At 27.9% G+C, this 253,255-nt stretch overlaps 10 protein-coding genes and 1 long non-coding RNA gene across 13 annotated transcripts; 6 read left to right on the top strand and 5 right to left on the bottom strand.

Annotated features, from left to right (window-relative positions):
* Positions 1-3,432: 3,432 nt before the first annotated feature.
* On the bottom strand, positions 3,433-8,361 carry LOC132924226 (cytochrome c1, heme protein, mitochondrial-like). The gene is made up of 7 exons (XM_060988398.1): positions 8,203-8,361; positions 6,485-6,633; positions 6,293-6,425; positions 6,068-6,232; positions 4,081-4,209; positions 3,820-3,939; positions 3,433-3,752 (listed from the first exon to the last, which is right to left on the bottom strand). Exons 1-7 carry the CDS (start codon positions 8,248-8,250, stop codon positions 3,636-3,638), a joined length of 861 nt encoding a protein of 286 aa, XP_060844381.1. The 5' UTR covers positions 8,251-8,361; the 3' UTR covers positions 3,433-3,635.
* Positions 8,362-14,983: 6,622 nt separating this feature from the next.
* On the bottom strand, positions 14,984-19,731 carry LOC132924225 (cytochrome c1, heme protein, mitochondrial-like). The gene is made up of 7 exons (XM_060988397.1): positions 19,481-19,731; positions 17,777-17,925; positions 17,585-17,717; positions 17,360-17,524; positions 16,035-16,163; positions 15,775-15,894; positions 14,984-15,709 (listed from the first exon to the last, which is right to left on the bottom strand). Exons 1-7 carry the CDS (start codon positions 19,538-19,540, stop codon positions 15,599-15,601), a joined length of 867 nt encoding a protein of 288 aa, XP_060844380.1. The 5' UTR covers positions 19,541-19,731; the 3' UTR covers positions 14,984-15,598.
* A 30,569-nt stretch (positions 19,732-50,300) lies between these two features.
* Positions 50,301-147,806, top strand: LOC132924326 (zinc finger protein ush). 2 transcript variants are annotated; one of them, XM_060988555.1, is made up of 8 exons: positions 50,301-51,013; positions 135,293-135,679; positions 137,170-137,271; positions 138,425-138,591; positions 141,555-142,058; positions 142,890-144,155; positions 144,845-145,075; positions 146,011-147,806. In XM_060988555.1, the coding sequence occupies exons 1-8, from the start codon at positions 50,974-50,976 to the stop codon at positions 146,590-146,592; spliced, it is 3,279 nt and encodes a 1,092-aa protein (XP_060844538.1). In that variant the 5' UTR covers positions 50,301-50,973; the 3' UTR covers positions 146,593-147,806. The 2 variants fall into 2 exon arrangements, with proteins under 2 accessions (XP_060844538.1, XP_060844539.1); XM_060988556.1 differs by lacking the exon at positions 50,301-51,013 and adding an exon at positions 120,689-120,962.
* Positions 147,807-147,939: 133 nt separating this feature from the next.
* LOC132924327 (peptidyl-prolyl cis-trans isomerase, rhodopsin-specific isozyme) lies at positions 147,940-166,644 on the top strand. The gene is made up of 5 exons (XM_060988557.1): positions 147,940-148,135; positions 151,145-151,352; positions 163,333-163,452; positions 164,734-164,959; positions 166,127-166,644. The coding sequence occupies exons 1-5, from the start codon at positions 148,061-148,063 to the stop codon at positions 166,236-166,238; spliced, it is 741 nt and encodes a 246-aa protein (XP_060844540.1). The 5' UTR covers positions 147,940-148,060; the 3' UTR covers positions 166,239-166,644.
* Positions 166,645-177,915: 11,271 nt separating this feature from the next.
* On the bottom strand, positions 177,916-180,333 carry LOC132924705 (putative inhibitor of apoptosis). The gene is made up of 7 exons (XM_060989147.1): positions 180,115-180,333; positions 179,840-180,058; positions 179,561-179,783; positions 178,869-179,102; positions 178,610-178,803; positions 178,469-178,545; positions 177,916-178,387 (listed from the first exon to the last, which is right to left on the bottom strand). The coding sequence occupies exons 1-7, from the start codon at positions 180,331-180,333 to the stop codon at positions 177,916-177,918; spliced, it is 1,638 nt and encodes a 545-aa protein (XP_060845130.1).
* A 1,346-nt stretch (positions 180,334-181,679) lies between these two features.
* Positions 181,680-187,333, top strand: LOC132924704 (uncharacterized). The gene is given in 12 exon segments (XM_060989146.1): positions 181,680-181,736; positions 184,144-184,333; positions 184,548-184,567; positions 184,569-184,715; positions 185,267-185,351; positions 185,354-185,437; positions 185,513-185,601; positions 185,913-186,110; positions 186,229-186,370; positions 186,592-186,692; positions 186,694-187,047; positions 187,223-187,333. Coding segments are annotated over 12 exon segments (1,578 nt in total).
* A 7,163-nt stretch (positions 187,334-194,496) lies between these two features.
* LOC132924703 (uncharacterized) lies at positions 194,497-196,102 on the top strand. Its single transcript, XM_060989145.1, is given in 2 exon segments — positions 194,497-195,060; positions 195,062-196,102. Coding segments are annotated over 2 exon segments (1,605 nt in total).
* Positions 196,103-211,054: 14,952 nt separating this feature from the next.
* Positions 211,055-212,459, bottom strand: LOC132924702 (protein CIMAP1D-like). The gene is made up of 2 exons (XM_060989143.1): positions 212,203-212,459; positions 211,055-211,484 (listed from the first exon to the last, which is right to left on the bottom strand). Exons 1-2 carry the CDS (start codon positions 212,457-212,459, stop codon positions 211,055-211,057), a joined length of 687 nt encoding a protein of 228 aa, XP_060845126.1.
* An 8,703-nt stretch (positions 212,460-221,162) lies between these two features.
* Positions 221,163-222,285, top strand: LOC132924701 (KRAB-A domain-containing protein 2-like). Its single transcript, XM_060989142.1, has 3 exons — positions 221,163-221,311; positions 221,416-221,959; positions 222,100-222,285. The coding sequence occupies exons 1-3, from the start codon at positions 221,163-221,165 to the stop codon at positions 222,283-222,285; spliced, it is 879 nt and encodes a 292-aa protein (XP_060845125.1).
* Positions 222,286-226,544: 4,259 nt separating this feature from the next.
* Positions 226,545-249,691, top strand: LOC132926616 (uncharacterized). Of its 2 annotated transcripts, none has more exons than XR_009661486.1 (4): positions 226,545-226,708; positions 242,925-243,055; positions 249,115-249,278; positions 249,346-249,691. It is a non-coding gene; the product is annotated as an uncharacterized LOC132926616 (long non-coding RNA). The 2 variants fall into 2 exon arrangements; XR_009661485.1 differs by having other exon boundaries at positions 242,925-243,135.
* Positions 231,921-241,860, bottom strand: LOC132923800 (uncharacterized). The gene is made up of 17 exons (XM_060987772.1): positions 241,760-241,860; positions 240,601-240,700; positions 239,540-239,586; positions 239,382-239,438; positions 239,246-239,315; positions 239,129-239,183; positions 238,862-238,963; positions 236,972-237,142; positions 236,105-236,275; positions 235,881-236,041; positions 234,661-234,695; positions 234,184-234,384; positions 234,011-234,108; positions 232,658-232,755; positions 232,445-232,515; positions 232,162-232,387; positions 231,921-232,097 (listed from the first exon to the last, which is right to left on the bottom strand). The coding sequence occupies exons 1-17, from the start codon at positions 241,858-241,860 to the stop codon at positions 231,921-231,923; spliced, it is 1,941 nt and encodes a 646-aa protein (XP_060843755.1).
* Positions 249,692-253,255: the final 3,564 nt, after the last annotated feature.

The following is a 253,255-nucleotide window of genomic DNA, read 5'->3' as shown; positions in this document are numbered from 1 at the left end:
AAAATACGAACACGAGGCTAAAGGAATAGTGTAAGTACTTTTGAGGATTTTTAATAAACTGTTATTTTATTAGGTATGTATTATCTACTCAAAAAAGAATGCTAATAGCATATTTACGCGTATTAAGAAAACCAACATTAATTTAGTATAATATAATAATATTATGTGGTTAGTTATTATTTGTTTGTATAGTTTGTTTTTTAATTTCCACGAATGTCCATAAATTGTCTATCTAAAGCGCCGTCTCAAGTGTATTCAAAAATCAAACATCATACGGTGGCATATGAAAACATTTTGATATTAATAATTAGACAAGATACTGAGATATATTAAGTACAATTCAACATTTATTAAAACAAAATGTTATAATAATATGAATATTATTTTTTACTTTTCCGATTACTTATAGTAAAACACGAAGCAAGTGTCAAGCGATGAAACAATAGGTACCTACTAGGTATGTGGTAAAGAGAATGATGATTATTATTAGAGATATAATGTTGTTGACCTAAAAAACTAAAATCAAGTACTATCAATAGTACAATTTCCTAATCAATATAGAAAGTTACTTAAAAATTTTAAAAAAAATACCTAAAAAATATTCATATTTTTTTTTATGAAATTATTAAAAATAAATTAATAAGTAAATTATAAATTTAAATAATTTCTGAATAAAAACAAATTTTACTTTAAAATTTAAAATTTGTGAAAAATACCTCACATTTTACAAAAACTACTAAAATTATAAAAAAAAAAATGTCATTAAATAGCAAAAAAAATGCATTTATAGCTAAAATGCCTAAAAATACAAAAAAAAAAAAATAATAAAATTTGTATATTTTGAATCAAGGGAACATGAAAGGAATTTTAATTAATATAGCATTGTATAGGATCAAAAGAAAAAAATGCAAAAGTCATCAATATCCTAGAGATAGCTCTAGCCATTATACATTTTGTAGAACAATGAAAAATAGTTATACCAATCACTAAACATAATATTTTAATGAATCTGTATAATGGTATAATTATTATTAAACATTAACATTGAATTAGTTATTTTAATTCACGGTACACTTTGGACAAATATTATCTACTTTCCAAAATATATAAGTGGTTTAAAACCGGGAAACATAAACGTACTAAAGTTTTGTTGCAGCACACTTTTCAAATTTCACAACACACATATTGGGAAACACTGGTCTATTAGACTACTAATTGTTTTTAAACAGAATTAGTAGTCTATCATATTATTGTGAACCAAAAAGGTAATCAATTTTCACAGAACTTGTCATAACTATATTAATTAACTTTCATTGAACAATATATTTTTATACTAAAAACTAAAAACAAAATATATAAATATTAATGCACGTGTAAAAGTTATAATACATTGAAACATAAATATACACGTGGATATTTTAATTTCTAAGCAATAAGTGATGTACAATAAGATATAATTATTTTAATATTATAAATTTATATCATATAATATCATGTAGGTAGAAACTAGATACTGTTAACGGTGTGAATAAGTTTGTATGGTACTAAATAAAAAAAATTAACCATAATATGTTGAAAATACCTTTTTGTATTGTAAATTTAAATAATACTAAATTCCCTAAAAGTCCCAAATCCCTACAAATAATATTTTTTGAATTGCCTTTAACAAAATAATTTAAGTAATATTTTTTGTTTATAATATATCCCAATTTTAAATACTAATGTATTTTTAATAGTTTTAAGTTACTGTTAAAATATCTAGATTGATTGCCGAGGTGACATTACACATCTTATGAGGAACATTGTACAACATTTTCAAGCCATAACAATTAAAAATGAAAATTTCATACATTTTTACTGCAAACTAATTTTCATATATTCAATACCTAATAATACAAAAACACTGGAGAATGATATTCAACATTTTATCTCATACTGAAAAATTAATAAAATATCAAGTTTAAATATCCAAGCCATTTACAGCTTAAGATTATAAAAAATAACTACTTCATAAGTATATGAAATTTTAAACTAAGTAGTACTAAAGAAATTTTTAAAAAACAACAGTAAATATCATATTTTCAAACAATTATTAATTTATTTAATACCTAACAATTTTAATTTCTTGGTGTTTTTGAAAACTAATTTACAATATTTTCAACATCAATTACTTTAATTAAGTCTTTTTTTAATATGAAGGATAGAAAATAACTTAAACAGTTGTGTAACATAGAATTTAAACTACAATTTTTATTCATTATTCACTACCCTCAAAGAGCTAATTGGAAAATATGAAGCTAATAGTGACTTTTCACAGATTAAAAAAAATACCAAATTATTGTATTATATTGGAATTTTTTTTTTGTAAAACCATTTTAACAAAACTATTGTAATTTCTACTATATTTTATTGATATACTCCAATTCCAATTTATATCACATTTGATAGGTAATATAATTTATTTTAAAATATTTTATACTTCTTAATAACAGGTAATTTTTGGTCCAAAAATAACCAATACCACACATCAAATGATCTATTCATATTAAAAAATGTAATAACAAGTTTACATTTTGTATTTGTATGTCTATAATAGTAATTATTCTTATGAGCATAAATAAAAAAATTCTAATTTCTATGGCCCACCTTCAAGAAAAACTAAGATGTATTTTTCAAAATTATTCGCGAATAAAAGTTTTTTAAATTTTAAAAGTATCTGTAGATATTTAATTGACAAGAATGAAGATGATCTTACATTATTAAATATTAAACTTTTTTTCTTATATACTGAAAAAGCAAAAAATAATTATTCCCTAATTTATAAAAGCTTATTGGAGATAAAGAAGTATTAAATGTAAATAATTATTATTTATCATATGTATATAAATTATGTGTGCAGTAATCACGTTAGAAGTGAGAAAAAATATTACAAATCAGTTCTTAATCCTAAATTTTTAATTAAAATAAATAACCGATTTGTATTTGTAACCACAATTATTTTAATCAAATATTATAGAGGGGAAAAATAATAGGTTCATTTTTTCCTTTATAACTATTAATTAAAATACTAAAGACAGGTGTACAACAAAGATAAAAGAACAAACATAAATTAACTTAGTGTTTAGGGTTATATATAAATTTAATTTATGTGTAGTATCTGAGTATCATCTTGTCTAATTTTTATTATAGCTGTATAATATTAAAAAAGCATATAGTTATACTAGTTCAATAACAATGAATCTGTATTCATTTTTATGTAGCTACACATAAAATTAAATAAACAAACATCTTCTATGTCTGTATGACAATAATCATTCAATATATTTTTACCACAATTTTTGAATTAAAAATAAATACTTATATGCAGCGGTGTTATATTTTATTCATCATACTAAATGTGAAAAAAAATATAAAAAAAAATACTATAGTCCATTCAGCCTCAAAAGATAACAAAACTGTTTGTTTTAATTACTCAAATGAATTACAATCTAAATAAAATTCCATTTGGTCTATAAACATGAATTTCAGAGATGAGAAATAATTTTAACTGCTAAGATACATTCAAGAGTTGAAAATAATTTTTACAATTTTTATCATTTTTATTGTTTCAATTTTTACCATGAACTAAAAACAATTTACTTTTTGAACAATGATTTAGGGTTTTGCAGTATTTTGCGGCTCTTCAATACTGACCAGTAATGTCTATGTAGGTACCAGACCACTAAATTAAGAACTCCTAATACCGTGAATGCCTAAACAAAAAATATTATAAAAACATTAATTAATATTAAATTAATATGGGTACTTTCATCAACATACTTTCATGGCAAATAATTTTCTTGTATCATGTTCTGGTTCAGCACACCATTTTAAAAATGTGATAACATCTTTTGCACACTGACTCTGGGTAGCTGGAGTTCCATCTTCATATTCAATAATCTAAAAAAAAAAACAAATGTTTCCCTATTATTTTCATTTGAAAACATTTTTTAGTATTTTTAAGTGTAACCATGGATCTATTTTAGTTTATACAATCAAAATATTACACAACTATTTAACAAATGAATTTAAAATTATTACCTCATCATATAATGCTTGAGCCATTCCAATAGCACCACCAGCGAAGTAAGGATTATAATGTTGATTCTCTGCCAATGTAACTCCCGCGGGTGGATCCATGTAACCAGTCAACAAAGCAAAGATATAATTCTGAAAATTAAGATTAAAAATTAAAATTTGAAAGTAAATATTTTTATATAAATATAAAGTTATTTTTTATTTTTTTTTCAAGTTATTATGGAAAGTATAAGTGGTTATTTTGAGAATAAAATATCATTTACACTTTAAAAAAAAGTCAAAGTTACGTAATTTTATTGATTGAAAATTTCTAGATAATGTCATACATTTTAGTAACATAATCAAATTAAAATTGTATTTAATCATTGTGAACATAAGTGTATTGAGTATCTAAAAGATGAACCTATTTTTCAGTGAATGTTAAGAAATTGATTGAAATTTACAAAATATGTAAAATCATAAAAAATTCAGATTTGACAGTGATCTAGTTTATAAAAACATGCATACAACATATTACTCAACCTTTATCAGGTAAGATAATTTTATATAAATATAATCACTAAGAGATCAAATCGTGATTTATTTTTACTTACCCTAATATTAATAATATTACAATTACAATGATAATTTAGTACATATTGTGTAACATAAAACTTAATAGGTTATAAGTTATTATGGTGTAAACTAGGCCAGTAATAATACATACAAATTACAATGTCTTTATGTTAGTTCTTTATAAACACAAACAAACAATTTATTTATTCTTAAAATGAAGAAATCAACGATATTATGTCAAAAGCAAACATTATAATTGGTCACTGATAGAAGCTTTACAAAGTTAATTAATAGAGAAGGTTAATCAAAATAACTAAGAATACACATGGAATTTGTATTATTAATTTTAACATTCTATGTAAAGAAATTTATAAAAATGTGTTAAACATTCATCAAGACATCAAAACATTCACTTTTCTGTGCACTGTGTAGTGTGTATGTTAGAAAAATTTTCAATCTTCATAAATTAAAGTAACTAATATTCACTGTACTATAAATACCCATGGTAAGTGTCAATTAAAGATTCATAAGTATAAGTTGCTATTAAGCGTATGAAATGAACTACACTGGTACCTGTGTTCTAAGTCAAGACGGGATTAAAGCCCATGTAATAAAAATACCCATGAATCTGAATACCCGTATATCTTAATACCGTGTGTTTGAATATTCATAAATTTGAATAAAATAAAACACTTACAATAAAAGATAGGTAGGTAAAAAGTTTTAAATATAATATAATATTATTTATTAATTACTGATTATTAATTATTAGCACTTAATATAATGTAAGATGATTTATATTTTAAAATATATCTTGATTAATACACAATATATGAGTAATAAATACACTGGAATAAATAGATTCTATTACCCGTATGTGTTGTCTCTATTATACAACCATAAAACATTAAAACATAACAAATTTGCATTTAGCAGAATCCATTTTATGCTCTTAATTTTAGTATTAAAGTCAATTTACCTATTTTTAAACTTAAAAGGAATAATATTATCTAGGGCATCTCATAGGCTTTTATTAATATTTTAATTTTTAAGTGAGTTATAGTTATGTAAAATATTAAAACTTTAAAATGCTAGTAACCCACTTTAAAATTAAAATATCAATAAAAGCCAATGAAGATGCCTTAGATAATGTTATTGCCTTTAAGTTTGATAATAGGTATCTATTATTAGTCATAGGTTTGACTCTAATATTAAAGCTAATTAATTGATTCCACTGAACGCAAAATTTGCTATTATACAATCGTAAGACGGAGACAATACATGCTGGTATGACATCTTAAATTCACATTTATTAAAAACCCAGACTTTAATATATTTTTAGTACTTGTTTCAATGTTCTAATACTCGTTCATAACCACAACCACTATTAATTTTTGATTAATCATAGATAATAATTATACTTAAAGATAATAACCTCTCCATCTATTCTAGCTTGAGTAATGTAAGTCAAATCTGGTGGGTATGCACCACCATTAGCATAACGAGCAGCTTCTTCATTTGGATAAGGTTTTGGTAACAAATCCGATAATTTTCCAGGTCTTTTGTACATGGCACCGGTTTCATCAGGTCCGTCATCAATCTGAATTTTAATAGACCTTATTATCGAAAAACTCAATATTTATCAAAGTTTATATATTACCAGTTGTTCCGCAGCTTCAGCTTTGGCTTCATCTTCGGTCAAACATACTCCAACTAACTCACGATATGCCAAGTATTCAATGCTATGACATGCTGCACAAACATTTTTGTACACTTCCCAGCCTCGACGGACACTAAAAAATAGATTCATTAATTTATTGACTAGAAATATTATGAATAACGTGACATTTACCTTGCATGGTCTAAAGTATCAAACCATCCGTTATGATTCCATTTTTGTTTAGCCACATGAGCTGCGTCATTAGAAGCATGAATTGACTGTTCAAGTGCATAAATTAGGGAACTACCGCCACCAGCTAACACACCAAAACTGGTCAAAAACTAAAAATAAACAAATTTATCTATGGTAATTTACTTTATGAAATATAATATGGTAATTTAAATTTTATAGAGTAAATGATTTTTTTAAAGTATCTTAACAAAGACTCTGTTATGACTAAAACAATTTTATAAAAATATATATATATTTATATTACATTGCACTTTTAAATATCCAAACAATTATCGGCATTAAATAGTTATTAGGTAAGTAAAAATATATTAGCATGGTAATATTGTACATACGAATATTAGCAATCAAGTGATCTATATGCAATTATGTTTATATATTGTAATAGGTACATATTATACACATATATTATTATTTATATTGTATAATAAATATTTATGTATATATATATATATACATATGTATTATTTAGAGAATTTACCGTGTTGGTAAATTAAGATTTTATTCATCCAACAATAAAGAAATAGAAAGAATACACTATATTATTATCCATTTCAATCATAATATAGATTTCTGAAAAAGTGAGGATTACATCAATTGGCCTATTAACAGACGATATCATTAACAAAACATATTTTAGTAAAATCATTTATTAGTATAATACAGCAGTTATGTTTAGTACATGATAAAATTTAAAAAAAAATTGTTTTAAATTTACTTAAATAAGAATAATTCACGCTATCACTGTTCATAAATATTATTAGATACCTTAATAAAAAGTAACTAGTATTTATAAGATAGTTCCTTTTAGTTATTTAGAAATTTATTTTAAATATAAAATAATTGTAACATTTAATAATAAAAGTTAATATCTAATTAACCAAACTTTCATTTAATTTTTTTTAGATTACGTAATATGTTCTGTGACCTAATAAATAGCTTACACGCCAAGACTGGTCAAAAACTAAAAATAAAAAAAATGTATGTTTTTTAAGTTAATGACATACATACTAATTGTACAGATACTTTTATTTACGTTTGGTAAATAGTCTTACATATAAACATAAAATTGTAATGTTTGAAAATATTTTTTTTATTATTATTATCGTAAACTATCAAACATAATAAAAAAATACAGACAAAAGTTTTTTTGAGAATAATTATTATCTATTTAATGATTAAAATGTAGTAAAACTATTTAAAATATATATATATATATATTATGTAACTTATTTAAATTTCAAACGAAAATCTGTTGAAGACCGATTTAAGACATAACACTAACACGAGAACATACACATACATAAAACATCAATTAAGCAACCTGCATAATATGATTTGAATAATTATCTATTAAATAAAACCTAATAAAACCAGATACCAAAAACAATAGACTACAGTTTTAGTGTTTACCTAACCAATTGATGAGCCGTGCGATTAGTGTACGCAATGTCTCAACAGATTACGGCATAGTATCTGCCACAATATGCAGTAGTTGGCTAATCAGACTTTGAAATTCTAAACGATTTAAAAGTCTAAAAAACCGAGCGGTACGATATTAACAGTGACAGCAAGTGACAACGAGGATTCGTTGAATACCGAAGGCACTGGAGACGTCACGGTGTAACGTTCTAGTAGATCGTCAAACCCGGTATACTTACAAACTTGTGGTTTTTTGACCACCTGGAGGCGGCCTGAAAGAATTTCATCTCGATGACGGCGTCGCTGTTGACGGCGAACAGAATAAATTGGACTTTACTAGTGGCTATTGACTAGTCCACTACAAAAATCGTATGAAAGACTGATAAAGCGTTTTCGTGTGATAACGCGGGGCCGATTTGAGCTATCACAACACGATGCGATCGTTGCACACCCACCGACAGTGTGGTTAACCCATGTACCTTCTGTTGTTGTAATAGCCTATGCCCTATATACGGCTATCGTGGAGGCAGACAACATTTTTTTTTATTATTATTATATATAATTTATATATGCACGCCAAAATTAATTTGTTTTGTCGCGAATATTGATTCATATTATAATATGATAATATTATAATAATGACCTAACCGATGGGACCGATAACGTAATATTGTGCAATGTACAATAATCATTGGTCGTTACGCAAATTTAAGTACCTAAGTAGATTGTAGGTAGTTAGTACTGTAGATGTCTAAGTATACATATTTAAAATATATATGGTCGGTTGCACAAAAAACATCCAATATTATTTATTTTATTGATCCGATAATTTATTGGCCAATTTGGCTCCATAAGTTTTATCGGTTTGATAAAATATTTTTTCGATGGATAAATCGTTGCACAAATCATTGTTTATATTATTATATTATATTGTATTTATCATATTTGTGAATATAGAATTATATGCAAATTGACATTTTATTCAAAAATAATAAAAAACAAATATCTCTTATTATATTGATAAACTTTCATTAATTTTATTTTATTGAACTGATAAAACTTATTGGACCAAAATCGGGCCTATAAATTAATGAATATAACAGTGACTAACGGTCGATAACTTATTGATTCAATAAGGTATTATGGCTTTGTGAAACGTATTTTAATTTTTATCGATTCAATAACTCAATCTATTGGACCAATACCTATTTATTAAACCAATATAGTTTTGTGCAACCAGCCCACAGTTAAGTAAATTAAGTTCACAAACATATCAATTAACGATTAAAATCTCGAATTTAATGTTAATCACATAATTGGAAATGTATTTATGATAAAAATGTCGTCGAAACTATTGGTGAAAATTGGTAAAATAAAGTGTATGACATTGATACAAGTTATAGTCTTATAGACTAAAGTTGTAATTAGTTACCTACTAATTATCTAGTAATCACAAATTAGTGGTTACCGTTCAAAAACTGCTGTGCCTACAGTGTAAGTAGGCACTGCCGTACTGGTACTCAAGTATAGCCAGTATAATAGGTACTCAAACTAGGCACCTATGCTACCTACGTAACATTATCTTTTACACATTCAAACAACGCACGATTTTTTTCCAATAATTACGATAAAGCTCAACGTGTATCGACGTGAATGAGAAATCTCAAACGCATGAATGGTCTATTATAGTAACCTACTTACCTATACCTACCATCATGTTCTCGAATCACAATAGAAATTACTAATTAAATAAATTCGTCATCCTAGTTTAAAGCTCGCAATTTTAATTACCTACATACCTCTATGAGAAGCTATGAGATTACAAGTATTTTTTTAAATAGTTTGAAAAAAACAATCAAAAATTAAGAAAAAACTTGGATTTTTACAAAAAATCAGTTTTCGGCAAAATCAATTTTAGTTTTTTTCTTGTATAACTTGAATAACCTTAGGTTAGGTACTTCAGGTACTTGAAATTTTCACAGAGTGTTTAATGTTTTAATGTTTATGTAAGAATTTCTCATTCCTATAGGTATACATATTATAATTTTCAATTGTTTTCAGTTTTTTTTTTCTATAAATATTAAATGACAATAAAATATTTATTGCTAAATAAAAATGATTGAAAATAATTGCAATGTTTTATGTTTTTGACAAAAAATAAATTAACTTACCGTAATATATAATTGAAAAATTATTTAAATAGGTAGTTATATCAAAAAAGATGGGTATCGTATATTATTTTAGCTACATAGTGTTTAAATGATCATATAGATACTATGTATATTATATTGAGGCGAAGTGATCAGCCAATGTCATAGAATGAATTTATATTTTATTTAGATACCTTGGTATAGAAAAGCCTTTAAAGGAGTTTTGAACTTTTATTTTAGATTATGAACGGAGTGATGAATATATCGATTTTACAATGATGTGTTTTTTTATTTTTTTATTTTTGTGTCTGTCATCACGTTTTGGAGTAGGTAGTAATAGTGCTTTGATTTTTAACTTCAGCCCCATTTTAAAAAGGAAAATTAATCTAGTTGGTACTTTGGGGGGTCAAAAGTAAAAAGTTTCCAGTAGTTTTCCGCACATTTTGCAATGTATCTTTCAAACTTACTATGAGTACCTATGAAAAAATTTGGTATTTTTTTAAAGTTAATTTATCCTTTTATCAAATAACATAAATAATTACAACAGAATTTTGCAAAGAACCAAAAAGTGTAGTATGTCCAGATAAATTAAAACATTTAATTTCCCATAACAAAAAAAATGTTAGTCTTCCCTACCCTTAAAAGGATAACTCTGTATAACTCGAAGTTTATTTTTATGTGAGTGCCTACTTGACACTGCTGGTGGCACAACACATTGTATAATATAATATTCAGGTTTTTTTATTAAAGATCAAACTGATAAAGTATTGATTTAATGTTGATTATGATTTATGACTTATAGTTAAATTTTAAAACTTATCCTAAAACTCACAAGTCAGATATTTTTTCACTAACAATTTACTAAAATAAATAAATAAATGCTGAAACTTCTGCAGAATGTTATAAATGTTGTATCAATACAAATGTTTAACTAAATAGAAAAAGAATTGCATAAAGTAGGTAATGTAACTGCAGGGGGCTGTCAAGTGTCAATTATAATTTATAACTACTGTATACATATTTATCAACAATTTTAAATAAAAAATAATCTAATACTAGATCATAAATCAAGATACAAAATAATTTTCATGTGATATCATTTACTTATTAAAAAAGTAAATTAAATTTTTAAACTGAATTAAGTTACTAATTTTTTCCATATTGACTTTAAGTCTAGCAAGTGAAATGTATTATTCGTTAACTATTAACTTCTATCTAAATAATTTTTTATCCATATAATTTAACTTAACTTCAGCTAATTATTTAGATATTGTTTTGATATTTGATATTTTAGATATTGTTGAATCTAAATTCTTTTATATCTATATTTTAATACAGAGCGTGTAATCTACATATTAAACTTATAAATAAAATAGTAAATACTATAGTACTATACTATTATGATGCCTTAAGCAATATCTAATTATTATTGTATCATATATATATATAGATGTATATTACGTAGATACCTATAATCAGTGCTTGAATTGGTAAACAATTAAAAAGGGATGCAAAATTATAAAAAAAAATGTGCATTCTTGATTATTATTTAAATGTCTTATTGAAATAAATATAACTAAAAGGGGTATGCATAAATTTTTTTTTTAAATAAGATGGACTCTCCTCTTGATCCTCTTTCAATTCAAGCACTATCTATAACCAATATAGTACTATAACCACTGTAAACCTTGAAAGTATTTTTCCACTAAGTGAGACAGCAATACAAATTAGGTAGTATTTAGACATTTACTCATTATCTAATACTAATAAGTAGGTATAGATAGTATATTTCAAGTGGATATAATATATAGCTATAATAGTCATTGAGAGGGTATACCATCAAACATTATAATTAAAAATGATTACAATTTGCTTAAATACTAAGATATTGAAAAAAGCTAACATACAAACACTAATTCCTGTCTTACCATATCATTTGAATAATTGATAATAGGTCAATTCACTATAATAGGACGTTAGCGCACTGTTTGTTTACTCTTTCTTGCCCAGCTCGGCACTAACAAAACGCATTTAGGCAAAATCATTTTTTAGAGAGAAATTTTTAAGTAAAATAAAATAACACATAACAAAAATTATAGAGAATAATGCTCCTTTTTAAATCATGACATAATATTAATTTGTACAAATTGTCTCAAGCTCTCAAAAATCATAAAAAAAAAAAACATAATTTTATAAGTGTTTTACCCGTGTTGTACATGGTCTGAAAGAAAATTAATATTGTACTGACATCTAAACAACATTTTTTTGCTGAATGTAAATTTGGTTTATTACTGTGCTGTGTGGATCTCAGACCTCTAAATTATCTACCTAATACAAATATAATGTGAAGAACTTTATTATTACCTATATATTGTGTTTATCTATTTATTTTATAAAAATAAAGGAGAAAGACTAATTTAACAATATTATTTCATAAATAGTTTTATTGGATTTTTAAAAAGTTGATATGATATATATGAATCGCTAAATACAAAAAGGGCACATTTCCAAGTTGTAAAATATTTCAAAAAGATAAAAATCTTAATAAGTTTGAAAAAGATTGAATAACAAATTGTATTATATAATAATATAGTACAAGATATTCATGTGTTTCTACGATCTTTTTAAGAAATATTACAATACTCTAGGTACTTGAACGATTTTAAGGTAGTGAATATGAGTGATTTCGCATTAAATTACTATACATTTTAATAAAAATATAATACATAGTAGATTTATATGTTGATAATGAGTCACAAACATTTTATTTTAAACTTCATATAATAAATTAAACATTTTATTAGTGGATTATTTGACTTTATTTGTATGTAAAATAGAATTTAGCTAGAAGTATTTTAGTTTGCAGCTACTCCGTGTATAAATTGAATATAATATTGGAAAACGAGGTGGTTCAGAAGTATATTTTGCTAGTTATTTCAAATTTTTCATTTTGCTTTCAAGGATTAGTTAACTTGAAGTATATATTAGTTTTTGAATGTACATTTTAAAATGTTCATAATTTACTTAAAAATAACAATATCAATAAAAAGCTACGTGGGGCCATGGATAATAATCTAACCTTTAAATTTTATAATAGGTCAATTCCACTCTAATATCAAAACTAACAGCACAATATTGAAACTGATGAATTAAAATTTGCTATGTAAGACGTGTGTAAGACGTAGACAACACATTGTGGGTATTATGTCCTCTTAAGAATTATACCTATAGGTTTTTTATTATTTTTTTTCAATATACAGTATGATACAATTTTATCAACAAATTCACTTGCTTCAAGTTTCAAATTGGCCAGATACACATTCAAAATAATATTCATATATTAAATTATTTTATTGTTGTATGTCATAATATAATACAACAGTATAATTGTTGATAACACTTTTGGGAAAAATCATATGTCCATTAAAGTACTTTTTCTGTAAATTAACATTTTAAATTATTTTTTTAAGAATACTTAAATATTAGTGTATGTGTTTTATTAGCACAAAAATCTTGTATTTATTAGTTATAAATTTGATAATGTTATAGTGTTTTTGTAAATAATTAGACATATGGTTTTTCTATGAATAGAAATTCAATTATATTCTATAGAACTGACAAAATATGAGTATTTTAAATTTACTGAAACGTTAATATGCATCTATGATGAATTACTCAAGTATAATATAGTTTAGTGAATTTGTCTACTGTCAATTATAAAATTAAAATTTGTTTTCTACATTTAGCATAAAATAAATCTTACTGCCAATATATAAAATATTACAATTTAATAATACTAATTTATAGTATTGAATTGTAGATGGATATTATAAATTAATTTTAACATGGAAAAATATTCAATTTCTTTTGTCACTTTATAGTTGATTCAATTATTACTGTTTTTAAAACTAATTCCACCACTTAGTTTTAAAAAATATTTTAATGTCATGTATATATTTTATTTTTATCTACAACATGTAGATTTGTTGAAAATTAAAATTATTTATTAATTATAATTATAAATATTAGGATATTAATATAACAAGTGGATTGATATTGAACATACTCTATTGAAAATTCTAAAAAAGTGTGAAATGTTAATCTAAGACTGGTTTATTACCCCACAACGCAAAGAAGTTTGGTATATAAAATTATAATACAACAATATTTAAAAAAACAAATAAAAAATTAATCAAAATTTGGCATAAGATATATAACTAACGATGAATTTCTGTTATTTAAAAATTAAATATGATTGCAACAAACATTTTACTAAAAAATAATTTTGATTTGTTCATTTAATCATAAATGTGATAATATAATTCATAAAAAATCAAATGCAAAAAAAAATATGAATTGTTCATAGTAAACTTAAAATGTTTAAACAACATGTAATATTAGCAATCTTTAAATACTATCATAATTCAAGTTTAACATTGTATGAAAAATTCTTTTAAAGTTTATTTTATCGACTCACAATTATTTGTTGAACATGAAATTCTTAAATTTTCCAGAAAAAAATAGTATTATTTTTTCTAATTTTTTTGAATCTAAGCTCAATACTATTCATTTACAAAACACATTTATAGAAATTAAGTTCAATACAAATTAATAAAACAACTATCTTCATTTAATTTGTTTTTACATAAAGCATAAATGTATTGTACCATATAGTTATTTAAGAATATCCAATTTTAAACCATAAAACAACTATTCTCTAAAATTGGATATTCAATAGATCATATGACATGATATCCTAAAAAATATCAGTTTTATTCCATAAAACAAAACTTTTTTTCAAAACTTACTTAATAATTCGTATAAAGGATTGAAAGTAGTACAAAGGTAAATATTATTTAGATAAAAATGATTTCAATAAACAAAACAATTTAATAACAATTATATATAAACAGGGTTGATAATAATATTATTAACTGCTGTCGTAATTTTAATAGCACGGATGGAAATAGTCTAAATGATACTGTACAAGACTTATATAATACCTATGATATATGTTGTTAGTTGTTAAATATTGTATTCAATGACAATCTAGTTGGCAAACAGCAAATGCATTTTATAATAATATTAAATAATTTTAATAGTTTTAAAAAAAACTTGATATTAAAACCTTTTAAAATTATAACTAATATTGGATTATTTTTCAAACTTTAATTGTAACAGTTGTATACCAGAAGGTTATATAATAATAAATCATGTACATACTCATTATCAGAATAAATAATGGAGTGATAGGAATACTAATTAATAGTAGTAATAAAAATTAATGCTTCTGTATAGTATGGCCAGTGAATAGGATTTGTATGCTCTAGAAAATTAGTTTTTTGATAAACAATTTCACAAATTTTATTGTAGAAGTTAACTTATAAAAATTGAATATTTTTAGACAGAACTTGAACAATAAAATCAACATAGGATGTTTAAACAAAAATGAATATCATAAGTTTTACTACTATCTTAGGACCGTTTACTTTTTGAACAATGGGCTTCGTAAAATCTTTCGATTCTTCAACACTGACCAATAATGTCTATGCAGGTACCAAACTACCAAGTTGAGCACTCCTAAGATAGTAAATGCCTAAAAAAAATAATAATTATCATTATTTTTATCAATCATAAATTAATATAAGTACTTTAACATACTTTCATGGCAAATAATTTTCTAGTATCATGTTCTGGTTCTGCACACCATTTTAAGAATGTGATAACATCTTTCGCACACTGACTCTGTGTAGCTGGAGTTCCATCACCATATTCGATAATCTAAAAAAAATATATTTGAATTTATATTTATCATTTTTATAAATATATAGGTAATTACCTATATATTAACATATTTGTAAGTGATAATTTATAACTATTGTAAATAAACATAAGAAATAAATAATCCAAAAAGTTTTTACCTCATCATATAAAGCTTGAGCCATTCCAATAGCACCTCCAGGGAAGTAAGGATTATAGTGTTGATTTTCTGCTAATGTAACTCCCGCAGGTGGATCCATGTAACCAGTCAACAAAGCAAAGATGTAATTCTAAAAATTAAAATATTTCAATTAAAATTTTCAAATAAACAGTAGTTTTGAAATTTAAAGACCCTGATTTTTTTTCATTAAGTTATTGTTAAATAAGTACTATAATTTCACAATTACATCAAAATAAATAACTGTTCTAAAAAAATCAATGATGTATTGAAATTTTTAGAAAAATGTCAACTTATAAAAACTAAAATTAAGAATGAAGTACATTTTAATCTTAACAATTATTTGTAGGTATTTATTCAATTAAATTAATAAAAAAATGTAAATTTGAAAAGATGTTTATGTATCCATCATTACTTATAACAAATTTAATAAAATATTCTACATGAAAAAAAAAAAACTTAGAAAACTATGGAAGTCAATTAGCCATACAAAAGGTTACTATAATAGATGTTATGAAAATATTTTGAAAATAGCACTGTTTTCAAAATAATAATATAAATATGTTATGAGTTATGACTAGAATTCAGATTTGAAAGCAAAAGTTTTTTTTTTAATAATAATTAATAATAATAGAAAAATAATTTTTATTTAAAATTGTGTTGTATTCAATATTTAAGACGATAGATATATTTTTTTTTTGTCATTTTTACTAATAAATGCTTTTTTTTATGTTTAATCTTCAATTGATCTGTTTAATACATAACATACATATTAACAGAACAAATAGATAAGAGCTAGCGAAGATGGTGCAATGTCAATGTTATGTTTAAAATTAAGAAATAAATGAATGATAATTTCCTAAACCATCGATGTTTTACTGAAAACAGTTTGTCTAAATACATTGTAATCTATTTTTTTTTTTTTTTTTTAGTACAACAACTAGAAATCAACTGAAATCTATTTAATTTTTTAGTAATTGCAATTGCTTTATTATATAAATTAAATGCTTATTTTGCTTTTGTTTCACATATTAAATGCATTTTTATTCATTTTATTGTCATCCAAATCCAAATCCTATGTATGACAATGCCAGGGTTTTGAAGTTATTATTTTTAAATTACAGTAAGAAAAATAAAATAAATTTGTTTTGTACTATTTGATTATTTTAAGTTTCTTCTAAATTTATCAAAAGGATTGGTGAGATAACATTTTCTTATAGAAACAAAAGGTTGAAGTATTTTAATAACTCCAAAAAAGCACATTAAAACTAATATATTCATTGCTTTACTTAGAATCTAAAAAAATACCTCTCCATCTATTCTAGCTTGAGTAATGTAAGTCAAATCTGGTGGGTATGCACCACCATTAGCATAACGAGCAGCTTCTTCATTTGGATAAGGTTTTGGTAACAAATCCGATAATTTTCCAGGTCTTTTGTACATGGCACCGGTTTCATCAGGTCCATCATCAATCTGAATTTTAATAGACCTTATTATCGAAAAACTCAATATTTATCAAAGTTTATATATTACCAGTTGTTCCGCAGCTTCAGCTTTGGCTTCATCTTCGGTCAAACATACTCCAACTAACTCACGATATGCCAAGTATTCAATGCTATGACATGCTGCACAAACATTTTTGTACACTTCCCAGCCTCGACGGACACTAAAAAATAGATTCATTAATTTATTGACTAGAAATATTATGAATAACGTGACATTTACCTTGCATGGTCTAAAGTATCAAACCATCCGTTATGATTCCATTTTTGTTTAGCCACATGAGCTGCGTCATTAGAAGCATGAATTGACTGTTCAAGTGCATAAATTAGGGAACTACCGCCACCAGCTAACACACCAAAACTGGTCAAAAACTAAAAATAAACAAATTTATCTATGGTAATTTACTTTATGAAATATAATATGGTAATTTAAATTTTATAGAGTAAATGATTTTTTTTAAAGTATCTTAACAAAGATTCTAGTATGATTAAAACAGTTTTATAAAAAAATATTTAAAGAACAGCAATTAACTTTTTAATACTATTCATAATGAAATACACAATTTTAAAACAAATATTTGTATACAATGCTCTACTTTTTTTAAATGAATATATGTAGTAGATTAGTAAAAATAAACTAATACGTATTTACAAAAAAAGTGATCAAGTGACCTATATAACACACACACAATTGTGTATATCGTATGTATAATGTAATATATTAGTTGTTTATCAAGTTTGTTTTCATTCTCCAATAAAAGAAGATATATATTTAATGTAATAGTATAATAGTAAAATCAATAGGTAGTTGTAGTAGTTATAAAAGGTACACATAAATGATTAAGTTAAGAAAAAAAATAGTTTCAAATCTATTTGAATTAGGACAACTCACACTATCACTGTTCATTATTATAGTTAGGTAACTCAATAAAACAAAACTTATTTTATATATACCAAACGTCTAAATAAATATTTTAAGGAATGTGGAAATTAGTTTTTAATATTGAATAATTACATTTATTAATAATAGTTTATATCTAACTAACTAAACTTTCATTCCATTTTTAAAATTAAGTTTTAATATATTCTATGATGTATTTAATAAATTTAAAGTATCAAGAGGTATAAATATTTGGGATCATTTTCTATCTACATTATGGTGTAAAATAAGTTAAATATAATATAATATAATATAATTAAAAATATAAAATTGAATACTTAAATACTGTTTCCTCGACTGTTTCATTCAAAAACCAAAAATCCATGTATGTACACAGTAATTTGATGACCAACCAAAACATCATGAAAATATTTCTAAAAATTTTCTTTTGAAAGGTTTCCTAGTGGAGTTAGGTGGTAAATAATATGAAAGTTGATTGGAAATAATGTAACATCATAAGCCATAGAAACAGAAATATATTTCAGCCTTGTGACTATTTTAAATATTAACTAATTAATAAGTACTCAAGAAATGCATATATATATATAGGCACATTGATAACAATTTTTCTTTTTTATAAACCAGATGTATTATGAATAAATAGTATTGAAATAAGAATATGAAATAAGAACATGTTGTGTGTGCTATAAGAGATATTTAATAGTACATTTTTTGATTGTACATATTTTATATTATGTCAAGTATATTAGTATAAACATTACAAAGTAGAATTGTAAAATTTAAACTGAACATTTCAATTACCAATCACATATAGAACTATTGACCTTAAAACGCTGTAATTGACCATCAAAACATACGATGTGATAGACTCCAGATTTACAGTAAACGGGTGTTGTCGGACGTTAGGCATGTCGTGACAGCCACAGAAACTTGGAATACCTAATCCACAACCAAAGGTGGACGACGTGTAGCGTTAGTGGTTGGGTGATAAATAATTGTATGAACGGGAAGACACAAGCTACTTACAAATTTGTGGTTTTTCGACCACCTAGAGGCGGCCTTAAAAAATGAGAAAGTGCTCGTCATCGATGCGGCTGCGACAAGACTCGGCAATCAGGACGGTAGTAGATCAACGGGAAACGTCCTGGAAGGGCTTCTTAATGTAACGCCCGCCGGGTCGTTGTCGGCGAAGATGGTTAGAAATGAAGAAAAATTGGCTCCTGGACGGCCTCAAGAAAACGGATAAGGTGGAATATTTCACCAGCCAAGACGTACGACCTACAGCTGTATCCGATAGCAAGGGCACAGTTGCAGTGTGACCAACGCTGAAACGACGATCGCCGTTCGACACGCTGATAATGAACGCCGGTGATAATATCGCAAATGGACCACCACCACCACCACCCATCAATCTATTCACCGTCGACACAACCTCAGACAATCGCTCAGACTATCGGCCTACTACGTTCGTGACCTTTAATAAAAATTGTGGGACACAACGCAATATCACTATAATGTGTAGTGTATACCTAAAGAATAAAGCCCTAACTCGATCGGTCGGAAAACATTCGCGACTACAACGCAGTGTTTCTATATAATACGGTACTGCAGAGGCAAACATTGATTTTTCTTTTACCGATGATCGAGGATAATGTTACCTATTAATCTATTATGGTTTTTAATAATTGATTTTTTTTTAATTCTGTCAACTTCAACGTATAGGAATTAGGAAATAAGCTATTGCGTTGTAGCGTGTTATGATACTTTAGTTTTTTCTTCCTCGAAATCATTATACCTATATTGCACAATTGGCACTTATTTTTTAAATTTATTCATTTTCATACTTAAAAAAAAATTATTTAATTGTATTTGTTTGTAATTTGCCAAATTTTTAATTTTATAATATCAATAAATCCATGATTTTAATTGCCAACTATAAAAAAAAAAAAAATATATTTTATTAATTTCTATAACATTTTTATAAAACAATAATTAAAATTAGTAGAAATACAGTATAGTATATTAGTATAATATTTAGTATTATCGATTTAAAAAAATATCAGTGCATTTTCGAAAGTAAATAGACAATAATATAATACACAATAATATATTATGCATTCACCATTTTTTGTGAATAATTTTTATTATTTTTTATAGAAGTCAAAAGAATAACTAAAAGAATAATTATATTATTATATATTATTATATTATTATTATTATATTATATGTTATAGCTTATAGATAAGTATTATTATAATAAATAATATTTCTATTAAAATAAACTTTTCTTCGTTAGCTAATTTATAAGGTATAATAATCATAAATAATGTAAACATTGTAAATAATATAATATTAATATAATATTGTATTCACTTATAACTTCATCGTTATTAATGCAAAAATATATACCAGCTTATCACATATTCATATGCAATAATTTTAAACCATAAAAAAATAATAATAATACTATATATAGTCAGATAGTTTTTATACGTATATAATGTTATAATATTGTATTACTATAATTATTATAATAATATAAATTCATTATGATGATATAGGTCAGGGGTCACCAATAACTGGCGGATCGCGAACACTTTTTTACGGACTCTTATTCGCGGAGTAGATTATACGATTTTTATAATATAAATAAATACAAATTATAAGTGTGTCATACTTATAAAATTTATACTACGAAAAAAAAATTTATTTATCTTTATTGAACAAATGTATGAATAAATCAATATAAATACTAATTTAAAATTTTTTTTTTTTTATTAACGTGTGTTAATTATTAAAACTGTTAGGGACCGCGGCTAATATATGGAAAGTTTCAAAACGGACCTCCATTGAAAATTAGTTGGTGACTCAGGGGTCAGGATATAGGTACTTAATACTACATTTTTTCACAAGTTTAGTCATCTATTATACCTACTGCAGTACTGAACATTCCAATATAAATATTTTCTGAATTTCGGAAACTTTTGAATTTATTATACCTAGCTAAGTATGCTAAGTAGTTGAAAAGTTCGAATAGATAAGGGTTTTTTAAATATTTTAATTGGACTATGTAATAACTTATGTGTTATATGAAATAGTCCTTTTGACACATTTAAAAAAAATCACCACTAACAGCAGCTGTCTTAATATGATAATACGAACTCCCAACTATATAATTATTAAAATAATACCTGATACCTAATATTAAACAGAGTAAAAACAAAAATTAATTAAATCAATATGACATATTATATAATATAAATACCGGGTTAGGCATGTATTATAGGTATTAAGGTTTAAGGGCCCTTAATTTTGAGTACTTTAAACTCGAGATTAAATAAACTTGGTTTAAAAATTATACTAAGTTTAAAATGTGTCATGTTCAATCGTAGCTTAAACTATAGATAGTTAAACTAGGTTTATCAGTGCCGTCAGTGGACTTTATAAACTTTGAGAGAACTATACCACGTTAATATTATGATCAGTATAGAGTTAAAATTACTCAAAATGTTAATATTCGTTTACTAAATCTAATTCAATTTATATTATTTTCCACTAAACTGGCACGCTACTTTGTGAATTACAAATGCTTTAAACAAATTTCTTTTCGGAATGATGATAACACTAGAGATACCTAATTATGCATTATATTTATAGTATGTATAAAAATATATATTGATAAAATTGAAAATTGAATCTGATTTATAGAAAAACCAATTTTGGTCCAGGCAGAAATCGTATTATTATGTTAGTACACACGCATTTCTGTGACTCCCTATGTTATATAAAGTTGCTGCAATAACGTAATACTGAAATTTAAAGATAAAACATTTACCCTTATGTATAATAATATACCCATATATACGCAAACAAAGAAATAATCGATTTGTAATTAATATTATCGCAAGAGTCGAGCGATAGCATCAGGAAATGGGTGTGTACTTAACATGTTTTATTTGAAATCGTGCGAGTGTGCGACTGTCGTCAAACTTTTTTTTACTTTTTGTTTTTAAATAGATTATAGATACATACTATATTTTATCAGTATAGAACATTAAGTAATCTATATATATATATATAAGAGATTATCAACGTGTTTTTCTGCTTTGATTAAGTCTGAAAAAGATTCTCTAAATTTTAATCTTTTTGATTAGTAATTATTCATTACTTATTTAAAATATTTCAATATGTACCTTACTAGGTTAAAATCTTAAAATTTTTTGTTTTGTAAGTTTTTAAATATTTTGTGTACAAAATCTTAATTATTATTATTTTTGCCATACATATTGTGTATTTTATTTATGAAGATTAAATTATACTTGCTAGAATTCATAATACATAAATATAATTTAAAAAAAAAATAAAATCGAATCGTTAAAAAACCTGGATGATAATAGCCACAGCATAAATATTGTTACAGATATTATATTATTTTTTCTAATCTGTATTTTCATTTATAAAAATTCAACTTACATTTATTAGTTATGTCATCACAAAGAGAAAAAAGAATTGTAAACCATTAATTTAAATTATTTTTAATTATACACTTATTATTAAAATAGTTGATAAATTATAATGTTAATACAATAATATAGTAAATTATGGTATAGGATGAGTATTATAATGTGTAAATTTTTTGATGTTTATATAACGTATTATAAAAAATGTTTGTGTTAATTTTTTGTTACAATTATCTATGTAAATACACGATGTAAAAATATCAATTACAAGTTTTTTTTTTAATATTCAAACTGTAAATACAATATTTATCAATATTATAATCAAAAAGAAGAAAATTAAGTAACTGATTTGCTGTACTATAGGTGTTGAGTATACTTAAATGTCATCGATAATCAAGTTTTTTATGCTAATCACTACAAAATTATCGATTCTACATGCTTTAAAATATGTAAATTTTCTTCTAAATATCTGACTTAATTTAGTTCTTCATTAAAAAAATTAATATTCTCAAAAGTAGATCTAAAATATAAAATCAATTAAGTTTTTTACTTTTTCGAATGACAGCATGCATTTTTAATTTCATATTCTGAAGGAGAATATTTTTTGGAGTAGGTATTTTGATGTACATAAAAATTGAAATTTAGACGAGTAGTTTTTGAGGTATTTATATGCAATATCATATATATGCAAAAAATATGGAACATTTTTTTTTATTTATTTATAATAATAATAAAGTATTTCATTTTGAGTAAAAATATTAGACAATCTAAATTATTGCATAAAAATTTACTAAAATAAAATTCAGAATAACATTAGGTATGTCTATGATATTGTCTTTAAAAGTATTATACTATTAATATTAAATTATTATTATGTAGCGAGTACAGGCATGAGGTAATAAAAATTGATTTCGAGTTTTGAATTGAAAACTTCTACGGTTTTATGATAATTACGATTCTACGATTAGAAAAAATTCTTTCCGTGTTACAATTAGAGCATATTTGAAACAAGACAAATCTTCAATTTAATATAATAGTTCCTCATCTTCGTCACATTCTGTTACTTTACCGTTTTATGAAATCAATTTTTTTCAATGTAGGATATCCACAATTTTTTGTCAGAACATTCGTAAGTTTGGATTCTCCTTCTTCTAAAATTTTAAATTAAATTGCGCTGAAAAAATAATTATACAAATTTATGTAAAAAAAAATATTTTCAAAATCATAAATAGATTTAGAAATAGTGAATAATGTAGTTAGAATCACCTTGTATGTATATTATTATAAATAAATAAACTATCTATGTAAAAATTTACGTGAAATTACAAATTTAAAAATACAGGCAGTTGTTTTGAGTGAACACTGAACATATTATCGATAAAAAATGTCACTGACTTGGTAAATTTGAGTAGGCGTAGACAATTACATGTGTGCGTAGTAGAACGGGCGTAGCCAGCTGGCGACTGTGCAGATTAAAAACAGCTTGTTTAATGTACAACTTCAAGTTACTACTCTTAAAATTAATATATAAATATTTGAATAGTTTAAAAATGTTTAAAATAAAATCTCAATCAATGTTACTCTATCAAAGTAGGTAAATAATATTTGACAGTAAAAAATACACCGTTATCAGTTTCAAATGTATAATGGTAAAGCGGGGAACCTGCAGATGCCAAATTTTAAGTGTGAGAAAAAAATAAAATATCTAACTAGTGATCTAAATATATCAGTGATGATTTTGAAAATATTTATTTGTTGAGGTAACTTATTGATTACCATCACTATTTACCTTCCCTCATCACATCACAGGTATAGAAATACCTACGAAAAACGATTCTGAGCGGAGGGTGGGTCAGATTTTATTTCCTATAAGATATTTTATAATAATAATTGATATTACTATAAGTACCTATATTAGTATAAGAAATTAACTTTTCTATTTATAAATTAATGCATTTGAATTAGTTTTTAATAAAATTGTTACGAATATTATATTAGTCATTAATTACTCATTATCATTTGGTATAATTTTATCATATAATATCATTACTAACTTTTAACTATTTAACTTTAAATTAAACACAAATGTACCATATAATAGTATATAATTTTTAGGTTTAAGGTCTATACTAAGACGTATTAAATACGTTTTCTTTTTTCATAAAATGTATAATACTTATTTTATACCGTTGATATTTATCGGCTACAATAATATACCTACTTATTAATGGGGACTATATGCATATAATATCCCTACAATATTAATGCAGCCCACTAAAATCATTAATAATTACTAATCGGTAATCAGTGTAGAGCAAAAAACTATGATTAACCGATGATGAATAATTTATAAGGATTATTTCTATAACCAAAAATATATGAATTTCATTTAATATTCAATCATCGAACTGTAAATCATGAACTACTGTATGGACCAATATAATATATTAATAATTTCAAATATATTTTAAAATTATTAAAAATCAAGCTAAACAAAATTAATCGTAGATTCGTAGATAATGATTAACTTATTAATTATGGAGTACCTATGATTGAATTACCAATAAAAACTTCAATGAATGTACCTATATTTATTGAAATTTCTTTATCAATTTTAAATTATAAAAAATGTAATCTTTAGAAATTTTAGTTATTTGTAAATCAATAATCATAGTTATTCGCCCACACTGTACAATATCGTGCGTCATGAATTTATAAATTATTGATAGTAGCATATGGATGTAAGTATATATTTTGTTGTAATAAATCGTATCATACTTTGTAATTGTTTGTAGACACAGCGAAACATAAATTTAAGACATTTGATTTGAGGAAGAACGGGGAGGACTACATTTAAAAGCTCTCTAATTGTCATCCATTACCCATATGGTTAAAACATTAAATGCAACGCGTGTATTTGTATGAAAAATTGGGTATAACTACTGTAGGAATAGGTAGTTAAATACTTAAATATAAATATATGACTACACGCCTAGATATTACGAAACGATGATAACGTAAACCATTTATATAACTAATATAATATCATATAATATAATAGGTATATCGGCATGTCGCATTGTCACTCGACTATTTTACGAAGGGATTACTGGGATTTCTCAAGTATAAAAAAAGTTATAGATAAACAAAAATAAAAAATACATATAAGTAAATTGCTAATCTTACAAAGAATTTGAATAATAATAGATGTGCATTTTGGCTGATTGACTAGCCACGCCGGATACGTTATTCTGAAGAAACTGGTGGCGCGTTTCAACGGAATTTATACACAGAGCCACAGAGCTAGGTGTCGAAGCTTGTTCAAGACTTGTATCGTCAAAATGTTGTAACACATCATTTGCAAAATGCAAGTATTAGCATTGTAGTGTATTTAGTACCTTCATACTGCATTGATCGTAGCATGTTTTTCTGTGAACCTATTACTTAATGACTACTTATTACTGTGTAGTATACGTAGGTATATCTACCCAATACGTATACTGTAATAGTATTTACTATTTAACAAGGTACTTTTATAAATGTAATAATATATTAATTCAACAATTTCAACTACAAGGCTTGTGTCCAGTCACGATACAAATGGAGACGTAACTGTGGGCAAAAAAAATGTAATATGTTTAAAATAGGCCTATCTAATAATTGTGTTCGATTAAATTATAGATATATATCCCACAAGATTTAAATAAAATTAATATTAAAACATTTTATTTTCTAGTAATAAATTTATAATAGGTATTGGGTATGCGGTGTGTCGGTGCAGGCACGTACCTATACAAAAAAAATTTGTGGAGGGGTTTAAAAATTTAGCAATACAAATTGTGCCTCAACATAATAAAACAATTTTTTCCTCATTACTCGAAAATATTTCGGGGGGTGAATCCCCAAAACCCCACTGTATACGTACCTGTGTCGGTATATTATATTCGGCTGCAATTGTCACAATACCTATAGTGATAAAAGCGTTTTCCACAAAGCTGCGTAAATATACGAGAGTATAATAAATAATTAATGGCTATAAGTTATAGGTGCCTAATACTAGTAGGTACGTATTACGTTTGTACGCGTATATCTCTAAACTAACGTATTATGAACTATTTAAAAGATCCATTTATTTATATTGTGACCGAAGACGAATCGTTACGTTACGCCTTTGGTGTATGAAGGCCTCTTTTAATTTCGCTAGCTTATGACCAACGGAAAACATCGTGGTTACCTACTTACCCACTCGCAAAGTGAACTTTCATATAGAAGATAGAACATGCAATGATAACGGATAGCGGTCGCCACGGCCGGGCTAACCGCGGTTGCCTATTTACGGGGAAATCACAGTTGGTTTATAATATAGAACCTCACTTACACGATTTGTGAATGGTCGAAATCTGGAAACTTTTCATTGTAATATTTTTCGGCGAATTCGGGGAAATTATAAGCCTGCGGGGTTTAACCGTCGACCATATTGTTTACGGTACGTATCCGTCGTATGGCAAGCGAATTTCGACGACATTTCGTCGGTCGAAATGGATATCGTACGCCCGTGACTATTTTCTCCAGTCTTCATCCGTCTCGGTTCTTAATCGTACCATTTTCATGTAATTTATTTGATTTTTGGACCCACGAATGCTCATTTACGTAATTTTATTGTATAAAATATTATATAATATAAAGTAGTGTTGTGCTTATCAGTGATACAGTGACGAAATGATTCTTGAACTAATCCGGCCTGACAAAAGCACCATTTTCGCAAGTGACCGAATATTTGCATTTGGCATTAAGGTAGGATGCACAAAGTCATCTATATTATTCACAGATTTCCTACTCGAACAGATAGTTTAATACATCTCTGTTATTAATAAATAAAAACATATTGTATTTACCTACTTATTATTATTAAAATATATAAGTAGGTTTGGAAAATTCAAGGAAAACCTTGGTAAAATAATTGCGTATAATGGCAATCTTTAGTATAACACTATTGCCTATAGCTATAAGTCACATAAATACTCTCATAAAGTCATAAGCATCACTAATATTATCGACTTATAGAACTGTATTTTAGTACCATTTAAAAATGCATTTTGTTGTAATTTAACAATTTACTACATATTAAACCACTAAATTATTATTTATTAAGTATATAATAATAAATGTATAATATAGGTAATCTTTAGTATATTATAATAATAAAAATGCGCAAATTTCCGATATTACTGTTGCTGCTACATTATTACTCTCCAACATATTTCATACTTAATAATTAATAATTATCACATGTTATAAGATGTTGTTTCGTAGTCGATCCAAACTTTGTCCCCAGTACATCAAATTATAGCCGTATAGGTATTAGGTACTGTTAAGTATGAATGTGACAAAAATGTGGTTTATTAATAACTAATAAGAAATAATTTGTATATTAAAACTATTTAACTATATGTGTATTATTATGTACCTAAGAACTAACTACCGATTACTTGTCTTATAGGCTATATTATAGTTATAATATCTATATACCTACTATGTTATTCATTTTTATAAGTTAATAACAAAATATTAAATATGCTCCAGGAATCGGGATAATAAATCATATAATTACCAAAACTGTTTAAATACGGTTCCCATAAATTTATCCAATAATGTATCTGAAGATCTACATCCAAATGTATCTAAGTTATGTATTTTAATAGGTTAAAAATTATACGATAGATTTGGAGTAAAGCAATTTGAATATAGATTTAATAATACATTAAAATGCGTTTTTTGTGGATTTTAAATTTAAAACTTCTCTATAGTTTTTCATAAGTGGTATCTTTTAAAATTAGGATTTGATAAAACTACTAACTAGATATTTAAATAAAGAATAATAACTTTAATTATCTTGTTGAAATTTAAAAAAATATCATTTGTTGGGATTTGAAGCTTTTGTTACTACTTATATTATTATTTACTGAACACAACGCATTTATAAAAATATTTAGATAATTTTAAAATATTTTTTCTATAAATATCTATATACTTACATACACTGTTCTAGTAAGTGTTTACTTCGGTATTGAATTATGAGTTAATAATTGCTAATAATATTATAATTTATTAGTTATTATACTATTATATTGTCTATATTATTATATAGATACGCAATTTGTTTTTAAGAAAAATAAATTATTAATATGGTAATAACTAATAACAATTTAATTTTTAAATGTAGGTATAGTAAATAATAATATATCTTTAGAAATATTGTAAATCGTTTTTCATATGCAATGATTTATCATGAATTTAAGTTTAACACATCCATTATAGATTATAGTGTCCTGAGTCAAGGGGCTAAGTCATTATTTTATTATTATAGTTTATTTTTACTTAATATAATAGTATAGATATTAGGTAATATATACCCCTAACTACACTTATACGTGTCTATAATAGTCGTTAGTATATTATGTTTTTAACAATATATTATTTTATTAGAACATATAATTTACCTACATTGTTAAAAATAACTACACATAATAATCTGTTATTAATTATTTATAGGTACATTAATCAGTATATATTTAAAACTTACTTAGTACCTTGAACCTTCTTATAAAAAAATATTAATAAAACCTACCAAAATAGAGTTAAATCAGTAACTAACTGTTGCTTTGAAAAATAAATACTTTTGTAAAATTGTAATAATATATTTTATTATTTATATACCAATATAGTAATAATAGTACCTATATAAATAAAAAAAATATATAAATGGATGGAAAAATATAGGTAGTATACTAGTATGTTTCGAGTAATCGAGTACACCTCATCATTGAGTAAGTAACTGAAATTATTGATATTAATAATTCTAATTCGAAGATACAATCATAATTACATGCAAAAAATGATTGTGAGTGAAGACTATCTAGTATCTGTTATCTTATATTATTATTATTGAGTATATTTAAAAAAAATTATGAACTATGTTGATACTACTTACTATACTAATTTATTTTACAAATTACAATTAGTAACACGGTTGGTAACTAATATACTGAATGTATATTTTACTAACCTCTCCTATTTTGGAATTTGAAACTTTTGACGGCATAAGGTACATAATTTATTAATTATTACTTTGAATTTGTTTGGTGTCCTAATAGGACTTATAAATAATAATAAACATTTTGGAAATTAAAAGAAAATAAACAGTAGTTTAAAATAGATACTCTAAATTATGACGTAAAAAAATTATAATTACATTTTTTGATTCGTAAAGGATAAACGCAATACAGTGAAAAAGTTTTTACAATCCCCCGATACAAAAAATTAAAGAAGTCCTGAAAGGATGTCAATCAAATTGAAACGTAAATAACAAACAAAATATGTACTTAGTAAGAAATCCCAAAACTCATATGGGGAGGCGATTGTGATAGGAAGGTGTATAATTTAATTCTGAACGAATATTGGCAACCTATTGGCTATTTCCAAAGATATTTTATAAATGGTACATTTTATTTAATATTTATATTAATATTATTTTTTTACTATAATTATTATGTTACATAGGTATTTTTTTAAAAAAATCGAATAAATATCAATGTGTATAGAAAATAGTATTATACTTAATGATGGTGAAATGTTTTAAATTTATGGTTAATATTTTGGAATTATAATAATAAAATAAATAAAATTGTCAATATTTATTCAAATGTTGTGAAAATTTGAACTACAGTATCTAGTCATTGGACTCACTCTGGATTTTGGCACTAGACCATTTGAGTCTTATAAATATATTGTAGAGATAGAAATATAATATAATAAAATGTATTATAATAAATTAATATGTAATATTGATATGGATATTTATTATTTAATACAAAAAATATGATTCAAATATGTATTTATTTGTTTATTGTAATCACCTAGGAAAGTAGGAACCTAATTAAGTTTTTATAGAAATCTACCCATAGTTGATTGGGTTTTCCCTTCTTCGGTCCCGTTACCGTAAACTTACATTAACAGCACGTTTGTTTTATCTATGCACTTATTTTCTTTATTATATAATGTTCGAATGACCCTATAACCTGCAGTGTAGTGGGTTTAATAGATGATTTTTTTTTGTCTTGTGTTATTATACGTGCAGATCGGGTTCAGCTGTTTTGAATTTAATAGAGAGTGAGTAAATTAACCGTGAGTCCTATAAGTGGCGACCATTATATTAGTATCTTAGTATAAACTGAAAAAAAAATTATGCCATATTAAATATTTTTAAATTGCTTTAAGAATAACTTATGAGTAACTTTTTATTAGCTACATTTTAAAACTTTTTAATCGAGAATAATATTATATTATAATTGGTATAGCTAAGGAGTAAGGACTAAGGTATACTAAGTAGTGGCTTTTAGGTATATTATTATCCTTTTATAGTGCGATAAAAATATATCATTTTGATAAAATAACCATGGTGATTGAGAATATATCAATCAGTATAATGACTAATGAGTAATGTTAGTATAATATTTATATAGTACATTTTTCCGTTCTTTAGACTACCGAATAGCTTGACGTATAACGAGAGAATAATATAACAATCCAATTATTCGAGCAAATGCGATAACATTTGTATCCTTTTGTGGATTCTTTTATTCAAAATTTATCATGTTTACTCGAGTAATATCGCTGTTAATTGTATGCTAAACAAATGAACACATCATCATTGTGTTTATCACTAAATTTTATATTGAAAACTAGGTATATATAAAATACCTAGATTTTTTTTTATTAATATAGAAAATTAACAATATCAATAACATATGTACAATAAGCAAAATATAATATAATAATGTAGAGAATATTTACTACAGTTTGATAATATAATAGTACTTATGAGAAGGAAGGTTGTCCAGTGACAGAACCCTCAATATATATATATATATATATATATATATATGAGTTATGAACATTTTAAAGTTGTAATATTTTACATAACTATAACTCACTTAAAAATTAAAATATCAATAAAAGCTTATGAGATGGCCTAGATAATATTCTTACCTTTAAATTTGATAATAGGGAAATTTACCCTAATATTAGATAAAGCTAACATCACAAAATGTATTTTGCTGAACGCAAATTTGTTATGATGTAGACAGAGACAACACATGCGGGTATATGGCGTCCTCTTAAGAAAAAACCTTAAATCTAATAATATTACCTATATTCTTCACATTAAAACATAGGTAATAACCTATGCATATAAATATATGTATCTACCGTTACAGCTTTATATTTACAATAAAATTCGACCTAATCAAAACATAAAGTTAGAAAAACTAGTACCTACTAATAGATATATAGGTATTGATATTTAAATATACTGAAAAAATTTAATTAAATACATACAAAAATATTAAATTTATATTTTAAACACATGAGTTTTCCGGATAGGACTATAACGATTAGATATACGAATTGAAAATCAACAGGAAAATTCATAATAAACAAACTCAAAATAAGTTTCTAATTCAACAATTTCACTATAATGCAATATTGCAATATAAGTGTATTATAAGGTCAAGTATAATATATTATTCGTGCACAATGTACATAATATAAAATAGTCCTGCACTCCTGCAATAATTATTATCAAACAGTATCTCTACAGACATTCGAAATTTTAAGCATTCAAACGTGAATTTTTTATTTTTTGGAAACTCCGATCATAATAATTCTATGTAGTACAAGGTATATAATAATACATCTAACATTAATTACTAATTATTTCATGTGTTAAAATACTATGGAGGAACATATTTGGTAATACCAATATTTCTATGATTGCAAGCTAACTGTGTATAGATTGAGATAAGAACATTTATTTCTTATTACGCGCATTAGATACAGACTATGACTACCTATATAAACGCATAAAACATTTTCTGAAAATTTATTCGATGTGTTTTGATATTTGAACGTATTTTAATTGTAACCTCGTCGTTTAATTATCTATGAATAACGTATCTTGAAGATAAAATTAGTCTATAGCTATAATAGACTATATAGACTATACACAAACTTACTGTATATATGTATAACTAAACATTTATAAAATACCACCGTGTATTTTACTACTGTGCTCTATGCCTCTATCAAAATACGCTGGTTTTATTGTTTTCTATAATTCTGTGCCATTATTTTGAAAACATTAATATTATAGTTACATACGTCCTAATATTATACATACATTGTGATTAAATTAACTCTTATTTGTTTTTATGACAGATGAAAAATTAATTAAGCTCTTAATTATGTATTTTTCTTAAATATTTTTTAGTCGTAAATATATTTATTTAAGTAATATTTATCATTTGTATTTTATTTTCATATTTAAATAGATGGAAATTAATCACAAGTCGCCGCCTTATTTTTTGTCACACAAAAATATGCTGATTGATTATTAATACGACGTATAGGTACATGGATTTATTGACATATAATTACATTTAAAATAGCTATATATATATATATATATATATATATATATATATATATATATGTGTGTGTGTGTAAATTTCATCAAGTATTTGTTCTAATAATTTATACTTTATATACACTATACAGGGTGTAATAGAAAGTACTACAGATTTCATTAACTAACTATAAAATAACTTTTATTCTTATCGTTAAAAAAATAAAAATCATTTATATTTAAATAAAATAATAAGATAATTGTTAACCTTATATATATTATGAAAATGTAATATTGATTAGAACAAAAGATTTTACATGGTTAATTACATATTTGATATTTGTCAGCTATTTATGTTACATACTTACAACTGCAGTATATAACTGAATAAATTTAATATATTGAGAGATTTGTTTTTAATTGATAAGTATAACATATTAATATATAATATATTATTAGATATACTTGAATTTTAAATTAAACAATGAATAAAAGTTGTTATTGAAATAATTTATTTATATTGCTATATATCATTTTACTACGTCGCATTTATATAAAGTATGCTTATAAAATAAATAAAATACACAACACTGTTGATACTGAAACCTTTACTTTAATAATGACAAATAAATAATTCTGAAATTTATACTTTCATAGGCCATAATAGTTACAAATTAATGAAAAATAATGTATAACATATAATATATTTTGGTATAAATTTAAATTTATATTGTGTTCATTATATCTTATCAAAACTATAATATTGCAGACAATTTACTTCATTACTTGTGAACTAAAGATAATTATTTATAATATTATGAAGTATTTTGTTATTAATTATTATAATTAAAAGTAAACCGCATGTTGCTTAATGGATTGGAAATTGTGATTTTCTTGTCTTTGTTCTAATACACTCGAAATTAAGTAGGAATTTAAATATGTTTTTATTCCAACTTCCGACGAACCGATTAATCTAGTAAAAGTAACACGTTAGAATTTTATAAACTTATTTGAATTTTGTGTAAAGACTACTTGAGATTGACTTTTCCTTATTTTTAAATTTTGATTTTTAACTTCTCCAAAAATTTAAATACTAAAATTTTTGAATTCTATACTTTTAGATTCTGAACGGAGTGATGAATGTATTGATTTTACAATGATGTGTGCATATTTTTTTATGTTTGTGTCTGTTATCACGTTTTGGAGTAGTAATAGTGCTTTGATTTTTAACTTCAGCCCTGCAATAAAAAGGAAAATAAATCTAGTTGGTACATTGGGGGGTCAAAAGTAAGAAGTTTCCAGTAGTTTTCAAAAGCGTCAGGAAAAACCACAAAAGAGTAACGCGTTACGAAAAAACGGGAATTTTTACGCATAATAATTTTCGAAAAATCGATTTTTTTATTTTGCTGTAACTCAAAAACGAATCATTGTAAATACTAGAAATTGTCACCGAATATTTATATTAACGTTATCTATTTATGATTAAATTTTTAAAATATTTTGACTTTTTTTGAGCTGTTTATAGACAATTTAAATTTTCGATTTTTGTAAGTTTTTTTTTTGAAATGCTGTTAAAAAAAATTTGGCATTCCAAAAAATCTTTAAACTTTAATACAAGGTTTGTTATAAGTTGTACTTTCGTAGTTAACTACAAAATAAAAAATCGTAAGTCACAATTTTTGATTATAACTTACTTTCTTATAAATGCTTGTAAATTATAAGCATTTAAAGTTAAAATGTTTACAAAATATGTTAAAAACGCGAAAAATTTGCAAGAAATGTTGAAGTTGAAAATTCATAAAATTGTTGTGAATTATACCTAAGGTTAAAAAACCCAATACAAGGTTCTCCATAAAGTTTCCTTCAAATAACTGTAAAAATAACTCCAGCGTCAATATATAGAAAACATTTTATGAGCGTATGAAATTTAAATTTTTACGAAATCACATAAAATAGTAATATATTCTAGAACGATTTAAAATATTTGTTGGTTTTCAAAAATTATAACTCGTAGAAAATTGAAATTGTCACCTGCAGTTAGTTAAGAAAAATAAATTACTTTTATCAAAAATATATATACCTATTACAATTTAAATATAGGTAATAATATAATATACCATAGACCTAGACTGACAAATCATCTCCGTTCAGAATCGTTTTTCGTATACAATGATACCTGCAGCTACCTGATGGCTGATACTCATTGAATTCAAAATTATCATATCCCTTATACTCCTTATAGACTATAGCAATGTTTCCCAACTTCTTTTACTCGCGGAACCTTTGCAGGAGCTTGAACGTTTTGTGGAACCCCCATATCATTTTTGGAGCTATTCTATGTTAGAATCATAATTCAAATCAAAAATATTATTAATTAATTTATATTTTCCCAAATTTCTCACGAAACCCTTGGCACCGGCTGACGGAACCCTTAGGTTCCGCGGAACACCAGTTGGGAAACACTGGACTTTAGTGACCTAGCTTCACTTCTACTACACAGGACACAGCAGAGCGATACCCACTTGCCCACCCCCTTTTTTTTACTCGCATATATATAAGTATATATATTATATAATGTTATTATTATTTTAGTTAAAGAGCGGAGAATTAGAGTTATAAAATTAAAATTGCGGGTAAATAAATTCTAATAAACTTGACAAGAAATATATTCAAATCGGTTTTCAGAATTTGTTTTTCTAGATCAATCAATACAATGAAAACTTGTCTCAATTTCTATGTTATAAGTGTGATAAAAACAAAGACTGAAAATCTCTGATTCTTATTAATTCATTGACCCTTTATTACCTATATAATTTTAAACACGTATAAAATCATAACGTTATTTAATGTTTTAAAAATAAGAACAAAAAAGTTAAAATTTAAATTTTTAGATATAATTTAAAATTGTATTATATTAATTAGTATTATGATTATGTTTGAATGTCTACGCAGAAACATTATAATATATTTTTTTATTAGTTATAATCTGAAGTGAACATGTATCACTATAGGAGTAAACAATGTTAATAGTTGTTAGTTGTTATTACTTAGTATAATCGATTTATATCTATCTAGCTATTAGGAATGAGGAACTTCCACGTAATATGCTTGATTCTACATTAGATGATCAATATTCGTTTTTTAATCTGAAAAGTGAAAGTAACCTCCACATAATTCATACATTATCATACATTCATATTATGTTTCATATTTTATATATATAGTATATACCTATATATGTATATATATTTAAAAATGTGTCTTTTTTATCATTGTAATGTAATCACTAATCAGTAATCACCATAAAATCTGCAATAGTTGTCCCGTGTATTTTTTATAATTAGCTCTTATTTACATACTATTAGTATGTATAACCATATAATTAGCATAAATACAAATATAATAAATTGTTCGTTATAATAATATATGTTAGTTTAAACACTCCAACAAAACATATTTTAGCAGAAAAATATATTATATTTTAAAATTGCACAATAATGTAACAATATAAATAAATTTAAATATTATAATTGTCAATATCTATTATCTAAGATTGATAAAATAAAAATAAATGTTAGTGCACTAGCAATTTATATAAACGGGAAGGATTGAATTGATTTTATTTAAATTCATTATCAATGAATAATTATTCAATTATTACCTTTGTTTTTCGTAGTGTATGTTAGATATGGGTCAACTGTTCAAAAGTTCTGTGTTCTAAAAATTTTGCGTTCGAAAGGTTATTAACTTGTTTGAATAAAGATTTTTCAATTAATCTAATAAATAATCATTAATATGTACTAAAAAATAATAAAATAAATCCAAATATTAAAAAATAAATTATTAAATTGTATAATTAAATTATTATAAATGAATAAAAAATTAATATTATACTTTAAAAAAATAATAATATATTTATGAAGTTAAATTATGAGCAATGTCTTTTTGTGTTTTTTTTTTTTGAATCCGTCCTTGTATATTAATTGTTTAACTGCTGATTTTGTTTCATTTTGTATTTTTTGTATGAACTTCATAAATTTAAGAATTTATGAAGCAAGGGCGTCTTCAGGCAATTCCATAGGGAGGGGGCCGAGGAGGGTTAAAAATTGTACTCTTATACATACCGCTTTGGTAAATCGAAACTTAAACCTATAGTATGTTTGATGTAATTTTTCAACTTATGTTAGCTTTAAAGATTGCCAATATATTGTACACATGCAGATCAATTTTTGTAAAATAAAATTTAAGATTTTTGTTGCGATTTTCATAGACCATTAAATATGTTTTTAATATTTCCTGCAGCCCCCTCAACCATCTCATAACTAATATTAACTGACAAGTCCAATTAAAAACATATGTTTATCATCTATTTTTCGAATATAGATTTTATTTTTTATTTATTAAAATAATTATTAATACTTAAAACTACACCACAATAATAATATTTAATATTTTAAAATGTCGATGTCCGTTTTTAAAAGCGTATAGTTCTCAGCAATATGATTAACTACGTACTATCGTACTGTACAGTGTACACTGTAGGTACAGTTTTATCTACTACGACCCTAGCGTATTTTAGATAAAAGCATTTTCATTATTGATATTGCCATATTGGCACGTATGCGATTTTTCATAACGCATATTGTTGTACTTATAGATTGCTTATTAATACCAATCAAACAATAACTAAATTATATACCTATTATACACTTTTACGTGAAAAACCAGTTTTCTATGTGAGAACCACGTTCTAGATCCAATTAGTTTACCATTTTTGTATTTAAATTCTAACAAATAACCATTAAAACAGATAACTTTTTGAATACATGTCATTTCGAAAAAACTATTTTTCGGAGACATGCAAACTTTTGAACAAAAATGTTCAAACAACTTACCGTCAAATAGGTGGCCGATACCTGTGCATGTCTTATATGAATTAAATTTTTTAAGCTAAATAAAAGCATATTATCTGCAAATAAAGCATAGTTACTTATTAATTATTATCATTATGAAACTTAGTTAAGTTAGTTTCAGCGTAATTAATAATGATTAAATTTTATATTTTATGTGAATGTATTGATCTCACTGTGATATTTGTTTCTTTTATGTGTATACATGATTAGTATTTGGAAAAATATTTCAATCTTCAACTTTGAGGGTAATTTTTGATAATAAACTGTATACCTTTATAGTTTATACTTTAGAGAGGTCAAAAAAGGAAAGTATTTTCTAAAACTAATTAGTTTCTAAATTAAAATATTTTTATACTCGAGTAAACATTTTACCAAATTGGAGAAGATGACTCTGTGGATATTAAATAACACGATTGTAGTTTAAGGTAATCATGTGAATGTATTTTACATTATTACATGGCATTTCAAATAAATAATAATATTATAAAAGTTGGAGGTTTTTTGACAATATACAATATAGTATAAGTATATACAGAGTGATTCTTTTATCATGAACCACTCATTATTTCAAAAAGTATTCATATTTTTGAAAATATTTTTTTTATAGTTTCAAGTTGTTAAAAACAACATTTTTATTAAAAAATTATATTTTTAAATATTTTTTATCCTTATATATTTTAAGTTTTTTATTTTTTTGAATGACAACATAGAGTTTTAATTTCATATTCCAAAGCAGAATAATTTTCTGAGTATTTTGATACATAAAAATCGAATTTAGGGCTAGTAGTTTATGAGTTATAACCTTTTAAGTATTTAAAGTTTAGCTGTGCGGAGTGGAGTGGTACGGGGTTACCCCGAAAAATGTTTGTTCACTACTCCGCTTGTCAAATTAATTTAATTGTTTAATTAAATTAAAAATTATTTCAGATTAAAATTAAATATAAATAAATTAAATAAATAAATTTGAGCAACAAAAATTGAAGCGATCGATACGTATGTCTGTAAAACAGACCACAATTCACTACTACAATAGGTACAGTTTGATAAAACGGTTACTATCGCCACTAGGATATAAAAATATTTCAATCTAGAAACTAATCAGTTGTAACAAGTACTAACAACCATATCATAAAGCATTTCTCTTCGTGATTTTTTTTAAAAAAAAATAGAAAAATCAAGTTTAAGTTGTGCACATAAGTATCGTACATGATAAATAAACTTGTGAATACATGACATGCAATTCGGATGCAGCCATTTATAGGCATAAGATTTTACGATTAAAAAAAATAATTAAGTATTGTCAATAAAAATTTTCTAGATCAAAAGTATTAAACATTGAATACAAGCTACCTTATATAATTTTTTTATATGCTAATTAAAAAATATATAAATAATATATAATATACCTAATAAATAATAATAATTAATATCAATATTACAACATAAAATGTTTGAAAATTGAATAAAAGATAAGTTTTTTGTTTGAAAATTAAAAAATATCGAAAATATTCATAATCACAATATGTGTTTAAATTGACAAAATTCATAAAATTTTGAAAAATTTCAAACAAATTTGTAGTAACAAATTCATAAAATTTTTATTAAGATTTAAGAATTTATACAAGATTCTTCTTAAGTACCTATTTCTACATATAAATATATAATAAAACAAAAATAGTTAACTAAAAAGTCACATAATTTTTTCTGAACATTTGAAATTCAAATTTTTAAACATTGGATATTCATCCAAAAAAATAACTATTTTTCCTCAAACAATTTTTAATATTTTGTTGTACAGTAGCGTCGCGGTAATCCGAACATAGGCTAATCTGAACGGCTTCGAGTGTAGATACATCGCCTCCGTTCTATTATTATTGTACCTAATTACGAGTATATAGACCAATAAAATAATAATCGTAACAGTTATTACGATAGCATAATATCACACAATATGTGCATCGTTAGATTCCATACGCTGATTAGTGATCGACGATTGTTATAGTTTATATAGTGATTTCATTTTTGTCGAAAAAAGTACATGAAAATGGCCCCACGTAGGCAAAATCATAGGTAATCGACGCTACTATATTTTAAAAACAAATAACCAAAAATACTTGAAATTTTCACTAAATGTTTATATGGTAATTTTTTATACGTAATAAAATTCTCAAAGTATTTCTATTATTTTTGAGAAATTCGATAATTGCATTTTTTTTCGTTTTATTTCTATAATTGTCGATTATTTTTTTGTATATATAGTTAAAAAGCTGGTCCCACATAAGTCTTATAGTTTCATAAAATTATTCAAAATACTTTGGCACAATTTAATTTTAAAAACATTTTAAGTTCAAACTCTTCAAAATCACGAAAATGTTATGTTTAAAATTTATAAAATGTGCGATTTTTATAGTTAGGGGTTAAGAACTTAATAAAATGTTGCTGGTTCATACATAAAATCTAAAATATATATAACACCAACTTTTTTTAAAGATATTTGAAGTTAAAATTAAGATAAAATATATATTTAAACATAGAATAACGTTATTGTTAGATATATTTAGTTATAATTTAAAAACATTATTCCTGGAGAGTGGAGACCTAAACATTTTATTTATATTATGAATTTCACTATACACAATAGCAAAATCAAAAAAGTAAGAAATGAGATTAGGTAGTGCTATAGGTTGACAGACCGTCTCCAATTAAAACCAATATTAATAAGTATATCGTATATACTCGTAATAATATATTATGCCATTGAATTCAAATTTAATACACCCATTACAGTGATCCAATTTACAGCAGAGAATTACCCATTTTCTTACTTTTTTTACATTTTAGTTATCGATTCTAAATTAATTAGTTCACTATAGTCTATAGTGAACAACACAATACATATTAATTAATACACATATTATTAAATACATTAATATGTATGTAGTATGTAGTATATACGTACGTATAAAACCTACGTGTATAGATAGCGTTATAGTCTCTTGAAATTTACAATTCATCCTCTTGATAACGCCTCTCGATATTAACATTAATAACATTAAAAACGATTTTTATTACCAATATTGATTTTAAATAAAAATATTTTTTTTTTTTACTGCAAGCAACGGTGACTAAAAATGTATTTTATCGCCTTCATTTATTGCGTATATAGACAAAGATATTAAGATACATATAGATATACGTAGTAATTTAAGTACCTACTCTATTTAATATTTTAAACTATTATTTGTATTTATTCTTTTGTATAATAAACTGAAAATCCTGTATAGTATTTATTACTTTCAATTTATTTTGTTGTACGTTAAAGCGTTAAACCTTATATATAAATCTGTCTTCTATATGTATCTTTTATTATATAATAATATATATATTTATAAAAAGGCTTATTTTTGCATGTTAGGATATTAGATAATCACAATTTTTAATCGGCAACAGATGATTTTTGCACCACCAGGAAAGCAATTTTTATATCATTTCCAAATTTCAATATTAAAATTTTTTATTTACAATAGAATTTAAAATAACTTGATGATGGTGGTAGACGGTAGTTATTTAAATTTTCCTGTGATTTAAACTTGTGATATCTTATTCTCACTACCAATCAGTTAGCTAAGATAATTTAACAATAGTATGAAGTATGAAGACAAATGTTGACCCTTTTCCTCGCAAGTCTATTTCCAAAATACTTTGAAATATACTGAATAATCCATATAAAATCTACAAAATATATATGAAACAAATTAATTTATATAGACACATTTTAAGTTCAAATTTAGACAAAAACTTATTGTATAACAATGAATAATGATATTAATTATTTTGTTTTAAATCAAAAAAATATTCATGGGGACTTAAGACGTTTACGTAGATACATATTATATAATATTACTATGCATTTTACTATATGTAATGATATTTTTGATTTATTTTAAAATACTATTTATTTATACAGGGTCCGGAAAAAAACCTCCCTTATTTCAAGAGGCAGTTGCAAATAAACAAACAAAGAAATAGAAAAAATTCTTTTATTTTTTAATTATAATTAATATTATGCCATTTTTAATTATTCCATAACTCTTTATGTCATTGCTGGTGTAATGGAGGCCAATGCCTAGTGATTGGCTCTTTAAGTGCATGTAGGGATGCGGGGCGATGATTGTACACTGTGACTTTAAATATCCCCAAAGAACATAATCACAGGTGATCACATTAAACAATTTAAATTTAGAATTTTTTTTTAAATCTCGTTTGATTTTGGTTTTTTTTTTTGTTTTGTTTTGTTTTTGTTCCTTGCTAATACATCTACTAAAAATGACACGTATGCCACTATCCATCGATACCCTCTCCACTGTTCTACCACCACCACAACTCGCACCGCGCTATTTCTAAATAAGAGAGGTTTTTTTTGCCGGACCCTGTACTATGAACCTATTTTTACTGTTTTATATAGTAATAGTATTGACAGAAAGATTTTATAAAATTATGAATTATATATATTTATATAGGTATTATATGGTACAAATACATATTATTATAATAATTAAATACTTATAATATAATAAATGTGACATTTTCAAGAAAAAATATATTACTTACTATACTAAAATAAAAATAAATGACTTTAATAGCTAAATCAAAAAAATATATATCATGATATCATAATAGGATGAGCAGAAACGACCAAATTGCTCAGAATCGTTATTTGTGTGTTATGATATGAATCATTGTATTCAAATTTAACACACCCATAACAGTGACCCACTCGATACCTAATGTATAGCATGTGTTATTATTTGCAATCTAATTTTTAACATTTTTAAGTTTGTAAGCTCGTCATTTTTTTAGTATTAAACGATTTTTGCGCTTGTAGCTTGTTGCAAGTTTACAATTTATTATACTCTATTTTATACTTTTTTAACAAACTTCTTAGAACTTTTGACATCATAATGAATATGAGTGTATAATAGTTACTAATTACGAACTGTTTAAACAATTTTGTAAAAAAGTTTTGCCAGAAATATTGCATTTGAGAATCACTTTATATATGGGTTTACCCATTGCGATGTCTCCTGAAATAATGGAGATATCATAATTTTGGTTTTTTAATAAGATTTACAGGGACAAGAACTAAAAATCTTTCATGTTTTAATGTTTTAGTAAAAAAATTAAAAAATATATTTTTTTATTTAATTATTTTCAAAAATTTGAAGATAGTCATTTTGTGGAGTTCATTTTTCTGAAAATATTGACGTTTCAATATTTTAATTTCATTAATCTCCTGGTTTTTAATATATTTTCTAGTCTCGAAATAAACTGTGAATTATTTAATACGATAGTGGTATAAATGTATCAAACATTTGGCCCGCGTACTTGTACGGCTGGCGAACGCTTTCAGTGATGTAATTGATGTAATTCACAGTTTTTCTCGAAACTAGAAAATTATTAAAAATCAGGAGATTAATGAAATTAAAATGTTGAAACGTCAATATTTTTAGAAAAATGAACTCTACAAAATGATTATCTTCAATTTTTTTGAAAATAATTAAATAAAAAAATATATTTTTTTAACTTTTTTACCAAAACATTAAAATAAATTAAAATATAAAAGATTTTTAGTTCTTGTCCCCGTAAATCTTATTAAAAAACCAAAATTATGATGTCTTTATTATTTCAGAAGATATCCCAATGGACGCAATGGGTAAATCCCCCCAGGAAAACCTGTATATAGGGCGATTTCTTTTATCGAGCACTGATTATTTCAAAATCTATGAATGTTTTTGAAAATATTTTTTTTACATAATTTCCTGTCTAAATAAAACAAAATTTTTAAAATTTTTTTATATTTTATCGTTATGATTTTTTGTTTTTTACTTTTTTGAATTACAACACATATTTTTTAATTATATTTTGAAGCAGAATATTTTTTGGAGTATTTCAATAAAAAAATTCGAAATTTGGACGAGTAGTTTAGGAGTTATAAGTATTTAAAGTTTTAGTGAGCGAAGTGGTAAGGTATACGAATGAAGTTACCCTGCAAAACTTAAAACCATATGATGATAAAAATTTTGTTTTATTTCAACTGGAAATTATATAAAAAATTATTTTCAATAACGTTAATCGATTTTGAAATAATATATGATAATATATAATATGTATAGTTTATAAAGAATAAATATATATTAAAAATGTTATCTAAAATTCTAAAATAAATATAAGCATTTGATAAAAATGTAAAGTATATAATTAATTATAATATGGTTAATCATTTTTAGGTTACACCAAAAAGTAAATACATACTATTTGTTACTATACATCAGTACATCACCCTTAAAGTTTTTCTACTAGAAAAAGTGACTCGGGCATAAAAAAAAAACATTAAATATTGTAAAATCAACACATTTAGCATTCCGTTTAGAATCTAAAATTAGGTTATCTACGAAAAGTTATTAATTAAATCTTATATACCTGTAATTAATTTTGTCGGAGACAATTTAATGATTGGTTGGAGGAAGGAGGCTGCGTAAAGTTGATTCCTTATCGAAAAACTATAGCTATAACTAAGAAAATTACATATACAAAATTCTAAATAAAATTGACATAAATATAGTCAAAAAAAAACTATGTTAATTTTATAGTGGTATAATATGTGAAAGATAGCTGAGGTTATTTTAAAATATTTAATTATTAACGTATATATTATACGTTATTTATTATAACGTATTTTAAAATTAATAATTAAAAAAATGTCTACCTTTTAAGTAATTATTGTTCTTACTTAATTTTAACACTCATCGTTTCAGCATTTTTTCGATAAAATTAATACCTATACAAAAAGTGTTTAATTAAAAATGTTTAAAACCTAATATAAATATTTTATTATTATTAGACATTTAACTAAACACATTTTACAAATAAGTTATACATTTATGCTTCTATGTAGGATAGAAAAACAGTGTTGTAGTTTGTTTTAACATATTTTTAAAAATGTTTTTGGTACTAGTATTTAGTAGTGTATTAAATCATACGAATTTAATTTCAATATTTTTTAATTTTAAATTATATAACATTTAATATTTAAATTTTCACTCATGATGAACACTGTATTCAATTAAACAGGTATTAAATATCTATAATATTTATAGTTATACTGATAAAGTTGGTATAATTTTAAAATATATTTGAGTGATGGTAATAATTCTTATGTAAGATTTAAACTTTAATGTACAGAGCAATAGAAAATAAATATAATAATACACATAATTATATCTATATGTCTGTGTTAGAATGCATTATAAATAATTATACTTGTGGTTAAAATAAATTAATATAAAATTTTTTTTAAATTTTTTTTTTTTTATAGCTACTAATTTACAGACCTAGATAACTCAACGTTTACAAAAAGCTTTAATGTTATTCTATACTCAAAAATTTAATTTAAAATAAACTTTTTTTAAATTAATTATTATGAATTGATATTTTGATCTGTCTTAAAAGCGAATTAGCATTAGTCTTTATTCGTGTTGAACAACATATAAATTAAATAATATTTAGATTTAAAATGTAGATATACTTTATTATTCTGTCTTATATAGTTTTTAAAATCGATATAATGAATAAATGATACACATGATAGATTTTATCTGAAATAATAAATCGTCTTAAATAAGAATCATTTTGATAACCATTTATGGAGTTGGAAATTACTTTGAAACGTCCATTCGTATGTCGCTAATCAGAAATATCATTATCATATGATATAGCATTGTAATGTAAATGGTATATAAAGGTTCATTTCTGAATTTCTGATGTACTGTGATTCGGTTATTGTTGGAATTTGTATGATGATTGATAAAACATTCAGCATAAATCAAATGTAGAATGTGCTTAATTTTTTACACTATATCAAAACGAGCGTCGTAGCTGTCTGTTTGAAAGATTAATGTTCTAGTGTTGGGTAAAAATGGAATAGTATATATTATTTTATAAACGTACATAAAAACTTGTATATTATATATATATATATATATATTATATTACTGTTCAATCTTACATATGCTTTTAAGGTTTTTGTTTTCTTCATCAATGTATAATATTTATTTTTACAATGAAAGTAGTATAATGTTATAAACCAATTAATGGAGGTACTTGCTTTAAAAGCAGGTATGTATAGGTATATTGTATATTTATTTTAATTACAAATTTAAATTACGATTATGTTTATTACGATTTTCAATGATTAATAATAAAATATTATGTATTTCAATTATTATTTATTTTAAACATAAAATCAATTAAAATGGATATTTTCATATCAGACTATTGAAATCTATTATTCAAATATATGGATAAAAGTTTGAAAAAATTGTAACCAAAGTAATGTTGCTGCAAATTTATACATTACTGCGGTCAGGACCTAGGATAATTTTTAAATTTTTTTCGTGGAATAGTAACAATTTTGAAATATTTATTTATTAGTAATCATACTGAATAGTTTTATTTTATTTTGATCATTGTTTTTGTGATTTATATTTTTTTTTGTTATCTGCGATTGAATCTGTTGGAGTCTTGCTGTTTTTCTGTAGTCTGTACTTGGTCCAAATGATACACTGATTACAACAGACAATGGTATACAGAAGATTCACAGTTATTATATGCTATGTAGTATGTATATTTCAAATATAAATCAATAGTTAGACTAAGATAATAATATATAATATAAAGTTTTGATATAGAGTGGATGTGAATTATCCTGCATAGGTTGAACAATTTATACATTGCAAATTAAATTAAATTTATGTACATACATATTATTTTATACTCGCCACGATCTCCAATAATATTGAGACATTTTTCTTACTGAAATATTTTATGTAGATAACGAATGATAGTAGTATGATGGAATTAAACTATACTATTTGGATACATATTGTTTTATTCATTTATTGTAACTGCTAATTGCTATGATAGCACTATTTTTCAAAAATTAACCAATTGTATAACGTCTAGACTTTTCTAACATTTTTCTTTTCTTACATTTTTTTATGTTATAATATAGAATATCCGAATATGTGTGTTTTGTATTTTATAAATTAATTATAAAAATATAAATATTTTTCAAAATCAATAATATTTTTGCTGAATGATAATAATATTTTTCGTAATCAGAAATCTTGTTAGTCATTTATCTGTATAATCTATCAATATCTTGAATCTAGCACCTTATCCTTCAACCTACGTAATAGTAATTGTTAACTGGAGACAAATAAAACGCTATTGTAAATTGTAATTCTATATAATATGTTTAAGGAAATTTTCGGAATTAACTTAGGTATAATTTTTAATTTATTTTACTTTTTAAATTTTAATAGCATGTGCACATTTCCAATTAATTTAAGTAAGACAATTATTTATAACTATTTCTTGATAAAGTGTAGTTACCTATAATTTTTAAACTATATTCTTTATGTATCTATAGATAGGTATGTTTAATTTTTTACCATATGGCATAAAGTTAATTGCACTTATTAATAACAATAAGAAACAAAATTAATAACTATTATTCAAAGTAATTTTGTAAGGTACCAAATACCTATCAATATTTTGATAAATTCTGAGTAAAGGCTCAACGCTCAAATAAGCGTTCAAAGTATTTCTATTTCCAAAATTTTAAGCAAATAGAATGTTAGTTTTAAATTAAATGAATACATTTAATAACACTGTTAGTTTTTAATGAATTTTTATTATTTCGTTTTTAGATATAAAAGTAATAATAATAGTTAAGATAACAATTAATATAGGTAATAAAATACTTTATTAAAAATTAAAAATCACAGTCAAAATGATAACTTTTATAAAAAAATTAATTTATATAATAGGTATAAGGTATATTTAAGTAATTGTAATTTATAACTTTTAACTATTCTTACCCGAATAAGTATTTTAAAATGTTACAATGTCACAATGTGCTACTGCAGTTTGTAAAAATGCACTAAACAATATATCGGCGAGTTTACAATCAATATTAGGGAAATTTTAATTTGATCATTGAATTGGGTACCAAAACCATGAAATTATATATATAATTATATTGGTTCTCAAAAAAACACTTTAATTACCAAAAATATAAAAGAATAAAAATATTGGGCTTAACTCTTAAAAATATATCAGATTAATAAATTTGTTACACCATATTCATATTTTTCTTTGTTATATTTATAATATTATTAAACTAATAGTGCTAATAAACTATGATATTTGATAATACTCGGTAGTAAGTTCAGGGTTTTATTATTATTATGATACATTTTATTTACCTATGTGCAATACTTAAAACTTAAATTTTTAAATTTCAAACCATTTTTGTAATCTATGTATTTTTAAAATAAATGTAGGTATTAGGAGTCAACTAATTGTATAGTCAACGTTTAGGAACCAATTAATGAGGTAGGTACCATGGTACCTTATAAGGATAAAATATTCATTACCTAAATTATAGGCCAATTAAATTACTCTAATCTGGCTATATCCGCATAAATGTATATATTATAATAATATATGATTTATGAGGATTAATACTTGCTTTCAGGCTGAGGCCGAAAAGTGCAAATGTTCCTTAAAATTGATTAAAGATCATCTATAAGGTCGTTCTACAATTTAACACTTCACACTTTCTATATTATTCGTATATGAATATATGATATTATAATTATTAACTAAAGACCGGATTCTCGTTAGTTCAATTGTAACGCTAAACATTTTATTGAATATGTACCAAATCCTATAGAAACATATTGTAAATTCGAATCAATAGTAAAGTAGATAAATATTTAAACAAAGTTTAGTTTGTACAAAATTATACGTTTCAGTGTTTTTGATAAAATTGTATTTGATCAAAATTCACGTTCTTGTATAATTGCCGGTATCCGGTACTTATTATTTGAAGTTTGTGTTACTTTATTGTAATTTTTGTTGGACTAAGAACTATTAATATAACGCAATGTAATAATGATAACGAATATGTGACAATAGGTACTGTTCGACCGTTAGACCATGGGCACTATATTATAGTTATTATACATTAGATAGGTAAAATAAACACCCGATGCAGTTATAGAAAAAAACTTAAAACTGTAGGTAGGTACATAATAATAGGCTTATGTTAGCTTATACTCGTATACCCTAGTATATACAGAAATATTATTATAAATTAATAAAATCTAATGAAAATATAATTTGACACTAATAACATTGATGAATAGTCTATTTTATAATCAATGCTAATAGAAAGAAAGTTCTCTAATAATATTGTTAATACATCAATAATTTAATTTTTACACATTTCGGCGTAATTTTTTTTTTTCGTGTAATTAATTACACGTTTTTCTGGTGTTTGCTGTACAAAAATCAAGTCTTTATAATAATATATAATTTATATTTAATAATATATAATATATAAATTTATAATTTACTTATTAACATTTATAATTTTACGATTTTGTGTCCAACTAGCTCGTGAAAATATATTATAATTTATGAATAGTAATTTAGATTAAACCCGCGGTACCATGCCTAATACCTATTGTTTCACTATTAAAACATATTTTAAAACAAAAATAACTGTAATAGTGTAATATCAATATTTAATAATACCTAAACTTTGTATATTAATATTATTAATTGTGTAATAAATAATATTAATAATAATAATATTAACTATAATATGGCGCATAAAAACGTTATAAGAGCAAATTGGCATTGTAATATTTTTGTTACACATAATATATTATATCCACGATATCACTTGAGGTCTGGATAATAGAATAATTTAATGTAGTAATATATTATTATAATAATATACGGTTAAAATTATAATTATTTATAGTAATAATAATAATAATAATAATAATAATATTATGTGGGTTCGTTCGCCGATAACGGTGTGGCCGGCGCGGCGCCGCCGCTACCGCCTCCGTTGTATCGTATCAGTGTGCCGCCGCCGTCGTCGTCAGTCGCATTGCCGCGTCCGACTCGTGTAGTCTGTTGTTTCGTTTATGTCCGTGAATTGAGCGCGTGCGCGCTCGCACTTTAGCTCCATCAAAATAATACGTTTGAAAATTACCATCGGTAACCGTAACGTCGCCACGGAAGATTAAAAAAGAATAAATTCGCTCGTTTTTTATTAGTAAATATCGAATTTCGAATCACCTAATAAATTTAAATTAAAAAAAAAAATTAGAAAAAAACTTGAAAAAATATTTTGTTCACCAAATTGTTGCATCGTAAAAAGTCACTAAGGACTACATTTGTTGTCATAGGTGTTTTTTTACGTCAAACGATTCGCACACATCTTGACCCCACCGTATTGTTTTACAAATTATAATATGTAATACTATATGTTAGATAAAGTATTTAAATCTAAATGTTCAACACCGTTTAAAGTTGGCGCTATAAAATCGGTCGTATCGCCACCTGCACCGCGTTATCTATCTGCCCGGGGCTGGTGCGCGTGAAGAGTAAATATTGAAAAACGCGTCGTTTATCGCAGTTGTCCTGTCACTAGTGTCACTGCTACAACAACTGCCATCACCACCACCGCCATTAATTGATAATGACTGGTAGTCGCGCATAAGATGCTCATCACCGACCGTTAGTCAGAGGAAAACAGCCGTAATGTCCAGAAGGAAACAGAGCAACCCGAAGCCGCTGAAACGTAAGATTCAATTATATAATATGTACCTGTATAATTATATTATAATAAAATACTCTTATAAGTTATAAGGCTATAATAATAATGCACAATGCTTCTTGCTTGCATTACCCATTTACACATCGATAGATATGTGATAGGCGATTATTATCATTATCGTTATCTTTATTTATATAATTATATTTATTAATAATAATATTATCGCGACAATAATTATTTGTGTCCGATGATGATAATATATATGATTGAGGTCGCGTGGTGTGGGACTTGCCGTGTGTAGACGTATAGTGAGGATTTGGTTCTGATAAAATTAATAATAAAACCCAAGAGCAAGAGAGTGTAAAGAAAAAAAAGTACGTAGAGATATCTATCAAGGGTTATCGAGTGGTCCGCCGAACACGTGGACGTCAAGTGTTGCGTACGATAATCGCTGACTTTAGTATCGTGGCGTTTTTTGTCAAATCTACAATTAGCGATTATCCGTCTCTCGAGTCCTATATGGGAATGACGTTGTACAAATTGCAATGAATGAATTATTATTTATCGATATTAATATAAATATTTAAGTCACAACCATACTTGATACAAGATACTTCCACTTACCTTTAATAAAACAATTATTACTGAAATAAATTTTAATCTTAATATTAACTTAAATTTTTATCTGATAAAAAATTGTCCCAATTTAGCCCGGTCTGCTTTGGGAATAGATATCTTCCCCATATTCAAATGATTAGCTAGGTTTTTTTGATGGTTGTTTATAAATATAAATATTTTTTATATTTTTAAATGTATGTTATATTGTATTACAAATGCGGAATTAATTAAGATTTCTGATTTTTATTATTAATTCAGAAATAATTTTCATTTAAACGTGGCCTAAATCATAAAAGACCGAAATATTACATGCCTTGTATTTTAATCAGGTATATTTTTTTTAATAATTATGCAAAAAATCAAACAAATAGATTAAATTCAAATTATACATGTTTATATTATGACATTAAACTACCTCTTCATATCATAGATTTTAATCACTGATTTGATTTTGTGCATTTCCAAGTACACATAATGAATTCATTGGAAAATTATATTTGATCATTTACAAAAAATTTGGAATTAATAAAATGTATAATATCGTATGTCAAACAATATTTGAGCGGCATACCTACTAGTAAAATAAAACAATTTTAAATTCGTATCGCTTATATAGGTTGTATAACTTTACGAAGTCTTGTATATTATTATTATTATAACAATATCTTTAAAAAGTACTAAGTATTGGAAATGTATAATGTTATAATTTAAATATTATTAAAAAAAAATTTAATCAATAATAGTTACTGGTTATATACTTGTGTTAGACAAAGGTGTCTTAAATTGTTTTAAAAATATATATTTAAGATAATATAGTATCAAAATTTGAAAGTTTAAACAGATACATGAATAATAAATATTGTTGTTATTATCTTTTATTTTTTGTTTGTGAATAAAACAAAAACGGATTTTACGATATGATATATTATTTTGTACTGCATATTGTTATAAATGGAAAAAAAAAGAAAATGTTGTTTGTCACACATTGGGTCCTGTGACCTATCTCATAGTTGCGATAATAACATACACACGCATTTTATATGCACGTGTATGTATATGTTTATAATATGTATATATACACTTGGGTAGACTGGTTATATAGGTTTGCCCTTGATGATGTTTGATAGTTCGTGCTCTATCATCTCGGTTGGACTCCCCAGATGAGTCGTTCAGATTAGCCGAGAGCTGATGGGACCCGGCGCATTCACATTATCCTGCTGATAACATTATTGGATAACTCGATCCAGGCCCGCGTTTTCATCTCTAAATCTCTCAATGTTACCGAACGATAGTCATCTCTGGGCTGTAGTTTTTTCGTTATCTTACCATACACCCTCTTTTAATTATAATCTCTTCGGATAAATCTCACCCCGCCCCATTCTGACAAAAATAAAAATAATAATAAATATTGTATTATTATATTTTAAACACCGAATGGTTGTTTGACTTGACGTTATTAAGCATTGAAGTAGAGGCTAATAATAAAATAGTCTAATATAGATGCATGATGGTTTTTACATATTGTAGATAATGTTCGACAAGTTACAAATGTTCAAATATGTGTTCTTATCTACATTATGATTTTTGTTTGTATTTTACATTAATATTTATACATTTAAGAAATAAAGACTGTTACCTATTAAATTAAATTCCTAATTTTTTTATTTACTTAAATTACAGCGCTACAGATTTATTATTCATAAAAAAATAATAATATATAGATGATGATGGTGTTACCAATACATCATTGCAAATTGTAAAGAAAAAATAATAGTTACCTAATAAGTATAATAGGGTTTTAAAGAATTTCACAGATATCATCATACATACTTCCTCATGAGTTGTGCATATTGTATTACATAATTATAGAATGAAATCCTTAACTAGTTTTCTAATATAGGTTATTTTTCATACAATAACATTTTAAAGATCACTGTTACACCGTAAACGGCATTAAACTCACATGGTTTTACTAGGATATTGAATGAATTAAATAAAATAATGTTGTCTGATGATAGAAATATTGCATTTTCTATAGTTAATAACTGTTATAAATTAAATTTTAAAATTGGAAAAAAATAATACAAGAATAAAAGCGAAAATTTTCAAATCTCTTTGATTTATAAATTGCAGTAAAATTAATTAATAGGCAATATGATAGGTGTTTAATTTATTTAGAATCAAATGATTGAAACTGAAGATCTTTAAATTTAATATAAATTAATGTATACCTAATAAAAATAATAATCAATAAATAAACAAATATCTAAACAGATACAGGTACTTTATTGAGTGGGAGGTGGAGGGGAGGGGTTGATGACGGTCTTTTACAAAATACAAATGGTATTTAAAAACAATAGTTTATTTTTTTTCAATATAATAAAGTTAGTTTTAATTATTTTTAAATTATAATTGGTTAAATAATATACTAATAAATCCCCCCTCAAATGGGTATAAAGACGCGTCTGAACAGATAGTATATTACTATATTTGTTTTGTATTCATATGTATAATATTATAATCTTAAATACTCAAGTTTTTACTTATTTAATCGATGTACGATAGTCGTATAATATAGTACATACTCATCTATAGTTGTAGATATAGATTTATATAGTAAATAAATATAGTAGTATATAGTCTATACTCTATGTAATCATATTCCTACATTGTACAAAGAACAAAGGTGCAAAAACGTTTGCGATTTTTGAGCTACTAAACTTTGATATTCTTTATACATACAATGTTGGTCGATAAATATGGCATAATTATTAACACTTAGGATTCAAGTGTCAAGATATATTATTTCCTATTTTTTTTTTAAATTCCATTTACTATGATAAAACTACAATATACCTGTTTTTATTTTATACTTATATCGGCAATATTGAATTAAATAATGTAATTTTAATTTTATATTTAATTCAAATAAATAGATAGTTGTAAAAAATATTGTTTAAAAGAAAAATGAATGAAAGTGAAAAGCGGGTAAAAAACTATTTTTCGAGTAGTTTTAATTCTGATCAATAAATTATTATATTTGAATCAAATATTTATAAAGTCAAAATATTTTTTTAAGATTTTACAATATCAAGACAATTTAAATTTAAAAATATATATATAATAGATACTTAATAAGTTTACAGTAGGTTTAGGTAAGTATAGACATTATAGGAATGTAATAATTGTAATACAATGTATTATAGTAATTTGGAAAACGATAAAATGTTTTTAATATTACAATTTTCTTACTAAATTGATTCAATTGAATATACCTAGTATTTTTTAAGTTGAAAATAAATAATATATTTATCGTAAAATTTGTTTAAGTTATATACATATATATTATATGATAAGAAATCAGTATGAAAAATAAATGATAATAAAGTAAAAACATCGTCGTTATGGATAAGTGTCTCTTAAATCATTTGTATAGATAATGATAATGTACATAAAGTGTTTTGTTCTTGTACGACTGTCTTAAATAGAACGTTAAAAAGTATAGATACTATATATTATTTTCACTTAATACGATTCGGTGATAATAAAATAAGTTATATGCTGTCAGGGATCAAGTGATTTATAATTAGATAACAATTATATAAAATTATAATAATGAACAATCATTGTAATCAACAATTCTTAGAATCAAGAGTTACAAGTAAAAGGACCTTTGCCGACATTGCCTAAAAACATCATAGTTATTCTAAACTAATCCTATCTCACAACGGTATAGTAACTTGTTTATTGAAATTATATTTTAAATTATATTGACTTATTTATAAAATATGCTTTTAGATAGCGATCTAAATATCTAATTATAATAATACATTTTTTAATGTTTATACTTTTATTAAAATATACCATTATTACCATTACATACTATTATGTATTTACGTTAGTATTTGACGTGTAATGGTTAGGTACAAGACAATTATTAATAAAAAAAACATGTTACTTATAAGTTATAATAATAAATAGTAGGATTTTAGTTAAATTTTTTGGTACTTATGCATTAAGAAATTGGAAATATTTTATCTAAAACTAACTATTTGTACTATTTGACTTAATTAAATATAAATAAATAAATATGTATATGATATTTAATTTAATTTTGTTTAGTATAATTATTAGTGCATCGATATAAATAACATAAAAAAACGTTGTCATTTTTATTAAAGTCTATCTGAAAACGCGAGTTATTAACCATTAGTGTGATGTTGACCTCTAGTGTTTTTGATTGCTCCGACGTGTTTTATATACCTATTGGCTATCATATTAGTATAGGTTTAGACCGATGATGATGAGGGGTAAAAACGACAACAGGTAATACACGATTGTACGTATTCAAATATTTGTATAATTACGTCATCGATTCTCACGGATAAAAAGAGTCGATGAAAAAAATTCTCTTATCTTTTTATTTTCTAGGGTCACGGATGGACGGTTATGAATAAGACACAACGTGACCATTAGGCGTTCCTTGTTTACGAAACCTTTATATACGTATATAAACCAAACTTATTTTTTTTTATCTATATCGATTTATCATATAACCTCCTCCTTATATACTATACCATCTACTCGTTGACTGTATCTCTTCCGAAATACTCAAAATTATAATTAAGGACCCAGTAAAATTGTTGTTATTCCCAATCGTTTTATAAATAGTAAAAAAATGACACATAGGTGTATACATCGTAAATTACTGCAACTTACAATCGAAATATTCAATAATAATATATCATAAATGAGAATGTTATTAACGATGTATCATTTAATGATTTTTCAATTATCTAGGTTATGAAGTTATTTTAACATAAACGTTTTCTTTTTGTTTGATGTCTAAATTTTAATGAAATTGGGTACAAGAACATGAAATAACAATTTTCCTTAAAACGATTTAAGTTATATTATTGCTCTTCAAAAATTACTTATCGTAGAAAATTAAAACTTTAAACTTTTTGCTAATTTTATTAAAAATTTTTATACACAATCATATTTTCAAAATATTTAAATTAATATTAAATATAAATAATCTTTAGAAATAAATGCTGATCCATGGGTCTTCTTTGCTCGGAATCATATTTAAGTATTCAACCTATATAACCTGTCTAGATTTATTATTAAATTCAAATATATTAACTCAGCGGTTCACAAACTTTTACGACCACGGAACCCTTAAGAAATAGTTTGTGTTTCATGGAACCGCCTTTTTTAAATAATAATTTTTAATATTCTAAATATAATATAAAATAATTTTCTCAATAATCACATACATCTGGCGAAACCCTTGAGATTGTCCGGTGGAACACACTTTGGGAAACGTTGCATTAATTCATCATTACAGTGCTATCCTACCCAATGTATTGTTAATCTCATAACCTACAATACAGTTAAGGCGTGTTCTCCGGTTTTTTGAATCAATTATATACATTTTAATGATAATAAACGATAAATTTAAAAATTACATATTTAAATATAATAAGACTTGATTTTTTTTTAAATAAATAATGTTTATTTGTGTTTCTAATCTTCTAATAGTCATTGAACATTGTTAGAGTGTTATAGTATTATTCTATATTTCTACAGCTGAATCTAAAGGAAATTAATAGCCATGAATAGAATAGGATCTTTCACGAATTATCCAATAACAATAGTGGCGTCTATATAGTCTATATAGCCATATAGGTATAAGGGTGTCAAGAAAAATACACCAACGATTCAAATAGTTTTTATTGAGATAAGGATATATTTAGTTTATATATTGAGCTCTGTAAATAATTTTATTTATTATGCTATCCTAAATATTTTAAATTCTATGCGAGTAATAAGATAAAATATAAATTATTTTAATTAAGGTTTAAGATTAAAAATTTTAATTGATTACTCGAAAAAAATATTTTTTATTAAATTAAAAACATATTTTTAATACAAACATTAATTATTTTATATTTAAAAGTTTTAAAGTATAGATACAGAAACTTCTTTTTGGACTAAATATTCAGTTAATTCGTATACAGATAATTCAAAAAAAGTATTTGCAAACTCATACATATATACTTATTATATTTTGTATCACGTTTTAGATTCTGATGAATGTATAGATTTTAGAAATATGTTTTTTTTTTAGTGGATTCAATATGTTAGCACTATACATGATAAGTAGTTAAAAAATACATACATTTTCAACTTTGAAGGTGGTTTTTGAATAGCAATTATCGAATTGGATCTGATTTATAATTTAGACAGGTCAAAAATAAAAATAGTCTACTTAGGTACAGTGATATAGGCTGATTGATAATACTAGTTTTATTATAGGTACTAAATACTAATATTAAACTGGTTGGTTTATTACTAATAGATAGTTACTAACGCTTCTAAAAAAGATAATTTGTAAATTTTAAACTAGACATTATATAAATGACAATAACTATAAAGTTTCTATGTACAAATATCTATTAGTGATTTTTTTTATTAGTATTGGTAATTAAATAAAACAGTAAATATATAAAAAGAAATAAAAAAGTTTGAAAAAGTATTTTAAATAATATGTCCAAGTTCTTTTTCAAAATCTGTTCGTAAAATATGGATTTGAGTATTTAAAAAGTATTTGAATATTTTGACTTGAGTATTTATATAATAACACTGGAGCCATCTTAGTATACCTTAATCTACTTGATTTTCTGTAAACAATACAATTGATCAATGATAAGATATTAATGATCATTATCTATTATACATTTATACATAACATAATTTATGGCGTCAAAATAATATTTTAATCAACATTTTATTGTGCCATACTGCCATATATTTAATATTTGTTCAACTTCAGATAAAAACTCTTCTCATTCAATATTTTTTAGCTGACGTTCATAATTCTATTCCTCCCAGATTCCGTTCACTCCGTGAATGGAAATACGATTTTTCATTCGTTGCAAATTGTCAATGATAACGCCGTCGTATTTTTTTCATCTGTATATATATATATATAAATATAATAAATAATAATATATTACAAACATAAAATACATACAAATAATAATGGGATTTCACCATTTCTCGTTACCAGTTGGACCTATACCAAAAATAATATTATTTTATCTATGCATGCTTACACATTTACACTATTATTATTTTTTTTAACCAAAGTTGTGCATATATTGTGGATTTAATTCTATTGTTATTGCCATGACACGTCTGTGTCACCTTTCGTATTTAAATCGCTTTTTCCTCGCTCCGTCTACCGTGTGCTATAAAATTATGTTCAGACTTAATAATATAGTATACGCTGGATTTGTTTATTATTATTTATTTTTACAATAAAATTATTTGCTGTATTATAGAATTATTTTAATGCGCTTATGGTAAATTGTGCATTGATACAACCATTACCGGATCAAGTTTAGATTAATAATTAGGAACAATTGTGATGTTATACCACCTGAAAATGTTAGAATTAAAAATAAAATTAATCATTTTATTTTAAAAGTAAATATATAATGTATTATTTATGGCTATTAAATAAGTTTTAAATTATATTTTGTAGTATATACTTCATAGTATAATATTGATAAGAATAATTATAACGATAATAATATGATTAAAACAAAATACAATTAAACTTGTTAATAATTTATCTTTGTAATTGATTTAAAATTTACTACAGTACACTAGATCAAAAACAATTAATTTCGTATTTAAAAAAAAGATAAAGTATTAAAATATATTTTTGTCTCATATTTTAATATTCATTATAAATAATTGTTTTATTAATAATACATTTTAAATGCTATATTACGTAACAACCTATGATTTTTGTTAACTGCAATAATTTTGTCTAAATTAACTTTTTTTAAACACTTGGAGTTAAGATTATCTTATTTGCTCTTTGCCAGTTGTATATATACTCCGATATGATGTCACTATTGATAAATTATAATCCTGTTTATAACGTTAGTTTCTTAGTTAATTGCCAATAAAACATCAAACGATTTTATATTTGTAGTTAATCATAATGTATTGTTTGTATTCATTATTCTTAGAAAATTATAATTTATTTCATACTTCATTTATAAGCATTGTATATTAGTACTATCAATCATCGTTTTAATTCGTAATTATCTTTGATTATCAGATTAATTTAGATTCGTTAAAAGAAGTAGAAATTCGATTTGGTTTCTAATAATTTACTATAAGTGTTCGTAGTAATTTTGTTTTTTTTAACCGATCTTTAAATGTATATCCGTATAGCCGTATAGCCGTATAGGTATATCGTATATGTGTATTACATATATTTTATGATATATAGTATGTCAGTAAACATGATACACATCAAAAACTTTTTATTAAATTTATTAGTGCCAATAAAGATTTAGATAAAACTTCATTAACTAACTCCAATACCAATAATGCGTTTTAATAAATGTCAAAATTATTTTAAAAATGGACGTGTATAGTCAAAACATATAATTTTGCATATAATGTTACGAAGAGGTAGCAGAACTCTTCAGCGTCATAGGCCGCGCATACATCAAATCTGTCTAATTATTATTAATTAATTAATAATTTATATACAGTTAGAGGACTCTAATAGTTATTTATAGAACATTTTTTAGATTTTGGAAGATTATTATTTTACTTTAACCTATTCTATCTATACACCATATAATATCCCCAAAAATCTTAGTTGCCAATTTATAATTTTATTTGCAATATACAATGTAAAATAAGAATATAATGTATTAATATTTAACTATGTATATGTTTATTATAACGTGGATTAATAATACTTATTAGTTATTACTTATTAGTAACTAATGCGTAAAGGTGTGTAGACGTATAATAAATATAGGTATACACAAATCATAATACTGTTTTTATATTGGTTTGACTTTTATGTGATTACTGATTTGGATGTATATTATAATATGTCAACAATTTATCAGATATGAGATATCATTAAACCATATATGTCCTATGACCTATATGATTATAATATTTATTTGTATGTCAGTATGTGCCTAGTTTATGATTAATATTTTATTCTGTTGAACAATGAATTAAAATATTAAAATATAGACATTTATTTAAATAATTGTGACGTACGAATTCTTCGTGGAGGGGACAAAAACTTGAATGCAATGAAAACAGTGAAGTTAATATATTAATATACTGGGTAATTATTTACGTAAATCATTATGCATCATAAATGTATGTAATACCTATGTTATATTGATGATGATATAGTTATGAATTGTTGTTTTGTCTTACTGTATTATCTACACATTTATCAGATATATAGTGTGTTAATATAACTCAAAATATAAATTACAGTAGGTATACAAATTTTTATTCCACTGTTTTTGTGTTTTTTTTTAACGGTTTTACTAATAATGGTTAATTAATTACACAAAAAAATGTACAGTTTATTCCCAAATGAAAAATTATTAACGCCTTAAATAAATGTTCATATATATTTATAGATGATTTGTATTTTATAGTTATTTATTTAAGTATAAGCATATACACCATACCTACAGCTTTACAATTATTTTAGTTTAATTATTTGCAAATAAGTACAATTAAGTTATCAAGTGCTTAAGGGAGACAATTTCACAATGAAACAACTTAGTTTCATAAAAATATTTTAGGAGTAATACATTAGTAATTGTAAATATAAAAGAAATTGAAATAGTCATATCGTTATAATTGAAGTGCATAATTTGTTAGTCGTATATCCTTTGATAATTTGATTGTTGTTTTTTTATTACATTTAACAGTTTAAGACCAGAAATAATTTTGCACAGTTTTATTACAAACATGACACTTGTATAACTATTTTAAATAGGGCGGGCATTATTATTGTTTTCATACCCTCCAATTATTCACGGTAATTTTGTTATTTTATTCATTATTATATACATAATACTTGAAACTTAATACATTTTTATTTAAAGTAACTTTATTATCTGCTTAATATTATAATTAAAAAAAAATATTTTCGCCATACAGGAAGTATAATATCTCTACGTTGAGTTATGACAGCATGTTATATTTGGCCAATAGTTTTGTTAAATTATGTATTATAATAAATCATAATGTAATAAAAAATTATAAATATATTATTTAAATAATTTTTTTTTATATAAATTATCCTAGAAAATTGTGAAGTAAAAACTAAAATGTATAACGTAAAAATAAAAAAAACCATAATATATTTAAAATTAACAATTTATAATTCATATCATATATTATTTTAATAAAGTTATTCAATAAAACTGTTTATTTTTGACGTGTTCATAAACACTTTAAATATCCATTAGATTTCATAATACCAGTGTTTGTCATTGTGTAGAATAACGAATGTCGTTTAACCGTTACCTTATCTGCATCATAAAATATCAAAATACTAAATAATTTATTTCATGTTATCTAATTAGTATCATTAAAAGCATTTTCACTAGGTATTCTGCATGTGCTAGTTTAGGTATACGAGTTTACATATTTTATGAGCAAAGAAAATATCGTATATGTCTTTGTTACAATTTATAAGTAATACATGTTATAAATGTAAATTATTTAGCGAATACATTTTGTGGAAATCTTGACGCATCAAAACAAAAATCTGCTGTAGTTTTATGCTAGTTAAAGTTAAAATGTTTATATGTGAAGGATAAAAGTCATTATGTATGAAAAAATATAAAAAAGATGTAATATTGAATCTAGTCCTAGTGTTTAGTATACTATTAAACTATTTTTACAAATTATAAATGTTGAAAGATTATTATTAATTACTAAAATTAATCAAGTCCCTATATAGTTCATACCTTCTAAACATCTTTTATTATTATCCGCATTATACTTACATAAATTTAAATAACTCGTATGAATACATAACTTACTCGTTTGAATTTTAATATTGATATGTCAATATTTTCAGAAAAATTATTCGCTAAGTAATTTATTAGCTAAAATATTTGCTTTTAAAATGTTTATATTTATCGTGTCCAATATAGTATAATATACTTAATTAATATCTAAATCAAAAAATTGTATTTATTTTAATGTTTACCTGCAGTTTAATATAATATATATATATATAGGATATATATAAGTCTTTGTGATGTTTACTTAAGCAATATTTGAACAATACTTAAGCAACGGCAGTAAAATAAGTGTATTGTTTCAGTTCACAAAATATTATATTATTCCGCTGTACCTAATAACCGAAAAAAAAATTGTACAACGTATCTAGCTATATTAGTATATTATAATATTTTTAATCATTAAATATTCACAAAAAATAGGTGCCTTTACTTGCAGTTGTAATTAAATATATAATGTCATGCATATAAAGCTAACTATTATCGTACAATTTTTATTCCCATAGATCGGAACAGAAATATTTTCACGGTAAGAATCTAGTGTCCATAAATGTAATATTGTTTTACTGTGTTGCTATCGTTTTATGCGGTCCTAAAACATACTGTTGTTTTGTAAGTATACTTAATGAAATACATCATTGTATTAATTGCATATTTGTATATATTAATATATTATTATATTAGTATATTGTTATTACTGAGGATCATTATATATCGTGGTATCTAGTAGCTAGTCGGGGTATATAAGGAAAAAAAATTATTCGGTGCATTGTTTTTACGCCCTGGCCGCGTATAATGATAAGTACCCGGTTATCTTTCTCGGTCCCCTTGCGTGCATTCTTCCACCACTACGCTGTACAATCATATACCACAGCTCCATATTATACTATCACCGCTCGACGACTGGTGTCCTGTGTGTGTGTGTGTGTGTGTGTGTGCGTGTGCCCGCTTGTTGTTGTATACTACTTGTATACAACCGGTCACGGTTAGACGGATAGACCCTACCGGCATGATACTGATAAGGAACGCGCACACGCTGTATGCACATACATACGCACTGTATATTTATATATTATACGTACAAATACGCGGGGTGTGTGTGTGTATGTTGTGAGAGATAACGTGTTGGTCTGTGTGTGTGTGTGTGCGTCGGCAAAAGGTTTTTAGACGGTCGTTTCTACCGGGCACGCTGATAACGATGGACGACGTGCAGATAACGCGGTGGAATTATATACACACAAACACACATATACGATCGAACCAGCGTCAAGTAATATGGTGGTGGCGGTGGTGGTGGTGGGTAGGGATTTAAGTACGCAGAGATATAGCACATGTGTGTGTTTGTGTGTGTGGGCGTGTGTATACGGGCGCAGCGATATAGCGTGGGCGAGAGAGGGTAGATTGACGTGTGTATACAGGGTGGTGCGTGGTAAAGTGTTTTATAGTTATTATGTTGGGACTATATACACGTCTAGCCAAGGCTCGTGTACCGGAATTAACTTGGTCCACGGGTTCGGCCATCAACTATAATACGTGTGTACAGTGTATACACGCTTACCGTAGCAAACAGCTACGCATCCACCACCACCACCGTCGCTCTGTATATTATTATATATAATGTGTGCACAGCGTTTGTAAGTTTGTTATAATTCGAACGGCGGTGGTCGGCGGGTGTGGGGGGTGAAAAGCGCCCCTCGGCCCTCGGTTCCGTGATAGATTTAATCGGTCGCCGCCGTGGCGCGTAAAGAGCGATCTCTCGTGCTGCAACCATACGATCGTTATCGTCGCGTGTAGTCGTCGTAATCGTCGTCGTTGTCGTGCAGTATTGTTATTTTTTGAAAGAAAGGGATATGAACTGATATTATGTAGGTATATATGGACATAGACGGATTATCAAGTACCCGGGCCAACCGTTAGGTGGTGGCGAGAGTTTTAAAATGAATCACGGAGAGGAAATAGCTGCCTCCACTGGCATATTATATAATATTATACAAATTACACGAGTATAATGTTATTAACAGCCATCATGGTGGTGCGAACATAGCTTTTCTAACGGAGCCTTTAAATAAGAAGATAATTGTCTCGTTTATACATCTATATATTTCAGTTTTCTCCGCTATATAATATAAATAATATATATTCAATAATGCGTGTAATAAAAAAATGTTTCGTCTTTTATGTCTATTCAAAAGTCAGTAGTTTGCAACGCTACACCACCGTTAAATAAGCCACGCCATGACCGTAATGATATAGATGGTAGCACGAATCACTGAGCCGCGTGAGCGATGGCTTGGTAGTAGACGACGAAAACCGTGACGATCACACGCGCTGATCAATCCAGTATTGTTATCTCTGTGAACCGTATTAAATATTAATAACCAACAGCTTTTAGAAGTGTGTGTCGTGTGTGTGTTCTTAAATTTTTTTTATTTTTATTTCATTCAAGGTCGACAGAAAAATATTAAAAAAAAAACCACATTACTGATAACGATAATGCACACGACGTCCGTATGTCCTCATATGTTGCTGTTGGGTTTCGGAACACCCGGCCATTGGAATACGTATTTTTAATAATAATATAGCTAATCCGGTTAAGTGGTTTTCGGCCCGCGCCTGCTGTAGCAGTGGCAACTGCGGCGGCGGATGCAGACCCGATCCGTGAGTAATCTGGGGAGGGGGATCGATTCCTCTGAGTCGTTTTCTGCGCGAGATTTTATCGACAAAATATATCATACACTATGGGAAAAAAAATAACGGTCTTCCAACAACTGTGTGTTTTATATTATGTATTTAAGTGATTTATACTGTACATTTACAGTGATGATATACAGCTGGACATGCTTGCGAAAATGTTATGAGGAAAAGATAATTTAAAATTTGATTATTGCGAAATACATAATATTATTAAACCTATACCTAATCCTAATATTATATTTGAAAAGACTATTGATTGCGTTCACTGTGACTTTATATAATAGGAGACGACGTCGCGATATCGGTTTATCATGAAGCTTGTGCCTCGCATATATACCTTCGTACCTACGTCATCGAATAAAAAATAAATTTACGAATTCCTGCCGGTATTATAGTTAGCTCGATAATGTTTTATACTACAGAAGCCATATTATAGCATTATGCCATTATATACATAAGCGGTTCGAATCTGTTAAATTTAGGTACTATGATAGGTCGATAATATCACAGATTCGCGGACCATGATCTGTCCAAAGGAAGAATGATTTAGAAAAAAAAAAAATTAACACATTGTTAAACGGAACTATATTTATTTTTTTAATACCGTTATAATACTTACAATAACTACAATAGCTATGGTATTTTAAGTGGCTAAAGCGTTTTATTGTAACAAATCAAATGTATTTACAACTGTACAAGTATAATATTTAATATTATAAAGTTATAAACGATTAAACGAAGTCAAACGAATTTAGTCACTGATAAATAGTAATATTAAAACTAAGTTATATATTTTTATAACAAAATCCTTGGCAATTGAAATGGTAAATATCAGATTTCTTATCAGAGATTTTTCAGAAATATAAAGAACTCCAATTTAATATAAAAACGCATATGTTCGTAGCACAGGAAATTATAAGATTTTTGTCACAAATAACATGAGACACGCCTTTATCTGATAATTCCAGTATAATATTATTATTATAATAATATTGTATACTGTATAAAATAAATGTAAACAATTTGTTCATTCACTTTTATGTATTATATTTACGAGGTATGGCTTATTGATCCATTATAAAATGTGTACATTATTTTATATTCTTTACATATAATATAAAAGGTATAATGTATTACTATATATGATCAATAGGTTCGTTTATCACGTACTACGTACCAGTCATTTTTTTAAACCTTTATCTTATCATTGACTAAAATAAAGGAAAATATATAAAAAAAAAAAAATAATACACACGTATGAATTTAAACTCTGCAGTGAGTGCTGACTGCTGCAGAACATAATATAACCGAACCACAAAACGTAGAATTCTCGTGTAACAGTATAATTTAAAAAATGTGTACACTGCACACAAGTCATTTGCCCAATAACGCATTTCCATATCGATTCATTTTTATTGGAATCGTCGCATAAAAAATCGCGAATCGTATTGTCGTTGAAAACAAAATGGCTCGCTGTTTAATGGTTGGTGCCTCAGGATACTGTTTGCAAAATTGCAATTATACGTCATAGCGTCATAACGATCGCTAAATATAAAATAACGCAGGTGGCGAACAGAGTCCTACGTAGTTTTTAATATTATACACTATTATGTAATCAATATTGTTGATATGAATCGTTTCACTTGAAATGCTAACTGCACAATCACAATGTGCTATAATAGTCTGGCTGTAGATAATAGTGTACCCATCAAAGTACAAATTGGTCTTTAATTTTTAAAGACGTTTTTTAAATGTATGTATATATTAAAACGTTATAATGTAATTTATTTGTATGATGTGTAGGAACATTTAGTATCTAATCAGCTGCGTATTCGTTTGCGCCGAGTTTATGATTATTATTATTATTAGGTAAGGTTATTTTTTGTATAAGTATACAGATAGTAAAACAAAAAAAAATGAATGTACAATAATTATAAACAAACCCACTGATATAAATGATAATCAAAGATAACGTTAAATTAAGTAATTATTTTTAGCATGTCGATATTGATTTATAGCGAATAAATTGATCATTAATAAAATAGTTAAATGCCCCTGATATAGGTAAAATGTATACATGTATACCTAGTACCTATTATGCATATACAATATACATAATTGTATAATGAATAAATAAAAATAAAAATAAATATATATGTGTATATACATTGGTATAATATTATATTAGTGGACATTATGATGTGTTTCACGTAATGACTTCACATACGTGTACTCCAAGTAAAAAAAAAAAAGATTTGCTTGACCAAAAATAAAACTGTGATCTTACATGTGTCATACCATGTTGAAAATCAACTAATTTATTCTTGATTATTGTTTAGATAACATTATTAAATAATAGATAAGCGTGCAGGTGCAATCAATCTACTTTCTTCTCTATAGTTGAATCATAATATTATATCCTAAAATAAAATATGTATACATTTCTATGTTATAAATTAGTAATTTTAACTATAGTTTCTAGTGAATTTATATGATTATAGTGATAATAATAAAATTGTGATAAAAAAAAATGTCCGTAGTAGTCTTATTCAATTTGACCGGTTTGTTTGATTTGCTATCGCTAATGTGAAATTGATTTATCGAGTAGCAGTTGTCCTTGAAATTTTGCAATGACTAATAGATGACGCTTTTTGTACTTGACACTGCATTTAGTGTATATATTAATTTTTTAAAGTGAATTGTAACTGATAAATTTTGTTTTCATATATGTTTTTGAACTTTGTATTTTACCTAATATTATAATTTACCCGATAGTTGTTTGTGAAATTTAAAACAACTCATTCAAAAACTTGTTATTAAAGATGAATTAATTAATTAATTAATTAATTATAAATTATAAATTTACATTGTTGTTACTATATGTATGTAATTTTCTAATGCGTCGTTAACTAGTTTTTGTTTTAGTTGCTTTCTTGTCAAACAATTGCACTATACTCATACATTTGTGCATTATAGGATTTTAATTATTTTTACGATTTTTTTGTCATTTATTACCTCATAAGTTATTATATGTATTGGTCTTGTAATTTCAAAACATAGTTAGTTAAAAATATTTTAATTCGTGAGTTAGAAAAATAATAAACTTACAGATTATAATTCGGTATGTGTATTTTATCGTATTTTAAAATTACTTTTAATTGTTTGTATTATGTAGCTATTATGATGTAGTTACATGTATGTGCTATGTGTGTGTGTGTGTGTGTGTGTGTGTGTGTGTATATATTTGAATTCGTGACACTTGATATTAAGTGGATTAATCATAATTAAGCGTATGTTGTACGACCTATATACACTTTAATATTGAATAATAAATAATATATATTAGAGGAAAGAGAGATTCTTTTATTTTATTTAAGTGATTCAATTGTAATCATATTATAATTTATTTAAGTCGAGTTACTTTAAATAGTACCAAAAAATGTTTGTTGACTTATGTCCGTTATTATAAAATGTATATAATATTGTTTTATTTGTTTGCAAAATTATTGTGATGATTTCATTTCAAATGGGTCGATGTTATTATTAAGTAACATGTTAGAAAAACATGACTAATAGTGTCTTGCGAAGTATCAAATACTAATACAGTATAGCCAGTATATGTATACTATAGTCTAATATTATTATAGAATATAATATAATATGCAAAACATAAATATGTATAGATAGAAAAAAATATATGTATATTGTAGAAAGTACGTCGATATGAATTGAATGGGACCTACGATAAAGTGTACTATTATATATAGATAAGGGCGCTTTTAAAAGTTTCTTCTCCAATTCTCGTAGATTGCGTTTTAATCAAAACAACGCCAAAGTCCGATGTCAGCTTGTTTATCCAACCTACCTGCTTATCCAAACTTATCAGGCCGTTTGAAAATTAATTTACTGCTTTTACAATTGATTTTATTCCTGCAATTGGAAACTAATTTAATGAATAATATACTATTTTAATCATTATTGTTAATATTTTTGTTTCAGGTAAGTGTAGTTGTATGAATAAAAATTTCTACTTAAGTTATGCCTGTGGACTATTCTATACAATGGGTCACATTTCCCTAGTTGGAATAAAATAGTAAAATTTGATATCAGTCGACGACGAAGTATGGTAAAATAACAATTTAATTCTACATAGACTATTTGGCACATTTTTAGGTAATTCAATAAAACGTATTTATATAATTTTTACCTACATAATTTTATAACAATATCTATCACGGGCTTAGAATTTATAAGGTCTGCGGGAATAGTTAACACATTATCTATTTATCATGTCAGATGTGATTCGGTTGTAACGTATAGAGAATGAATTTCCGCTGAGTTTTGTTCATTGTTTATTTATATATAGTTAACGCTACAAGTCAAACTGCGTGTATTGAGGTTATGTTTAGATATAGGTACAATAAGTGTACAATCAATTTTAGTTTGAACTTTGATTTCATTGTTAATAGATAATAATTGTTTTAAATTAAATAATTATTATATGTTTGGAATTTTAATGGTTTTGAACACAACAAAACGTATTAGAACCACAGAAAAAACATGCATCAATTAATCATAATGTTCATAATATAATTCTGACCTAAAATACTGAAAGTTTGACTGGTTACACTACTTACACTAATAGGTAGGTACTAAAAATTTTATGCGAACGCATGCAACTGCAGTGATAAGCCAGTGTATAACCTTATCTTCTAAGGCCGTGATCCATATCATGCATGAAAATAAAGAATTATAGTATTAAGTACTTAGTATAGTTAAAACAATAAAATGTTAGCAACATGTCATTGAAGACAGTGTTTTTGTAAGAATATAATAACCTAAAATATATATAATATGTAAAAGTAAGTAACAATATAATATTATAATTACAAAAATTGAATTATTGGAGTATATTGTCTATTTTCATACAATCAATTTGTTTTTTAAATTATAATATTAAAATGTTAAAAATTTATAGTATATGTGAGATAAAATGTTTGGTTCAAAGGCTGGGTTAACATTATAATTTAAAAGTTGCGCATGTACATAATATTAGTTCAAATACTGTTACCTATAATAGCTATAATATTATTATACCTTACTATACCAAACTCTTTATAATCTTATGCATACTTATTATCACTTATATAATTTTAATATAAATATAAAATTATCTAACCCTATACTAACTAGTTGGTAATATTTTTTTTATTCGTGGACCAGACCGAATTCGTTGAAGTTTGTCAATAGATAACATTTGCGGGAATGCTGTATTTATAAGTTATAACTTTATAAGCTTATTATAAATTATTTCAGAGCAGACCGTGTAATTTCACATGAGAGCTGCCAGTCACTGATTACTGCATAAGGAAAATTCTAAGTTTTAACTAAAATCTTGTAGAAATACCCTTATTATATCAATATATATTTTTATATAGGTATTATTTCAAGAAATCTCAATGCGTATATTTATTATTGTTTATTTTGTGCATTCATACACAAGTTTTAAAATATCGGTACATAATAAATTTATATGTATAATTTACGATCATTATTCCGGTATTAGACTAATCAAAAATAAATTATCATCAAAAACATAATAATGCTGTAATCGAACTTTGTCACTTAACACTTTAACATTCATAAAATATATTTATGATCACAACCGAATTGAATATGACAATATGATGCATTTTTAATAATTTTTTTTATTTACCAGTATTAAGAAATAATGTTAGTATTCTCATTTTAATACATAATATAAATTATAATATTAGAACCATAATCTGTTTATAAGTATGATTATTTATTTACTCGTAAACACTAAATTTAATTGGTTATATTTAGTATTCGTGAATATTATATTTATCATAGCCCATGAATACGCGTTTTGTCATAAATATTTTATACACAACAACTACATTATAGTATTATGTAGAATGCCAGTTATAATAATATATATTTTAATAAAAAATCGCTAAAGATTTTTAAGTAGAGCAAATATTATTAAGTGGTACTCTTGTTATATTATTCAACATCTACATTACACTGTATGTACCTATATGATAATTGAAGTCGATTCAATCCATATGTACAATATAATATTGTCTATCTGTGTAGTGTGAATACTCAAAATATTTTAATATCACTTTAAAATGCAAACGATTATTATCAAAATTAATTTATCAATCTTTTTATGGCTAGACAAGTTTTTATACAAATCATAATGTATAAATAAAGATTAATATTTTGCTGTACCTATCTATACCTAATATATTACCTAACGATATTTGTTCTTTATAAAATAATCTATAACAATTACGTTTTAATTTTTATTATCCTGACATTATCATATTATGTAATAAGTATAGTAGTAAGTATATACTTTTTATTTTATTAAATATTTTCCTACTTCTTACCCTAATTGTTTTATTATGTTTTATTTTATAGAAACCATAATAAATATTCTGTGTAGACCTAAAAATTTTGCCTATATCTACTAAAAAGTATTTCTCAATTGATACAATTTATTGTAATTTCCGATTTTTACTTTTAAAATTGTATAGGTAATTAATATTTATAAATATTAATAATTTCTCTAAAAGTGACAATTATTGCTAAGTTGGCTAATTTGTATATAAACATAACTTGTTTATTAAAACTATGAAGCTATTTATACACTTGGTATAACACATCAATTAAAAAACTACTATATTAAAAAAATTACATTATTAATAATTAAAATAATAATTGTAAGATAACAATTACAATCTCATTACCTGTAGATACTACTATCAAGTATAAAAATTAAAAATTCAATATAAAATATTACTCCACATTTGATTAGATTGTATAACAGGGCTATTTTAACATGCACATATTTTATATTGGCATAAGGTGAAAATAATATTGAGAATGTTTAGTACTGTTGTTGGGTAATGTTTCCCAAAGGATATAATTTTATTATCCACTTGTTGGGTCATGGTAAAAGGTCACTTGCGGGAGCAAATATCGTGATGTATTATATGGCAACATCTGTTGGTCTAAGAAGAATAACAACTTTGCACGATGGCTCTTTCTCTCAATTAAAATAAAACCTCTACGATTTAATCACGTTGCGACTATTATTTTTATTATTATTATTTTTTATCTTGTGCACAGTAACAAATTATATGAACGACTTTTGTCCGTTGGTACATCGGTATAGGTAGGTAGGAAGGCTTGGTCCGTATTAGGTGGAAAGCGGGTCGCAAACTGGCCGTCGATTTAATCTGGTTATAGACGTCGATCAGATAATAATATTTTCTGCTCGGTTTATTTATTATTTGTTTCTCTCTTAATCGGTCTAACTAATCTCGGCTTTGTGTATCACTCTCTCACTCTGGCTAGACACGATACTACATGCAAATGGTGGTAACCGACCAAAAGATCACTCCTCCCACTACATCATGTTATAGTTTCGATTGCAAATGACGTTGCATATCAATAACAACAACAATAATAATAATTATTAATTAGTATTAAAATTTGTTTTTTCTTCAAATGTGTTTTTTTTATTAATATACCTAAAAATAATTTATTTAAATCCTAAGTTAATTTGCTTATTAAAAATTTACAATCAAAAACGTTGGTTCTTATTTTAAAGGAATAGTTTATAATTATTATCTTTAAAAGATACATCTTAAAGGGCATAAAACAATTAAGTATTTGAAAACTCAGTCCTTATATCAAGAGGTATCTAGGTAAAACCCAGGTGTTAGGCACCTACCTATTTTATCAAAATTTATAATTTGAATAAATTCGAAATATTTGTTAGAAGAATAAAGAGAATGATCAAGCTCAAATTTTTTTTAAATATAAATTAATGCGATTATTATTTTAAAGTAGTTAGTAAAAATTAAAATATTCATGAGATTTGAATAGTTTTAATTTTTATAGTTGCTTTATCATTTAAATAATGGTTTTTATATAATCGATTAAAATGTAAAATAAATATACAGTGGTAATTGCACAATAAAAATGTTTATTTAGTACAATGCATGTATGTTTTTTAGCATATTTTCATGAGCTTAATTTGAATTCCAAATGAATAATCAAGAAGTCTAATGTCTCCGGAAAATCGCTCATGATGAAATATTTATGCTTAGCATGTATGGTTAATGGTTTGGTTATGTATGCGATATCATTAAATTTGAAATATGTTCAATGTTGAGTTGGAATCGATGAGAATTATAGCTGTACCATTCAGTTCAAATATTTGTTTAAATGTTGTTACATTTTTTGCCAACACTACATTCTAGCACTATCTCCTTTTGCTACAAGAATCCGCGAGTAATACTAGCGTGGCCTGTAGTTGATTTAATGTAATTTATTCTTTTCTCTTCGAATTTAGATTTTCCTTTTCAATTATAATGCTTTTAATATGATTTAATTTAGTTTTCTCCATAAATATTGCTATTTGCCTAATATATATTGTTTTTAATACTTTTTTATGTCCGATTAATAAAAGGTATTCTATCATTAGTTATGACTTTTTGTTTTTACAATTTACTTAATAGTATTTTATTATTCTCATAGCATTATTTTGTATAGGAATATTAGTTTAGATCAATTTGACACCGCTAATCTGCGATTCAGTCAATATAATATGTGTATGTTTTATCTTTTTAAACTAATAAACCAGTCCAGAATTATCTATATTTTAAAATAACTATACTATTTCAATAAACGTCTTTAAACAATCATTGTTAGACTTTTATAAATGTTTGCAAATTTAAATGTAGACGATCAAAGTCCAGTATACAAGTCACAGCGGAAATTTGTTTTACGGCAGTAAACACTTTCTTTGTCCGGAATCGTTTGATTAACAGCTATTTAACGTTCGTCCGTTATGGTTTCCTGTAGGCAACCAATATTATTTTACTGTTTTATCACATAAATGATAAATATGTGTACGTATAATATTTATTCGCACTGCTGTAGTTATGAGGTGTGGCGGAGTTACTACAATATATGATAACTTCCTCCTTGGTGTAATCGACTCACCACTAGAAATGTATTATAATTATTATATACTAATGTGATACATTTATAACTTGCGTTTTTATAATAATACCGTTGTACCTACTCGTGCTTCACACTATATAAATAAACACATATAATATATAATATTATGAATATTTTGTTTGTCAATAATAACTTTTTTCGACTATTTCTTTTTATCGTTTCGTATATTATGATTTCGTATTACTAACGGTGCCGGGCACATGCGAGTTTCGTTTATCTGCGGAATGTCATTCTTATCCGGTTCCTCGTGCGTTATTCAATTCGAAATGTATGTACGCCAAATTTCGCAGCCTATCCCTCGACGCCCACCCTCTCCGCACACACTTTAAACGCTTTTATCAAACAACCACCGGATACGTACTTACAATGTTATCGAGAAACGACGGTCGATCTAACGTACCGCCATCACCACCACCCCCACTAACACCACTCCACCGAAAGATAGATATTTATTATTATTATTTTTTGGCACTTTTTTCGTTCGTATTTTTTCATTAACTACAAAGATGTACGAAATGTAGTCCATTTATTCTATTGTTTACGCGTTTTCTGACGTGTATATGATAAGAAGCAAAAAAAGTATGTACATACACTTTTTTCTTATCTCATCCGTATTCGATGGTTTGTAAAATGTTGACATATTTTATCTTAGTTTTCATATCGGATAAATTCGTCTATTTGTTTTTCTTTAGAGTCATCTAAGATTTAATGATAATATGTTATCTCATAGGTATATACTTAATAGTATAAATTAAATAGATTAATTGAAAATAATAACTGTTTGTATAGTATTGAAGTGTTCGTGATATTTTAAAGTTTTTAACGGTAGTTATCATCATTCCTATAAGACTAACATTTTACGATTTGTGAAAATGTCAAACTCGAGTCTTACCTATATAAGGAGGTCGCCATACCATTTTGTGCATATTGTATTGACTGTTTTACAAGATGTAGTAAACTTGGGTTCAGTCGTTTCAATTTTGTGATGTCAGTTATAAATTATAATAGATTGAATTGGCTTATTATTAAACTTGAAGAAAATAAAATTATTTGTTTTACATCAGAATTGTTCGTTATTTTAGGAATAAATAGGTATATAAAATATATTATCATAATATAAAAATACTCATATCTTGCTTTAAAATGAAAATATCGCAAAAAAAATAATATATAATGTTACCTTCTAAAGTTTAGTAATAAGTAAATGCATTTTAATATTTAAAAAATATAAAGTTTAGACAAGAATAAATTAAGTAAATATGCAGGTATTACATTTTTTTATTAGATTGACAAATTTTCAATTACTTTTTGTTCTTATTCATGCGTTACCCTATTTAATAACTTATTTCAACCATGTGGGTTTTTTAATATTTAGTTAATATTTATATTGATAATTTAAATTAAAAATGTAAAGGCTATAAGAACTATATTTTAGTTGATTATATAAAAAATGCCCACTTAAAAGTTATAACACAAAAGTACGAGAACTAAGTAAAAGTATATATTTTTTTTTAATGATTACGCTCCAGCCAAATATACTTACTTAAGAGGACGTCGCACCCGCGTGCGGTTGCCTCCGCCTTACACACGTACGACATAGACAAAATGCGTTTACGCAGACTGGGTAGAACCTTTAATTATAAATACTATACAGTATTTATAATCAATGATAGAATTCGCTCAGTTTTAGTTCTTTGATTCTAGAGTATATATTTATTATAAAATTAAAAGATGAAAATATTTTAGAGGCCAAGACGATGAGTTTTTTTTTTTAAAATTAAAATTTTGAAAAGTTATAGGTTATTTAGAAATTTAGAAATGTTCGCTATTTCTAAACGATATAATGAACGTTATATTGGGAATAATGAAAAAATTCATCGTCTTGCCCTCCAAACTATTGTCATATTTTAATTTTATAATATGTATATTTTAACTCTAGAACCAAAATTGAGCGAGTTCTACTCAGACTGCGTAAACGCGTTTTGTCTATGTCGTATGTATCTAAGACAGAGACAACACATGTGGACACACATCCTTTTAAAAAGTAAGATTTTATTCTAAGTTTATTTTCAAGTTATTGAATTTTAATATTTTGACTAAATTGCCTATATGGTAACGGCATTGTGTGCTTTCTTAATAATAATGTATCTCTGATATATGCCACTAGTGTGGGCAAGTGGTAACTATACTAAATCATCAACAACAGGATGTTTAATAATAATAATTTGAACGCAGCCGTTATGCGTTATTCAATAGTATTATCTTATCAAGTTTATAATTGAATTCATTATTTTAGTCGGGTACTTAGATAAAACATATAAATTTGAAAAAACAATATCGATTTTTAAAAATCATAATTCATAACGATATGTACTATAATTAGCGTTAGCTTAAATAATTTAAGATTGAATTAATAGTTAGTATTTACATTATATTTTAAGTATACTCATAAATCATAATATAATAATATGTATTACTTACAAAATATAATATCCTTATAAGTATTTTCTATACTAATGTTGAACTCATTCGAAATGATAGAATTAAGTTTTCGTTTTAAGTACCGGAATGTCTATAATACTCATACTTAAACAGTTGTGTAAAAAAAAATTTAAAAAAAAAGAGTACACGACGCTAGATGATATCAGTCGATAAGGCTGCACGTTTTCATTATACTACGCGTCTATCCCAGTATTTACCATTCGTGCCAACTGGTAATGATCATTTGTTATCATTTTATCACTATTCATTAATCACCTGTTTTTTTCTTTAAAAATTAAATGTAAAACAAAGAATGCAATGTTGAAACGAAAAGATTACGAAGTTATCGAATATCACCCTCTCCAAGTGTTTTAATCCTCGCAGTCGTTGTCGAAAGAAGATTGCATCATTTAACTTGAAGTGTTCGTTTTTCTTTTTTTTTGTTAGGTTTTAATGTTTTGAGAAGAATAAAAGCACAACGTTCAAAAATTTAAAAACTGTAAACTGTAGTACATATAATACAACATAATATATTAATATTATTAGATCTGGCGTCGAGATCGCATCACAAAGTGTATATATATATATATATAGTAGCAGTCACAATACCTATACCTATATTTTATACTATAATAATATATTGTTTTAATAACACCAAGGCGCGGATTTTAGTACTGCAGTGTGCAGGTTGCTTACACCTATGTACTTATTTCTTATTCATTAAAAATTATAATATTAAGTACATTTGCAATATACTTCCGGTCATATATTTTAATAACATAAATGTACACAACGATGGTATAATATTATTATAAAGTGTCATCGGTGCATCGTTAGTAATATTAATTTTGATTGTGTACACATTATTGGCAACACTCAAATATTTGTAAGTACATTCGTATCGCTATAAAAATTCTTCCAGTAGCGGGAAAAATAATATTACATAAGAACACGTCGACATGTATACATAGCCTAGTGGGTATGTGAGTATGATGCTGTGGTGCCCGTGCTCAGTTGATATTTTATTATTCGACGGACGTGTTTTACACACAAAACTTATTTATCGTATCCTCGTACAACTTGTTCAAGCCACCGCGCGTTATCTGCTCTCGCGTATATTATATTATATTATTATTACATGTGTATGTGTACTTTTTATCTCGACACGCTGCCGAAGGGGAGGCGGATTAACCCCCGAGCTCGCGTTCTCCGGAACCCACCCTACATAACACGAACATCGGACGGCCGCCGCCACTTCGGTCCCCCGCACCACCTACGGAAAAACTTCTCTCCAACGAACAGGAATCGACAGGCTCGAGATGTCCCGGCTGATTGTGAACGTGGCAGTAGCAAAATCATCCCGTATACGGTACACAAACCTCGCGCCGTCCGTCCGCGATCCCTCCAACTACAATATTATATTATATATTATATAGTTCGGTATCTGGTATTCTGGAACCATGGGTAGGGTATATAGTAATATTATTGTATTGTTACCGGATCATATGAAATCTATATATCCGTACACACATAACTGCTGTATTTACTACATGTCCTATCATATTTACTTGAGCCAAAGTTGTATTTTGAAGTTTAGTTCCAAGTCTCGTCAATATGAACTTAGACGACAGACGTTCATTATTTATCTCTATTCGTTGCCATTCTTTTCATATCGTATTATTTGTGGCTTACAGCAGTAATTTTTCTCTTCTCCGTTATAAATGTTTTTCTACAGAATTTCTCTCACTTTGCTTTTATTAATTCTTCCATCAGTATTATGTCGGCTAAGAAAAAATGATATGTCTTATTTCAATAATTTCCTAATTCTTCTTCATTATTTATTATATTAGTAAAAACAGTAGTCTGAATTACTCTGAATAAATTAACTAAAACAAAATTTATTAGAATAATTTAATATTTAAAGTTCACAATTTATCACAGTTTTAATTAGTTAATATTTATTTATGTACCTAATTAACACTATTTTTCAAAATATTTTTGCAATAAAATATGTAATTGTAATATTATATATTGGATATATATCAGAAAATTAGGTACCTATCAATCAATTATGATCTATTTATTATATTTAAATTTCGAGATGAGTAAAGTTCCGGTGAGCTTTTCTAAATATACTTTTTTGGAAATAGAATCCTCTAATTGTGCCATTGTGTCAAATACATTATTATAAGGTATGATGTATCGTTATAAAATTAAAAAAAACTATAAATCTTCCCTTTTATGAGTTCTTTTGTTATAATATTACGACTCAAATCGTTGACAACGTTTCAATTATTAATCACTTGACTAACACGTTATGATCGTATAATAATAATAATAATATGTAAGCTATTACTGTTTTCAGAAAAAATGGTGCAAAAATGGTTTGTAAAATGGTGTGTAAAATGGTTTTTATTGCACGAACTTTAGAGTTCCGGAGCCTGTAACTTTTTTAATTGTTTTGAGTCACCGCTATTGTTTAATCTTGGGTCCCAAGTTTAAACCATCAAGTAAAAATCCTATATTTTACAATGTCTTATGTTTTTAATTAATTAAACTAAATTAAGATTATTATTGAATAAGTGACTTTACCCGTGACATTTAATGATTTGATAGACGTTTATCTATTCATATAGGTTATGGCATTTAAGTTTTTTCAAAATTAACAAATAAAATGTAAAAATAATTCATACTTCATGTTATGTAGGTTATTAATCTTCATTTGACTAGCATATTTAATAGTTGAAAATACATTTTAGTAAACATAATGCAATATTAAAAAATATATGATCCCTGCACATATGTGGAATTTAATTATACTATTAAAGGTTCGTTTACTATAATTTATAATATTATTATACCTTATATTTTATTCTTTAAAGTAGATATTATACAATGGGTAAACTTAATTTAAAAGTATTTATTTATTTATTTCCAAATAAACTTCATTTTTTAACTAGTAAATAAATAACGTCCAAACAGTTATAACATATTTAAAATGTAATAATGTATGAATAATGATTATGACTATGCAGTTGCAGTACCTATAATATTCATTACCTATACTATCCTATACTATTAGATATTTGCTTTACTTAAATATAATCATCCAAATGAAAATAAGTAGTAAGATTTTTAAATTGTATGTGCGTTGTCAACACTTATGTAATAAGACATAGATACGTAGTTGATGGATCATCTTTATTCCATCTAATTTAATCTAATTGGATCTTAAAATCTGGAACAATAGATTAGTATATTTATAAATTATTTAGTTCGATTATTTATACATAGAATCTGATGAATGGACATTGTTTCAAGACAATTTTGAATCTTGCATGATTTTTATTTATTGATGAATTGAACGCAACAGTTAAATAATCAAGACATCGCTAGCCTTTAAAGTATCTGAACAACTTCCATTGTTGTAATATATATAATATATATAATAGTATAATACTAATTAAAAATGAATTTAACAATAATTGTTTTTATTCATATTTTGTAAGTTTAAATTTTATATTATACATAGACACTATAGATATGTACAATAATGTTCTTAAATTTATGGGATTGAGTGTTTTGAAGTACAGTTTTCAGTTTTCAACTGTGGGTGACAATTTAGTACAATATATAGCGCATCTTCTATAGTTATTTATATCTATAAAAATGAGGATTAAAAAAAATATATTATTTAATTGATTTTAAAATTGTTAGTGTTTACCATTTTAACGTTATACCTACCACTTTTTATTATATATTTGTAAGACCGCGAAACTTATTACGATAATGATTGTAAACACAAACTTTATTATTTTTTTTTTATTGATAATCGGAACATATTAATATGATTTTTTTAGACATTTGTAGAAATCAAATAATAATGTTCCGATTGTCAGTCACAAAAAGATAAGGTCTTATAGTGTACCTATAGGTAATCCTGTGATGTTTTAGTTTTTGAGTGTTTATTAATCTCTTACGTGCTTTATAAACTATAATACCTATATATTATTTACTGACAACTATATATATACTAATATTGATCATTTACAAGTTTCTAAATTTGTTGGTATAATATCATGACCTGAAATTGATTATATATTAAACAAAAGTATGGCATTTTTGTATAAAATAATATTTATAATGTTTTCTTAAACAAATTATTAATTGCTTATTATTTTTTTACAGCTCTCTTAAATTTATAATTTTGTAAGATTAGCATTGTGCAGGTGATTTTATTTCGAAAATTTTTTAGCATAATATTTTTGCTACCTTCTTAAAAATACTTTCATTCTAGTCTTGAAAAAACTTTTATGTACCTACTAAAATGTTTATTTCTATTTTTCTTGTACTTTTTTTAACGTAAAATTTAAAACATTTATTAAATGTAAGTAAAAATGCTTTTTACTTTAGAAAATCATAATTTAAAATTGCAAACAGTCCATTTTTTGTTAAAAAGTTAAAGTATTTCTGTTATTTATGAAATTGCTTTACTCTGATGACGTCTTCTTATAGAATTTGAGTAAAAAATTATAACCAATAACTATTAAAAAATATAAAATATGATATAATAATATGAAGATTTTTTATAAACTGTTGCTCATTTTCACAATATATTTTAAAAAGTTAGTATCATATATACGTGTATACTTGAAAAATAATATAACGCATATTACAATTTTATTCAAACCAAACAGTTGATAAATTATTTCGTAATAATAAGATTAATAAATTTTAATAGGTATTATATTTTAGATATTTATTTTGTATGAAACCTTTTTTACAATTCTTGTAAGTATTAATTTTAGTTTTTATTCTTAGATTTTTATTTTGATATTATGTTTTAGAAATCTGTCGTAAACATGCGTGCATGTTGTACGTTTAATATTTAAATGATACATTATTATTAAAAATAATAATTTTGTGGTATATATATATTATAGTTATGAATGAGATTTCATGTCAAACCAATTACATTGAATGTCTATATTACGTTAATTAATTCGTCAATATAATATTTATTTACAACAATATTGTAGTGTATGGAATACGATGTATAAATTATTATTTAAATATTTCAAGTTATAGTAAATGAAAGAAATGTATGGAAATTAGTGTTTAAATAAAATTCAAACTGTTTTAAGTAAAGGTATATATAAAGTGATAAATACACGATTATTGAAATAAAATGCAAAAATATGCAAAATAAAAAAAAACATATCTGCTTTATTTATACAATATATAATAGATAGTATCCAAATTATAAAATTATAATTTGGGCATCTAAAAGGGATATGCTAATTTAACGAGTTACTCTATAATCCTGAGCTATATAAGTGTCAAACGAATCGGACGTATATAATATGGACATTGGGCTACACGCACATATTATACATATTATATACATGGTCTACAACATATTATATGCATTTTTTACACTCACTCCCAATAATCTTAATGGTATATTTGTTCGTGATTTCAAATAATAATGTATTATTTGGTAGCATTTTATACTCGCGTGCACACACACGCACACAAATAATATTGCTCTTATATATATATTGTATATTTATACAAGTATAAATCGTACTATAACGCATTTAGTTTTTTTAATATAAAATAATGTCTTGCGCCACGTTGAAATAACACCCTATCGGCGTGATTAATCTTTCAAATAACTTGTTTGTGGTTTTTTTTTTTTATTATCAGTTTGGTTTTAATGAATTATTGAATTTTTATTTCTATACGCTCGCGCGAGAAGTCTATATAGAGTTTAAACCATTTCGAATTTGTCACTCATAAAACAATTATCGAATCGATAACGTCGCGGCGTACCTATACATAAAATAAAATATTATTATTATCACCACCGTATAATAATAATGTAATATGCATATGTGTGCTTGTGTATAATGTGGTTTTTGTACGTGCACATTTATTAGATAGTAAGGTATTAACTCTACATATTATTATTATTTTATAATATAAAAAAACAGAGTTAGAGTAGATACTAGATAATTTAATAATAAATAAGCTTTATACATATAATATACGCCAACAAATCAATCGACAGCGATAAAGCATATTATATTATATATATATATATTATACAGCCATCTGCATTATATATATATTGTGTGTGACGCGTGACAGATTTCCATGTATGTGTTATATATATATATATAACATTATGAATAATATGCAAGTGCTTTAGTCCGTCCTCTCCGCCACGACAGATAAAACTTGACAGATTTTCCTATACATGGTCCATCCTGTATGTATGTACACGTATACACACACACACACACACACACACACATATATATATATATCCGACGGATAAAACTTGACGTATTTATCGTCGGAGATAAATAATTGATCGAGTTCACATGTGCGCGCGACTCGCCGGTGTCGAATAAACGTTACGATATCGACGAATGTTCAGACTACTTCCGGACGTCTCATTCATATTATATTATATTTATATTATATTAATTTAATATTTATTTATAAAGTGTGCATTGTTAGGCAGTGTGGTTCGTTTCTAAATACATAATAATAATAATAATATTATATTATATCGCATAATAAGTGTACCTATACGGCGCGACGACAGGATGTATATGTACATAATGGTCCAATATCGATGTCCGTTCGTTGATATATATGCGTATAATATTATTATGGAAAGCGGTGACATGTAATATAGTATAATAATATTTGGCCGACAAAATTGACATATTATTAAACCAAACTCGTGTACATACCTGGTGATAGAGGAAGGAGAGCGGATTTCGCATTCATATAACGATAGTCCCGAAGCGAAGTATATATGTACAATAAATATTATTATGATCGATTGTTGCTTGACGTTATGGTTATTCGGCTCTATTAATATGTTAGGTTTGACTACACGCTGAATATATCACCCACCATCGTCCACCGCTATATCAAAGGAGTACTCTGCCGGTGATCTCTGATTGTATTTAAAACGTTATAATATCCAATTTAAGGTTTATGTAGCTTACGAAGTATGTATAGTAAATAATAAAATGTAATATGTGTGGCGCAGCTTAAAGCTATCTGGTATGTGCTAAAAAATATCTTTGGGGCTCTGCACTGTTATACGAGAATGACAAATACACGATCGTTTATGGTATATGATACTATATGTTATGGTATATTGTAACATGACGCACGTCTCAGAACCTCAAGAAATGCAGGTCGGTTTGTTAATTTTTACCCGGTTTTTATCTTATATAGAAAAAGTATTTTTCTTACTGACTTTTCCAACATTTATCTGTGCCATTTATGTTGTGTATAGCTATTATATATTATAAACAATTGAATGCAGGTGTAAACTATGGTCTCCAATTCTCCACAATACAGAGAGAGAGAGAGAGAGAGAAAATATAGTAAGTAATAAAATGAGCAGCTTAAAATTGATATTTATAATTGTTTCGTTATTGAATGAATTAACATCAAGAATAAACTCAGCAATAAATACATGCAAGAAATAGTTTATAGCATTCACAATACATTTTTATAGTTATTTCTAGATTTTTTAAAAAATACTCCATTATATTCTAATTACAAACAAGATAGATATAGTAATAGGTAATAAATATTTTGAAAATGCTTACAATATAATATATTAAATACTTAAAATAATATAGGTGAGTATATAGCTCAATAAATGTGATAATATGATTTAAAAAAATATTCTGTACTTTCGTAATCTAAACTATTTGATATTTTGATCAGACAAAAGTCTCTAAAAATAGTTATTAAATGACAATTAAAGATAACTAAATACTAATTTCTATTAGGTATATAAACATGAGTCAGAGCTATATATTCGCTTGTATAAGTCATCTTTATCTTTTTCGCAATAACCCGAATAATATGTATGTACCTACCAACACAATACTATAATGATGCGAAAGGTAAAAAGTGCCGAATTGCGAATACGTGTTATACATATCAAAAACTATCCACAGCTACTCCGAGCTATTCCAAAAGGGTTATCAAAGACAAATTCGTCGAAGTAAGCGAGGACGATACTTCAAAGAAGATTAAGTTTATTTAAGTTTAAAATGTATAAAATGAAAATTCTAGTAATTTTGATGTACTCGTATATAATATTCCCGTAAGCAATACAACAGATGCATCACAAATACAATTTTTATAAATGCATAACTTATCGAAATTTACTGATATTAAAAAAATGTGCTAGTGTATAGATATGTATATTTTTAATCCTATGCTTTAAATTTCTAATTGAAATTCCTTATAATAGCGGTAGGAATAATTAATCTGGCAATTTGAAATATCCTTCCCTAGAAAACAATAAAGATTAAAGAAAAAAACACTGTTTAACAAAGTCATGGATTAAAAGAAACAATATTATTATAATAATCTCACTGTAATATTAAAGTTCTTTAGTAGAGGCTATAAAACTAAATCTGTTTGATCATCAGCTTAAGGGTGGTCGTCGAGTAGGAGTTTAGGTGAGGGTAAATTTCCTTTCGAGTGACAAGTTTTTAGAGGTATGGCTTGCACTAATAATTGTGTAACATACATAATACATATTATATTTCAGTTTAAAAAGTTTGCATCGAAGAAATAAAACCTATTCGTATCTTGAAATCAAGTATAATATGTAAATGTAGATACAAGTATTATGCAATCATTTTACTATAATGTTTACCATTAAAATTTAAACTTTATTTATCGCATAAACAATACATTCACTATAATTCTTGTTTAGAACAGTGTTGTATTAGTAGTGACAATTTACCTTATGTATAATATAATATATTAATTTTCAATTAGAAATCTATATATGCCTGTTTATAGAGTATTTTACTTATTTAAATCAATATCCAAAGGTCTACAATACATTCAGGAATTGAGAGAATAGGTATGAAAAATAAATAATACATCATGTATAAAAAAAATATAACATGGATATATTGGTAATAAACACTTTGTTTAGATATGAAAATACTGTGATATTACAACCGCCCATTTTAACCATAATAAGTACTATACATTTTTTTATTTCGTGTTTTATTTTATTGAAATAAGTAGTAAATCAGAGATAAATTAGAAAAATGTATAATATATTATATGAAACATCGAGTTAAACCTCTCAATTTTTGTTTAAGAACCGCCGTCGTTAAAGCTTTTAGCGATAAAATATAATTTCTAAGTCTACAGCACCTCCTTTAAACTATAATATATATAATAGGTAATTTTGGTCTTGTATTTTTTATACAAAAATATAAGCTACGAGTACCAATACAGGTACGTCATATAGTTAATGTCGGAGAGCGAATTTTACGCGTCAAAATATTTAACTCGACGGCCGGGCTGAGCAGCACGTCGCGTCGCACGCAGCCGTTTACGACGTGGACGTATGCACGTAAAAATTCAAATTCCCATACACACTTATCTGGAATTCGAGAAAGCATTATATATATTATTGTTTATGACGTGCGTAATATATATCGTATACATAGTATGTACACATTTTAGGTAAAGTATAATAACTACGCACGTTCCGTAATTCGTAGCGAATGAAGACTGAGAATCTTTGCAGCTCAATCCTCAATAAAAAATACATTGGGTAATGATAATATAATCTCTATCTTAGAGTAATAAAACTATAAACAAATACAGCGAGATAAACAAGATAAACTATGAATGATCTCGAAGATCTAATTTTATATTAAAATTACTCCATGTATACCTAAGTTGCTGACATCCCTACCTGGAAAACTTGAAAATCGTTTATAGTTGTACGCTGTCAGTGATGGAAGGAGGGGGGCTTGTTTCTCATTTCACTACACCTTCACAGTCCATAGTAACCACTATTAAAAATTGTAATAAAATCTCTCAGAATTCTTATTGACTATTGTATGATATCAGTAATGTGTAAATTTAACCGTTATTCCAGTTTTAGATTCGGCATTGGTGCTAGACTGAGACGAAACAGATCAACTGACGCTTCTCTCTATCCCCCGTTACCATAACCATTGACTGATTTAATTTGTTTTTCGTAAACACGTTATGTTCTTCTTATCTACACGGCACAATTTTCAGAGGGGTGACTACCACACCACAAATATCCGTGCCAACACAAGAACGTGCTCATCTCAATCATGAATGAATTTTACGAAATAATGTATAATATACATGATAAATGATAATAATAAAAAAATACGCAAAATAAACACCATTAACCTATGATGCCCACTTCTTTTCATCGGAATTTACTCTACTTGTTTACGTCCATCGTCCGTCCACTGATTCCGAAGTGTAGTGTTGTGGTGGTGTGTATAAAATAGTACTCGCGAAAGGATTGTTTATTGGGTTCACATACACATACACGCGCACGCGCGCGCATCGGACGATGAAAAAGACGATAAACGGCGATAGGATGATCGGTGGAGAGGGGGGCGTAAACTGCGTCCAGTATATTATATATACATAGGTGTGTGTGTATATATATCGTTGTACACGATACGAGGTGTCCAGGCGTAGACCATTTTTTATATTTTTTCTGTACGTGTCGGATTTTCTCTCTTTTTTTCCTTTACTTGTGTATATAAGTATAATATTATATGTTCGTGTTTTTTTTCTTTATTTTTTTTCTTACGATGCTCTGTGTGTAGTCCTTCGGCACACGCGCGCATATCGTCCGCGTGAACAAATAATACTGCACGCGAGAAGACTCGAGTCTGTAGGCGGGGGTGAGACTCTGCGCGGCCCGAACGACTTAATAACAATATTATTATTATTACGATATCGAATTATCGCTTTTCCCAGCCGCCGCCGGGTGATAATATACTCGACGGCTATAAAATGGACATGGACTGGTTGTGTGGTGGCGGGGTAGTGGAAATATATTATTATTACACCATGGACCACGCGCGCGTGAACATGACTTATGCGGCCGACGGCAGAGGCGGATTAAAGCGCCTCCGGTTGTGTGGTTTTACTGCACGTTGAATATACGAACAATATATTGTTATATATATATATATACGCGCGAGTGTACACGCATTGTTAAATGACGATTTGTAACGGAAGGAAAAGGAAGTATCCGTGCAGGTGGGCAGGTAGGCACTTTATGAGCGTGACGGCGGCGTGGTAATATGATAATAGGGGCCATACGCAGTGAGTGACTGTTTTTAGTGTGGCATGTCGAATTTCAAGTGTTTTATGCACCCGATCGAATTTTTCGGCTATTTGATTTCACGATGATGATCATATACTTGCATCTCGTAATCGATTAAACCCACATTATTTACCAATCAATCATAAAATTATAAACACGTCCATATAGTATTTTATTTTGCTATATTATGTAGATGGCGGCGTGGCGCGTGTATGTATTCGTACCTTTATTTTTATTTATTTTTTATCGAATTTATTATACTGCAATTAATAAATTTCAAACAAACACTGCGCTACGTTTGCAATCATCGTTATCTGAATATTTATATAGGTATGTTATAAAATAATATTTTGTATGTGTTTGTTTGTCCATAAATAGCTGTATAATTAATAATATAGGTATGCATATTTCTTGTATCGCGTTAGCGCATTATAATGTTTTATTTCGATTAAGACTAACTTATATAAAGACGTGTAAAGACGATAATTTAAAAACTCGCTGTATATATTATATCTTAATGTTAAAATTTATTGTATTTTGTTATCTTTCCAAACTATACTCGTAGACTTATGCTCTATACAGGTATATCAGTAAGGTGTGCAACATAATAATATTTCATTATATTATTTAGTTGACGGACAAGATTATAACCGTCTGTCGCAGTTATACTGTGTACAGTTTACTATATAGTGTATAACATAATATTATATGTTCAAAACTTATTTCCTATAATTCGTTAATTGTTTACATTTAATTTCGAAGTTTAGCTGTTGTATAAAATGATCCGATAAGAATATTCAAATTAAGATGTCATGATTAAATCATCAATATCGTTGTTTTTATATGACTACATATTGTAATGCATAGGTTTGATTAGTTGTTCAATCACGTAAGATTATAACTATAACATATGCGTATAGATGTAGTATAGCCGAATTCGTCACTCAAACGAATTTTGAACTCTAATGTTATAAGATAACTGCAGCAATCAAGTTAAATAGTTAATTTATATTTATTTTTTACAATCACTTGTCAGCACAAATTTCAGTTTGTTTTATATTGTTAAACGCTGTATAGTCACACGAATGGTGAAAGTTCAAATTTGCAAAATGTAATCGCGATTGGCAAAAGTAAACCTTCTCTCACGGAGACGCATAAAACCTTGCCCTAAAAAGGTATTAAGATCAGATAAATCTGTATCCATACGTAGTATTTTATAGCACTGGACATGCTTTGGCTGTCATGCCAATGACTACAAATTATTTGTATTTTCTTTATATTTTTAATCATCTTTGTTTGAGTTCCGTGATAAGGACTCTTTTAAGTTCTTGTCATTATAATGTACCTGTTAAATTATTTATCTGAGTACGTTTTTAAATATAAATATAAAATATCATAATACTCAGTTTAAACAAAAAAAAATTGCATCGTACATAAAGATACTTATATAAAATGATATCCACAAATAAAAAACTTAATTTCAAAATCAATGATTTTACCTCGTATATGTATTAAAAGTTATTCATATAAAATACAAATGCATAAATGGATTGAGTCTTTAATGTCTTGCTCCAAAAAAATTATCAAATTGATAAATAAGGAAAGTTCATTCTTAGTAGATATTATTACATTAATTAATTTAAATATTGATATCCATTTTTTTTTTATAAAATTTCTTACGTCGGTCTTATAATTACTGTGAGATAGCATTTAATGTACTGCAGGCTTATTAAGATAATAATATATTAATATAAATAATATAATAATATATTTTAACATTAAATATTATGCTTTAATATACCATCAGTATATAAACATTATTATAAATTATAATTGTGCCAATACCTGTACATAATTGTGAGTGCTTATTAGCTTTTATACTATAAAGTAAAATATTTTATACGTATGATTATTTTAAATACCTATATAATTGATAAATGTTATAGATAATTATAATTTATAAATAACAATATAAAATACTTCCAATCATCAAAAACAAAAATGTGTCTAAGAGTTTATTAAATTAATCAAAAATGTGATCATTATTTTATTCCTATAATATATATATATATATATGTATACCCCATACGCAAATCTACATCGAACTGACATTAATATAATATATAACCCAAGTTATAAAGATAATGATGCCAATAATATGAAATAAAACATTGCTTCAGCTTGTATAATATACGTAAATATAAATTGTTACTATTTTAATATAAGATATATTACGTAAAAAATGATAAAATCGAAATTTTGATTTAGTGAAATGGTCTTATTACACTATACCGTACCTATATTGTGTGATGACCTTTATAATGTTAAAATTTGAACACGTTCTTTGTTTGAAATAAATATATACAATCCTTTGTATATAAAATAAATTCATATAATTCTATATATTATATAAATGGATGATGCACCTATATTTGTGCACAAATCATATACGATCGCTGCCATTACTACGGTAAAATGAAAATCTAATCCCATTTCGGGAACCTTGCGACCATTTCATCGATGATTTGTTGTGATTATATTAAAGTAAATAATAACAAAATAATATATTAATACTCGCATATATGTTTTACGATATGTCGCGATATAACGCAGTGCGTTACAATAATATATACAACAACAAAATAACAAATAGGTATCATTGTTTTTTTTGCGTTTCATTTTTAACTTCGTTACTATAGTATCCTTTGTTAGAGCGACTAAAATATCGTTTTTGGGCAATATTAAACGCCGGTTAAACGACGTACATACGATGTGTAGCTACATAATATAATATATGATAATACTTATATTTATAATATATAATGATATATAATGTGTATAATATATGCACTACCGAACATAATATTGCAGCTCGCTTCCTATCCGTTTTTAAACAGCACACGCACATGAATTTATATACATATATGTAGGATATATATACGATGGCGGGTATAGCCCGGTCTGGTCCGTGCAGGGCATCATGCCCCTGTAAAATCCGATGAGATCGCCGTCGCGCCCGCCATATGACTGAGTGGGTAAGAGGAGGGTGATGAAACACTGAGGTGGTAGCGGGAGAACCCTTCTCACCCCTTCCCACAAAAAACGATTGGACGACAGCGATGTCGGTGGAGGGGAGGGTGGCGATCATGGAAGTCCGCAGCATCGGGTAGATGATGAACGACGAGTCAGAAAATATTCGCTTGACTGATCATCGGGTCTCTCGGACACACGGTGTGACGAGGGTTTAAATTAGTTCATCGCCGGCCGCCGAAGATCTAGAGCCATATTATTATTATTATTATTATCATATACCGTGTGTACGCGCGGGCCGGTTTTCATTTCCTGTGTGGCCCTCACCGCTCCCACAGATGTCTCCACCGCCGGAAAAAGGGTTGGAAAGGCGGCACGCAGTCGCGTATATATACCTCCGCCGAATCATCCCCGACCTCCGGCCCGCATTATATATTTTATCCCGGTGAGTGATGATCACGCCGCCGCCGTTGTCACACCATCGCCTGCCACAGCCTCCGCACGCACGCGCATCTGTGACGATGTTCGCGGCTAATGTCTTCTGCGAAAACCGCGTGCGACGTGGTCCATCAATCAGCGCCGGGCAGGCCGGATTTTCCCGTTCGCTCTCGCCTCCGAACGCACAAAGTATAGCCTATACATGTATAGTACCTATTATATATAGGTAATAATAATAATATGTTACTATGTTAGGATGTTTAGTTATATTATGGCTAAATCTAAATCATACCACATAAGCAACGCGGGGTCAAAAGACGGTTTTTTGACATTCGAATAACACGTTCGTTTGGCCGTCCGCGGTCGCTGGCTTTTGTGGCAGTGGTATATAGTAATAGTTTATGCTGTGCCTGGTCAAAATCGTAGAGGATCGTTAGTATTTTTGGGTTTCGAAAAGTCCCCATACCAGCTCTTTGCCACTTCGCCTCTTCGCCTCATCGCATCATTTGTATATACCATACATGTCATCATAACATAAAGTGATTTGAGCAAATGCATAAATAACCTACTTTATTATATGATTAAATTTGATTATTTACTTCCCTTTTAAAATGCGTTAGCCGGCCATTTACCCAAAATCATCATCAAATTATTTATATCATTATATATGTATATCGTTCATGAAATCTTAGCTGCGTGAACTATCATAAATATTGAGGAATAATTAAATAATGCACGTTTAGTGTTGGGCCGTCGAGAACAGTTTACCAAAACCTATTATATCCAGAGGAATTTTGAGTATATATAATTTTGCTTCAAACTTGTACAGGTTTTGTAAGCTTTTTTAAAAATTGTATGGTGTATATATATTATATTATTATATTAAATATACATGTGTGTATATGTGTGTCACTTTATATATATACCCAAGTGTGACATTATAGATCAATATATTTTCAGCATTATAACTTATAAGTTATAAACCTATGGGTATTGGAGATATATATATATATTTTACATATTGTAGAGACTTGAATGCAAAAACAGTAGTTGTGTTATATTATTATACCAATAACATTAATATTATTATAGTTAGATTATGCTGATAATAATAATGGAATCGTTACATACATAGATTTCCTTCTCATTTGAACCCGCCGATGAGTTAATTAACCGGTATAAAGCTAAAATTCGCCGCATAGTACGTAGTTAATAGCCCATTGAATGGCAGTTAATATAATGGGACCAGCAATGATCATTGATATTTTTTTCAGGCCCCCTCCCCATTATTTATTGATTGACAATATTAGCATATATTTTATAATCGTTGTAACTTCATGTTGCGCTATAATAGCGATTTCGAGGAATCTTATAAAGAACATCTTGATAGTAATAATCGAAGAATAATTAATACGATTTATAAACGTTGATACGATTATAAGTATACTCAGTCATGATCAATGATCACGGACATTACAATAAATGCCATAACTGTAGTTAGCCAAACTTTTGTTGAATACAATCACGCACCTACATTATAATATCATAATTACCTATCATATTTCAATACCTTTGTTAATACGCGACACGCTTCTATATACGGATCTATATTTTATTTAATATTTATTATATTATATTTGTATACCTATTTTATAATAAATTATTGTACATATTATAATGGCAAATGTATAATAATTTTCCCTATACAAAATTTGTTTTTTTTATAAATAATTACTTAAACATAAATCGAAAATATTTTATAAAATCATGTTAATTTTTAATCCATGTACTTAATTTATTTTTAATTTCTGGGTAGTATGAAATGTGACTTTAAATCGTTTAACACTGATCGATTATAATTATTGTACATTGCGATATCGCGTGTGTGTATAGGGAATATTCGTCCCCGTTAGTCGACAACGGGGAATTCGTTCGCACCTTAGAGTAAAAAATTATTATATAACCGGCGGTACCAATAAATGCTTTACATATATATAATATACATATATGTATATTGTGACTATTGCGGTTGTGATTATTGTACCCACGCGAATTCACATTCGCATAATATAATAGCACACGGAATTATGTGTTTATCTAGATCAGTGATACATACAAGAAACGCGACACTATAATATTGAAATACCGTGAATCATACTTTATACTATAAAGTTTATACGATCATTTCGATATGTAGGAGTTGATATGCACAGGGACGTTTGTAATATACACGTATATAGGTTTAGTTTTTCAATGTCATAGAGAACGCATTTTTAATTTATAAATGTTCTAACAATATATTATAAAATATTTTATAACGCATTCACTGAAACAATCAGCATTCGCGATCACGTGTCAATATTAGAGAATATATATATATATAAGGTTCGCAACCACCATTTTACGGTGATAAATGTTTTTCGCATTTCAACTGTACCTATAGAATATAATTTATTAATTTCTGTTCGGTGTGCATGTGGTTTTATACGTGCAGTTTATGGATTCCCGAGTTAATACTTATTATATAGGTACACTACCGACCGATTTATATATCTCGCGGTATTGTTTGGATAAAAAGTTGAAATCAAATATTCCGTGAACAGTTGTATAGATAAAACAATAATATTGGTATTATTGCGATAATATAAACGAGTTTGTGCAGAATTTATTTGAAGGTGATGCGTGTACCAAATCGATTCATCATAATATTGTAGCGATATCATCAAAAATAACGCGTGTTTACAGTGTTTAACATCCAAAATCCTAAATATCATAAAACACATAATAATCTACCCACTACCTATATAACATATCCGTCATAATAATTGTTTTTTTTTATGTATTTTCTATTGACACATCGACAAATATTATATTTATTAACTTTAATGTATAATGCAGGGAGAATTTTTGTGGAAAATGTTAGTTTCGTACAATTCTATAATGTTTCGCTCTTTGTAATGATGTTATTTTTCTATCTATACCAGCGGTTCTTAACACTTTGTAGAACACGGACCCCAGATGAAAGAATTTTAGAAATCGCGGCCCCCCTACCAATTTTTTGTCGAATAGGTACCTTTATTTTTACAAAACATCTAATGCTGTTATCATAACCAAAATTATAATAATTATTTTTATTAAACCTAATTTTTCGTAAAACTGTAATATAAATTATTTTATTTTTAATATTTTTAAAGTTGCCGTGGACCCCCAACATGAGTATCGCGGACCCCAGGTTAAGAACCGCTGATCTATACTTTTGATTTTTGATCAGAAACAGGGTGATTCTATGAAAATATTTATGCGACATATACAGATATTGAAATTAAGTACTTATAAAATTAAAGGATCAGCCCACGTTCCCACAAATTATTCAGCTATTTCGTGCTAGTAAATTTAATTTTTATTAATTATACAAATAACGAGGCACGATTATATTGCACTTATTATTACAATTTACAGGCATACCTAGTGTACCTACACTATGCAATATGTACACGAGTAAAATTGTGCATTAATTCTTTGTCGGCAAATATACGCAAGTACAACAATATATATGCATATATAGGTATGACGGATTCGATATTAATTTTTGTCTTATATATACGATACGTATATCGAACGTATGTCGTATACACATTTACATAATATATTAGATACCTATATATATATATATATATATATATATATATGATAATTCCCTCTTATTTACTTGATAAATAATATATATATATGTTATCTCTGAGCAAAATCTCTCTTGTGCACATTATTTAGTGTGCGTGTGTATTATATATATATATATATAGGTAGTGGTCGAGGCGGCGGCCACATTGACAATTGCGGCAGGACGGCGTTTAGCCGCGCGCGTCAAAGATCGCGGCTGTCTCTGCAACCACGCGATCGCGGTCGCGCGCGCGTAACGTCCCGGCCGTCTTATCAGCGCCGACCGGACGAACGGTGGACAATTTATATTCGCGCGCCGATCCGCCGTCGCTGATAGCTATATAAAACGCGTATTATTTATAAAACCGGTGGAAAATCGTATAAATATGCGGCGGTGGCGGCGGTCGTTTTACTATGTACTAATTTGATGCTAAACCGCGCGCGCGCTACTCACTTCACCCTTTCTGCTGACTCGGTTGCGGCTGTCGTCGGCGACATTATATAAATATACGTGTGTGTATGAATACGAGTGCGCGCGCCGCTGGCGTCGACAAATAATAATAGCGCGATGGCGGCTCGCCGGACAAGACGAGCGCGTCTTTTCCATTATTATCTGACGGTGGTGACGGCGGCGGCAGCAGCGGCAGCGGCGATGACGACGACGACGACGACGACGACAACGACGACAATGTGATGCTGCGACGAGGAGAAGCGCATTATTATCATTATTATTATTATTATTATTTTATATGCCACGCATTGTCCGGGGCTCACATGAAACGAGTCGACGCCGCCGCCGACGCCACAGCCGCTTCCCCTTCTCCGCCTGTCGGACGTCCGGTTTCTACAGCTGCACATTTCCCGCGGTTAATGTTAACATGGACTATATGTCTATATAGGTATATAAAATTTGATGTTTACCAGGACCACGCGTAATATTGATCCGTATCAGTGTTTAAAATGCGTCAATTTTGCATATTGTTCACGATTTAATTTGGGCCCCCTGTAAGAACGTACACAAGAATATTTTTCGAGTTGGTTGTGCCAATAATAATTTTATTGGAGTTACAAACTACTGATAGTATTTATATATAGGTAGTGGTCAAGGCGGTGGCCACATTGACAATTGCGGCAGGATAGCGCGCTCAGCCGCGCGCGTTAAAGATCGCGCGGCTGTCTCAACCACGCGATATGAATATACGAGTATACATGGGAGAAGAGCATTTTTTATTAATACGTTTTCATGAAGAATATAATTTTATTTTGATGGGGTGACCCCGTAACCCCCTCAACCGGGTAGGTAACTGTGGATATATATTATGCTTATCGCTATTATCGATCGTACTGCAGGCTGATACCAGGTTACGGATTGGGGAGGTAAAAATTGTTACGCGAAAAACATTTTAAACCATTGCTTAGATTCCCCGGTGTGCTTGGAGTCAACGACCGTTTATCACTCGCCGATCGCGGGATTTATTCGTTATAATATAATATACAGCGTTCCTAAATTCGTCAATCTACGTATTATATCGTTTAATCATATTATATTTTTGAGGCGATCTTAATCAAACGATTTTTCTTCGTTTATATGTGTGTTGTCTATTATGGCCATGAGTAGGTGTGCTGTATATTATATGTATAATATGAATTACGACCCATTTTAAGAATTATAATATTATAATTGATATATAACACCTAAATATCTACAAATATATCCCCTAAGAAATTATAAGCTATAAATTATCGCTCGAGAAATTCGTTGATGCGAACCGATTAAAAAAAAATAAAAAACACACCGATATAATAAACCATATCACATCGCGGTTTAGGCGAACGAACTTCTTGCATAATTATCGACAGGTTCTCCGAGATCGCGATGTATGTGACTATCGCAAGAAATAGCTCTCAGAGCACAAAAAATATGTTCGCGCGATTCGTAACGTCAACTGTATTCGCTCCTACTCCTAGAATGTTCGGCTTAGGTCACGTAAATATCGCGATATAATATAATATATTCAAATACGGTACCGACATAATACATATACTTGGTAATCGAATAATAATAAATTGTCACTACAAACAATACATAGTAATGCATAGACGGTGGTTTGACATGTATAGACTCGGTCGTGTAAGTAGTAATATTTTAATGGTAGGTATAGTCAGTATTTAAAATAATTAAAATCAATATGCTTTTATGTACTAAATTACTTTTTTATAATTTCACAGATGGTATTTACATTTTAACAACTTATATAAATTTAGGTGTTATAGGGAATACTAGATATTTTAAGAATTAATGGTAACTCGTTATAATATTTACATAGTTTACTTGTAATAAAAGGATTTCAGCGCAAAATTTGCATTTTCTCTCCAAAGCGTGTGTAATATAGCAAATTGGCGTTATTCATCGTTTGACGAACGCTTGGCTATATTTATAGTGCATGACTTATCGCAAAAATTTAAGCAAAACTGTTTTTTACGAGATGGACCAGTGACGGGAGTGTCGAATGTTTTTTTCACACTTAGACACAGACATGCTACAAACAACTAAAGCACCCACCCCGTTTTACAACATACCTACACTCACGAGCACACATGCGCACGTAGTACCTACGTTTTTATAATATTGTATACCTACAAAGTATATACAAGTACAGGTAATATACTTACACCTATGTATATGTACATAAATATAAAAACACACATACACATGAACACACTGGCGGCGGCGTTGACATTTTCGAACCGTTCGTCGATTGCAATCTAAAACATATCCGTTTTGTTATTTCTGTCTCAGCACAACGCTGCACGATGAACACACATATACACGCACAAACACACGCATCGAAGACGAATCGTAAATCCTTTGGACGGGGCGCGCAGTTAATATTGGGTGGTGTCCCGTCATCGGCCAATTGGATTTCCATTATTACCTCGTCGGTATGTGTGTTTCGTATAATGTATATATGTATATATAATACATACATTATAACCTAACCTAACCTATATAATACATTATATATAGGTACGCAGCAATTGCTGTAGTATACCTGCTAATACTTACGCGCACGCACCGAGAATCCAAAGAAACCCTATCCGTCGCGAATCCCATAAGTCTAACTCGCTCCTTTTGTATACGAATATATATATGTATGTATATGTAATAGTTTGTGTGTGTATGTGTATGAGAGAGATACGCCGATAGATTTCCCCTCCATCCTCTCCTCAGTCACGCCGCGGGAAATATGAGCGGGGAAAAAACTCAAAAGATTTCCATCTTTGCGACCTATACCGGATTCAGTTGTTTTCGAAACGCGTGTAAAATCTACACTCTATATAGGTGCACGCGTACAATATAATATATACGTCTCGCAGCGCACTCGACATATTATTATTACTATATATATATAGGTATTTATTATTGATTTTATTATATATGAGAGAGTAGTGATTTGTATTTTATATACAGGGTTATTTAACAAGCATGCTCGTTCCCTTTCATCATTACAATACATTTATATTTTGATCGAACGATTTTTGAAATTTTAGTATACTTTGATCATACTTTTACTTAATAATAAGATATTTTCATTTTGTTCGGCAAACATCCTAGCGATGGTAAAAATACGTTTTTTTTAACGAGAACTTCCTATTTTAATGTAAATATAGTTAACAGACTTGTTGATGTAACGTTAATACTTAATACATTTAAATCGAAATTTAAACAAGTAGTCTATGAGACATATGACTACACGAGTTATTTACAATATGTATTTACAAAAGATAATAATATTTAATTATGGAGTATAGATATTGGTAATTGGATTAAATTGAATATATAATAAAAATGTAATAATAATTAGTCTTCAATATACTTATTACTGTGCGATTTTTATAAATTATACAAATTCTAAAATTGTACTACAATTTTCAAATCATCAAACTCTCATGATTTTAAACTTATTATTGTGGATAATAGGTAATATTATACTATCTTGGTATTTCAAATTTAATCATTTATAAATTACTTGTTAACATTTTGATTTATCTATAATATATAGATTATTTTTTTTAAATGGTTCTCATTTTAAAATAAGTTTCTCAGTGATAATACACAATACGATCCTTAATTTCAAGTTTTAAATTTCTGTATAACTTTATTTAACGGTTATAAATAAGTAGTTAATAAAATTTATAATATTAACAATATAAAATCTCGTATAGAATATTATATGTATACCTAAACTAATAATATGAATATATATAACTAAATACTATTAGGTATATTTAGTATATACTGATGACGTATGTAGGAACTGCGAAATCATTTTACATTTTTTCGTCTTTCGGGAACTAAACATTTTTTTTTTAATTTTATGCAAGTGCGATAGTAGTATAACATAATTTATATTATAGTACCTATAGTAAATAATAATATATATTCTTATAATTTTTAAAAAAAATGTCCGTGTTTACATAATATTTATCTGTCCTCAATGTCATAGTTTAAGTCTATATAAGAAAATAGTGTGCTGTGATAATATATAATATAATATGTTTAGGTAATTCATTTGCTATATATGTATACAATACCAATGTTAATCAGATAAATAAATGGTAAAACTTGAAATTTACATTAAATTGACACATTTCGAGCGGCTTTAATCTACGTTCGAAGTATTTTATTTCCCATTACAAAAACTCGCCTATTTATTTCACATTTATAAAATATGCAAAAACAATAGATTTATACCTAGTTTTCTTTCAACATTATACATATTATGTTTATTAATATAACATCTGACCTATGGACAAATATATTATATTTAAGTGAAATTTCTTTTTAGAGAAATCCGTTGGTGGTTTCCGTTAGGATCTGCTGGTGTACAGACTTAAAAAAAAGAAAAAAAATTAAATAAACCTAACGTGTACAAAACGATCTTTATCGAACAACTTGTTTAACGCATTCGTCGAGGTCGCATGCTATTTCACGTGTATGGGAAATGTGGTAGATGGGGCTCGTTGATTTCGACAATCGATACATGTTCAGCTATACATAATATATATATTTGTGTTTGTGTGTGTGTGTGTGTGTGTGTGTGTGTGTGTGTGTGTGTGTGTATTTCAAGTGTGAGACTATATCGAATAATATTTAAATGTTATTAAAACATTCGACCAGATCTCTTCATTAAATCGTAAATTCGAAAATAACACCAAATCACATTTACACATCGCGTATTATTATAATGAAAACACGGAACGGTCCAAGTACATATAGTGATATAATTGTAAGTTGAATATATTATTATTATCGTGCCCGTGTGTTCATTTGTTTTATGTATACCTATATTATACACTCACGGGTTATTGATGTATCTGCTGTGCGTTAACGATTTGTTTGTTTTGTTTTATTTTTTTTTAACACAGAATAATTAAAAATGATTGTCAAAAAAAAATTGATAACGTATATTAGGTACATAATAATATTATATATAGGTAATACCGTGCCCATGGATACAATCGCGGTGAACATTGAAAATTGGATACTCTGTGTCACGCAATTTCGATGGTAAGGTATCGAGTGATAAAAAACGAGGCAAAAAGGTGTAATTTCGTATAGGTCGTTTTATCGAAATAACTATACACGTTGAACCTCGTAAATCTTGTTAGACTTCGGAATACATAATTAAAAAAAGGCAGGTCGCGCGCATTGATAACAATTGAAATGAAAATATAATATATTAAAAATATAGGTATATTTTTATGATACTAGCTGATAATAAATCGACTTCACTCGTGTGTTACATAATCGATTCGTATATAAATTGTTTTTTATTGTAATTAAATATATTAATAATATTTATATTTATGTAATAATATATAATAATATTTATAGTTTAACATAATTTATGATATTTATCTCTGAAATGACAAATTAAATGATTAAATTAAAAAGGAAATAATAAGAGTGATTTGCTCGTAGGAGTATTTGGAATAACTTTCAAATACTTTGTGAAAAAAAAATTAGAAAATAGTTAAATAGCGTCATCACAAAATTGGAACATAAAAAAAGGCTTGTTCTTCTTTTATATATAAATAAGGATATGTTAAACAGTATATAAAGATTATAAAGTAGCAAAAAAAAAATTAATTGAGAATTTTTATTCTTACAGTTAAATGCATAACTTAAATTCTATCAAACATTATATGGATATAATAATATAATAGCTATATATTTATACTTATATTATATAATAAAAATGTATTATTTATTATTGTCATTATTATTTACAAAATGTATAGTTTGTATTGAAAGTACTTGTACATTTAAATTTTTTTTAAGCAGTAATTGGATATATTTAGGATATATAGGATTAGAATATGTTATATTAAATAGGTACATGTTTTAAATATGAATAATATGAATGTAATATGAATATTTTTTTAATTATTACTATTATTTAGACTGAGTTGAAAATTACACATAATATGATATATTCGATTAACATATATGACAGGTTTTGAAGATATTACAATAATTTTTAAACTTATTTTTATTTTTATTTATTTCCTATAACATTGTCGTAAAATGTAATTGTAATAATGAACAAAATAGTAATATCATAGTAAATATTTAAAATTTCCCAACACACATTTTCGTTACAATGCGATGTGATATACGATACACGTGACTATATAAAAATAATTTTACCTTTGCATAAAATATTTATATCCATCTAAAGACATAATACTATAATGACTATAGTTTAAAGTACTCACTACCCATAATATGATTTTATTATTTTTATTTTATTTTATTTTATATAACCATACTTGGATTTCAAACGAGTTCGCTGGTATAGAAAAGTGTTTTTGTTAATTCAAAGACCGAACTTTAATAATTACTAATTTACGTTAAAAATTTTTATATTTTCATTTTATACATAAATTCACCCGACATTCGTCGTGATCTTTAATACCGGATAATTCCTTTAACGTAAATCCGTGTCGTGTCATGTCATATCGTGTTCTGTATATTTAATACTTAAGTAACATAATGTTATAACACATTACTTATAATTTACAAGTTGAATATATTAAATTATAAACGGCACGGTGTAGAACCCAGCTTAATAGAATTATTATTTTAATAACTATATATTACCTAATTACGCTATTTTGGCGGGAAAGATTAAATTAATGAGTACCTACGAATATAGTAACTTATAAAGTTATAATTTATAACTAATATTAACTACCTACTCACTCGAAATTAAATTTTCATACATCTAAATACTCCGGAAAATATTTTGCATAGAACTATGAATTTAAAATGTATAGACGTTTAAAAATGTAGTTTTATAATGACTTCAGATTTTGTAAAAAAAATATTTTCGAAATCGTAAGAATTTTTCGAAATAATTCTTAAAAAATTACCCAATATAATTACTTATAATATTATATGTATATTATAATACTTTTACACATATATCAACAAATTGACATTTATGAAAACATATTTTGTAATTGGTCATTGTTTTATGCTGACTTTATATAAACGCAAGACTACTTATAATGACAAGACGGTATTTTAATTCGTTTTTAAACATATTTTGAACGCACCATCTGTATTAGTAATTATTATGAAGATATAACGATATTTTGTGTCTATAGAAATGTGTACTATGCGTGGGTTATGAAATTTGTGACGAAATATGGCGTTTAAAAATAAACAAGGAGATGAATTATCGTTATTTTATTTATTATTTTTTTAATGCTTAATCAACATCGGAGGACTTTATTTAATTCTTAAAAGCGTGTACCACTCGTTAAGTTATAAGTTCAAAAATAGAAAGGTAACTATTGCAAATAAAATGTATAGATAATAAAGATTTGCTGATTGGTATTAGGTATAACCATGGGAAAAAAAAATAATTCAAATAATAAATATAAAATTGTGCACTTGGTCAATTACGGGTAGAAATAAATGTCGGAGTATATAATGACTGTAGTCTGTAATACATACATAGAAAACATTCAAATCAATATTATTGATAATAATTCAACATTTGGTTCATTTGAAGCTTATCGATGTTGAACGTGATAATCTTTAAAACATTTTTAGTAATAGTTTAGTCATATGGGTCCAATTAAAAGAGATGCATTTTAAATAATTGTACAGATAAATAACTATATCATTAAGATAATATGAAACACATTTGTTTCTTACTATTCATTATTTATCATAGGTACTTATTTAGCGGTCCATAATCCTAAATTCTTTTTAAATTCAAATCATTAAAATTAAATATCATACTTATTACGGTCTAAAATCAATTTTTAATATTATTTTCAACATACCGTCTACACAAATATATACATTTATTATATTATTAATCGATGTATTAATTGATGCGATTATACTATCTACGTTGTTTTTCAATTAATGGGATGCGGATGCAACTCATTTTAATTACTTCTCCAAAGTCCCACGGATTTTATAATATTAAAAAATAGATAACATATTAAATGTTAAAATATTATGATTTCATTATTTATAGATTATTTGTAGTGCGCGTAATCTTCAAATTGTTGTATCATTCAAAAATAATTATATTAGACTGCAGTGTCTTTAAAAGTGTTTCAACTGTACATTATAATAATATATTCTTTTAATTATTATATGTGTAAATTCTATACCTATCGATAAGAAATATGGAATATTGCATTTACATTAAAATATGTGTACACACAAGTTCAACAATTCGATATGCTGTTAAAAATGTAAGCTGTCGTGATGGTAGGTATTTGTTCCTTGTCGGTTTGAAGAAATTATATTGACATTTTAAATCGTGATAGGTTTTTAAATATGTCTAGCTTTATAGTAATTAACAATCGTGTCTTACCATATATTATGTATTCGTGTATCTATGTTTATTTTTATTTTTTTTTTTTATCTAGGAAGGAAAACGTCCTAATGACTTCCACTCTCTACCAAACACGTTCGATCGATGCGCACCAGTTATAGCCCTCTATTATTTTTCTCTTTCATTTTTCCCCGTTTACTTATCGTGTGCCGTTCGTTATCAGATGCATTGATGGCGCACGCGAATTTATTAGACCATTAAAAGGGACTTTTATTGCAAATATGAAATGCATCGAAAGTTCCGTTCGTTAATGTTTGGAATAATAATAATTATTATTATTTTGTTTCGATCAATAATAATTGAACAGACCGATATCATATAATGTAATGTGTGTTTTTATATCGGTCGTATCAGTGCGGCTGCGAGCAAAATCGTATTATACACATTGATTTATGATTTATTTTTACCCGATGTCGATGTTCCGATACACGTGTGAGGTCGCTATTAAATGTACATAAACCGGTTAGTGAGTTTAAATTGAAGTAACACTCAACTAAATTTTAGATGGTTTGAAGGTTAATGGAAGTTTAACCAAATCTTTTATCAAAGTTTATTATTTATTTATATTATATTGCTAAGAAGTCTTAAAGACTATATTATATTGCAATAGATCCACATTTTTTTTTCATTTTATTCTTACTACAGATTATTTTAATAATATAAATAGCATCTAATATTTAGTTTTCTAATTCAAAAATATAATATATTATCGATATCTATATTTGACTAAAATTATTAAAATCAAAATATAATAATTTTTCAACACACTAAATTTAGCATATCAATCTTAACATAATAAATTATAATATAGAATATACATATTATAAATTTTCTACTTCTGGTCACTTTTATTCATTTCTAGACATTCAAAATGTCATTCCTAATTTCCCACGCTTTTAATAAAATATAATTGGTATCATTCCATGGAAGTATCTTCAGACTAAATGAAAAATATCTACATAGATAAGTATACTACAACATTTGTATATACTTAGATTGTTATCATTATTTCATTTGACTTCCGACGCACATCCGGTCGTTCGACCGGAAACATTACTCTTCCCCAACGAAACGTATATATTTTTTTATCAGTTACAAAAAAAGCGTAATATCTTTTTCCTCCCGACAGATAACTTTCTGAATCGTTATTATTATCTCCCCTTTGATAAATTATCCATTATCAGTTTTTTTTTTTTTTATCAACTCAGATAAGATTTTCCGTTGAATGTTCAGAATATTATCCACCATCCACATATTTTATGGAATTACCACCACCCGATGATTTCATCTCCACCAAATCCGGTCAGAGTGGTGAGATAAGTTTATTGCGGTCGAGAGAGTTGAGCTGTTGTATGAGTTGGAAAACTTTTTCGAGAAAACAATCTATTAATTTTCACACACTATCATCGTCAAGTGACGTGTATATACATACCGAACAGACATTTTACTATTTAAATATGGTTGAACGATATACTTACTTACTGCTTACATAACATATAGTCATACATTATTATGGTCGTTGGTTTTCATCCCAAAATTATCAAATGAACTATGATCTTAATATATATTATACAAATGTATTTTTTAAAAAATTACTATTTGTAGTTATAGCATTAACTTAGCGTTCATACTGTAACAAATTGTATTATTACTATTAATTATATAAGTTTTTCATTTTTTTCTCTCTTAAATTTGTAAAAAAAATATTATCTTATATAGTAATAGTTTAAATGTTGTCTTTGCATGACCTGTGTAATTTACTTCTCCTTTACTAACGGCAAACAGTATTGTTAAAGATCACACAAGTAAACAATGCACACAACATTATTAAACTTTTTTATTTGTTCATAAAAAATTAAACCTATACATTTTATTTTCAAGTATATTATTATCTTACTACGTCTGTCTAATTATAAAATATAAAAAATTAATTGCGTTTATATAATGTCTAAAAAACCGACCGATTGAAAAGTCGTTATGTTTATTAAAGTATTGATAGCCATGTCAGACAAAAAAAGTCATAAAACATAAATAAGATAAAAAAAAATAATTATCGAAATGAGCAAAATTTTAAGTCTGTGCAGCATATTATAATATATTCTTCAGCTATCAATTTTATATGAATAATAGGTACTATTTTATTATATTATATAGGTAACTTATATAATATTGATGTACGAGTAGTATCTAAACCGTATATATCATAATTATTGTGTTATTATAATATTATTTACAGTATACACTTTGTACGTCAGTAACAGTCACATTATTATTCTTAACGAATTTAACTATTGCCCATTTTTTTCTGCCCAAATATTTCCAATATTCAAGTATTTCGATTAAAATATTCGATATTACAACTGTTGTATTTACAGAAATTTCATAACAATAATAAAATGTAACTAACAAAACTTACCGTAAATCGTGCGTTCATCGTTTGATTCCAGATAAAGGATAAGGGAATTAGGATCATATTATATCTATATACTATAGACATAATTATACTATATAACAATTTTATATTACACTTTCAACGATTACTTTACATACATCGAGTCAAATAAAAACAATTATACGAATCTTTCTTATTATGCGTTGAATAGTTTGGTTTATCGGATGACAATATATATAATATGTCTTAGGCACATATAAAGAGTCAACTCCCCTCCCAAAAATAAAAAAAAATTTATGTAATATTGATTATTGTAAATTTTCTTACGAACTGATAATATAATATAAGTACACTAAGTACAGTCGTTCTAGGCATTTTAGTAAAATAAAAAAAAAGTTACATCTCTCATATATAGTATAAATAATAATATGTATATTACATATTGCCTATAATTTTATAATGAGTTAATGTGAATCGATTGATCGTTAATTATTTTTTCGCATGTTTAGATGCAGCCCGACCTATATTTTATTATGTATAAATAACTAAACAAGTGTCTAAATTTAATAAAAATCGTCTTCGTCACTGCGGAAAATTTGCCGGGAACACCAAAACCGATGACTCGATCAAAAATCGTCAGCCTCAATTATATAACAATACGCAAACACACACGCGTGAGTGCGTATAATATGTATGTAGAACAATAAAATATAATATTATTATCTTAAAAGTCGTAAATCGTGACCCACTGCAGCAGCAGCACTGTCCGAAACACACGCGGTTTCCGCGGACTCGTCACGTCCGTCCTAGTGCGTTCGCGTATTCGTTGTAGACCGGTTCGGGATGGAGCGCGGTAACAACAAGTTTGTACCTACCTATATAATAATATATTATGTATTATAATATAATATATTGTGTGTACAGCCAAATCTCCGCGATTGCCGATGTATATATTATATTATTATAGTATCACGCACTTTCCAGCGCAATCGGATCGAGTGTAAAAATGTTTTATTTTCTAATTATAATGGCTTTCGTGTGTGCCGGAACCTGCGCAGCACTATACAATAAAGCTGCTATATAGGTATCTACGTCCAAATATTAGTCATTTACGCGTGTGTTGTTTTGATCGCAGGTCCGCACCAAACATAATATATTTATGTATTATATTGTCTGCGTGCACGAGTATGAGTGTGCTGTTTAAATGTCAACGAAAACATCGTTAACAATATAATATAATATTTTATAATTTTATATAGGTATACTTATTATTGAGGTACGAACCAAAAATACCGTGACTGTGGCCAGAAATTCAATCGTGATGTAAAACAATATAATATATATGGGTACGCAGTCACTTGGACGATTTACACCTACCTTTAAAACCATATCGTTTCTTTTTTGTCTTCTATTTCCCCCCCCCCCCCCCTCGAACGTCCGAATTAAATAAAACGTACTATATTTTTATTACTCATTATATTGTAATATATTAATATGTGCACACCAATATGTCCAAATGTCCAATATATAATAAAACAAATAATATAAAATAATAATTTAATAAATAATAATTTTATAATAAAATATATAATTATATATAATAACCTATATAATATAATTGTCTCTCCAGTTGTCGATTTATATGAAACAACTAGTGTGTTAGTATGTACTCGTGCCTATATGTGATATGTCCAAGATTATATTATATTGATAGTAATCTATGTTATGTGCAATGAAAAACTTATTGGTAGGTTGTTAACATCACGTAATTATAAATCGCATTGCGTTATTTCATTTTAAAATCATCTTTGTCTGCTATTGGATTTTTTTAATACTATAATACTATTTTATTATACTGTTATTATTTAATTTGTGTATATATATAATATAATATTTTATGCCTTATTAGTGTTAATATATTGCCATGTGTTGTTAAGTAATAATAACATAGCTACACACATACACACACACATATATATATATACATACATTATGTGGATCAGTTATCATTTTTTTCTCAGAATTCTAAGTATTTTTTTTAATCAATATAGTATACCTACCTATAATTATTTCCGAATAATTAGCATAAGTATTTGATTCGTCTTCATAATAAACAGTTAAATAAACAATTTTATTTCAATCACTTAAGTATCTATATTACACTGAAATAGGAATACATATATTATTATGTTTCTTCGCCTAAATAATGACTGTTAATAGTAATAATCCCAGCGTGCATTGTTATACAAGTTACATTAATGTCTCATGAATCATAATAATATGTTTTTAATTGAATATAAATATAAATTACAATGAAAGTTGAGACTATTGAATCAATATATTATATTATGTTTTTAATATTGCGTTGATATGTATAGATTATTATTATTTTCAAACTTGCATTAATAGTCTAAATTGCCGATTACTTTTTTAAAGTGATGATTTTAAGTTACTATTTTTTATATTATTATCATATTGTGTAAATTAAATATTTGTCGGGTTTTATTCTTCTATTAATGGATAGGTTTTAACCTCCTCATATAAATATTCAAAATATATGTACTCTTATAACCAAATTTATTTGTTGAGTATTAATGTATTAATATTATGTAGGTACCTATAGATATGTCTTCCTTATTAAAAAAAAAAAATGCTATTAAAGAAAAAATTTTTTTAACATTATCAAACATTTATTTAAATTATATTTTTAAAAGATGTTACAATAAAATATTGATAAATTATTTTATAGAAAATGGTATTTTATTCTAAATCAATTTTCGCATCTTAAATATATTTTCAATACATGATGATAAGAATTTGAATCTTTATGTAATTTGTTATTTTCTTCCTATAATATTATACTATTTTAAACTAAATTCAAACAAATATAAATAATTATTAAAATGTTAACGAAAATATGATTTGTATGTACAATTGTATACAATTATTTTACCGCTATGCATAACTAACTATGATTTTATGTAAATACACTGCATTAACATTGCAAACATATATTATATATATATTATATATAGGTTAAAATTTCAAAATTTTTTTCACTTTTATTATTTTTGGATTATAAAAACTTTTATGATTTAACCTTGTGTTGCAATTATAGTATAATATAAAATAGTACATAGTTAGTTATGACAACATAGGTAAACCTTTAGTACTTAAGTACATTATAATACAAATGCCCGTTATTTTCATAAATTATATAAAGTATACAGGTAAGTCATGAAATAAATCAGATCTATCGAAAACCACTAACCTATGGCAATAAGTTTGTGACGTGGCTTAATTTTCATAAATTTATACATGGTTTAAAATATTACCGTTATCGGTCAAATGTCATATTACATTTGTTATTGACTGAGAAATTATATACTTAAAAGAAACGTGCTTCACGCACATGACATTATATACTGTACATGGACAAAAAAAAAACGCAAACACCGAACAGAGAGCAATAATAATTATTGAAATCTCACCATTTTCCGGTAATAATAATAATAATACGCATGCTTAAAACGAGTTGGTCAGGTTATCGCCACCATAGTCACGCCATAGACGCCGATCACAGTCGTCGTTTTCGTTATCATCGGGGAATTATTGGGCCAACAAACCGAAACTACTTTACTACTTAACGTCCATTAAACGTGAGATTACTGAGATTTACTGGAGAAATATTTTTTTTTTGTACGCATCGCTTATCATACAAACCACGTACATTATTTTCGTCGGGTTCTGCGAACGCAAAAGGATTACGTGAAGGACGGGTGGACCGACACGCGTTTTGGTCGACGCACGTCGCGATCGATTCCGCATATCACGCGCGATTATCGTTGTAGTCGTTGTGGTATGATTGTGCCGATTAAAACACGCGGGAGGACACAACTCAGAATTGTCTCGGCATTATCATAATATGTTTTTATAAATATATGTATATATAGAAGAGCTAATGACCTAAATAACATATTTGTTTGTTCCTAACACCTTATAATAGAAAAATATTACTATTAGTAGTTATCAATATGGTAATTTATCATGTACGATATAGTCATATACGTAGGTATACATCTACTATGTAAATGTACAAATAAAAATAATAATTGTTACTTATAATCCATTCATTAAACAACTATACTACAAATAAAGCATAATATATTCCTATAATAGGTGTATGTCAAATGTTTGTGTAATTGTGTGCGTAATAATTATGTTCATAATAGCAATTTATTTGTTATCAGAAACGTTAAATATGATTAGGTAAATCTGATGTTCTTCACATGTATTTTGTGTTGAACATCGAATTATTGCATTGAAATAATGGAATACAGTATTCTATAATCAGTATAATCGATCTTTATCATAATCAAATATTTGAGTGATATATTTAATAATATTCATTATTATGCTCAGTGTTTAATATTTTATTAATTATATATTATGTTATTACTTATTATATAGAAATAAAAATCAGTTAATCTTCTTACATTCACTCTCCGATTCCTTATTATGTATATCCAAAACTCAAGTTTGCCATTAATTATTTAGTCGTACATTATCTTGAGAAGTAATAGTCTTTTAAGGGTTTACGCGAAATTCAAGCTCCTTAAATGTAATTTTTAAGTACATAAATTAATACTTAACAATCAGTTTTTTTTCTCAAAAAGATTGCATTGAAGATAATTAAAAAAATGTTTAAAACCCAACTCAGCCCATTTAAGAGGATTCATTAAACAATTTCATGACAACGTGTCGAGAACAAAACGTGATACAATTTTTTAATGGTAGTCATGCATTTAAATAAAAACATTATGGACTTGCTTCTTCGACAAAAACATCGTATTTTTACTGCGCCACATATATATATATATATATATATAAGTATATAAGTATATAACACACGTTCATCATCCTACACTCCAAGTCAGATAATCATTTTTCGAGTGGACTAAGCTATATCTATTCTCATGTGGAACCCCTGAGTATGGATATATATATATATCACGCGTGTGTATATATGTGTATATATACATTATACATGTATAGATTCATCGACTGTTCTTTTTTTATGCATTTTCATTATACTCTGGTGGCTTGCAATCATGATACTTCATCGACAAGTCCTACGCCAACGCTAAAAAAAAAAGAAGAGAGAAAATCTCTCCTCTTTTTTATTTTTTTTTTCCTTCAGCAGTGTAAAATCGAGTTCGATTCCGTGAGATAAACGCCAAAAACAAGAAATGGGGTCGCGGGTAGAAAATTTCAATTCTTGTCGCGCTTAACACATGATACTTCATACATAATTTTTCATTCAGTCAGCACCTTACATTTTTATCTCATCATTCCTACTCGTTCTGTCTCCCTCTCTATCCACACTAATAAAACGATCTAAGATAACGACGAATGTCCTGTTGAAATTGTATTTTGAATAAGTTCAGAACGTCTATACTGAATGGACGTTTTTATGTGTAGTGTATCTGATTGAATATAATAAAATATAATATTATATATAAATATATAATATATAATATATATGGTATATAATATCCATTGCAGAGCATATTTCATAAAAACATGCTGTCAGTTAAAGAATGGGATGTACTTCTAACGATATAGAAAAAAATGTTAGTCACTTATATTACGTTGTTTTAGAAACAATAATGATCATTCATATAATAAATACTATGTCGTTTGAATTGTTAGTCACACATCAAACGAGCGTGTGCTCACTGTGATCATACTGCACAGTGCACCACACATGTGTATATTATACTATAACAGTATATTTATGCATCCATGTACATACGGTTTATTTTTTTGGCAATGTTACTTTTTCCACGTCATCTATTGTTGGTGTCCATTTATTCAAGCCCTCTATCTATTTGCTTACTTTATTTATTTTTTTTGTGTTCACCACGATAAGGATGTGTTTAGCGCATCCACTGATAGTGAGTTAAGTCAAGGACGGGGTTCGATAACAGAGAAAATTAAATAGACATCAGGTAGCCGCCGCCGCCGATTATCCTGAGCATCCTGTAAGGCCAGCCATTGCCACCGGTAGAAAAAAAAATAGGTGGTCGGGTGAAAAAGGCATGAGAAAAACACACACACACTACCACCGCTGCCTGCACCACCCTCCCCTAACCTTATACACTATATAAAATAAGGTGATTACCTTATCTGACGATGAGCACTCTTCACGGTTGGATAAGCAATTTTTCACCACCAAAACACACACCGAATAGCCATTCTCGCTCCCCTGTCCGTGTTGTATAACTCCTTCGACGCCGTTATTTTGTCTATCTGATCAATTCCTTTTCAACAATGATTTCGAAAAATCCTGACTGCCAGACCCGAGAAAAACCACTCGATGTATAGAGGAATGGTTAGGGGTATTATTCGGATACGAGATGGAATGTGAATTCTGTTTAAAACGGCTATCGAAGAGAGAGCAAATATAATATATCCTATATAGACACGTGTCCGATAGAATTTCTCCGATAAGGTCTTATGAAGTAAAAGGTCAAGACTTTTAAATTCAACTTTTCCATTTCAAAACGGTAAGGCTTATTTTACTTCTAGGAATTTTGTATTTAATCTACAACACATTTATTTTGGAATGTAAATTTTAAACGATCTCGTAAGTATATACAGTTGCAAAAAATAAAATTAAAACTTATAGTAATTTTGCTTACGATAATATAAACTTCTTGTTAGCTTTTTTTTTATGGTTTATCTCTTTTTTTAAAACCTTACAAGATTAATAAACATGAATAACAACAAACAAGTTATAAGTAAAAAAATTTAATAAAGTGTTCGAAAAAAAACGGCTTGCAGCATAATTTTAGTAGCTATATTTACAATGCTAAATCAATCACAATACTCGCTTGAAATATTTATCAAACGTTTTGTTTTTATAAACGCTATAGACAACATTTGTAGTCATAGATCATCTTTAATAATATTATGTAATATTTCGTTGCTGCTTGTATATTAATATAATCATCGAATTAAAATATGAATTGAGATAACCTTCGTTTAACACCGAATATTTATTTTTATTATAGTTTAATAAAAGACTATTTAACTATTATTAATATGTTTAACTTCATAAAATCATATAGGTATATTATATTGTCGACCTAATCTTTATAGAATAATTATTATTATGTGGTGGATAAACGATTCGTTGATCGTAAATTCAGTTGGTACCCTTTACTATTACTCTAACAGTTGTTTAGACTGTATTATAATTTATAATATTAAACTATAGTAACTGCAACTCTCTAAATAAAATATATAATACGCTTAGTTTAATAATTAGACACACAAACGTGATACTGTATTATAGTTCTAATCGCTGCAATGACGTCTGTGGAGAATATATTGGTGATTATAACTAAACTGCAATTTCTTGTATATTATGTTCTGTCCGCTTTCGTTTGATATTTATGATTATATAGTATTTCGGCTACTGAAAATGTCGGTCACTGATAGAATTTTATCTTGTCGACACGGGATATCGTTTAATATTATGCAATTATGTGTGCAATTTTTTAGTCGAATAAGAAAAAAAACCCAGGAACTACAAAATATTCACTCAATTTTAGAAAACACGCATTTCCGCAGCAATGTTTTCGTCATCGGTGCCAAAATCGCATTACTGACAACATTTTATTCATTAGTGCAGTATGCACCAATATTATATGAAACTAAAAAATAATTCATTCTATTCCTACGTATTCTACAGTCTGTAATAGTTGTAATGATTACGTGTGTACCTATATACTTTGAATATAGCTCTATAATACGTGCCTGTATACCACCTAGGCCGCCTATATCCTCCAGTAACGTTTGATTATATTAACAATCAATTCGTATAGCATTATAATATTATATTATCTCGGACGCCAGATGACAAGGCGAGGTTAAGTGATTACCAACGGTTAATAGATATCGTTGTGGATCTATGACCAATGTCTTATAGTAGGTAGGTAGGTTATATTATATTATATATGCATGCGTATAGACGTACAGTTATATTAGTTTAATATAGATATAATAACATAATATACATAATGAAGACACACGGGAAATGGTTAAGACGTGATTATTATAATATTCTACGTTCTGATAATAAAATATAGGTACTAAAACGCAAGTATGGTTTATGTTTTTCTTCCTGATTGTCGACACACTACATAATTGCTAATCTAATTTTTCCCAATTTAAAAATATGTAATTATTGTTAATAGTTGTTAGATATTACTGTTGTTAATTGTTATTATTGTTATTGTTATTATTATTTTGTTGTTATTTCGACATTTTAAATCATCCTATTATTGTATATTAATTCATTATTGAAATAACTTTACTTTTCAACTTATCAAGCATAACATACAGCGTAACCAATTATAAATATATACTTATATTTTATGTAATATTATATAATGCTGAGTGAATTAGAAAAACAAGTAATTATTACTAATTACTATTATTATTATTTAATCAGATACTTGTATGTATAATTTTGACTTATATTAAGAGTAAATGTTTTTCAACTCCAATTAATGAAATATACTAGTTACATCATTTTATCTCGTTTGCTATTAGAAAATTGCAATGTACAATTACATATATTCGATTTAAATACATTTTGTTTTAGTTATTATTCTAATTTAAGTCCAACACACAATATACACGATGATTTAGGCATGTCACGCGTTTATCCGTTATTATACTCACGCACACAATTTTCTTAAAAAAACGTCCGATACATTATTTTTTGTTATCGTCGTCGCAGTAACTGCTTCGAATACTCAGCTATTGTATAGATACATAGATTTAGTTTTTCTATTGAATACTTGAATTTTTTTTTTTTTACTTGAGAATTGCAGCCATATATTATAAAAATTAATAATCAATATATTTTATGGTTATAAGTTGCGATAAACATGATAATATACAGTCATACGATTACAAACTTTGTATTGAATATTATGAAATTTACAAATTTTAAATTTTAAGCACACTTAACATTCTTAATATCTAGGTTTTTTATGATAAAAAAAAAGCTCTAAAAATAACTTGTTTCAGTTAATGTTTATGTTTATACATTTAAATTATTTTGTTTCAAATCAATTTCCAATCTCTAGCATATTTGGTAGGTACCTATATAATATTATAAACAGGAGAAATAGATTTTCCAAGCTCCTGAGTGATTAACTAAATTATAATAACCAAATGTTGGTAGTAGATTAAATTGGCTAAAGTTTTAATTAAAAATTGAGAATAATTTTAGTATTTTGTGTTAATATTTAAATTGTTTTCATATTTTATTCTTGTATTACCTCCCTCAGATCCACACAAAATATAATTTTCTTGATATGAAAATGATTTAAAATATAAATTTATAATTAGAATTAGAATAAAAATAAGTAGAAAATTAAATTAAATTTTGCAGATAATACACGAAATGAAAAATACAAATTATAATTCACTTTTTAAAATTATTTTGGATAAGAATAACGAATCGATGATAGTGAGTTTTTATCTTGTCAACTCGATGATATTAATTTAATATCTGAGAACCTTAAAAATGTTTTATAATACAATCCAATATGCGAATGGGTTGTATTACACGCATTATATTAGATTAAGAAATCAAAAAAAAAAAAAAAAATTTCGAGAAAAAATAATTTGAATTCATATATAATGTATATTTATATATATATATATAGCTATATAATTGATTTAATTGATTTTTACCTAATACATTTATTTTTAAAATATAATTAATTTTAAAATATACTAGATAAACAAGAACCAAATCCATTAGTTATGTTCAAATCGTATTGTAAAAATTCAGTAATTAACATAACAAGTTAGTATTATAGATTTATATATGTTATTGTGTTTATGTATGACGTGTTATAATAGTACCTACCTCGTTTATGATGAATCCATTTACATATTCAATTACGTATCAAAATATAGTATACTTTAGATTTTCAAGCAATCTTGTGCTTATAGGTTATTAATTAAATATTAAAAAATAACCATGAACGTTATCTTATCAGTAATTTTCAAAGAATTATAAAAATTAAGAAATACAAAAAAAGTACTGGTGTAGGTATGCAATATGCATATAATATAATATGTGTACAATTATTTAATTTTTTAGTGTAACAGTAAATTAAAATTTCTAAAAACAAGTTTCCTCTCAATTATAAATTGATAATAATAAGCAATTTAGTAAGTACCTGTAGAAGTGTAGACTGTACCTTTAGATTTTAGAACATAGAAATATTGTTATTATTATACATGGAATATGTTTGTTCATTTTTCTGCCGGCGGGATATTGAGACGAATTACATTTTTATTATTTCTCTAGAGGCGTATACAAATGCATCGTAGTACAGCCCACTACTGTGTGACTGCAGTATATCATGCGTGATACATGTATGTAAAGCGCAATCGGATCCGATGCGAAATCGATTTTTGCCGTTTTGTCATTTTTAACCCGTACTCGTATGTACATATGAATGTATGTAATATTTATTTACTTATATGTATGTATGTATGTATGCGTGTATACTGAATAATAATATATTATACACGGATTATATTTCGATGATGTATCTAAACACATGAAAGCAGTTTTTTTTATTTCGCCATCAGGTACGTATAGATAAGTGTTCTGCCATCATGAAAATATTATATATGTATTTATGTTAACTACGTTTATATATTATAATACTATAATATATATATATAATATTTATTGCATCGTATATATATAATTTCGTATATATGTGTACGTATATATTATTATCTATTTTCATTTTTCCCGTATATATAGTCTGGCCGTTGGGGACTGCAAGTGGCCGACGGGGTGGATGAAAGTGATGAAGGAGTAAGCGGGGTGTGACGAGAAGGAGAGGTAAGAAGACAGATGGTGGAGAAATATATTATTCCCCTTCGATGCGATGATGATAATAATAATAATAATAATAATAATAATAAAAAAACATTTTATTATCATACACACGTTATTTTCATTTTTTTTTCAAATATCCTTTTAAGCCTATTTAGTGTTTACATTGACCGAACGTTGTCCGATAACGCCTCGGTGGGGACCCGGAGCACCGCGCAAGTGTGCTTATATATATATATATATATATATATATATATACCTATATATTATATATTATGTTATATTATTATATAACTATATATGCCGCGCGCGCGCACACACACACATATACATACACACGCACACACACTCGCACCCGAGTGGTATATATACACACCTACCTCGTCGTCACCCCCGTACAACGCCGTTGAAAATATCACCGCTTCTAAAGGGTTGACGCGAGCGGGTGACCGGGGCGAGAGAGTGTTAACCACGCCGCTCTGCGTGAGAGACCGTTAGTGTATTCCTGGCATCGGGCGATAAAGGCGGTTGGCCTGGAACGCCGAGATAACGGTGGCGGCCCAGAGGCGGGTCGCGCCTTTATATAGACTATATATATATACTATATATATAATATGTATACAGTGCGAGTTACCGATACACTTGCAGCATACATTATATATATATATATATGTATATAAATACCTACCCAGTAGTATAGGGGTTGAGCAGGTGGGTGGACGTTTGGCGTTGGTGCGACGGCGGTGAGGGTTACCAGAATTAAGCTCACCTCAACACGACGTCAGGTAGTAAATTAAATTCGTCCACCTCTCCCTCTGTCGCATACATACATACATACATACGTATATATATATATATATATGTATACGTATATACATAGAAGAGAGATATATAGATAGATATATCCTCCTCCGGCGGGCCACCACTCACGGAAGTCCTTCCATTATCATTTTTTTTCTCATTCTTTAATTCCCTTTAACAGATCGCTGCTACCGACCGATAAGCATTTATATATATATATATATATATATTATTTTGTCGCGAGTCCTGTAAATCTTGGAGCTGTGTTTCTCCCGCACTTTCACCCCCGTATATACCGATACCGCCGACGATGAACGGGTGTCTACCCGGTATATAGAGTTATGTCAATACCGCGTCGCCGCTGTTATCAGTTGGGTTCGGTTTGGTTTTTTTTTCACTCTCTTTCCGTTCGTATTTACGTTTGTGCTCTCGTGGATCTCTCTCGCACTCGCTTGTCATGTCACCGAGTCATACACGACTGCTGTCGTTGCCATCATCATTATCGTGTAATACAGAATACAGGCACCTGCTTTAATAGTGCTATGATGATATTACTGAAGGTTAATGCGACCTGACGGGATTTATTATATTATTATTATTATTATTATTATTATCGTCATCGTCGTCACCAACCCCGTATACACACCGTTTGTGCTTCTACCCCAAGTTCCCGGTCGCCAATCGTATTATCTGGTTGGTGGCAGTGTACTTTGCACATAACAATGTACACACAGTATTATATACGCGGGATCATTGTGACATGACGTATGCGCGGCGTTATACCTCTCTCTATCATCTCGAGAGTATAGAGCGACGTCCACATATTATAACGTATATTTTTTCTACGCGTTTCTAAGTCCCCCTAGTACTCCCTTGCTGTGCGTCGCTCCAGACACGATTGTTATGCAATAAGACGTTTGTTATAAGTGTTGAAACTGTTCATAATATGTAGTTGTGACTCCCGAAAAATTCGAAAATAAACCAATCATTATAAATTATAATGTTTAATGTTAATATGAGATCGTTGAAGTTTGATTTTTTGATATCGAAAACATGTAACTACTAGGTATACGTTCTATATTTTGTTAACCATGGTGGTGACACACACGTGACGATAATATATTCATTATAATATAGTCTGCCGCGTAATCCAAGAAAAATAATAATGTATGTTATTATGAACACATTATAATTATAATATATACGTACATAATACGCGTGCATTGTCCAGATTGTGACTAAACAATTCCATACGTGTACATTCCAAATGAACTACCTCATTATGTCTATGGTAACCGCTGTTTACACTTACCCGATCAAAACTCGTCTAATTATATTGTATTACATTATTATTATGGTAAATTTAAAAGACGATACACCATCGCCTTACAAGTGAATAGCATTAGACTGTATTGATCTATGATTTGAACTTAAGTAAAGAACATTATCTGTATTCTCTCTAGTATTTTATAATGTTTTATTTTTTAAGCAATATATGATAATCTTTTAATATTAATAAATTTACATGTTATTCATCACTTGCTTTAAAATTATAACATTGTAAAAAACCAATTTGACCTTTAATTTTGATTGGTAATAACAATAATTAATAACTCAATTCACTCTCATATTTATGCTAACAACACAAAATTGGAACTGCTGAACGCATACATTTTAGTGTGTTATGCGTTAGTTAGATGGAGACAACACGACGGGTGCGACGTCCTCTTAAAAGCGTCGCGTTCTTGTTAAATATGATGCGTCACAGCAATAATGTAATATCAATATCGTTCGGAAATCGACCATTAGCGAAAACTACGTAGTGTGCAAAAATACTCTTCGCATAATTCTGTTTGTACGCCCGAGGGTCGTCGGCCGTGTTATATTACACCATTTCGTATGCTTAATATATACATTGATATTGGTCTGACTATACCGCTCGTGTAGTTGTTCTGGTTATTTATATTATAGTATATTATAATATTATGATAGCTGTTGGCCGACGAGCGATAATGAAGCGTAATGATATACCGTCATAATAATAATACCACCTATATAATATATATATATATACATATAATTAAACAAACATTGACTCTGACACTCGGAATCGCAGTTCAAAGTTTACAAACATGTCTCGTGTTACGTCACGCCAATAACAAATAATTTTCGAATAATAAAACTCCCTAACTCTGTGGAACTATTTTGGTCGTACACTAGTACAGTTTTCGGGATAACAATATTATTAATATATTATGTAAATTGCTCCGTTTTAGATCAATCGCTTCACGGGAAACATTATAGTTATAATATTAAAAAAATCCATCACACAGTTATGTTTATACTATTATTCTTTTATGGTTTGTTGCGTTTGTGCGCTACAGTTGTAGTCGCGCGTGGCTCTCATTCACTTGCCCGTAGCAAAACTGTGCTTCGAGCTCCGACGAATATTTATCACACACGCGTTCTACGTATTATAATTATTATTATTGCGATTATTATGATATTATTACTATCATTATCATTATTATTCCGTTTATCGCGTACGACTCTAATATTGTGGTTAATCTGTTGACGCATCTAGTGGTCTTAGATGGTATCCGTATATTATATGTGTCACGCACATATCGCGCTCAGTTGTCGTTTGAATACGTTTTCAACCGTACCGACACAAACCACTATTGAATTGGTCTGGTGCTCGTTGCATATCGCGCAAGTCGTTGATTTTTATTTTTATTTTTATTTTTTATTTTTTGTTCTTTTGCTATTAAACTGAAGTTTGTTTTTTCCGCTTTGACGAATTAAAAATGGTGAAAGTGATCCGACATTCAATCAAAAACATAAGTAAGCAATATGGTTTTTAATAAATTGTACACTCAAGTTAAAAACCAATCGATTTCTATTTTTCAAATACTAATTTGCATTCGGTATTACGATAATATTATAATTTATTATCATTGACATCAGATTATTATTATTATTATTTATTTAGTATTCAATTAGATGATTCAATTACTTTTTGCTTAATCAACAAGAGGTTTGTTTGTACATCTTATTATCTCAAAGATGAAATGTTTACATTACATTTTTTATTTTTACTTTTTTTTTTGTTTGACTACGATTCACTTTATTATTCTAAGTCGTTACAGCTGGTACCATGTTTTAACAGTACCGTAAAAGTGTAAACAAAAACACCGATTTTGAGTTAATAACCGTTGTATCGTTTTATATAACGTTAGTTTATTTATTACATATAAAATAAGTAAAAGTATTAACATATATAATCATAATTTATTCATAATAATAATTAACAATATACATTAAGTAAAACAGAATAGAATACACAGTTAATATGTTAATACATTTTTATTTATCTCGTACTTTAAAAATATTTGAGAATAGAATAATATTATAAATATTATTTAAATACCTATTTAATCAAATAAATAGTATAAATACAATTAACTGCGAATAAAAAAATTATTACCGATAGTTATTGCTTTTAGCTGCAGTGTGAAAAATATTGTCAAATACTTCTTATTTTACCATCAATGTACATATACCTACGTAGAATTTATTTAATGAATAATTATTTATTTTAATCATTACTGTTAACAGTATTAACTGGATGTACATATAATAATTTTAATTAATTTTTAATTTAACTCGCGTCTAATTAAATGAATATCTCTCGAATAGCGGAAGTCTACATTTCAATTCATGTTTAATTTATACGCGTTATACTGAGAACTTGATACTATACTTCTTGTTACGTTAGGATGTGAAAAATTCGGTGCATAGTTAATTTTAATTGTCAGACAGACCAAATCGAAAAAAAAAATAATAACTTTAATGGACGCGATAGGTAGGTGTATAAAATATATAATAAAGTCGATTATTAATATTGATTTCGACAGCCGATAAACTTCCCGCTGCTACTATATCACTGGGAAAAAACTGATAAGTCAGGTGGAAAATATCACCGGCAGCCGGCCGAATTCCAAATGCCACTGATAAGATTTGACCGATTATAGGGCGATATAAATTATTATGCTTCGAGGTCGAGTCGAGATAGGGAGCCATAACTCTGATAACAATCATCAATAATAATTCTATAGATGTAATGTTTTTAAACTGTGTTTGACTTTTGCCTAACAAAACGTAGTCGGATTTCAAATCGAAAACCTTTCATTGTTTCAACGAAACATTTCATATATTCTACAGAATGGCTGTATTATACCTATATTATTATATTATAACGAGTAACAACTTAAACAATTTAGTAGTTATGAGTTTTCTGTCAAATGACATGAAAAATTTACTTTAATTTTATACGATTACTATATAGTATTTAAACCTGTATTTATATAATATTATTGTATGCTGTACACCTATACATAATAACATGTTTTTATTTTCCCGGAGTACGAGGTCCCTTTGTCCATCGATTTAATGGATATTTGTAATTGAAAATCAATGATTTCGCTCGTATCGCAAAATTATGAAAAGATTTTTTTTTTAGTATGTTTTTATGAGTAATCGTTAAACAACTTGTACACAAAAATCCAACATTTATTTAAAATAATCTATATTATACATGACTGTGGTGCGCAATACTCACACACACACACCACACATACACACATAAAATAAAATATAGTGTACCTATACCAATCGCGTTTTGACATGAGATAGTCTCCCACTACATTTCATTTGTAATGGCCACACACAAAATCCATAATGCAACTAAACTCATTTCTCCGTCCAATACACCATTTTAGTAGGGTAGATAAGAGTTAGATAACCGACGTTTTATCTGTGCGTTCCTTGCGCGCTGCTACGGCGATAATACATTTATGTGTGTGAAAGGATTCCAACACGGTAAACAGGAGATTGGGATCAGATAATAAGTATTTATTAGCGTCTCCGAAGAACCGACTCATAGTTTCTGTCTGTAATTTTTCGAATTTCCTGTTATAACCTTAAACTCAGGGTGTTCAAATAATGCGCGTAAAATCTAAAGATTATATTATTATAAGCATTTAAAGAGAAACTCATTTCATTTTCCTGTTATCTGCGAGTTCGATAAAAAATAAATAAATAAAACACCATTATATTTTTAATGTTTCATAGTATAATATTATTATAAGAACTCGGTTTTGTGTATGTGCATCGAATATTTTTACGTCGAATAAATCATTGACCCTAGAACATATAATATCGTCGTTATATATCTGCATTCGCCAAAAGTGTCTATATATACTTACATTTTGTGCTCTTTTTTTAAAAAATAAATTCGTTTAGATTTTTTCCTATTCATTATAATCACGGCTTCGTTCACGCGTGGGTGTCACGATCATGAGAACTAACGGAATTTAGAGATTAAATGATAATATATTTTCCAGTATAATACATATTATTATTAAACAAACAAGTAATTCAAAATGCTAACGTTTTAAATTAATTTAAATACTTACATAATATTATATTAATATAGGTGTACTGAGTAGTGGTAACATAATATTATTACATACATTTAATATACAATTCACTATTTTATTTTGTTGTATAGCAATATAATATTTTTATTCGTATAATAGTATAAATAAGGATTATGTACATTTATATTTTTACAGTGAATATTTGTGTGTTATTTCCTCATATATTATATGTTAATCGAAGTCTGATAAGAAAAATTGTTCGTAGAATTCAAATTATTCGACAATTTATTTACATCTATAAATGTTTACAATCAATCACTAATTATTGAACAAAAATTAATAACATAATAATATATACTAATAAATTGCTATATATTTCAGGGTTATTCAAATTAATTGTTCATTTATTAATTGTATCTACTTTGATAATATCCATACGCAAATAGGTAGGTACATGTTAATAAAAGTCCATAATACATGTAGGTTCGTATTTATTATATTATCAAACGCCATGAATATTTCGCCTTGTCAAATATTTAATAGATTTAATTATATCATCAATATACGTATTATGAAACCTTACATTTCTTTTAATGATAGGTTATTGACCACGGTGAAACTAGATACAGAAATTATATCGAATTCAATACAAGTAAGGTCGGTCACATTTTTGTGGGTCAACCGACTGAGTATAATATCAACGAACTGACAAATTTGTACAATAAGTCTAAAAATTTGCCTATGTCTCAAAAAATTTAAAAAAATAAACAATTACCTAAGCAAAACCAAATAATAGCGACCTGATTACGCAAACCGCATATCATTCGCGTGCGACACGTGTGTGTATAATATTTATGTGTATATAAATATATTGTACATATTATATATTATATATGCGTAAGTGTGCAGTCTCCGCGCAACATACACAAATATTATGATGATGAACGCTGAAAAAATGTGGTGTTAACCGATACTCTATAAATATCGTAAACATGCCCAAGTACGTAAGATATTGTACGACCAGGTGTTCACAAAGTTTTAAACAACTTTTTAACTTCTGCGTGTATACATAGGCGCACTTTCGGAAGTGTGATTGAAAACTATGCCCTCGCCCCTCAAATGTATGTCGTTACTCGTTTATGGCCAATTAGTTCTTATTTTTAACAATATAATATATAAACTAATATGTAGGTATATAAATTCATTATTAAAAATGTAATTATTTAATGATTGGTGGAGGGGGGAAGGGTTAACAAAGTTTATCATTATAATATGTATTATTCGTCATCATATACTTTTTAACAACTAAAAAATATAGGAAGGCTTCAGCATCCCCAGTTTTTTCATTAAAATAAAATTATATCCCTGTCTGTATAGATTTTGCCTATATTTTTGAGTAGCTGTAAAGTGTAGGCTTATAATATACGCTAAGTATATTATTATGATATACCGCAGTAACTATCTTAATCGTATTATACGACTTTAACGTTTCCCCTACTACCATAGAAACTTTTCTGGCGACAATGAAGATGATATCCTTCGCCGAAATCATCGTGCGTTACCCCTCCCTTTATACAGATAGACATGACTTTGTTTTTTATTATTTTAAGTTTGTGCTGGTCTACGTAATCATGATAGAGCATATCGCTCTAAACGTCATCACTTATAATCTGCACCATGCTAAACGGTAATTTTATCGACGAAAAATAATTGTTGACAAACTCAACGACGAACCGGTAAGGTGTTTGTTGATTGTGCAAAACGACGTGTAAAAATGTTACAAATTGATTTATATTATTAACTATCGTGAACCAATAATGTATTATTAATATCTCTAATATATTTAATATATATTATTATTTATTATTATGATTGCATTGGCGAACAACAACCAACCTTATAAACTATAGTACAACGATTTCAGTATAGGTACTTTAAAAAAAAATTATTTTTCCATTAGTCGATGATGTATAGTGTATACATATATAAAATAAAATAAAAAAGAAGCGATGTGTAAATTTAAAAAAAATGTAGATACCTATTGTATTTATTTATTCAAAGGCCCTTAAATAAAGTATATATATTACCTATGCTATAAAAAAAAAAGGACAGGACAATTAGAAAATGTGAAACTATTAGTGAAATAATAAATGAAAAATATAACAAAACAATAATATTTGTGATTACAAAAATTAATTAATAACGAATAATGATTAAAGCTTTATAAATAACATATTGTGGGGTAAAACAAAGAAATTTAAAACAGCGGAGATTTTATTGTTATAATCTGTTTAAAGACAAGGAACGAAAATTTGAATTACGAAGTGTGTTTGTAAAAGTAATATTTAGAAACCAATACAACGCGCAAGTCATAAATATTATAGTAGGACCTATAGGTATCTATTTTTACGTCTCTCCTCAGTCCGTCCTCATGTTGCTCTTCGAGAAAAAAGCAGTCGATTGTTATACAGAGTGATTCTGAGTGATAAGCAATCTTACTTTATTATTAAATTTATACAAATATACCGATCTTTGGAATTTTCGTGTACTTTAGTATATTTTCAAATACTTGGATTTTTCTTCAAACGAAAGCCTCGTTTTGACTATAATTTGTCGAACAGATTATATTTGAAGATTTTGATGTATCAAAACTAAAATTCGAACAATTAGTCTTTAAATGTTCTATATTCTACGAGGATAATAGTTCATAATGATATAGGTTTAGGTATATGGTGGTTGTGAGACTCATAATGATTTGGAAATTATAGTAATTACTATATAATTATAATTTGTAAAAAATTTCCGAGTATATAACGATTAATGAATATTAGACTAAATACTATACCTATACTGGCTATACTATTAATAAATATTCCATATAGATCAATTATATTAATAATAGTAATAAAACTATTATCCTTAACACGCATCAAGCTTAATAACTCAGAAACCATACTTGTTTACTCATGTTAACTTAAACGTGTCAAAAATTTAAAAAATCACCTATAGGTAACAATTAACAGCAAAAAATGATACATCGTAGATCAAGTTTATAAAAAATAAGTCTGTATCATCATTACAGAATTCTATTCATGTACGCACTTTAAGCGTTATTAAAGTTGGAATTTAAATAAATGTGTATATAATTATTAAAGGATAAAAATTTTGTGAACGCTGTTGGTGAATCACCCTATTTTAATACCTATTATTATAGGTACATTATTATCTATAAAAACATTATAAACATATTCCCCGACAGAAAAAACACGTCCGGTCGTCTCTCCTCTTATTTGCAACAATATATTCCGCGACTAAGTCCAATATAACCCATAATATTATCATTATTATTATTATTATTATTATTATTACAGGACTCGTTTCTATCGCGCGCGCGCGCGCGTTCTCTCTCTCTCTCTCTCTCACTCTTACACACACACGCATGGCGAGCAAGTATATAGTTAGTTCCGAGCTAATTACAGAGGGTTTTGTCACGATTCGATTATCGCGTTAGCGAAGAAGTACCTATACATACAGTACATTATATATGTATAATATACGTTACATAACAATGTTGCGGGACCGCCGCCGCCTCGTCGTAATCTCTCGTACGTATCGGCGGCGCAGCCCGAAAACCGTTGACCGATATCGGTCGTCGGCGATCTCCTCTCCTATCGTCGTCGCCGTCCAAGCATACAAGCGGACGACGTAATATTATGTATACACAGCGTTTAACAAGTGCGCGTGGACACAAGAGGAGTCGTCGCTTCTCTCGCCCCGCGAAACCGCACTGCCGCGCCACGGCCGCCGCCGCCGCCCGAATACGCGCGCGGAAATTCGAAAATTAATGTGCGCGCCGCCGCGGTTATCTACGGACGCGAACACGCAATCGGCAAAACGTGTTTCGTATGTATTATAATATACACACTCGCCATGTATATATATTATGTGTATAATAATAATGATAAATACATACGCGCAACTCCTATAATGTATATAAGTATATAGGTACTATATGCGTACAATATGCCTCCCGACATGACTGTTTTACACGACCGTGCATTGTGCATATACTTACTGTACATAACAAACGGTGGCGTGGCCAGACATTTTAGTATTTAAAATATACACATTGGTGTTTGGGTTAGAAGACAGTTTTTTTAAAATTGTATCATCACTCGTTATGTGTACTTATATAATATTAAGTATTAATAAAATGCTCCACACTGTTGTTGTGCCTATTCTTCATACTATATAAACATTGCAAATTTGAGATTTAACCTATTTTATCAAATTTAGCCATTTATATTCATAAATAGTACACTTATATGTAAATCATAACAAAATAATATTAATCACAATTCGCTTCAAAATATAATATCTACAAAAAAAAGATACTCACATATCATTATCTGTCTTTATTACCTTTAAGTGCAGGCATTTTTAAAACGATTTCAAATTTGAATATAAATGCGTATTGCTTTATTTGTGCCCTATTTTAGTGGTTTCCAGTTTTCCACATGGTATAAAAACTTGGCTTTGAAAGCTCGACGATTTAATAAGAATATTATTATATTAGCGATGAACAATAATTGTTAATATATTATTATCATGTGAACTGTTTGTATTTTAACATTTATATCGAATATGTCTAATTATGGCTGAAAGTTATTCAGATTTGTGTGCGACACGGAGAGTATTACTATGACGCCATGAATGAAACCGGCTCTAATCTCCATCCCCCACCCCCCAAAAAAAAAAAAACATCCAAATACAGTGAATTGGTATTTGTAATTTTAGCTCAGCACTTTTCATAATTACATAAATAACTTACTGTCGCGGTAAATTAGTCAGTAGCCTGCATAAGATATGTTCATATTGTATCTATCTGTATGCAGTGTGGATACTGATGTAGTTTATTCCAGTAATTAACGACACCGTGCATGTGTGTCTGTGTGTTTAAGTGCAAGGTAGGTACTTTATTTAATATGTTTTGTGTTATAGTATTTGGTTTTCCTTTACGCGACGATTGTCCGTGTACAGTCGCACGACTTTTAGATTCCGAAACCGTTGTGCGTATACGGCCCATCCCTCCACGAGGCGCTTATTACGTACAGCTTGCTCTGTTCGAGATAGAACCACGCGTATGTGTGTGTTGTGCAACTACTTAAAATGGCATCCCATGCAACATATTTTACATGTTAATACTCACAACACAATAATAACAATATAATATATATATTATACGTTTATTACGATATAATATGGTCTTTATGCGCCTATATACAGATAATGTATGTGTATTATTTGATGGGTGATTTAACATGCACACGTGACACACTATATGGCTTATAATATTATAATGGTCTATACTCTATAGCAGGGTACAGCATAATATCATAGAACCTTCATTGTATCGTACGAAATATAGATCATATTATACCTATATGGCAATAATAAACGTTTAAATAAGTAGGACCCCACGCATCGATTCAAGAGTTCGGGGACACAGATTATAATATATACTATTATATTATTACAGTATAAATATGTGCCGTTCGGAACGAGAAGAAAATTATAAACGGTTTCATCAATAAAAATAAAACAAGTGACATGTACAATATTATTCTGTTATGACTTCAAAAAAATTACAATTATCCTTAAAAAATTGTCCTTTGTATTACCGTGGCGCTACACAGTTTTTTGTGTTTTGTTTCGCATTAGAATATCATTAAAATTTTTTCGATTTTATAATGTTATGTCTTTTAAGAGCTAATTATAATATTAATGTAGTATGTACAGATCCACTCAAGTGATTTTAAAAAAAAAACACCAGTATTCGATTTCTATGATTTTTAGCAGTAAATGGTATTTTTTTTTCTCTCGGGGCAATCACCTATCCTGTCCCGAAAACCGACATAATTTTGTAATATTTTATAGATACCTACTCGGACTAATATCACGCAGCGGCAGCAGTTAAGGACTGCGCGATAACGGTTTGTGGATAAGCCGGTCGCCACCATATAAAAACACTATAATACTAATATATATCTTTACGTATACATATATACCTACTCTGTGGGCGAGTCTTCGTGGTGCGGGTTCTTACTCCTCACTGAGCGTGATTTATAGATGGTTCGTTTCGATTTTAAGTATTCCAAAACTAAATGATAAAAGCTACGATTTGTAATGAACCAGATGACACACACGTGGATAATATTACATAATATATTATTGGATATACATAGATATATATACGTAGTAAGTGGTACCAGTAGTGGTAATAACGTTTCAACTGGCTCTTCTACGATATTTTATCCGAGTCGATAAATATAGATATAATATGTATAGTGAGACATAAACTGTATAATGTGTAGCTATATAGTATAAAAGTAAAATGTTTATTAGTCATTATTTCACTACGTGTTATAAAACCCAGTCGACAATATTGGATATATTACATTATACACTGCAGGTCGTAAGAAATTTAATAAGATAAATAATATGTAATATTATATAGGAATAAAAGGGTAGTTATATAGCTGTTTTTTTAGGTTCTCCTAGCTGTATAATATATAATATGTTATTATGTTAGAATAGGTATTATAGTATAGTTTATTTTCTATTACGGGAAAAAAATATTTTTTTCCTGAGATACTTATGAGTTGTGACTAATATCAGTTTTATGTATGATTAAATATAAAAATAAATGTTTGTTGAAAATGTACTGTAAAGTGCCCACTGTCCATGCCCCGGGGTCGTGTTTGGCACACACCTTATACGGCGTGTACGGTCGGTACGGACCTAGACTTTAGAGTGGCAACAATAGCAATATTATGGGGGTGAAAAATTTCGGTCTAATAATTGTTATCACATTGATATCAAGACCACGCTTCTATTTTTACACGTGGTTATTCAGTGAAACTTCTTATTTTGATCAATATTAATTTTATGAGTTTATAACTTGATTATATACATTTGATGTGTGGTGGTGTAGTGTAAAAGATAGCAAATTAGGAAGTGCCTATAGACGAAGAAAACCTAAATACGCCTCTATGCATTCCTGTATTCAATATTTACTTCAATACAAATATATATGTATGAAATTTTGTTTTTCGTTTTTGTTTTATTATATTAGAAGTTTTAGTATTTTACACTAAAGCTTGAAACATAATAATTTATTATATGCTACGGATAACTCCAATAACTTGAACCAAACTAACTAAATTATATACACATTATATTTACACACATAAATTATATTTTGGTTATTACTTATTAGACTATACATAAGTAATTAACATCGTTGATGAACAATATATACTAATATTTGGTTTTAAGACAACGAATAAATTATACATTTAGGTATACTATTACTATATAGCATATAGACGGAAAGAATATGTTGATTTCGAAATGTATTTTATAAAACCCGCTTAGTTAGTACATTGTCAATTGCAACTGTAAATCGATTAACAAAATAATATATTCAGTAAAAAAAAAAAAAATCATAGGCCGATTAAAATAATAGGGATGAAAATTGGTTATGATATGGCAAAACGGAGTACACGTTAGTGTGAAGGATTATCCACTTGCAGATATACTGTATATTTGCGATAAGGAATAATTATTTCTAGCAGATTCTGACTGGGTAGTCGTATGCGCAATATACTATGTATTATACTATATTTTAAATACCTATATAGTCACCGTGAAAATAGCTGATGCAGAATTACATATATTTGTACCTAACTTAACTTACCCGTTTGTACGTGTATTGTGTATATGTATAAATTTGAAATAAACTCAAAACAGCCGTATTATTATAGTTTTGTAGGTCAGGGACATAGATTTAATCCTCAAGCCTGCGCAACGATCGTGTATACGTTTGGATATCGTGTATAAATGCTGCTGTGGTTTTCTCTTGGTAAAAAAAAAAAATACAACATGAAAACGATGACAGAGCGTTTTGAGCTATGATATAATATATCTTATATACAGTTGTACGAGGTTAAAATGCGTAGTTTATATATAGCTAATGACAATAATTTATCGTAAAAACATAATGTATGGTAATTCACAAGGAGACGCTGCGTACTTAATTATTTAAGCACAATATATACGCGACATGTGCATTTCGTAAAACGTTTTATTTTAGTTGATTCGACAAAAAAAAAATTTCAGTCTACCGCATTCCTACCGTCCCACATCGCGCGTATCCATCGTTGTTAATAATGGTCTCTATCCCCGTGTGCGCCATTCATGGTAATCGCACCAGTGAATTATTATTGCTTGAATATTAATATTTTATTATTATTGTAATCGTGTACTGTTAACGCGAAAATAATTATTTTTTTTTTTCAAACGTTGAAATTTCAATGCTTATCGCTCACCGTATCTTTACGCGTTCGGCGCGGTAGATAATATTAATATAAAATAACAATATAAGTAACACTTGAAGTAAAAATAAAGAAAACCCGTGTTTGGCGGGTGTTGGAGAGTGGGGAAAGTAAAAGAGTGACAATACTGCTTGTTTAAAAATATAATTTTAAATAAACTAACACTTAAAAAACAATAAACGTCTGAAACCGAACGTACCCAAACGTCTCTAGCAATACCTGTAATACATCACATACGTTTTTATATACGTATAATATTATTGTACCTAATGCATTTACCTACATGGTATGGTATATCGCACAGTCGGCGCTCGTTATCTTATCTCTGTGTGTAATAACCGTGCCCAACCTACCTGTATAATAATAATAATGATAATGTATATGTATATGTATTTGTGTCGTCGTCGTAGCTGATACGCATGTTTACAAAAAATTTAAAAAAAAACACACACCGGCTAGGTGTATCCATGAATATCGCGTGTTTCTATTGATTTTAAATAACCGAATCGACCGAAAAAACAATTCTAAACACATCCTCTTAATAATATTATTATAAAGCGCTCGGAATCCGTTAAAACGTATTTCGTATTTTTCCGGCTGCAGTGATGTTTTCTACCAAAAGAATATTACTTATGTCAATTGTACTGTACCGACTATCCTAGTAATAACAGTTAAACACGAATAAAACGTCTGCAAAAATAATCGAGTTTATCATGATGTTAATATTATATACTTGAAAATGATTTTTCCACTTTTTATTAAATATTTATTTTTAAAGTTTAAACCATTCTCAATTAAATAAGCTTATACGTATACTGAAGACGGCTGGTATCGAATCCCGTTGATTATAATTTTTTTGTCATTGTAATAAATAATAATGCTATATTATTACAAAACGCGTTCGAAGTGTATGACCAGCTGCATAACGATAATAATTATGTACACAAATATTAATCCCAAACTTGGACGGTTTGACAAACTCGGTACGAAAAACTTCCCTCCCTCAGTATATACATTTGTGTATACAATAACATTAATATAATACGAAATTATGAATAAATACGATGCATATGACTTCGTCATAATATTAATTCGTTTTGATGTATTAACATGTATACACTATACAGGTATCTACCGAATATATTTATTATTTTTATATTATCCTATGCTGGAAAGACTAAACTACTAAAGCATGAACGCCCAATGTCCATTGGTAAAATTTTAAGTGCGGAACAATTAAAACATTCCTCTCCATTTAAGCTAAATAAAAATTGAATGTTATTTCAACATACAATAAAGACATTTGTATAACCCATAAAATATAATCAAATTTATTATTTATACTCGCATTATCATGTTATTATTCGGGAAGCGGATAGGTTCCGACAAATTCCCGCCTTGCCCCCAACAGAGATACATATTATGGTAGAGATACACATTTTTTCGACTTAAAAGCTTGAACCTATATTGTACCTACGTATATATTTTTTTCATTACCATGTTATAGTAAATTAAATACAAAAATGTTTCGTTAATTATATTTCGATCATAATGATAGTTCCCAATTATTTACGAAGAAAAAAATTCCACGACGCGCATTAGCTTAATGAAAATCGCCATTTAGGATTAATATTATATTACTGACGTTATAGATTCCAAACGATATTGTAGTATATCGTATGCAGCGTGTACATAAATTCGTTTTTAATTAGTTGTTCATGGATTTTTAACGGCGTCTAGCATAGTTTCCATCATCTAGATTACCCGTCGCGTATCTAAAGTAACATCTTAAATACTATATATAAATAATATTATATATATATATATAATACGTATGTCGTAGGTACCTTGCCGCACACACTAATTTTAATCGGCTATTGTTTAAGAACCAATCACGACCCGTTGAAGTTACCCGAAAAATATCGTTTGGTAAAAAAAAAAATATGAACGATCGGTATGTATAATATGGCGTATTATATACGAGTACAACGTGATTTAGCAATATATTAAAAAGATATTATATATAAAATTATATATTATACAGGACGTAGGGTATTAGTGTCGTTTAAAAATGCGGAAAAAAACGAAAAAAAAACGAAAATCCCGATAAACTTTTGTGTTATCGTTCGCGCATCGAACATTTGTATAAATATCATATAATAGATAAATATCATCGTCGAGCCGAATACCAAACCGGTTGGATGACTTTCGAAACAATAGCCAACGCGGTTTATACGTATTCCATGTACCTATTATAATGCATATTATGTATCGACGGCTTATTACTAATTGTCGACCGATTGCAGCGTGTACAACAGATAGATACAACAACAATAAGATATTATTTTATTTTTGTCGCTGCACATTACAATTATATCATTATGTGTGTTTTAGTCACGGGTGATCGTTCTTCCGGTCTCAAATCTTACGTTGCGTTATAGATTAATATTATGCCTGTATCGCGGGGTTTGACGAACGATAGTGACGATCGGCAATACAGTTTGTGGACATTTATTTTCACATTGGATAATATATTTTTTATGCTTCCGATCTTTTCTGCAAACGAAACAGTTTGTATATCGACACCAGAAGTTTAAAAAAAAAATCACACCAATAAATAAGTTTTTTTTTGTATCAGACACACTTAGACACTTAGACGTTCATTATTTCTTTTTAATAACGATTTAACAATATAAATTATAATAATATACGGTATATTCCCTTGTGTGTGCTGTGGATGAAACGAAATCGAAAGCAAAAACGAAGCGATCTAGTAGTAGTAAATCCAATATTTCGTGTTAAAAGTTTTAGTCTATTATTTTTATATTCGTTTCTTTGGTCCCGCGAACATTGTTTAAGCTCGTGGAATTAGAATCAACTAAAGTTGACTTTAAGCATGCGTGGACGTACAGAAAAGTAAAAATAGGGCTCTATGTGTGATTAGTTCTATCTAATAGTCTATTGCATTGCAATTTTAATATGCGGAAATAAATCTAAAAATTGTATCTTTAATTGTTAGTTGTATATGTGTATAATATATATATATAGAGTCAAATAGAAACATAATGGGTAGATATAGGTAAACAACAAAGTGTTCTATGCACTATGCGTAAACTTTTAAATTCCTCAAAATGAATTATGATAATAATTTGTAGTTAGAAAATTTAAGAAATAGGATTACAAAAAATTAAATTCTCGATCTTAAAATATATTACATTAGGTAATATTAGGTACCCCCCTCCACCAAGCAACAAATATATATAATAATACCTATGTGTTGTTATGTGAATATCAGTTTGTTGTTCTTACTAACCGTTTGTCTTTTATAATTTCGCAGCTGGCGAAGATAGCGAATGGACCACAAATGATGAAGTGGTTGGCGGTAGCGATGCGACAGCAAAATGTGAGGTAAAGACAGAACAGCAACAACCGTCACCGTCATCGCGACCTGAACCGGAAGACCCACCACCCGCCAATGACACGCAACCAACGTTAAGACTTAATCCGAATTTAGCCACTGATCCAGCCAGATGGTCGCTCGCAGACAAGCCGTCACCGCCACAGCCTCCACTGCCACCACCGCCGCCACCATCAGTGACAGTAACGGCGGCTGCAGCCGCGTCATCTTCGGAATCGTCGTCTTCGTCGTCTTCGTCGTCTTCACTGTCATCGTCGGCGATCGGTGAGCCTACTCACAACGTAGTCACTATTACCGCACCTAGAGGTATGCATATGATCTAAACATATTTTTAAATACTTACTGAAGTAGAATGTTTAAAAAACTTCTCTTTGGAAAAAATTCACTTTTTAAGGAGTTTGATATAGGCAATGTTAATACAGTTTTGAGAATAAATTCAAATTCATGTTGAATATTACACTTAAAAACAAATTTAAAATAACTTCCAGGACGTGAGATTCATTTATTGTTGGCTGTTGTGTAATTATGTATGAGATTAAAATATTGAAAAAAGGTTTGGATATCATCTTTATAAATACAAAAAAAGTTATTATTGTTTTAAAACGCGTTATGTTGTATTTTTCAAACTTAAATACATTTTTTAAATTAATGAAATAAAATTAAATAGCTACAGCGCAGAAAATATTGTCTTTTGCATCTTTTGCATCAATACTCTAAGGTTTTCAACTATACTGCAGCCTAAGTGGTTGTTTTTCATCCGAAACGGTTTTTACAAATAATAATAAAAAGAGCTTTGAAATCATAGGAATATTAAAAATATAGCTGATTTGACTCAATTTTTAATTTTTTACCAATTATTACTACGAACCAGACAGCATTAAACTGTCAATATTTTTTAAAGTAATATTTCCAAATGCTGTTAGCTAATTTATATATGTTTATCAGGGTACATATTTTAAAATTGTATGTTTCTGGTTTTCATAATTTAAATTTATGAAGTACAAGGTGGGTAGAAAAGTATATTATTTAGTATAGGTGTATAGGTGTATAGGACAAACAACACGTGCTTAGACATCCTATTTATATAATATATATAATTTATATATATATATATTAAAAGTAACATGATATTTTGGTCAAGTACAGAGAATATTATATAAAAATAATCCGTACTTATATATAAACATATTATACACAGGCATATCTATCTAACCCGGTACATGAATTTTCTAGGTCAAATTTTTCACTGATTTTTTTTTTATCGAAGTGATTTATCGTATTCTTAATTAATTGTTTTTAAAATTAGTTCACGAATTGTTGATATATTCTACACTATAAGTTCTCGAGTAGAATTTGCGATTAAAAGAATAGTGAAAAAATAGATTTTTGCAACATATCAATATTATATAAAAATATATATTATTTTCAAATTGACCGACAATAGAAATATCTTAAGAATAATAAAATAATTATTTTTTAGAATAGTATACAAATATTACAATAATTCAAACGTAAGCATATGCGTATAATATAATATTATGCTGCACATCAGAACTGATAGTTGCATAGCCTTACAGACGCTTTATCGTTTTTGGGGTGAAATGGCTAATAATTAAAAAATAACTTGGTTTTGAAATGGCACCTAAATATAAACGTATTCAATCGTCCGCGCTCGTGTCAGATATCCCAACGTATTGTTGTTGTTATTATTATTATTATTATTAGATATTTTTTATATCAGAAATCGAATCATTTACGACATCATATTATTCTATTTGTGGTATATTTTTTCGCAGCGATTCAAATATTCATTTGTAACCCGTGCGGGATACGATTCAGTTCGCTGAGCACACTGGACGCCCATCAAACGTACTATTGTTCACGCAGACACAAAAAAGGTAATAATATATTGTATTATAATGTAAAAAAACAAAAACGATTCGAGTTCGTAGAAACTCGCCAAATGCACCTGTTGTGGACCTGCTGCATCGCAGTGCAATCTCAAAGTCCTTGTATACCTATATTTATCGGACCTTCTGGATTTATAGAAGGTACGGTAGAGTCACATCAATATTCTAAAATATTATAAAGGACTGGAATAGTAGTGTAAGACGTAAGATTATTAGAATTTATAAATTAAAAAATGAGAACTTGATCTGATGTATAGTAATCGCTTAGTAGTACTATAGTAAGTTTTAAGTGTATAGGTACATGTTTACTATATATAGATCATTGAGTAATGGATGCATTTTATAATTATTTCATTCAATATAAAAAGATTCTGAGTGAGTTTCGGTGTAATACACATGTTAAGTTATGTATTCAATAGACAGTGAAATATCTCTTAACGGACACTTCTAAATAGCGGATATTTTTTTGGGAACTGTTACATTTTCGCTACTTATCTATAGAAAACTTCTAAAAACGGGACATTCTAAATAACAGAAAACTTTTTGGTTACATTTTGGTAATTTTTATTGTAATTATTATCTAAGTATATTTTATTATAATGTACAACTTTTACAATTTTTTTTACTATTATAGTTTATCTTATCCGTATAGGAAATGGCTGTCTTATTAGGTAACTGATTTTGTTTTAAAAAATAATACGTATAAATACATGCAAATAATATAAATACACAAATGTATATAATTTTGATATATTTTGATATTGATCAATTTTTCGTTTACCTATATCTATCCACCCCTTCTAAATATAGCGAACAAAATTGACAGTGTCCGGTATTTAGAAGTTTCACTGTATTATGTTTGAGGGGATTCAACACCGACTATTTTAAGGAGTTCAATATAGGCAATTTTTTAGGTGAATATTGTGTAAATGTGTGTGTATTAATAAGTGATAGGTAATTAAAATTTCGTGAAAGACTGCAATCCCCTCAGACCTCCATCCGAACTTTGCCGTTGAGGTATTTGATCATTATTATCGAAAATAAAAATACAGCCAAATTCCTGGATTATTACCCTTCTGCAGTTCTGCATATAATATTATTTTAATATTTACTTATATGATTAAATATTTGTTATTAACAGATTCAGAATCGGACGATGTTAAGTTGCCGATTGTTATCGAGCCGGACGAGATGACCCTAGGCAACGACACAGATAGCCGTCCGTCGTCCGTCGAACCGAACTCAAAATCGATGAGAACGGGAAAACAGTACAAGTGCCCTCACTGTTCATACAGCGCCGATAAAAAAGTACGTGTCTATTTAATTTTAGAATTTATGGCACGTGACATTTATGAATAAGATTATGATTAATTAATTATTCGATAATAAATTAATATATTAAATATACATATTTATAACTTATAATAATTATACAACATTTAAACTTAACTTATCTGGAATGGTAAAATTTACAGACTTTATACATTTCAAAAAATGTCTTGTTATATAAATTTATAATTTTAATAATGCGTAAAAATGGAATTTACTGCCCATCAAAGTCATCAAAAGTAACAATTGTATGAGTTTTTCACTAAGCCACGCGAATTTAATTTAAAAATAAATATAATTCTCTCAAAAACTAAAATCTTATGTTACATAAGTTATTTACCTACTAACCTACTAATCGAAACATTTGAAACAAATATAATTTATATATATTGCTCAAATATAATAATAATATTTAAAACTATTTGCATTTGTTTTTCACAAAATGCTGTAATATTATTCATATAATTACATACACCATAATATATATAAACACGATTGAATTATATATCTATATGGTTTTAAAATTTTGCAAATTGCGAATAAACTAAATCTATTTAAATCTATTTCAAATAATAATGTAAATTTGGAAAATCGGGTTATATTTTAAATTAATAAATTGATTAAACAAACGTATTGTCTCATATGTACAATACATTGTTATGTAGGTAAAATTAATGCTCAAAATCATTTTTCGTTTAAACTTTAAATTCAGGCATAACATATTGTACAGAATGCTAGGTACATTATTAAGAGAGATAAATAGTAAACACATATTTAATATTGTTACCAGCTAAACATATTATAATATTTATACCATAATGGGTAGATATTAATTACCTTTTAATACAATATGAATAATAGAGAAAATATAAACTGATGGTAGATAATAATTTAATTAAAACACCCCTATTTGTGTAACGAACAAAATAAAGTTTATTTTTATTTTTTTTATCTCGGTTAAATGCATAGATATTTTAATACTAATTTATAAATATGAATATTTTAGACAATAGTAATGCTGTGCTGTGTATTTTCTAGTTATAATAATTTCAAAAATACTCTGTCTGTTAGCCAGTATTATGTACCACGATATTGTAGATACAATTTCTTTAGACCCAAAAATAATTATGAAACACAAATGAAATGAAAACAAAGAAAATATATTATAGATAAATAAAATACGTGACGACATGCCAAGATCTGTTATCTTGGTTTCTCACGCACGTTTAATAACGTAGTAAAATCCCATTCGGTAAATCCAAAACTGAAGGCTTAAAAGTTAAAGCTAATATTACAGCAAGCATTTACATACTAAAACACAAATAGAGCACTGAATATTTTGTTTTTCTCTTATATAATATAATATTATGTAAATTATAAATTACAAATATTTTTCGATTTCGTTTTCTATGTATTATACTTCAATCAATTAATTAGTATTTTATTTCATACAAATTAATGTATTAACTTAAATGGCTAGGTAATAGTTATAAACTATTCAATACAAACATATTATTTATTTTGTTTTATATACATATGAAAATAATATACTTATATAATCACATAAGATCTTAGTTTATTAGTTTATTACTATTAACATTTTTTATAATATGTTAATTTATTTATTACGTTCTAAGAATATCTGATTTGGTTCTAGGAAAGTGTATTTTACTAAGTAACAAGTGTGAAAGAGAAAACAATATCTTGGGTGGTATCATCTTCGATTTTAATATTAACAGAAACATGATGACTTTGCTTGAGGTTATAGTTATATTAGCAAACGTTTCAAATATATCCAATCGATCAATATTTAAAATATTCAACGTTATAGAAAATACACAAGTCACATGTTTTTAAATCGCTGAATAACTTTTTTGATATTATGTTTCAATTATAATTCACAAATTAAATTTACATTTTAAAACATGGTGTGAAAATAACTGTAGTGGTCGACGATTAATATTAGGTAATATTTTTTACACAACTGTTGTAAAAACTGGGAAATTATATATCTATATGAAAAAGAACCTATATACATATAATATATACGTGAATACAGGGTGATTCTTTAATCGTCAACTAGGCAATATCTTAAAAATTCGATGACATTTTGAATAATTTTTTTTTATGTTTAAAAACACACATTTGTCTTACATTTGTCTACAATTACCAGTATTTTTTCTTAAAATAAATACAAATTTGTTTATATACCCTAATTTATTATTATTATTATTTTCTAGTTCAGGAATAAAGAGTCACCCTGTACATACATTATACTAGCATAACCTGTGTGTATAATCAAATGCAGTTTCAAAGTAAAATATATCTCAGACGAAATCTATGATAAAATATTCCTTGTCAATATCAAGACAAAATATTCCTATAATTAAAATGCATAGTTATAGGCACATATTATTATCATTAAAAATATCACATTTAAATATTTTTTGGGTTTTATAAGTTATTTTATACTAGGAACTTTTATACATTTATTCTCGTAGTCGTGTTGATTGTAGACTAAATTAAAATTCCGTTTGGTATGAGTAGTAGCAGTTAATTAAAATTTTATTTTACATATTAATTATTATAAAATATAATTTTTTCATATTATATATAGGTAATTTTTACCTACGGGTGTAATATATAATATGCCTTTACATATTCGTATTTAATTAAATCGTTAATAATGATTAGTTATTATTCAAAATGAACAACGAGTAATACGCAATTCTGTATTCAATTTAACGACATTTAATATCGTACATTTGTTTTTAAGGGCATATGTTGATATGTTTATTTTATTTTTAATGCACTTTATGGTCGTTATTTTATTGTGACCCTCCCTAGCCTACCATGCGGGCCCTCGTGGTATACCTAAATATATATGAAATTGTTTCTCAATACTTTTGGGACCTCGTGGTTAAAATGTCTGTTCGTTTCAGGTGAGTCTAAACAGACACATGCGCATGCATTCCATATCACCGGTGTTGGTGCAATCGCCGCCGTGTCCGTCGGACAATGCTGACCCGTCGGTGGTGGACCGATACTGCCAGAACTGTGACATCAGGTTCTCTAACTTGCGTACGTACCAGGCGCATAAGACGCACTACTGCAACACGCGGCACGTGGTCAAACCAACCCCGTCCAGCTCGCCTATGCCTAACAACCCGTCGCCCACCGGCGTGGTGCCTACTTACCTGGCACTGCCCACCAATCCTGTCATCGTAGTTCCTTACACACTCGTACAAAATGCAAGCGTCCTGTCCGCACTATCGGCGGAGATAGGCCCGTCCCCGCCTACCGACACCGCTTGCATCGTCCTGTCCGACGGCACGCTACAGCCCATCGCCCAGGCACTGGTGCCCACCAAATTCAATATGATCGCCAACAGCGAAAACATACAGAGAGACCACTCGCAGTCTCCACCGGAAGAATATTTTTCGCCGGTAAGTACTCGATAAAAACCGTTTTGGACGTTAATTTATAATATATTATACTCCAAATTGTTACGGGTGCGTTTTTTTTATAATATGTTTTTAACGCTGCATAAAAAGAGATATAATTTTGATCAAAATTTGATTTACATTACATCACTATACTATTTATACGCGCGAATACGAACTTTGTTTTGCGTATGTTTACAATAATTCCAGACATATTTTTTCATATTTCATAGATAGCAATATTGCAGAAATTATGATGTAAAATGATCTTGAAAATTATACTTATCTTTTATTGTTTAAATTATTTAAAGCATTTAGTCATTATTTTTTAATACTTTCAAATTTAATATTATCATAAATATAAATATTTAAATATAATTTAAAAAAATAATTTTTTCTTTTCTATTTTAAATTGCAAGTTTTTAATATTTTAGGATTCTCATGGTACAATCATTAGTACTTATTATTTTGTAAATTTTAAGCACACAGGCCAGGGCGTACATATATTTTATAGTATAACGTTTTAATTTTATTTATAAACTTACAGTCCTAAACAGAAGATTCTGATTACTTACATCTATATTTTTTCGTTATTTCGAACTAAACTTTAAATTATTTTGAAATTACCGTTCCAATAAAATTCGAATTTTTCTATACCTCTAATTTTTTTCTGTTCCCATTGTAATTATTCCGCATAACACGGGACCTCTTATGCTGCACGACACAAGCGTATGAAAAATTGCAAATTCACAACCCACCCCCCTCATTTGAAATATTAAAATATATATTCTGTATGTGTAAATGTTTGACTGACAAACACGGTGGTTGTTCTAGCCCAAAAAAGCAGAGTCCGTCAGCCCGGAGACGAAAATGAGACCGGCGGCGCAACCGTCGTCGCCGCTTGACTTGCGACTGAAGCGCGTGGCGAAGTCCTCGCAGGACGCCGCTGGCTGCACGGACGGCGAAGAGGAAAAGGAGAACAGACGGAGCGACGGTAACATAACGGACGCCGAGGACATAGTGTGCGCGCCGTCCATTCCGTGCATGATACTGTCGCCGTCGTCTTCTCCGACGTCCGGTGGCGGCGGCGACGGTGGTGGTAACAAGACGCCGCAACACCGGCCCGGAACGCACCACCACCACCACAATCAGCAACTGCAGCAGCACCACCACCAGCAGCAGCAGCAACAACAACAACAACAGCAGCAACAGCAGCAACAGCAACAGCAACAGCTGCAACAACTGCAGCACCTCCATCGCAACCACAACCCGCTGCCGCTGCAACCGCCCACTAACGGCATGGTGGTGCAGCATTGCGGCAAGCCCGTTCCCGTAACGGCTGTGTACGACGGCACCGACCGAAACGGCGGAAAGTTCAGCGTGTCTAGCCTGTTGCACGCGTCGAGTGGCCGGCTGCAGGATGGCGTCAAACAGGAACCGGTCAACAACGGCGAGCCACCGCATCACGCGATGCACCAAATGCCGCCGGGTGCGCATCACAGGTTCAGCGCGATGCACAAATCGCTGTTGTCCTCGGCCGTCGCGGCCCAAATGCCGCCCGGCGTTCAGCCGCGCGGTATCGGTGAACTCCTCGGCGCGGCCCCCGTGTTGCCGTACTTCACACCCGACATGACGCTCCGGCTAGCTTCGAATTCGACACAGGACGGCGGCGGCATGCCGCCCGCGCACCATCAGTTCTACTTGAAACAGGGCCCGTCCAAGTGCGAGAGCTGCAACATCGTGTTCTGCAAGTACGAGAACTTCCTGGCGCACAAGAAACACTACTGCGCGTCCCGCCCACCACCGGACGGCGGGGACGGCGACCCGGACAAGACGAGTCCCGAAGGATCGCCCGGGCCGAAGCCGCTGACCGTGTCTTCGCCGCAGTCGTCCAAGGACAGCGTGAGCCCCACGCCGGTGCTCAAGCCGCCCATGATCCAGTTCATATGCTCCACGTGCGGCGTCAAATTCTCATCGTTCGATAACCTCACCACGCATCAGACTTTCTACTGCCCGAACAGGACTGCCGTGGCGCTGCAGGAACCGGTTGACAACAAGGCGGCGCTGCTTGCACCGCCGTTAAAATGTCCAAAGTGCAAAGTAAGTGTGTTGAACTCGGGTCAGACATAGTTGGTGGATGAAAAATGGCGGGGGAGGGGACTTTTTTCATTTTGCGAATACTTTCTTTGAATAAACATATGTACGGGTTTAATTTATATCGTCCCCAAATTTTCTGAATTTCTTTTTTTGTCCCCGAATAATTATTTATTGCGATCTCCGACACATATATATATATATATATATATATATGTATATACAAGGTGATTTTTTTAAGCATGCTCCCCCATTATTATGCTTAAATTATGCATTTATTCAAATTTTGATTTTTACATACTTTCAAGTTGTTTAAAAACAACATTTTTATTAAACAATTATATTTTTAAATATTTTTTATCCTTACATGTTTTCAAGTTTTTTATTTTTTTGAATTACAACAGAGTCTTAATTCATATTCCAAAGCAGAATATTTTCCTGAGTATTTTGATACATAAAAAACGAATTTAGGACGAATAGTTTATGAGTTATAAGTGTTTAAAGTTTTGACAAGCGGAGTAGTGGACAAACATTTTGCGGAGTAACCCCATACCACTCCAATCCGCGCATTAAAACTTTAAATACTTATAACTCATAAATACTACTCATTAGAGTATATTGGATTATACTATAATGACATCTATTATAAATTATAATTATTTATATTATGTTGTAACCTCAAACGTTTTCCGCAGATGACCATTGACGGGACACACCATCACCAGTGTCAGCCAGCCAACTGTTGGAAGTGTCCAGTGTGCGGCGCCGTGTGCTCGAGTGCATCGGCCGCCCAAAAACATTTGGACAACCATAACGGTATAAGGGCGTTCGTGTGCACTATCTGCCAGTACAAGGGCAACACGCTCAGGGGTCTCAGAACGCATATTCGCATGCACTTTAACAAGCGTATGATTCCGGATCTCATGGTGAGTCCCGAGCTGTTTTCGAGCGCTTTGTTTTTATAATGATATACATATAAGTATAATATTCGTTACTGTTTAGCGACTGAATTCTTGTGCATTCAGATAAAAAAAAATTCAAAGCGCCTCTGCATTATGAAATGTTATACGTTTAAAAAATTAGAATCACATTATTATTACTTAAGAAGACGTCGCACCCACATGTCTTGTCTCCGTCTTACACACGTATGACATAGTAAATTTTTGTTCAACACTTTCAAAAGTGCACTTTTAGTTTTGATATTAAAGTGAATTTACCTATATTGTCAAACTTTTTGGTAAGAACATAATCTGTATTCTCTCGTTGGTTTTTTACGATATTTTAATTTTGAAGTGAGTTATGAGTAACGAGAGAACACAGATAATATGTTCTTACCTAAAAGTTTAACTATTCCCAACTATTGATGAAACTGGTGAACGAAAATGTATTGTGCTGTACGTGTGTAAGACAGAGACAACACACGCGGGTGCGAGGTGCTCTTAATAATAATAATTAATAATATTCAATAATAGTACTTGTAAAGATCAAATGATATTTTATTCAAAAGTCGCCCGTTAACGCACAAACGCGCAAAATATGCATGGGACAAAACCGCACACAGATTTTAAAATACTGGATATCCCATTGCCGCACATTTATATTTTGGACGATTATCGTCACTTATCGACAATTATCTATAACGACATTATTAAACTTATTATTTGTTATATGCGGAATTAGGCTATACCTTTTTATAAATCTGTGCGGTATCGTACTATTTTTGTGTGCGGTGTTGGATTATACACTTTGTGCGGTATTGGGTCATGTTTGTGCGGTAATGGAAAGCGCCGGTTTTTTCTTATATACGTCACAATTTAAACATATATTGTATAAAGTGTTTGAAAAAATTGTCCGTGTGCAGGAAGAAGATTACGTGACGTGTCTGATCGACGAGAACTCTGCGTCATCGATGGTGGACGGACGTGCCAAAACGCCGACGACTTCTGCAGATTCCGCGGACAAGCCGTCTGCGCCGTCGACCGTCCTTGTCAAGACCACCGCGGCCACCTCGTCGTTGTCTTCGTCGTCGCCGTCGCCTTCGTCGTCTCTGTCGTCGTCCACTGCCGCGGCCGCCATCGTCGTCGTGGACGACGAGCCAAAAGAGCTGGTCGTCGTCAAGCAGGAATCGGTCAACGGCGTGGCCGCGCCGTCAGCGGACGAGTCGGCCACTGCGGGCGGCTACCGTCAACAACAGCGCGACCAGCCGGCCACCGCGTCCAACGACCCGGCACAGCAGCAACAACAACTGCCGGCGCCGCAGCCGCAACTGCAACTGCAAAACGCCGGCAACAGGCGGCCCGGCATCACGGCGAAATACTGCAAGGCGTGCGACATATCGTTTAACTATCTGTCCACGTTCATCGCGCACAAAAAGTACTATTGCCGGAACAGCACCGAGTACAAGTGCAACACGGAAAACGCCAAGGCGGCGACCGTCACTTAGGTGACGCGCGACGTGCGACCGACCGATAAATCCTACGATTGTCGTATTACATTTTTATTATTATTATTATTTTTATTATTATTATTATTTTTATTATTATTATTATTATTATCATTATCATCATTTATCATTATTCGAGAACGTACGTACCTCTCTCTATATCATAATAATATGTGCTTAACACTTGCCGACGATCGCGATCCTATAAAATTATAATATATATAATACAACGACACGACGAACGACTTGTTGCAAACCGGACCCATAAACTGCAGTTGTCACTGGCGAAAAACGACGACTCCGTTATAACTTCGTACGCACTTCCGAATAATAATATATTGACTATTATTATTATTACGATGATGAAAATGATTATTATTATTATTATTATTATCTATGTGTTTACTATATAATATATAAAATCTAAATTTTATAATATATACCGTTTCCGTGCGCGTCGCAACGGTACGTATATGCGATGTGGCATATTATTATACTAGAATCGATCATGTTTTAACTTTTAATATATTATGTATCTTTTTTTCTTTTTTTTTTTTTTTAACTATAAATAATTAAACAATTTATTAAAGAGGTATCATTTCCAAACGTTGTTTTCATATATATATATATGTTGTATTTGTTTTGTTTCTTTATTTACTATTATTTACATTATTATAATATTATTATTATTATTATTATTATTACTATTTTATTTCATCATTATTTTTAGTTAATATTGTTCAGAGTAATCAACACCTATATTTCTAACATATTATTATCATTATTACTATATAATATTATATTATTATTATTATTATTATTATTATTCTAACGAGTTAAAGTAGTATTTATGTTATAAGCGGTAACTATACATATATATATATAAAAAATATCCATCCTCGTATATTATATTATATATATTGTACAGCGCGATATAATTATTATTATTATTATTATTATTATTATGTTCTTATTTTATGATATAATAATTATTATGGAAACGAAAAAAAAAACGTTTAATGTTTTTACTATAGACTGTTTAAAGTATATATTATATATAATAACATTGTAATAAATAGTCCTGCTGCATTACGTGTACGTGCCCGACGTGTGTTATTGTTGTTGTTGTTGTTGTTTTCCGTTTTTTTTGTCATGGTGGTATATATATATAGTGACCATACATAATAATAATATAGTGGTAGGTGTACTGTGAATTGCAATAGTATTGTGCATTTGTACCCCAATCGCTGTAATTCTATATCCCCTCGGCGGAAACGTACAGAGGAATCCGTAGAAAAACGATAATCGCACTACATGTAATAATAACAACCTACCCGTTACACGGCCGCATTCGGTCACATCCGTCGTCCAGCACACGTCGTATACAGAACAGTAATATTAATAATTATTATCGTCGTCGTCGTCGTCTCCTTCAGTGCGGCGGTGTCGTCTCTGCGGCGTGTAAACGATGGTTTTCTGCAATTGTTTTACCGCGGTCGCGTGCGCGTTGGTGGCAATCGTCGTCGGCGGATGTCGCGCAGCCGTAAGTATAACGACTACACGACGAAAACTCTCGCTTACCGGAAAATAGGTGGCTAATTCTTGACGGGCGTTGGCCGTTTGGGCGAATCGACCCGCGTGTGGTCTGTTCGGAAACGTGTTGTGTATTCCGCCTAAAATATAGTTATATAGGCGACTGAATATGACGGTTTTATACTTTAACTGATTTATAATAATATTGTATGTATAGTAATGTACAATATATTATAAATTCTTAATTATGTACATAATGTATATAATAATAGGTATCATTTATGTATATACATTAAGAATATATTGATTTAGAAATATTGCAGTAAAAATAATCTCACTTATCCAAATGGATGACGAATGAGCTACCCAAACGAATTATATACATTTGTTGGTCAAAATAATTCACTCGCCAAAACAGCTGCACGTCTTTATGTTAAGGTAGGGTTACCAACTTTTAATTTGCAAAATACCGGTATCATTTTCCGTGGATTTTTATATAATAATTAATAATCGATTTATATTAGAGTTAAACATAGGTATACGCGATTATTTTAAAATATAAATATAAAACAATAAAATATATTATAATTTATAATACATTTTTTTTTTCATTTTTAATATCTTCAAAGAACTTTGATATAACAAAAGTATATAATAAATAATTCTTTATAACTAATTCGTCGAAACTCGATCGGATTGAAATACTGACTTTTTATAGGTCGGTAAAAGGTTCATATCGGCAACCGGCTTTTTAAGTCTATCGAAGTCAAATACAAGTCTGTCGGCAATGCTATAGTTCACGTCCCACTAGACTTCGATTTTAAAAAGTTGTAATAAACGCGTCTATTATACAAATTGACAATTATTATTCGTTTGAGTGTAAAAGTTATAACTCTTGGAAATTCTATTTTTAATTTTTTTTTCATAACTATTCATGTCAGAGCAAAATAACTATTGAAAAAAAATAATATTTTTTACAAGTTTCGATTGTAACTAATTTTTAAATTTTATACTTTATTTGAATATTTATTATACCTATATTTTTAATTTCATATACTAAAGTAACACTTTTTGAATTTCGAACGAGTTAATTATTTATAATTCTTTGAAGTTAACACGAATACGTCAGAATATAATTTAAATAAATAAATATATGAACCTATCTTTTAAAATAATACGATCTTTAAAAGTACGTAGGTATGCCTAAACATTTTAAGAATGAGAATATAAGGTACAGCCATAGGAAAAATGGGGGTGGCCTATATGTTTGGTGAATCGCATAGTATACTACGATCTATTAAAAGTTAATTCGACACATTTTTTACTATTAATGGTGTGTCGCCGGCCGCCGGGCAAGTCCAAACGTGTCGCAGGAAGTACTAATATTAAATGCACGAACCTTGTTGACACTATATTTACAAAAATTAATATCCATTATTCTTTTCTTTTTTTAATATTGTGTGTCACAAATCACAATGTACGAACATTTTTAATAGTGTGTCGCCATAACACAAAGGTTAAGAAACACTGCGCTATTTTATAGAAAAAAATATTCCACGCAGTTTTCATTATCAAAATATTTCATTTTGATTATTTTCTTACCATTAAATCATTTATAAAACAATTAAAAGTCCATTACAGTCAATATAGAAATGAGTCGTTTTCGGTTTATGTTACATATGATATATGTAATATATACACGTGTGACGTCCCGGTGCTGGCGGCAGTCACTGTTTTCCGGTTCGTCTAGTCGCATAAGCTCAGACAAACCATTATAATATAATATTGTACCATCGTAACGTAGTTAAAAGTGTAAAAACTGAAGTGTATTTTGAGTTTGACATGATTTTTTTCGTGGTAAAACTGTAAAAGTAACCTGTTAGTCTCTATGTTTATAAGTATATGTCTAATTGCTCGATAGACGAAAACGGTGTAATCACGTTCTCTAGTCAGCAGTGTAATTTTAGAGCCGGACAACGACGAGTTAAAAAGTCATTTTTTTTAACAACTTTTAATGATGATTTAATTTTAATAACAATAATGCAAAACATTTATTCGACGAGATAACTCTGAAAGTAACTAAATTGGTGAAGTGCAAGGTCGCAGTAAAGTGAAAACATATTTAACAAAATCTGTGCAATCACAGACCGATAAAATAATAATATAATTATTGACGTAATTTATTTATTATGATAATAATTGTAATACATAAAAAAAAACAATAGTTTATTTTTCAAAATAACTTATTAATTATAATTGTGATAATTTAATTTATTATTTTTATTTTCATAACATGTACTTTATGCGTACATTATATTCTGTATAATAAAAAAAAAATGTTTATTTTCGGTAAAAATTGTGAATAATTATTGTTACATTGAAAAAAGAGTATCAATTTTTTTCATTAAAAAACCATTTTTAGTTAACTTATAATTTTTTCAACCGAACTAACTATATACTTTTAATTTGAAATTAAAGTCACTTGCCTGTCTATTGTCTAATGATAGTAAATGTATGTATTGAGCAAAAAAAACTCTGATTTAAGTAGGTACCAATGATTAAAATTGATATGTATATTATATAATTTAAAGTTCACAAATTTCATTGAAGACACATACAAAATAACTTTTAAGCTATTCAAATTAAAGTAAAACAAAATTAATCACGGATAATGTTGAATTATTATCAAACTATTAGTCAAACTATTTTTATTTAAACATTACAATACCACATCATCGTCTTATCTATAATTATAGTATTAAAAAATAATTATTATTCAATTTTATTAATTTTTAATAATTATAATTATAGATTTATAGCCTGTTTAAACTTGAATCATCTATTAGTTGTAGTATATTTTCTTAAAACTTTTGGTACGCTTAAATTCAACCTCTACATTCACTTACAATGATGTAGGAAGTCGGCACGCGGTGCACTGTCGGCAGAGTTTGATAAATTATTATGTATTTCGTAAATACTTATATTACATAAATTTATGTATATTTATACACATGTATAGGAAATCCAGACGTTCACGGTGACCGACGTGGCATACTTGGATGTGGAGGTAGCCGGAACAGAGTTGGGTACAATTGAGATCGGCCTTTTTGGCGAAATTGCACCGAAAACGGTGGCCAACTTTGTCTCCATTCTGACAAAAGGTATCAACGGCCGCACTTACGCCGGCACAAAGTTCCATCGGGTGTTCAACAAGTTCGTCATCCAAGGTTCGTTAGAAAAAACCGTAATATATACCTATCCTGAATCAAATATCCATCAATATGGTCTCGCCGTAGTATTTTGAACTTGTGAACATATTACAGAAATATTGTTTTAGATAAGCGTAGTTTCGAGAGTAAATATGATATTATTATATAATGATCCACGGAGGGAAGTGACCAGCCGGTGTTGACACTGGACATTTTAACCAAATGATTAATTTATTATTCTTGTATAGTTGTATGGTATAATTTACAACTTCTTTTCTTTGTTTTAGCTATTTCATAAAATATTTTCAATTTTCAATTTTTTTCTATAAATGTCTGAAATATTTTTGTTGGATTAAAAGATTTAAAAATTTAACACAAGATTCTTTACACAAGTCGTTTATACTTTATACGGTAATTGAAAATCTAAAAAATGTATAAACACAATTTTTTATAGACATTTTTAGATCAAATTTGATGTTTAAACGGGTACTTGTCGTGTGGTATGCATCGCATGATGGGTGTATGTAATTTTGACCAAAAATGGATCAATTTAAAGGTGCCTATATTATATGTGATGTGCGCTACGTTCAAAAATTAATTTATCCACCACGACCTTTGTCTTTAAAATCAAAAAAAAAATATGAAAAAATTAATTTGTAAGTTTTTCAGTTCGATAATTATCGTATACGTGCGCTTAAATTTAAAAATATTTTAAGTTTTGGCATACGTTTTAAATTCTAAATGTACGTGTAATTTGCAATAGATATGAATTGCAACATCGGACTCACCGTAGAAATGATTGAAAGATTTACTATTATTTGAAGGTTATACTGACTGCAGAAAAGTTCATCGAGCTAAAAATTGTAGAATACGCTTAGCGTAAAAGTTTTCTGTACAAGAGTATAAGTATCTGCAAAAAGTATTGGTATGGCAAATGAAAATAGGTAAATGAACCCAACTTAACTTTTACATATAAATCTGTTTCCTGTATAACAATTATATTACAATATTATGTCTTTATCGTTTGCGCAAATCATAATTTAAATCGCGAGTATAAAGAGGCCCAAATTACTATTGGAGAAGGTAGGAAGTGGCGCAAAACACATAACATGTTAATTTATATCTACCCGTGTAAGTGGCGCGAATTACCATTGCCCTCGTGTAGCATACGTATTTTTTTGTGATCGTCAGAAGTACACCGTCTACGACGAACGTTATACATTATATTATTTAGCAGCAGTGAACTGTGCGCGAAACATTTTTCCGCGATCGTATTTTATTATCATAATAATGTCGTACACATGCGTCATTCGATTTTCGACGTTCACATTTTTGGACAGCGCGTACGATAATGTAATAATATTATTGTTTTACTGTTATTATTATACCACTATACCTTAAACCGTCGTAATCATCGTCATCGCATTAGTCGAAATCGGCCTCAATAACACATGCGCCGGTGGCTATATATAAATATATATATACAAATATTATATTTCCTTAAACGGAAGCATCGCTAACTACACGTATTTGATGTAGTTATAGTGTTATTATATGAGCACGTAATACGTATTGTATACGCGTATATAGTTTTTTTTTTATGTCTGCATTGTAGATAATTTCGAATGTTTTCCTACATCTTTGACTGAATTACTGATTCCGAAACAGTGTGCAAAAGCAATGTTATTATAATTTATAATTTATAATATTTGATATTTATTAAATTACATTTACTTGTCTCGTTGAACGTCTCAATAATTCGGGATAGGGAGGGGTATAGTCTAAACAACAGTTTCCTCTCAAAAACTGATTCAGAGTACTTATACAATACCGTACTATAAATTAAAATAATTGCATAAAATTGTCCTTTGACACGCATGTAATTAAAATTTATATTGCACGTACAGCGTTAATATTTTAACATGTTTTTACCTATCGAAAAATATTATAAAATGTGTATCAGTAATATAAATAATATTGGATATTAAACAAAATCTGAAAAAAAAGAGTAAATAAATTAATACAATCATAAAATAAATATTAACAGTTGTTAGCTTTTTATAGTGATATTAATTGAACGACATTCCAAATTTACTTTAAACTAATTTCAAGGCTTAAGAGTTAATTATACAGTTTGTCAACTAGGTGTCTAGACTCTAGGTATACAATATGGGCGATAGACCTATAGCCATGTAAATATTCACTCAAAACCTATGTCCATAGCGTTTACGTTACTTACCTAATTAAAGTAAATAGATTCATTTACCTTTGCCTATAGCACTATTCGAGTGATTAAACTATTTACATAATATAAAGATGAACAATTCATGTAGAATTAATTTAAGTAAATAATAAATATTACATTTAGGTGGTCAACAATTGGGCCACATTTTACTTAACAGCAGATAAAACAAAAATTATACCTACGAATATATAAAACATTTATAAAATACAGAATAAAATTGTACTCATATATTTTTACTGGAAATATTTTCTTGGCATATCATCAACGAAATTTACCAGTTGCTTCATTAGTCCTCATAAACAAAAAAATATTTTGGACATTATAATTACAATGATTGTATTTATTAAAAAATGATTATTTACTTGTATATTACAGCACTGCATACAATACTAAACGTATATTGTATAATTTTTAACCGATTAAACGAACGCGATGTTTTATAATATAAGTAAATTACGATTTTGGCTATTTTTATCCATTTCATTAGATAACGATTAACAACCAATATCCATTGTTAAAGCTGAACATTATATACCATTTAATATTGAATAATTTATTACCTTTTGACTTTTGATATTGTACGCAGACACGCAGTTGCTTTCAATGAAGTTGCGTGAGCACTGTAGTGATATAGCAAATATATTTATATATATAAAAATGTGAAAATGTAAATCTTTGTCACACATATTCTATGAAATTACTCATCAGATTATCTTGATATTTTTTCTAAATGAAAGAATACACCCCAGAGCTGGTTTTAAACCTATCTCTGATTTAATAAATTAATGAAAAACCATTTTTTTTAAATAATAATAATTTTTTTTCATCTGTTTTACCAACTATTAGTAATTATTAGAAACTAGTATTTTATTTGATGTAGTGTAGTGTATATAACTATACTAGTATAACACTTTTTCATTGTTTTTGGTTCACACTATTGAAACTTTATGAGTTTTTGGTTTTTCGTCAGAACGAAAAGACAATCAAATTTGGGTCGTTCGACAAAAAAAAAATATATTTTAAAAACATGCTGCTATTAAACGATTAAAAAAAAGCAACAATCGGCAGGACACCTATGTAAAGTTGATATGTCGGAAATATCATTTATATTCTATACACTAAATCAGAAAACCAAAAATATAATTTGTCCACACGTGTTTCGTTAAATATTAGCATTAGGCAATCAAATTATGTACGAGCAACGAAGTGCACGGGAATAATCATCATTATATAATTTTATTAAAATTTTAGTAATCCAAATACCGTATACTTTGTTAAAAAGGTTCATTATTGTTTTTCAATTAAAATTCAATTGAACACACTCTCAAATAAATCGTCTGGAATTAAATTACACATCACTGAGCAGAAAGATAGTTTGCTGACTTGTATGTGCATCGGAAATTTGTAACGAGTGCAGCTTATTTAAGAATGATAATTGCAATTTTTAGTGCAAACGGTCGTAGGTTTAGGGTAAATTATTACTTTTAAGTACACTACGTGTTATTATAACGTATAATTCATGCATACGTGGATTTTTATTTTCGTTTTTCGTTTTATAATCATATCGTCTGAGTCTCCACTCTCCTCCTCCACACCCACTCACCAATTATGTGCCACCGTTGCGAAATCCGATTGACATCTCTCCGGTACCACCCTACCTGAACAATTAATTATATTAAAAAATTGTTATGACCAAATTTAGAACGTGATTAGCATAAATTTACACGTTAATCGTTATAATTTGCACGTGCCTTATTATTGACGAGTAAAACCTGTTCAGCGAATTCGCGTGTCTATAGCCAATGCAATAAAAATAAATAGCGGTATTTTAACAACAATATTTCAAAAAAGGAACTTCTCAATTATAGCATTTTAATGAAAAAATTGGTTCAAATATTTTTCAACAACAATTTACTAATAATAACTGTATTGAGACCCACTTACACTTTGCCCACAAATCTTCCAACTCATATATAACGCCTCAATAAGTTTCACAAAACATTTTACAATATATTATAACTATAACAAAAATAATATAAAAATTACACAATATATATAACTAATATTATTATTTAAACATTTTTGTTGAAATATAATTGAAAAATCGATGACTCATTTATTTTTTAATGAAATATGATAGTTGAGAATTTTCTTTGGAAATCCTTTTGTTAAAATATTGTTGTGGAAAAGTTATTAAAATATAATTGTTGAAAAATAATTAACACCATTTTTTTTTAGATACTATATGGTAAGTTGAAGAGTTATTTTTTCGAAATATTTTTGTTGAAATATTACTATTGAAAAATATATTTTTTTGAAATATTGATTTTGAGAAATTGTTTGAAATATTATTGCACTAATTACTAAGATAGTCGTGCAAATTCGTAATAATCACGCGCTAAATTTTAGCATAGTAATTTTTGCCATTTGAGATGCATAACTCGGCATACAAATTCTGTCGTGCAAAATCAAGCTTATTACATGCTAATTGCTTAACCAAAATTTTTTTAAACGGGTGATACTGGTAAGACGTATACGTTAAAAATGTCCAACGTCATATAGCCATATACAGAGTGATTCACCAAGTTGCTCACGCCCTCCTTTTTTTATGTAATTTTTCTATGTAACTATTGAAAATATAATTTTTGGGATTTTTTAAATATTTTTAATTTCAATATTTTCAATTACTTGAGATTTTTTGGTACTACTTAAGTAGTGCTCTGTATATACATAGATTTATGTTTTTCAAATGAGAACTTTCCTTTTTTACTGTAAATTATTTAGTGGATATTTTTTATCAAAAGTTAAGACGTATCATAATCATAATTTTAATCATTTAAATTTGTGTATTATAAGAATAATATTATAGCTGTTAATGGGTTTGGAATGTCGAGGGTTATGATGATTTTAAAATATTAGTAATTTATATAATTATTAATCCATCAATATCAATAATTTCTAAAAATGCATATAATAAATATTAAATACTAGATCCAATATTACATCGATTTTATATTACAGTCGAACTTAGTATCTCGAACTTTTTTAACTCGAAATCGTCGACACCTCGACAATTTACTCAGGTCCCTAGAATTGTCTATTTAAACAATATAAAAAAATCTTGTTTAACTCGAAGTTTTGAGTTTTATTAATACTATAAAATTGTGATATTTCCCTCATTTATCTATAAAATAAGATTTTTAAAACCTTTTTTAAATATTTTTTTAACATTATTTTGGTTTATCCATACATAAATACATATGGGTACATAGTTCATAAATAAATACATAGTAAATATTTTTTATTACACTACTTTATTTATAATAAATACACAGCTATAGAAAATAAATTTAATTTGGATAACTCGAACTTTTTCCCGGTTCCTTCAACTTCGAGTTAACTAAGTTTGACTGTATTATTTTCTTTAGTATAAAACTTTAAACATTTTTATAATTGAACAACTATACTCGTGTTATGATTATAGGTTCATCAACATTTTCAAAAACAATTATCCACTAAATAATTTATAGTAAAAAAAGAGCCATATAGGATTCCCATTTAAAAAACCAAAGTTTGTATCATCACAAGATGTAGAGTGGTAAGCACCACTCTCAGTGTTTTAAGCAAAACACCGGAAACTAAAGTGTTGTCTTCGTCTTACAAATGTTGAAATGTACAATATAGCAAATTTACTTTCAGTAGCACCGATTTTATGTGGTTAACTTTAGAGTGAATTGAACTATTAATAATATTATCAAACTTAAAAATAAGAAGAAGAACATTATATTATTATCTGTTATCTCTTGTCTTTTTTTATAATATTTTAATTTTCAAACGAAATGAGTATGTATATAAATAAAAACATAAAATGCCCATAACTTGCTCAAAAATTAAAATATCGCAAAAACGACGGAAGTAATAGCTAATATTCTTATCTTTGAGTTTGATAGTACACAGGTCAATTCGCTCTTTTATTAAAGTTAACCACACAAAATCGGTTGTGCTGAAAACAAATCGGGTACGTCGTAGTACTACGTTTGTAAGACGGAGACAACACACCCGGGGGGGGGTATCATCTTCTTAATAATTAGTATAGGTACAACAAAATTCAAGGCTTTGAATAAATTCAATATTAAAGGACAAAAAATGCAGGGGGTGAGCAGTGAGCAGAGAGCACATAGTAATATTATACCCGGCGAATCGCCCTGTATACATATATCTATATAATATACGTGCAGTCAGTTTTCGACGATTATCGCAGATTGAAATCTAGTCAATTTATATTCAGCCGACTGCCATTTTATACTCAGATGACTATCGCTGATCGAAATCGCCGCCGAATGTGTATTCCTGCTGGACGGTTTTTATTGTTGAATTTCAGATCCCCGTCAGTGATACTGTCCAATCACCGGGTCGGCATTATATTATTCACGCACACACACACACACACGAACTTGGATATACACAACTTACACACACGCGCGCGCGCACGTTCGGGTTTACAAGTTTTTTCACCTTGTATTACTATATTTGGGTAAATGACCCGGCAACGAAAGATAGCGTATACATATAATAATATAATAATATTACAACAGTAACAACAACAACGACGACGACGACGACGACCAACGACGAGGATGACGACAAACGTCGAATAAATATACTGCAACGCAAATACACGCGCGTGCGTATGCAATGATAATATTATACAAATAAAATAACGAGGGCCGTGTTATAAATTTTACCAAAATAATAATATTTTTATTATATATATATAATATTATTTTACTCAAACTATTTCCATTTCGTGACGTTATATCGAATTGATATTGTATATGCGATACGCGCGCGAGTGCCCTCTATACACATTATACGCATATATAGGATATGTTTGTATATTTTTTTTTTCATAATACTGAAATAATATTATTATGCACGCGTATCACAATATTATATATACGTATAGTACAGCCGGACCGTCTAGCGATTATCGTCTGCGACAATCGCGCGCGTGTATTATGTACGGGGCAGTAAACGCAGCCAGAGTGCGAGACATAATAAAACGATTTAAATCGAATCCGTCCGATCGCAATACGAATACATTATTATTTATTTATTTATTTTTTTTTTTTTAATAATATCTGGTGAAAAAATAGTAATAATAATAATAATAATAATGCGAATACGCCTCTCGATCTTTTAATATACGAATATAGGTTTTATTTTTATTTTCCATTTCGGTTTATCTCGTTTCGATCGATTTCGCAGCGACAGTGTGTGTGTAGACGGGTCGTGAACACACTAATAATAACATAAAATTATAATACACCTATGACGCATATTAATATAATATCCTATATACTCGTGAACTGTTGAAATAATTTCGAAACGGTTATTCGAGATGACCGGCAACGTAGACTGTATAATGTGCAATTCCGACCGTTTCTACTGACTATACTGAGATACATATATTATTGATGCGTGTTTAATGCCTTCGTTTCCGGAATCCAATACATTTATATAATTATAACACCGCGAATTTGAAATATTAAACTATAATTTTACGTGCCAATACGGTTTGTTAAAAGTATGAAGACCTATATGTATATAATAAGTACTTGTATAGACGGACATCGGTGAGCGGCGGGCTATCTGGAGCTATCTGGCTTAACCTCCCAAAAAAATGTATTCGAAATCGAAGCTAAGAAAATAATACCTATTTTACATGTATATATAAAAATGTATACCAAATGATCATTTACATTAAATTGTGGTTTTAGATTCTAAATGAAGGGGGATCCACAATTAGGTAATATTTATTTCTTCTTCTATTTATTTAATGTACACGTTTTCGGGGAGACATACGGATGCGAAAATTCATCAATACCTATATTTAGATCAAACATTACAACAGGTTGGTTCTTTAAAGACTATAGAGAGGTAATTTTTCGAATTCTCAATATTTTCTATATTTCTTAAAAATTGAATATTTTTGATTTAGAGCTTTTGCCTTGGACGACTTAAACTATTAATTTCAATTAGTTTTTAAATACAGTACGTTTGCCAAATCATAAAATTTGTTTTAATTATTTAGTCGTAAACTTAAAACTAATGGTCCAGAAAATTGGCATACTAACACTTATTATCCACTAATGCATTTGAATATATTTAAAATAAAAATATTAAACATATATATAAAAAATAATAGTTTGCGCGAATATTTATGAAACTTAACACATGAATAGAAGACCGTGAATCTTTTGGTGAAACGATATTATTTTTAGATTTTTTTAAACTACAAAGAAATGGTTCAAATGATGAAGTTAATTGGACTCAATAAGAGTGCGTCACATCAGCATGTGTTGTCTCCGTTTTACAAGTGCATAACATGGCAAATGTATGCTCAACAGATCACGTTTAGCTCCAAAAATAGTTTAAAAATTAGAGTGAATCGACCTATTATATGAAACCTATAACGATAAGAACATTATTTGTGTTTGTATGTTTGTTTTTTTATAATAGTTCAATTTATTAGCAAGTTATGCTTATATATAATATGCATAAATTAAAAAAGCTCATAACTCGCTTAAAAAATTGAATAATCGTAAAAAACCAACATACAAACATATAGATATGTTCTAACCGTCAAGTGTCATATATAATATATCGACTATTCGAATAGTGTCAACTCACTCTAATTCTTAAACTAACGGAGGTAAACGTGAACTGCTGAGCGTAAATTTGGTATGTTATACGTACTTGGAAGACGGAGACAACACACACGGGTGTTGCATCATCTTAAGGTGTTTAATTCAGTTCTAAAACATAAAAAAGAATCCTAATAGAACTTTTGAGACTTGAGTATATGCAAACGGTTCAAAATTATAATTTGTATTTAATTTCAATAGGAATTATACCATGATTTAAGGTAGACGGTAGCATAAAAATATAAATACATAATTTTCTCATTATTCGTAAAATAGTATTTTATTCATTCTGTTCCGTCCGGTCAGTTTAGTTAACACAAAAAAAAGTTCTACAAAAAGTAAAATATTGTAACGATAAAGCAATAGTGATGTAAGAGCAAGGTTATACGATGAGTTTGTTCGCTACCAAATACCTTAAGCCCCGTAAAATATATTACAGGATAATACTAAAACCTAATAAACTATATAATTAATGTATTAATATTATCAATTATTATTAAAGTATATAAATATATTATAAATATATAATATATATATAAATATATAATATTCATATTACTATATGTACACATGACGGTGAAAATTTTAGTCTGTATTGTTCACATTTTTGAACGACAATAAAATATATCTTTAAAAAAAAATCTTATCAACATAAACATTAATAAGGAGAAAATGAGGTAACCACTCTATTGTGTAATCTTATATTATAAAACGCGTCAGTCGTCATTGAGTCATTGAGTAAATCTTTGAAATGTATCATATAATAGGTATATATGTTAAATTTAAATTTATCGATTAATCATTATTGTTAAATAAAAAAAAAACAATATAGAGCGAAGATAGATAAATTTTAAAAGTCTGTCAGGCTATATTACTAAATTTAATTCATGAAATGTTTTTTGATATTAATATTAAAATTATTTATTTGTTACTATTGTCTATTAGTATTGCAGCAAACGTTAATAACATTTTTGTCGAAAACATTATTTTATTAGTATTTAGTTGTTATAATATTATTATACCTATTTAATATTCATATAATTTATTATTGTTAGTAATTTTGACAATACCAGCTTTCTGTGGAATGGTGGAATAATAGGTTTTTGCCTCCGGATATAAATATGTAATACCTATATTAAAATTAATCTAAATGTTTTGAAAATATCATTGTGCAGTATATTAATTAAAATAAGTAGGTAATATACGTAAAAGTTTCCAGTCCTCGTGTACAATATTTTTGAGTTAAAATAAAATAATAAAATAATATTTATAAATATTATTTTTTTAATTTAAATATCTAATTTATTCCAAATTTAAGCTTAAAATGTCTACAAAAAAAAAAAAATTGTGCTTATATAAATTGTTTTAAGTTTTTGGTTTTAGAATAAACTACTATTGTTATATAAAGAATCTTAAGCTAAATTTTTTGTATGTTTTAACATAACAATTTTCAAATGTTCGTAATTATAAAAATGTATTTGTATATTTAATATATTTAAATAACTTTAATAAAAACATCATGATAAGAAACCTGTTTGACTTAATTTTTTAAGTTTTTTAACCGAGCAATTATTTAATTGACATTTATAGAAAAAAATTGAAAATAATATTAAAAATCTAAAAATCTAAAATTAGTATAAAATATTCAAAATAGTTTGATTAACCATTAAAAAAAAATTATACCATGTTTATAAATGCCCTATATAAATATTTGGTAAAAACTCCAATTCTTTAATGTTTTAAATATTTCTGTCTTTTTTTTTATTATTTTGAAAAGTACTGGGAATTTTATTTTTAATATTAACTAAAACACCAATAGATCCGATTTACTTTCAGGGTCCTTAATTTTGAAAATTGAAACATATTTTTTACTCCAAAATATTATAAGTCTATGATATTACGCATAAAAAATAAATTAATAAATTGTTATATATAAATACATAAATCGCTCCATTCAGAATCTTAATTGTATATACAAATTAAGTTGACAAATATTTTATTTAATAAATATTAAATTATATTAAATATTTAATTTGGTGCCACCGAACTAAATACATAGAACGCGTGTATTATTAAAATAATTCAGTGTTCGGTGCCCAGAAAATAAGATGTGTAAAAGAAATATCATATGTATACCTATATAATACGTATTCAAATTTTAAAATGTTGATTTCTTTTCATTTTGACTCATTAAGATTATTCTTACTTCTCTCGTTTATCATATTATTGTATTGAATATTGCAGATAAATCAAATCAAATTATTTACGTGCATGTTTATCAGAAAAATATAGTGTGCCTTAATATCTAATACATTATCAACTTTCATATAGAGTTTAATTCTTAGCTATTTTTAATTTTGATTTATGATTTAAAATCTTAACCAATTATATCATAATATTACAATGATAAGCATACTCAACTAGTACAGTGGTACATCGAAACTTTCAACAAAATATTCTGTACAAGCGTAAGTAAAATATAAAAAAATATATAATTTAAAATCAATAACAGTATTAATCTTATTATTTGTATAATGTACTAATTTGTTTACGTAATAAAAAAAAATCAATATAGTATATACTTAAAGGTTTTCATTAAATCTTTTTTTTATGAACGTTTAACGTTGGTTATAATAATAATACGGATAAAAATAAGGACATGTCATGTTTAAGTATAGATACTGCAGACTTTTTAATACATGAGTTGTATAGTATTACGCAGTATACTATATATATAATATATGCTTTATTAGCAGGAAATGTCTAAACATATAAAAATACATATTACACATTTTTTTTTTACATATCTACTAAACAAACTTGTTATGGTATAATTACCTATAAATTACATAAATTATTATTATTATAATATTATATTATTATGTATAAATTATTGATTCGTGTGTTGAAAATTGACAATTATTACCACGAATATAAGTATTCAAATATTTATATAATATATTTCCTTAATCATTTAAAATATATAAAACGATATGAATAATATGTACTCGCTATATAAAGCTAATATTATATATTATATTCATAGGTGGAGACATATTGAACAATGACGGAAGCGGATCTATAAGCATATACGGTGACACGTTTCCCGATGAAAATTTAAAAGTGAACGGCACAAAACCGGGATTTGTGGGAATGGCTAATTCTGGTCAGTATTTTGAAAATATATAATAAGCTTAAAAACAATATAGTTCACAGAATCGCACCGAAAATGATCTAAAAACTACTATAAGACTGAGGTAAATTTTGGATGCAGTCAAAAAATATATATTTAGCTTAAATACTAGTAAACACAATTGTTTACTCTTATAGCGTATATCAGGCGTGACATACGATTTTACACAATATAATTTTTAATATACTCGACTGTAAATGTATACCTAAATGTAACACGATTCAACACAAACATTAAACTGCGATGTTGCTAGGTAAGGTTAAAAAATATATAATAATGCAATTATTTGTTTTCAAATTGAATTGTAATAAAAATAAGACAAATTAGTGAATAATATAATAAAACAAAAAATTAATAATAAAGTATATATAAAAAATGTGATAGGTAGTTGATTTCAATGTTTTCCTTAATGTGTAAATTAATAACAATGGTTAGTTTAATTTACATATTTAAAAAAAAAAACAATAATGATTATTTGTTTCCAAATTCTATTGTATTAAAAATAAAATAATAATTCAAATTAGTTTATTATAGAATGCTTCCTATCGGTATTGAGCACCAACTTGTGATAAAAATGGAATTATATCAAGTTAATTTTATTTATTAATTGATTGCATGCATTTATGGTGAGTTCAATACCGATTTATTTTTACGTTCGACATTTCATAATAATTATAGTCAATCAATTTGACTAAAAAAGTTTAAAATTATTTTTAAAATCAATTTCCTAGAAACTTGACAAATACATTTTTGTACGGAATTTTTTGAATACATGCATGCCTTGTACATGCCAAATTGTAAATCACCGGTTTAATATTACTCTGCAGTAGAAATTATAATCTATTATTTTTTGGTGAAGATAAAGGGGAGAACATGTTGAATTGTGTTTCATAGAATAATCAAATAATATAATTTCCATCATATTTTCATTCCTCGAAAAAAATTCTAACGAAATTGCCCCACGGGTACAAACACTGTAACGTCGTCACTATCCAACACTATCTCGGGGAATATGCAATAGTATTATTTAGGATTGGCGTATAGAAATAATAAAAACCGAATAGCAAAGGGCTCTGATGTACTTATTATAATTTAATTTTAGCGCACTCCGCGTCTGTCTATCGCCTATTGAACCTCATCGCACCTCGTACCACCAACCACCAAATAAATTAAATTACCGTCTCCGCATATAGTAATCAAATCACGTTCAATACAAATTATAGTTGAGTGATGTTTTTTCTCAATCCGGCGCAGGTCCAGACACAAACGGATGTCAGTTTTTCATAACAACCAGGTCCACGCCAAGCTTGAATGGTGAACACGTATTGTTCGGCATCGTGGTCGAAGGACAGGAAGTCATACACGTCGTCGAACAGCAGCTGACAGACCATCTGGGGAGGCCCACCAAAGAGATAAGAATAACGAAATGCGGCTTGCTGAACCGACGACCACCATTCGAGGTTACGGACCATCCGCGCAAGTAAGGCAGATATTGCAGACGTGATCGGTCCCAACCCGAATACGAAAGCCCAAATATAGTTCATAGACCATGGCCCCTGTGGTCCACCGTGTTTAATTGGTTTTCCCGTGCTTTATAACTTTACAGAAATATTACAGGCAACCGCAATGGTTTACCTTGTAAAATATATTAAATCAATAGAAAATAATACGAGTAATAACAAATGTGTGATGTAACTATTAGTCGGTTAACGGGTAAAGTAAACACAATATTTTTACCCTAACCGCATTAATAATCAAATTAATATTCTAATCAGTCGTCATATATCCTAAAGACTATAAGATTAAAGAATAAAATTATATTATGTACCTAGATATAATCACTATAAAGTATTAATTAATTTAATTGGTATTTGATAAGATTCTATCTATAATCTATTATTTCGATTTTTGACACCCACAAATAAGTAATTATCTATGAATAACTTAAAGTTATACAGCCTTACAGGTGCCAATTCACACTTCAATATTTATATTAGTTATTCATAGTTTACTTTAAATATTCTAGTAGGTTATCCCGCGAGAATCAAATTTATTAGCTGTATTATATTCGCCACACCACCGTCTTTAATTAGTAAATGTTTATTGCACCTACTACACTTTGCATAAGCAACGAACTATACTGGTGGGATATCGGAACTTTTCCTTTGGGTCGCGATTGCTAGATGCTTATTGAAATTGTTACGAATTAAAGTGATTTATTAGATACAAAACTATGAACGTTTTTTTATAATTAATTAATTAATATTATATATTCTGTTTTTATTTACGCAGTGCAAAATATGAGTATTTTTTGTTTAGTTATTATTTATTTGAGGACATAGGGCCTATGCCATAGGCTGAACCAGACTAGTTTTCTTCATAGGTAAATTTAATTTATTTTAAAATCAATAATACATAAAATAGAAATCATTTATAATGACACCTTTTTCAGCGAGTTTAATTAAAGGTCCCGGTAAAATTCCTATGTTTTATAAACTAATTTTTATCGATAGTTATTACGTTATAATAATAATAATAATTGATCATTATAAGCTTGAATCATCTGTCTAATAGAAAGTTTTTTTGCCCAAAACTATCAATGAAATACTTTAGATTGTTCAAATAATTCATTTTATTTTCGTTATAGTTCGAATGTTTGGAAATGGATAATCGCGTCTGCTCTACCAGTTTCGATGTCTACAGCTATATTATTACTATTCCAGTGGATGATTTCTCAGATCAACAAAGCGATTATTTAATGAGTAATGGAGCTTGTTTGCACCTATAAACTTAGACCGATATACAACATTACAACAAACTTACAAACCCCAAGTGGCATAGATATGTGGACACGTATATACCAACAATCAACAAAATAGACGATAATAATTGGAAAAATATTATTCATTGTTCCACATAAAAGTGGTGTAAAAGGCGAATGAATTTAATTATTTGTCTAAAAGCTATATACATAATATTACAATCTGAATGATTTTTTTTTTTTATGCGTAAACAGCAATAAAAAACAAATTATATTCTCAAGTATATTATATATATGTATGTATATTATATGTAGGTAATAAAACTACTTATACGCATATCTGTTTATATTTATGTATGCGCATATTATCTTTTGTATTCTGTTCGTATAAAATAATTCATATATTTCATTGTCACACTATTTTTCTGTAATTTATTTTCTTAATACATTTCTACGTTATAAATATTTGTTTTTTTTTTTGTGTGCAATTTAAAATAAATCTATAATAATGTATTGTTTGTAAACGAGCATTTCTAGTAATGAAAATTTAACTATTTTTCATCGTGATTTTATTTAACAATTTCACAGGAATTTTCTGAAAAAAAAAACGCAGAATCTTTTGATGTACATTGAGATAGGGAATACATAACAATACTGTATAATTATATAACACTGAATAATGAATATGTTTATCGAATTTCTATAGTAACTTAAAATAGCTTACGTCTATACTTTTTATCAATATCTAAATTATTAGTATGAGACTAAAAGATTAAGTAAATTTTAATATATTAATACCTTAAATATAAATTAATATGTTGACTTATTTTTATTCATATACTGATATACTATTATAGCTGATTAATAAATCAGTTCGTGATCGTTTTGTTAATTTGTGAAAAGCTATTAGAGATGATGTGTAAACAAAATATAAAAATGAGACATTTTTTTCTGATTGATCATTGTATCATTTGTATCTATTAACGATTGTTATAAATGGTAATGATTATTCATTGAAGAGGAATACATTCTACTCGTTCTAGAGACATTGATATGCCCACAATTTATTGAAACACGATATATCAAAGTCGAAGCTATATTATGTAACACTTTGCAAAGTATTTGTTCATATCCTGGAATATTCGATGGAAATACTAGAACAAAAGTATTTGATTAACAAAAAGATGCGTTAATTTCACTTGATAATCATGAAAAAATATATAATGTATAAATTGTGTGTGCGCTCGTACTAGGACGAGTTACCCGAAGGACCACTCGGAATATCCGAGACTATAATGTAGTTGGTTCATCTTGTGTTGTTAGGGGGTGCCGGTAGGCAACTATGCATGCACGCTTGAAATGGTCAGGATAGGCAACTTCTTTAACATTCAACACATGGCAATTATTAGACTAACGAAATGGTTAGAAGGATAATGCAAGTTATTTTATGGAGGCCTTGTGGTCGATTAGGTCTGGTGCAACGAACACAAAGTACAAACACAAATATAATATCATATATCATCGGCTGTATTATGTGAATTGCGATAAAATTACACCTTTTCTAAAAGTTGATTTGTAAACTGCGGCAAAAAAAAAATTAACTTTAGGTATACAATCTGTGATAAAACCGATAAGATACAAACTGTGGCAATTTATTTTATATATATAATATATATAGAAACTATGTACATACTGATATGATAATATAATATATACTATATACATGCATCATATATACCTATGTGTAATAATGTACATATATCGTTTAATTAATATAGTATGTTGGATATAAATTTTTAAGGAAAATCCAAATTTATTTTTAAGTTTTATCGCAATAAACTAAATATCGGCTCCTTTACGAGTAAAAGATTATCACAATTCACAAGTGATAATTCTATTTAGTACGTGCTGTGTCGTTTAATATTTTATTTTAATATGGAACTTACAAAAATGTTTAGCCAAAACGGCAAACAGTATTAATAGTGCTAAACAATATGGGATAAATATTATATAAATAAAATGACTTGCCGCAGTTTTTATATTGTATCTTATCGGTTTTGTCGCAGATTGTATAATAATGTTAATTTTTTTTTGCCACAGTTTACATAATATCGACTTTTAGAAAAGGTGTAATTTTACCGTAGTTTATTCTTCGTAAGAGGACACCTACCCGCATGTGTTGTCTCCGTCGAATACGTAACATTGCAAATTTACGCTCTGGACATCACATTTAGCTCCGTTAGTTTAAAAATTATAGTGAATCGACCTATTATGAAACTTGGTGGTAAGAACATTATCTTTGTTCGTATGTTGATTTTTCACGATTGTTCAATTTTTTGTAGGTTATGAGCATTTTTAATTTATGCTATATTAGTATATTATATACACATAACTTGCTAACATATTGAACTATTGTAAAAAACAAACAAACATACGAGTAATTTGCGTATGCGTGTGCATATCGATGACGAAAAATTACGCCGTGGTTCCATCCATAATATTATGATCTAAGGAGTGGTATAACGTATAACCGTGTAACAATAGACATATAATATTATATAATATTATATACAGTAGAATCTCGATAATTCGGCCATTCGATAGTCCGATACACCCAGTAATCCGGTTATATTGACCTGTACGTACCGATATGTATTTACAGTCGGGTCTCGATAATCCGTAGGAGATTGGGGAAAGGGGTCGTTCGGATTAGCGATTTGTTCGGATTACCTATGGCTTAAAAAAAAAACATCAAATTTATTGTAATTTAAATTATGAAATTTTATTTTTATCTGTAAAAACTCGTTATTTCAAAAGACAATGAATATATAAAAATATTAATATAATTATGAGTATAATTATGAACCTTACTATTTAAGATATTGATTTTTTTTTTTTTTTTTGTACACTGGTTTCTATTATGGATTGGTATGCCTTGTCCCGAAAACGTCTAAACAACATTAGTTCTTCGCAGCTTTCATCGAACGATACATACACGTGCGATTACAAACATAATCGAAAAATTTTATTACCGGAAAATATTATTTATAAATACATACATACGTACATATTACATATAGCGATAAGATAATTCTCAAGCCCGTTCGGATTATCGAGACCCGACTGTATTTATAAAGTTACTATCACAAACAAATCGAACAAACCTATTAGATATTTTATTTTTGTTCAGTTGACGTTGGAGTGTTGTGCGTGTTCATTGTGTGTCTAATTTTTTAATTTTTCAACAAGTAAAAATGCGTTTTTATGCGAACCCTCATTAATTCTCCGTTTTCGTTAATCCGGCAGTAACGTGGTCTGATATCTGTTGATTTTACTCGGCGACGGGTTACCCTACAGTCAAAAATAATAATCAGGTGATTGGAGCGTGATTGAAATTTTCTGCACTTGAAAAATAAAATGTATTTAAAATATTATTATATAATAATTTGGGACGGCGTCAAATGTCCTGCTTATAGGCGGCAAATTGCTTAATCCGCCACTGATTCTACTGTAATATAATATAATATAATATGGTAAATAAGACCGCACATTGTCTGTCTGTCTCTCTCTCTCTCGCACACATATTGGCTTCAATGTATTATACGTCAAACGGTCATCATTCCTATTTTATTATAAAGTGTCTGTAGGTGTTGAACCATGAAGACGCGTCAAGTGCGCGCAAAAATATTTTATCACATTTTGCCATTTTGAAATGCACTACTTGCAACACAAATTAAAATCAACCATAACAACCAGCCAAATGAAGGTAGAAACGAGGTTTTGGTATAATAAAATTTGTTATTTTTTTTTATCTACATAATGAACTTTTTTCTATACTGTTAACGTTTTCTGTAATTATTAAAACGTAATAGTACGTCAGCGGCAGTGAAAGCGATAATATATTATGTTTTATAGCTGTATATAATGAGAAAAATGAATTTATGCTGCAGCTATTGCAAAATGGCTCTTTTACACAAAACAATGAATATGACTGTTGTAAATCTGTATCTTTTTCAAAAATTGTAAATTTGAAAATAAAGGTGGATTGATTTCAGCATCCAATTCAGTTTTCAAAATAATTTACGACTGACAAAATGTTTTTGTTTTTCATTGATAATTTTAAATCTTTACATAATATATTTGGTCTAGATATTAAGATAACTTTCCATACTGTTAATATGTATTATTTAAACAACAACATTTTCTCAGATTTAAAATGTGAAAATGTGTTTATAAGAAAGACCACATAAACTAGTTTTTATAACACTTATAACAAAAACATTTGTAAAACTAAGATTAAAATAAAATAATTTGGAAAAATGTATTTAATTAAACACTGTTACTAATATACATATATTATCCAAACTAATATTATTTTCCAACCAATTAATATATTAGTATTGCAAGTATAGGTACTGACGTTTTTTACTGTTAAATTAGGTAAGTAAGACATTTTCATTTTTGTAATAATTAGTAATTTGTAATGTTTTAAATTGTATTCATGCAATTGTAATGAAAAAATACATTGTAATGATTGCCATACTTTGTAGTCAATGGCTAAAAAGAGTGACTTCATCAGAATCTTACTGTATACATATTCATTTAAATGCCTTCTTTGTATTATAGTCATCTGTAACTAAGTGTTATTTACTTAATATAAACAAAACTGTGTTATCCACTTGCACCGTACCTATTGACCAGATCCCTACGACACTTTACCGGTATATGCCTCAGTCATTTGGCATAACAATTTGTTATAATAAATATAATATTGAGGTGGGGTACAACATAGTTTATCACATAGACAAAAAGGAGACAGCGCTACCAAAAGTTATGATTAGGGCTAGAATTTCAATGCATTTGTATGTTGTTTTCCTTAAGTCTAAATTGATTGATTGATTGTCAGATATATCCATGATTTGGCTTATTCTCAATTAAATAGTAAAATTTTTTTTTTTTTGCATATTTTGAACATAATGCATATAATTGCATACATATACATTTTTGAGAATCTTGTTAATTTTAAATGGTATTTACTTAATGAACGTCTATATATAATATTATTGGTTTATTTGTCGAATTATTGTAAATATACTACCTATGTAAACTAAAATAGACTTAATACTAAAGAAGCATAAAACATTTTTAAGAATGTGTAACATTATAAATGGTGAACCGTGAATATAAAACGAAAGAAAAAGATGTTAATATTACTTTTAGTCCGGGATAAATCACGTAATTTAAATATGCTCCAACAACATTGTGTGATGTGGAATAGAGTTTCAGCCAATATAAATCTTCGATTTAATCACCGGTAGTTTTCACAGTTGAAAATTTAAAAAAACATAATTTAATAATAAGTAATAACAAATAATAATAATACCTAATAAGTACTAATATTAACAAATATTTAAAAAAATTGTTTTTGCTTATTTTGGTAAATAAAATGCACATTTTACAATTTTTTTACTGCATAGAAATCCTAGCACTAATTATAATAAATGGTCACAACAATTTTTAATGTGGCTTACTACCACACGACCCATTATTGATATTTAATCATAAGTCGTGATACAACTAAGTTGCTAATTTTATTATGAGTATAGGAATAATAATAATTAAAAATAATATAAAATATGCAGTATAATATGTGTTAAAAATGTAATACAAAACAAAAATTAGATTGAAACGTGTCCACTTAATGCAATTCTTATTAACTCGAGTCGCCACGCTCAGTACAAAGTTGTACACCTATAATAATAAAACAATTTTGTACAATTGTAAATATTAAATTTATTTATTTATCAAGCCAGGTCCACACTAGGACAAATGTTGTCGAACATAACTTGACAAACTAGTGCTACTGTATTTTCAAATGTTTGACAATAGTGTTTGTTCACATGAGAATTAAATAGAATATAAATATTACTGAACATTTCAAGAACAAAACGCTGAAGAAATAACCTAAATGAGGTCTTTAGTGAACACTAGAAAAGACGGAAAATAGTGAGACAATTAAATGAGATTTTTCCAATTTGAGTGTGATTATGAAAAATATTCGGGAAAAGAGTAATAAAAAATAATATAGGTAAAAGTAATGTATAAATTTAACCAATATCAAAATCAAATATAATTAGTTTTACTTTTTGGTTTATCCTTAGCTCGGGATTCTTCTAATTTCTTGTACTTCATTTGGACTTTATCTGGCATCCTTACCATACATTTTTTGATGAAGTTGTCCATACTTAAACAATATGCATGATTTTTTATTACATCATAACACATTGGACACCGCGTATTTATCATTAACCATTTGTCAATGCACAATTCACAAAACATGTGTGAGCAACCCAGCAATATTGGCTAAACCAAAATAAAAATAAAACTAAATTAAGTTATATTCTTAAAACATCTAGATCTTTAATTTTTAATTAATATTTATTTATGTATATGTTTTTTGAAAATTATTTAATTCTTACCCTTATGAATACTTCTAAACAAATAAGGCATTTATAATCCTCGTTATCCAACCACATCATATTAAATTCGTCAATAAGCTTAGAATTCTTATTCTCATGCCTTTTTAATTGTTTGCAAAGTGTATTCACTGATGTTTCAAGTGAATTAACTTTTTTAACAAGCTTTTTATTTTCAGTTATTAGTCTTAATGAATCTTTGAAAAAAATGAAAAATAAATTTACATATCATAATATAAATAAGCATTATTTTATGTGGTTATTTTCTTACCTTGTTCAGGTGATTTATTTGTTGATACTTTTGGATGTATTTTATTCACATTTTTAGCTAAATTTGAAGCTGCATGTGCAATTGGTCTGAAAATAAATAATATAAATCAAAAATAAAATATAAAAGTTATAGTTATAACTTAATTTTGTAAAAAATGTACTCGTTAGTCAATGTCTGCTGAACATTTTGATGTTTTTGTCGATATTTACTGCTTGTTGCAACTTTAAAAGTTAGAGCAGGAAATTCATCATCAGATTTTTCTAAGAATAATAAAGATTACATCATTACCAAATATTTTTAAATGTTATAATATTTTAAAATTTGCTGTTATTCTATTATTTTACATAATTTATTAATAAAAATCATAACAGTTATTTTACAAATACCATCAAAAAATCATGTTTTAAAAATATCAATATTTTTAACTATTATTGTTTTAAATAGCTCTATTGTCAAATACACACATACTATTTCTCTGTAATTTATTATCTATTAATTGAATTGTAATATTAAAAAGATCATCATTTTTTCAATGTTTAACATGTTATTATTTTATCATAGCCAACTTATTAGTACTTGAAATAAAATTATTATTTAAGTATATAGAGTAGATATGTTACTGTGAATTTCCGCAATTGGTTTGGTGAGTGCTGACAATCACCTAGTGAATGTCGACATACACCTACTAAATTAGTGAATGTTGAAAAATTAAAATAATATAGACATTTACTAGTGGATGTTGACATTTACATTAGGATTTTGGTCAATGTTGACATATACAACACGGTTTTGGTTAATGTTGACATGAGTTATGTATTCGCACATACTATTGTAGTATAGTACTATAGAGTATAGACAATAATATAAAATTGAAATTATATGTTTAGTTATAAATATTAACAATTACTTTTATTAATTATCATTATTATTATTGAACAATATTATACCTATATTATTAATTTAAATTATGATTATTTTGCCATACAAAAATTATTATTTTAAAACAACGGTGAAAAATGTTCTACTTATTGCAACACGACAAACTGTCATGAAATTTTGAACTGCATAAAATGCCATCATTTCTACAACCACAATTTTGTGGTGCACTTTGTTTTGCAATTACATCTTGTGTAGGTAGGTACTAGAATTTTAGATAAGATCAGATTAAATAATATCGGCATTACCAACATTCACTAATATCTTCATATAAATTTCAACATTCGCTAGTAAATGTTTACAAACAGTACAAATTTAATCAATATGCCAACATTCACCAATGACTTTGGTGTATGACGACATTAACCGGTGACTGTCAGCACTCACCAATTGCGGACTTTCACAGTAACAGATATATATAGTAGATTACTCGCAATAAGATGGCTTTTCATGTTTATTCGTACACTTACCTACAAATCGATGAGATTTCAATGTAGGCCATACATGATTTTCAGGATTCATATTGATGCGATTGTATGCTGTTAACAGTTACAGAAAAGAGTTTTAAAATTAAATATTAAAATATTTCAGAAAGAAAATTATCAACAAAAGATTAGTTAGAACAGTTTAAACAAAATAATATTTATAATGTACAATGTGTGCATAATAATTTTTACATATTACCAGTAAAAATGACCATCAAATTAATAATAGATACAAAACTTTAATTTTTCTAATTGTAAGTTTTTTATGTGGTTCAAACTTGAACTATAGATAGATAATTATAATACTGTGACATTCCAATATTACTAATTGATTTGTAATGTTTGCATGTAATCAATAGGAGGTATTTTAAAATTAAACAGTAGTCATACTAAACAATAATTGCAAGGAATAATGTTAATGTGGATATTAATAGTTATAACCTTAAGAGATTTGAAACGATGAACTTGGTAACATAATTTAATGATTTTACAAATTTAAAAACTACAGTTGTATGATTACAGATCATTATCTATACATAAATACACATAAAATATTATACATAGTTATTCTTACCTGAAATGGTTATCTCGTAGTTTAGGACAATGAATTAGCGGCGTATACGAAAATGCTACAGCTCAGGCGCTGAGAAAAACAAAAATGCCATTAATATTTTATCTACACGATATTCAATAGTATATTATTATAATCATAATTATGTATAAATTATCCCGGTAATAATAATATTATTATATTCACCTGAACGACGTGATTAAATACGCACACTGTTGACTACGTTATACATAAATTAGTACTTATTATGAGTACACGCTTGCGGTATGATGGCGGTGGTGTGTTGTTGACAGTGTGGAGAATGGTCGGAGGGTTGGATGCTGTTACGGAACAAGCTGATAGGAAAACGACCTGCAAAACGATTGTGCCGAGGAAAACTGTTGTAGTTAGTAGTTACTGCCGAAACTGGTCCTACATCGCCCGACCAACTCCCACCTCAATATGGTATCAACCTGGTAGCATTGTCGTCAGAAGACCAATCGAGTCGGTGACGAAACGCGCCATATCATTATAATATGATAAGTGATAAGAAAATCGATATTGAAATTCTTACTTTGTTATTATATTTTTTCAATATTTTAAATTTTTGTCTTAGATATTTTACGCATTATATTGACAGACGATAACATAACAATATTATAATATTATTAAGATCGTTTTTATTGTAACATTATTCTTCGCTTTTAAAAGCAGTCATTTTGGGTACGTTTCATTAATATTTGTTCGCAATCATGTTACGTTTAGATAAAATAAGAAATTTTGGGTGAAAAAAATTTGTGGACTCGTTTAAAGTTGATGGTTTTTAACCTTCTTAAAAATATAGCACATTTGACTTCCTATAAAATGGACTGAATGACAACAAACAAATGTTTTAGTTTAAATCATTTCAAAGAATTTAAGGGGTTCTAGATAGGAAAAATATGAAGTTAATATTTGAAAAAATAATGAAAATTTCTAATTGGTAAGACATTTCTGACACTATCACAATTAAGGGAATAACAGTTATTAATAATTCTTTTTATAGAAAATAATATTTTCGAAAATGCAAATACTTACTTACACAATAACTAAGCCCGTGCTTACAGTCACTTATCTATAGTCTATAGTATAGACTCTATACCGTACTCTGAAAGCTGTCTTTCGACTATCTGTATCTTTATATATATCTAATAATTTTGATACAAAGAGCTGACAATGTCAAAACTAATTTAATATGTATCTTGCTGCGGTCGGCGACTCAGCATATGTGTATTATATGTGTGATATGCCATGTACGTGTTTTGTTTAATATAATACAATTTATGAGTTTGTTTATATTAAATTTGATCAACGAACGTCTGAGCTATTACTCAGAAACAGAAAAGCCTAATAAAAAAGTAGCATTAGAATCTGCTGAAACGATTGTCGAAAACAATCAAAATTCTGATTCAAATCCAAAAAAATCCAACCGTCTCGAATAAAAGTCAGTATAACAGTTTTAAATCATCATATAATTGATTTATTGTAGATTGTAGAAAATAATAAGTTATGATGTATAGCATGTAAAAAAATAATACAATTAGAATTATTTGGTGAAAAAAATTACGTATTTCAAAGCCAGATTTATACAAATATATTACAACAATCTGAAAAAACAGATAAAAACGGTATTGAAGAACCATCGTGCAAAATTTTGCGTGCGATGAAGCTTTCGTAATGGTTAGGGAAAAACTTATGGGAGTATCAATTAAACTTAAAAAAAAATGATTCCAAACTTCATTATTTTACATTGCTTTAATCTATAAATAACGTGAGAAAAATAAAGTTATAAATCATTTTAAAATATTTATGGATAATATAGTATATTATTTATATCACCAATCACCAAAATAAGTAAAATAATATAAGTAATAAGTTATTTGGAAAAAAAAAATTTTAAAATGAGAAGATTTTTGTCTGTTTGTTGCTTCATAAATAATTTTTCAGCTCTTTGTTAACATTTTAAATCTGCTTCAACCGATTTAACAAGGGGTTCGAAAGAAAGAAAGAAATACAACGGGTTGATATAAACAATCTCTAGCATCAAATTTGTTAGTAATCTTAATGCAATGGCAGACATTTTTGATGTACTAGGAAAATTATCAGAGTATTCACAAAGGCATAATATCACTATTGTAGAAACCGACAAAGCTATTAAAATAACAATTAGAGTATTTGATTCGATGGTAAACAAACCTGGACATGAACTAGCCGACGCTTCATTAGATATTGAATGAAATATTTATAAAAATGTTCCCATTCAAAATAGAAATGTAAAACAAATTAATACAAGCCAACTAGGTATATACTATATGTAGACTCGACTCTATATTATAGAGGTTTGTTAAATAATTTAAGAAATCAATCGGATGATAACAATCAATTCATCACATGTAAACAGTCAAAACGTAAAATATCAAAAGGAGAACATATACAATCATATAGAATTACACTACCGTCTTGACTTACTAGATCCAAAACAATGGTCTATTTCTGAAAATGATGAAGTGGAAAATATTTTCTACCGTTTTAGTGTTTCCAGTTTAAATTAAATAAAGAAAATTATAGTAAATAAGGTGTTCCAGTCGATTTACAATAACTTTTTAAATCCGTAACTACTAGGAAAAAGTAAATGAAAAAAATATTTTCAAAGAAATTGCGCCTACTATACCATTACCATAACAACCAGTACTTACCAGATAGGAAACATGGCCAGTGGCGAAATCTAAATTTTAACTGGCCCGGGAGAATTTTGTTTCGCCGGCTCAGATCACCATAAATGTAAAAAAAATAATGGAAATGTAGTGGAATTAAAAAATAATTATTATTTTAGTTGGGTTAAATACATGATATAATATTCCTAATTTATTACACACACACAAACGATATATTAAGTATTATTAATATAAAAATACAAGTTATAAGTATAATTGAATAAAGGCAAAGACATTTTCCGCACATATAGGGCAGTCATCCATTTCTTTCGCACATTCAACACAAGTGTAGACATGTCTACATGGTAAAAATACCGCTGCCATTTCTTCTTGATGACATACTTTGCAAATCATAAGATTTAATGTGTTGTTGGAAGACATTTTGGAACTGCACGGGACCAGTTTGAGATCTTTATCATTTACTGTATCCATAAACAAATATATTCTTATTACATTTGAGAATGGATGTCTACATAGAGCGCAATGTTCGAGTGAAAAAGCGCATTCAATGCAGGAAATCGCATGACCACAAGGAACAAAAATCACTTTAATTTTTTCTTCATAGCAAATCTTGCAAAGCATACAATCTGGTACATAATTAGGATCTATCATTTGAGAAAGATGCTGTTGGTTTTTACCAGATAAAGTTTTAGTAATTTGTAACCCATTACTGTGTCTATAAAAATAAAATGTTAAAATCATTTTAATACTAAAAAATATATGTTAAACTAATTGTACCGATTCAAATAAAACATACTTTTTTGTTGTCTGTATTTTCATTTTAGTGCCGAGAATGTAAGTATTTTTCTGTTCCGTAATCATCTTGAATAACTCCTATAAATAAAGTGTAAGGTAATTTTTTAATATTATTTCTAAACTAATAAAATTATTTAATTACTAGTTGGTTGGATTTTATGACGTCATTTTCCACATCATATACTTGGTCCACAAAGCTTTTGCCTTTATTTAATAAAAGATGACTACAAGTTTTAGACCATTTGGCATGTTCTGTCCACGGTTGATCATCATCAGTCCAATGAGATAAAATTTCAGCGCAAAAGAAACAAGTCATAAAATCAGTTTGACCATTGCCTAAAAATGTATTAAACATTTAAATCAAAGTTCTATTATTATTATAAATATTATTATAATTTCACCTGAATAAAAAAATCCCGCTTTAGATAGAATATTAAAATCTTGTTTCAAGGTTCTCGGGCAATTATAAAATGTTTCCAAGCGTGCATTGAAGGTGACCATTGTATTGTCATTAAGAGGTTTTAATTTTTGTATAATACCCTCAGAATTTAACAAATCTTCAATTCTTTTTGCCCGTTCATTAGACTGGAGATGATAAATTGAAGGATCGTAAATACCACTCATATCATACACTTCTAAAAATATGAATAAATTATAAAATGATTTAAAGTACCGTGAAAAAATAAAGTATATTAAACATTTTTTTATCAGACAATTTACATCATAAAAAATGAAATGTCCTTAAAATTTTACTTTATAATTAAATATAATTAGATTTATAATCAAATTAAAGAAGTTTTTAACAATTTTATAATACTAATCGTAAAAAAATGATGTTTGTTAATTTGCTTTTCACATATATTAGTGAAAATATTTTTCAAAAAAAAAATATTAAAATTTGTTACTGATCTTAATATCAAATTTATAATAATGTGGAAATTTGTTAGAATTATGTAATTAATATATTAGTTATCTTTACAAGATAATTTTTCAGTTATAATTTTGTTATTAAATATACAAAATATTTACTTCAAAATCTATTACTTTAATTCTATATCAAATTACAAAAATATTTAATTTATTTGATATTTACCTCCGTATCTTTGAATATATGAACAATCTGGATTATGACGACGATGTTCAAGTACTGGAACATAATCTTCTTTCCATGAATAAAAAGATTTACAGCATTTAAAACATTGTACACAATCCTTATTGCCCGTGTAGAAAAATCCAGCTTCAGCCATTTTACGAGGTCTTAAACAAATGATGGGCCAGTTATTAAATGTTTTTAAACGACCATCAACTGTAGCCAACTGTAAATAGAAATAAAATATTACAAATATATTAAATTTATAAGATTTTTACTTACAATTTCATTAATAAATGGACAATTTGGAGAGAGACGCGCGTGTAGTTGTAACGGATCTTTACCCAGTGTCCAATCAATAAATTCTATCTTGCATTTATTACATTTCACATTATCATCACTGCCCAAGTAAAAAAGACCAGCTTCGGCCAATTTAAGAGGTGTTAAAAAATTGATGGGCCAGTTATTAAAGGTTTTCAAACGACCATTAACTGTAGCCAACTGTAAATAGAAAGAAAACATTACAAATATATTAAATTTATTAGATTTTTACTTACAGTTTCATTAATAAATGGACAATTTGGAGAGAGACTAGCATGTAGCTGTAACGGATCATCACCCTGTGTCCAATCAAAAAACTCTTTCAGGCATTTATTACATCTCACTTGATCATTACTGCCTAAGTATAAAAAACCAGCTTCGGCCATATCAAGTGGTCTTAAAAATTGTATACGCCAATTTTCATTAAATGATCTTAAACGTCTATTAATAGGCATCTGTAAAGAAAAACATAAATATCAATTATAGTCCGTATTTAATAAATATTTTTTATACCTAACCTAACTAAGTGGTGGTATAATACAGTGTTAAAAAGATAAAAATACATATATTACAGTAAATTTTGTCTTATTTGGATCCTCGATAAAACGGAATCCTGCTCTATGCGGAATTGTATTAGACTCTCGTAAGATTTCTATAACTTAACATAACATTAAACCCTTGATAAAACGGAAAGCTATTTTTTTATCCCATAAATCATAATATACACCTCAATCAAACGGAAAAACATATCATAAAATGAATAAAAATATTTTTGGTACCCACATTTATTTTGTTATCAAACAATTATTAAGGTCAGCTATTAATACGTGTCGATGGATCACTACTTTTTATTTTGAATCTATATAAACAGTGCTTATTATTGTCACTGTAGTACGACTACAGTGTTTCTAAATGGTACGATCCCAATGGGAAACCTAACCTAACCTCTTGGATAGGTATCGTACCAACCTAGAAATGCAGTTTTTTTAAAAAAATACATGACAAATCCATTAAGGTATAATATTCGGCAACTCACATGTTATCTGAGAAGCATGATAATAATTCAATTTACAATTGGTTAATAGAATGGATTCGAGACGAATCTTCATGCCCAAAACAAGTCATAACAGACATGTCGTTAGCATTATTAGCCGCAGTCGTAAGAGCATTTACACAATATAATTTAATTTAATTAATTACATAAGTGCTTGTTTCCAATTACTTTTTAGTATGCAATAAGATTCATCGACATGTTTTGTTAGATGTGATGTAGCCCATATTATAAAACTTGTTACTGCTTGGAAGTCACTCAATTTAGTTGATAAGATATTAAAAGATTTAATAATTCGTAGAGTAGCTCAGGTGATCTTATCTGATGATACAGAAGATATAAAACAACTTTTAATATGTTTCTTTTGGCTAATTTATAGCAAGACTGATGGTTATTTGAAAAATGGTCATAACACATTTGGTGAAAATGGACGACAAAGAATTTCGACAGGAGTTATAGAACCATATTTAAATGAAAACAACGAAGACAATATTGAAGAACTGGAGAGTTTTTGAATACAGCTATAATTTAACCAACACGATAAGTTCATTTTATGAAATTTTCACAATGTCAAATTGAAGTATGTGATCAGATCGGCGACCATGATAATATGTATTTCATACCAGCTGTTGCAATTCTGGTATTAAATGTATGTAATGTATGTAATCGGGTCCTGAAACACGTCAACAGCATGTCAAATGAGAATTGATGAACGCTTAAATAAATGAAATTCCACTTGAAGACACTGAGATGAACCGATCTCCTCAAAATATACCTCCAATAAATTGTGGAGTAACAAATTATGAAGTAATAAATAATAAAGCTGATAATAATGAAATAGACACAATAAGAACAAATGACAATTTGAGCAATTTCGATTTCTATATTAATAAAATTTTAAAAGAGGATTAAAAAAAAAAATTTACAATCAACCCCCGCGTACAATCACAGAAATGCACACAATACCGTTTTTGGAAACTTAAGATACTTCAGAAGAGATTTGGGGTAATATATTAGTTATTCATTAATCTTAAAAAAAATAAATCAACATAATTGACACTAAATCGAGAGATTTTACTAAGAAATTTAGATTCTAAAGCTAAAACAAATATTATTGGACTTATAAAAAATAGAAGCCACTCGGAATTTAAGTCCATTCAACTAGACGGTGAAAACTTTGTACTTTCAAATACCTGTGATTTTGATTCTGTATTACAAATTTTAGCAGTAGTATATTGTGATAGTAATGAATATGCAACTTTTATAATTAAAGTACATTATGGTGCCTAATTTTTGCATTACTCCGAGATAGTGTAACTTTTCAAACTTATAAAAACGAGCCAAAATTTTAAAACAACTTTATCCAGAAAAACCGATGATCAATGGGATAACTTTATTATCAGTTTAACAAGCTGCAGACAATATGCTCATAAAATTATTACAAAATGACGAAAGCGTAGAAATAATTGAAAAATTTACTTAAAAAACCTATTAAAAGACAAATTGAATTTATCTTAAATTTTGAAATTAATAACCTACAACAATCCTTTCTTTGTACATTTTGTTCAAAAGTGTTCAACTTGATTCCCAGATTTGGCTATCATAAATTTTTTTAATTTAATAATAACATGGATGTATAATTTACTGACACAAATTTACAACTTAAAAAATATCCCTAAATCCCTCACAGTATCAGCAACTGAATATAATTTCAAAGGATCGGTAACACCTGATAACCAAAAACGAACGGTATCATGTGATGCGGTAGGCCACGCTCATACATATAAACACTCAATTAATATATGGCAAATATATGACGATACTAAGGAGAAGGTACCTATATGCAATAAAGGATTGTAAAAAGAAATGTCCAAATTTTAATGTTTTCTAGGTAGTATACCTTTAATTGATAATCAATCAGATACACGCAGATTATGTAAGTTGCAGTTTCTACGGCTTCCTGAATTTGATTTAGGGATACTAACAATGCACAAATGATCTGCCCAATTAGAATTTAAAAATTCCTAATCGGGGGAGGGGGGAAGCGTAAAAAATGGACCTCAAATATGTTTTCGTGTGTACACACCTTCTACTACATAGATAGCCAGAAACCACCTGAGCAAGTTGGTTTTGTTAAAGGCAGAAGAACGCGTGAACCTTAAACATTAGACAGCTCTTCGAGAAAAGTAGAGAATTTAACCAACCCGTAGTAATGTGCTTCATTGAATTTAATAAAGCTTTTGACTGTGTACAGTGGAGGAAATTATGGACCATCATGCTGGATATGGGAGCTCTTGAACATCTGATCAACTTAATTAGAAACTTTTACACGGAGTCAAGAGTTGCAATCAAAGTTGAAGATACTATCAGAAACATTCCAACCTACCAAAAGTGTTCGACAGGGATACATTCTCTCACCTATCCTTTTTAATATTTACAGCGAAGCAGTGTTAAGGGAAGCATTTCAGGAATGGAAAGTTGGAGTGGTTTTTGGAGGTAGGAAGATCAACAATCTGCGCTTTGCTGATGACACCACGTTATGTGCCGAGTCACAATCATAGATGAGTCAACTAATAAAGAGTAGAGAAGAATTAAACAATAAGTACGGATTTACAATTAACAGAAATATATTTGAGTGTATCAAAAAAAAAACCCCGTGGTCATAGTAAAATTTATGAAAAAAACCAGGTTAAGCAAATATTAAGATATTTTAATTTAACAATTTATTATTAAGTGAAGGCAGACATGTAGTACCTAAATTAAAATAATCTTATAGTCTATACTATTACCTGTATAAATATAAATAATATATATGCTACCTATATGCATAGCCATATAGGCATGTTCTTAAATCTAATTTTATGTTTTGAAAGTTTGTAAGTTGTAACATAATATTAGCATATTACCCAAGTGGCTAACGTACCTACAGTTGTAAATTGTAATGATAATTTATTGAAGGTACCTATTATATTTTCCTACCTATGTGGCTATGTCATTTGGAATTTATCAATTTGACAATTTATGTTATAACTTATAATAAAATATTAATTATTACTAATTAGATAGCTATTTAAAATTTAACTTTTAAGTAAAATAAAAATACTTGAAAGGTTAGGTCGTTAGGTGTGAAATTAAATTTAAACTAGATAATACATTTATTTTTATTATTTTAATATCATGTGTCTTGAATTTTGATACTATTTATTGCTTATAGACAACTAGGCAAAGTACACTTGATGGCATTGTTGAAGTTAGAAAAAAAGTGTACAATGTTGATATTGATAAACAAACTTTAATTGATGGATGTATTATGCTGGTGACAGATAACGGACGACCACTGTCAATTCTATCCGATTGTGGACTACGGACCATTATCGACCCTATTATAAAAGAAATTGGATCAAGTAAGATGAACAAAAAACTAAAAAGTATAACATAGCTATTCTTAGTTTTAAAAGTACCTAGAATATTAAATATTATAAAAAAATGTGTGTGATTTTTTGTTTTAAATTAAATTTTAAATTGTATTGGTATTCGCAGATTTCACAATAAATGAAAAAAATATACAGCTATAAATAGCAAACAAATTCAATAAAATTGTTGATGATATCACAATAGCGTTGAGTAAAAAACTAGTTTTTTTTAAAGATTGACTGTGTAACACGTTTGAACAGAAGTATAATTGGGATCAACTGTCAATTTATTAATGATGGAAAAATCAAAATTGTGACTCTGGGAATGGCGGAATTATTAGATAGACATACTGGACATTATTTAAAACAGCAAGTAAGTTACCTTTACATTAAAAATTAAATATTAAAATAATTAAATAAATAAATAAATCTTGAAAATAAATAATTTGTATTGTCTTCAAATTACAATTGTAAAATTGTAATTCATAACTTCAAACTTATAATCACAAGTGGTAGTACTACTTAGGCATATATGTATGATACTTAATTTGAATTTCTTATTTCTTGCATATTTTAAATTTTATAAGTACCATTATAATTTATAGGTGATAGGTGCGTAGGTACCAATATTATTATTTTATTGACTCAGTAAACCTTCCTATTGTTTTGTATATTATAAATATTAATATTTAATACAATATAATAGTATACATTTTATAACAGTATAACACTACTAATATTTTTTAAATAATTTAGTTATTGAAAAATAACTTCAGTATAGAATACACGTATAATATTATGTATTACTATTGACTACATTGCTGACAATATCTGTGCTTATGATTGTTATACATTTTTAATATTTCTGATCGATTTAACAATGATTCATATTCTAATTCAATATTTTAAATTCTACTTTATAAGGTATTACTTGTAATGGAAAGATACAAAATAAGTCCTGCACAAATATACTCCATAATTTGTGATAATGCAAAAAACATGGTGAAAATTTTGACTTATTCAATAAAAATTCTGAAAATAATGATGAACCAGTTGATGATACTGATGAAAAAAATATTTCCAACCGGGAAGACAGTAGTTATTTTGAAATTGAACATTTACTGTATTAACTATTAATATATTTTAATGTACTATCTTTATTAATTACAGACGATGATGTTTTATTACAAAATATTCAAGATATGATAAGTACATCAGATATTGAGATGGGACCATTAACCACATGTATGAGATGTGCAGTTCACACATTTCAGCTTGCCATTTGTGATTCTACGAAAGACCGTTATATTCAAGGCATTTTTTCTTAAGCTCGCAAAGTAAATAAATTATAAAGTCAAATGATTTATGTAGATTTTGTTGTGTTTTATAAATTATTGTACTTTTTTGTAGTAAATATAATAATATTACTTAACCTACTTGTCAAAAAACTAATAATTTTATATTTTGGTTTAGTTTATGATTATGGTTATATATTATATACTTATCTAATACAATATATTTACAATGGTAAGTTTTAAAAATTTAAAATATTTTTAATTGTTTTGTTAAGGCAGTGAAAATTTTAAGAACACAAACATACGCAACCTGGTTGAAAAGGGAAGGATTAAAGCAGGCAATTTTGGACATTGAAACTAGGTGGAATAGTACATTCAATATGTTGTACAGACTTATAGAACTCAAACAATTTTGTGTGACTAATGAACAAATAATCTTATCTTCTAATGATTGGAATTTGGTTGGAAAGATAGTAAGTTGTTATATATGTTGTCAGTAAGAGTCTAAAATTTATGAAATTGTTACGAATTTACCAGGTTACAGCTTTAGAGCCAGCTAAAATTGCCACAGTCCAAATGCAATAAAACTCGTTAACTCCTGGTGATGTATATGGTATTTGGTTAAAGACTCAAATGTCTTTATCAAAGATAAATATTCCACTCTCAAAAACATCAATAAAAAATATGGCTGAACGACAAAAACACATTTTTATGAATCCTGTATTTGAATCAGGTATCTATGACTTATGAGATAATGTAAATTGTTATTAAATCATGTTCTATAACATTATTAACTAATAACTGTTAAGTAATAACTTTGATTATGCATAGAACTATGTGTAATCAATAGTAATAACTAATACCTAACTAGTTCAGTATTCAATTTTATACCATGTATCTTAAATTCTAATGAGTAATAACTAATAGATAATTAAAAATATATATATATTTTAGCAATTTATCTTGATCCACGCTATCAACATTTAATGTCTGTTACATCAAAAACCAACACTGTACTTCATTTAGTGAATACTTATAATTTAATGAAAAACATAAAAAAATAATAATGATACAGACGATACAGTCCAAGACCAAGATACTGATGAATCTACAACAGAAATTAGTGAAACTACTAATGAAAATATAGAAACAGGATTGGAGGAAAATGATCCTAATAGTTTTCAATTATACTTGCAATCACTATCACAAGGTGTACCTTCATCATCTCAATCTTCTTCATCTAACACAGATACTGTTTCTATTTCAATCTCGTCACTCCTGAATTTATATTTCAACCAACCTATACTACCACATACAGAAACTATTTTGTCTTACTGGGAAAGTAAAAAGTTTGAATGCCCTGAACTGTATGCTCTTTCTCATGGGGTTATAGCTTTTCCTACAACACAGGTATTGTAATTTATCATTTATGTTTACCAACAATAAATTATAAATGTCATAATTATTTAGTTAAAATTCATATTTTTAGATTATAATTTTAAAATATTTATGTCTAAAGTATAAACTAAAGATTAAACTATTAGAGAATCCAAGAAATCCAATTATTTTGATTATTTTGATTTAGGTATCAGTAGAACGCTCATTTTCGTCTCTCAAGTTTGTGTTTAGAGATTTAAGATCCAGATTGGGCTCAGAACTACTGGAGAAAATAATGTTGATACGAGCAAATAAATAATGATGGTAATTATTAATTAATTGTTATAGGTACCTGGTACCTACAATCTACATGATTACAAAAGTACCTACATATTATATTATTTAATACTTGTTAAGTATTTACAAATTATTATTTTATTTATACATTTAACAGACAGTTTTTTTGTTTATATACTTATTACCTATGAAGTAAAACGTAATTACGTGCCTATCAATAATTATAATTTATAAACTAGTATTTATGTTTAAATAAACACTGGAATCCACAGTTAAATGTATTAGCTTTTCTTAATAATTTAGCTATATATATATATATTGTGGTTTATTTTTTATAAAAACAAGTATTGCCATATGAATAAATAAATAAATAAATTGTAAGTAATAGCTTATGAGTTATGACTTATGATAGAAAAAGTATTAAATAAAATATTGTGTTTGTAAATGCCCAAAATGGATGAAGGAGAATGAATTTAAACTTTTAAATTCATACATTGCATGAGACCATTATAAGCAAGCAACAGTTAACATTTGATTATTTTAAGTTACAATTTTGTATTATTTAGTTGCACATTTTTTTATAAAAAATAGACAAAAAAAATAATGTCACAAATAAAGAAGATACTTCAGAATATAATGGTACCTATATTATGTAAATGTATTCCCATTTCCTATTGTGTTCTAACTATTTCAACACAGCCACACAGGTACTTAAATAATGATATATTATAATTTATATTAATTTTAATGTTATTATTTATTGCCTATTGAGTATTGGTAATAAAAACGACAAATGTTATTAAAAAATAGAAATATGTAAATTTCTAAAAATCTCTTGGCCTGAAATAGTGTGTTTCTTGAATTAAAAATGTGTGTTAAACGTGTATTTATACTTTTTTAAATATCAGAATTGTCAATACTCCAATAACCTTTTTTAGCAACTATCCATTTAAATTTAAATTTAATATTTTGTTCAAATATCATAAGCATAACATGAGATGAGATTTGACATGACATATCATGAGATTTATTATACGGTAGGTCTGTAATATAATGTGATATTATTGTAAATTACAATTAAATATTAATGTAATGTAATCGAATAATGATCTCTATAATAATATTATAACATATTATGTTGTATGCAAAAGCAGGTAGGTACCTACTACCTACGTTGTTGAGAACACGAAATTAGTTCTGCTGAACATAACTTGGCATATTGTATGTACATTCTACACAAAGTGTACAAATCGGATATATTTTAATTTTTAAGGCTTTAGGCTCAGCCCTTAATAGTTAATAGATAGATAATAAAAATTGGGTCAACGGTTTTTAGATGTAGGAAAATATAATAAAAATTTAAAACACCGTTCCAAAAACCAAACATTTTCAAAAACCGTTCTTGAAACCGATAAATTTTTTTTTTAAAAACCTTTTTTGAAACCAAAAAGTTTGAAAAACCGATCTTAAAACCTAAACCAAAACCAGAAAATGTAGAAAACCATTCTCAAAAACCGAAACCAAAACCGTTAAAATATGAAACGGTTTCGATCCCTGCTTTAAAGCTAACTGGCTGTAATGAGTGTAATGTATTGATTTGAGAAATGTAATCTCTTTTATACTGAGACATAAGAAAATTAGTTGTGATAGTAAAACATTTAAATACATCCCGAAAAAAACTTACTTGGTAAATCAATGGATTAACAAAAAATGTAAATAATAAAAATAGGTAACATAAAAATCAAAATTTAATAGTGGTTCAACTTTAAGCTATAATTGTAAGGAAGTTTAGGAAAAAATAAAAATTTAACATAACTTAAGAAAAGAATACTATCTATATATTTAATAATTAGAAGAAAAAAATCAATACGTTTGAAATAATAAGTATTTAAGTGTTTGATGTTAAATAAATCACCATATACGTTATATACATAACTTATGAAAAATTATTAGAATATAATAAAATGTCAGTTTTAAATTATTGTTTAAATGGTATTTTGAGTAGTCAATTTTGAGGAAAATCTTATTTGACCAACTGAAATATTTGATTAAAAAGATAATAGCTACATAATATTTTTAACTGTAATATATTTTTAAGTTTCAAAAAAAATTTTTTTTTTTAATAATCGTTTGGTGCCTATGTACTTAGAGTTAATTTGAATAACCTATTTTAGAAACAAATTATCAACATTATTTAAAACGTGAAGAAAACATGGAAAATATGAAAAATGTTCTAAAACAATTTTATATACCTAATAAATAATATGAAAGTCTTTAAAGGTTTGTTTTATCAACTATTTTCATCTATATTTTAGAGATATTAAAAAAATGTATTAATAATAATTTGTTTTTAACTCTGTGTAAATATAAATAAATGATAAGTTTTAAAATTAAGTTAGTTAACTATTTCTAAAAATAGAAAAATTAAATAAAAAAATATCAATAAATATTTTTAGTAAAATATAATCAGGTTTGTAAATTGACTACTCATTTGTTTTTAAAATTAATGGTGTTTATTTTAAATTTTCTAATGTACCTATTTATTGTGATTTGTGGACCACATTTATTATTTTGTTATATTTATGTAATGAACCTGCACCTACAAAAATAAATTAACATTTCACTTGGCTCATCATATACACAGTTGATTAATTATAATAATTTGTACTATTGTATAATTTTGCAGTATTTTAAGCATCAAGACAACCATTCAACTAACTAAAAAATATAGATTTCAAGTAATTCAAAAATAAATTATTATTTTTTTTTTTTTTGACCGAGGTATACACGTTTTATTGTTTCCTATGCGATACTGTGAAATTGTTTTAAATTCCTAGCTTAGACATAAAATTATTTTCGTAATTTGACAACAACCAAATATACCAGTGGATATGACGTTTATAATTTTATTAACCGACAGTTGTTCCTTATAAACAAATATACGAGTAGGTACTGGCAAATCATAGTCGATTGAACATTGAATCGACGCATACTACCGTTGACCGTACACCTAGTTACATAACATGGACATAAACCAACACACATTCAAAAGAAAACTAAAATTGTAAAATTATCACTTATAATTAGGAACTGAACAAATGTGCGGTTAGTCATTCCGTCTCCCATAACCGTCGGCTAATCGAAACCTGATATTTTTGGTAACGTTCACACCAAAAGCGCAAGTATTTCAAATGTATATGATTAAATAAGGTATAATCGATAATGAATAGAATTGAAAAATCTATAGGCTTGTGATTAAAAAAAGCAGCAAAACTGTTAACAAAGATATTAGTTTAAAAAAATATCTCGCCAAAAACCGTTTGTGCTTGAACACTATTTTGTGTAACATCGTCTCGTGATAAGTAGAGATGCGGAGACACGGAGTTACCAACCCCTGATTCTAATATAAAGTTATTTACTTTGATTACTGAAATCCTTATAACAGCAATGGACTTGAAATTGGGAAGCGGGGGGGTTGCCTTGCGTTTTATATTGTAGTATCATTAGTATACGCCTAATAAATAATTATGTCAATACTAATGACGATGAATACCTTTGTCATGCGCCAAACGAAAATACGCAATTCCGTTCCAAAGTGAGCACCATTATTATTGGAATACCTACATGGACAATAGTCATAAAATAAATAGGAACGTCTTTATAAATAGCCAATAGGTATATCGTCAACTCCGACGCAAAACGAGAATAATTGAAAAAAAGTTAAATAGGTATATTATACTTACGGTGACGGCGATCAGTTGGTTTTAATTGTCCGTATTAGTAATCTTGTGCTAACCGTAGGTACGGTGACTCGTGTTTCAAAATTTGGAATATAGCGTTGGCGGTAATGGCTGCAGCCGACGTGGAAACAGTTAGTCTTGGAAATGGCGAGTTCAATGACGCAGCTACACGTGGATCTAACAAAGTTATCTGCGCCCGTCGATACTGAAGGTCGTGTGATACACTGTATTACGGAGGAGTAGGGGGCAGTCGTGCGAAAAATCATAATGATCTGGACTGAAAACGATAACTATAACAACATATTCGATACCACAGTTACCAGTAAACCAGCAGTGATACCAATGTGATGAGCAGTGATAACGAAAAATCGCTCGCTGTGCTCACTCGCACAAAAAAAAACACGAAAATATCCCTCGACTTACTATGCAACTCCACCACAAGTGGATCATTAGGTAACCGCCGCATAATCACCCACCCGCATCCACCCCGGATGACCATCTATTAGTATAATGTCTATGATAATACCTGCCCAACCACTCTTATCATTTTTCGGACAAGTACCATGCTCCTATTACGGAATATGTGTTCACCATTCCTTGCATTTGTAGTATAGACAAGTAGAAAAAGAAAGACTGCGAGAGTGTGAGAGAAAACTTAATTAACGACTCGACCTCTTATCTTTCTCGTATCTCCAGACTTATAGTAGACTAAATACACTCAAACTACTATTGACAAAGTCTACGACATTTTACTTTTGAAATTTATATCCCATCAGACTATCCAATAATAAAAATATTTTATATAAATATAATATTATGAGTTCGTTTCGTATTATTTTTAGTAGTATTTGTTAAAATAAATACAGTCATATTTATAGTAAAAAATAAAGAATCAGAAAAAAATTTCATAATAATCATCTTTTAATTTGGACTAAAAACCATAGCGAAAAAATCACTATTCAAATTATTGATATTCTAAAATAAAAAATGATTTTATAAATATTTCTGTGTATACGAACTATTAAAATCAAATGTATTAAAGAATATCTATTTAAACTGCCCTTAATGCAAAAAAAAGGTGAGCAAGTGGGTATCGCTCTGCTGTATAGTAAAGATGGAGAGTAGGTCACTACAAAGGATGTGTTAAATTTGAATGCAATGACAGGTATCATTGTATACGAAAAACGATTGTGAACGGAGATAATTTGTCAGTCTAGGATAATTAGTAGGATATACTATATTGTTAGCTATATTTAAATTGTAATATATTATCGTTATTTCACGCTATTTCGTAAAAAAAAAAAAATTTCAAACGCTCATAAAATTTTTTCTATATTGACGCTAGAACTTTTTTTTAACAGTTATTTGAAGAAAATGTATGGAGAACCTTGTGTTGGGTTTTTAACCTTAGTTATAAATCACAAAAATGTTATGAATTTTCAACTTCAAAATTCCTTGCAAATTTTCGCGATTTTGACATATTTCGTAAACATTTGAACTTTAAATGCTTATAAACAAAAATTGTGATTAACGATTTATGATTTTTTTTTGCTACGATAAGTATAACTTATAATAAACCTTGTATTAAATTTTAAAATAATAATAATAATAATAATAATTTTATGGAAGAAAAATCAGATAAAAATGTAACTATGAAAATTCTTACTGTACATAATTTGTAGTTCCTCATTTTTTTTTTAAGAAGATTTCTTCTTATGCGAAGCTCTCTTTTTTGGAGAAAAGACCTTTACGGCTTTACAGACGATTTAGGTAAATTCTTTGATGGAATTGAGGTAGGTTTAAGGTGTGAGCGTAATTTACTTGAAATTATAATTTAAAATGTATCAGAAGAAAATAATAAGAGATAATAAATAATAATTATGAGTCATAATTAAAAATATTATATAATATTTCATAATTGATGACTTTATTTTTTACAACATTTATTTAAATGGGAGTATGGAATTTATAATGATTTTTTTATAAAAAGTATCTGTCATATTTAAGAACAACTTACCTAATGAAAAAAATCATTTTCTATAAAATGCTTTGAACAAATTTAAATTCATTTCTTTGTCAATGCGTTTTTAGATAATTTTAAAACAATTTTCATGTTCTCCAATGGTCGACCAACTCTTCAATTCCAAAATTATTTTGTGTAAAATGTTTGGTTCATTACGATTCGGCAACTGATTTGTAACTAATACTTTTATCAGAAAAATCATATGTATTACAACCATAAACACTGCAATGGTTGTTGCTTTTTTTTCAAACTACCATTAACCTTCAAAAGTAAAAAGTAAAAACAAATAAGTACTAAATATAAAAAATAAAAATGCATACACAAAATAGATGTGGTAGTGAAATACTACTATATGCGTGGTTATCTGTCCCGAATTGGAAGGTACAAATTATTTCCACCAGAGCGCATATTATTATGCTACGGCGGCAACGACCGTTGTTATATTCATTCCTTATTTTATATAATATTGTGTGCGCGGTAATCACCACTGTTGTTTTTTAAAATCAAGTTTTAGAAAGCTTAAAACAATTACATTTAAGCAATTACCTTTACCTACTAGTATTAAAGAGTTTTCGGAAAATCACATATCATCGAATCGAGGAGCTTCGTTAATTCATTCAGCAACTTATCTAAATCAATCAGTTACCTCCAGCTCAAGTAATCAAAATACTGTGATGAGAAATTCCATGCGAAAATAATGATGCATTTTGTGAAATGGATGAAGATGACTTTTTAGTGGTTCCAAAAAAATCATGTCTCTTGTTGGTTCTCTTCCGTTGAAAAGTGGAGCACATAAATGTTGCATTTGTGGAATTCCTGTCCATGCAATTTCTTCCTGTTCAAATAAAAGATCAGAAAATGATGAATTAAGAGTTTGTTTTGTTTGTTCATTACAAGATAACATTACTGAGGAGAGCAGGGCATGTGAATCTTGGGATCGAAAAAATTTAAAAAAAAAAGGCAAACCAATTCTTATCTTATTCCAAATCCTCATCTCAAACACATTGACCTCAATAACTCTAAAAGTATTAAAAATTTACCTATTATTAAAAATAGATCACGCTCAGATGAGTTAAAAGGCTGTAAATCAAATTTCATAGATGGAAACATTGTATTAACAAATACATGTGCGTTTGATGCATTAGCTTCATTAATAATGGTATATATTTTTTGTTACTAATTCAACACAAATAAAAAGTATTGTGAATATGTCTATATTATATTATAATATAAATTATATTTTTATATTTATTATTATTATTATTTTATATTATATATATTATAATATATAAAATATATATAATAATAATTAATATCAGTTGTCTCCTCGCAGTCTTAGCGTTCAGACATGGTTTCTTTGTGTCGTACTACCTATATTATTTCGCTGCGTATTATCGCTCTTATTTTAGTTGTGCGTTAATTATGCCGTCGTCATCGGGCGGCACAAATCGTGCCGGTCAAAATCAGATTTCAAACAAGCTTAAAAATCAACAAGTCAAAAACACTGCCGGCCCCGGTTACCAGGTAGTCGGCAAAAATGGTAAGCCAATCAAAAATTCTTCTTGTCCAGTTTCACCAAGTTTTCAACAAATTATTGACAACCCGCCGACTCTAGATATATCTAGCTCCGCATTTAATTATAGTTCTTTATCTACACAAACCGCAATTACGCCTGGGTCTACGGCTATCGATATGGATCTGATCGTTAATGATCGTTCTAATGAGTTCGATACTGGTTCTACGTCTTCTTCACTCAATGCTACTTCTATTCAATCTACCTTCCCTACCAACAACGATATGTCCAACACTAATAAATATATCAACTTATTACAAAAGTCGTTTGCGCCAGATTATATCGGGCCTATAACCATTCTCGTTGAAAGTACGGACGCTAATATAAATTTAGGAAACTGGCATCCTATTAAGGCCGCTAAATTTTTCTCTAACAATTTCTCTGGTATTACTAATATTAAACCTGCGGATTCAAAAAAAAATAAAAATTTCTTTCGACACAATTTTTAATGGTAATTGCTGCTTGAATTCAAACATCTTAAATGAGAATAACTTTAATGCAATTATACCTTCTACGCTAATTTTTTCTTACGGAATAATAAAATTAGACACTGCAGTCTCAGAAGCTGAATTTTTCGAAGGCGTCCGATCCTCATTCAAGATTGATGCATTTAAACGCATCAGTATTAAAAAAGATGATAAAATCGTTCAAACCCGTATAGTTGAACTTAAATTCGTCGCTTCGAAAATACCATCCATAATCTCTGTATTTAATATGATTTTTGATGTCAAGCCCAGTGTCCGGTCTCCCGTTCAATGTAATCGTTGTCTACGTTTTGGACATACACAAAAATATTGTCGTAGCTGTCCCAGGTGCAGTCACTGCGGTGAAAACAATCATTCGGTTGATTCATGCCCACGCGCTCAAGCCACTGATCCTGTATGTCTCTTCTGTAAGCAACCTCACTTAGCCACTGATCGTAGTTGCCGTGAATGGTCCACTCAAAAAGAAATTAAACACATCATGGCCACCGAAAATATTTCCTATAAGGATGCCTTAATTTTAAAAAAAAATAATTGTTACATTACTGCTTTTTCTTTTTCCGATGTTGTTAAGAGCCAGCCTCTAATTTCTGAAATATTAAAACCAAAAATCTCCATAGAGGAAGAAAACTTCCCCAGGCTAAATAATCACCATCATTATTTCAATTCTAGGAAGACAAAACAAAAATCTCGCTCCCCGATTAATAAAGACAAATTAAATTTACCAGTTGAACCTCATTTTTCTTCACCTAATGGTTGCTGTTTAACCAATCTCCCTAATCAAAGCCTTACCGAAGACAATAACTCTGCTGATCTATCTTGGATTCATTCTCTTTCTCTTAAGCTCTCTGATTCTCTTATAAATTCCCCCTCCCTATTTTCCCCTTTCTCACCCGCCTCTCATCAGTCCCTAATTGAATCTTCTCTAAATTCACTCCTTAATATTCCAGATTCTAATTTCACTTCTGATTAGTCTTGTATTATACACCAAATGTCCTCACCACAGTTTAAGAAAATACTAAATATATTTGACTCAAAAACTAACATATTACAATAACAAAATAATTTAAAATTACCATGGCATTTTTACAAAAATATAAAAACCAGAATATCTCCAACAATTACACTAACATTATTCAGTGGAATGTGAGAAGTCTCCCTGCACGTCTCCCATCATTACAACACCTCCTATCCGATCATAAATGCTCAATTGCACTTCTCTCTGAAACCTGGCTTTTACCTTCACGTGCCCTTACAATGCCACAGTTCAAAATCTATAGATCCGACCGCTCTGATGGCTATGGTGGTGTAGCTATTGCTGCCCATAACTCCTTCAAATCCAAACTAATTCCTTTAGATATCGCTACCAAAAATAGATTTACCCACTGTAAAATTGACATCATAGGTATCGAAGTGCATCTTATCAATTCACACCCTCCTTTAAAATTTTGGTCCTGCTACATCCCCAGTAGTTCTAATGTTCCTTCCAATTTATGGCATGAATTTTTTAACTTGATATCGCATAATACGCTACTTGGTGGCGATTTTAATGCATTTCATCCCGCTTGGGGCTCTCAACTTGCATCCCGCCGTGGTTCTCAGATCTATGATTGCATTAACTCATTTGGTCTTTGTTCTCTCAACGATGGTAGTCCCACACATGTGGGTCGCCCCAACTCAACTAACTCATCAATTGACTTATCTTTTTGTTCCCCTGATATAATCTGGTATCTATCTTGGCAAGTCCTCAATGATCCTCACGGTAGCGATCATATCCCCATTATCATAACATGAATTTTAACAGGATCACTGATCCTGTGCCATTTTGTTCCGCCTTGGATTCCTCACCTTCAATCTACTTACCTTTTAACTTCAATAAAGCCAACTGGTCATCGTATTCTCTTCAAATTCATAATTCTATCTCTTCAGTGACAAATTCTTCCTCTCCAGTTTTTTCCTATTCTACCTTCACTAGTATTATAAGCAACTCCGCCGATTCTACAATTCCTAAGAAAAGATTAAATACCAATCCTTATCCACCCTCCCCTCCCTGGTGGAATTCTGACTGTACCGAAGCTGTCAAAAACAGAACCCTTCTTTTAAGAAACTTTCGTCGCTCAGGCTCCATGTCTGACTTTATTAATTACCGAAACGCTTGTGCCCAGGCTATTAAAAAATGAAAAGAGGAAAAAATGGAAAAAATTTTGTTCAAATCTAAATCCATCTTTCCCCATACATCACCTTTGGTCAACAGCTAAGCACTATAAAAACTGTATCAACCCTGTCAGACCTCCAGATAATGACGATTGGTTCGACTCATTTTGTTTTAAAGTCGCTCCGTGCTATGTCCCTTCTAAATCAGAGGTTTGCCCTTCTGATCACTCTCTACACTCTCCACCTCATGTTCTCACTAATATTTTTACTATGTCAGAATTAAATTTAGCCATATCTTCACGGAAATCTACTGCGTCCGGTCTCGACAACATATCACCTATTATGCTAAAACACCTCCCCTCAAATGCTCTGGTTTACCTTTTATCTATTATGAATAACATTCTATCATCTAATCAGGTTCCTCCTTCATGGACATCTTATCGTGTCATCCCTATCCCCAAACCTAATTCTAATGTTTCTTTTCGTCCAATTGCTCTCTCTTCCTCTCTTTGCAAAGTTTTCGAATATATGCTGAAAACAAGACTTGATTGGTGGCTAGAATCCAACTCTGTTTTACCTGCAAATTTGTTTGCTTTTAGGAAGGGTTTGGGTACCATGGAATGCCTCTCGACTTTCATTGGTAACATTTACCATGCTTTTAATAATAAGGAATTCCTTGTCGCCACATTTGTTGACATCCGTGGCGCCTTCGATTCCGTGAACATTCTTACCCTCATTACCTATCTTCTCTCATTAAATGTCCCCCCTAAGTTCTGTAATGTTCTGTCTGCTCTCTTCAATTTCAGAAATCTTGTTTTCTTCTCTCCCTTTGGATCGTCAAATACTCGATCCACTTTCACTGGCCTTCCACAAGGTAGCTGCCTTAGCCCAATCCTATTCAACGTATATATGAGTATTGTTGAAAAGCATCTTTCTCAGTCTGGTCATGAATGTCTTATATACGCTGATGATTTAGTAATATTCTCTTCTAATAAACATCTTAACCTTGCTATTGATAGCCTCAACTCTGCCCTGAAGGATCTGAATGATATCCTAATCAAAGTGTCTTTTGATGTTGCCCCTGAAAAATGCAAATCGATCATTTTCACTCGTCGTAGATATTTAACCAACCTTAATACACATCTCAACAATTATGTTATCCCTTTTGTTCCCAGTATTACCTATCTTGGCATCACTCTCGACCCCAAATTGCGCTGGATTCCACATATTTCAACTCTCACGGCGTTTGTTTCTCGATGGTCCAACTTCCTCCGATCGGTAACTGGTACTTGGTGGGGCTCTCGCCCTTGATTATGGATGCTTTCTTTTCGGATCGGCTTCCTTTTCTAATTGGAAAAAAATCAATTAACTCCAAGCCTCATGCATCAGAACCATTATGGGTTACGTCAGTTCTACACCTTGCCCTGCTATGGAAGTTGAATCTACCTGCCCACCATTTAATATCAGATGCCGCTGGGTTGCCGGCAAATTTCTCTTGAAATCATTATCCTATAGCGATCACCGTATCTTTAACACTTATTACTCACTGTACCTTAATTGGCGATATGTTCCTAAGTCTATGCCCGTATTATCAATTATAGCACATTCTATCTCAAATTTCCACCAATATATTATTAATTCAACTAAACTCCCTCTTTACGAGCAATCCTACGACTCTCTTATCTTTTCCCCTCAGATTCATTCTGATAATAAATTTTTTGATCTATCCTCCAATGATTTTAAATTTATGTCTTCTTCCTCGGTCAATGCAGCCGTTTTGAATTATCTTAATGAACGCTTTTTTAACTTCATCGCGGTTTATAATGATGGATCAGTCTTCCCTCTCTCCGCTGGATATGCGTTCTATATTCCTGATCTACAACTCTCTTTTAGCAATAACCTTCCTCCTACGTCTTCTTCCTTTACAGTTGAGTGCTATGCCATCACCGAAGACTTAAAACTTATCCAAAATTTCCCCCCCAATAATTACTTAATTGTATCAGATTCTATGTCGTGCCTCCAAGCCTTAAATTCAAACCCATTTAACTCTCATCTGTCTCCACTTATTCTTCGCATCAAGTCCCTTATTTTTACATTAAATCAAATTAACTATAACATCCACTTTCTTTGGGTTCCTAGTCATACAGGCATATATGGTAATGAAGTTGCAGACCACCTGGCTAAATCTTCATCCAATCTCATCTTTCCTTCTATTTATCAACTCCCCCATTCTGACTTCACACCTCTTATAAAACTATACTCTACTAATATTTGGTTCTCTCTCTGAAACAATCTACCTGCTGAATTCGCCTCAAGATACAGAAATATTACACCAAATATCCTTAAAAAAACCTGGTTCAATAACCTACACTTACATAGACCATATATAGTACAATTTAATAGGCTACGCATAGGGCATCATCTTCTACCCAGCCACTCCTTTAAACTTGGCCTTAATGATTCTCCATTCTGTACTCTTCACCTGAATGAATGTATTTGTGACTTATCACATATTCTACTTGACTGCCCTGCCCTACAACTCAAACGCATTATTTTAGCTAATGAACTTAAGACTCTTGATATCCCCTTAAATATCCACTCCATACTTAATACAAAATCCACTACCGCCATTAAATTAATAATTACCTTTATATTGGATGCTGGCTTCATTATTTAATATGTATTATAATGTTTAATGTATAATGTTGTTTTATGTATTATCTCTGTAATAGTCGAGCTGTCATAGTTGTATACTAATAGCTAATAATAATAAAAAAAAAAAATAATAATTAATATATAGTATAAATATGTTATATTATATAAATAAAATAAATATTATATTTTATATTAATATTAAATAGGTATTATATAAATACATATAAAAAAATATGTTAAATTGCTTTTATATTTTAGGTTTCATACTGTGACAGCAATAAATATTCAACGAAAATTGATTCCAGTCATAACGAGTTTTTGAACTTTATTTCCAAAATTGTAAAAAATGGAATTTCATCAGCAATATACTCTGAAGTGCAGATTTAATAAAACTAAACCTGACATACAGCAGTTGCAATATGGTACCATGTTAATTAGCTGTGATATCACTGTTACCAATGTAGTTAATTTAATGTTCAAAGAGTTCCCGTCAGTAACAGAAAAAACAACATGCTCTTTAAACTATCAATTACTGCGAATTCTTTAAAACTGAAGATTTATTTATCGTATCAGACGGAAAATGAAAAATAAAAAACTTACAAGGTTTTCTCGACAATTGTCTTCAATCTGTACAATCAAAATGTCAATAAATCGATTCAGGAATTTTTTGTAAGGGAGTTAAAGAAATTATGCCAGATATATCAGATATGCATTTATTTATCGATGTATTTTATTGGGAAGGTACCTATGTATAATGCCTATCACAACAATATTATTTATTAATTATTAAATAATAATCTTATATTAAATTTTTTAAATAAGTATATTAAAAATAAATGGAACTTTTTCAGACGGAATGTTTCTAACAATCGTAGTTCGGAAAACACAGAACAAGTAAAAATGCGACTGTCTGACATCCCAAAACTTTTGGTCTACAACGACGTTACATATGAGCTAAGGGGAGTAATTAGTTTTCAACCAGCACAATCAAAGTTAAGGACATAATCAGGACATTATAATGCTTACGCTATTAGGGAAACTAAGAATTAGCAATTGTTTGATGACCTAAAGAAAAAATCAATTCCTATAAAAGAAAACAAAGAAGTATCATGTAAACTACTGGTATACACTATATGACTACTAATAACTATTTAAAGTTACTTTACTTAAAACTTTTTTATGTCATAATAAATTAAATCATACGTTTTAATCTTTTTTTTTAAAACATTTTTTGAATATACAATCTGTAATGATAATTACAATGAACATATGAGTGGAAAAATATAAAAATTGGTTTTGAAAACGTGAAAGGAGTTACCCAGCATTAACACTCAGCGTGATATATTTTTAAAAAAATAATTTGAAACACATTAATATTTAAAAACTACCGATCTACAATGAATCTGTTAACAACCTGCAAAAAAATTTGGAAAAATTTGATTGTAAACAAAAAATAATAATTTCAAAACAAATGGGTATGTGGTCAGCAAAGTTTAGAATATTTGAAAAAACATGATGCCAATTACTGCTAAATATCTGCAAAAAAAAATCGCAAAAATGATGGTTTTTTACCATGGTGGAGGGGGGCTGGCGAGACGTGTTGCTGCCCCCCCCCCATGAATTCCGATTTTTAAAGGGGAAGGAAGGTCGTGCGAATTTCAAAACTAGGCGTGCTAATACGTGCGAATTACGTGCTAAATATCCACGCAATTCATTCATGTAGTTTCCATTGGGGGGGGGCTGTCCAAACTTACGTCGGTCATAGTCGAAAATCACTGGAGTTATACAGAGAAAGATTTCCTACCAGAAATCAACCTTCTCAGATAATTTTTTCGCGTTTAGTGAACAGTTTAAAGAAAATTGGACATTTTCAAAACATGAGAATTTTGACCAATATTCCTACAGCAGAAAATGTCATTACATACCTTACAGCTTACAGCGTTTCCAAATAACTGTTTATCTAAAGTATTTAAAGATCTTGGTAGGTATACCAAAAACATCGATACACAGAATTTTAAAAAGGTAAAATATATTTCCTTATAAAATACATATAGCTCAACATCTTTGTGTTATTGACTGTTGTATGATAACATGGTTTTGCACTGTCATTGCATCAAGAACTTCTGGTTCAGGCATTACTGTAGAAGACAAACGTGGTAAACATGGAAATCATTCAAGATCTAACTTAGACATAATTTATTCCGTATATGAACACATCAACTCCATCCCTGGACTCGAAAGCCACTATCAAAGAGCAACACACCTAGGGAATTTGTTGATGGCGGATAGTGTATTGCAGAAATGCATAGAAACTATACAAAAAGACGAGTCGATATGGGTAGAACTGCAGTGAGTTACGATTGCTATGCACGCATATTAAATACAGAATTTAATATTGGATTTTTCTCTCCCAAAAAAGATCAGTGCGATTTTGTGAAGAGTTTAACAATGCCACGGCAGAAGAGAAAGCAAAATTGAAAAACGATTATCAATTACACCAAGATGAAAAAAACTTGAGCCAAACGAAGAAGGCTAATGATAAAGAAATGGCTAAAGAAATGGGATCCAACATTGTTTTAGCTACCTTTGACTTACAAGCTGTTATGTCAGTACCTACTGGGCAGAGTTCTGCATTTTCTATAAATCAAGATTGAATTGTTTTAATTTTACGATAAGTGAATAGTTATTGGAACTCTTAAAACCCACTTTTACGACTCCTTGTTGTTTATTGTAGATATCAGAAATAATCAAGGATCATACCGTCTGCTATTTCTGGCATGAAAGAGTAGGACAAATTGGTTCATGTCTTTTAATGTTCATCGAATAAATTGCTAATTCTTGTCCTGAAAGTGACATAATATTTTACTCGGATAATTGTTGTGATCAACAAAAGAATAGGTAAACAATTTAAATTATTTTATGATATTTTCTTAGGTCTTATTTATTTATTTACAAGTCAGAAATCCAATATAATTCACCAAATATATTAAAAAGAATATTATTTGTTTCATATTTGTACATGCCATGTATTTATATGCGGTGGAAAAATTTCAAATCAATTCCATTACACACAAATACCTCATTCGAGGTCACACACAAAACGAAGGAGATACAATACATAGTATTATTGAAAAATCTATGAAAAAGAGTAAAAAATCAAGACCCCGATCAATTATTGGCTATAATTAGAAATTCAAAGAAAACGGGAAAACTTTTGTCATAAACGAACTTTTATTGATTTTATTGATTTAAAATTGTTTACTGACGAGATTGGTTACAAAATCATAACAAAATTTGTTAAAAAGGCTAATATAAAATTAGAATCATTTGAAAGTAATTTAATTGTAGAAGATAGTTTTCCAGAAGTTCGCCAACGTAAAAAAAACGTATATTCTCTTATGAATCTGAAGACGAACAAAGCTCTAATCTTCTTTATAATTATGAATGTAATGTTTATAATTTAATGATTGATACAATTATTAATGGTTTGGGAACCCGTTTTGAAAAACATGGACAACTCTGCGCTGATTGATTTTTCATGTTTAGATCCACAAAATTTCAAAGAAATTTAAGACAAATACTGCATAACTCTTTAGAAAAAGTGTTTAGTATAATAAAAAAATTTAATAATGATATAACTTTACAATCTTTACAGCAAGAATTGCAGAATTTTGCTTTAAAATGGGAAACATTGAGTCAAAGTTAGAAGAATATTACAACACTAAATCAAATAATAGCTCCGATAAAGAAAATACTATGAAAATAATGATTTGATAGATGAAACAATGTTAGATAACATACCGCAAAAAAGTTCTTATTGTAAATCATTTGACAAAAAATGTCACATATGCTGTTTTTTTTGTATTAGTTCGCTATAATCTGTATACCAATGCATATCCAGGACTTTATTTAGTTTACAAACTATTATTAACTTTATCGGTGAGCCAAGTGTCATGTGAACGTACTCATCAAATAGTAGTACTTTAAGTCAACAGAACCTTGAAACACTCATGTTAATTAGAAAAAGACATTCTAATGGATCTTGATAATAATGACATAATAAACACAATTTCAACCAAAAGTGATCTCCTCAAAAAAGTGCTTCAATATTGAATAGTATTAAAATTTAAAACTTTGTAGTTCATAAATTCTGACATATTATAATGCACATAGGTATTATAAAAATTTATATTTATAAATACAGGATCTAAACTTTTGACTATCATACTTAAAATTGATGAGTGATTACATTTATAAGTAAACCAAATGAGATCTACCTAATTTAATTTTTGGTTTTATAATTAAATAAAACGTAACATTTAATTATATTAACAAATAACTAAATAAAACTCAATAAAATTAATTTTTCAGCTTTAACCATAGTTAAACAAAGATTGAATATTTAAATAAATTTGAATCAAAAAATAACAATAGTTTAAACTTATTAAAATTAATATTCAGACTTAATCATAACGCTTTAGAGTTTAGTTCGAATATTTAAATACAAATTAAAGAATAAAAATAAATTTGACAACTAGAATTATAATTAGATTTATAATTCAGTATTCACAGTCTGAAGAGTTGCCTATTGGTTTTACTTGTAGACGGAATAGACTCAATATAATTTTTATAATCTGGTGTTATTATCCTTTTTTCCAGTAGAAATAGTAAATCTTTCTTTATTGCCTCACTAATGGGAATTCGTTTATGAAATTTGACCACAGACAAAAATAATAGGATGTCAATTTCATTTAACGCAGGCTTGGTATCATCAACTGCAAAAGCTCGGACTCTAATACCAAAATAAATTGTGTAAAATTGGGATTTGGATACGTCATACTTTTGGTTTACTTTTTTAGAACCTCAGATAATACTGAATGCTTCGTTGAAGATTGTTTGTCCAATTGACCAACCAATGAACGTATTGAAAAATATTCAGATTATCTATTAGAAAATTAAATCAATGAAAATACTATGTATTCGCCGACAGTTTGGGCGGCTATGTCAGGCTACAACGGATAATCAACGCACGCGAGTCATTTCATTTAAAATTCAATCAAAGTTTTTATAAAAAAAAAAGCCCTCTAATTATAAAATGATTATCCGTTCTAATAACAAAAATGCAGAACTAGAAGAGAACATTATCTGTGATGTAGTATTTTGTATTTTTTACTTAAATAAACGGATGTTAAATAATCCATATTCCATATATTAACGTTTGTAAAATTTAAAGTTTTTTAGTCAGTTATAAAAAATTATTGAATTTTATATACAATTATACAAAAATAATAATATCACCAATGAATATTATTAATATTATTTTATTTTTTCCTATGTTCGAATACGTACTGTATCGGTTGGCGTAGACGAAACTTATTGTAGGCATTTCACTATCTAATGATTGTAATAAATTATAAAATACTTAATACGTTTGTTGGAAAGAGTGAGCGAAATCACAATAATTCACACAGCTAACAAAAAAAAAAAATTAATTAATATGATAAATTACTTTGAGGTGGGTTACCCTGGCACCCCTTTATTCGAATATTTTATTTTTTTTTTAACCATTAATTGTACAAAAGTTTTAAAATTTGTACCTAAATATTTCCACCGGAAAAACCAATTTTTCCGCTGTAAAAGGGTAACGTTACTCCAGCACCACAAAAACTGAATAATGCATTTTATAAAAAATTTTTTTTTTCATTAATTGTACTATAATTTGTATCTACTAGTAACACTAAGTTTGGAATTTATACCTAAATTGTTGCAAAAATATCAATTTTTTTCCTTTAATATATACAAATATTAATAACATAAAATCTTTGTTATAGCTTTTCATATCGTTTATTTAAATTAAAATCTAAAATGTGTAGGTACAATGTTTTTATTTTTATTTTGTGTATAACAGTAGCTCGAAATTATTCTTTTGGTTTTTATATTGCTGTGCATTTTCTTTTAAATCATCATAAGTCTATCGTTAGACTTAAATGAGTATGCCGTATAATGTCCGCTTGTCACTCTCAGTCCAGGTCTATTGCCACTTGTAAACACCACTGCACTCCTAAGAAAATATGTTTGGCCGTTCACAAGTAGTGTTTTAGGTATTTCGTGTGCGGTCAACATATTTTCACCAGCATAATTTTGGTGTACTAGATCTGTATCACTGATACTACAGACACTGGTAGATAATTCAAGTCCTAAAAAAAAGTAATTAATTATATTATTTGTATGTGTTTTTAAGTAATAAAAAAGGTTAGATTTACCTCGGAGTATAGAAACTAGCTCAATTAAAATATGTGATTTCGTATTTATTGTAATTTTTCTATTTGAATCACACTTGGAACATTTTATTATTTCTTTTTTCGTTAAATTATCAATTTCTTTTTGAATATTGATGCACCCGTTTAAAGCACTTAAGGTTATTACTTCACAGCTGTTTTGAAAGGAAAATTCTGGACATAAAAAATTGGTACATTGATTTATTTTTCTATAAGATGGCATCTGATGTAAAAGTTTCTTGGCTGTTGAAGTTATTGTATCCATTGCGTCGATCATTGTTATATCCCAACAAGTTGTATATTATTTGATAAAAAATACGGAGCTAATAATAATATTCGTTCTTTGTATATATTTTTTTTTGTTTTTCTAGTAAGCATACTTATTATGAACAGTTATTATGGCAGTTTTATCTTTTTTTATTAAAGATGTTAAATGTTTAAAAACAAATTGGCTATCAGCTACAGCACACGCCAAAATTGTTAATAATGAATCGGCTGAACAGCTATTACTTAGTAAGGTTTTTCCTATTTTATTTTAACTATAAGGTTTATTTTGAAGAACATTTTCATTTTTAAGGAATACTATTGATTGTTCACAACCGTTTTGATTTAAATTTATTTTATTGAATCCCGGTTGTGAAACCAGATATGATTTTACAGACCTACAGCGAGACAATGAAGATGATTTGCCTTTTCTTTACCAATTTTCTACAGCCACATTTTCGTAGTCTTTTTCAGCACACGATAAACACACACGCGATTCTCCATAACCTTCTTCACTGTTCACATTTTCAACCAAACAGTCAAATATATGTACCGGTTTTTGACATTTAATACACCAGTGTATTCCTGTCGGAAAATCTCCATTTTTACATGGTAAACAAATTATATTACTATCTTCTAGCTCCGTTTCTGTATGCATATCTCTCATATCACTCTCCTGTACAAATGTTTCTTTCCTTATCTCTTCATTTTCATTTATACATGTGTCTGTTGTCTGTATGTGTTTCTTCATTTCCTACTATTTCTATTTCTGTATGAATTTCAAAATTATTCACAATATCTGTCTCTATCTGTATGTCCACATCTTCATATATATCTGTGCCGGTATGTGTTTCTTCATCATTTACGACTTTTTAGTTAATAATTCAGTATTTTGAAGCAGCAAATTATCTCCTTTATAGTAATTTATTAATTTAGTACAAAATCATCCACTCTAATAGGTAAATTTTCTGTTTTAAATACTCTATTTTTAATTTGGTTAAAATTACTCTCAACGCGGCTGCTTGAAACAGTTGATTCACCCAAACCCAAACCATTTTATCATAATTCCGGACCAACAAGGATACAATTTCATACATTTAATCACCAACGGAATTAATTCAGGTGTATATTGAGCATTTTCAAACTCACCTTTAATTTTATCAACTTTGCTTAGACAATCATCTGCTATTAATGAAGCCCAATTCTCAAAAGAACCTACAAAGTCTTCACATATATCTTCATTATCTTCAGTTTCTTTATTTATGTTATTTTCAGATATTATATTATTCTCATCAATTAAATCATCAAACTTGTAAATATGATGATTTATTTAAAATTAAAGTTTATAAATATCTTTTACTTATAGCACAAGGAGTGTCTTTTTCATAAAACGTAGGTACTAAAAGTGGACCATTATATTTACTCAAAGCTATTTTAAAAATAGATTCCAAAAATTGTTTAGCTTCGTCCATTGATTTTCAGTATACTAAAAGTGTCATTGATCTCACAAACAGTTGCTATGTTCTGGGAAATTTAGATTTTTTTGAGTGGTGTCCATTTAGATATCAAATTAACAAAATGATTAATATCATTCCTAATGTAACATGAAGGTATTTTATTTTCATTTATTTTATTTAAAGTAAATTTAAAACAAATTTCCAAGTACTCTTGAAGTGACTTGTATTGAGGAAAGGACTGAACAAATGCTGACATTATTGCTAAAACCTGATCAGAAATCACCATTTTTGGAGTTTTTACGCCACATCAGACCTGAACTGAGAGTGACAAGCGGACATTATACAGCATACTCATGTAGGTCTAACGATAGGTGGGAGGTTTATGATGATTTAAAAGAAAATGTACAGCAATATAAAAACCAAAACAATAATTTCGAGCTACTGTTATACACAAAATAAAAATAAAACATTGTACCTACAAATTTTAGATTTTAATTTAAATAAACGATTAGAAAAGCTATAACAAAGATTTTATGTTATTAATATTTGTGTATGTCGCATCCATTTCGCGTTCTGACCCGTTTCGTGAAATGGATAGAAATTTTATCCAGTTCGCGAAACGGAACTTATTTTTTTAACACATCGCGTAATTACACAATGTGGATAACTTTTCACGAAATGGACACGGATTTTTAGTTATACGGAACTTGTTCCGTAATCTGTACATACAAATGACGAAACTAATACGTGAATGATTTTTATTAATAGAAACAACTTGTCGTAATAACCTGTGGTAATAATTATAATAATTATGGCATTCTATTAAAGTTTAGGTAATGTATGTTGTAAATTATCAATATAAAAAAAATATGAAAAATAATAATAATTATAATAATTATGGCATTCTATTAAAGTTTAGGTGATGTATGTTGTAGATTATCAATATAAAAAAAAAATATGAAAAATAATAATATTTATGACTTAAACTATAATAAAATTTTAGGTAAATTTATATTGTAAACAATTTATGTATAAAAAAAAATTATTATTATTATTATTTAATCTAAAAGCATGCAATATATTATTTTTTGAACATGGGGTAGTATTATGACAACGGCTATTACATTTTAAGCTTGATTTAAAGCAAGCACATTTTTTGGTTTCACATTTGCCCCTACAATTTCAACTATGAAAACCTTGTCCTCCTGTTGTTAGAGCCACTATTTCCCTTAGACTTAACTCTTTTTCTTTATTGACCTCTAACATGTTAATAAAATTGGATTTAGCTGGTTGAAGAGTTGAAGAATTGAACCATCCTTTAATTAACCCGTGTTTGGTTCCTAGACGATTTAGCTCATTTTTTTGTTCTGTGACTAGGCAATTATATTCGCAGAGTCTGATATGGACCTCTATCCACCTTAGAAACTGGAACTATACCACAATCTTCGACTTGAAATTGAGTAACCTTAAGGTTACTTATCTATAAACAATGGAACTCATATTATTGTATAATACTTTTAAGTAAAATAATATTTAACATGTTTTTACCTTCAACATTTTTCCCGCAGCCTTTTGTAAGCCTTTTAATCCTTGTTGTCTCGATTGAATGATTTTTTCATTATTTTTGCATAAATCACAAACAATAACACTAGCAGAGTTGATTTCCACCATTACTTCATTGCCACAAAGACTACAACGTGAAGTGATCATTTTAATCGTGGAATGTGGATCGTCTGAGTCTCCGGTATACATTAGTAAATCCTCTTCAGTTGATATTTTTTGCAAAACTTCTGATGGTAATTTTGAAGTTGTTAAACTTATTTTCGGGTCACTTCCAAATAAAGCTTTATACGGAGATCTATTAATTACTCGATGATGGGAAAATAATATTACATAAACAGCTAGGGTGATTAACCAATCATGTACGCATTTTTTTACTCGCCTTCTTATTCCACTATGATAAATATTCTGATCTTTGGAATATTCAAGTACGATATTTTACACACGATTTGTGCGGTGATCGCTGATACCAAAAAAACCTCCCTCTTTTATTGTAAATTGTTGAGCAAATAATTTTTTTGTTGATCTCGTTATATCTAAGTCATATTACACAATTTTTAAAAACGAAGTGAAATTGTTCTAGTATTTATACAAATACACCCTCACACTTAAGTATAACAGTATATACCACAGTAATATATACATGTACTCTCGGTGGCGGTGGCGGTGTCGCGATTTCATACTTATTTCCTCACCCGCAAATGCTTTCTTACGGGGTGCCCAACGTGCCTAAAGAAGTTTTCACTTCTACCGGCAGTCCCCCGACTGGTTGGGTATTTTTTCTTGCAGTTATTAATGATTATAAAAATACACAGAATTCATGATTTGTGATCATTTAATTTACAATGATTTTTAACTTCGCAGGTGCAATCACAGCCGCGTGACGTCCACTCCCGATCCGCGCGGGCAACCCTTTCAAACATCATCGCAGAGACGCCCTGCAGGCCCGCGATGCTAGGCAGCATCAGTCATCAGACACACGCCCGCCGTCGACCAATCATTATTAACTCCGAAGGAAAAAAATATTGTGACTTCCGGTAAACTTAATTTGTTTTGTTAGAGTTAAACAAAACTTTTAAAGAATCTTGTATTAAAATTTAAAATATAAGATGTAAAAAAAAAATTGTATGCATTTATATCTACAAAACAATTTTTACCATTTTGAAAATTTTAACAATTATACAATTTTTTTTTTAAATCATATATTTTAAATTTTAATTCAAGGTTCTTTAAAAGTTTTTTTTAACTCTAACAAAACAAAATAAAGTTACCGGGCGTGCGTCTGATGACTGACGCTGCCGAGCATCGCGGGCCTGCAGGGCGTCTCTGCGATGATGTTTGAAAGGGTGCCCGCGCGGATCGGGAGTGGACGTCGCGTGGCTGTGATTGCACCCGCGAAGTTAAAAATCATTGTAAATTAAATGATCACAAAAATGATTGAATTCTGTGTATTTTTATAATCATTATAGTAATTCCGAAGGAAAAAAATATTGTGACTTCCGGTTAACCTTTTTTGTTGTTTTATTGTTAGAGGTACGACCCGCACGCGCGCGTACGTCATTCCCAGTCGGGTACCTTGTCGGCGGCTGTGTAGTACGAATTTGCACGGGTTACACGGCCGCCGATGGAGAACTGCGGCGCGTTGGCGTAACGGGACGCCGTGTCGGTGGCAGGGTAGTAGGCGTTGGGCGCGGGCGTGCGATTTCCGCGCGTCCGCTGATTGACGCTGCCCAGCATCACGGGCCGGGGCGTCTGGTTTTTGAAACGGTCCAGCGCGACGGCCGAGTACCGCGCCGGTCCCGGTGACGAGTACCACGCCGCTCCCCGCCTTCCGACGCCCCCGCGTCCTGGTTCGGCCGGCCGACCGGAAATCGTGTACATGGGCGCGGACGGCATGTCGGGCGCTTGGTTGCCGATGGTAGTGGACAAGGCGTAAGCGTTCGGCGCCGGCGTGCGTGTGGTTTTCTTCAGACAGTCGCGTCTCGTCCTGCAGTGTATGTGTATTAGTGTATATAATATTATGATGATGAGTTTGTGAACGACTTGTATATCGCATTATTGAGTAGGTATATAATATAATATATTATACGGACGTTTTTTTACTCGTACGAAAACATTTATTATTTTTATATAATAACGTTCTGCCACAGCTCCAGGGCGAATCGAAGAGAATAAAAGTGGGGAAAAACATGGTAAAAAAAGAACGTTACAAATAGGACGTCTTGAACAGTTTTTTGTATACGATTATGTCACAACTCACATGAGAACAAAAAATCAAATCGTATAACCCTTGCAGTTATAATGATCTCAATTAATTAATAATAAAAATAGTAATAGTTTATAATACAGAATACAAAAGTTGGTATATAGGCACTCATTTCGAATCATATTTATTTCGCCAACTATAAATGTTATTGTTTACCATTACCTCGAACTTTGAAAAACATAACTAACATAACACGGGTTTCACCTCAGAGTTGCTATACAGTATTTATCCGAGTAAAATCTAAATGAAGCGTACATCGCATACACCGCGATTAAACCTTATACATTGAATGTTAATCACGTAGTCAAAAAACCAAAAACCGTTGTGAATAACTTTTGAACTACATATTTTATAATATATTAATAAAATATTAAGACATAATTGCTGCCCAATTATTAATATTATTACATACTCGTGCGTAATATTGTTATATACTAACCCTATGAAACACAACGGTATCGTGGGCAATGTGGCGGACATGCAGGGCACTGTGTTGTACGCGGCCGGCCCGGGAGTACGCGTAGTCTGTACTTTTAACTTGGACGCCAGCGAGGCTCCTATCACTCTGACCGGTCCGTGACGGGTGAAGTTGCTCAGGTCGTACTTGGGGCCGGGCACTCGGAGTGAAGTCTGTTTCCGCGGCAGCAGCATGCCCAGCGTGTAGGCAGGACCACTATGAAAATTTACGTCAGCCATGTCGTAACCGTATGCGTATTAAATTTCTTTATTATATATATCAATAAAAGTTTTGAAAACAGATTCGTCAAATAACTACCGTGGTAACCAGACCGCCGTAAATAAAATATTAGTTTTTTTTTTTTGTGAGTACTGTAAAATAGATATATAAACAAAAATATGTTGTGAATTATTTTTTAGTAAACAATCAAAAAAATATTTTATTTTTATAGTTAAGACTTGACAATTTAATACGAAATTCCTCTGAAGTACTCCATATAGATTATAGATTAGGTCTGCGCATATATGAATACATCGGTTAAATTATTGGCGCTTGGCCTTTAGGTGAGGACATCGGGTGAGGTATTTGTCGATGTAGGCTGGAAGACAGTCGATAGGGAGTAGAGCGATTAAAGTAATCTGGATTAATTTGGAGGGGTTGACATGAATTTTCCAGTTTTTGCACCAAGTGACTTAGGTAGGTGTATTTTAAAATATACACTTCTCAGTTTGGCATTTATTGAGTTTGTGATTATAATTATTCTTTCACTAAAAATAATGCATTGGCACTTTGAAGATTCTATTTTCTATTCTTCCTTTTCCAAGTTTTTGATATCTGAGTAATTATTACAAGCACAATAATAGTCATTTTTTACCACAATCTACAAATAAAATATTGTTCTCTTCTAACATGGCAATGATTTGTCCATCAACTATATAATATAATGTTAAATTAAGAAAATATTACATTTTTGTATATATGTTGCATTCATTTCGCGCAGGGGCGGACTGAGCACCTGAAGGCCCAGGTGGCAAAATATTTTATAAGATATTAAAACATCAATAGATAAATGTACTTAAATTTTTATTATTCCTTATTATTAGTCAAATTATTATAAATGTTGTATTATTTAAAAAAAAAAAAAAAATTACAAAATTAATAAGTATTTTTTAATACATAAATATGTTAAATTATTTAAGAAATGAGTAAATTACTTAATACAGTGGAACTTCTTCCTATTGTATCTATAATTTTATTTGTAGTTGGAATAACATCAGATTCTACACTAATTAACATTAAAGACTCTAATAATTCTTCCTTCATTGTACTTCTAAGTCTGGTTTTTATTATTTTTAATTTTGAAAATGCACGTTCGCAATTCACTTGTGTGCAGGATAGAGTGAGAATATATTTATATGCCAAATATAAGTTTGTAAATGATGATGTATGTAAATTATATTTATATAAAAATTCTAATAAATGTGAGGGGCAACTATAACAGTCAACTTTATTTTCAGTATATTGACAAGAATTTTCAATTATATCATCACTTGATTCTGCAGAATTTTCAGAAGTATTTTCAGTATTTATAGTATTATTTGTTATACTTTTAATACAATTTTGATTATAAAATGATATAAATTGTAGTAACTCTTCTTTCAATGTGTTTCCAGATTCAATATTTGATTTTTGAGCAATAAATGTCAAATTTTCATCATTAATTAATAAAGGATTTTTTGCAAAGTCTTTAAATCGTTTTGGGTTTAATATACTTAATACATCATAGAGTTTTTCATTTTTCTCAAATCTATTTTCAAACGTGGTAATAAGTACATCATAAATTCTTCGATGTGTATTTACTTTAAAATATTCTACATTCGAAATATTTCTGATATCGTCTGATGCCAGCTCACCAGGCATTTTTTTAATTTTTGATCTTCGTTTATCTGGAAACGTTTCTTCAATGACTATATTAAGCTTTTTAATATGTTCAGAATTATTTTTACTAGATATAAAATTCATGGTTTTTTCAACAATTAAATTATATTTAGAAGAACCTTTTTTGAGGTCGCTTAATAAAGACTTAATTAAATTAATGACAGTAATAAAATCTAATTCTTTTGATTGGAGATATTTTGATGCTGGAGTGGTATAATGGAAAATTTCGAGAAATATAAATGAAGTTAGTATATATTCAAAAGATGTCCATTTTTCTAACAAGAATCTGGCATCTGAAGATGTATTAGAATCTATAGATGAATCAGTGTCAAGAAAATGCAGAGATTCAACTAAAACATTATATCGATCACTCGTTTCACCAGACACAAACCAAGAACCAAATATGCATTTTAATGCGGCATCTTTACTATTCCATCTTGTAGTTCCTAACTTTTGAAGTTTTCTTAATTTATCATTTCCAGTTTGATCTTTTGAAAGATAATTTTTCCAAATTCCAGTTCTTTTGTATGAATCAGAAAAAAAAACTGCAGTTTTCTGTAGTAAGTTGAAAAGATCTTGAGCAGATTTACAACATGAAGTAGAGTCTGTTACTATTAGATTTAATACATGTGCATGGCAATGTGTATAAATTGATTCGGGTGCAACTGTTTTTAAATGAGCTTGAAGACCATTATAAGAACCACTCATATTGGCAGCACCATCAAATGATTCCCCAATTAGTTTTGTTAGAGGGATATTCAATGTATCTAATTCTTTTTTCACAATATTATATAATGCTTCACCAGTTCCAGAGGTTGACTCTACTAAAGCAATCATTCTCTCAATTATTTTACCATTCAAAACATATCTTAGACAAATACACAATTGATCCATTACCGACGTATCCTGAGAAGAATCAACTTCTAATGAATACTGCCCCGCCAATAAAACTTCTTCTGAGATATGTTTCTTTATTAAATTACCAGTTATAGAAAAAATTTTATTTAAAAATGTTTTTGATAGAAATGTTACACATGAACCACGTCCAAATTGTTTTTTTTTCTTTTTTTAATAAACTTTTTTTAATTGAATTATTTAAATGTGTTTGCAATACCGGGTCATATTTTGCTACAAGTTTCACAATTTCTAAAAAGTTCCCTTGTTTTAAATTTAAACTTAAATTATAAGCGGCTTCATTTCTCTTACTTCTAAATGCCAAACCTTGTTTACCGATTAATAAAGAAATATCTATAATTCTAGTTACAATTTCTCTATTTAATTCTACACTTTTTTGGCGATGACTTAATAGCGCATTAGTAATTGTATGTCCAGATGTAATATTAAGGTATGCCTTACAGGCGTCGTCATGAGGTACAGAACTTTCGTGTTTTTCTAATTGACTATAAAGATGTTTCAAATTTATTTCGATTCCATCTATAAATGGAGTACTACCCGGACGAGTAAACCCCATACATAAAGAACAATGAATTTTTCTAGTTATTGAATTATAAGAAACCCATTTTCGATTCACGAAATTATCATTTGGCATTTTTCTATAATATACTTTATTAATATTAAAGGGTATATTTATCTGAGGTTGACATGGATGTGCGTCAACAAAAGCAACTTTAGCTTGATGGTGACTACTAAATATAGGAGGAATAAAAAGACTAATTTTCGAATCGGTTTCAATTAGTTTTTTTGTACTTTTTTTTTCAGACTCGGATTCAGATGATGAAAAAATGTCATTGTCATTAATTATTACGTTTGATTGATCTTGTTCACTTGATCTACTTAAAATAGGAAATATATATGATGATTTAATAGTATTTTCTGAGGTTACATTGGATCGAAGTTCATTATTATCATTGGCCGATTTTTCAATTGGATTTGGTTGATCAGTAATATCGGTGACATTTTCATTTTGATTTTTATTAGAAGAATATTTTGAAAAAAAGTCTAACTTACGTTGTTTACTATCTGACCCAGCTGCAGATAATAATGCTGCCCGCTTTTCAATTTTTTTTTGAAAACCACTTTTTTGTTTTATTTTATTATCCATTTTAAATTGTATCCCTGTAAATGTAAATACTATATTTTAGGGGAAAAAATAAATATTGTTTTAAATTATACTAATTAAATTTATATTATAATTTGTTAAAAAAATAATTAGTCATTATTGTAATAACTATTATTGTATAAATGTATACGAGTACGAAAATTGTCTTCATAGTTCATAGTCTTGTTTATACCTAACATTTAAGATATTATTTGATTTTAAAAACAAAAATTGATAAAAATTTATTGACACGGACAAATTTAGAGAGATATTCTATATAATTGGTTATAAAGTTATTAGTTCTGTCTTTTCTTGTTGACAATTTATAAGAATTTTAGAATAATTATTAAATTATTATTATTTATTATGAATATAAAATAATGTATAAGAACCGAAACATACACAAAAATTTAATAAATTAAATGTGCGATAAAATTAAAGTAAATAATTTTATTGAAATATTATATATTTAAATGTTTATGAAGTATTTTACAATTTTAAATGATTAGGATTGAACTAATATTATAAAATAGATTAAACTGAATATTTACCTGTATGGCTGTATATAATATTATGTGTGTAATATTATATTATTAATTCGCAGGTCTTACGTAGGACACAGCGTTAAAGTATGATTGTATTTGTATGACAACGGATTATAATTTAATATTTATAAATATTTAATGTTTATTCTGTTTCGTAAATTCAATATCTTCCCTAATAATAGTCTTCTATTCATAGTTATTAGGTCTATGCTTCTATTAAATGTTATTTATAAAAATTTCTTATCGTTATCGACATCCGTTCCACAATTAGTTGTTATTCCTAATTTCCCAAACAACCTATAGGCTATAATTTACTATAATTATTATTATATTATTTATAGTTACATAGAATATAGAATTATATTTTTCATTATTTACACTTTACAGTTGAAATAATAAATAGCGAAAGGTATAATCCATATAATAATATTGCTATAAAAAAAAAAATATAATTAAATAGGTACATTAAATTGTTGAAAATGAAAGGCCCAAGTACAAAAATTTCTAGGGGGCCTGGGCGGGTAATGCCACCTTCCCCCCCAGCCAGTCCGCCCCTGATTTCGCGTTCTGACCCGTTTCGTGAAATGGATAGAAATTTTATCCAGTTCGCGAAACGGAACTTATTTTTTAACAGATCGCGTAATTACACAATGTGGATAACTTTTCACGAAATGGATACGGATTTTTAGTTATACGGAACTTGTTCCGTAATCTGTACATACAAATGACGAAACTAATACGTGAATGATTTTTATTAATAGAAACAACTTGTCGTAATAACCTGTGGTACCTGTGGGCTGTGATACCTTATCGATATATACTGTGTATGTTCAACACTCATGTGGATATTAGGCGATAGTAATAATTACTTATCTGTGACCGGTGTCACTAAATCGTATAACATTTTACTGAAGTGTACAGTCTTGTCAAATACTCGTGAAACGTATTTATTGCAATAAGTAGTAAAAGATATTATTAAAATTAAATTAAAATGTTCGATGAAAAAGTTGAATTTTTTAAAATGCTTGACATTTTTTACACTGATAAACCAGGTAAAAAACCCCATTCAATGAATGAAGTTGAAACAATAATTCAAGACATAATCCATACTAAAACAAACAGGTTTGTAAAAAGTCGAAACAATAATATTTTTCCACTTATTAGATAATAAATATAATTTAAATTAATTATAAACATTTAGAAATAAAAAAACAAGGCGAGAATACTATCTTTTGGAGAAGTTTGATGTCCTTTCCGTAGCTGAAAAGCATTACTTAATCTGCAAAACGAAAAATCAAGATAATCAAGAAATAAAGTAAGTAAATATCCCGGTTTTTCGATTTTTATTAGTTTTTCTTTTAATTTTAAACTCGATAAAATAATTTTTATACAAATTATTACATAGGTGACTTGTTCATTTCAAACTCATGTATCATGGTATATAGCAGGGGTGGCCACTAACCTTAACTTTGGGAGCCGCAAATTTATAAAGCTAATTTGAGGTGAGCCACATTGTAAAGCGATGTTTTTGAAATAAAGACACATTGAAAAATGAACTCAAATTGAAGGAACGTTTATTTTTTACATTACATAAAACATTATTATTATTGACAAAGTTATTAACATTATTATTGATTTGACAGAACGTTTATTTTTCACACTACATAAAACATTATTATTATTGACATAGTTATTAACATTATTATTGATTTATTTATGAGAAGTGCTTTTTCGAGTGTTCATTTTTTCTGTGAGCTTTGTGAAATCGGGCTGATAATTTGTAAGCGCAGTTCGCACAAGTTCACTTAAATGTTCATCAGTTAGTTCAGATCGATATTTAGATTTAACGAATTTTAACGTTGAGTACAATGATTCACACACATAAGTAGTGCCAAAGATTGAAATAAGTTTCATAGCACACATTTTTCTTCTGGGACATTTTTCCAAAATTCTATGGTTGAAACGCCACTTCGTTTAAGTCCTTTTAGTCCTTCGTCTTCTTGCAGTTCTAGTAACTCCAACTCTACAGCTGCTGTATCCTTTGTTATTGGTGATGAAATAGGACAGCCATCGCTCACAACATCAACAGCAAAAGGATTTTCCAGGAATGAAAATGAAGGTTTAAGTGATCTTAAATCATTAAATCTGCGATTGATTTCTTCAGCAAGGCCTGACATCTTATTCATATATTCTTCAGTTTCCACCGAAATGTCGGGAAAACTTTCACTAATTTTCTTCTAACATTTGAAGTGAGCAAATGTTTTTGTCTGAAGGTCTTTTGTAAAAAGCTTTAACTTGTTATGAAAGCTAAATACAGTCTGGGCCAAATCAGAAATAAGTTTTTCCTTTCCTTGTAAAGATTTATTTAGAGTTTGTAAATACTGAACCACATCTGTAAAAAAAACCAAATGTAACAACCACTGGGGTTCATTAAGTTCAGGAAAAGATTTTCCTTTTTCTTCCATAAACTGTTTGATTGGATCAAGTAACTCAAAAAACTGCCAAGAACATTGCTTATTGATAGCCATCTCACTAAGCAGTACCAAGATACATCATTAGGTAACTCATAGTTGTTCATATCTTCTATAAAATATTTGAACTGTCGGTGTGTTTTGGCACTTGAGCGAATATAGTTTACAATTTTTAGAACTATCTGCATAATATGCGGATATTGAAAATATTAATATAAATCGACGGCAATAAAAATGCTATCTAACGTTTCTAACGAAATTTTATATTAATTAAGTTTAGTCTAAATTTAGTTCAAGAGCCGCACGAAACTGATTTAAGAGCCGCATGTGGCTCGCGAGCCTCGTTGTGGCCACCCCTGGTATATAGTATATTCTATAGCCATAAATTACATATTTGTCCCTAATTATTATTATTTTTTGTTTTTTTGTTTTAAATTATATTTATAATCGATTTTGATTTTTGATACAATAATAGTTTTAACTTATGTCTCGTGGTATATACTATTCAGGGTGTAACAGATATAACTGACTTTTAGAATAACTTTTGTTCTTATTAATATTTTTTTTTGTTTATTATTAAGAGACACTTGCGCTACACGTACAATATACAACAAAAAAAATTTATTAATATACATTTTTATTGGAAAAATTCAAAATAGCCAATTTTTAAATTTAATTTTTAAAAAATGTTGATGGTAAAAATATTTATCTAAATCAATTAGGTTATTTTTTAGAATTTTTTAAAATATCAATATTTTTTTGCATTAATTAATTTCTTTCAAAATATTATTTTATCTGAAATGAGTATATTTCTTAAATTATTTATTAATTATATCATTTTCACAATTTTTGTTGTACGTTTAATTAGCATAATTTTTTTTTTTTTAGTCAGTTCTATCTGATCCACCATGTATAGTATATTCTATAGCTATAAATTACATATTTTTATGCATATTTGTGCCTAATTATTATAATTTTTTGTTTTTTTCATTAATTTTAAATTATATTTATAATCTATTTTGATTTTTTGATACAATAATACTAATACTTTTAACTCATGTTTCATGGTATATAGTATATATATCGATAGCATTAAATATGCACAAGAAATAAGGAAACTTATAGCTGCTTTTGAAAGTCGTTTCACTAATTTAGACAAATACAAGACAATATTTGAAATATATTCATCTCCTTTTCATACTGATGTCAATTCGGCCCCAGAATATCTTCAGATGGAACTCATTGACTTACAATGCAATAATGAATTAAAACACATTTTTGAAACATCAAAATCAAAAATAGATTTTTATAATATTAATATCACAAAAGAACATTTTCCCAATTTGAGAAATCTGGCACAAAAAGTTGTGAGTGCTTTTGGATCGACTTACACTTGTGAATCGTTTTTTTCGAAAATGAAATTCGCCAAAGATAAATCACGCACAAACCTAACAGATGAAAACCTGCAACATCAATTACGGTGTGCAAATACAAGTATTTCTATTGATTTGAAAAAGCTTAGTGAACGAGTTGAGAAACAAATATCTCACTAAATAGTAATGTTTTTTGTATTAAATACTTTTATTATAACTTTTATATATTTTAATTTTTTTTTAAATTCTTTTATATTTTTATATGTGGCCTAATTTTGAATAAAATATGTGATTACTTATATTAATATTTTGGCTGATGACCTTTTTTTTGGCAACCCTATATGTGGCCCGCAAGATTGTGATGTATTTACAAAGTGGCTCGCAAGATCATTTGGGTTGGCCATCCCTGGTATATACTATATTCTATACCCATAAATTACACATTTGTCCCTAGTTATTATTATTTTTTTCATGGGAATATACACTTTTAAAGTATACTATTATATTATATTTTTTTTATTTGTTTTTATTAAGGTATTATGTACTGTATGAAGAAATGTATGATAAATTAAAAGATTTTCATACCCGAACAGGACATGGGGGAAATGTGAAGCTTCGCATGGCTTTAATTAATAAATACACGATTCCAAGACCAGCAATAGAAGCTTTCCTGTCAACTTGTTTATCAAAAACAGTAAAAAACCAGTAAACCGTAAATTAGTCATCAAACCCATAATAAGTGAAGATTTTAATGAAAGGGGGCAAGTCGATTTAGTGGATTTTCAATCAAATCCTGATGGTAAATTTAGATGGATTTTAAATTATCAAGATCACAGTACAAAGTTTTTATCCTTGCGACCTCTGGAATCCAAAAGAGCAATTGAAGTAGCAAGAAATTTATTTTCATTATTTCTCACTTTTGGGGCTCCAAAAATCTTGCAAAGTGATAACGGTCGAAAATTTGTCAACACTATAATTACAGAGCTCAAAACTCTGTGGCCTGACTGTGTTATAGTGCATGGTCGACCCAGACATCCCCAAAGCCAAGGTAGTATAGAACGAAGTAACCAAGACATCGAAAATATGTTGAGAGCATGGGTGGTCGATAACAATTCAAAAAAATGGTCCATTGGCTTAGAATTCGTCCAATTTCAAAAAAATTGTTCCCATCATCGAGTAATTAATAGATCTCCGCATAAAGCTTTATTTGGAAGTGACCCGAAAATAGGTTTAACAACTTCAAAATTACCATCAGAAGTTTTGCAAAAAATATCAACTGAAGAGGATTTACTAATGTATACCGGAGACTCAGACAGTTTTTTTGGAAGTTTTATAAAATGCCCGGTCGCCCGGGTAAACATTTAGTACGGGGGCCCGAGATTGTATGTGGTGACCCGGGTCATACACTAATACGTGCCATAATGGTAGCCGTTCGACTAAGATCACTCTTGTCATTAATTATGATTTGGGTTTCAATATTTTATTACAAAAAGTTTGTTTCGAAACTTCTTCTGAATCTTCTTGCTACCTTAAGATTTTCAGCCATATATGACGAAGCTTCTAGGCTTAAAGGATCGTATGTTATGCAAGCAAAGGAAGCTGAAATTGACGGAATAGTCAAAGTTCTAATATTGAAAACGAATCAGAAGATGGTATTATACATTTATTGGATAAACTAATACATTGGGTTAGATACTAGAGTATAAAATTCCCCACAATAGCGTTCTTTAAACAAAGAAATAAATGATCATTCATTCATTTTAATACCATCTGATACAGTTTATAGAAAATTTAATTTTAAAACAACAAATATAACGATAGATACATTAAAATAAAAAAAGGATAAATACTTTATGTTAGATGACAACGCATTAGTTACAATAATTAATATTATAAAGTCTAAAGACAATTCATTCAATTTATTGTGTAAGAAAATTCCTAAATTGTACAGAATTTAGCTATGGGCCCATTATTTCTTCCTCAATAATTTTTAAATTATTTGTATATAGTCTAAAACAAAATGATAATATAAAGATAAATTATAATACTATTATACTAAAAATAATAGAAAATCAACTCAATTTTTCAAATGGAATATATTAGTATTATTCTCATACAAATATTCAAAATAATATAATAACAACAAAGAACAACAGTTTTCAATTTTACTTTTATTTAAAAAAAAAAAGTTCTTTGCAGCCTGCAGGTAAAAAAAAATTTGGTACCTAATTTAATAGGTAGTTTAACAAATTATTATTAAAGGAATTATAATATATTTACTGAGTTTGAGATGTTTGTAGTTCTACTAATTCGTGTACCTATTTGAATGTCTCAGTCAGCTTAACACTATTTTGACATTCGGAGTCCGCGATACGGAACTGTTTTCATTTTATGAAACATTAGTATAATATTGATATCAACCAACGATTTTAAGTGATTTTGAGTACAAGGGGCCTAGCCAGAGGGTATATTTGATGGATGGGCCTCTATTAACTTAATAATATTTGGGGGGTACTCTCGTGGCACAAAATTGGCAACAGGGTCGCAGTAATATTATAAATTACAACGACAATAATAAATTAATAAGTAATAACTAAAGCTAGGAAATTGTAGCATTTGTTTCTTTTTCATGATACTCACTTGGACATAGCTTATAAAAAACAAAATTCTTTTCATAGGTACGTCACAGAGTTAAAATATACAATTTTTTTTTATATTTTCTTGCATTAATATTTGTGAATAAAAGCGGTTTTGATATTTTCGTATCAGTTTTTTCAGTTTCTTCAGCTTTTATATTTGGTTTTTATTAATATTATGAATATTCATCATTTTTAGAACATTTACGATTTACGTATAAAATCGTATTTATTAATTTAAAGTAAAATTATTCATTTACTCGGGCCTCGCTACTGCCGTCAATTATCTATTAAAAACAATATAAAACAATTAATATTTGTATTATATCTCATGTATGATGTTACAACTTGTACGTTTGTTGTATGCACAATACAATGCGCGTATAGAAAAAATTGTTGAGATGTACGAAAAACAAGTGTTTTCAAAAATATTTTTTCAATAAAAGACGATTAGCTGTCTGTTGTAGTCATTATTGATATATTCAGAGTCGGCAAACCAAAATCAAATTATTCAAATATAAACAATAAAAAGAATCAAGGATTGATTGTTAAATTGTTGTTTTGTTTATGTATTGAGCTCTGTGTTAAGTTAATAAGATTATAACGACCCGAAAATTAACAAGGCCGCCATGATCTCTATTACCGTTACGTTGTTGTGTGAACAGTGCTACGCGTTCAATACTATATTATTTTTTTACTCTAGTTGTCTAGTAGTAATAACACTATAACAGTTTGTTATATAGGTACGTACAATAATTATTATTTTATGCTCCTTTATAAGTCCTATGAAGTGTGCGCTAATCATCACTTGATCATCGTAATATCTTGATAAATTTTAATTTTTATCACGGACTAATAAGACGGATATAATGGACTAGCATCGAATGAGCTGGGGGAGTAGGAGGGACCGAGCATCAAATTGTATGATAAATAAAAACCCAATGATTCCAACGTCATCTACATTTTTTATTTTAGTATATAAAAGTTTATAAATTATTTAGAGGGCTCTAAAAACAGTCGGTTTTTATAACCCCAAATATTCCTCGCTCGCGTAACATTTTTGGCTCACAGATATTGCACTCGATGCCAGTCCATTAGATATATCTTAGTCCGTGATTTTTATATTATACTCAATAATCTTTAAATATATATAATAATAATTAAAAATGCTTTAAGAACTTCTTAGGTACCATTAAGTTTCATAATTCACTCTAATTTTTTTAACTAACGGAGCTAAACGTGATCTGTTGAGCACAAATTTGTTATGTTGCGCATTTTTAAGACGGAGACAACACATGCGGGTCTTGCGTCCTCTTATACGAATATATACACAATTTATGATAATCGGTAAAAAATGACTAGGTGAAAAACGTTAATTTTGGTTAAAAGTTATTAAAATAATTATCGTCATAAATAAAATTATTTTTAAATTACATAGAAATTCGAAAGCACGCTTGTTGAAATAAACTTTACATGTATATTAAGTTTTTTAATATGTAAGTTATATATATATATATATATATATATATTATTAGAAGTAAGGCTTCAACATCACAGGTCATTAGCCTAAAGTTATATTTGTATACCTAAACAATGATACACATGGGTTGCGATAAACCAAATTTTATCGTTAAAAAAGTAATCGTATTTTATACCTACGTAGTTTTGATGAGCGAAGTCGCAACGAAAATTATAATAATATAGAGATGGATATAAACTATAGGTTCTACTATATTTTGTAAAACATTAGGCGTCAGTTGATCGTTCGACGTAATTACGCGATACTTTACGGAAATTTAATAATTAACTAAAAATAATTGACTTTTTATAATATATTTATACTTAATTAATATCTGTTTGACATTTTAAAGTTAACTGCACTTAGCGTCGTGTCGTATACTATTCGAAATGATATCTATATAATTTATTTTTATTATCATTTATTTATTTAAATATATATTTATTTATAAAATGTCGTTTTTTACTCTTGTCGTCTTTTTCCTAGATTCACAATTTATACAAGTCAATCTATGATGGCAAACACGAATAATATTTTGATTGGCGCATCTAAGTTGGGTTCCAAGTTACTTGGGCCAAGTATTAGGGTCAACTAGCAGGTATTACACTAATTGAGTCTGGGATTATTTTAAGTAAATATACAATACATTATACAAACGAAAAATATTAGAAATGTTGACATTGACGAACTTGTCATTTTTTCAAAATCTCATAACCAGCTATTAGCTATTTTAACTATTACTCTTTTTTTGATGTTTTCCCAGATATCCCAGACAGTAGAAGCGGAATATTGATATTTTAAAAATATTTCACCAAAGTTAAATTTAGAATATTTTATAATTTATTTTGTTATTACATTTTAAGAATGTTTTATTTGTTATATTTAATATATAACATTGTTGTACATTTTTAACTAAATTATAAATATAATATTTTATCTTTAACTTAATGAGAATATTCTGGAAATATATAAATCGGAATTAAAAATAATATTGATATTTATAAGCTTCGTTAATATTTCAGATAAATTAGTTTTAGAACATAATATTTTTAACTTAATGACACTATTTTCGAAATGTTAAAAGCAAAGTTTTAAATAATGTTTTAGTTAGAATAATAATCCATTTTATCCATTCATGGTTTATATATTATGTCATAATATAAAAACATATTGATATAATAATAATTTGTCCATGACACAGACATACAGTTTTAAGATTGTAGACTACTTATATAATTATTTATTATGTATATTATACATTTCTTAAAAATTTTAAATTAAAACGTGTATATAATATATAAATAAATGCATAAAGTTTGTGAGCCGTATAGATTTATGACGAATTGAATAGATATAATATTATATATTATATGTTATTATGTTCTATCACAATTCACAATATTATAACGAACATCAGAAAATAAAAATAACTTTATATATTATAGTTCATAATATAATAGATATTAGGTATACACTATTATCATTTATCATATAATATCTTGTATGTGTATAATATTTTATTATAATAATAGTCTTACAATCGACCAGCGCGGCCGCGCACATAAAAACTGAAAATCACACATAAATTCCAATCTACCGCAGTATCGCACCATGGAATTATGGAATATGAACAAACGAAACGCATTACTCGTTTTCTTATCGAAACCGGACGGTCATAAACATTATTGAATTTATAAATATCACTATTACGGAAATTTTCGGTCGTATAATAATTGCGATAACTGCGAGACGCGTATAGTGTATTCGCGCGTTCGCCGTTTATTTTACCGCAACGAGTGCACGTCATCATAATAATATGACACATGGTGTTTACGAACTCACGATGTTGTGCTTTAATAATATAAAAATTAATCACGTAAATATTTTTCTCGATATTTTAATTTTCCATTATACCAAGTTTTTCGTTGGCAGTTTGGCAGTAAATTGGTAAGGCTAATTTATTATGTAAATAAAATTTAAAATGTTGTAATTAACCTGTTATTAATACATAGTGTATGGGTAGATATTTCATATGACCAACTAGTTTATAAACAGTGCTGTACCTAGTCCTAAAAAAAGCAGAGGGTATACTATGAGTTATAATATTAAACATTTATATTATCATTATTCATTAGGTATCGTGTCTTAAACTCTTAAAGTAGGTAGCAAAAACACATAATCGTCTAACCGAATACTTTGGCGGAGGGTAAATAACACAACACACATACATTTGTACAAATTAAAATTAAAACTAAACAATTTTTTTATTTAACTATTTTACTAAAATATTTTATTGAAAAATATTCCATAAATGTTGTCGGGGTCCCGATTTTGTTAAATCATTTCTTCTCAATCTTGATTGGTTGTCATCAGCTGATCGATGGTCTTCTAGCCACGGCCTCACGTACATTTCTGGGTTGAACACTTCAATAGGTGGTCCGATACTTTTAATAAACATTAAACTTGATACGTTTGAAACTAAAAGTGATGCCAAATGTGTAATAATATTATTCATAAGGCTGAAACCTCTTTCGCACTCAGCTGTCGAACAAGCATGGTAATGATGCGATTGTATTTAAAATGGGTTTAAAATTATCTGGTATAATAATAATAATCTAATGGTTTTATTCTTTATATTATTTGGTGATTTCACTACGTATATCGCCGTATACCCTCCACTACAGCACTGTTTATAAAAAACAATATAGATTATAGATACCTACCGTTCAGGGCCGGATCGGCCCATCGGGATACCGGGAAACTTCCCGATGAACCGGTATACTTGAGGGCTTCTATGGCCGCAAACGGTTTTAATTTTGCCATAAATTGTCATGAATTTTTTTTCACATTTATTAATAATTATTATTTACTAATTTATCACATTATAATTATTTTAATTTCTGACACCAACTAAGATTTACTATATCTACTGTCTAATACTAGTTATAATACTATATAAGTTCGTGATTTCTGACTTCTTAATATGCCTGCATATAATACCAACGCTTAAGCCGCTAATCGAGCTATAATAAAGGAACTACCGATAAGTTAACCATATTTTAAGTAGGAATAACAAATTAACAAAAATTAATAATAATAACATTAATAAAAACATAAGTTTTTTTATATCATGTTAATGCATTGACACATTGTATATTAAAATTGCTTATGTTATTTTATCTCAACATTTTATTTATTAAAACATAAATATTTATGTTAAAATTATAGGAAAAATTAAGTGAGAAGGAATTGGATTTAGCAATCTTTAAAAAAACCGGATGCCCTTTAGGATAGCTTTTTTGAGTTAAAAAAAATGCATTATAAAATAAAAAACTCATATTAAATTGTTTTGCTATATTATTTATGTGCAAATTTTATTTTAATAAATCTAAAAGTCAGTAAACAAAATTATAATTTTTTAAAGTGTATTTGGAGGGGGGGAGGAGTTGAACCATCTATTTCCTTAAAAAAACACTAGTACCTAATATTAGGTATTATAATATAGAGGGCCAGTCTAAATAATTTTCTCTGGCCGAAAAATTCTGCCAATCCGTCCCTAGTACCACCTACAATTAATCTGTTTGATATAGTAAATAAGTATTATATATTTACTTGAAATTAATTAATAAAAGTTAATGGAATAATTAATTATATAATTTATACTAATTTTAATATACAAGTGACTAATAGATTTAATTACAATTTAAAATGTATAATACTGTAAAAATGGTACTGTATAGTATATTATATTATACTATACTTATTCGAATGATTATAGTTGTGCTTATTATAGTATAGATAAATAGTTATTAGAAATGGATATTTTTGGATAAATTGATTAATTAGTTTAATTATTTAGTAAGTATCTAAAGTAACTCTTACACTAAAAATAAATTAAAAAAATTATATCAGTGTTATATATACATAATTAAATTATTGATAATTTAAACAATTCTATAAAATGTCAAGTAATCGTTCTAAGAGAAGGAAGGTTAGAAAAGAACTAAATCATATTAAAAGTTTATATTCAACTATTTCAACTAATGAACCACTTGAAAGTATTGTAATTGTAAATTGTGAAAAAGAAATTACTAAATCAAATGATGGCCATTCACCAATAACGACAGCTGAAACCCTAATCCACAAGTTGATCCAGTAGTTGATTCTTTTTGGACAAAACGGAAGTGCATGTTAATGTTGAAGATAACTTAAACAATTATTTTGAAAAACACCTTGCTATGTGGGCAGTAGGGTGCAATTTATGTTCCACAATCAACTGTAAATAGTTAACTTCATTTAATGAAAAAGTAAGATAGTATAAATATAAAAACTTTTCAAGAGACTGTCTTACACTTTTAGCTACTCCACAATCAATTGATATAAAACTTAGATGTGTCGCTCCAAGAGTGTATTATTATTTTGGATTATCTAATGGTATACTAAGATTTACGTAATCTAAATTAAGTGAGATACAAATTTTTATAGCGTGGATGGTTTGCCTTTAAACAAAAATACTAGTAGTCATTTTTGGCCTATATTGGCTTGTATTGTTGGTACCAGTAAAATTGTTTTTCCAGTGGGTGTGTATCATGGTTTTTCTAAACCCAAAGATAGTGATGTATTTTTATCAGACTTTATTGTTGAAGCCAAAGATTTATTAACTAATGGAATTTCAATAAATAGTATACATTTAAAAGTAACTATTAAAGGTTTAGTTTGTGATACTCCTGCAAAGTCTTTTTTACTGAAAACTAAACGACGATCAGACTTTTCAACATGTAGTCGATGTACAATTGAAGGGAATTTTCAAAATAGGGTGTATTTTTCATATTCTAAAAACAAGTGCCCTAAAAGAACTCATGAATCATATGCACAAATGGTTTATGAAAACTATCATGTTATACTTGTTGAATTACCAGGCTAAATACCTTGGTTAAATCATTTAGTCTTGATTATATGCATCTGGTTTTGATTGGTGTTACTCACCAACTTGTAGTATTATGGCTGCACAAGGGATCACTACATACACGTTTACCTAATCGATCTTTATATAACCTCTTCATTACTAGCTTTAAAAAAATATATTCCTTCAGATTTTTCAAGGAAAGCCAGAACATAGGCAGGTAGAAAGCTACCGAGTTACGATTATTTTTTACTGTATATTGAATCTGTTGTACTTAAAAATAATATTAATACTGATTGTTATACACATTTTATGACTCTACATGTTGCTATGATCATACTTTTAAGTCCAAACCTCAAACGTTATTTAGAGTATGCTGAACAATTGTTAAACTACTTTGTACAGCAATTTGATAATATTTATGGCTGTCAACATGTATCTCATAACATTCATAGACTTTTGCACTTATGTAATGATTACCAAGAGTTTGGACCTCTTGATGACTGTAGTGTAATAATAAATTATTACAAAAAAAAAATACAAAGGGGAGGGGGAGGATATGACACCCTGATACCCTCCCCCCCGTGAGCACGCCACAGTTGCTTATGAAAATTACACGAAAGAATTAAAATCCAAAGTACAGAAAAATGAAAAACCACTTTAACCGCTAATAAACAGATATTTTGAGATATAGGTATATTCAACATCCACATTATACATTCAGTGATACAGATAAAAGTGTGATATTAACAAAACCTCATAGAAATGGACCATTAATTAGTATCAATAACAGTAGAATTCAATATAAAAAATTAAGTATAAATTAAATTAAAATTAATACAAATACTTCTCAAGATAGTTATATATTAATCGAAAGTGGTGAAGTTGTCAAGTGTTTAAATATTTTTAAAAATTTAGATAGTAGTACATCAGTACTACATCAGTAGTAGTTTAGTAGTTGTAAATCAGTTATTGGGAATTTTTTTTAAAAAAAAAAAAAAACCTATTTTATAGTAATCCTTTTGATTCATCATTTTTTGATATATTTATAGTAGACGATCTTAGTAAAGAACTATGTGAATAGAATATAAATAATGTGAAGAAAAAAGTTATGGTAGTTACATATAACTCTAAATCAATTGCGTTTACACTAATAATTCTTAAATTTAATTATTTTAATAATTTTGACTACAATCTAATTAAATATTTAAATAATTTTTTATTAGGCAAATGTAAATATTGTTTTTAACTTAAAAACAATTTTACTGCTTCAAAATGGTTTATTTGTTTTAAAAAATTCATTTAGGTATTTAAAAAAACAATTAAGAATATTTTATAATTTAGTTAATTCTGTGTTGTGTTGTTTAAACATCTATACAATTATATATACAATTTACTATAGAGTAAATGAAAGATTATCATTATGTTTAAAATGTGTTTTGTGGTTAACTATATCTAGGTTATGATTTTTATTTAATGTTTTATAGTATCAAGGAACGAAAATATTTTCATAACAATGTGGATTATTGTTCATTTTAATAAAGATAACACTATAGAAATAGTTCCTGATTCTTGGATTGGGAAGAAATTGAACTTGAAAACTCAAATTTTTTTATTCCCCTAGAAATTAATATAAATTCCAGTTAGATATCTTGAAGCGAATTTTTATCTCCTTTCAATTTCGAGTTATTGAGACATGACTGTATTTTATATGTTATTTCATTTACATTTCAATTCTATGTTTTACATAGCACATCCAAATATTTATCATTTCTTAGAAGTTTTGAAAAATGTGAAAATGCTCAGATATAATGAAAAAAATGCAGAAATAATTTTATTTTGTAAAATTAATATCTTATGCTAGCCACAACATTTGAGTTGAGATTGTTTATAAACATATTTTTCAAACTTAAAATAATATAATAACACATTAAAAAAGTGTTTTTAAACGCATAAGTATACAAATGATATTATTTATAAAAATCAATTAGATTGTTATATTCATTTCATTTGTTCTTATTTTTTGTTATTGTAATATAAGTATTTTTTTTCTAAATAATATAATATTTAAAATTTTAAATAAAACTAATCCGCTTAACATTTTATCGTTTATAACATTACAATCATTGAATTTATTTATTTACAATTTATGTTTGGTTAAATATGACATGCAGCAGTAAATTTTCTTATCTTACATTTATGTGATCTAGTTAAAAATTTTCTATCTTTGTTAAAAAGAATAAGTTTGTCTTAGATCTAAAAATCATCGAATTTGATAGCTGGCAATTCGTAATTATTAGGCAAATATACATTCATTCTAGATATGATAGTATTCAGGACTTCTTTCCGTTTTTGGCAATTCTTAACCACGTCATCCTTAAAGAACCAATTTTCCAAGTGAAAAATTGGGAAAGTGTAGTCGATGATCGGTTTCTAAAAAATAAATTAAGCCAATTATGTATAATGAAGAATGATACAATAATATTGTTAAACTTACATCAAAAAACATTTTTAAAAAGTGAATCATATAGAGACTACAATCTATATTATCAGGTTGCTGAGGTACTTTAACCAAAGATCCTTTCATGACTTTAGAACTAAAGTCTTTTTTTTTGCCTTTGTGTTTAGCAATGTATTCTTCATGTAACCATTCACGTAGCGTGGCTGTGACTCTAGCACGATGAAAACCAGCAGATGAAGAATCAAGTATTAAAATGCAAGGCCTAAACAATAAATTAACTTTAATAACTTTAACTTAGATTAATGATCGATAAATTTACCGTTTAACTAGTGCACGTCTTTTTTTTTTCAAAGTTATCACATCTGAGTCATAATAAACCCCTTGTTTATCCTAAAAAAAATTCATACTCCAAATTAAAATGAATATGTGTATAAAAAATATCCAAATAAATCAAATAATAACATAAATTATTAATTTTAAGTCTTAAAATATTATTTTCGTTGATCTGAACGATAAATAAAAAAAGTCTTACTTTTGTATTTAAAATGAACATCCTAAAATCTTCAATATTAAGATCAGCTTCAGAACGTTCTTCATTTTTTAATTCAACTATTTTCTGTGGATGCTCATCTACAATTAATTTGATATAAACAATTATAAACCTTCAACTACTCAGACCAAAATATTGTTATGTTAGCATAATATGATTATCATAAATAATATATAGATATTTTAAGCAAAGTGAATACTATAATAATAATATTGTTTGTATGAATTCAATGTCACATTATTATCTTTAGGAGGATTGATTTGATTTCCTCATTATAAAATCATTTATTATAATAATTATGCAGAGTAATATTTTTAAAAATTTGTCATATCATTTAGTCTAAATATGTCTAAAAAAATTTAAATTTACAAAAAATATTTATTTTAAGTAGAGTTTAATATAGAACAATATAATACATCTAAATTGTTAGGTTATTATGTCAATTGTACGTGCGTTGTGTTTATCGCCTCGTCGTATAGAACCAATTTTTATTTTTGTATTTATACAAAATGCCGCCGTATGTGTATATTTTATGTAAGCAAACGGTTTCACCATCTTAAACAATCACTTTTTGCAAATGTGTATCAAGTTTTTATCTATCATGCACAGATTTTGGTAATATTTAAAACTTTAATAAATTAGGTATGCATACATGATATGTGCTTTTCAACACAAAATTTTACTATCCGTAAGGAAATAATATTTTAAGTGATAACATTGATAATCCAATATAACGCGGTTGATTTGACTTATATTATGCACTCGTCTATAAAGTCAATTTTAATTAAATTTAAAAAAACTAGACACGTTTAGCTAATTCATTTAAACGCCATATCAGCATGTGTTGTCTCTGTCTTACTAACGTACATCATAACAAATTTTCATTCAGCAGAATACATTTTGTGACGTTAGCTTTAATATTAGAGTAAATTTACCCTATTATAAAATTTAAACGTAAGAATATTATCTATACAATGACATATGCTTTTAATGATATTATTATTTTAAAGTGAGTTACAGCTATGTAAAATATAACAACTTTAAAATGTTCATAATTCACTTTATTCAAAAGCACCAAGCAGTATGTTAATAGGCGATAAGTGTAAAATATCCTAGATCCGGCACTCTGTATTTGTAAATTTTTGTACTAAATTTAAAATTAATCTCCATTACTTGTATTGTCTAAAGTTTAGACTCCAAACCATTTCCAAAAAATCTTTACTGCCATTACTTATAGTGTAAATATATAATTTAAGACAATTTTTGTCATTCATATTACCTATGTTTATATTAATTTATCCTTCACAATAATATATTAAAATCTTAAATATTTACCAACAAGATTATCAGATACGTTGAGTGGTGAATCATCGCGAAAGTTAACTACATCTGATAGGTAAGGAAAACATATCACTGCCAAAAACCATTGAAATCTAAAATAAAAAAAAAATTAGTAACAATTTAAGTTTTATTTTATATAAATAATTAAAAGTTATATTAATAATTACTTTTCATTAATGGGTACAAAAATAAAATCTTTCTTGAATATATCTACATTTTTAGTTGTTTGTATCACTCTTTCATATCTTCTCTTTGATGTATTATCGTTATCATTAGAAAATTTCATTGTTAAAGAATTATAAAAGCTTGTGCTGAAGACCAATGACCGGCGTTTATTCGCTTTACTTAATTTATAACTATACCAAAAACTATAATGCAAATAATATTTTTTTAACAATACCTTATAGCAATAAGATTATGGACTTACGTCCATAACTATTAGTTATACCATTTTAATTAAAATCACTTACTTAATATAGTAATCAATAAGCTTTTCACTCAAATATTGTTGCGAATTCAATGTTTTATATTCACATATGTTGATAGTAAATTTACGTCGATTTATTTTTTCATTAAGTATTCTAGAAAATAATATTATACATTTAAAAATAAAATTTGTCACCATTAACAGATTTCAAACTTACGTAATATGTGATTCTTCTTTTTCAAATTTCTTGACCTGAAATAGTAATTTAAAATTTTTCAGTTTATATTTTCATAACGCTCCTCTAGAGCTCTAAAGCATCTTAATCAAAAAGAATATGTTTACAGTTTTATTATCATTAAACATAATTTAATAGGTATTATTACATTTATAAATTAACTAAAATTATTTTTTTATTGAATTTAACTAAAAATAAAATACATATTATTTGAATTATTATTAATTTATTCTTTTTATTTTATATCAATAAAAGTATGTATTTTTGTTTTTTGCTATAAATTGTGAGAATACGTTTTAACAAGGGATTTTTCTGTTAACCCTGCACTTATTAATTCCTATTTTTATTATCCCACAATTATTAAAATTTATGGTTATCCACTGAACAGAGAACGGCTTATATGATTAGATAGAGAAAAATCAAGTGTCTAACCTAGGTGGTTTTTACGTAGATGAATGAGTATAGGAATTGTTTAGGGACTGTCAAAAACATATTTCGTATAATATTTTACATTTCATAAGGCTATAAATAGCGCATAATATTTTTAAGTCTATATTATTATTTTAAATAGAAGACTAGTGCAATTACTTTCAAGTATAGTCATTAGTCTTATGATCTGGTAACTATTCAATGTAGTATAGTACAATTTTTTATTTTGTGTGTTTTTACATAATGTATAGTCTAATCTCTAATGCATATTTTTGCATCTTCTATTATTTATTTTATTTAAGCCTGTAATAACTAACAAATAAACATATATAACTTGGTTTTTCTACCAAGCTAAATGTTTTTAAATTTTTAAACAATATATACAATTTGTACCCTAAGCTACAATAAGAATTTGTGACAAAAAAGTTAAATCCAGTAAATAGCTGGATGAGAAAAATTAACATAATAAAATTAGGTACCCGATTATGGCATATATCAAATTATAAGTTTAAAAGCATAAAATTTGTTGACCAATATAATATATAGTACCTATATACTTATATTGTTTGACATATTGGGAAACTCAGTTTTCAGGTCTTGGACTGGTAATCAAGCATTTATTATAATTATAAAATAATTAGTCATTTAAAAAGGAATTTAATTAAATTTAACAATATATTAAATATAGATACATGTAAATTAGGTATGTAGAATATAAAACCTAACCTAACCTTTTAGTAAATTATAGTGTATGATTAACATTAAAAACATACCTCCTTTTCATCCATGTTATATAATTGAAGTACTTTTATAACACGGTCTATGGCAATAACCGTTATCTTTTCTTCGGGTAACTTAGAAAGTATTGACTCGAACTTTATTTTTTCGTTTTTTTTTATAGAAAAAAACGATGTCATTACATTCCTATTGGCACCTAAACCAAAAATTATCAAAATAATAAATATAATAGATGAGAAAAAATAAAAACGTCTTATACTTTTAAAATGCTGATCATAAAATTCGTCATTTTCCTTGATTTTGAAAGCACTTAATATACTTTCAAGAGCTATATTATCATAAATTATGAACATTGCACAACTTTCACCGGTGTAGAACATAAATTGTATAATATTTTCTATTTTTAAATCAATATTTACTTTCTCCGGTGCTAATAAAAAAAATGTAAATAAAACATATTATTTAGAAATAAATTTTATAATAGCCTACTGGGCGCAATTTGGGAGAAGAGATGCTTTTATAATAGTATCAGAAAATTTTTATTGGGTAAATTATACATTCGGATTTTTTTATTTCTAAGATTTTGTTTTTTTTTTTTTTAATAAAAATAAATACTTGGTTGTATTAAGAAATTTTGTATTATTAACAATCAACAAAGACTTTATAGTACGCGATAAGTCAATAACGATTATTTTATTATAAATAATTATAATATTTCGTCAATAATATGGGGACAAAGCTCATAGGTCACTTTAATCAACATAAATTTATCTTTCCCATACAACTTTTCTTGGAATACTTAAAGATTTAGAATCAAGTAGTTAAAATTACCTTTAATCAAATGAAAGTAGGATGAGTAGAGATACTTACTATATAATTAAGTAAACAATCAAAAAATTAACAGTTATTTACAAAATTTTTAAAATATAATTTCTCTAGGAAGTAGTAAAAAAAATGTATTAAAGTGGAATGTAATAAGATATGGTAAAATATTATTAAAGCGAATTATTATATCTCAAACAAACAATGAAATGAGGTATTTCTCAAGTATTTGTTCTGGGGTACGATAACACATTGTGCCCTCAAACAAAAACAGTTATTAACAATTAGTTTAGTTTGAACTTACTACACAATTTTACAGTCACAAGTACTCCATCCTCAGTAATTAACATATCGCTGACAGGTTCAGTTTTGAAATTATTTGCAATGTATACAGTCTGACAATCCTTTATTTTAAAACTTTTATTAATAGACGAGTATAAATGCAATAACTGATCTTCTGCAACTTGAGGATTCACTAAAAAAAAAATGATTGACGTGAAAAATGATATGATCTATAAGCATATAAAGAGTGAACCACTGAACCATTTATTGTAAGGCACTCTCATATCTCAAAAATTAACTATGCTTTAAATCATAAATTTGTATTCTTTTTTTTCATAGATAAATGTGTGTAGTTTTAAGTTAAAAAAAAGAAATTTGATTTGATTAAATATTAAACCATGTACCTTATGATTTATACATATAATACAACTGGGACATAGGTACATATAATTTTTTTTTTGAAATGTCAGAGAGAAGAAAGGGACATTTCAAACTTTTTTCTTGTCTCATTAAAGAAAAATCATCTGACAGTTTTTATGAACGTAAATGTATGAGAAATTATTAAGGTCAAACAGAAACATTTATATTTCTTAATGTTGATGATATTACAGAGGTAAAAAAGAAATTTGTTAAATTTAAAATTTTTTGAGTTTTTTTTCCTCATACAACAGAACAACTTTTTTTTAAAGTTTATATTTGTCCCAAGTTGGAATTGGTATTAGTAACATGATTTTTAAATATTCTTAGTATAGATTATATTATTTATAACATTTTTTGTAAATTCCTTAAAGAAGCTAGATATATATTTAATAACTCAAATAAATGAGAAGAATTATTTATTTAGCATTAGTACAATTAGTATATTATTTTTGTGTATCTATTTGTGAAGAGACTTTTAGTAATCATTCATCCAGTCTTGTTAAAATAAAGGGCTCTGTGCAACGAGACATGTCCAATGATTATTTACGGAGTTATTGAGTAAATGGACTTGTCTGGTGTTTGCGCACAACTGTTGGCTATATTGCAAATAGTAAATAGTTAGTATTGATAGTAATCATATATAAGTCCATATGTTTCATACTTCCAAGCTATTTTAGAAGATCAAAAATTGATTTAAAATGCTATTTAACTTTACTCATATATTTATATGTCATTAAAGATACTTATGTCGTATTTACAAACAAAAATATAAATTTTTAAAGTTTTGATGAAATAAAACATGTCTCCTGAACAATTTCAAAAATTGGACTTATCTTGTTGTTTCATGGAGCCCTTCATACAGTCTAAACATTTTATTAAAAAAAAATATTTATTTTATCAATACAAATAAGTACTATTTTAATAGATAATGAAGTTAAGGTGAAGAACTTTAGGTTTATCTATAATTTATTTGTTTACATTTGTTTGTAAAAACATAAGAATTTAATTCCAGTATATAAAAAAATATATTAATAAAGGTTTACCAATTTAAAAAAAAGAGTAATTAGTCAAAGTAATGTTTTACAGTTTATACATAAGTTTAAACTTATGTTGTATATTAAATACTACTTTAAGTTCTTTAAAAAGTTATGTTCAACACCTATATTTATCTACTATATTTTAGTTTCTTAAGATAAAGATATAGGTAGGCAACTAAAAATTGTTATTGAATGTACATTTTATTTTTCTTAATATAACTATGTACTTACATTAAATTAATAATTATTTTGATTTCTCTTATATATATATAGCGACTTGATAAAAATTAAAGGTTTTTCTAAAATTTTGTAAAGTAATTTAATTATTGTATAATACGAGTATGTGTTGTTTATTATTATTAATAAATGGTTAATGGATCACTCTTTATAAATAAACCATAGAATCATTATATAATCTGCGTTTATTGTATTGCTTAAAGGTTTTTTTGTCTCACTTTTTGCAGTAACAGGTGGTTTTTCATCTTCTTCCCCAGATGATAAAATAGTTATATCTGATTTTTCTATCGGAATAGAATTGAAGGAACTCGAGGAAGTACCTAATAAAATAAAAAAATATGTATTATTAGTTTTAAATCTTTAAGTCCAAATTAACTTACCAAGTGTATTAATCTTTTTTAATGTAATAGTTGACGATTTACATAAGCGACAATTTTTATAAGTTTTGCGACCAAATAATACACATTTATTTCTGCAATTAATACATTTGTTTGCAACTTTAACTTCCTCAGAATCTGAAAGTGATTGACTCAACTTTTTCTATAGCACAATTAATTATTTATCATTAAACATTTAATAAAATTATTAAAAAATATACTTACCATTAAATTAACTTTTTGTTCAGAATTAGTTGATACTGCCATATTTTCTGATACCATAGGGAGTTGATTACTGTTGAAATAATTTAACTTTAAATTAACAAAACTCATATTTTTAATTATAAATATTGTAACTTACGTATTATCGTGACTAGCTGGGTCTGTTTCAGGAGTAATTGAAACAGCATTATTTGTTCTAGAATTAAATAATAATTGATTAAAACTAAATAGTGATATTTTAATGAGTAAAATATATATATATATATATATTACATATTATGGTCAGAGAATTTCAACATTTTTGAATTACGTTTCAGATTTTGGAATTCTTCTTTAGATACATGCTACAAGGAAAAATACAAAATAATTAATGTACAGCTTAAATATAAAAAAAACTCTTGAAAAAGATAAAATAAATATTAATATTCAGTAATTATTGACACAAAGAAGTTTGGATAAAAATGTGATACTGTCTGTATAATACATGTTTATTATATTAAAATTATAATTGATAAAGTTTCGTTATGATCAAATTAAAGTGAATAAATTAAGAAAATTATCGAATTATTAATTTAAATATAGTTAAACCTCCCATAACGCAAACCTCATAATATAATCTAGACGCTTATTTTTTTCAAAAAAAAAAAAAAAACAATCATGAATAACTGGAGTTTTAACACAAAACCAGTATTTGACAAAAAGAATAACTCAAAAACAAACAACCGTAGATACTTGAAAGAAATTTTACAGTGTTAAAATTTCCAACATGAAATAATTTTTTGAACATTTTCTTTTTGAATTTTTATTGCCATTTAAGATTTTCAATTTTTATTTTCTTTAAATGCTGATAACATTATATTGACTCAGGATGCTTGAAAATTGAATATAAGTTTCCTTTAAAGTTGTTCATTTACTAAAAAATCATATGAAATAATATAACAATGAATTTGAATTGAACACATCCATTACTATGGTCTGCTTAATACTTGCCCACCTTTTTTATTTCTTCAAAAGGAAACTGGGTGTTGTATTGATATTACATTATATTTTAAATGTTAACAATATTCGTTAATATTTTATTTAACTAATTTGTCAATTGTTAAAAACATTATAGTTAAATTTAACATAGTGTACTTTTTCTTTTAAAACATTTATTTTTTATGTATTTCAAAAATATTGGTAACCAAGAGTGTTCAGAAGTTATTATTTTTAAAAAAAAATCAAGAATGATAATTGCTTCAACGATAATATGTTTTCAAAAAAAAACTAGATACCTAAAAACATATTACATAATTTAAATTCCTACTAACAATTTATTCTTTAGCATAAATAAATAATGTATGTACATTAACACTAACCTTTTCCAAAGCCGAGCTCAAGATCTTTCGAACTTCATTCGCCAACTCAGGTGTTTTAATTTCAATAAGAATCTTTCCAATTCGAAGTGATATTAAATTCCTGTACAATAAAATTAAAGATAATGTATTATTAATTAAATTATAGACATACATTTTACTGTAATAAATTCAGTATACTAGGAAACACTCAATATCTGTTCAAGTTTCAAATGAATCCAATCTAATTATATCAAGAGAAAAATGACATACAAATGTATAGTATATAGTAGTTATTAAGTTTATTTATGCGTGGAGTAAATATTCAGTTCCAAACCTACCAAATTATAAATATTTATACTATGTGTAAAGTTTGAATTTATTTATTATCTGAGTTGGTCTAGGCTTAAATTTATTTAGAAATATATCATTAATTAATATCTTAAAGATAGACTTGATAAAATAATTGTATTATTTCTATGATGCATTTTAGGTAAGGCTATAAAAACCTTAAATTGTATATGTCATTGGACTGATTATATATATATATGTATATCAATTAATAAAAAAATAAAATTTTAGTATAATTAGAAAAAAAATATTTGTATTAAATTTAAAATATATTACAAAAAATAACAAGCTTAAAAAAGTTCAATGACCCAGTTTTTTATTACAGAGCAAATGATAAAAAGCTATGAGTGTTTCTATGTTTATAAAAAAAATTGTCATGCACTTCAGTGATTTAAATAGTTAAAAAATTTAATACTACTTAGGGATTACAGAGGAATATATATTTTTATGTCTTGTTTCATACATAATATAATGAATATTGCATTGTTGCTTTAAAATCTAAGATACTAAGTGTATCCTACAGAGGACATAGTACTCGTATGTGTCTTCTTTGTCTACTCAAAATATAATGAACTTAAAACAAGATTTATGTACATTTTAAAATTGTAAATTGTAAACTTATAAGTTATTAATTAACGGGTTTTGAAATTAAATAATAAAAAAAATATTGCGAGGGGCCCTAAATAATATTCTTTTCTTTTAATTTGGTAATTTGTACATAAATTCACAAAACACAATTAATACATTAAAATAATTATTATTTTATGTGCAACCCAGCATAATAATGTGAATTATTTTTAATACGTGCAATATATAAATTTAAAGAAATTACTGTTCTGAAGCTTCATTAGTTTCATAGCGTTTGAATGTAAATAAACCGTCCTTCGTGAAATTAAACTTCACGGGTTTATCAGCTGAATTTGAAGAATCCATCTCACAATTCAATTTTGAATTTGATGGTTGTAGATCTTTTCTTGTAGACTGTAAAAAAAGGAAATATATTTTGGTTATTCAAAATCTGAATTAAAGGAAATGTGAAACTCCCCAAAATCTAGGTTAAAAATAAAAGTTAATAAAACAAAAAAATTAACATTTTTATTAAAAATAAAGATAAAATCAAACTTAATATAATTATAATAAATAATAATTTACAGACTTATAAAAATTATATTTTTGTATATAGTGTTCAAGTGTAAAAAGTATTATCAAATACTGACAATGAAGTACACTATATTCAAAATTAAATACATTTTCTTTTATTCCTCTTTAGACAGGCAGTGGCGTTTACGTCACTTGCCCTGACCACACACCAATGCTAAATATAAGTCAATTTTTGTCTTAGTGCTGAAATCTTAATACTCTGTATAAATGTTGTCTATATTAATTGTATCTAGCGGTGGTTAAAAAAAAGATGATTGCGCATAAATTCAAATATATGTAAATAATCTGATATTTTTGTATTTTTATAACTATATCTTCCTAAACGTACTACTGCATTTATATTTGAAAAGTTCAATCAGGAAACGGATTCATGAGTATTTTCATATTTTTTTAGTATGAATATAGTTAAAAAGTAAGATAAAATAAGGATGTGCCTGTTCAAGAATAAAAAAAAAACAGTTGAAACTTTGTAAAATTGGAGAAGTTTGTTCAAGCTTGTCAAGCTGAATTTGACAATGCTAATTTACAGCTCATACTTAGTGCTACCTATATCTCTATTTTCCATATTCTTTCATTTAACATCCAGCTTTTGTTAAGTATTGTCTAATAATATCAAACTAAGTTCTAGTCTCGAGTAAGATTTTAATGCATAATGTGTAGTCCCAAATGATTAAACAAATGAAACATAATTTTGAAAATATTAATTATTTTTGTGTAACTACAGTCTGTTGGAGTATATTCCAAAGGTATGTTTAATTATAAATTGAATTACATTATTGTGGTATGATATTAAAATTTAATGATTTTAATTGTATTTTTTTTATTTATTTGTTTAGTCATAGATCGTATAATAGTTTTACTGTGTATTGGATTGAGTATTGGAGTCTACCACACTGGACCACAATTCTAAAGCACTAGCGTGCAGGCGCATGATTCAAATGACAACATTACTGAATGCATTGATAAGGTGCTTAATGAATTTAATATACAAAAGTATACAATAATTATTGTGAAAGACAACACTTCGAATTTTGTAAAAGCTTTCAAGTATGTTAATTGTTATTTCTCTAGACTTTTTACATTTTAAACAAAGTACCTACACAATATATAATATATAATATTAAATATATCATAACAATTAAAAATATGCTATTTAAATCAGTTGGAATTAATTAACATATTTTTTTAATTAAAATAATAGTGTTGTTTTATATTAGACATATATTTATGTATATAGGACTGGCTTAAGGCGTAGTCGATGTAGGAAGCATAGGCATAAGCCTACGGCAGTATTAAGAATACTTTCTAAAGACGCAGCATGTTTTGACATCATTTTTAAAATATTATTTTTAACATTATACTACACTGGTACATATCATGGAAAAATGTACATTATATGCAAAAATTTCGACCCATATTATTAGTAATATAAGTATTTACCATGCTAAAGCTAAAGGTGTAACTTTAAATTAAAAACCTCAAGGTTTTATGTTCATTAGTCATTTGGTATGATTTCTTATATAAAATCAGTGTATCTAGTAAATTGTTACAAATAATATTATTGGATATTTCAAAACAATTGATCAATTAAAGGAAACTAAAGGTTTTTTCAAGAGTAGGAAGAATCCATGTGTCATTAGAATTCTTGTTTGTTAATAATTTATATTATTTTACACTGCTTGTTGATGCATTAAAGAAAGGTTTAAATAAAAGATAATTTAAATTATAAATATGAAATATTTGATTCTATCCAAGACTAAAAAAATGTATTTTTAGTGTATCATTATTATTATTTTATAAATTGCTATTATATTATAATTTTATATCAATTTTTTTAAATTCCAAAGATCCACCGAATTTCAATTATATTAATTGGCAGATCAAGTTTAAACATCACTAGGCAGATCCAGATAAGAGAAATGATATTAAAGAAGCACCATATGTATATATATACATATATATATATATATATATATATACATATATACCATATGTATATATTAGTGAAAAATCACAAATAAGCAATGTAACATAAAGTTCAACTAGGAAAAATGTTGATACCTCTTCCAATAGCAATATTGAGGATGATTATTTTAGCTTTAATGAAACTATAATATCAATTGATTAAAATGATATTAAAATTATTATAAATGATTATTTTGCAAATAATAATATAACAATTTAATGATTTGTCATAAATTTTGAAAAAACTTTATATAAAGTTTAATACTGTAGTTTCATTAATCTGTGAATGTAAAACGCTTTTTCAGGGCAGTTGTTTAATAAGAGGAGAGCATCAAACATTTTAAAATGATTCTCCTCTTAAAATTCAATGAAGTTAATAAGTAGGGAATAACTGTTTTAATTATTATTATATATTTCTAAGTATATTTATTATTTTTTTGAATTAATTGTTTTTCAATTATTGACATATTGTTATGTAAATGTAAGATGTTTATTTGATTTATTTTAACCAAAAAAAGAGAAAAAATTGTTTAATGCAATGTTTTAGTATAATGATTAATGATAAATGCTATTTAGATTTGAACTTAGAGTTTAATTAGATCTACATTACTATATTATGTTTATGTTAAAATACTATTCATCTTATTTATTATCTTTTTGTATAAATTAAATTTCAATTACTAATACAATTTTCAATTAATTTTTATATGATGGATTTAATTATATAAATATATATATATGTATTAATATTTAAAATATGTATTTAAATTATACAGATCATGTTTGAGAATTAATATTTAATTCTTTGAATGAATTTGGTACATTCATATAGTATAGGTAATAATATATTATTCATATTATAAAATATATATGTAATAATGCACAAAAATCGGTAATTGTTGACATAATTTGCATTAAAAAGACAATTAATAAGAATATCCGAGCAAGTTCCTTTTTTTAGATTCTGAACGGAGTGATGAATGTATTGATTTTACAATGATGTGTTTTTATTTTTATTTTTGTATCTGACATCACGTTTTAGAGTAGTAATAATGCTTAGATTTTTGACTTCAGCCCCTCTTTGAATAGGAAAATTCATCTAGTTGGTACTTTGGGTGGTCAAAAGTAAAAAATTTCCAGTAGTTTTCAAAAGCGTCGGGAAAAACCCTGAATAACGGAAAAACGGGAATTTTTACGCATAACCACTTTTCGACAAAATCGATTTTTTGATTTTGCTGTAACTCAAAAACGAATCATTGTAAATACTTGAAATTTTCACCAAATGTTTATATTATGGTTATCTATTTACGATTAAATTTTCAAAATATTTTGAATTTTTTTAAGTTACTTATAGACAATTGAAATTTTCGACTTTTCTAAGTTTTTTTTCTTAAAATGCCAATAAAAAAAATTTGGCTAACCAAAAAATCTTTAAAATTGAATACAAGGTTTATTATAAGTTGGACCTATCGTAGTAAAAAAAAATCAAAAATTGTTAGTCACAATTTTTGTTTATAACTATTTAAAGTTCAAATGTTTACGAAATATATCAAAGTTGAGAAAATTTGCAAGGAATTTTGAAGTTGAAAATTCATAACATTTTTGTGATTTATACTTAAGGTTCAAAAATCCAATACAAGGTTATCCATAAGTTTTCCTACAAGTAACTGTAAAAAAAAATTCCAGCGTCAATATAGAAAACATTTTATGAGCGTATGAAATTTAATTTTTTACGAAATCGCGTAAAATAACGATATATTACAATTTAAATATAGGAAATAATTTAATATATCCAACTAATTATCATTGATTGACAAATCATCTCCGTTCAGAATCGTTTTTCGTATACAATAATAACCGTCATTGCATTAAAATTTAACACATCCATTATGGTGATCAGTGACCTACTCTCTATCTCTATTATACAGCAGAGCGATACCCACTTACCACTTTTTTTAGATTAACGTGTTAACTTCAAGATAATTTTATTCAAAAGTATCTAAATTAAATTAATTTTTTTCTGTAGAATAATGTAAGAATAATTCAAAAATTTAATATTTATTTTAGAAAAAACTCGGTTTTTGATAGCTAATTGGTACTAAGATGTATCATTTTAAATTTTCCTGCTAATTGTCTTGAGCGTAAGGAAAAACTTTCTAATTAACAAGATTATGTGTCTGGAAAATTTAATTTTTGCAAATAAGAAAATTTTATCTTTAAACTAAGTTAAGTTACTTTTTTTTTAAAGTTAATGAAAAAAATATGAGTAACTTTTAACTTAATTTAACTTGATTCGTTTTAAAATATTTTAACTTAACGAGTTAAAAAAAATCGTTCAACTTGCCCAGCCTTGATCATAATATTATAATATGTACGATATGTTAAATAATCTAAGTCTAACATATCTTTGTATAGGAACTTTATACTATTCGAAGTTTGAGTTTACACAAATTTCGATTTCACTTACTACACGCACATCATCCGCGATCCAACTTAGTCAGATTGTCTACCTGGGAAGTTTAGTTTCGTTTAAAATGTTTAAATGAATTTTCCCCGATGATATTTGACAACTTAATTTAAGTTTTAACATGTAATTCAACTAACTTTTTGTTCTACAAAACAGCAACAGACTTTCGACGTTATCGATTTGCATCGGTTGAGAGCTAATAGCTAGATCCCTAATTACCATTTTTCATATTTATATTTATTTATTCATTCAAAAAAATCCGGGCATGCGACGGGACACGGTATTACACCGATTGATGCCTGATAGCTAGACACTCAATTACAATTTTTTTTATTAATTATTATTTTTGAATTCAAAAAAGAACCAGCCATGCGATGACACAAACTTTTACAGCGAATGATAACTGATTAGTTATAGAAAAACTGTTAACTCACAAATACGATAATCGACTCAATCACATTTTTAGTGACCAATTTCTAGACACCCGATCACCATTCCCTATCGATTTTCCGGTAAAACGATTTTCACTCAACCACCTCGAAGGCTCAAGGCGCCAAAGCCGGCTTCTATACACCGGAATCGAATTTCGACAGCCCCATTTGAGGCATAAAGCAATCTCGTGTCATACACTCATACCCTAGAACAATATACTGTTCACAATACCTTCTTCACCTGTTAACCTGCAAGTAAATTAAAACAATTTTATTGTTCAATATTCTATACCATGTATCGACTATGACTATAGGTAAGTACGTAGTATCCTCATCCGCTATCCGCCTATCACCCAGCCCAGAACCAATTATTAAAATAACAGCGAAAACAATAAAGATAAAAAATCATAGTTTTTTTAAGTGTTATCAATAGAACGATCTGCCATTCTAACTTGGAAAATAATAAGGAAATGGGTGTATACCTATATAGCTTAATAACTTAAAGCTTAACATAAACAGTAAACATTCTAGAAACAACATTGAACAGTAAAATAATATTTTGCATAAATAATAATATCTTTTCTCTTTTGGTATTATTGATTTTTCACATTCATGCGCGTTCCGAGTTTATACAAAGACACGGATTCTCGTAATTTACTTAGTACACATTCGACAACATATAAGTTCTTATTTTTTATCGATATTGTGATAAAAGTACTGGTGTGCTCTACTTTCACTACCCTCTACAAATGATAAGTCATCTCGTTGGTTAAAAATTACTTTAGATCTACATTACTATATGTTAATGTTAAAACATTATTCATCTGATTTATTATTTTTTTTGTTTAAATTATAATTCAATTTCTAATTTAATTTTTATATAATAGATTTAATTATATAAATATAAACATCTAAACTGATTTTAAAACTTTATCATTATTCTAAATATTTATTACCTCGGATTTATTTAATAAAATAGTTTGTGATTATTTATTAAAAATACAGTAACACTTAAATATAAGAACACACACACATACACGCACAAATAATATCTGTATGCAAAACTTAATTAAATAATATAAATAAATTATTTTGAGGTAATAATTATTACATATTATTTATTAGATAGATAATTATTGTTCTTTTTTTTATAAATTAAAAAGTTCAATGAATTATATACTATATGGAAATACCTACTGTATAAAGTATAAACACTTTAATAGTATAGTCTATAATTTAGTTTTGGAATGGTAAAAAATAAAATATGCTAGCGTTATTTATTAACTTAATAAAAAGTTTCAAAAAATGTTTAACCTTCTGAGTTATCCAAAAATGTTATTAACTTGTCCAGCCTTGATTATCCTACATTATGTGAAACTATTTTTTATAAACTATTATAATCTTTTTCGTATAAGTATATAATATATGATACATATTATGATTTTAGACGTAAAAAAGTAATAAGTAGGTATAGTATAAGTTATAACTTATAAGTAGATATTATTAATTATCAGTTTAAGGGAAACATTTTATAATTTTATCAGCTAGCTATCAAAACTCATAATAGATAAATAGATAAAGCTATTGAGTATTGGTTGTATTCTTAAATCATATACTAAAAATGGAGTCACGGTGTATTATATCAGTACAAAAAAAAATGTTGCACATTTCAGCGACGAGTCACAGAATGAGGTGAACGTTCTGCGCATGCGGAACGCAACTTCTCGCATATTTATCCACAGAATGAGGTGAACGTTCTGCGCATGCGGAACGCAACTTCTCGCATATTTATCCACAGAATGAGGTGAACGTTCTGCGCACGCGGAACGCAACTGCTCGCATATTTATCCGCAGAAACATGAAATTGTCCATTGTACCTATGGATAATTATGCGAGGAGTTGCATCGCGCATACGCAGAACGATCACCTCATTCGGAGACTCGTCGCTAATATCGGCAACAAAATAATACGCTGGGGCTCTATCCATAGTATACGATCTAAGGTTGTATTAAATATTTTGATAATTATTTATAAATGAGTATTGTTTTTATTTTACAATATATTATTATATAGGTACCTACCGTTAATGATTAACTTAAATAATAATAATATACCTATAAAGTATAAGTATTTAATAATAATTAAAATTACCATTTCCTATAGAATCAAAGACTTGAGCGTGGCCAAAAGAGAAATGATGTTAATATTGAAAGCGAGTGTGGAGAATATCGTAGATAATATGCTAATAGTGCTGACGCAAAAACCTTCCCTGGAGACAATAGCAGTCCTAGAAAAATCAAGCAAATTCGTATGAATAATTTGAAAAAGTATATACTCTACAAATTTTACCAAAACATGCTTCTCAATAATAATGAAAATTACCAATTTCAATAGAATCAGACTTGAGCGTGGCCGAAAGAGGAACGACGTCTATTGAACACGAGTGTGAAAAACAGAACCGACGTACCTTCACGGAATATACCACTGGAGTGACTGCTACGATATCGGAGCGATTGACTCATACCTCTCCTGTATTTTTCCTGCATGGTGGCTCATCCTGGTGGAAGAATTAAAATATTTTAATACAACGCTCGATACCGTGATCGACTACGCATCAACCTGTTCCTTAAACTTTTTATGAACTGTAATACTAGATAATTTTTCTATTTTATTCAATTCTAATTTTTATCAATTTTACTAATTTTGTTGTATTATTATATAAATGCAAATTCATTGTTCACTTTGCAGCATCACCTAACTTGTATACGCCAGTACATCACTTGTGGTTGGGTTGGCAATATATGTTACAATCGGATGACGATTGAATCAACAGCATCATTGTTGCTGCTCCTTAGGAGCGGGTAGAGGAAATTATCGAACGGCTATTCCCTCATATTATATATTTATATTAAAGTATACAGGGTGATTCTTTTATCATTAAACACTAATTATTTCAGTGTTGTCTTTTTCCAATTATTTGTTTTACTCTTTTATTTATAATAGTGAAACCACTATTGACTTTTGATTTTCAAATGGCAACCTATATTTAAAAAGTCATAAAATAGAAGGGGTATTTTTTTATGAATTTTAACGTTAAAATCATTATTTTTCATTCAACCGTTAGTGAGTTATGGCTGCTCAAAGTTGAGGGTTTGAGTTTTTTAAGTGTTCATCCTACAGGTTATTACGGCTGTGAAGCGTTGGTAGCTACAGGTACAAAGTTCATCATTGTGTCGATAGTCTATAACGAGTTTATTACATATTTTCATATGTACCTCTTATTATTTATTACACATATGACTACTAGTCTTCGGAAACAAGAAGTATTATAAAAACTAAAAACCTCCCAACTTTAAAAAGCTACATCACGCTAAAACATTAACGAAAAGTAATAATTTAAATGTTAAAATTTATTAAAATAATATCCCTATTAATTTTATACATTTTAATTATAGATTGCCATTTGAGAATAAAAAGCTTTTAGTGGTTTCACTATTAGAAAAGGGAGAACAAATAAAAATTTCATATAGTTTGAGAAAAGCATGAAATAAAATACTTTGATAAAAAAAACTGTCGAAAAATTAATGTTTAATGATAAAAGAATCACCCTATATAATAAAATGCTGGAGAACGCGTCGCCATAGTACCTTTTCCCCGTCATTTGGGACCGGCAACGAAAAGACGTATACTGCGCGCGCGCGCGTGTATACATGTATATATTTATGGGTGTATGGGTGTTGTATTTGTTAGTGAAGGCGGATAAGACGCTTGCGACACCGAATCGAACTCATTTATCCATGGTGTGATAGTCGGAAATATTATGAAAAAATAATATATATAATTATTTAATCAATTACCACTTGCCAGATATTTAATTAATTAATAATTATTATTGTAATAGACACACGCGACATACGCTTTACTTAAACAAAGCAGTTACCTATTGACTTCTTAATGTAAGTTAAATATATATATATATATATATAGAGATAGGTATAAAATGTATTTAAACATAACATAATATACTATATACAATAGTATGATATCGTAGCGAAATTTCACAGTATTTTAAATATGGTACTCTGTGAAATTCTATGCTTCTATAAAACAGTGGCATAGTTTTAAATAATATTTAATGCCACTTTTTTATATGTATAGTATAATATATTGTTATATGCATGTGAGCGCTAAAGGTAACAATACACGTTTTAAAATAATAGAAAAAATGAAAATATTATTCCTATAATGCCTCCGTAGATCGTCACTTCCTATTAACTAGGGAATTTCGTTAAAAACATATAACCAACCTATGATACGCAATAACATTTACAGCGGTAGAGAATAAATGGATACGAGTGTTGTGTTTTATTCTGTATATTTTTGATAGAATACAATGTCACGGATCCCCTTTTTCATAGACAGCGAGACACATAACTCGATAATGTGTATAATGAATACTATTGGTTTACAAAAAAAAATAATTCTACCAGACTACGTGATTGTGGTTCATTTTACAATTTTGTTCGTTATAGAGGGTCTCGAGGGCGATTTCGACAAAGATATAAAATATAAATAACAAGAAAACACCCACGGGCAATGGCAATAATAAGAATAAATAAAAAGAGAAATGTATTCTCGACTGTCAAAATGGTCTCGTACTACCTACACGACCCGAACCCCTTTCCGATTTCCAACAGCATCACACGAAATCGGCGCACACCACCCCATGTCTGTCAGGTGTTGTTTAGTGGCGGCGCACATATTGATTTATAAAAACGAGGGATTGAGTCTACGCGTGTGCGTGTGGCATGTAGACGGTACAAACTTGTTTTGAACACAATAATCTGAACAGCTGCAGCTGTATGCCTACATAAACGACGTTAGATGGGTGGTAGTGGAACGTTAATACGTGTATACGTGTTGTTATTATGCTAATGACCGAGCCGCACCGGCAATGGTTTCTAGACCACCTCTCCCAATACGTACCGGCCCGACCCTCGAACCGACGGATCGGGATGATTTTGGCAACGCCGCACGAGGTGTATTTATTTGACGACTACTTTCAGATGAAAACCATGTTCCCCGACCTCTCTTCGTCACCGCCCACTTACTGCAAACAACAAGGGTGGTTTGCCCTTTTGTACAATATTATACAGTACTACATACATCGATATTCGTATATCACTGTTCCTATAATAGTATTTAGTGCATAACATAATAATTAATAGGTACCTATATCAAAAATAAATTAAATTATTATGAATTATCTATCGTGACATATCCTGCTCTGTAGTATATTTATAATAAGTTAGCTTATTCGGATAGAAATTAACATTTTAAAATCAAAACCCTGGAGTCTTATAATATTGTACACAATACACGATATGGTTGAAAAAACAGTTTAAAAGAAGGACGTACATATTGTCCTAATTGTGATAATAGCATTACTGTTCAGCATAAAATCATGATTGACCGATAAATGCTCCTATTAATTTAAAACATTTTCAAAATTCTTAAAACTCTTGCAGAATTACTATTGGCATCACTCTCGACCATACGCATATTTACAATCTAATTTAAACAAACTATAATATATATTATAATATAAGTTAATATTAACTAAGTGTCTAAGTAGTTACAACCATTCTTAAATCGTATACAAAATGTAACAGTCAATGACGGCCACTATAACTGAAACGGTTTCTTTCTTTTATAATAAAATACAAAATAATATATATAAGTATCTAATAAAACGGAGCCACGATGGTCTTCAATGTTTTTTATATAAGAATGTAAAGTTTCATGTACATAATAATAATATTTTGTTTGTATTGGTATATGAATAGGGAGGTCAAAACGAACGATTTCAAAGTCGATCCTATTTTGTTAGAGCTTATTATTATATATGCAAAAATACATAATAGAAATTTTATTTTTTTCTCTTTTCTCTTTTTTGTTATTTTATTATTTTTTAAAAAAGTTAGAACTCTTGGACCCCCACACGAGTGCTCTCAGTGGGGCCCAGTACTCATATGTATATGAATTTAAATTAAATAAATAAATATGCAATAATACATAGCAGTTGCATACTTATTTCGGATTACCTGCTGTTTGTGTACTTACATTTTCTTATATTAAAGTTATAAAATATGAATACTGAGCTACACTTTCTGATGGTTATTGTATAGAATAGCAACTTTGTTTAGAAGCAGTCAGTGACTTTTCCCCTAAATATAATCAATTGGCCAATAATATGCACACACTTCAACGCCAACAGTATAATGTTAATTTATTTTGAAATTAT

This window comes from Rhopalosiphum padi, chromosome 3 (assembly GCF_020882245.1).
Source record: "Rhopalosiphum padi isolate XX-2018 chromosome 3, ASM2088224v1, whole genome shotgun sequence".
In the NCBI taxonomy this organism is placed as follows: domain Eukaryota; kingdom Metazoa; phylum Arthropoda; class Insecta; order Hemiptera; family Aphididae; genus Rhopalosiphum; species Rhopalosiphum padi.
The sequence above is the reverse complement of the archived record's forward strand: the minus strand, read 5'-3'. Positions and strand labels throughout refer to the sequence as shown.

Excerpts from the sequence above, each read along its gene's own strand:
- LOC132924225 (XM_060988397.1), bottom strand. The coding sequence starts at position 19,540 with ATGACGAGCACTTTCTCATTTTTTAAGGCCGCCTCTAGGTGGTCGAAA. Across the intron at positions 17,718-17,776 it reads GATACTTTAGACCATGCAAG|TGTCCGTCGAGGCTGGGAAG; the intron begins GTAAATGTCACG and ends TCTATTTTTTAG. Across the intron at positions 15,895-16,034 it reads CTCAAGCTTTATATGATGAG|ATTATCGAATATGGTGATGG; the intron begins GTAAAAACTTTT and ends TATTTTTTTTAG.
- LOC132923800 (XM_060987772.1), bottom strand. The coding sequence starts at position 241,860 with ATGGATTCTTCAAATTCAGCTGATAAACCCGTGAAGTTTAATTTCACG. Across the intron at positions 236,276-236,971 it reads TGTGACTGTAAAATTGTGTA|CACCGGAGAAAGTAAATATT; the intron begins GTAAGTTCAAAC and ends TTTTTTTATTAG. Across the intron at positions 232,098-232,161 it reads TTTTAAAAATGTTTTTTGAT|AAACCGATCATCGACTACAC; the intron begins GTAAGTTTAACA and ends TTTATTTTTTAG.
- LOC132924327 (XM_060988557.1), top strand. The coding sequence starts at position 148,061 with ATGGTTTTCTGCAATTGTTTTACCGCGGTCGCGTGCGCGTTGGTGGCA. Across the intron at positions 148,136-151,144 it reads TCGGCGGATGTCGCGCAGCC|GAAATCCAGACGTTCACGGT; the intron begins GTAAGTATAACG and ends ACACATGTATAG. Across the intron at positions 151,353-163,332 it reads CAACAAGTTCGTCATCCAAG|GTGGAGACATATTGAACAAT; the intron begins GTTCGTTAGAAA and ends TTATATTCATAG.
- LOC132924705 (XM_060989147.1), bottom strand. The coding sequence starts at position 180,333 with ATGCCTATTAATAGACGTTTAAGATCATTTAATGAAAATTGGCGTATA. Across the intron at positions 179,784-179,839 it reads GTCCATTTATTAATGAAATT|TTGGCTACAGTTGATGGTCG; the intron begins GTAAGTAAAAAT and ends TTCTATTTACAG. Across the intron at positions 178,388-178,468 it reads AAAATACAGACAACAAAAAA|ACACAGTAATGGGTTACAAA; the intron begins GTATGTTTTATT and ends TTATTTTTATAG.
- LOC132924226 (XM_060988398.1), bottom strand. The coding sequence starts at position 8,250 with ATGAAATTCTTTCAGGCCGCCTCCAGGTGGTCAAAAAACCACAAGTTT. Across the intron at positions 6,233-6,292 it reads CTGAAGCTGCGGAACAACTG|ATTGATGACGGACCTGATGA; the intron begins GTAATATATAAA and ends ATTAAAATTCAG. Across the intron at positions 3,940-4,080 it reads CTCAAGCATTATATGATGAG|ATTATTGAATATGAAGATGG; the intron begins GTAATAATTTTA and ends TTTTTTTTTTAG.
- LOC132924701 (XM_060989142.1), top strand. The coding sequence starts at position 221,163 with ATGTATGATAAATTAAAAGATTTTCATACCCGAACAGGACATGGGGGA. Across the intron at positions 221,312-221,415 it reads TCAAAAACAGTAAAAAACCA|ATGGATTTTAAATTATCAAG; the intron begins GTAAACCGTAAA and ends TGGTAAATTTAG. Across the intron at positions 221,960-222,099 it reads TAAAATGCCCGGTCGCCCGG|TTTGTTTCGAAACTTCTTCT; the intron begins GTAAACATTTAG and ends TATTACAAAAAG.
- LOC132924326 (XM_060988555.1), top strand. The coding sequence starts at position 50,974 with ATGTCCAGAAGGAAACAGAGCAACCCGAAGCCGCTGAAAC. Across the intron at positions 142,059-142,889 it reads CGGAAGAATATTTTTCGCCG|CCCAAAAAAGCAGAGTCCGT; the intron begins GTAAGTACTCGA and ends TGGTTGTTCTAG. Across the intron at positions 145,076-146,010 it reads GTATGATTCCGGATCTCATG|GAAGAAGATTACGTGACGTG; the intron begins GTGAGTCCCGAG and ends GTCCGTGTGCAG.
- LOC132924702 (XM_060989143.1), bottom strand. The coding sequence starts at position 212,459 with ATGGCTGACGTAAATTTTCATAGTGGTCCTGCCTACACGCTGGGCATG. Across the intron at positions 211,485-212,202 it reads ATACCGTTGTGTTTCATAGG|GACGAGACGCGACTGTCTGA; the intron begins GTTAGTATATAA and ends CATACACTGCAG.